Source organism: Vicugna pacos, chromosome 24, assembly GCF_048564905.1.
Source record: "Vicugna pacos chromosome 24, VicPac4, whole genome shotgun sequence".
Classification (NCBI taxonomy): Eukaryota; Metazoa; Chordata; class Mammalia; order Artiodactyla; family Camelidae; genus Vicugna; species Vicugna pacos.
The window spans coordinates 2,508,014-2,776,637 of NC_133010.1; the positions used below are offsets into that span (position 1 = coordinate 2,508,014).

The 268,624-nt window shown below is 37.9% G+C and overlaps 2 protein-coding genes, 2 long non-coding RNA genes and 1 pseudogene across 6 annotated transcripts in view; 1 reads left to right on the top strand and 4 right to left on the bottom strand.

Annotated features, from left to right (window-relative positions):
- Window positions 1–5,258, bottom strand: part of LOC140688963 (uncharacterized) — a 5,875-nt gene extending 617 nt beyond the window's left edge. Inside the window, exons 1-3 of one of the 2 annotated variants that reach the window (XR_012063799.1) lie at window positions 4,814–5,258; window positions 4,633–4,728; window positions 1–1,254 (exon numbers count right to left, since the gene is read on the bottom strand). The exon at window positions 1–1,254 is cut by the window's left edge and continues 617 nt beyond it. This is a non-coding gene — a long non-coding RNA (uncharacterized lncRNA). Of the gene's footprint in view, window positions 1,255–4,632 lie in introns of both variants that reach the window. The other variant, XR_012063800.1, reaches the window with a different exon arrangement.
- A 1,204-nt stretch (window positions 5,259–6,462) lies between these two features.
- On the bottom strand, window positions 6,463–12,119 carry LOC102534321 (photoreceptor ankyrin repeat protein). Its single transcript, XM_031682973.2, is given in 6 exon segments — window positions 6,463–9,160; window positions 9,163–9,354; window positions 10,450–10,590; window positions 10,768–10,897; window positions 11,139–11,367; window positions 11,973–12,119. Coding segments are annotated over 5 exon segments (1,197 nt in total). The 5' UTR covers window positions 11,346–11,367; window positions 11,973–12,119; the 3' UTR covers window positions 6,463–8,633.
- Window positions 12,120–19,227: 7,108 nt separating this feature from the next.
- LOC140688912 (uncharacterized) lies at window positions 19,228–159,545 on the bottom strand. Its single transcript, XM_072948887.1, has 6 exons — window positions 159,542–159,545; window positions 159,353–159,504; window positions 140,114–140,169; window positions 48,065–48,187; window positions 19,701–19,813; window positions 19,228–19,580 (listed from the first exon to the last, which is right to left on the bottom strand). Exons 1-6 carry the CDS (start codon window positions 159,543–159,545, stop codon window positions 19,381–19,383), a joined length of 648 nt encoding a protein of 215 aa, XP_072804988.1. The 3' UTR covers window positions 19,228–19,380.
- Window positions 150,593–152,229, bottom strand: LOC140688892 (60 kDa heat shock protein, mitochondrial pseudogene; annotated as a pseudogene).
- A 25-nt stretch (window positions 159,546–159,570) lies between the features above and the next one.
- On the top strand, window positions 159,571–241,804 carry LOC140688851 (uncharacterized). 2 transcript variants are annotated; one of them, XR_012063692.1, is made up of 5 exons: window positions 159,571–159,670; window positions 161,628–161,681; window positions 179,948–180,002; window positions 185,870–186,083; window positions 241,692–241,804. It is a non-coding gene; the product is annotated as an uncharacterized lncRNA (long non-coding RNA). The 2 variants fall into 2 exon arrangements; XR_012063693.1 differs by lacking the exon at window positions 241,692–241,804 and adding an exon at window positions 188,133–188,216.
- Window positions 241,805–268,624: the final 26,820 nt, after the last annotated feature.

The window sequence follows — 268,624 nt, forward strand, 5'->3', positions numbered from 1 at the left end:
GGAATGAAAATCAAGGCAGGGGGATTAGCAGAGGGTGAGGTGGGCTTTGCTCCACTTATGTTGGAGAGCGGGAGATTTCGATCAGACAACCTAGGGATTTTTCAGATTTGAGAGATATGAAAACAGGAACAGGGTATCCGAGGAGGAAGAACTGTGGGTCTCCTTTAGGGGAGAAATGGGGCAGAGCCTTGTGAATTCTATTTATCCATTTATTCAACTCAGAAGAGAGAGTCTCAGCTTTGTGGGTGCAGGGAGAGGAAGCGTCCTCTTTGGTCTCCTCTGCTCAGGCCAGGGGCACAACAGAGTCGCGAGAAGAGCTGTAAACCAGGGGGCCTGGGGCCTCGGTTCCAGACCTGGCTTAGACTAGATATTTCCAAAGGTTCTTCCCAGCGTTATATTATCTTCTTTGGCTCTAAGATTCAGGAAACCACCTGGTCCCAGGCCCTGACACCACAGCTCAAGTGAAAAGACAGTTTGGCCAGGGCTAGGGTTTCGGGAGGGTGGGGGCCGCCAGAGCTCTGCCCAGCACCCCAGGAAGAGGCTGGCAGACAGGAGCCAGACTTTGGGCCACTGAATCACCTTCCTCTTCCTCTCCAGCCCCTCCAGGATGTCCCCTAGATGGGTTTGCCCACTCCTTGCCCACCAGGGGCCCTGAGGATGACTCATCTCAGGAGAGAAACTTTTAAGAAAGGGATGGCATGCCAGGGCAGGCGTCTGGGTGTAGACAGTGCCTCGGGGGCCTGGGCTCTGTTAAGAAGCTGCCCCAGCACCATCTCCTCCCTAGCAATTCCGCAGCCTCTGAATTGCCCCTCCCCACAGGCCTCCTCAAGGCTCTGACCCTTCTCCATCAAACTGGCCCCAGCAGTGGAGGAGAGCCCAGGCTCAGAGTTGGAGCCCCTATGTGTGAGCCTCTGCTCCCATACCTTTAAGAAGGGGCTGAGAATTCCGTCTCTACCACATTCTCTGAATAAAAGCAAAATATCTGTGAGCATCCTCTTCCGGCTGTAAAACCCACACAGCTGTCTGGGTTTGAGAGGGGGAGGCCGAGATATGGGGCAGGAGAAAGAGCACGAACCGGGAGTCAGGAGAGCAGAGGCTTGGCTGTGTGGCAGGGGCCTCAGTTTCCTTACCTGTTCAGAGATGAGTACTAAATGTCGCCTCTTCTGCAAATAGCTTTCCGAGGGGGTGTTGTACAGATCAAAGTATAGCCACTGCAGAAGACTTTGAGGTCTGAGGCAGCCATCCAGGAAACAACTCAAGAAATCCCAAATAAGCACAGGGTAAATTAAGAGATGAAATTCTGCATAAGAGTTCATAACGAGAAGGAACTATACCCACCCCCAGACCCTCTTGCTGAGGCCAACCTCCCCGAAGCTATTTGTTTCTCTGACATTTACTTTAAGAACTCTAAATAAGCTGTTTACAGTTCTGTCTCTAGGTTTTTCAGCTTTATTGAGGTATAACTGACAAACACAATGGTAAGATATTTTAGGTGTACATCGCGATGATTTGATATGCATATACATTAAAGGATTCTTCCCATCTAGTTAATTGACACATCCATCACCTCACATATTTATCTTTTTTGTGTGTGAGCTTTTTAGTGAGCAAAATTTAAGTTCTACTCTCTTAGCTACTTTGATTTATACAATACAGGGCTCTCAACTAGAGTAACTGAACGTAGGGTTGCTGTGCCCACGGTGCAGAAAGCCAAACTCCGCCCGCAGGAGTCTGCAGCAAAGTAGGAATTGGTTGCAAAGTGCTAACCAAGGGAGTGAGAGACAAGCTCAGCTCCACTCTCACTTGGCCTTTGAGTTAGGGGCTTTTTAAAGGGGAAGAATCAAGGGGCTGGGATTAATCATCGTGTTGTGACACTTCTTAATCATAGTTTGGGAGTCAAGATGTGTCTGGTTTATGATTCTCTGGCTCGTTGGTCCACGGCCTGGGGGTTGGTTAGCTCATCTTACCCTGGACAAACAACCTGAGTTTGTATGTTAATGATATTTGTAATAGCAATTTTGTCATTAACGATGTTAAAAACAACAGAACTTTAGTCATCTGACTCTGGTTGACTAGTGTTCAGTTAGTACAGGATTGAGGTCAGAGGGGACAAGAAAGGGAATAAAATTTTGGATAGAGAGCTTAGGTATAAACTCTGCAAGGGCATCGACTTTAGGGGGACTTGGTTTCATAGTCACCAGGTTACACAGTCGATCCTCAGGCCTTATTCACCTTACAGCTGAAAGTTTGTACACTTTCCTGACCTCGCCCTATTTCTTCCCCCTCAACCATTTTTCTACTCTCAGTTTCTTGTTTTCGGATGCCACGTGTAAGTGCTCCCATGCGCTCTTTGCCTTTCTGCTATCTCTAGATTTAAAAGCTTCAGAATTTAGGTCGTTAAGATTCTCTCCCTTCTAAATTGATGATCATATATTATTCTTTTGTAAATTTAAATAATATGCCTTTAGTTCCTGTTCTGCAAGTTATCACATAGTATCTCGACTCCTCACTAAGAAGAGTGGCACCCCCAGTCTCCCCTAGAGTTGCAGTCCTGCGGCAATCAAGGAAGGTGTGCCAAGTAGCCAAGGTGAATGATCTTGTCTGGGGGGATGTTCAGTTGAAACTCAGGGCACGGAGATGCCTTGAGGGTCTGGCTGAGCATTTTGGATGGCACAGGACTTCTAGAGGCATCAAGACTTTTGCCCACTCTAAAGACAAGCAGCGCCTGAGTTTGCTGGGGTGAGGGTGGGCAGAGTTGCCTGGCAAGGGGATAGGGGCCTGGCAGACTCTTGGGTCTTGCTGAGGACACCCATGCTACCTCGGAGAGAGTCTGAGGGGTTAAAGGAACTACCCCCAATGGAGAGGGCTTAGTATTTTGACAAAGAGAGGGGTCCCCAGGATTTGAGAGCAGGTAGTGGCCCTAGCTGGGAGACAGATTGTTTGAAAGAGGGGCTGAGGGGCTGGGTGAGGCCAGAGGCCAGCAGGATTTCCTTCAGCTCCTGCCCCTCGGGTGGGTGGGACCAGATTGCTGGACCTGGGCACAGGAATCTGCCTTTGTTTCCAGCTGAAGGGGAAATGCCACAAATCCTGCCCCTTTCCTACCCCTCCAGTATCCATGCCCAGGTTCTGCCCTTCCCAGCACTGGAGGGCCTGGGACTGAGGGCTCTCAGTGAGCTCTTGTCTCTAAGACCCTCTCTTCCGCAGGCCTCTGCCCCCTGCTTCCCAGGGCAGATCACTGGCACAGAGGTAGGAACTAGGGGATGGGGGTTATTCAAGGCTGGTCTGGAGGAAATAAGCACAAAGCCAGATTTGGGCTTGGACTACCCGCCCCTCTCCTTCCCCTGAGAGGGATCATGGCTTTTCACAGTTGAGGAAAATGCTTAGGTCTGTAAGGAGGACTCGAGGGTCAGGCTTGGCCCTCCCTCCACCCCCTCACTCCTATCCAGATGGCTAGACAGACTGCCTCCTCGGCCACAGTCACACAGGCAATGATGGAGCCAGCTGGCCAGGGGACTGCAAAGTGTTGGGGGCAGAGGGGATAGGAGGAGGGGACGGAGGAGGGGAGTGGGGACACTCTATCTTTATTTTTCCCTTTGTGAGTCTGTGTGTTTGTGTACCTGTGTTATGAAGTGTTTTTACATGTGCTTGTGTGTATGGCTTCTCTGTATGCAACTAGGAGTTTGGGGGCCAATGGGCCTGTGTGCACGCCTGTGCCCGTGAGCCTGCAGGCCCCTGTGGACCCCTGGCTGACCGTGTGTCTGCAGGCGACATTGCCTGTGTGACTATGAGTGATGTTGCACAGTCCATCCAACTCCAAGCCTTGCCTTCAAGTCCTCCCTTTGGATGTGGCATCTTCCTTAACCACAGGAAGCCATGGTCCCTCTGAGGAGGCAGAGACAGGTCTGAATCTCTGTGGGAGCCCTGGTCAGATGGGTTTCTCAGTGTAGCCTGCTGAAATCTGACAGGAGAAAGGCCTCAGAGGTCAGGACGAGGGATGGAGGGGAAAGAGGGGAGGGGCCCGGCTGGCCTGGTGCTTGGTGTGGTGGAAGATATACAGATACTCAATCATCTGGAAAGTGCAACTGCTGGAGTGGAGGGAATCCTGTTCAAGTGCCTCAGTTTGGGAAAAAATGAGACACAAACCAATGACCCCCCACTTGTCTTTCTGTCCTCTCCACATATAGGTACTCCTTTGCCTTCTCTTAACCCACTGTGGGTCTCGTAGGCCATGACTTGGAATAACCAGGGAAACTGCCACTCCTGGAACCAGGGCAGCCCCTGAAAACAGGAGGGAGATGATAAAGGTCTGAGCATCCCAGACCTTGGTGGAGCCTGAACTCAGTTCTTTTCTATACACACGTGTTGAGCCTGTGCGGGTCCGGCACAGAGCCAGGGGCTAGGGAGACAGACATGGCTTCTGCCCTTGCAGGAGTGAGGAAGGCACTCATCTGGAGTCCCCACAGCCTGGCTGACAACCGAGCGTGCATCAGGACAGCCAGCCTTGCAGCCGCCTCTGGAGGATCCCCTGTATGCCAGGGTCGGGGTCGGGGGGATACACACACACACATACACGGGGAGCAGGATGGCTGGCCGTCAGTGCTCTGGCAAAGAGGGGGTGGGCTGGGGAGGTACCTGGGTTTGGGGTGAAGAGCTGTGCAGAAGCGGCTCTGAGAAGGATGTCTTGAGTAAGTGTGTGTTTTCACTTCAGGGGGCCCCCAGAACAGTATCCTAGAATCACAGGAGAGGGCATGGGGTTCCAAGGACACGTCCGCTGGCCTCGTCCACGGAACGGCCCCCTCAGCCATTTCCTTACCTGTCGCCGCCCAGCGCAGTAACAGAAGCTGCTGTTTGCCGGGCGTGACCATGTGCCAGGCCGCGCTCAGTGCCTCGCACGCCTCTCACTGTTCTGGCCACACAACAGCCCTGGGAAGTAGCGATTGTATGTTATCACCTTTTGACGTTACAAATGAGGAGACCGAGGCTGGGAGAGGACCTAGCCACAAGAATGGTAAGAGGCAGGGCCGGGATTCAAACCCAGGTCTGTCAGCCGCAGCAGGACAGCTTCGATGCGGCCTGTGTTCTTCACATCCTGAGGCATTGTCCGGGGTTCCTTGGCCTCTGCTGACAGGGATTCAGTCTGGAAGCCTCAGGAGCTGGGCTGGAGAAGCTGGGATGCGAGAGGAGAGGCGGACTCAGGGCGGCACAGGCCCAGCAGCCCACGTGGGCCTCTTTCCTCTCTGGTGGCCTGAGAGGATGTCAGGAGCTGTTAGAGGGTTAGAGAGAAATGGGTTGGCCTAGGACTCTAACCACCCTGGAGACGGCCAGGGATGGAGGGGTGGCTTGTCTCCAAGGTGGAGAGGCTCCCTCTGCTGGGAAATGTCGTCTGACCGGCTGCCCAGGCACTAATGCCTGCCCTAAGGAGCCTCCCCGCCCAGATCCACAGAATGCCAGCGAGCGGGGAAGAAGAGGGCCACAGAGGGATTGTTCTCCGGCCCTGAGGAGGCCCCGGTCACGCCTCTGCCCCCCGCCTTGTAAAACTCAAGCTGGTTGGAAGTGAGAAGGAGAAGCTCAGAGAACCAGGGAGCCCAGGCTGTGGGCAGGGCCAAGTGCAGCAGCGGGAGGACCCAGGCCTCAGAGTCCCACAGGCCTGAACTCCAAGCACCACTCAGCCACTTACCAGCTGGTGACCTTGGGCGAGTCGCTTAACCTTCAGAGCCCCAGTTCTTCTCAACTGTTAAGACAGGACGGTTGTGAGGGTTAAAGAGGGTTAAACAGCATAATGACAATATTAAGGTCAGGTGTGGTGCTGAGTGCTGTATTATCTCGACTGATCTGATTCTCGCAATGGCCCTAGGTGACATGTTTTTATTATACCCGCTCCACGTATGAGAGCCTTGAGGAGACGTGAGGCTCAGATGCGCGTGCGCGAGAGAGACAGAGAGAGAGAGAGAGAGAGAGAGAGAGAGAGAGAGAGAGAGAGAGAGAGAGAGAGAGAGAGAGAGGAGAGAGAGGAGAGAGAGAGAGAGAGGAGAGAGAGGAGAGAGAGAGAAGAGAGAGAGAGAGAAGAGAGAGAGAGAGGAGAGAGAGAGAGAGAGAGAGAAGAGAGAAGAGAGAAGAGAGAAGAGAGGAGAGAGGAGAGAGGAGAGAGGAGAGAGTGAGTTCCCCTACTCAAAGAACAGATTTTTTTTAATTAATTAATTTTTAATAGAAGTATAGCTCATTATAATATTGTATTTCAGTTTCAGTTGTACAACATAGTAAATCACAATTTTAAAGGTTGTATTCCATTTAAAGTTATTATAGAGTATTGGCTACATTCCCTGTGTTGTACAATATATCCTTGTAGCTTATTCATTTTGTACATAGTAGCTTATTTTATACATAGTAGTTAATCCCCTGTCCCTATCTTGTCCCTCCCCTCTTCCCTCTGGTAACCACTAGTTTGTTCTCTTTTGTCTGTGTGTGTGTTTCTTTTTGTTATATTCACTAGTCTGTTGTATTTTTTAAGATTCCACAAATAAGTGACGTCAGACAGTATCTACCTTTCTCTGTCTGACTTATTTCACTTAGCATAAAACGCTCAAAGTTCATGCATATTGCTGCATATGGAAAATTTTCATTCTTTTTATGGCTGAGTAGTATTCCTGTGTGTGTGTGTGTATATATATACATACACACACACACACATATGTGTATACATTATGTATATATGTATCACATCTTCTTTATCCATTCGTCTTTTGATGGACACAGCAGATTTGTTTTTAAGTTTTTCAAAATTTGGTAATACATGACTAAAAAGTTGAAACATTCTGTGTGGACAAATTCCAAATAATTGATGTAGATATTTCACCCCGAGGAGATGGAATGTAATTCCTCACTCCTTAAATGTGGGCTTCATAGAATGACTGCCTTCTGAAGAGTATAACATAGAAAGGGGGGAAAAGGGTAACATGGCAGTGGAGAAACCTGACAAACACTACCTCAGCCAGGTGATCAAGTCATGTTCATAGTATGTGCCCTGGATATCATGGGAAGAGAATGGCATATCGCCTCTGCGGTCTTCCTCCCCAAAACCCATAACCCCAGTCTAATCATGAGTACACATCAGACAAATCCCAACTGAGGGACAGTCTACAAAATATCTGACCAACACTCCCCAAAACTGTCCAGGTCATTAGAAACAAGCAAAATCTGAGAAACTGTCACAGTCAAGAGAAATCTATGGGAACATGATGACTAAATGTAATGTGGTATCCTGGAAGGAATTCTAGACAGAAAAAGGACATTAGAGAAAAGCTAAGGAAACCTGAATCAAGAACGGATTTTATTAATAGTAACATATTAATATTGGTTCATTAATTGTGACAAGTGCACTACACTCATGGTAACGAAATAGGACACTGGCTGGGGGGTATACGGGAACTCTCTGCGCGTCTTCACGACTTTTCTGTAAATCTAAAACTGTTTATTTTTTTAAAAGGTCTAAAATTTCAAAAAGATACTCAGTGAAAGATTCTCCCTTCCACCCTTGATTAGCTGCTCAGTCTTCTTCCCCCCCAAAACGCTGTATTTCTTTCCAGGAAGATTCCAGTGAGGCAGCATGGTTTGTTGTTAAAGAGTCTGGCCTCCACAACTGAATGGCCAGCTGTCAGTCATGATCTCTGCCAGTTTCTAGCTGTGTGACCCTGGACAATTCCTTACCCTCTCTGTGCCCTATGTCCTCAAAGATAAAATCCTCATAGGATTACTGGGAGTGTTAAATGTATTAATGTATATAGTAAGCACATTGGAAGTGGTTGCTTTTATTATTACAAATAAACAAGCCACAAATATGTTCAGAAAAATATCCAAAACTTGTAAGTAAGGCACAGAAAAAAATTACTAAATGCCCTTTCCAAAGTATTTTAGATCACTGGCTAATAACCCCACCTATGGGTCATCTAGGGGAAGTAACTTTGTTTGATTTATTATTTACCATTTATTAATGCCTTGACTCTATAAAGTTAAGAGGTTAATCTGTAGAAGATTGATAGCAAATTGCTTTTGTCTGATAGGAAAAAAAATTATGATTTTACTGCCAGGTAGGAATTAATCTTTGTGTATCTAACTTTGCAGTCTTATTCGAGCATTCTTTTTTCCCCTGAATGTCAATAATAGTCCTTCATTTCTTCCTCTGATCCATCCTACTGGGTTACTCATTAAGCAGCTAAATGAATCTTGATACTCACTACATATTTCTATCAGTCAAGTTCATCTTGGTGCAAATTTTACTTTGACAAATAGTAGCATGCCATACACACTGTTCCACACCTTTGTTTTTTTTCACTTAATATATTTTGAACTTGGTTTCATATCAGAACATAAAAAGCTTCCTTACTCTCATTTTGCCACTGTATAGAATACATCATATGGGTGTGCAATATTTACACTCAAAATCAATTTGGCCAATCCCCTATTGATGGACACTTAGGTTGTTTCCACTCTTATTGCTGCAGATGATGCTGTATGAATAACCTTGTACACAGGTTGAGAATAGAGTCACTTAGAAAGAGGTGGATGGGAAGGTAGAAGGGGCTCTAGAGGACAAAGGAGCCTAAGGGAGGGGCCTGATTACCTGCTCCCAGCCCACCCTAGCTCATCTTCCCCTGGCTCTGTGCCAATCCAGCCTCCTCCTGCCTCCTCCTCTCCATCCTGAGCCCCTGGTATCTCCAGAGAGGAAGGGCCAGCCTTCGATTCCCTGAAGACCTGGGCTCTGGCTTCCACTGCATGAAAGATGAGAGGGCCTTGGAGAGGAGGATCTTGGGGGGTTGGGGCCCGGGGCTGGTACTATCCCTGGGCTGGAGCCACTGAGGGCACATGCTCAACACACCCTGAGGGCCCTGGTAGGGGACAAAGACCCGAGGCCCAGGGATTTCCTGCGGGGGTTGGGGTCCTGGGGGAGGGGGTGGGGCAGTGCCTAGCAGCTCTGGCACAGACTTGCTTCGGGTGCCCAGTGCAGGTGGCTGGTCAGGGCACAGGGTGTGGCAGGCAGTAGTGAGGAAGGGACTGGCCAGGCTGGCTGTGATGGTCACAAGGTGGTCCAGGACACCCCCCTCCTGAGGAGACTGGACAAAGGGGAGGCTCAAGGTGGCCTGCAGTCGCTCAAGGAGAGATGGGGGCCCTGAGCTTGGGCCTGGGCCACGAGCCCGGGCAAAGCAGGCCACTCAGGCTGATAATCCTGGCTGAGCTGCTCCACTTGGGGCCGCCGCAGCAGCTGCTGGATCCTTTGCACTGTGTCAAAGCTGTTGGTCAGAAATGCCCACCCCAGGGCAGTCTTGCCCTGGACAGGATCCACCGTGGTCAGGTCAGCACCTGGATGGGGGGGCCACAGGGGTGACATGGGATGGGACAGGGAATGGTGACTTGCAGAAGGGCATATTCTTTAGCAGCAGGACTAATTTAGGTTAGATTCAAAACCACAGAGTCCCATCCTGTTGCAGCTGGAATCTAGGAGCCCTCAGTGACTGCAGCCCAGGGACAGTACCAGTCCCAGACCCCAACCTCTGGTTTACGATTGATGAGGAAATTGGAGTCCAGAGAGGGAAAAAGACTTCAGAGAGGCCGACTGCAGGTCTCCAAATCTGGAGCAGAATAGAGGCCTCCAGAACCAAGGAACTGACCAGAGGGGCTGTGTGTGAGTTACCCAGGATGGGGTGGGGGGTGGCCCGAGCTGCAGCCTCTGGGGCAGGTGGAGGGGGGCCCTGCTGGTTCCCACTCCTGGTTTTTCTCTTCATCACCATAGCCCCCTAATCCTGGTGGGGGTGGGGGTGGCAGTCACTCTGAGACAAAAGAGGGGGTGTGGAGCTTCCTCTCTTTCACCCCAAACCCAGATGGGATGGGAAATGGAAAAGCTGGAGGCTGGGGTCCTCTAGAGTGACCGTCACAGGGCAGCATCCCCCCAGGGAGTAATGAGGGACCTAGATGCTACAGGCAGTGTGGACTTCACCCCAGAACAACTCCGTATGGCCACACGTCTCAACTACACACCACTGCATCCCTGGCACCCTAGCTTGTCAGACTTGGAAAGCAGCCCAGAGAAGGCCAACACCCTCACTACACTGGTGAGGCCCAGAGAAGGAAACCGTTTGCCCAGGGTCACTGAGCTGGTGGCAGAGCCAGGACAAGAACCTGAGAGTTTGGTTCCACATACAAGCCTTTTTTGCATTAGTTTCTCAGCTGGTCTAGGTTAGCCATCCTCCCGCGCTTTCTTTTCTGGGACCGTCATTCACAGCGTAAATACAGCTATCAACTTTGTTGCTTGTGAGGAGCCCCAGCACCCTTCCCTCCTCCAGATCAGCCTAGGCTAATGCTCCGTCTCCACCTCTCTCCTCACTGCAACTACGATAGCTGACTTAGTGTCTGGTGGAGGAACTGCAGGCCACGCATCCCAGTCCAGGCCCCAAGCACCTGCCATGAGGAGGGCAGCCACGCATTCCGAGCGGTCCCGCATGGCAGCCTTCATCAGCGCCGTTAGTCCCCGCTGGTCCCGGCGCTCCAGGTCCAGGCCCGCGCAGTAGTTGATCAGGAGACTCACCAGAGGCACATGGCCTGCAAGGCACGAAAGGCAGGGCTTGGTTACTCAGGAAAGGAATGATGAAGCCACAAACCCACCCTCCACCCAAAATGGCCGTGTCTGGGGAAGGAGAACATGGGTGCAAAGAGTGTGGGGCTGTGGCTGGGTCTGGAGGAGGGTAAAGGCAGAGGGTGGGGCCAGCAGCCTCACACCTGCTTGGGCAGCCAGCATGAGGGCTGTGTCCCCTTCTTCGTCCTGCTGGTTCACATCCAGGAAAGGACAGCGGCTGAGTAGGGCCACCACACTCTGGAAGCCTTGGTAGCACACAACCATGAGGCCTGTCTGGGGGAGGGGCAGCTCAGCCCCTGTGTTTTCCTCCAGGAGCTCCATGGGGGCCATGTGCCCTCTAAACCCACATCTGTCCCAGAGATGCCCCAGCCCCTGTGAAACCCCAGTCCCACCCTCTCCCTTCCTTTTGAGGACGCAGGTAGTGGGTGTCAACCTGAAACTCTCAGGAGGAGTGTGGTGTGGTGAGGACACAGAGGTGGCCCTGCTGCCCCAAGAAGCGCCCAGGGTAGCTCACCCCCCAATTGCCGTCCACCTGGGTGGCCTCCTCTGGGGAGACTCCATCGTCCAGCATGGCTTGGAGCTGGGCAGGGTCATTGCGGACACAGGCCCAGTACAGGGCCCCCAGCGTGCAGCCTGGGGCAGGGGTCTCATTGTCAGGGCAGGACAAAGCCTCAGATGTGTCCAGGCCTCCCTTCTGCAATGGCAACTCCTCCTCTTCCATCCTGGGGACGAGAAGTTGGCCTCTATAACACAGAATGAGGGCACCACTGTCTCTCTCGATCCCAAGACAAGTCCCGGCCTCTGCAAATCGCCCACCTTGCCCTGGGGAGAGCCTCCTTCAGCCAGGGTGTCCTGTCCCATCCACCTGGGAGAGAGGACAAGGCCCACGCCAGGAGGCTGAGTGACAAGAGCCCGAAGACGACAGAAGTCATTCACTGTGAGTGAGGAACCTAGTGAGGTCCAAGGAGGCATGGGAGGGTCTTCTCTTTCCCAGGGGACCTTACCCGGGGTTGGGAGGATCCCTAGGAAGTGGTCATTGCTGGGGCCCAGCCTGGAGCCCACAGGATCCCCCAGACTCCTGGCAGCACACTCCCCAGGTCTCTGGAGCGTCGCGAGGGGGACTATCCCGCCCCAGGAAGCAACGCAGGTAACAGATGGCTGCCTCAAACACCTCGGGGCTGAGCTGGATCAAGCCGGGTCAGTTGGGGATGGGGGCCGGGCGGGGTAGGTGCTCTCCGAGCGGAGCCAACCAAGACCCGCCCCAGAGTGGGCGGGGCCCGAGTCGGCGGCTCCTCCCCCGCGGAGGCGACTCTACGAGAAAGACCCTCCTCCCCACCCACGCACTCACCTTCCGCCTTCTGGAGAGACCGACTTCCCCAGAAACAGGCCCTTCGAAGTAGGAGCGGTTCCGAGGTTTCCGAACTTAGCCCTTCCTCCTCTGGTGGAGTGGGGCTTGGTGAGGAGGTGGTGGCGGGAGAGGATGCGAGGGCAGACATCTCACTAAACTGGGGCTGGGACTGGGGAGTGGGAGTTCCAGGGGTCTCCTGGACCTATTTTTTTTGAGGTTTTGGGGAAATTAAAACATAAAGAACTACTTTAATTAGGGGTAAAAACGTTATATTAAGTTTAACGGATTAGTTTTGGTGTGATAAATTAGATGTGAAATACTAAAATTGTATCAATATTAAAATTAATTTGATTATTTAAATTAAACCATGTATTTATACTTGTTAAATTAATAATAAATTCTTACATTAATAATAAACTATTAAATTAATATTAAATATTAAATTTAATGAATTGGTGTTGGACCTCTGGTGTACAAAATGGAGCCCATCATATTCTTCTGTTTATATCACGATGTCTCTCTTGTTTTTACTTTATTTGGTTTATCTCATTCTTCCCTGATCCCCACAGCCCATGCTCCTCCTTTGCTTTACCAGTTGACATATATATCCTTGAAAAAATACATTTCAGTGAAAAAAGGTAGTGATTTGTGTTATGTTTTGACTAACACCTTAGACTGTGCTACAGAGCTCATTATGTTTGTTCTTTTCACTCAGGGCTGCTTTGGGTATCTGTGCTTGTTGCTTTCCGTGCAGTGTATCAGTCGGAAGTGCCTTGGGTTGTGAGCTGGAGAGCTGAAATAGCACCTCCCAGAGTCTTGTGAGCTAGGACTCTGTCATTTAGGTTTCGCTTTTGTGTGAGGCATAAATTTGGAATACAGCTAAGTAGCATGGAACATGCGTTTTGCTGTCACAGATTGTGACAGATGCAGGGGGGTTCTGGTGAGCAGCTTCCTGAATCATCAGCTTCCTGAAGTACTGACTGCTGTTTTCCTGATCACAGGCAGGGCTCATGTGCCTCTCCAAGTGGGGAGTTGTTCCTGCACCTAGAGCCTGCTCGTCCATTTAAAGTAGCCAGATTTATTTCTGTTCTCTGCAGCTGGACCTTAACTAACACGTGGGTTAAACAAATAGAGATTTATTCTTTGTACATGATAAAAAGTTCAGTGCCCCTAAAATTCATCTATTGAAGCCTTAACCCCCATTGTGACTACATTTGGAGATAGGGGTGTTATGGAGCTACTTAAGATAAATGAGGTCATAGGGTGGGGCAGTAATCTGATAGGACTGCTGTCTTTTTAAGAAAAGGGAGACACCAGAGCATGTGCACTCTCTTTTTCTCTCCTCTCTCCTCATTGCCCAGCCCCCACCCCACCCCGATGTGCCTACGTGAGCACAGTGGGAAGACCATGGGAGGATATAGTGAGAAGACGACCATCTGCTGTCCAAGGAGAGAGCTCTCACCAGAAACCAACCCTGCTGGCACCTCGATCTTGGACTTCTAGCCTCCAGAACTGTGAGAAAATAAGTTTCTATGGTTTAGGGCTCCTAATCTGTGGTATTTGTTATGGCAGCTCAAGCAGACTAACACAAGATCCAACCTTTTCTCCAACTAGTGAAATCACCCCATCTATTAAACAGTTCTCTTTCCCCTGATTTGTAGCATCATCTTTATCATATATAAACTTTGCGTTCTCTTTAATGTTTTATGTTGTGCTCGAGTTCTCTTATTATTTCATAAAGTTTTCCTTTATGTCCTTCAATAGTGTTAATTTTTTTTTCTCCAGCTTAGGTTGATTCCTAGCTTCTTCATAGTTTTTCTTGCTATTGTAACTAAAATCTCATGTTTCTGTTTTTGTTTTGCTTATTGCCGATGTAGATGCATTTTTTTCTCTTTGTCTTTCTTAGACTTCGTATACGCTGAAGCAGATTAATCACAGTTCATGACATAGTCTCATGACTGGTCGCTGTATAGTCTGCTTTTGTTTAGTTTATTAATTACTTTTAATAAGGCAGTAAGTACCCAGAATACCTCCTCTAAACAAAAGCTAGAACTTGACAACACACTTCATGATTCCCCCAATATATCCCCTGCCACTCCCTACCCAAGGCAGCTGTAATCCTGAATTTGATGTCCATTATCTTGTTGCTTTCCTTTACATATTGTTTTATTGCACCTTTAGGTATTCCTTCAAAGTGTATATATTATGTATATTACACATATATATCCTAGTTGTTTATATTTAAAAGAATATAAATGCCACTTGTAGTCTTTGGCTGTCTACTTTTTATCACTGAATAATGGTAAGATTGCTAAGATAATAATGGTATTGCTAAGATTCCTTCATAACTGTTGTGTGGTGACAGTTGCTATGTGACACTCCATTGTGTGACTACCCCACAGTTATCATGCTGCTTTACGGATGGATATTTGAGGTGTTTCTATGTTTCTGCTACTACAAATTGTGCTGCTGTGAATATTCTTTTTTTTTTAATGAGAAATTTCCATTTTGATATAAAAGTGGTCCCGTGCTTGATAATGTCAGTTGGGGAATCACACAGAACAAACTGGATACTAGCATTTAGTAAAATCCAGTTTAAAATTATAGAGCACTTTAAGTATAAAAATAAGACTTTAAATTAAAAAAGACTATATATTGAAAACCGACTCTAACTGAATTAAGCAAAAGAGTATATAGCCCTGGATACAGCCACAAAACAATTGAAAAGTGTAACGCAAGTCTACATCCTGTTACGGGGTCCATAAGCCACGGGGCTGTTGAACTTCACAGGGAGTTTGATACTGAATCCTCTCTGACTTTCAGTCTCGGTGCCCCTCTGGGAGGGGTGTTCGGCCTGGGAGGTTGGCTCAGCCCATGGCGAGGGGGGTGATCAGGGCTCACTGCAAGGCACTAAAGCTACTCTCCAGCTCCGTGGATCACTACACAAGAATAAAAGTACCAGCACTGTCATAGCGCCCACTACAGGCCTGTGCTATTCCCAGCATTTTCCATATATTAAGAACTCTTTCAATGCCCACAGCAACTCTATATGGTCGTACTATTGTTCATCTCCATTTTATAGTTGATGGAAATAAACGAGGCTGAAACCACAGTGCAAAGAAGGTTAAACTTCAAAGTCTCATCTCGGGGCCAGATCGAAAGACATCAAAATAGGTAAGGTTTTCAATCAGCAAATTCTGGGGCAAGTGAATTGCAACTCCAAAGCCCGGGGGCTTAGCAAGGTACCTGGCCTCTCATGTGCCACCAGATAGCGGAGTGCCCCCTGCTGGAGCAAGAGCAGGGTGAGGGGGTCAGGCCCCTCTGGGAATGCCCCAAGCTTGGCTCTGGGAGACAGAATCAGGGGCCACCTTCAGAGATGAAGGGGAAATGACAAGAGATCAAGCTATTAAAAATAACCTAGAATTTGCCTGGAAATAGCTCAGAGAGTTCAGCATGTCCTAAAAAGGACTCCAGTCCTGGAACTCTGGCAGATGCGGGGAGTCCGGGAAAGGGAGGGAGACAGATGAGGGAGGAAGCAGAGAGAAGGCTGAAGAAGAGATGAAGTCAGTAGCTTTCTATCACTCCCAAAGTTTGGGGGACCACTGACCCTGCTCCCTAATGACAAAGGTAATGGAAGAAGAAAGATCAGAGCTAGCCCCCCCTCCCTGAACAAGGCAAGGGAAATGAGCTCTGGTCCCTACCCTCTGCCCCCAGGGCAACAGCAGTGGGGAGAAGAGAGTCCCAGTGGGTAGCACTGATCCCAGTAATGGACACTTAGTGTGGCTTAGGGTCTGGCCTAGGAGAGAAAAGCCCCCGGCCCGCAGCGGGAAGGGGTGGGAAGCTTTCTTCCCCTTCCTGCCTCTTTTTCAAATGGTACACCAGAGCAGGAGCCAACTGCACAAGAAGCATGACAGTCACAGGCCCCACACACAACTGTGTCCTCCCTCAGGTCCCAAACTGATCAGAAACTAACCAGAATTGTCCTCTGCCCCTCACTCCTCCCCGCCTTCCCCTACTGCTGAGATTCCTGGAACTGGAAATTTCCTGAGGAGGAGAAGAGGGAACCGCCTGGCCAGCATCCTTCCTGGGTCCCCCTCACTGCTGCTGCCGCTGCTGCTACAGCTTTGGGGGGCTCTGTTCTCTGCCACTCTCGATCACCAAACCACCTAGTGCAGATTGCCAGACCACCCCCGCCCCCAGGTCTTCCGAGCCTCTCTGCCCAGCCTTCCCCGTGGTCTTGAGCCACAGAAGCAGCAGGTCTCCCCTGGCCTCCCAGTGTGCTGCTGCTCTCATCCCACCCCATGGCACTACTCTGGCAAGAAGATATTTATGGAGTCTACCTTCCATCCCTCCCATGGCACTTTCTACCTCTGTCCTTTCGCTCTTCTGCCCTAAGCAGAGGCAAAATGCTCAATCTCCCTCCCTAGGGGAGTTCAGTCCCCTGAAGGAGGGGCGCCACAGACCCTGGGACTGGAACAAGGATGCAAGTGGGGTGAAAGGCAAAAGGAGGTGGCTTCTGGCCAAGACAAGAACCTTGCTCTCAAACCCATCCCCAAAGCAAGACCCTGGGTCTCAGACCCAAGACAGACGAGACAAAGCTCCAGGCTGGGGTATCGGATACCTGTGGTCAGTCTGAGTCTTGGTGGGGTTGGAAGATTGAGAGATGGGGCAGGGGGGTGGGGTGACTGTGGCTCGGGCACGGGTATTCTGGGCGGGTTGCTGTGACTTACCAGCTCTGGACTCGGGGATGCAACTGCCCGCGCAGAGCCACAGAGAAGCCGAAGAGGGGCTCCCCGGCTCGCCCTCCTTGCGCAGGGCGCCCATCACGTCCAGATTGAAGGCTACAGCCCCCGAGGAGAGCAGTCCGGCGAGCAGGGAGCCGAGAAGGCAACAAATCCCAGGAGCCCGCCCAAGGATCGCGGCCCGGAGTCCCGGCCATGGGGCGAGTCCCGCACACTCTCGCCCAGGGCCCCACGTGCTCCAGGATGAGTCTCTGGTCTCCGAGTCTCGCTAGTCCTTCAGGGGGGTCTCCCAATCTATCGCCTCATCACCCCTCTCCTGCCACTCCGCCGCCCCAGCACTGGCAAGACGCCTGCAGCAGCAGCAGCAGCATCAGCAGCAGCAGCAGCAGCAGCCAGGGGTCCACTCGGGCTCCCGCCTCCGTTCCCACAAGTGCCGCCCTCGCCCCCCTTCCCCCAGCCGTCGCCCCGCCCTTTGGTGCCTCGGCAGGTGGAGGCCGTCGGGAGTCTTTGAGGGATGCCCAGAACGGCAGCTCCGGGTGGGACCTCGCTCCCCACGCCCCCCAGCTCCACCTCAGCTCCGGCACCGCCCCCCCCCCCGTCAGCGTCAGCGGTCTCCCCTTCCTCCCACTCTTGCTCAAGCCTGTGAGTGGTGCAAGAGGCGGGGGGTGGAGGGGAGCGTAGAAATTTGGATAGAAAGGGGCCAAAAAAGAGAAAGGGAGAGGAGAGAGATGAGAAGCGGATGAGGCTAAAGGCCAGTGTGGGAAGAGAGATGCAGACAGAAAAGAGAGGTGATGAAAGGGTGGTGGTCTCGGGCCTGAGTCCCGTGTGGTGCCTTAATGCTCCCTTCTCCCCATGGACACACAGAGCACCTCTTCTGCTGTTCGAGTCACACCTTCTCCCATCCCATTCCATCCACGCGTCAGAGCCCGGCAGTGGGTGGCAACAGCTGTGCTAACCACGTTGAGAGGCTTCAGGGGAACAGAGGAAAAGACAGGCACGAAAAGAGTAAAACTGAGCAGGCCTGGAGAGGGGAGCAAAGGAGGCAACAAGAAAGAAAACACAAAGAGAAAAGAGATGGAGAAAGAAGGGCAAGACTTCGATCAACAAGGGCAGAATGAAAGGAGAAAACAAGGAAAAGACTGATCCAGGAAGAGGAAATTAAGTCGGGGGGAGGAGGGGCTGTCAAAGAAGGGGGAAGATGAGAGATTGGACCCTAGAGACAGAGGACAGGGAAGGGTGCCTCCAGCTTCCAGACCCTTCCCAGGGTACATTTCCCACTCTCAAAAGGGGAAGGGATTGGAGAGGGCAGAGTCCTGGGCCGGCATGGGCAGGGGCTGGCTGGGGCTTTCCAGGGATGTCCACAGGGACCGGCAGGCCTGTCCCTTTGCGTCTCCTCCCCCCACCCCCCAGGCTGAGACAAAGGCAAAGGGAGAGAGGACTTTTTCCAACTCTGCTATTTGTAACTCCAATCTAGACATGGGGCCGAGAAGGGAGATAGGAAATAATTTGGCACAACTGGAACCTCACTTGCTCCCTCCTCCCCTTCCTAGTTCTCTTCCTTACCAGGTGTTGGTCTTGAGTATATCCATCTGTCCATCTTTCCCTTCTCTCTCTCACTCTCTGGTTTTGTCTCATCCCCAGCTCCATCTTTGTCCCCTGTCTCGTCTCTGTCACTTGGAATCTTTCTAGACTATTTCTCAATGTCTCTAATGTATTCTCTACCCCTCAAACACTCTCATATTCTTAAGATTCTCTCTTTTCCCTCCCCTTCTTAAAAGCTCCCATACGTGTTTCCCCTAATTCTTCTTTCCGTATTCTGTTTGACTCTCTTACTTCTTTGCCCACAATTATACTAAAATAACAAACAAACAAACAAACAGGCTCTCACTCTGCTGGCCCTGGGACAGTCCTTGCCCTGGGTAAGTTACTATACATTTGAAGGTTTGGGTCTCCATTTTTGCAACACTCCCCCTGCAGACCTCCAGGGGACTGGCACACCTCTACAAAGGGGCTATCAAGGTAATACAGCAGGCTGACCCCGAGATCCTACTTTTATCATCATCCAGATACGCCCTCTCCATCCCTTTACTATCTCAGAGCCCAGACAACACAGAAGAGCTGATACGAGAATGCAGAGGAGCGAAATCAGGATAGAACCCCAAACTCTGGACTCTCAGCCCAAACATCCAACCGGGCTCAAAATGCCTTCAGAGCCCCAGCTGCCTTCTTCTCTGTCTGCATCTGCAGCTTCTGCCTCCCTCCAACTCCACTCCACCAGCTCCTGCTCAATCTGAGCCTGAAATCAGATGCCAAGAATCTGCTTCTGACCTCCTCTGCCCAAATATTTGAGGAGTCACCTCGCCCGCCACAGGAGGAAGGAGCAGGAAAGGAGAGAGAGAGGCCGCCCAAAATCAGCCTGGCTATAAATAGTGGGGAGAGGGAGGGCGGGGAGCGTGCAGGAGTCCCAGACCAGCCTGGTACATTTAGACATGTAGGTTTTCCCTAAGGGGGAAGTGAGACCAGGTTGTTGGAATGGAAAGGAACATTGGAGGTCAAGGAGGAGAATGAAGAAGCTGGAGGAATCCAGATAATGGAGGCAGCACGATATTAGAATAAATAACCTGCCAGAGAACTTTTGTATTTGAGTCTGGAGTTTGGAAATTCATTCAATTAAAACAAATGCTGATACCGTGTGATTCCACTCCTGTAACACTGTCAAAATGACAGAACTGGAGAGAAGAGGAACAGATTGCTGCTTGCGAGGGGACAGGGATGCAGAGGGGGTTAATATACAAAGATAGCACAGGGAGTTCCTTCATGGGGATGAAGAGTTCTGTATCTTGACTTTGGTGGTGGTTATTCAAACCTATATGGGAAATAAAATTGCACAGAACTATGCACACAGGTGCACACATACACAAATGAATGCATATAAAACACTGGGGGAAATGGAATAAAGCTTGTAGGCTAGTTAACAGAATTGTACCTGCGTCAGCAACCTGGTTCTGATACCGTGCCACAGTTACAGATGGTGTCACCACTGGGGGAGCTGGGGGAAGGGCACAAGGGAATGTACCCTTTTTGCAACTTCCTCTGCACCTGTAAAACATTTAAAAAACTGATATATGTCCGGACCCAGCAAAGACTTTGCCCCTTGTCTGAGTGGAAGCCGAGGTTTCTCCAGCCCCTTTGTCCCTCTTCCCCTCCCTCCAGAGCCCCTATTTTCCATCTCCCCCAGATGACACATTTTCCAGCTGCTGTGTCTAGCTTAGGAGCAAACACTTTCAGAACACACTGCAGGGTTTACTTCTCCCTCCACCTCATCTGGCAGCAGAGCCTTGGAGCATACGTCCCAGGGCCTGCCTCTTCCTCCTCAACACACACAGCTTCAGGACTTTCTCATCCCCCCTACCTCTCCAGCACTAGAGTCCTTCTGTGGCCTCTTGAATTCTGGCCATAGCCAAAGTTCGAACTCTGGGAGTGGCTGGGAGAGAAGGAATAGAAATGTGATCGAGGGGAGTCCTTCGAGAAGTGGCTTGACCACTGTGGTCTTGGAGGATCCGAGGGAAAACCCCCTGTGCCTTGGGGAGAAGGACTGGGAGGTCACTTCCCACAGGGAGCCATTCAGACTGTCTTGAGGGCCCCTTTTTTTTGAGCATGGGCTTCATGTCAACATTTGGAACTTGGTCACACCACCAACGGCCCCCTCTTGAAGCCCAGCCAGATTTCCCAGTATGAGAAGCCTTCTCCGCTCACACCATGTCCTCCCTCAGTCCTCACCCAACCCTAACAACTCGGCAGCTTCCAGCCCTAATGCTTAGCCCAGCCAGTCAGCTTGGAGATCGCTAATTAAAGCTAACTCTGAAGGAGACCTCCAAAGAACAGAGAAATGAGTGGAGAAAAGAATTACAGAGTTGCGTTCATCCATTCTAAGAGAAAGTAATCCGGGTGGGAAACTGTAAGCAGAGGTGGGCAGAAAAAGATTTCAAAGTTCAAGAGTCATTCTCTGGTTATGTATGTAGCTAGTGTCTGTCTCTACCAAAGGCAGGTGGAGCTGAGCTTCAACCGCAGTAGATACTGAAGTCAGACTGTGAGCAACAAGGGTCTAGAACAAGAGCATATGGAGGATGATATCAGCTGGGGTCCCCAGATGCAGGTACCCATGTCCTCTGCCCAGATCTAGGGCAAAGGAACAGCCAGTGCATGGGAGAGGAGGGCGGGGTTGATGTCTGCAGAGTCCTGGCACTCTCAACACCGACTATGAAAATGACAGGAGGCTGTGCCAAGGGGGGTGAGGGTAATACAGCATGGGCCTGGCACTCTCCATGAGTCATCCTCTTCCCAACCGTCACAGACTCAAGGCCAAAACCCCCAACACCAACCCCCTCATTAGCCCCTGCCCCCTGTTTCACATTCTCCTTGTCACCATTCTCTGGCATCCCTTCCAACCCCTGCCTGTCTCTCCCAGCTTTGGGAGTGAGGCACCGGGCATCTTCCAATCTGCCTCTGTTCTGCTTGCTCACTGCAGTCGGAAGCTAGAGCCAGAGGGGGCGAGGACCGGGCCAGGCTGCCCTGCGATGCTCTCACTCTTCCCGCTTCTATTGGCCAGCTGCTTTCTGGAGCAGAGCCTCTTCCCAAACACTCCTCCTCTGCCAGGATTCCCTTCAACTGATGCCCCACAAGTACAGAGGGGCACAGTGGCAGGAGACAGCGAGCCCTCCCTAAAAGTGCTTCTGGGCTCCCCCTCCTGGGGCCCCTCCCATGGAGTCTGCAGAGCAGCACAGTGGTTACCCTGGGGATCCAGTATCAGATGGCCTGCATCTGTGTCCTGGCTCTGCTTCTTCATTACTACACTGCTCTGTACCGCAGATGCCTCCCTGCAAACTGGGGGCGACTATTACACTTCACACGATTGTTCTAGGGATTAAATGAATTAATACATGTAAAGTGCTTGACACACAATAAGTACTCAGGAAATGTTGGAGAGAAAGAACACATTTAAGTGTAGGCACATACACACGGTATCCAACACTTTTATTCAGAAGTTTTATTTTAGCACTTAATGTTCTGCTTTATGTTCCCACTTAACCATTTCACTCACTAATCTTTTGACAGCTGCTCATCTCCCAGGACTTAAGGTGCTACTCTGCAAACAGCTGAAGGACTTAATCTCTAACTGGGACTCAAAAAAATTCATGAAGAATGTTTTATTCTAACTCAATCAGTATCCATTTCTTCCCCAGTCCCCACAAGTAGATGTAATGAAGTGAATTTTCAATTATGTCACTGAATCACCAAGTGAGAGCATGCCAAAGTTGGAAATCGCCTTAGATATGGTTCAGCCCCGTGATTCTCACCTTGGGTGCACATTAGAATCACCTGAACAACTTTTTTCTAAATACCTAAACAGGCTTAATTAATTAATTAGTCTGAGGCTGAGGAATTTCTTTTAAAACTTCCCCCAATGATTCTCATGTTTAGCCATGGCTTATAGTCACTGATTTAATCCAATCCCCTAACCAAAATCCAGAGTGGGTAAGCAACTTGCCCGATGTTACACAGCATGTCAGTGCACCGTGCACCAAGAGAGATTGTGGCAATACCAAGAATATTTGTAACATTCATCATTGCTTCTTGTTGGGGTTAATCTCAGGGCATCTCTCTGTAGTTCAGAAAGGTGTTGTATAATCTACCTTTTACTTGGCCAGCAGCGCTTATTCTTCACATTAAGACTTAAGTGAGTTTGCGTTCCCTGACCACAAAAGGACAGAGAGGGAACTGCACGTTCACCACACGTAGCCAGCCAAATTAGCTAAGCTCCCTAGGAGGCCGCTGGAAGTGCCTAAAGTGCTTCCCCTCTGCAACGATCACCCAGAGGCGAGGAATTTGGCCGGCTGGTGTGAGCCCGGGGATTTGCTCCCACTTCCGGCTTTCGCTGCTGCCAACCCCCCACACCGACTGCACCTTGCCTGCCTCCTAGCAGTAGGCTGCCCTGTACCCTGCATCCCATGAACCTGGGGCAGTAGAGGCCACCACCAGGCCAGGCCGCGGGGGAGACGGGAGCAAGATGACCAGAGTGGAGCATCCGGGGCAGGCCCCAGACACCCACCTTCGTCACCGCTCCCCGAGACCCCTGAGCTCACTGCACAGACCTCCCGGGAGCAAGCTAACCAGGAGACGTGCATCCCGCAAACCTGGGGAAGCAGATGCTGCCCCTAAGCCAGGCCTCGGGGGAGATGGAGACAAATCCAGGGGTTCACACCGGGCAGCATCCCCTCCAGCCACAGCCACCATTGTCCACTGACCACACCGCACAAGGCTCCCAAGGAGCTGGCCCACCTGGGGATGTGCCTCCAGTGAACCTGGGGCACTAGAGGCCGCCCCCAGGCCAGGCCGCGGGGAAGGCGGGAACAAATCCCCCGGCTCTCACAGGGTAGCCCCCCTTATTCCACCTCCACAGCTGCCACACCTGCCATCGTCCCCACTGCTCCCTGACTGGATCATACAGGGCTCTAGGGCGCAGTCTGACCTAAAGACAAACCTGGGGCAGCAGAGACCCTGCACCCCGCCAGGCCATGGAGAAGATGGGGGCAAAAAACTGGCTCCCAAGGGGCAGTCCCCTTCCCCACAACACCACCACCAGGGCTACGACCTCTGCCATCTTCCCAGCCCCCTGGCCACACTGTGCCCATGGTCTTACTAAAGTCGGTATAGAGGGAACATGTCTCAACATAATAAAAGCTATTATGACAAACCTACAGTCACAATACCCTACCAAGAGAGCGGAAAGCCTTTCTGCTAAAATCTGGAACAAAGCAAGGATACCCACTGTCACCACTTCTATTCAATGTTGTATTGGAGTTCCTAGCCACAGCAATTAAATGAGAAAAAGAAATAAAAGGGTCCAGACTGGAAAAGTAAATGTAAAAGTGTCGTTATATGTGGGTGACATGATACTACATACAGAAAACCCTGAAGGCTGTACACAGAAACTACTAGAGCTACTATCCGGCAAGGCAGCAGCACACAACATCCACACACAGACGTCAGGGGCCTGGCTTCACACGAAAGTAATAAACACTTTTAAAATTGCATCCAAGAAAATAAAATTACTTAGGAATAAATACGACGAAGAATGTGAAAGACTTACATGCAGAGAACTACAAAACACTGACTAAGGAAATTAAAGAGGACTTAAAGAATGGAAAGATATCCCAGGTTCTTGCACTGGAAGAATTAATGTTGTCAAAATGATTATCCTGCCCAGAGCAGTCTGCAGATTTAATGTGAACCCTATCATATCACTCAGGGCGTTTTTCACAAAACTGCAACAAATCATCCTAAAATTTATACGGAATCACATAAGACCCAGAAATTACCAAAGCATTACTGAAGAAAAGACCAAAGTTGGAGGAATAACCCTCCCAGACTTCAGACAATACTGCAGAGCTACAGTCATCCATGGTATTGGTGCAAAAATAGACATATGGATCACTGGAACAGAACAGAGAGCCCAGAAATAAACCCACAAACCTTTGGTCAATTAATCTTTGACAAAGGAGGCAAGAACATACGATGAAGTAAAGACAGTCTCTTCAGTAAATGGTGTAGGGAAAACTGGACTGCTGCGCATAAATCAATGAAGTTAGACTACTCCTTCACACCATACACAAAAATAAATTGAAAATGGCTTGAAGACTTAAACATAAGACAAGATACCAGAGACCTCTTAGAAGAAAACATAGGCAAAACATGACCTGACACACAACTCAGCAATGTTCCCCTAGGACAGTCTACCCAAGCAACTGAAATAAAAGCAAAAGTAAACAAATGAGACCTAATTGAACTTAAAAGCTTTTGCACAGCAAAGGAAACCATAAGCAAAACAAAAAGACAACCTACGAGATGGGAGAAAATATTTGCAAATGTTTCGACTGACAAAGACTTCATTTCCATAATATATAAACAGCTTATACAACTGAATGACCAAAAACCAAACAACCCAATTCAAAAATTGGCACAAGACCTAAACAAGCATTTCTCCAGTAAAGACATACAAACAGCCAATAGGCACATGAAAAAATGCTGAATATCACTAATTATCAGAGAAATGCAAATCAAAACTACAATGACGTATCACCTCACACCAGTCAGAATGGCCATCATTCAAAAGTCCACAAATAACAAATGCTGGAGAGGCCGTGGAGAAAAGGGAACCCTTCTACACTGTTGGTGGGAATGCAGTTTAGTGCAGCCACTGTGTAAAACAGTAGGGAAACTCCTCAAAAGACTAAAAACAGACTTGCCAAAAACTTTTGATGGGGGCGGGGGGCGGGCCAGGGCCAACAAGCTCCCAAAGGCCTGGGCCTCGCCTCTTATTCCGCCCCAGGTCGCCTGTGCCCAGGAGGGTCGGGGCGGCCTTCACTTGCCAGGCAGGCCCACCTACACAGGAAGGCCATGGCCTAAGGGCCAGCAGGTGATGCTCCAGGGCCCGTCCTGCGCCCTCCCACCTTCCGGAGCTGCACCCGCTTTCCCAAACCCGCAGAGGAGAGGCGGCGAAGATGCGGGGTTCAGTCACTACTAATGTTGGGGGGGGGCACCACGAACCAGGATGGCGAACCCCCAACAAGCCTCAGGGTCCTAACAGGCCGCCAGGCCCGGGCCTCACCTACGCACCCCTCCCTCCCTGTGCGCCTCCCCATCTGCGCAGCCCAGGCCTCACTCCCAGCGCTCCGACCTGGGCGCACATATCAGCGCCTCCTTACTTACCTGGCGGCGGCAGATTCAGCGACGGCAAGCGGCGGCCAGGACCCTAGACCGTGTTCCTCCTCGGGGAGCTGGTCCAGGAGCACCCGGCTCCGGCCCCGCCTCTACGCGCTCTGGGCCGGTTCCGGCGTCCGCGCCCCTCCTCCTCCCGCCCGTAGCGCGGACCCTCGGGCTGGGGCTCCTGCTGTACTGGACTGGGCGACTGGGGCCGGGAGGGGCCGGGCGGTGGGGCCGACCCACCCCGAGCACCCACCGCCCGCCCAGGCCGGCCGGGTCCCCATCCCAGACCGGCCCCACTGACCGGTCCCGGCACCCAACTAGAACCACCACCCACCCCGGGCCCGACCACACCCCTCAGTCCCACTCCCTGTGCTTGCCTCCCCTCCTCCCCATCACCGCCCCCTCAATGCTTAATTCTGTATTTTCTTACGCATAAACTTCTTAGGCCAGTGGCCTTCAAGTTGGAGCACACCTCGGGGTACACAGAGACTGCGCAGGGCACGTGGGCACAGGTAATATGGGAGACAGGATTTCCAGATCTGCATTTCCCACGTGTGTTACTCCTCAAAACAGACCCGTGACATGAGGCTGTCCTTTGTCTGCTAGCCTTTCATGCGAGCTTTTTCACACTCGATTAAAAACACCACCAAATCTTCATCGTCTGCTCTACGCTGTCCCCACAATGTAAGGATAATGATCCAATGTGAATTATGGATGTTGATATTGGTGTAGTCAGTCTGATGGGCAGTAAACACTTTTGTAGATTAGGTGATTTCCATTTTTTTGCTTTCAGCAAAATTTAAGGGGGACCTAATGACATTGTTATCTGAATTAATAATAAGAGTAGTAATTAATATTATCATTATATATTATTTTTAAAATCACATACCTATCATCAAAATAAAAAGTTGTAATAGTTTATTACTTTACAAATAATACTTTATTGTTGTTTTTTTGATGAGAGGTCTCTGTGTGATTTTTTTCATCTCTGTCTTGGAGGGGATATAGAAGAGTTCTATTACATTGCTATAAAATAGCTCTTTCTTGCCCTCTCTAGTTTTTATAAAAATCAGCTCTCTTAGCACCTTTAAAAAGGAACACTGAAATACAATTTGATGTTGAACTACGTCATTCCAGAAACAAGAAATAGTCATCTGTCTGTGAATTCTTAAAAGTCTTGCCCCTATATCAGGATGTATTTCAAATAAAATTTTACTTTCACATTGAGTAAATTAACAAGTTCATAATATATTTCACATTTTGATCAATGTGTACCAAAATGAAAATCTAAGAAATTATTTAATAGAGGATTGTGTTACTTAAAATTTAAAAATAAATTTATGTACAAATTTTTGTTGTAGAAACTTACATAAAATATAATATTAATACATGAATAAAAACTTTGGGGACAAATGGAATGAATGTATGATTTGAAGGTTAAAAATGAACAGTATGTAGTCTCTGACTATTAAAAAAAAATCTCACTGATTTTCTTTAATGAATGATGGTGAGTTCAAATCACTAGCACTTTAAGATCCTTTTATTCATAAAAGGAGAAATATGATTAAGTAACTGATAGTGAAATATGATGAACATTATACCCTTAAGCTTATATTCAACAATTTTAGATACCAATTAAAAATATACTAGTGAATACTTGCTGTTTAAAAATTATTTTAGGTGTTAAGCCAGAAAGGATGTTTGAAAATCACTGGCTTCGGGATTGCAGGGTTTTTTTATTTGGGTATTTTATAATCACTTCTGGAAAAAGATGTGCATTTTTTCATAAACATGTAACTGCAAGGCCCTGAGCTGCCATTTATACGCATCTGGTCACACAGACACCAGACATTCACCATCTGCCTTATGTTTGGTCTATTTCCTGTGCTTATTCTTGATTTAAAAGACGACGAATGATATTTCTATCAGTTACAGTAACTTAAAATATTTGCTCAGCAAGCAAGATTTGGCATTCTGGGGTGTTTTGTATACTATACTAATAAGTTTTCTAAATGCTCCCCCTTATACTTGTCTGTTTCCTTTTTGCAGGTAACAGAAACGAAAATAAGCTCTGTCCTGAACTTCCCAGCTGTCATGAGACAGTCGGTAGATAAGAGTATCTCTGTTTTGAAAATGATTCATAACCATCTTCTAATCACGAAATTCCTACTTAATCTGTCAGGTTGTGGAAATATCTGGGAAACTGTTCAGCACCCCTTGCTTGATTGATAGACTAGCCACCTTGTTTTGAGAAGCACTTCATTTAAAACATGCTATGCACAGTTAGATGCTGAACTTGAGGAGTCGACAGGCTGAACTTGCTGGGAGGTGCCCGCTGCCCCAAGGGCCCAGGGACATTGGCCACAGTGCGCAGAGGCTGTGAACCCCCTGCAAAGGCCTGGGAACTGGAGTTCCTTTCCTCAGACTTGTCTGAAGTCTGCACCTGCAGTCCAGGTGTCTCAAACATATTAGAAATATTTCTTTAAAGGCAAACAGGGAAAATGTTTAGTAATAAGAAACAAAACCCTAAGTGGGCTCTGGAGACAGGCTCACACTCACACCCTGTACTTCCTTCCACTCACTGAGGACAGTGTTTCCTCCCATGGTCGGTTCGTTGGGTTTTATTTCTATATTTGAAGGGTTAGGACAAGTTGTACAAACAGTAGGTACCAGGTTAATATTAATATTAATTAATTTTAGTCCTTTCTCAAAATACAAAGGATTTTGAAGAAAATTAAAGGGAAGATTTAAAGTCTATTTAAAAGATAAATCTTACTTTCCATTACCGTGGTTTAAAAAAAAAAAAAAGCAGCTGTGAAAGCAGTTAAAACTCTTACCAGGGATGTCCTCACACCCTGGTCCATCATCCTTGTGGAGAGAAGTCACAAGCCACGGGCCTGAGGCCCAAGGGGAAAACCCCCCAGTGCAGGATGCCCGGCCCCCCCGCAGGCCAGCTCCCCAGCCTGCCCCGGGCCCGCAGACAGGTCGTGTGACCATCATTCTCCAGATGTGCACACATTTGCTTTGCACTTTTGGAAGCTCGAACCATGTCCTCGGGTATCCCAGAGGGACACAGCGAGCGCTGGCAGCCCTGGTCTCTGGGCTTGGTACCTAAGCCTGTGCCTCCTCCATCAGCATCCGCCCCAGCCTCTCACCTGCCCTGTGACCATCCGTGGGAACACGGCAGCTCCGTGTTGGGGGCTGTCCTGGCTGTGTGGGGCTGAGCAGCACCTGTGGACTAAGTCCACCTGGGGCCAGTAGTGCCCCCTCCCCAGCTGTGACAACCACAAATGGCCTGGACTTTGCCTTTTGAGAACCCCAGGTCTGGTGGCCTCCCCAGGTGTCCTGTCTGGCTCGCTAAACATGACACTCGCAGTCCTACAGAGGATGTGGCCCTATGTGGCCTGGGTGGAACCTTGGTGCTGGGATCAAGTTGCCTACCCAGCTCATCACTGCAGTAAATGTGAAACAGCCCCAAAGCTGTGTTCTCTTCTGGCTGCTTCTTGAAGGGCAACTTCGAAAGGCTGAGATCCTTCTTCTGAGTCTGAGGCCAGATGTGTTGGCTGCATGTGGGTTACACTATGGCTTCACCAAGAAGTAAAAAGGCAGTGGAGTCCCATGGACCCAGCCTTCCTAGTTGCGAGCCTTAAAGTAGCTGCCAGTCACTGAGGCTGATTATGATCTGCCTCCTGTTAAGTGTGGCCCTGATTTGGGAGAGAAAAATAACGTTTATTTGAATTAAACTTGAATATTATGACAAAAATGATCAATTGCTTTAAAGATCTCCAGATTTTTTTTAAGTGCAAGAATGCAAAACTTGAAGTAACATGCATAACTCAGGAGGGCAGGCACCTGTGCATGCGGGCTGCTCAGTGACCCTGTGGGCTGGGCTTCCATGGCCTCCAGGGTGGCCTCCCTTCCTGGAAGAACATGTCTCCTTGGCTCATCAGTTTTTAATGAATCATTTTGTGGACATTAAACATCTCCTATGGAAGTTATCCCTAATATTCACAGTAAAGAGGAGCTTTACAGCATCCCAGCTCACTGAAGACAAAGCTAGCAGCAGGCATGGCACCTAGTGGCTCATGAACTGTCCCCTTCTGGGAGCACCTGCCTTCACTCAGGCCAGGCTCCCTGCTTTGTTTCCAGGTGGATGAACTTTCCCAACAGACTAAACTCCTGACTCCTAGACTCGTCCCCTTGGAGGTGGGGGTTTTGCCTGACGAGTCAGCTGGGTGAGGCGTCTGGCACACCCATGTCTGCCTGTCTTAGCCACGTCCCTCCCCAGCTCTGCCAGCATGAGCCCCCGCGTCGGCCTCTGTTTGGCTCCAGCCTGGATGGAAAGAGGGGCCTCCTCCATCCCAGCAGTGCTGCCCCCTCCTTACACCCGTCCATCTCTTTACTGCTTTACCCTTGTCTCATCTGGAGACGACAGTTAGAGCAAATTAGAGGGCAGGGAGTGAATCAAGTCTGTGATCCCCTCTGCCTTTTCTCTTCTTCAGTTCCTAATATCTTGTCTCCTCTAATTATTCATCATAAAATATATTCCTACAGCCACTAGGAACCACTCCAGTTGTCAGTGATCACCAAGGATCGTCAGCATCAGCTACTATTATTATTAGCACAGTCTGAATAGCACAGGGATGCAGGGGAATAGACTAATTCCCCTTGAAATTTTGCTCCACTGAAGCAAAATGCTCTGCTGAATCTCAGCTCTGTCTGTTGAGTGCAATTTAAGATGTGTGTGGTTGCTGAGGACCCTGGGGTGTAATCTCTATAGTGGTTAAGAGCGCTGGAGACAGACCTCCCAGAGTCAGCTCCCACCCCTGGGACAGACCACTTAATGCTGGCAAGTCTCGGTTCGTATTCTGTGCAGTGGGGACACGTGGGCATGTCCAGCACCCACTACAGTGCCCGGCTCAGCGGACAGGAGAGACTTACCGCACACACAGGGAGGGACACCTGTTACCCTGCCAGCAGCATTCCTACGCATCTTCAATTTTGCAGTTAGTGCTCCAAACAGGGTACGTGTGCGGCAGCTAAGACGGCTGTGGCTTTCAGAATATTCCTCAATGCTCACAAGCACCTTTCACTTGCTGCTTCCCGTTGTCCATCATGTCTGGGGACAAGAGGGAGGAGGAGTGACTTGAGGGCTTTCACCAGATAAGTTTGGTTACTTGAGATTGAGCTCCATAGGGAGGTCATGAGTATAATTATTGATAAGAAAATAATGTTCAGAATGATTTTTTCTTCAACATCAACTTGCATTCTTCTGATCTGGTGACAACGTGGCGTGGCATGAGGACTGGTCTCAATGTAGTGTCACGGCTACTTTCCCTGGTGCTTAGCAATGACTGTTTATCAGTATATTGGTAGTCATTCAACTGGTTTTGATTTGATCCAGGCTCTGTCAAGTTTTATTCTTTTAGTGACATACTTTTAGCCTTATTTCTTAAAATTAATAGATTAAAAATAAATACAGTATAAAATATAAAAATATAAAGAACTTCATTTTATGGAAGGACTATTCCGGTAATATTGCTAGTGGGGTTAGTTATTATTAAGGTTATTTCTCTGGGAAAACTCAACGACGAGACACGTGCTTTATAGAAAAAGCTGTAGCACCATCTTGTGTGAGATACAAATTCAGTGCTTCAGTCAAGGTAGTTTAAAGTGATGACTATTTTTATTTCTTACTGACAGGCCAAGTTCAGTTTATTTTTATTATTATAGTATTATATAGGCTCAAATAAGTAACTGGCTTTAGAATTTGGTTATTTATATTTTCTGTATATTTGCTCTTAGATGCAAGCACCCAACGGCCTAATGTATGCACAAAATTGTACAGAACTTGGAAATGCTGGATTCCATGTAGCTGAGGACACAGAAAGTGTGTTTCTGTAGAATTCTTGTGATGCTACACAGTTTATGGTATTTGATGTCTTTTACTCTTGTTACCCACTCAATTCTCAAGGTATTTCTTCCCAGTACAACACCCACAATTCTAGACGCAGTGCAGAAGTTCCTGTTAAACACGTGTAGATGTGCTTCTTGATGCACAAATTTGAATTTCGTTTGTTTTGAGAGAAGGGATCCACTAAGCACAGCAGTGAGAACAGCCATAAAAGCCTGGGGGAGGTAAGTGTCTACAGCTGCAATGGCACGGGCACCAGGGCCGGAGTCCTCAAAGCCAGTGACTGCACAAGCTCGGTGTTCACATTAAGGCTGCAATGATCCAATCAGGAGCATAAGCATCGACTTTCATCAGATAACTATAGTTCATGGAAACTATCCTGACTATTCTATTAAAACAGGAAAAACTGAGAAATGTTATAGATTATTCAAAATTTAAACTCATAACCACAAATATTTGCTAAACACATGTTTAAGTACATAATCAAACGCAGTTTGACTCGTGTGGATTTAGGGAATGTAATTACCAAACGTGTGCTCTTCACAGTGTGGTGAAATCACACAGCCCACGTGCTTCCAAGGCGTCCGCACACCAAGCCCCGAGTTGTTAATGGATATCTTGCTGGCACATGCTTCCAGCTTCCTCATAAAAATGTGAATAATTTAAATACTTTTTCTTATTTTAGGCAATTGAAACCAGCCTACAGAAGTGACAGCACTGTATTCTTCTGAAGAACAACAGCCCGGGGACTTGAATTTTCAAGCTGGAGACAGAATCACAGTTTTATCAAAAACAGACTCACATTTTGATCGGTGGGAAGGAAAGCTCCGAGGTCAAACTGGAATTTTTCCAGCCAACTCTGTTACCATGAATTAAAGTTCATATGATTTCCTTCTCTGAGAATTATAAGAAAATTATTTCTACACTCACAGGATTCACTATCCAGTTAAACAATGTTTAATACAAGTTCAAAATCTCTTCTGTTTATTCCATAAATCTTTATCCTGTATGTAAAAGATCTTGTTTTTCTATACATAAATATTTACCTTACATGTCTTTAAATAGTTTCCACTAATTTTATTACATATACTATTAAGAGTTAATGTATTCCAATTCATATGGTCACATTATTTTTGTGTTCATTTTCAAACACCCATAAACACTTGATTTGGCTTTGTGCCTGATGACTAAAAGCTTAAAGATGGGGGCATGAATTCTAACTGGGTGTTAAGCAATAACTAGAATATTTATTCTTAAAATTATTTCTATACCTTCAAAAATTGCATATGTTTGTTTCATGTACATATATGAAAATTGCTATTACAAAGAAATTCAACCACTATTCATTAAAAAAAGCTGAAATCTATGTTTTCTTTCTTTGTGAGGTTATGTTCATTTGTAGCAGTAGAATAAACTTACGTTGACATGGTTCTGTTGTCCCTAAATAAATGTTTTTAAATGCTAATTTAATGTTTTGATTTTGTTTTTCTTATTCGTGTTTTGTAAAGTAGCCAGAGGTCTGTGATTGGTCTGCAGGTTAAAACTCACCTCCATGATAGTACTGCTAAATCCTTATTTTTTTGTTTTATTAACATAAATTTGATAAATAAAATTGTAAAATTTTTAAAGGGTCTGTGATTTGAAATACACGGATGTTGTTAAAGGATTCTTACTGAGTTAATGAACACATCCAAAATCTCACCTATTTTATGTGATGAGAACCCTTAAGTTATACTCTCTCAGAAAATTTCAATTATAGAATGCAACATTATAACTGTAGTCTCCACATTGTACATTAGATCCCCAGAACATACTCCTGTTACAAACTAGAAGTTTGTACCCTTGATCAACATCTCTTAATTTCGCCCACTTCCCAACCCCTGGTCGACACCAATCTGGTCTCTTTCTATGAGTTTGACTGTTTTGAATCCCATTTGAGATCATGCAGTATTTATTTGTCCTTGTCTGATTTTTTCATTTAACATAATCCCCTCAAGTTTCATCCATGTTGTTGGAAATTTCAAGATTTTCTTCCTTTGTTTATATATATGTGTGTGTGTGTGTGTATCTATATCTATATCTAAATATCATATTTTCTTTATCCATTTATCTGTTGATGGACATTTAGGGTTTTCTATATATAATAACATGCCATCTGTAAACAGAGAAAATCTTACTTCCTCCTTTCCAGTTTGAAAGCCCTTTATATCTTTTTCTTGCCTAATTTCTCTGGCCATGGCTTCCAGCACAATGCTGAATAGAACTGGTGAGAATGGATGTCCTGATTGTTCCTGATCTTGGAGGGAAAGCTTTCAGATTGTCACTGTAGAGTATGATGTTAGCTGTGGGCTGGTCAAACATGAGCATGTTGTTTAATCTCCACATATATGTGAACTTTCCAGTTTCCTTCTTATAACTGATTTCTAGTTTTGTACCATTGTGGCCAGAAAAAGATACTTGATATGATTTCAGTTTTCTTAAATTCCTTAAGACCTATTTTGTGATTAACATAGACTCTATCCTGGAGAATGTTCCATGTTCACTTGCGAAGAATGTGTATTCTGCTGCTATTGGATGAAATGTTCTGACATGTTCTTTAAGGCCAGTGTTTCCTTATTAATTTTCTGTCTGGGTGATCTATCCATTGATGAAAGTTGGGTATCAAAGTCTCCCCCCTCCCCATAATTTTGTATTGCTATTTCTCCCTTTAAGGCCTATTAGTATTTGCTTTACATATTTAGCTGCTCCTATGTTGGGCATATAGATATTTGCAAATGTTATAGCCTCTTGTTGAATTGACCCCTTTATTGTTATACAATGACCTTCTCTGTCTCTTATTACAGTATTTTGATTAAAGTCTATTTTTTCTGATGTAAGTACAGCTACCTCTGCTTTCTTTTGGTTTTCGTTTGCATGGAATAACTTTTTCCATCCCTTCACTCTCAGTCTGCGTATGTCTTGAAGGCTGGTGAGTCTTTTGTAGGTAGCATATAGTTGGGTCTTATTTTTTTTTAATCCATTTAGCTACTCTGTGTCTTTTGAGTAGAAAATTTAGTCCATTTACACTTGAAGTAATAATTGATAGGTAAGGACTTACTACTGCCATTTAGTTCACTATTTCTTGGCTGTTTTGTAATTCCTCTGTTCCTCTCTTCCTCTCTGTCTCTGTGACTTGGTAATTTTATGCAGTGCTATTCTTAAATTCCTTTCTCATTTTGTATATGTCTACTGTGTATTTTTGCTTTGTGTTTACCATGAGAAAACATAACAGTCTGTTTTAAGCTGATAACAAATTTGCACACACATTAAAGCTCTGCATTCTTACTCCCCACCACTGCCACTTTAGGTCTTTAATGTCACAATTTATCTATTTTTATCTGTGTATCCATCAACAAATTATTATAATTACACTTACTTCAATGCTTTGTTATTTAACCTTCATACTAGATTTATAAGTGATTTCACCACCACCAGCATTACAATAGGAGCGTATTCTGAATGGAACTCTATTTTTAATTTTACCGGTGAGCTTTATGCTTTCCTCTGTTTTCCTGTTACCAATTTGCATCATTTCATTTCCTCTTTCTTCTTCAGCTATTGTTTGTCTGTAAAACTCTTTCTCTTTCCTTTAATTCTGAAGGGCAGCTTTGCCAGGTAGAGGATTCTTGGTTGATGGTTTTTTCTTTCAGCATTTTGAATCTATATCATCCTGAGAACTCTCTTCTGGCCTGCAAAATTTCTGCTCAAAAATCCACTGGCAGTCTTATGAGCATCCCCGTATCATAATAAGTTGCTTTGCTCTTGCTGCTTTTAAGACTATCTCCTTGCCTTTAACTTCTGTTGAATTACAATGTGTCTCACTGTGGGATTCTTTAGATGCAGCTTATTTGGAGTTCTGCGCTTCCTGGGTCAGGACGTCTGTTTCTCGCCCAGTTTAGGGAGGTTTTCAGGCATTATTTCTTCCAATAGGTGTTCTGCCTCTTTTCCTCTCTCCTCTCCTCTGGAACCTCTTTAATCTACATGTTCACCTGCTTGGTGGTTCCTGAAAGGCCCCTAAGTATCTTCACTGTTCATTCTTTTTCTTTCTTGCTCTCCACCTTAATAAATTCTACTACCCTGTTTTCAAGTTTGTTGATCATTCCTTTTGCTCAATCTAGTCTACTGTTGAACCTCTCGACTGAAGTTTTCAGTTCAATTATTTTTATTCTATTTTTCAGTTCTATGATTGCTGTTTTGTACCTTTCAGTATTTTCTATCTCTTGTTAAAGTTTTCACTTTGTTCATGCATTGCTCTCTTGAATCAGTGAGCATCTTCATGACTGTCATTTTGAACTCTCTCTCTGTCAGGTTGATCATTCTGGTGAGTTTCTGAAAATTTAGCTTGTTCTTTTATTTGGAATCTATTCGCGTTTCTTCATTTTCCTTGACCCTCTCTGTTGGTTTCTGCACATTAGATAAAACCACCACCTCTCCCAGTCTGGGTGGAATGGTCTCCTGGAGGAGTTGAACCCTGGCAGTCAGCCAGCCCTGAGCTCCTGGTTGTATCTTTATTAACCTCTGCGATTGTCCAAACTGCTATCTTTCTTTTAGTGGCTCCCTAGACCCATCAGTTTTCCAAAGGGGAAACTCTCAGGCAGCGCCTAAATGTGGGTTGATTGGAAGTTGGACCCTCAGACAGGACAGAGAAAGTGTGTAATACGGCCCTTTCTATAGAGAAACTGGGAGATGAGTGTTTGTTCTTGCTCACTCCATGCTGAGCTGTGGGGTATAGCTGAGGGGGGTATTCCTGTGTCCATTTAAAAAGCGCACCTTTCTTTCAGTCCTGTGGGACTCAGGAGTGGAAGTCCTCCAGGCTACCAAACCTGGGTGACTGGGGGCCCATCTCTCAAATGGCAGCTGTAAAAGCTGGGGCACTAGATGTGTGGACAGACTCCTTCCAGGGAGATGCTTGGTTTTAGTGTTGGAGTGAGCCAGAAGGAGAAGGCGGGGCTCTGGGGAGGGTCACAGCTGGCACCTGGGTGTGTGCTAACTAGATGCTGGGCCCCAGGAGGCCCTTTGCAAAGTCTGCAACCAAACCCCTTCCAGGCAAGTGGAAGGGAAGATCACATTTCAACCTGCAACCTCTGAGCTGGGGCCTAGGGGAGTAGCCCAGCGGGTGCTGGTGCTCCCACTGGTTTCGTTTGCCACATTCCTGTGGGACTGGTGGACACAGGCCCTGCTGACTTTCAGAGCTCAGTGATGTGGGAGCTTGTCCCTTGGATGGAAGCCTTAGTTAAAGGTGGGGGTGTGAGTTGTTCAGTTCAGACCCCTCGCTCCACAGGGAGAAGCTGGGAGTTGGGGGCCCCTCAATTGCAGGGCACTGCGCTGCGGGTGGGGTGTTATGGTGGGGGTGTGCCTTTCCTACCCCTTCTGATGTGGGTGTTTCTGTTACCTGATGTGTAGGAATCACTCAGCCAGGCTCTGGGTTTCTCTCAGAGGCAACTGCTCCATGAATAGCCGTGTACTCAGTGCCTCTGTGGTAGAAGGGACATTCAGGAGCCTCAAGTTACCATCTCTGTCCTTTTAAGTTCTTTCTTGAACTGCAGACCCATATCTCCCAACTGTGCATTTGACAGCTCTGTTCGGATGTGTCACAGCACCTCAAACCTCGCTCATCCGAGGTAAAGCTCGCCTGTGCTTTCCCGCCCCTAAAGCCTGCCCCTCCCGTGGTGCCCATCTTAGGTGACGGGAAATCCCACTTGTTACCGTGTCCAAACTCATTCTGCTCACCACACAACAGGCCAATAAACGGGAGATGAGGTGCTGGGCAAGGATAGTGACTTTATTCGGAAAGCTGGCCGACCGACAGGATGGCAGACTAATGTCTTGGAGAACCATCCTACTCCAGTCAGAACACAGTCTCATTTTATACAGAAAAACAGGGGAGGCGGTGTGGATGGTTGTTGCAAACTTCTTGCCACAGGAAGCCTTTGTTCCTGCAGCTGTCCATGTGAGTCAGGCCCTGGTGTCCCTGTAAACCTGCAACAAACAAAGGCTATTTTCTGTTTTGCAACCTGCCATCTCTGCATCAGTGTACAAGTGCTAACATCCCAGAACGGGCTCTCCTGTACATTTCAGGCTAAAGGCAACACTGTTTTACAAAAGGTGCAGACCTAGCAAGACTAAGCCTGGAAAACAAGGCACAGTGGTGAAAGCCACAGGAACAGATCCTATATGGATTCTGATTTGTTCTTTTCCGTTACAGAGGGACACGGTGACAGCCTCCTGGCAGTTGGCTGGAGGCGTGGCCTGCTGAGAGCAGCCTGCTGATTGGCCGGAAAGGCCGCAGGGGTCACAGGGAGGCATTATGATGCACCACGCACGGGCGGTTATAAAAGCCGGCGCCGCTGCCAAGGTGAGCCATAGCAGAGATGGCCTTTCTGGTTCTCCTGCTACTTGTGGCCACGTCCTCGACCGCCTTCTCCACACCCACCTCTGACACACTCCATGCCCATTCCTCTTGCCCTGGATCCCTCACCCACACCGAGCACTCTACTCCAATGCAAGGGTCCACCTTCGGGCCCCTCTGTGGGCCAGCAAGCACGCGTACCCGCACCCGGCACCCCTTGTACCGGCATGGGCTGGCCTGGCTCCTCTCCTGGTTCCAGCCCCACGGTGGGGGATCGGGCTCTGACAACAGGAGCACAGCGGACCCCTGCCCATCCTGGGACTGTCCCTCCCAGGCCTCTGCTGTCCCAACACAGCTTCCAACCAGCCAGCCAAGTGACCACGCAGAGACACTTGACAGAGGGCAGCCGCTGACTCCTATGCCACACTTCCCAGGACCTCCTCCAACTGAGCCACGGGTATCCGGCCCCAAGCCTCATGTGGATGCAGCACGAGTCATCCTTTGCCTCTGGCCGTCGGCACCTCTGCCGGTCCCGGGTCAGCTGGCAGGAAGAGGCTGCTACACCGTGGATGAGGAAGACATCCTGCCGGTCCTCACGCGTGCCATCCCCTACCTTGGCCCTGGCTCCCTTGGCCCTGGCTCCCTCCCTGACTCTCAGCCCCAACCTCCTCCACAAAGGGAAGAACGGGAACCGTCAGTCCAGCCTGCCCTACAGCCAGCCACCCAGATGGGAGGCCAAGACACAGACGAGAAACAGCAACCTGGACCCAAAGGCCGTCCTGTCCCTGACGCGGACTGGAAACATCCCAGGCCACCAGCCCAGGCCAGGCTCGATACACCGCTGCTGTGGCCGGAGCAGTCGCGTCGGTGGTGGTCCAAGGAGGTGACGGCAGGCTTTGGCAAGGGCAGGCACTCCAACGTCACCATTTTGGTGCCCGGGACCTTTGAGAGCATGGTCCTCTTCCTTATGGGTCACTGGGCCGAGGTGCTGGCAGGCCCCTGGCCTGGGGCCACATTCCACCTACTGTCCTGGTTCTATAACACCTGCGGGGTCATCTTCGTATTGAGACTCCTCTTGGGGAGGAGAAAGGTGCCAGCAGAACAGGAGCCCCGGGTCGTGGCAGGGAGGGAGGGGCGTGGGCACATTCCATCGGAGCCCCTGGCCCTGAGCATAGAGGAGTCCTTGGCTGAGCTCCAGAGGCTGCTGGAGAGGAATTATGAGTTGGAGTGGGAAGTGGAGGCCTTGCAGCAGCAGGAGTGGTGGTGCAAGCAGGAGGCTGAGGTCAATGACATCAAAAGGGCCTTGGAGGGTTTGCTCCGCGAGGTGTTTTAACTCTCCCCTCGGGTGGGGGGGTGAGTTGGGGGGGAAGGGGGTGGGGGGCATGGGAGGAGAGCTTCCCATGTATGTGCATTGTCGATAAATAATGTGTTGGAATGCAAAACGTGTCCACGAGTGATGGGGGCCCCAGGAACCGCATTGCACGGAGTCCTCACACCCTTCAGTGGGCTGGTGTCCACTAGGCAGTTGCCTCCGTGGTTGTGAACTACAGAGCCAGCACCATGACACCCTGCCCAACCTCCTGGTGCCAGCGCCGAGTGGGGTGCCTTTGGATGGAGAGAAACCAGGTGGAAGGTCTTTCTCCAAAGACTGCTTCCGGCCTGAGGCAGCCAGTTGGTGGCAAAACTTAGGTTTCCACCTGAAGTTCTGCCTCTGCCCTCCACCCCAGGGTCCTGCATGGGGCAGGCCTCAGATGATCGATCACGGGGGAGGGACCAGAGGCAGGAGCTCTACTCTCTGCTGCTGGGTGGGGGCATGGGGAAAGGGGGCGCAGACAGCTGGCCATGTGCTCAGAGCCACAGAAGCCCTACAGGACTGGGGGCAGACTTGCTCTGGCTGCTCTAGGTTGGAGGAGCGGGGCTGGCTGGACAGAGCAAGGCAGAGCAGCTTTCAGGTGGGAACTGGGAGACTAGAGGGTGCTGGTGGACGTGGAGGGAAGTGGCCGCTTCCAAGAGGCGGAGCTGAGAATCGGTGATTAGTAGGGCACTGAGGGACTGTGGGGCGGCAGCTCAGGTGGGGTGGGATCCATCTCCCAGGAGCCACCCCAGCAGAGTCCCCTCTCACGTCCTCGACAAGCTGTGAGACCAGAGAGTGACCGAGTCAGTGTCCTCTGATCCAGAGGGGGCAACACGGACCACCTGGCAGGGCGCTCCTCGCAGCAGGGTATGACATAAACCTGAGGATGGTCACAATGGGACGAAACAGCACTGTGAGTTTCACAGAGTTGACAAAATGTCTTATACTCATGCAATTGAGTCTAACTAGTCAGCAAAAAATATTACTGTCCCTTCTGCATACATCAGAACACATTTTAAGTGAAGTAAGCCACAAATAGAAAGAAAAATACCATATATCACTCATATGTGGAAACTTAAAAAAAGAAAGGACACTATGAACTCACCTACAAAACAAAACAACTCCTCTCCAGAGATTCACAGACACAGTAAACAATCTTATAAGTTACCAGGGAAAGCGGGTGGGAAAAGAGAAATTTGGTCATTAGAGCTTTACAAATGTAAGTCACTATATACAAAGATAGATTTTTTTAAAAGTTTCCTCTGTATAACACAGAGACCTCTGCTCAATATCTCATAATAACCTATAATGGAAAAACACCACAGCCACCACCTGAAGAAGCAAGTGAAAAAAGAGGAGAGTCAGTTATCCTGGGCTGGAGCCCAGTCCTTCACAAGTCCTTGCCCCGCCCCCCACTGCCACTGCCCCCTGAGCACACTGCGCCCTCCTCCCAGCACCAGGCTGACATGAATAAATTCACCCAGTGAACCTGGGGTGACAGAGACCGCCCCCAGGACAGACCACACGGGACGTGGGAGCAAGTCCACCTGCTCCCCCGGGGCAACCCCCATCCCCTGGCCACCACTGCCCCCTGATAGCACTGCGCCTGCCTCCCGGGAGCCACCTCACCTGGAAACAAGTGGCCTGGGAATCTGAGGCAGTGGCAGAAAGACGGGTGCTGCCCTTCATGAAGTGGTATATTTGCCCCCATCTCCCCTGCGACATGGCCAGGGGGCAGCCTCTGCTGCCCCAGCTTTGCTGGAGGCACCTCCTCATGTCAGCCTGCTCCTGGGAGGTGGGTGGGGTGTGGTCAGTGGGCGATGGTAGCTGGTAGGGGGGCTGTCCTGTACGAACCTGTGGATCTGCTTCAATCTTCCCTGCGTCCTGTCCAGGGGCGGCCTCTGCCGGCCCAGTTTCCCGGGACTCATGTTACAAGTCAGTCTACTCCTGGGAGGCTGGGGCCCTGAGGTCAGGGGGCGGCAGTGGTGGTAGGGGCGGCGGGGACCAAGGTCACCCCGTGTGAGCCCGGGGATTTGCTCCCACTTCCCGGTGTCGCTGCTGCCACCCCCCACACTGACTGTACCGCGCCTGCCTCCTAGTAGCAGGCTGACCTGTACCCGGCATCCCGTGAACCTGGGGCAGCAGAGGCCACCACTACACCAGGCCATGGGGGAGACGGGAGCAGGATGACCAGAGCAGAGCATCCAGGGCAGGCCCCCAATACCTGCCCCCGTCACTGGCCCCAAAACCCCTGACCACACTGTGCATTCCTTCTGGGAGCAAGGTAGCCAGGAGACATGAGTCCCACGAACCTGGGGCACTAGAGGCTGCCCCCAGGCCAGGCCGCGGGGAAGGTGGGAACAAATCCCCCAGCTCTCACAAGGCAGCTCCCCTTATTCCACCTCCACAGCTGCCACACCTGCCATCGTCCCCGCTGCTCCGTGACTGGACCACACAGGCCTCTAGGGTGCAGTCTGACCTAAAGATGAACCTTGGGCAGCAGAGACCACACCCTGCCAGGCCGCAGAGGAGATGGGGGCAAATGACTGCCTGCCACTCGGCAGCCCCCCTCCCCACGCTGCCAGGGCTACGGCCTCTGCCATCTTCCCAGCCCCCTGGCCGCACTGTGCCCATGGTCTTACTAAAGTCGGTATAGAGGGAACATGTCTCAACATAATAAAAGCTATTATGACAAACCTACAGTCACCATAATACCCTACCAAGAGAGCGGAAACCCTTTCCACTAAAATCTGGAACAAAAGAAGGATGCCCACTCTCACCACTTCCATTCAATATTGTTTTAGAGTTCCTAGCCATAGCAATTAAATGAGAAAAAGAAATAAAAGGGATCCAAGCTGGAAAAGTAACGTCAAAGTGTCATTATATGTGGCTGACATGATGCTATACATAGAAAACCCTGAAGGCTTCACACAGAAACTACTAGAGCTACTACCCGGCAAGGCAGCAGCACACAACATCCACACACAGACGTCACGGGCCTGGCTTCACATGAAAGGAATAAACACTTTTAAAATTGCATCCAAAAAATAAAATACTTAGGAATAAATCTGACCAAGAACGTGAAAGACTTACATGCGGAGAACTACAAAACACTGACTACGGAAACTAAAGAGGATTTAAAGGACGGAAAGATATCCCAGGTTCTTGCACTGGAAGAATCAATATTGTCAAAATGGTCATCCTGCCCAGAGTAGTCTGCAGATTTAATGCGAACCCTATCTGTTAGAAATCTGTTGGGAACAACAGAATCTGCCCTTAAACATTTTCATAGTTTTGGTTTTTTTGTTTGTTTGTTTTTTGTTTTTGCAGGAGAGGGATAGACAAAATTAACTCAAGACATTTTGGAATGAGTTCTGAGTGCCCTGAGATATCTCATGTTCTAAGTAGGTAACAGCTAGCTTTACCCACTGAAGTCTATTTTGGGAAGATCTGTGGCTTTGTTTAGCTAGTGCCTTTAGGAGAATGTGGAAACCTGTAAGAACACCTTGCTTCGGTTACAAAGTAAAAGACCATCAACGTCCTGACTAAGAGTGGAGCCTTGGGTAAAGCCTACGGAGTCTAAGCTGGCTTTAAGGACCTGGAAGAATACTGAGGAAGACTCACCATGTCTCTGAGGTACGGAAGTCCATGTTAGCTGTCTTCCTCTAAACATAAATACAAAGGGAAACTGTAAGTCAGGGGCAATGGGATTAGAAAGCTGTGCCGGAGTCAGTTACTGACACTCTAGCTACGTCAGCAGGACCTGAGTTAAGAAGAGTAGGTGGATTAGGGACTCCAGTAAGATGAGGAATTACAAAAGCACTGATGGCTCCTGCATCTTGTACAAAGCAGTAACTTGATTTTCATCTGAATCAAGTTTCCCTTCTTTCCTTACTGACAAGACTGAGGTACTGCAGGGTGAGAAAGTTAAGAACTTGGCTCTACTGTAGATTCAATTCCTTTTTTGCTTCTTGAGAGAGAGGATAGTGGGCTCTCTCAAGAGGATGTTGTTGCCACAGCTGCCACCCTAATTAAAACTGCTGGGACAGGTTTATTCCTTTTCCAGACAACGTGCATGGGCTCTACACTGAGTAGCAATCCAACCTCAACTGCATGTGAGGATCAGAGACTAATTAGGACATCTTTCAAGGCTGCATTCTCTTCAGAGGATTTTAAATAGAGATAGGTCTCTACTAGCGAAAGTAGGAAGTTTGAGATTTGGCCTGAGCACAGGGGGAAAAAAAAACAACTTTCTCATTACATAGTTTGGTAGCATTAAATTTACATAAGTCTCTACCTAAAACGCTTGCTGATGAGGAATAAGAAACTAGAAAGGTCTGATGGGTGGTTAGAGGGCCTAAAGATTTGGGGGGTAACCTGAGATCTGACAGTAAAATAGGTTGCCCAGAGACTCTGACAGCTTGAACAGAAACAGAGGTGACAGAGATAATCCTCTAAGCCTATGGTAGAGAAAGCTGAATGAGTATCAACTAAGAGAACAGTTTCTGACACTCCATTTTAAGTCTAATGGTAGGTTCTGGGGTGCAACTGAGAATTGACTGACCCCATCAATTGATCAGAAATTACCCTATAGAAGTGAAAAGTGTCTCTGAGGCACATGGAATCTAGGGAAATTTTATGTAAGCCTTTTTTTGTTTTATGTGCATTCCAATGTACCAGCTTTTACAGTATTTGCAGATAGCTTGAGATGGGTAGGGGAGGCTCTGTGGTTGGCAAGAAAAATTGGTGAGTATTGAATTACCCTTAAAGTCATATTTCTGTTTTTTAAACACTCGATTTGCAAGGCAGGATTGTTGATTTCAGTTCCTATTTTCTCCTGCTTTCCTGCAAGCTATTTTCAAAGAATGAAATAGCAACTTCAGTAATAACACTGAGAGATTGTTCTGCATAGCCAACCACACCATTTTGAATTTGTCTTTTCATATCAGAGAGAAGACCTGTTATTAAGGTGGAAATTAAAAGATTTCTATGACCTAATAAAACTTACAAACTTTTGCACAATAAAGTTAACCACAAACAAAATGAAAGACAACCTGTGGAATCAGAGAAAATATTTTCAAGTTATGCAACTGACAAAGGATTAATTTCAAAAATATACAAACAGCTCATATAGTTCAATATCAAAACAAACAAACAAACAAACAAACCAAAGAAATCCTCCAAATTGGCAGCAGTTCTAAACAGACATTTCTCCAAAGAAAACACATAGATGGCCAACAGACACATGAAAAGATGCTCAACATCACTAATTATTAGAGAAATGAAAATCAAAACTACAATGAGGTATCATCTCACACCAGTAAGAATGGCCATCATCAAAGAGTCTACAAATATTAAATGACAGAAAGGATGTAGAGAAAAGGGAACCCTCCTACACTATTGGTGAGAATGTAAATTGATGCAGTCACCATGTAAAACAATATAGAAGTTCCTTAAAAAACTAAAAATAGTTACCCTATGATCCAGCAATCCTACTCCTAGGGATATATCTGGAAAAGATAAAAACTCTAACACAAAAAGATACATGTATCCCAATGTTCATAGCAGCACTATTTACCATAGCCAAGACACGGAAGCAATCTAGATGCCTGCCAACTGATTGATGAATAAAAAAGATGTGATATAGATAGACAGATACAATGAAATATTATTCAGCCATAAAATGAAATAATCCCACTTGCAACAATATGAGTGGACACAGAGATGATCATATTAAGTGGTGTAAGTCAAAGACAAATACCATAAGGTATCATTTATATATGGAATCTAAAAAACTCATACAAATGAAGTTATTTATAAAACAGAAACAAAATCACATACAAAGAAAACAAACTTATGGTTACCTAAGGGGAATGGGGGGAAAAATAAGGAGTTTGGATTAGTATATATACACACTACTATATATAAAACAGAATAGCAAAATTGATCCTGTTGCATGGTGCTGAGGCCTCTGCCAAAGTTATTTCTTTGCCATCAGTATTTACATAAGTAACCTGAATACCTAGTCCTGGACATCTGGCTGGAGTATTTTCCGCAATTTTTGCAGGGTAAGAGAAGAAAGTGGTAAGGTGGGTATTTAAGGGATTCTCTGGGGAAGCTGAAAGAGTTTCAAGGATTAAAGGAACTTGTTAAGGGTTGAATTTGGGGAAGAGGGATTTGAGACAGGGGTCCAGAGATCTAAAAGATCTTCTGAAGGGTCAGACAGGGAGTTTGGGATAAATAAGAGTGAAGGAGCATGGAGAAGGGGAATTTACTGTGGTGTGGAATTTAACTTTTGTTTTGAACCTCATTTCCATTCTTTAATCTTGTTTAAAGTGTCCATAAGGCTACCCAAACGATCTTTTTTATCCTTCTTTCAATTTGATCATTCCATAGGTACCAACAGGACATGTATTTAGGATGAGAGCTCTTTAAAATTATTTTTTTTCCAAATATAAAAATTTTTTCAAATCAAAGGATCTATCACCTGGCCACTAACAAATAGAATTTTTAAAGGTGTACCTCTTTCAATAGTGACCCAATCCAGTAAGCCTTTCCATAGAAAGACTTAGAGGTAACTTTCCATACTTAGAATACATTGTCCTCATGGATGCAAGAGATCCCTGGAGGTGGTGCAGCCCACATGATCCAAAAAGTCACTCATAAAGAAAGATCAAGAAAGCAAAGACCTCTCTCTGACTTCAGCCTATACTAGAAAGCTACAGTAATCCAAACAGTATGGTAGTAGCACAAAACCAGACACCTAGATCAATGGAACAGAATACAGAGCTCAGAAATAAACCCACACACTTATGGCCAATTGATTTATAACAAAGAAGGCAAGAATATACAATGGAGAAGAGACTGTCTCTTCAATAAGCAGTGCTGGGAAAACTGGACAGCTACATGGAAAAGAATGAAATTAGAACACTTCTTCACACCATATACAAAAGTAAACTCAAAATTGATTAAAAACCTAAATGTAAAACCAGAAACCATGAAAATCCTAGAAGAAAACATAGGCAGAACACTGTTTGACAAAAACTGCAGCAATATTTTTTTTGGATCTGTCTCTTAAAGCAAAGGAAACAAAAGCAGAAATAAACAAATAAGGCCTAACTAAACTTAAAATCTTTTACAAAGCAGAGGAAACCATTCACAAAATGAAAAGACAACTTAGTAAATGGGAGAAAATATATGCGAATGGTATGATCAATAAAGAGTTAATATCCAAAATATATAAACAGCTCTATAATTCAATATTAAAAAAATTGATTTAAAAATGTGCAGAAAACCTAAATAAACCTTTTCCCAAAGACATACAAGTGGCCAAAAGGCATGTGAAAATTTGCTCAACATTGCTAATCATCAGAGAAATACAAATCAATGCCACAGTGAGATACTACTTTACACATGTCAAAATGGCTATTATTAAAAAAGAACACAAATAACAAATATCAGCAAGAATACAGAGAATAGGACCGTCAGTGCTTGGTGGTAATGTAAATTGGTACACTGTGGAAAACAGTATGGAGGTTCCTCAAAAACTAAAAACAGAACTACCATATGATTCAGCAATTCTAGTCCTGGGTATATATACAAAGAAAACAAAAACACTAATTCAAAAAGATACATACACCTCAATGTTCATAGCAGCATTAATTAAAATGATCAAGCTATGGAAGCAACCTAAGTGTACAACAACAGATACACTGATAAAGAAGATGTGATATATATACACAATGGAACACTACTCAGGCATAAAAAAGAATGGAATTCTGCCATTTGCAACCACATGGATGGACCTGGAGGGTATTATGCTCAGAAAAATAAGTCTGATAGAAAATGAAAAACACTGTACGTTATTATTTATATGTGCAATTTAAAAATAAAACAAACAAATATATATAACAAAATAGAGACTCACAGACAGAGAACAAACTAATGGTTACCAGTAGGGAGAGGGAAGTGGGGAGGGGCAGGAAGAGTTAAGGGGTTAAGAGGGACAAACGATTACGTATAAAATACATAAGCTGCAAGGACATATTGTGCAGCATAGGGCATATAGCCAATATTTTATAATAACTGTAAGTGGAGAAAATCTATAAAAATTTTGAATCCCTAAGTTGTACACATCTGAAAATAATATTATAAACCAACTATATCTCAAATTCAAAACGAAAGCCACAACCTTTTTATCACAAATGGTAATGACAGTGTTTGTGAGAACTTGTGTCTCCAGCATCCCACAAATGTAAGACGCTTCCAATCACAGATCTGATAATCTGACACCGGACAGCCAGTATCGAGACGCAGCTTTTCCAGCACTGACAAGGCAATGAGGGTAGAGATGACAAAGGCCCTTTAAGGGCTGAGAACTCATACTAAGACAGACTCCCCCAGAGCTGGCAGAGTAAGACGGAAAATGCTGCGAGCCCACTCTGTGTCTTAGGTTCCTCGTCTGGTGGCTAGCTACCTGATGCAGGCCCAACAGCTTCCTTTCCGGTTGGCAGAGGGGAGGAGGTTACAAGCCAGGCTCTCAGAATATGAAACAAGGTAAAAGGAGAACTTCATCTAGTATTTTTACCAGCAAGCCACAGCAAAGTTTGTCCAAACAGGCTCCAATCCAGCGAGAACTGTATACTCACCTATCTGTGATACCAGCTCAAACAACAGGCTGATAAGACCCATAAGGAAAACAATGTCTATCTCTGGGACAGAAAAGAGCAATTAAAACAAAGAGCTCCTCGGAAGGGCATCTTCTCTGTTCTACCAGCAGAGAGCATTGCAAGAGTGGGGCCCTGTGTCCTTTCACTCAGAGGCCTCACCGTCACGCCTGGTGGCTGGGGTCTGGCTTTTGTGTCCAGAAAAGAAGATACCAGCTTGATAACTTTGCAGCATAAAACAAACAGCACAAGAATCACTTACCTTTTGCTGACTATTTTAGGTGTCCTAAGTGAGTGGGGAGTCCCAGCCAATGATATTCCATCCTTGCCACCGTAATTGTAGGGATGAAAAATACATTTCCTCCACCTCCTTAGGTTCTGGGTCCTATGGATTGGAATGACAAATGACATATTAACAGGAGAAGAACATGTAAAGTTTATTTAATGTTTTTACATGTACACAAGAGCTTTCACAGGAAAAATGAGGACTCAAAGAAGCAGTTAGGGCCAAGAGCTTATATAGCTTTTTAACAAAGAATGATAAAATTGTGTAGATGTGACGATACAAAGGAAAAGGGGGTTACATGTCTAGTGGAGATGAATTCTGGGAAAGTGACTAAGAAATCTACGGGGAAAATTAATGGAAGATAAAGGTTATTTTAGGTTTGTGTGTACACATCCATTTCACCACTGACCTCCAATCTCCCATAGAGGAATGCTCTTTTCTTTCCAGTACAGGAAGAACAACTTTCTCGTAGGAAATTCTATAACCTAATTTTAAGTAGAAAGGAGGAGGTCAGGGAGTCCTTCCTGCATCTGTTGTTTCTCAAGTGTCTTCAGCTCTGAACTGTCAATATGCCAAAGTGGCTTATTTTGGGGTGGCATATTCGAACCTCTTAACACATACACACAATCTTGGGACTCTTGCATATTTTTCTGGAGGGAGCAACCAGAAATATCAATTTAAGTTGCATTGACAAGATTGCACCTAAAAAGGAAAAAAAGGTTTTTTTTCTGTTTTTTTAGCTCCAAGCAGATATTTTTATGTGAAAGGGTACATTTTTAAAGAACTGTGAGGGAGTTATGTGCAAAAATTCTGTTCATGTATAACAGCATTTGTTCTAATACCTCTCACACATCACTTTTAAAATGTACCCCTTTTTGCTTTATACATTGTTGTCTTGGGAGGCACTGTGACTTGGTAGGGAGTGGGTATTAGCAGGGGGAAAAAAAAACTTGCTACCAACAAAAAGCTTTAACAAAAATGGTAATTTAAAAATGACTGATGAAACATACAGACAGATGATAGATGGCTAGATGACAGACAGATGATAGATGGCTAGATGACAGACAGACAGCAGATAGAGGATAGATACCTTTATACTTCATAGCTTGTTTTGAAGAAAATAAACAAATTAAAAGCCTTAAAAACCAAGTGAAGATTTCAGATTTGATGAGATGTCAAAACAACATTATTCATGATGCAATTTTCTGTTCACAACTGTTCTCCTAAATCCTTTTATGATACTGTATTGGAATGAAGTCTGATACACAGTGTATAAGAATACCAGTACAATACGCAGAACACTTGCCTTTGACCAAGAAAAAGAAACTATTTACATTAGTATATGCCCAACCACTGCTTTTTACAAAAGAATAATGATGTCAGGAACTACAGGGTTTTTGTTGAAGAGTCTCTGGTCAAAAGCAAAGGACATTTGATAGTTAAATCCAAGGTGGGGACAGGAAATGAATGAAGACAAACAAGAGGAAATGATTATTTGATTGTGGCTGAAAGATTAGAGCACACAAAGCCACACAGATTAGCAAACCAAAGTGCCAGCATTCCTTCTGAGCTGTAATTTGCTGAGAACAAAAGAGCACTAACTGGGTAGGCTTAAATCACAATGCCTGCTAATTGCCAGTGACAAAAGTAAGGCTCCGGCTTCTAACCCCCACACCTCCTACCGCAGTTCTGTGAACACCACTCGTGAATCTGCCCACTCTGCTTCCCTATGATAAAGGCACTCCGGGAAGTAGCAAAGGTGTTTTGGATGCTTCTGTATTTAAAGATAGACAGATCTAATCAAAGCAAGGAACAAATGAATCAGAAAACTTTTTTTTTAACAAGTTATTTGTATTATAACTTGTCGGTCAGTCTTTCTAAATTATGCACCCATGGAGACACTTTCTTTCAATAAAAGCTTTATGATTAAACACCTGATAAAGTGCCACCACATGGTACAACCAATGCTTAATATTGTGGTAAACAGAAACACCTCATAGGCTTCATGGGATTTGAAAACAAATCAGGGAGTGCAATTAAATTTTTGTATGGGGCCCTCCTATTATGTTTCAGAATTCCATACTTACTACTCGTTCCTTTTAAATAAAGGGTACACTTTATCTAAATTAATCAATATATTTGTTTTTGGTAAGAAAATCTGGAGATACACGACAGGAAACTAACAAAAATGATTTTTTTTAAGGTCTTAATATATACTCTAAAACTCTTCCTTGTGGTTGCTACTTATAAGTTAATAAATATTTAATAATCAGTTTTGTTGTAAAGTCAGGGAAGTCTATACTCCCATTTAGGGAAAAATGTTCACTTTTCTCTTTTATTCCCTCAAATCTCAGATACTCCTTTTCTTTTTTCTGCCTCTGATAAGTATCCTACAACGTCTTATTGGGTTTCTTTTCCAGTATTGGTGCTTTTGTTTTTGGAAGTTTATTAATTACTAATTATAATTCTTTCATTGGCAAACGGCCATTCAGGTCATCTTTTTCCTCTTTGTATGCTTTTGTAGATTGTGTCTATCAAGACATTAGTTCATATCATCTAAGTTACCAAATTTGTGGGCAAAGAGTTGTTCATAGTATTTCTGTATTATACTATTAATGCCCATGGAATCAGTAGTGATGAACAATCTACTTTCTAACATTGGCAAAGATTATTTATGTTCATAAAATCATGACATTTATCCATATGATAAAAATCACAAGAAGACCAAATAGGACCAAAATGGACTAATACTTAAAATTGTGCAAAATTTATCCAAATACATTGTCGAGTATAAACTCAGAATTATTCATTAAAGATCACTTATCATCCTCATTTTAAAGGTGAAGGAGAGGAGACCCAGAGAGGCAGAGACCTTACTTTGGTTCAAATAGTGATTAAGCAGTAAAATCAGGATATAGATTCAGATTTTTTTTTTAATTGTTATTACTATGTGTGAACTTAGATTTTGTAATGCTGATAAGAGCTTTATTCACATTATTTAAACTGGAGATAAATAAATAACTGTATCATACTCCTTATTTTTCAAAGAAAGAAAATGAGGCCCAAAGATCTAAAACGATATGATTAAGGCCCAAAGAACTTTTCTAACACTGAGTGTTCAATAAATTAACCCACTCAATTCTACAACTAAAACTAACCCTAAACTTACCCTTGACAGTTTCTAACCCTTAGCTAAAACTGTATCTTTCTACAGCAATCTTAAAAATGGTTGTCTAAAACAATCAAGTTTTCTACATCAAATCAAGTTTAGTGACTTTCTTAACGGAAAACTGCTTCAGCAGTTAAGCTTGCTTAAGCTCTTTCAACATAGGATGAAAGTTAGTATTAAAATATTTTAGTATTTTGAAATAAAATATCCAGATGACATTAGAAATGAATTTCACTTTTGTTTACCCAGATTTCAGACAAATCAGTATTATAACAAAATTTTAGCCAAAAAAACCCACAACAAACTTATCAAGTTGTATGTTTAAGTAATATCTAAAACTATATTAATCAAGTGTTTTTTTTCTAAAAACTTGAAGTTAGGAGAAAATATTCTTTTATCTAGAAATATTCTTTTATCTGCATTAAATAGATCATATTCAAAAGTACAGAATTTGAGGAAAGCACTATTTTTAAAACTTAAAAAAATATGCATGGGTTATAAAATATTTTTTATAGTTCTCATTTTTCTCTAACTTTGAAACAATATTTGATTTTTATATCAATGCCAGAAAAAAGTGGCCCATGATATTGTCATCTAATAATCTGAGACTTAGTCTAAAAACTTAATAGAAACTTGACCTTTATAAGAATTATTTTCCTCCCAAGTTTTCTAATTGTGTTTCACTCACTGATTACTTAAAGTTAACCAATTATTTTTCCCAGAGCAAAGACTCATTTTGTTAATGGAGTTAAGACTCAGCCTTTTAAATACTGACATCAATATTTCTTACAATTATACTGAGCTATTTTTAAGTACTAATGTCCCTCTTGTCAATAACTTTAATCTTAGCTCTATATTAATGGATAAGACAATAGTGATAAAGGAAACTAGTTGCCCAAATCTGTCTAGATTCTTTGACTTGATCATACGTAGTTCAAATACAACTATAGCCACAGAAACTGAAAACAGTAAGATTTTAGTTATTAAAAGCTTGAAATGAAATACCACTCCTTCCATCTTGGTTTATTTCCTAACTCTTAGATAGGCTGAAAAGAATAAAGAGACTTCGTCACTCCCTTAGTTCACCTGAAGGGAATCCCTTTGTACCCAAACCAAATGGCATTAGATGAAACCAAGCAGAGAAAGTGCATGAACTGTGGCTGATTCAGGAGATAGCTTTCACTTCCATAAGAACAATACTCTGGCTCTCTGCCTTCCAACTTCTGAATCCAATCATGGCTCCTAGGCACTAAATCCATCTCCTGCAATTTTAAAGATGGAGAACCACATATATAATTGATAGCTTAACAACAAATGCAGGCCTCACAAACAGGTCCATCAGAAGAAGAGTCACTCCTGAGATTCAGTCAACAAGCAATTTATTGCATTCAGATGCCTCTGCTTGTTGACAGGTTTCTGAGAACTCAGGAGCTATTTAGGATTCAAAATTTAATCTCCTTACGTGATGAAACAAGTAAACAGAATACAGAGGGATAAAAATTCTCTGAGTTATTTATTCAGTGAGGGCTAAGAGATATTCAGAAGACAACTATGGATGTAATTAATCATAGAATTATAAAAACTTGCAAACTTTAGATATGTGGACTTTTCTTTAAATAAATGACAAACAGCTAATAAATGGAATAAACCCAAATCATGGGCTTAGATCTTTGCAGTCATTTCAACTAATACCAAAAGAAAAGATTATAGAAATCTAAAAATATCAAATTTGGATAAATAAGAAAGCTTTTCATAAATAATTTTAAAATTTTAAAAAATTAGAAAAATTGATCCTTGTATGCAGCACTTGGAAAAAAAGTTGTATTCTCAAAGGGATGGCATTATCCTTAATTAAATGAGAAAAAAATCAAAGTACTATGTAACAGGTAAATGACTCAAAAGGTAACCCATATTTTAACACTGCATAATTATTTTATTCTCCTCATGTGAATGCATATAACTCTTTTTTTTAGTAAAGGTTTATTAAAATGATACTTGTAGAGTACTCTTGGTACATTATAAAATTGATTTGTAGGGCTAGACATGGCTATTAGGTAATTGCTAGTCTGCTTTTTTCAGAACATTTCATTTTTATCATTGTATTCTAAGATGAAGATTATACTATTCTAAAATTCTAGAATGCATTTATTACTTCTCAAATGTATAATATGTTGATATTTTGTAGACATTAGGACACAGGGAAATAAATATACAGGGAAATTAAGAAAAAAGTCTGTTTAAAGTATTAAAAACCAAATTCATTATGAAATTTGAAATATCTGGAATATTTTCTTAATATAACTACCACTTATCTTATTAAATCTCTTCTATAATTTAAACACAGGGTTACTCAAACATACACTAACCTCACTTTCCAAAAAGCCAGAACAATGAAGAGAAATTGAGATGTATAGCTAAGTACATTTTCTTCCAGAAATGCACTTATGAACAGCTGGCTGTGTTTACAAAATTAAATGAAGTGCTTCAGTGCAGAAGATTGTGAGTCTTCACAACATTTAAAGGTGATAAGAAAAGTGAAAACTATTGGCTCAGTGACATAACTACACATATATTGGTTAGAAAATAAAAACATAAATAAATAAAAACAATGATGCTGTGTTTTTAAACTTTGTCCTCTTTCAGATTACTCAACCAGAAATTTAGGTTGTTTAGAGAGCATCAGTAAATGTTCTCAAACTATGAACATGAATAAAATCTTGAAGTGGAATGCATAGTATAAAGGGTTAGATGGGAAACTCCAGGTATTTCCAGCTGAGGGATGGATGAACTGCAGGATCAGTGATCTCTACCATTTAAGGAAGTAAATAAAATATGGCAATGGTCAGTTACGCAGAAGTGCAGTTGTGGAGGTCTCTGGGAGAAGAGCTGATGACATTAGGAAATGAGTATAACATTTCTCTCACTATTAGACAGCAGCAGCTTTAAGGGGCATCCATGCACTGTCAGAACACAGTGAATAATCCACGGAATAGAGGTCAAAGTTTACTCAGTTGCAAAGACATCAACAGAAAATGGAAAGCAAGGGCAAAGAGTTTTTAAAATTAATAGGCCTGATTGTGTAAAGAGAGCAAATGCAGGGTAAACAGATGAAATAGAAGCAAAGGTCTTTGGACTGAGCCAATAACCTCTTTTTTTTTTTGACTCTCAAGCTTCTATTACTTGGCAAATTCAATGCACGGGTTCCTTCCACTTGGCTTAATGCCATAAGCAGATTCACAGTGCAGTTGGATTAATGTGAATGGGGAACTCTACAGCAGAAAGCCTTCATTACATAAGTGGTGATATGCAAGTACCAGTGTGCTGATGAAATCAGAGTTGCCATAACACTAAAATATTTATGAAAAACTGGACTATTTATGAAACTAATCACTTCTCAATCATTTCTCCCCTTACTCAAACTGAAAATATAACCACACTTTCCAAATAATTTATACCTAGGTCATTTTCTACCTGGTTTGGAGAAACTACAGAAACAGGAAGAAAAAAAAAACAAAACAGCAACGGAATAAAATTACAAATACCTGAAAAAGGTTTTGGATAACTTGAAATTTGCTGAAATGGTTTGAGGGAACAGACTATATACCACATAGAGATTTTGGCAAATGAACATCTGATGATGAAAAGAGTAGCAAAAATGAATATAAATAAGGATAGCTTTTCAAAAGATGGTTTGACTATCAAAAATTCGAGGAAATTCATTGATAAAATTGTGAAAATTCCGCACTTTAATTAAACTGATATCAAGCTATAAAAATCAACTATACAAATATCCTGATACTATCATAAATTTTGCCCAAAAAATGCTACCACAAAAAAATCTATTCTTTGTTTGTGTTAAATATACATTTGTAGTTATAATCTTGACTTTATTTTTACTAAAGACCAATTTATACTTGTTGATTTTTTTCTAAAGTTAATTCTCAATACTTAAAAAAAATTCTATTTGTTTAGCTTCCTCTTCCACCTTTTTTTAACCTTTTTTTTTTTAAGTCACTTTGGATTCCCTTTTTGGCCCTTTATTCTGATATTGATCACAGGCCAATAAGGAGCTTTCTGTACTTTAAAAAATTATTATTTCACTGGTTAGAACCTAATTACATTTGATATAGTTTTGCTTATATTTATTTGGAATGGGAGTCTGGGACATTTATTTATATGTATTTTACCTTTATAACTTTTATTTTTAAACTAACATTATTTGGTAGCTTGTTAGAAATGCAGAATAGCAGGCGCCACACCAGACATACAAACTGAGATTTTCCATTTTAAGTATATCCTCCAATGATTCATGTGCACACTAAAGTTTGATACTCTGGATCAACCCAGAAGGCATGCAAGGCAAATCAGAATCCTTGTTAGTAGCTGGGCGTTAGTAGGTTTCATAAGCTATGCAGGTGATTCAAATACATAGCCAGTGGGTGAACCACCTGCAGGCAAGACCACACATTGGTTAATGTTATGACTTCCTCAAGGGCTCAGTAAAATATCTTGGTGTATATCAGTGGGTCTTTGTCAGGCCCGGAATGGCATTTCCTATACCTCAAAGGCATGATTTGATACAACACGAATTACAAGTACTTAACTTAATTTTGGGATTTCAATTCTGAAATGCCTTCCTCAGTTATGTTCTAAGGCAGATGCTATAATGAAAACATAAACCCCAGTGACCATGAATAAAGCACAGTGAACTTGAGTTAAAGCTGACAGTGGCCTTTTCTTTATGAAAATAATAGCTTTTCTCACTCACCTTATGAGATGAAATCAAACAAACAAATAACCAAGGAGTCTGCAAATATAAAATGTTTTGTATGGATAGAACAAAACTACAACCTCATCAATACTGTTCCACAGAACAAAGTACATTCTGACCACAGAAAACGGAAACTAAAATCAACAGAACTATATTTGTAAGGGTCCAAAGCTGGGTTCTCGTTGTCCTTAATTCACATGTGTTCCTCATTCTTGAGAAATTCTCAGCATGCACAATGAAAGACACATGTAGCTCTTCGTTTCCTTTCTCAGTAACTTTTTGACTAAGGGAAATTAAATTTCAACTTTAACCTAAGTTGAAATAAAATATTACTTATTTGAGTTTTTTTTCAAAATCACTTATAAATAATGCATTGACTTTAATTGGTTAAGATTCTTGGGCCAAAGGGCTGAGGATAAAACTAGAGCTAAAAGACAGTTCTAGATTATCACTATGCTACATAATACACAATTCATATCTTCTTTATATCACACAGCTGGCTGTTCCTAAGTATACCTGTAGATAGTACAGACTTAGAACAAACTGTAAAAACACTTTCTGTAATTTTTCTGCAAGTCTCTCTTTCTTAAAACTTAGTTAATATAGTAATACCTAGGGCTGCCTCACTGACATGATTTATGCTTTGCAATCATAACATATTGTATCTAGTCAACTGAATTTTAAGCAGCTAAATGCTAGTCAGAAAATTTTATCCCACTTAGGAATAAGTTCACAGTGACAGAATGTATTTCCCTTGCGAGTCCAGACATTGTCAGTGAGGAAACGCTCTTAGCTGCTCCCGGTCTGGGCTTGAATCTCTAAAGAAAAAGGCACTTACTAAAACTATTACGTGAGTCACTTAAGATATATAGCCCTGACTACCAGTACTTTCTCTATTTTTCACTTCAAAGATGAACAAATGAGAGCTATTCCTCTCCCAGAAAATCTAGGAATGTTTCTTAAAGGTGGGAAGAGCTGAAAGAGAAAGAAAAATCACTGATCACTCAATTTTTGTTGAAGGAGGGGGTTTATTTCTTCTGTTCTGACTTTTAAATATCTGTCCTCACTTAAAATAGCCACTCAAAGACAAGTCAAAGTTTTTTTCCATACTATTAATGCCATCATATGGAAATCCTGAAATTTGATGGAGACCAGAGAATGAACACTCTTTCATTTGTGTTTCTTTCCAGATAAACACTCTTCCAGTGTTTTACGGAAGAAAACTGGTCTTCCATCGAGTAGACCCAAAGTGCCTCAAACAAAATGGATATTTATGAATAAACCTCTTAGGGCGAGAGAGTCATCATTTTGCTTTGTTTCTCTGAGAAGCTCAAGAGAGTTTTGTGATTTACTAGCCGGGGAGTAATTTATTTACTGCTGACAGTTAGGCCCTGAACAAGGAACCAGCACAAACAACAATGTGGAATGGCACTAAATACAGACTGCTAGGATATTATGTCTTCCCTCATGGTATCTGGGGGATGACTAGTCAAAAACTGATTTGAATTAGTGTTTTGTTTTCTTTTTTTTAAATCAGGTTATCATGTCAGGGACACTGAGTCTTCAGAGTATTCCTAAAGATTCCTATATTAACTTGACTTCCAAAGAAGAAAACAAAAGAAAACAGAGATTACTTAGGTCTAAAGCTGTACTAGCTGGAAAGAGGTAAATGATTTTGTTGGAAGGATGAAAAAATAATCACGAATACTGACACTCTTACAGCACAGTGCAGGTTTACCCTAAAGAAAGTCCAAGTAGATGCAGGTAAGGGCATCAGGATAAGAAGAAGCACAAACAAGCAATTACAGTCTTAGCGTGTACTGACTCGGTCACACTCAGGCACAGCTTCAACAATACGCTGCCTCCGCACTTCCGTGAGCAAGTTCTAATTTAGAAACTCATCTGTGTAACAAGGTCAAGGCTTGATTCCAGAATGACCCTGAAGTCGTCTTGGCAGGAAGCTCTAAATTACAAGGTATCTACTGTGTAGAGACATCAAGTGAGAGAAATGACATTAAAATAAAAATAAATTGTTTGATGTATGGGACTTCTTTTTAACTTTGTGTTGTTTGTTGACACAGCCATAGGTTTTTGTTTTTATTTTTCAAATATCCAGTGTAATGGCCTTTATTTTTTCAAAGAATGGCTATAATTCAAGAGGAAATTACTCTCCTGTTTTTCCTCATTACTTTTCACTAAAAGTAGTAACTTATTATGTAAAAAATGTGGAAGATTTTGTTCAATCACTTCGGTTTCTCTCTAATGATATGAACAGCTGTTTTTGTTCGTATTTTATATTCCTAACTTTTTCTCCATAGGATCTTTTACTGAAGGTCGTTAGCAACTTCATTATTCAAATTTTGCAATAGTTAAAATATATATTTGAATAGCTTATATGCTAAAATGTCCTTATTCATACATTATTTAACTTTGGCACACAGAATATTGGTTTTATTTCTCTTAAATTTTTTACTCTTTTGTATTTTTTAACTATTGATGAATTACTGGACAAATATAATTGCATATGTTTAAAGTGTATAATGTGGTAATTTGAGAAACATCTCTCTCTCTCTATATATATATCTCTATCCCATAGGGCATTTTGAACTTTAGATTCATGAACTTGAAAACAAGCAGGTAACAATTAACTGCAACTGATTTCGGGTTTTATATGTACATGTACAATTAATCTGATTTTATTTTCAGTTCTTCATTTATGCATTGTGTGGCCTTAAAACTACTTGACCTCATTGATCTTTACTTCCCTCAATTACTATGTCACAAATCTTTTTTTTTTTTTTTTACCATATTATTATTCTTCAAAGACATAATTTTATGGCCACATATAGTCCAACTGTGTACTTCTGTCCTTTCATATTAAATTGATCCCTTATTGCTGAGCATGTAGCTTTTCCCCCTACTACATAAAAATGTTACAATAAACATTACTGGACTTGCATCTTTGAATGTATATTATACAATCTTCTTAGGGTAAATTTTAGAAGTGGCATTACAGGATCAATGGATATGAAAATTGATACTTTTTAATAGATGCAAATTTTTCATAAATTTAAATTTAAGTGTTTGTTCCTAATTGCTTGGCTATAGGCAGCATCTCAAACATTTAATGAATTAGACAAGATATTTTATGTACCTCTTTGTAGTTCTAGGAATATTTTGATATGTATAGAATATATATATATATAATATTCTTTCTTTTCTCCCTTTATCCCTCCCTTATTCACACCTTTCCTTTTCTAGTTCTTTACACTTTTACTTTCAGAATATTTTATAGTATTTACTGAGTATCTATAATATTTTCAATTATTAGAAGATTACAAAATGAATATCATTTGACTTCAAATTGCTACTTATCTGGAATATGAAAAAAAAAAACCAGTTAATGGACTATTGTATCTCCCCGAAATTCATATGCTTAAATTCCAACCTCCAGTGTGATGGTATTAGGAGGTAGGGCCTTTGAGAGGTGATTAGGTCCAGAGGGTACAGTCCTCCAGAATAGGATTAGTGGTCTTTAAAATGTAACCCCAGAGAGCTTGCTAGCTTGCTTTCCGCCACGTGAGGATACAGTAAGAAAATGACCATCTACAACAGCAGTGGACTCTCGTAAGAACCTGGCCCTGCTGGCACTCTAATCTTGAACTTCAGCCTTCAGAACTCTGAGAAATAAATTTCTGTTGATTATAAGCCACCTACTCTATGGTATCCTGCTATAGTAGCTTAAACTGTTTAAGATGATATAGATACATACCTACAAATAGCTACATTACAGGTAGAAGTGTTAAGCACCTTGAAAAAGGCTGTACCCCTCCAAATACCACCCTCCAAGAATGCTTGTTTTATTTTTAATAGTAGGTTCAAGACAGCACAGCAGTTTTACTGAAAGCCCCATCAAATATCCAGTGTCAGTGTAAAATGATACCAGACTCCTGACAGTCAGCTCCCACCAAAACTTAGCCAGGCTTCCTCTGATGAACACATTGTCTTTCTTACAGTTCACCCTGGTAGATACCTTCAGGAACCCTGCCATCTTTACAAGGACACCATGCCTTCAATCAGAAACTCAGAAATCATTTTAAAAGGTCAATGAGACAGGGTCAGTATTTCAGCCCTATTTCATACTGATAATGTTATCAAATATAATTCTCTGCAGAGTTAAAAAAAAAAAAAAGAATGGAAATACTTATCTGAGACACTGTGTACAGTCAGGAAACACATATGCATGAGAACCAATGTAGCTCCAACCAATACACATGCACAAGTGGATAAAAGTAAATTCACACTATTTAGTATATTCAAATTAAATGATTAAATCTATTAACATTTATATATTGAGTTAAGTATTTTCTAGCTAAACAAAGTCATTTCATTATTTTAATGCTTTGGACTCAATTTCTCCCAGTGTCTGCTTTGTAACTGCCATTAACTCAGTCACTGAGGGCAAAAGTATTAAACTGTTTAAGGAGTTATCAGATATAATCACATTGGCAAACTTCTGGGTAGATACTACTTGTATTTTTAAAAGTTGAGTAACTGAACTTTGGTTAATTTAAGTAATTTCTCCTAGTTTATGAAGTTAGTAAATGTGAGAAAATTTGGCCCAAACCAGTCATGTGACTAAGGCAAAAGTTAACATGGGAAGGGTGGCATTCGGGCCTCAATCTGGGAAGCTTGATTTCTTAAAGGACAGCAGTGAAAGTCTCCTATAATGATTAGCTTATCCAATTGAGCATTTATAAATATAGATAACTCCTTTTTCAGACACTGAAAAAGTACTTTACCAAAACATGTTTTTATCTGTTACAGAAAAATGCATTAGAATGCTAAAATTTTATATGTATGTTTGAAATTACAGAAACTCTAAACTTTTTTTTAGTTATTTTTGAATCATATACTTACTTATCCACTATCAGATCATCTAAAAAGCACAAAAGTAAGTGATGACACAGACATATTTACCATGCTCATGAATGTCCAAGGGACATTAAATAAGGACTTTGAGTGATTTTAAAATAAAATAATACTAAATTTATATTTTTAAATGTTCAATATAGACAGTAAAACAGCAAAACACAAAATATGGTTTATAAGTTGAGAGAGACTTTTTCTAGGTTCAAAAATTCTAAAAATAACTAAATAGAACATGTTTGTAAATAGCAGATTATTAACTGTATTATGTGGGAACAGCTATACACAAATGTAATGCATCATTCTCATAATTCCTAGTGCTATTTTACACATTAACATGGTTATGAGAAAAGATTAGCTCTGATGCTGAGGAAGGAGTTGACTGAAGAGGCGGAAAAAAACGAATGCAGAAAGCAGCGTGTTAGGAAACTTCTAAACACTAAGGAAAAAGATAAGATATGTTAGGGGAGATAACTTTTCTAAAAAAATCCTTTATATAGTTTCAAAAATACAATTAAAAAGTGCAAGAAGAATAAGAGTGTTAATAATCTGCTAAGATTCTTTAAAGTGCCTAGGAAAAAAAAAGAAGTTGAATTAAGTAGAATACAAGCAGGTGCTTACTTTAAAAAGCGTATCAGAAATAAGGACTAATATTTTTAACAATGTGAGTATTTCTCTTTGTGGCTTCCAGGGAAGCTAGATGACACCGGCTGTATGAGTCCCAAACACCACGACAGCCATCTCCCTGACTAATAAAGGGATCACGGTATGACTGTTAAGGTCACTAGAAAACGTGAAACCACTGCCAATCACGCTGCTCTCTTTTTTTTTTTTTCCCGATGAGCATACATTCTGTTGTGTACTGAAGTTGTCCACCTAGAGGAAACTTCAATAGAGCTGGGCAGCATCCACTAATTTTAGATAGAAAACATATACTTCATACTTGATCCTGGAATAGGACCACATTAATTCTTTATGTTATTTACAAAAGGAAAGACAAACACGGAGCTCACTTTCACAATATTTCAAATTCACTTCATATCATGGAAAGAAAGAATGTTGTGCTACATTTGGTACAACAGAAATTACTCAAAATCAACTGAACATGATTGAAGGAATCTGAATAATTATTTTCATGTGTTGTCTCCATAAAAAGAAATGTTCCAAGTAAAGGCCAAGGGTTAAAACTTTATTTCTCAAGTAACTTAATCTAAACTATATGAAGCAGATTTGGAGAAAACTATAGTGGCTACGTCATTCTTCATACTTTCTGAATCTTTAAACTCAAACAGAAAAACTAAATGGAACAAAACAAAATTCATGAAATGTTTCATATAGAACTAGATGACAATGAATCACATAAACTCCAAATTTCAAGTAGGCAGAGAGAAGCACATGCAGCCGCAGATGCAATGTCGTCAGCCACAGTGCAGGAAGAGGCAGGGAGAAGCGGGCTAACATCTGATGCACCTGACAAAAAAAGGAGGCCCCTAAACAGGCAATAGGAATTTGTCAGTTTTAAAACATGACAGGTGGATTACAGAACTGCAGCTGCAACTGAGGAGGCTTCTCTCACCCTTTAGATGGCAAGTATGAAGCTTTCGGGTGATCATAACAGGGCTGGACCAATCTAACCCTTAAAAGTCCCTTAAACTGAGCTTCCAAGGCTCTTTCCAGGACCAGGCAAAACAGTGGGAAAAATATCTTTTTGAATGGAATCAACAAATCAATATAGAAAAAACAGAGACAAAGGAGTGCCACAGAAAGACCTCGGGAGATGCCTGAAAATAAAAGAAAAATCATTCCAGAAATGTAAACTTTAATAGCAACAGAGAAGTGCCTAAATACAACAGTAACAACAAAATGCCAATGCCTTCAGAAAAATAGAAGGTAGAAAGGAAAAAAAAATCAAGTAATACAGAGATAAAATAACTTAAGAGAAAGTGAAATACTGAATACAGACAACATGGAGATAAAAGGAGATCCTGAAGAAGAGATCCAAAGTAAGTACTGTAGTTAATACTAAAAATCATAGTAAAAAATAGGCTTTTCTGAAATACTAAAGAGTTGAAAGTACATATTGAGAAAGTACACTCTATACTTGAAAATAAAAATTCAGAATAAACAAGATATTGTTAATACAGCAAAACTCCTGAATACTAAAGGGAAAAATAATTTCTATCTCTAGGCAAAAAAAGCAGATGACATAGACTTATAAACAATGGCCACATATAGCAATGAGCATTTGTGATCTAAAGACTGTGATCTGAAGTACCATTTCCTATTAAATAAAGATGAGGATTCTTGGAAAAATAATTATAGCTTGCACAAGATAAGCTGAGAATTCTGACAGCCTAGGTAGTAAAACTGGCAAAGTAGCTTCCCAGTTTTTCTTTCAGACTAGAACACTGCATCAGAGCCAACTGGGTAGTGAAGTATCCTGCTCTGTCCCTTGCTGTCTTTTAGAAGTATTCATTATCACTCTCCAATCAGATTTCAAAAGCAACAGATTTATCACACTTACAAATATTCAAACCCTAGATCAGCACATTTTAGTGTATTTTCTTCACTTTTAATGCCTTTTTATGTGTCCATATACATATTGAATATTTGTACCATTTTGCAACTTGCATATCATGCAAATATTACGTCTTGGATATTCTTTGAATATAAAGATTTTTAATGGTCGTATTGAATCACATTACATGCATGCATTTTTAAACTAATCTCTAATTGTGTAATTGTCCTGTCATAAATTAGGCTTAAAAGAGTATTCTTATCTCTTGATTGTCTATGTCAGGGAGTCTATTACATGCATCAAAAGGATTATGTGATTTTCTTGTCGAACACTTTTTATATAATATAGTTATTACAACTAAAGTTGCCTATTCCACCATTAAATGAGAATGGTTAAAAAATGAAGATAATCTTGGAAATAATACAATTAAAATATTTTCCAAAGATCCAATATTACCTAATAGCCTGATCATATACATAAGCCTTTTTAAACTGATTCCACCAATACTGCATTAATGTTAGAAAGAAAGGGCGGGGCAGGGGTGGAATAGGGAAGGGACAGAAGAAAGAGAGAAGGGAGAGAATTCCTGCAAATAAAATTAAAAAGAAATAGGAGACCTGGTCATCAACTCGCAATACCTCACAGAGTGAGCCCACATCCCACTCTGGGCTCCTGCTGGAAACACTGCTCTCCAAGCTGGGGGTTGTTGGGGAGAGTGGCAAAGGTGGCTGGTCTCTCCTGCCAGGACATCACTCAGGCTTTGGCATTGACAGAGTGGCTGACAGTTCTCTTCCAACATGACCATTCCGGGAATGGGTAACATCTGAATCAGGAATTCTTATTTTCCTGTGGTACTTGGACCTGGCTCTGTTGAGGCTTACCTTCTAACCCCTGGCTATTTCTAGTTTTCTATATTTATTCCTTTCTCCTATTTCTTTTTTTTAACATCTTTATTTTATTTCTTTACAAGTTAAAGATGCATTGAAAAATAAACCAGTGAAGAGAAATGAGAGGGCCAGAGCAGGGGCATCCCAGGCTGGGAGCAGGCAAGCATAGCCTCCAAGCCTAGCCCTTGTCCTGCCTCAGCCAGGTCATGTTGGAAGCTCATTACATGTGTTAATTTTCAACACGCAAACAGCAGACACTCATTTCCTTTCTACCTGTGGGAGGAGGGACTATGGCTCTGTTATTTAGCAAAGACACATAGGACTGCTGTTCTCTCCCAAGAATAACTACACTAATTAAACTGAGGGAAACATCTAATCCTGGCAAACATTAATCCCATCATCTACTAATGACTTTTCTTGTCAGAGGAAGTCATCCAGAGGATGTGACTGCCAGGTGACCCGAAAGCTGGACCTGGGCAACTGGAGGCTCCTCACCTCCTCACCCACTCTTCAGTCGTAGGAATGTACATTCCACCCACCACTGCCACACTGGGAGCTGTTTCAAGGACGTGGCTTTGAGAGGGTAAGGTGATGCTGAGACCGTCTGGACTAAATACGTGGCTGAGCCCCAGTTAGGCCTCTAAATAAACTTTAAGATTCTGGCCTGGTGTGTAGAGATCTACTTGTAGCACCCAAGACAAGCCTTGTATGTAAGTTCCCATGCTTGTTAGACCTGCCATCTACTAGTCTGGGGTGGCGTGCCTCTTCCTTCGATCTCTCCTTGCCCTCTGTGTTTCAGTTTCAGATTTCACCCAGGGGACTCCTGAGGCTGCAAAATAACACCCTTTCAAACTGCTTAAAAATTATCAAGGACTATAAGGAGATGTTGTTCATGTGTGCTATACCTATTAGTATTTATCATGTTATGTATTAACACTGAGGGAAATACTTATAAAATAATAACTACATTATATATTTGCATACATATTTTTAATAAAAATAATTATTTCTCAAATAAAAGCCTTTAGGGAAGATGACACTGTATTAAATACTTTCACATATCTGTAATGACTGGCTAAACAGAAGACAGTCTCTTTCTCATATCTGCTTCTACATTCAATCTGCAGGAGGACGTGGTTGTCTTGGTTGAGGTAAATACAGAAACTAGCCTCACATAGATACTAGAGGTATGAAAATTGTGGAAACGTGATAATTGATACCACCATGAAAGTCAGCAGTCTAAAACTCCATGAAACTGACTGATGTGTCTTGCACTTTACATGGATCTTTTATTCATGCATAATTTTGGTAACATCAGACATTGATTATTTTAGAAATACCGGTTCACTGAGTTATGCAGATCTTCCAAATGTTTGACACATTTCATTACACAGCAACAAAAAGCCATATTCTAAATATTACAACCAATCTTATTTGTCAAGTATTTAAGGTTCTGGAAGCTTTCAAGCCCCCAGGGAATAATGCAAGTTTTCCAAAACTCTAATTTTCACTTGAAGGCCCACATTTTATCATTGAAAAAGATACTGTCAGTTATTTTCCTTGAAGTTACAGACTCTTTGTTCATTGCTGAGAAAATGTATGTCAAATACTCAAGTCTGGTTAACCATGGGTTGTCTGTTAGTTTTCCTTTTTCAAGTAAAAACAACTTTTCATGAAAAAAAAGCAGTTATATAAGCTACTATTACAACTGCACAAGTGCTTGTCCTTGAGTTAGGCATCACACTTCATTATGTAGTAGAAATGATTTATGCATATTTTTCATTTTGTCACAAAATATTAAAAACGCAGGAATACAAACACTGAGATTTAATAAAATTGTTTTTAGTGTATCTTTAAGGACAATCTTAAGTGAAACTGAGTTTTAAATTTTTCATAGCAAGTTTAGGTTGAGGAAGAATATATAACACTAGTACATTTGGGGTCCACTGGCTTGTTTTGGGCTAATTTATCAGCAGGTTTTTCCACCACTGTTGTTTCACCATCAATGGAATTATCAAACAACGAAAAAGGCACAGAGAAAAGGTAATATAATGTCATCATATTACTGTATAAATAATTTTGACATTGCAGACCCTCTGAAAGTATTGCAGGAACCACCAGAAGGCTACAAAATGCCCTCTGGGGAATGATATCATAGTGAAACAAAGTTCTGAAAATACAGTTATCACCAACTGACAACTATTCATGAGATGCCTTCAGTTGTCTTTAAAGAATGCTACTTTGATATATTTCCCTATTCCTAACAAAGATCTGAAAAATATATTATTATCACAACAGGACTGAGGTAAGAGCAGCTAACTGTGCCTCTGCTTCGCCCTGCTGTGAAAGGTGGTATAAGAGTGTTTGTAAGGGTCTGGGTGTTACGCTGCATTCAGATTTTTTTCTTCAATTCCATCAAGGCTGTAATACATACAGCCTTAGTGTCTGATAACAGGCATTTAATAAATAATTATTAATTAATAAATATGCATTATCAATATCAATGTGAATTACTTATTACTATTTATGAGTATCAATTAATGAAGATGCATACACATGATTTGAGTCTCGGTTATGTAACTCTCCAACTGTATGACTTTGGGGAGTTTCCTTAGCATGTTTATTTCTCAGTATCAGTATATGTAAAATACGCATTCTATGAGTACCATCATCATAGACGTGTGATACTGTATGCTTATCTCAGTGCCTAGTTCATGGGAATGTCTCAAATATTTGTTCAATATATTTAACCCATTGTCAATCAAACTCTTGAATCATTTTATTATATTAATTTGCTTCTCCTTATTTCCTAAATGTTATCACTGAGAAGAATTTTAAATCTGTGAGATGTTTCATACTAGTATTGTGTGTCATAGTTCAGTTACAGAAACGAAAGGAGGGAAAGAAGGAAAGAACCACGCTAAGGTCAAAGAGCAGAGAGAATTTAATAATAAGATTTAGGTCTAAAAAATGATAGAAGGACTAAAAGAATCAATGGGCGATCTGAGAGGCAGCCCTGAGATGGGGAACTGCAGAAAGCAGCTCTCAGCCTTTTGAACAAGAGAGGAAACAGTCCTGAGAGAGATCACTCACCATGACACTGGCGGAGCCGTACTCCTGCTGTGGGAAGCATCCTGCAACGTGGTCAGTATGTACAACACTCGCCTCACCTCCACCGAAAGTAAACTTGCTTTGACTTGTTTCTGCCCAGCTTTGTCAAATTGTAATCATGTTTTTATTAAGAAATGCTACAAATATATTTATGGAAACTTCTACTTGAACATGTTTTTGAGGATTGTTTTCTGAAAAAAGAAAATGTCTTTACGCTCAAAAACAAGCAATGTAAACATGCTGTTTGTGTTTAAGAGAAAGTCTACGGAAGCACCTATAGGATGTTTATTAACACCCTTGCCTGATGTACTCCCAACCCCCGAAGAATAATTTCAGCACGAAAGCCCAGCTGGCCCTGCATCTCTGAGCACTGACTTCCCTGCATACCTCTAGAAAACACTGATCTACTTTCGTTATGGATGACCCAGTCAGCGGTGAGGCAACTGCAGCTTTCTTACAGGAAGCTAACTTGCTGTCAAAGGTCAGACAGTGGTGGCTGAGCTGGAGAGAGAAAGAGAGACTCGCTGACTCCAATTAAGTAGTGAATACTTGTCACACGTCCTCAGAGCCACTAGGTCACGTCCTACTCAGCCTGGTGATGGAAATAAAATAACACGGCGCTAACCAAGTATGTGTGGGTCATCATTAAGTTTTCTTAGCACTACTTTCTTTTTGACATCCCATATCTTAGGTTTTGCTATAGAATGAATGTCTATGTCACCCCCAAATTCATATGTTGAAACCTAAACCCCAGTGTGCGGTATTTGGAGGAGAGGCCTGTGGGAGGTGAGTAGGTCACAAGGGTGGGACCCTTGTGAATGGGATTGGTAGCCTTATAAAAGAGACCAGAGAGAGCTCCTTCACCCCTTCAACCACATGAGGACTTGGGGAAAAGACCGCCATCTAGGAAGCAGGAAGCTGGCCTTCACGGGACACTAAGTCAGCCAGTGCCTTGATCGTGGACTTCCCAGCCTTCAGCAAGGTAAGCAATAAATTTATGTTGTTTATAAACCACCCAGTCAATGGTATTTTGTTATAACAGAACAAACAAAGACAGGCTTCTACACTGACCTAGAGGTGATATTCAGAATAAGACCCCATGCCACCGATGAAAGTACCAGTGCTTCTGCCAGAACCACCAGAAGCTACCAACCAGCCGGCAGGACTAGCACAGCCCTCAGTGCTAGGGATGCTGGGTTCAGACGCTTCCTGCTGCTATGTGTAGTGGTCCACTCTCATCAGAACCATTGTTAAAATGGAAACAAATAATAGGAAAATAATTTTTCCCTCCACAATTTCAATTTCTTGCCAGTGACTCCCATTGGCAGAACCTAAATGGAAGTCTAGGAGATGGAGAATGCAGAATTCTAGCCTCCGCAGCACAGAGCTGAAGCCAGCACGGCAGAAATGGAACTGATAGGAAATAGGCAAATAAAGGGAAAAACAGAATAAATATAAGTACAGCCTCCATGCACAGTGTGCCGTGTGATTTAGCAATATCTGTGTCAGGCTTTCATCCCAGAAATTCTAATCCTCTCACTGAATTACTGAGTTCCCTGAAGTCTTCAGAAAACTGGAATAAAAAACTAAAAAAACAAAAAACAAAAAAACAAAAAACAAGACCCTGACAAGAGACCCAATTTAGTCAACATTTACTTTCACGTATTTATCAATCACTTGCTAAATGCCAGGCACAGTGCTACCTGTCGCTGTGAGAGACACAGCGATGAACAGAATAAGGCTGCTTGTCTTCTAAGAGTCAGAAAGTGAGGCGAAGTATGTTCACAAATAGCTATAATCTAGGAATCTACGTAAGTAGTGCAAAGTGTTTTGTGAGTAGAAGAATAGGTACAATTTTGACGAGTACATATGGGAGGGAAGATGTACAGCACAAAGTGAGCAAAGAGCAGAGTGGGGGAAGTTCAAGGCTTATTTGACAAATAGCTACTCTATCAGTTTATTTTTGTTCCAAATAGCTAAAGCTGTCTCCAGTCAGGCAGCTGCCTTACCTTTTTGAAATGTTACTGTATTTTTTTCCCCAGAAACACCAAAGTCAGTCCATAATTAATGTATTATAATTAGGGGATGTTCCCATCTTCTCCCTATTACCATTATTTCCCTTTGAGTATAAAGTTATTGTAACTGAAACTGAAAATATTTTAATGTTTTCCTAATTATAAAAATTACATATTTTCTCACATATGACTTATTAAAAATATTTAATGCTTCTAATCAAAACAGACTCTTTGGAGGCAATGTGGGAAATACCCTGTGGGATAATTTGATTTTCTCTAATTTATCATTAATTCATTGCAATTATTATAAATATGTGATAAAAATACTTCTATCTGATAATTAAGGCCATCTCTGATTAAAGTTCTAAAAGTAAAGAAACTGCACTATAAGGAAAAACATGTTTAAGGTTTATGTTCTATCATCCAAATTAATTTACACTCCTACCAACGATTATGGTTCTTTTGTGCTGGACTTGATTTTCATTATCTTCTTGAAAATATTTACATATATACTTACAGGCAATATTTCATCTTTAAGTTTATCAGGGTTTAGTATGCATATAATATTCACAGAGTGATACTGGAGATTTTTGCATTACTTTGCCCTGGAACAATCTACATGGCAGGAAACAAAGGTTTGAAAGAAATGAAGAGACCAGTAAAACTGTCCAGAATTGGAGATATTTTTCAGGGATAATTTTCTTTTGTATGGATTTGATTTTTACTTTGACAGACTTTTCTGTTTCTTTTTCCTTTCGGTTTTATTCAGGTATGATCGACAAGTAAAAATTGCATATATTTAGGTGATTCAATCTAATGTTTCGATATATGTATACATCGTGAAATAATTACCACAATCAAGCTAATTAATTAATGTATCCATAACCTCACAGAGTTACACTATTTTTTTCTTTTTTCTCTTGGTGAGAACACCTGAAATATACTCTCTTAGCAAATTTCAAGTATAAATACATTATTGTTAACTATAGTTATCATGTTATGCATTAGGTCACCAGAACTAGTTCATCTTATAACTGAAAGTTTTTACCCTTTGACTAATATCTACCCATCCTCCAGCCTTTAGTAACGCCATTCCACCCTGTTATTGTAAGTTTGACTTTTTATGTGTGTGTGGTTTCACATATAAGTTAAATCATGCAGTATTTGCCTTCCTGTGTCTGGCTTGTTTCACCTAACCAAATGTACTTCAGGTTCAGCCGTACTGCTGCAAATGGCAGGATTTCCTTCTTTCTCAATGGCTGAATAGCATCCTACTGTATATTTATATATAATCACATCTCCTTTATCCATTCACCTGTCAATGGACATTTTAGTTGTTTCTGTATTTTGGCTACTGTGAATAGTGCTGCAATGAACACAGTGCAACTGTCTCTTTGAAATAGTGATTATATTTCCTTCAGATACATACACAGAAGTGAGAGAGCTGGATCATAATGGCAGTTCTATATTTAACTTTTTGAAGAATCTCCATGCTGTTTTCCATAATGGCTGTTCCAATTTACATCCCCACCAAGGGTGTACATGGGTTCCCCTTTCTCTTCATCCTTGCCAACCCTAGTTATCTTTTGACTCTTTGATGATAGCCATTCTAGGGTGTGTGAGGTGACATCTTCTTGTGGTATTGACTTACATTTTCCTGATGATTAGTGATGTTCGGCATTTTTTGATGTATCTGTTGGCCATTCCAAGTGGATTTTTATTTTTGTTCTTTTTTTTTCTGAGTTGTACAAATTTCTTGTATATTTGGATATTGACCCTTATCAGAAGTATGACTTGCAAATATTTTCTTCCATTCCATACTCGCCTTTCATTCTGTTGTTTCCTTTGCTGTGCAGATACTTTTTAGTTTGCTATAGTCCCACTTGCTTGATTCATTTATTTTTATTTTTCTGACTTAAAAATGAACATCAATTAAAACTATTAATCTATATTTTTCATTGGACACTGTTTTAGCAACCTCTCCAAGTCTTAAGATGTACTGTTGACATGGCTGCTTTCCCCTAAATAATCTATGATTATTGCCTTAATTTTTTTTGACACCCAAATCTTTGTGCTTACAGTTGCTTTGGTTTAATTTATGTCTGGTGAGATTCAATCATCTCTCAGTTAGCCTGAGTAATGAGAACATTGTGGATTAAAACTGGTTTCAAATTATTTGGTATTTCATACATGTATAAATAGAGTATAATTTATTTTTCATTTTTAAATGTTTTAATTTTTATACAATTTTTAAAGGTTACTTTCCATTACAGTTATTATGAAGTATTGGCTATATTCCTCATGTTGTACAATACATCCTTGAGCTGATTTTACACTCAATAGTTTGACTCCCCTACCCTTATATTACCCCTCCCCTACACTGGTAACCACTAGTTTGTTCTCTGTAACTGTGAGTCTGCGTCACTGTTATGTTTACTAGTTTGTTGTATTTTTTAGATTCCACATGTAAGCGGTATCATACAGTATTTGCCTGATTTATTGCAGTGAGCATAATGTCCTCCAAGTCCGTCCATGTTGCTGCAAATGGCACAATGTCATCCGTTTTGGCTGAGCAGTATTCCATTCTATATACATATCACATCTTTATCCATCATCTGCTGTTTCTGTATCTTGGCAATGATAAGTAATACTGCCATGAATACTAGGTTCGTTTTTTTGGTTTTTGTATTTTTAATGACTTTCTTGACTTCTGAGTGGTTGAAGTGATTCTAGGTGATTTCCAATGCCAGTTTAGAAAAAGCATTATTGCTTCTGCCTTAGCCTCTTAGAATGTTGATTCTCTGGATGCTTCATCTGAGAATGTCCCCACTTTGAACCAAGATACCAGGCTGCAAAAGCTCAAGCCACATGATGAGGTCACGTGTAGCAGCTCTGACTGACAGTCCAGTACAGGGAGCATAAACTGCCAATCATATCAATGAGCCATTGTGGACACCCAGCTGAGGCATGCTGTACTCTGCTGACACTTCATTCCAACTGCATGAAGACCACCAAGTGGTGACCATCCAGCCAAGACCTTTCAATCCATTTTAATCCACTAATTTGCAACACAAAAATAGATAACTAGAACAGTTTTGTTTTGCATATTTTTCAGAAAAAGCATATTTTGTGAGTATATATCTTAGTCTTGACTTCAGAACATCTTCATTTATCTTCACATGTAAATCGATATTTTTTTACTCATTTTATCATTTATACTGAAATCACTGTATTCTGTATTCATAAGGGAGACTCTGAGCTGAAAATGCTATGGCCACTTTAGAAAGGAGCTCTGATACAGGATACATTCCATTCCAGTGGTCACTGAAAGCTCACAGTAATCTATCAGGACAGGTTTCCATCAGGTAGGAATGAATTGATGGGCATCTCAAACTCTTCCTCTGCAGAACCCAAGGATTCTTCCTCAGATATTCACTGGAAATTTGGATAGTAAAGTCTCTCTTCCTATGTTACAGGTTTGTGTTCAGTGACGTAGAAGACATGGATCTTTTTGTAACTCTATAGTATGTATTTTAATAGCACTGTAAGTTTTTAAAAAGTTGACAAAGATTTTCTGTGGAAAAGGCACCTCATCTTTTTATGATTTAACCTGTTTGGTTTCACTGTAGTCATTTTTTACACCTAACACTTTTTGGCACATTTTTGCCATGTACTCAACAGTTCCTTGAAAAATAAATCACTTAAATAATAGAGCTAGGTCTATTTTTTCTTTCATGTTCTAGAAAAACAGCAAAACAGAAGATGGAAAAGAACTGTGGCCTTATGCATACAGAAATAGAAAGTATTTCTGAAAGATCAATTTCCAAACTCTCAGAAGCTACAATATAAGCATATTAAAATATGCCCTGATATGTTATCAGACCTCTGGCTATCTTAAAGTTTATATTTATGTTTATAGGACAGTTCCTATTTCCAAAATTTTGCCCACATTATTCTCTTATATACACAAACATGGTTCACAAAATGCCCAGGTATTTTATCACTCTCTCTCTCTCTCTCTCTCTCTCACACACACACACACACACTGGACACTGCAATACTTTCGCTCAAATTTTCCAAAAAATTACTCCAAGACAGATGAAGCCAGATATCACAGCTACAATAGATTCTTTGTTTGTATTAGTTATCTTTTAGATTTGAAAACTTGAGAGTAGAAAACAGGAAGATGTAGGCACGTGCATGGAATACCACATAATTTTTCAGTTGCTCACCTTATGTTCCCTTTGTAAATTACTGTAATATTAAGAAATAACTATAATTATTCACAGAAGCCTGCAGACTTCAGACTAGCATTTATATGTTAAAGGAGAACTAGATAGCCCACCTTCTGAGAAAGATGCTGCTACCACAGTGCTGATTATTTAACTGCATTCTGGACATAGCCTTTAAGTATTAAGTCTCAGTGTCAGACATGAGCCTACAGTGAGCTCAGAGGGGACTGCAGCAAGTCTTGTGGAGCCCTTGCGTAGACAGCTTTCTCTGACTCCACACCTATGGCACTCATTTGTGTTATCACTCTCTAGAAGTTGACCTGATTTGGAGAGACACTGTAATCCACCTCAGTAGGACACTGAACAAGCAGTGCCAGAGGACATTAAAATTAGAGTCAAAACTACTCTGCCTAGCTGGTTCAGTTATGATTGTCTAATAAGTGAGGGATGTACTTTTAAAATTAGCCCTTAATTTTTTAAGTTAGGAGTAAGAAAAGACAACACATGTGAACTTCCCACAACCTCCTTACTAACAGACTGTCTAAAATCACATGAAACCCAACCAAAACAAAGCAAAACAAACAAAAACAAATAACAAACAAAAAACAACTACATCTTGCTTAAATGTCTTTGTTAGCCTACGCAGAATATCACAGATACCTCACAAACAATTTATTAATATTGGGTGCATAAGACCTACTAGGCCAAATTAAATGTCCTGCTTTCAACAGATGTTTTTATGACACCAGGTTTATTTCAAATTATGTTACTTAAAACAAATTTTTGCATGAAATGGCATGCTAGAACCAGCATATCACAGAAGCTAATGACTAAATTCTTAAGAATTCTGTAAGTTGGTTGAGGTCGATTTGGTAGCTTGAAATCAACAGTGGTGGGGATATTCATACCATGGACAAATGGTATAAATCAGGAATTTTAAAAATTCCCCACAAAGAGATAATTGTTAAACAGCTGCCAGAACACCATTGCAGCAATGCTTCTAGTCTTAAATTTATGAGCAAATAAGATAGGATTATTCTAGTATCACACCAAGTATCAGATCGCTGTCTTGGGTTGCATTGTAAAGCTATAATTCTGGCCAGCCAAAAGGATAATAGTTCTTAGGCCAGGAGAAGAAATTATTCCAACACCATCCAGATTATATATTTGGGGTATATTACAGTCTAGAAAATCAATCCAGGTTTTTAAGAGGGAGAATTCTCAATAAAAGTTCTCCTCCTTGAGTCTGATAAATACTTTATATTCATAAAGATTAAAAAAAAAAAAGAAGAGTAGACAAATATCAGGGATAAGTATTTGCACAGATCACATCTCAGCTAAAGAGTGAGGTTCAGTCTATGGCCATATTAGCCTGAAAATGCCCCATCTCATCCTATGTCAGAAGCTAAGCAGGGTCAGGCCTGGTTAGTATCTGGATGGATAGTTTTATTAAAACAAGTTACTGGGCCCCTGACTGTACCTATATGACTTATATCAGGCAGTTATAAGTTTATGAATATACACTTATTTAAAATTATCTCATATATTTATTTCTCTGAGAATCAATAGCACTGTTTTCCTCATATACTTTGAAAACAGAGCAAGAAAAAGAAAGCACTTGCCAAAAAAATATATTACAATGATTTTAAGACCTTGATTATTAACACACATGGGTCAGAAAATTATAGATCATGATTCCCAGAGTGAAAATATATCTGGTAGGCTACACATAATATATATATAAATATGTATATGTAATAGTACATATGCACTGCCAAAATGCCCCATCTGTGCACAGGGGCTGAGTTACGGTTGCTGGGGGAGATATAACTTCCTAATTTACTTATTTTCATGTCTTTCACAATTTTACTATACAGAAGACTATTGTTTCTTACGTTTAAACTTTTAAAAAAATATTGGAAATGGTATAGGTGATATAGAAATAATCAATTCAGTAAGATTTTTTTACAGAAAGTATTAACACCTAAACACTTACTTGAGAAATGGATGATAAGAGAAAACATAGATAACCACCCGATAACTAGGAAATCAAGACACTGAACATGTACCCCATGTCTTACTGCAATGATTTTAGAACTTAATTTCACATGAAATTGTGTGTGTGTGTGTATGAAGTTGATTTGTGTCCAGAACCTAATTAACAATCCTACAGTTTGCATTCCAACCAGTGATAGATCCCTTCAATGTATTACTGTCATTGAAACTGTACCATAGTTTTTAAAGAATAATCTACATAATATGGAGAAGCAATTGCTACAAGTTATAATGCTGACATTTATACTTAATATTGTTTCTTTATAAATATCATTATATCCTATCAAAACTATCATACCTATCACACTGTACTGAAATGTTTCTTCATGTGATTGTCACCTCCTCCAACACAATAGTTTTTAGGTCCCTGTAAATAAAGAACTTTTATAGTTTATGTTTGTACATTTATCCTCTAACAGCCCCTGATCCATCATATTACTAAGGTTTGGATGAAAAGTGAAAAATGAGTAATATAATTTTGGATTTGTAGATTTTTAAAAATTTTGATTTTTGTATTTATATTCAGTATCTGTACACTGTAATTATTCACCTTTTCTGATAGCAATCTTGTGAGACAAGTCACATCCTTTTTCAGGCAAGAAAATAAGGTCTATAGGACTTCCCTTAGGCAATGTGAGTCCATAGTAGAGGGTAATACCCTCATAGTTGCCTACAAAGTTTATTACATCAGAGTTCAGTTTTTTGTTTTTTGTTTTTGGCCCTACATGTCACTAAAAGTATTCACTATTTCTTTAGAGAAGCCTAAGGCTTTGGCCATGGGAAGATCAGAAAAATAAGAGGAAGAAGAGAAAGAAAGGCAAGAATGTAAAACAAAAAAGTGAAGACAATTAGGAGATGAAGGAAGTGAGAAGAGAAGAGAAAGAAAAAAAGAAGGAAACTGCTGGTTTTAATGTCTACTTTTAAATGATCATTATTTATTACAGAGAAAAGTGTCATTTCTCTCTATCTGGAAATGTCTGACAAGTTTGTATGAGGGAAAAAAAAGGTAACTGCAGAAAAATCCACATATATATTATATTAAATCCAACAAAGAGTATACACTCTACATTTTTATTCTACAAGGCATGCTTTTAATTGGGCAATTGCTAATGCTATTTATAGATTTGGAAAGCAGAAAAACAAAATAATTAAGGAATGGCTTTTATTGAATTTAATGAGGTAGTAAACAAGAAAATTAGCTTCAAACATCTTTAGTGATTTCTTGTCTTATTAGTTTCTACTGTGAGGTAATAACTACACTCACACATACACACAAAAATCCATGTAAATACATTTTACTGAACAATGAACAGAATTACAGGAGCCATCAGAGTTAACATAGTGCTCCTATTTTGCAATTTATGTCAATATATTTCAATATAATCATATTACTTTTTACTTTACTAAAATAAAAATCTCCAGGTAGTCTTTGTGACCTTTCTTTTCAATATGTTGATCAGCAAAAATCTCACTTTTTATATTTCATCTGGAGATAAAATAATGTTTCACTTTTAGTTTCAGCTGTGAACTCAGATCTAGATTCTAGTAGATTAAGTGGTGAATTTAGAAAGATTACATGTTAAGATTGAAAAGGAGTTATACCTCCTCTGGAGCATAGGTGAAGTACAGACTGTAAACTCAGACAGTTTAGGATTCCCAGTTTTGACACTTGTGTAACCATGAACCAATTACTTAACATATGCTTTCAGTATCCTCTTTGTAAACTGGTAATTATAATATTGGTTATCTCTTATGATTGTTAAAGAAAATATTTAGACTAGTGGCTTGCACAAAATGATGAGTCAAAAATACTGCTTTTATCTTAATTAGTATTATCTAATACAGAAACATCAAGTTATTGTTGAAGATATTAAAGCCAAACAAAAAGATGGGATGTTTTGCAAGGTCACAAAATTTAATAGTGCCACAAGCAGGCCTAGAAACTAAACAATCTATTATCCAGAATTTTTAAAATACAGAAGTAAAAAGAAGATGCTGGGAGAGCGGTCTAATCTTTTTATTGTTGGTGGCAGTTTCATATAAGCAGTGTTTAATCTCATAATTTGAAATTACCCTGGATGTACAGATAGTATTCTTGACCTGAATGCATAAAGTGATACTAATAAATTACAATGGAGAAAAGACAGTCTCTTCAATAAGTGGTGCTAGGGAAACTGGACGGCTACCTGTTAAAGACTGAAAAGAAAACATTCTCTAATACCATATACATAAATAAACTCAAAATGGGTAAAAGACTTAAATGTAAGACCAGATACTATAAAACTCCTAGAGGAAAACAAAGGCAGAACACTCCTGCACATAAATCACAGCAATGTATTTTTTGAACCAGCTCCTGGAGTAATGGAAATAAAAGCAAAAATAAACAAATGGGATCTAATTAAACTTAAAAGTTTTTGCACAGCTAAGAATACCAACAACAAAACAAAAAGACAACCTAAAGAATGGGAGAAAATACTTGCAAACGCTGTGGCTAACAAGGGACTAATTTTCAAAATATACAAATAGCTCACATACTTTAACATCAAAAAATAAACAACCCAATCAAAAAATGGGCAGAGGACCTAAATAGACATCTCTCCAAAGAAGACATACAGATGGCCAACAAGCACATGAAAAGATGCTCAACATCACATTTAGAGAAATGCAAATCAAAACTACAATGAGACATCACCTCACACCAGTCAGAATGGCCATCATTGAAAAGATTTCAAACGGTAAATGCTGGAGAGGGTGTAGAGAAAAACGAACCCTCCTACACTGTTGGTAGGATTGCAGATTGGTGCAGCCACTATGGGGGACAATATAGAGGTTCCTTAAAAAACTAAAAAAAGACTCATCATATAATCCAGTAATCCCACTCCTGGGCATATATCCAGAGAAAAATACAATTCAAAAAGATAAATGTACCCCAGGGTTCACAGCAGCACTACGTATAGTAGCCAAGACATGGAAACAACCCAAACATCCATTGACAGATGACCGAGTAAAGAAGTTGTGTGTGTGTGTGTGTGTGTATACACATATATAATGGATATATATATATAGTGGAATACTACACAGCCATTAAAAAGAATAAAATAATGCCATTTGCAGCAATGTAAATGGACTTGGAGATTGTCATTCTAAGTGAAGTAAGCCAGAAAAATAAAGAAAAATGCCATATGATATCATTTATATATGGAACCTGAAAAAAAAGGGACACAAATGAACTACTTATTTATAACTTAGATGACTGATTCCTTGAATATGTGTAAGCATATTTGACTGTCTTTTATGACTGGATTACTGCATTCTGTTGATTCTTATTTTGCGGTTGGCTTTATTCCTTTGATAACTATGTAAGATTAAATAGCTAAATATCTAAACTGTTCTTATAAACAATGAATAGTACATATATGTAAATTTAAAAAATGGCTTTTTCTCATTAAAAGTGTTTTTGGCCAAAAAAACTATGTTAGCTATAGGTTTTTCATAAATGCTCTACAAAGTTAAAAAGATAAGAATAGGTATTAAAACTTGTTAAATGATTTTGCTATATCTATTCATAGAATTATATGGTTTTTCTCCCCTATTTTCTTAGTATGTTAAACTATATTGATTGGTTTTGGAATGTTATACCACTCTTCCAATGCTGGAATAAAAAAATTATAAATTATATTTAGCTTAAAAAAAGGATAAGTGACGAGAGATAGCAAGTGTCAGTGACACGGGTAGAAAAGGCATCCAGAATCATAGGTATTTGAATATGTCATATAATGTAAGATTTTTGAAAGTTCTTTATGGCAAGATTATATTAGGCACACTTTTGTTTTCATTATAGCTTTATTTTAGATCTGTATTAGGAATTTACCATGTGTTTTTGTAAACTATACTGATCACTGCATTTAAAAAATAACTTCTGTGTGCTTTCAATCAATGGAATCAAGAAGAGAAACAGAAAAGCCATTTCTTTCATTTCCTGACTACACATAAGTCTCTTCAAGGAGAATTTTCATGTCCATTTGGTAAAAGGGATTTCACTGTAAAATTCTATCTGCATAATAAGAAATATTTATTATTAGTATTTTTGATCATTTGTGAGTAGGAGGCTGCAGAATTTAAGAAAGAATAGTTCACAAGATTACCCTCATTTCTGACACCAGTCTCAAGTTTAAGGGTCTCCCAAAACCTTATGTTCAATAATTTGTTAGAGGGCTCACAGAACTCATTGAAAGCTATTCTACTTGCAGTTGCAGTTTAGTGAAAGAAAAGGAAACATTAAAATCAGCCAAGAGAAGAGATGTATGGGGCAGAGTCTAGGAAGTTTCAATGGTGGTGCTTGACAAGGAGTCATTCTTTCATTAATTTGTGCCTCAAAGGATAGAATGGAAGACTAAAGAAGGGTCCTATTCCTCGTTCCTCCTTGAAGATGTCTCTGTGGTATGTGGGAGTGATTTGTTATGTAATGGTTCAGAGCAGGAACTAGAGCTGAATGGTTCAGACTCCAAAGGCATTCCTTACTTATTAACTTTGTAACATTGGTACATTACTTAACAGATCTGGTTTCAGTTCCCTCACCTATAAAATCCAAATAATTACTGTAGCTTACTTCATAGAGTTATGGTAAAGCTTAAGTGAGTTAAAACATGCAATGCTATTGGAATAATGCCTCAAAAAGAGTAACATGGAAAATGTGCAATGATCGTTAGCTATTATTATGGTTGTTGCTGTTGTTACTGGAACTCATTTTTATGTGGTTTTGATCTAGATGGTGTTGCCGAAATAAAAGACATAATGAAGCTCAAAGGTGGTCATATTTTTTCAGTATATGACTTGACCAATAGCGTATTGATAAATCGTTATGTATTACACTTTTCACATAACAATCATTTCTTTTTTGCGGTGAGAACATTTAAGACCTAGTGTTTTTTTGCAATTTTGAAATATGTATAATACAATGCTGTTGACTGTAATCGTTATGCTATGCAGGAGCCTCTAGAATTTATTCATCTTCTAGTTTCAAGTTTGTACACTCTAACAACCTCTCCCCAATTCCCTCAGCTCTATTATTAAGGCATCGAGTTACAAATAGTTTTTCCAAAGTTTAAGATCCTAAGCTGTAAAGTGAACAAACAGTCAAACAAAGAAAATAAGAACTGTTCTTTATCGGCTCTTTCAGTTGCTCTCTAGATGATCTGGGTCAAATTATTCAATCATTCTGAGCCTCACTTATTAAATTCACACACAAGGAGCCATGCACGTGAGCCCTGGATCCCTCACCTGCGTGTTTACACATCCATTATTTGATATTACTGTTGAGTGACATGCATCACATCCACAGTAATTCTCTGAGACATTCTTTTTATTCTCAATTTACAAGTAAGGAAATTTGGGCCTAATGAGGCTAGATAAATTTTGCAAGTTTAGGCAAACAGAAAAGAGGTGAACTGAGAGTTTCTGCCTGAGAGTAGCAGACAAAAATACACAACTCTAATTCAAAAATTTTAAACTGTAGCTCCTACAGATTTTTATACACAGACTGAAAATACTTGCCAAATCATTATTACATGCTGCTCAGAATGAAGACAAGGTCAGATATTGTACTGACACTGTAAAGGGTCTTCCTCTTCTGAGAGGTCACGTTGTGAGGAAGCCCTAACTAATCCAACCAAGGAGCCCTCGTGGAGAAATCCTGATACTACACGAAGACAGACATAGAGAGAGGAGGCAGCGACGCCCCGCTAGTCCCTGAGTGCTTCAGCTCCCAGTTATCCCGGCTGTAGCTGCCCTTTGACCACAGCCACAAAAGAAACTCAGACTAGAACCACCCAACCAATCTCTTCCTGTATTTCTGACCCATAGGAACCACAAGGGACATTAAAATAGCCGTTTTACCTATTAACTTTGGTGGTGATATGTTATAATGCAATAAATAGATATTTGGAATGTCATATTAGCCAGGAAATAACATAACTTAGATCTTACTTGTAATCATCAAAAAAGTTTTTTATTGTATATCATTTGCCCGGAAGAATGGGCCTAGTTGGTTGGTTTTTGTTTATTTGTTTGTTTGTTTCTATTTTGCTGGCCGCTTGGAGTTTATTTTCCACTTGGTGCAAGGCACACTGTTCAGGGGTATGTCAGTAAGGCTTGCCTGTGGCTTAAATAGTAAAGAGTGGGGTTCTCTCAACTTCCTGTTTGGTGCTTTAATATAAAAGAACCCAACTGCTTCTGCTTGCTGCAGCCTCCCTGATCTACGGGATGAGGTGGGCAGGCTGGGATGGAGAGGGGGAGGTTCTGACCAGCCTATCATCCCTGGAAGCCTGGTGCCTGGTAGTGGCCAGACAGGACAGGGTGGGTGATGGTTTTGCCCAGCTAGCCACCAGGCTGCTTCCTCGTGGCTTTCTAAACTAGATCACAGGAGATCATGACTCTAGAGGCCTGGGGAGATTCCGAGTGCTCTGGGAACTCTAGTACCATGGCCATGAACAGGAGAATGGACTTCCTAAAGAAGAAGTTTGCCTACCAGCGACCAGTGGCCTGGGGATCACAGCAAGGCATCCCTGGACATAAGACTAGGTATTACTAGTTTCACTGAAATCTAGTAAAATTTGAGTGTAGGCTCATTAAAATATTTCAGGTTGTTAGTATAAACAAAGCTAAGGCAATCTGGTCATTTATAATTATTAGGTTCTTCTTGGGAAAATCTTTTTGATAGGCAGCATAAACATACGGGTCACTGGTTATCATCAGAGGCTTGGTAAAGAATGACTATGGATATTAAAATTTATTTTTTACTGATGAAACAGGAGAAAAATAATATATATGGACTGACTAAACACACTGGATAGTACTGACATTTACTCATGAACAAGGCCTAAAGGTAACCTCATATCCAGTTGTGCACATCCAGACCAACAGCTCCCTAGGTAGGATTCTGAAGAGGTCCTGGACAGAGTTTTTTTTTGAGGATTCTGCCCCACTAAATAAATAGTTAAATCTTACCATCAGAATAAGCCCCTAGTGAAACTGTCATAGAAGGCCCTCTTGGAGGTTTTTAGAAGAGGAGGGGACAAATCTCGGATCTCTATCATCAAGCCCACAGAACATGACATTTTTGCACGAGCTTAATATGCTGCCTATCAAACAGATATACAGTGAAAGAGGCTGTCTTTCCTTACAACTGCCTTACCAGGTAACAATGAGATCAAGCCTCAATGCATATTAAAGACTTGTTTAAATTAAAAATATCAGCAGCAAACACTGGAAGAATCTTTTATATCTGTGGCATCATTACCACAAATGACACCACGCTGGGACTTCAAGGCAGTTTACTGATTCAACATGTCTCAATCTGTTGCAATCATTTTTCTTATTCTGATAATTATTATAACCTGACTACTATGGGCCCTTTCAACCTGGTTCCTAGGTTTCTTGACACAACCACATTAAAACTCCCTGCTTTCTGCTAAAATGAGATATACCAACACTACCTATATCTTTTCTGCCCTGCACATGAAATCAGCTATTACCTAAAGGAGAAAGTCATGATTCACCTTTGGTGGCAAATGATAATCTGGGCAGCAAAGGCATTATGTCAGTTCACACTTGTGGGATGGTATCTTTACTAGGTGATTTTATTACACAGAGCTGGGAAGATTCACAATATTTTAAAATCATGAGTGAATACTGGTGCTCTCAATTTTGTTCTAACATGAAACAATCATTCATTTCTTTGATGTTATAGTTTACCTTAATTTCTAATATATGGAAAATCCTGATTCTTAGTAACATTAATATAATTTCTTTGTTTTATTCAATGATCTAAATTTAATTTTAAAAAACATAAATAGTATTGCTAGTAAACCCATTCAATGCAATACAATATTTTGTTACGAAAATCAATCCTCATGGAAATTAATCTTCCTAGGATGTGTACTCAAAAGTATTGGGTCCTTATTCTTTGCTCAGTGTGTTTACATATCAATTTATAGTTTCTTTCATTGCTCACTTTATTGTTAGTTCAAGAGTAGAATGCCAAAAGTTACAAGCTTTAAGAGGAAGGTCATTTTCAGAGATGGTCTTTTTAGGGAGGCAGTTTTAAGCCACTGAAGATGTCTGGGCAGAAGGGAGAGTCAACTCTCCCAGTCTGCACTGAGATGACGTGAAAATTCAGACAAGAGAATATCCAAGTCCTCTGCAAGTGTTTTATTTCAGTGACTTGATAATAGACATAAGCATATTCAGAAGGGAACAGAACTGTCTTAAAATTAATATTCCTATTTGGGAAGTCCTGCCCCAGGAACGTAAACTCACTGATTTAACAATATAAAGACAAAACAAGAATTGACTGAATGTCCTTTCCAAGGCACCCTTTCATCATCAGGTAAACCAGACTAGACTCAATCCATTAATTAAGCTATGTATTTCAAAATTTGTAGATTTCTGTCTTCCATCATATGGCATCACAATATGGAAGTATATTTACAGCTCTGAAATTGATTAAAGGCGGACAAAAGTGTGCAGTCATCAGCACTAAAACAGGAGGAGCTGAGGTAACTGAAAAGATTATTAACAGCAACAACAAAAAGTAGGCAGCAGCACCATCTAATAATGCAAATATTTTTCTCTATTTACACATGGTTCCTTTCTTCTGTCTGCCAGTTCTGTGCCCTTCACTTTTTCCCCTTTCCTCTCAGAAGTAAATACATATGTTTCTCAGGAACAACAGAGTTCACCTTTTCTCACAAAGACAATTTGGGGAACGAGGACAAGTTTTAATTCCTAGCTTCAGCATCTCGTCTGTGACCTCAAAGTGTTTATTTAAACATTTTTCCAAACAAAGGCATTTTTTTTCTCCTTAAGAGAATTTCTGGTTCCCTACATTGTTATGGACTTTTTTCTACAAACTTGGAGAGTCAATTTTATCATGCTGTCTATTAGAAGAGGAAACAAAATAGTGTTAACTTTCCAAGGTTTCACAGCTGACTGAAACATAAAAATGAAACTATATAAGTATTTCTAGCACTTCATATTATCCTGAAATTTCCTTCTCTTCATTTATTATTCTTCATTTCATAAGAGTGCTCCTTTTTATAAAGAAGAACAAACCATTAAATATGTGTTTGACATAATATAAAAATAATAACTACCATTTATCAAATACTTAGTATATGTCAAATACTGTGTAAAGTACTTTACATCTATTACCTCACTTAACTTGACAACAACTCTTTAAGCCATTTATTATTATTATTCTCTTTGACATTCGCATTTATCCTCCATGTGGTAAGAGTCTGAGTCTTACAGAGATGGAAAAACCTGTCAGAGATTGTGCCTAACACATTGCTGTGCTATGACAGTTCAAATACCTTGTCTGCATGCAGCCCTGTGATCATAATCCTATACCAATATTGATGCCACTGTTTGCCCTTGGTTGACTGACATAAAAATCTGGGTTGGTCTGCAAACTCCTAAATAGCAAGAAATTCTCTTAAATTTATTTTAAATTTTACCTACTAACAGTAGGTTTGCAATAAATACCTAATAAATGAAAGAATAAATGAGTGTGTTGAATAAATGTTTCAAGCATCTAAATGGTCACATACATTCAGACCATGACACTGTATAAAATACTAGGCTTTCCTTTTTCTAAATGGAAAAATAAAAAGGAAATAGATCATTTACAATTTTATTGTCCCTCAATTTATTTTTCCTCTTGCCTTTTTTTCTGTCTGGGGTCTATAAAATATGGAAACTGGCCCTTTCTGAAAATCTAAACTAGGGGAAGCACAAGCTACCACTCACTATAAAAGGAAAGAATAAAGTCTCAACCAAATATAGGAATTAATGCATTCTAGTCAGCCAACATGCGTCTCTGTTCACTTGTAAAATATCACAATACTGCCTAAACGGAGTAGAGAAATGTGGAGTTTAAACATTTCATATTCTTTACTAGATTTGTATAATTAAGTCAGGTAGGCAGGGCCAGTATGATTTTTCTTTACCTTACAGATACAAAGAAGTTAAGGATCATCACATTATCAGTGATTTGTTTACCGACAATTTGCATGTAGCATCCTTCTTGAATTCTAAAGCTCTTTTCCATTTTCTCCTCCTCCCTGCCTTCCTCCAGTTTCTTGTCTTTTTTATTAAAAGTTACCAGACCAGGAAAGGGATACTGCTGTCACTCTAGACATCACTGACAACTGATCACATGTGGTATGTGAAATACAGCTTCCTTTCATCTTTGTATTGAACCATAAGCACTGCAAGGATCAGTCTCATGTCCCATTCACTACAGTGTCTTCTGTGTTTTTCACAGTATATAGCATGAAATAGCTGTACCTACATACATCATTTAGTTGAAGGAAAGAATGCATTGTGCCTACTTGAAAAGTGTCCCTAATCTTATCACATAGTAGTGGAGCTGTACTTAGAGTGCAACTTAACTGAAATTTGGACTGATTTTTTTTTTTAATTTGTAAATGCAGTCACTCTTTCCAACTACATATATATAATTTTTAAATATTATATATAATCTTTATTATATTTCAATATTATATATATGTTTCATTTATATTAACCACTCCCATAAATGTTATGGGAAGAAACTAGTCATGCTTTTCATATGTGTCTAAGATATGACACTGTCACAGGATCTGTGGATGCAAGTTTTAAACAGCTGAGCCTAAGGCAGAAAATGAGTGGCACCTCCTGCATCCTCCTTTGATTGAGCTTTGCATCATTCAGAGTTGCTTTAAACTACCTCACATACTCTTTTCTCAGTACTTTTCTGCCAGTTTGGTAGCAATATAAATTTCCAGATGATAATAACTGTTAGATGTTATAAAAACCAAACAAAGCAATGGTACTGAGCTTGGATGAAATGAACATTTTTCTTTGAAACTGAGCATGGTATGACTTGTAATAATTCACCATGGACAGCATGAGCTCAGCAATACAGAAATGGTTCAAGAGACTGAGAAATAATATCTCTTGGTTCTAACTGTCAAAGTATAATCAACCCAAACTCACTTCACTTAATACTTTTTGGAAGTTTGTGGAGACAACTTTCAGTAATAAGGTTTGACCACTGTAACATAATATTCTACATTCAGCTTTGGAAATACTGAACTTTTTTTCTTTTCTTTCAAAACAAGTATAGCGGTGATTCTATAGTTACATTCTAAATAGAAGAAATTAAATGACCTGCTTTGTGGTGCCCCAGAAGCTTGCAAGTTTTTGCACATATTTCTCTGCCCCAAGCTGCTTCAGTGAACAAGCTCCAGGTAGTAGAGCTGGGCTTCCTTGCTCAAGAGCCATCAAACTCTCAATCCAGCCTCTTCCAAAAAGAGGCAGAAGTACTTGCAAGAATAGTCATTTTGCCCTAAAAATGCACCATATCCTATATGATCAGTGATCAGATTCCTCCTCACTACAACTTCGCCAATACACTTGGATGGACTGTAGTTTTATATAAAGTGCTCAAAGTGTACATATTTTCAAAAAGAAATACATTTACTAAAATAAAGTAAATATATTAACAAATAATAATCACTAATAGGTCACAATGGATCATTTTCTGTTTGATCCCAGACTTTGTGCAAGGACTTTTTGTCTGAAATATACTGACTCCACTCTTTGTGAACTGAAAAATCCCCTTGATATGTTTTAATTCAACTAAATTTTAACCTCTGTAAAAATTTCATTGACCTTGCCTTGGAATGGAGAACTTGGATGTGTCCCAATCTACCATGACAAATTTATTACTGGCAAAGATAAAATTTAATTAATATTTTTTTTCTTTTGATCTCTAATTAATTTAGTGCTAATTAAAGAAAGCCACCCTCTGCCTGTCAAATTAAGACAAGGTACTATCATACAATTCAGATTATATTGCTGATAATTAGCACTTAGGCTTCAGTAAGAAATGAATATTTAAAATAGTGACTTTCTGTATTAAGTACACTAATATTGCTGGAGGTTAGGAGGAGGATGTGACTAGAGATTGCAATAAAATAATTTGAAAAGATGCATTTCTTTTAATTAGAACAATGCTGAGTACACAGAAGATGATCCAAGCAGCATCAAAAATATTTTCTAGTTGTGCAGTGTAAGAGTTCTTGAGTGAGTAGATCTTCAAAGTCTCAACACAAGAAAATTTTTTCTAACTATGCATGGTGACAGATGGACTTAGTGTGGTGATCATTTCTCAATATTTACAAATATGGAAACATTATGTTTGATAACTGAAAACCTGAAACTAATATAATGTTATATGTCAATTATACCTCAATAAGAAAAGAGTTCTAGTGGCACATGGGGATATATAAAAATGTCCATTTATGGAGTTATGTACATAAATGTTCATATAGTCACACACACAGAAACACATCCATAAAGATGTCTATAAATGCCATAATATACATAATATTGTACTTATAAGAACTAAACATTTATAATTAAAAATAGAAACCATATTACTCTCAGCAAATCCTTTCCATCATCATTAAATTAAACAAACAAACAAACACCAGAGAAGTTGGCATATAGAGACGTAAAAGTAGCACCAGCAATGACTAAAATGGCTTGAGCAGTTAGTTACTAGTTCATAGGCATTATGTTAAGAACTATAATGATTCTGTTATACATGTGCTATTTAACATAGTTTCATGCATAGTTCTGTGCTAGTGGGGCAGCTGGAGGCTGATCATTTTGTATGGCCTCACTCACATGTCTACCAATTAGTGAGGTTAGTTGCTACTGGCCTTCATCTGAGTTGACAGAATTGATTGGACCACATTATCTTCAACAAGCTTGTCAGGGTTTATTCACCTAAGGGCAGTTGCAATATTCCCAGAAGCAGGAAGAGCGCAAAACCCAAAGCATATGCACTTTTCAAGTCTCTTCTTGCAATATGTTTGCTCTTAGCCTATTGGTTCAAGAACCAAGTTCTTGAACAATTCAAGAGTCAACGTAAACTTTGGACAATATCTATTCAATTCCTTTGCCCATTTTTAAATCATGTTCTTTGTTTTGTTGTTTTTGACCTGTAGGGGTTTCGCATGTATTTTAGGTACTAACTTCTTATCAAGTAGGTAGTTTGCAAATAGTTCCTATCATTCCATATGTTGTATTTACATCCTATTGACTGTTTCCTTGCTGGGCAGTAACTTCTTAATTTTTCATAGTTCAGTATGATGTTGTCTTTTGGCTTGTCATTTACAACCTTTATTATGTTGAGGTATGTTCCTTTTATACCCAATTTGTTGAGCATTTTTATTATAAAATTGTGTCAAATTCTGTCAAATGCTTTTTATGCCTCTAGGAAAATGCTCATTTGATTTTTATCCTTCAACTGTTAATATGGTGTATTATAGTAATTGATTTGCATATGTTGAACCATCCTTGCATACTAGATATAAATCCCACTATTCATAGTATATCATCCTTTTAATGTACTGTTGAATTCTTTTTGCTAGTATTTTGTTCAGTATTTTTGGCATAGGTTCATCAGGTAGAATTTATCAGTGAAGCAATCTGGTCCTGGGCTTGTCTTTGTTGGGAGGTTTTATAAAAAGTTGTTCAACATCAACAATCATCAGGCAAATACAAATCAAAACCAGAATGAGATATCACCTTACATCTGTTAAGATGGATATTATCAAAAAAAATCAAAAGACAGCAAAATTTGGACAGGATGTGGAGAAATCAGAGCCTCTGTACAGTGTGGATGAGAATGTAAAATGATACAGTTATATTAAAAATGGTACAGAGAGTACTCAAAAAATTAAAACTATAAAGCCTATTTCAATGTGTTTTCCCCCATTAGATTCTAGACATAATTTACTTAAAAATTTTTTTCTCTTAATTTGTTTATCTGCCCAAAGACTATCAGTAGGAACTCAATTTGATTATAAAATATTTCAAGAATATACTAAATTATTGTAATTTTTGGTTTTAAAAGTTCAATTCAAATTCCACTAAAGCTCTCTATTTGGAAGAGTTTTTAATTCTTGAAGAGTTCAGATGTTCAAAATTTTTCTAATTATATGATTATCTATTTTACCAATCAATTTAAATGGGAACATTTCTGGACAGCTGATGTTAAAATCCTTTCCATATAACAAAATTATCTTTTCAAAAGTTGTTAGTAGTAACTTCTTGTTTGGAATATTCTCCTTTTCTGTAAGAAATAATTGAGTAAAACCTTACAGTCAACAATGGCTTCAACACAGTTTCCCATAGATTATCAGCTAAACTCAATCTGGTGTAAAAATGTTAGTGTTCATGCTGCATATTATTACAAAAGATTGAAAACATTATGTTACATTTAAAGATTATATTTCTTATGTTTTATAAATATATACATTGTGGAACCTGGTCAAAGGACTGGATGAAGACCTGAATTCTTCTGCCCTCTTCAGTACTGAGATATCAAGTCTTCTCCTCTAACTAGGAAGTGGAGGAAGGTGACAGAGAGGAACAAATGGGAGAAAAGAATTTCCAAGTTTGTATGTTAAGTCCTGAACAGGACCACAACTTAACAATATATGAGTCAACCATAATTAACTACTTGAGAGTTTGAGAAGTGAACTACCATATGTAATATTGCCTAGGGTTTCAGATTGGCTTCAGGGTAACACACAAGCAGTGAAGACCAGAATAGCAAAGCAAAGGCTTTGAAAATTAAATTGGTATTTGAAATAAAGCATATAAGAGCAGGGTAGGACATGCCTTTGAACCTTAACAGATTCTCTGCTTACTAAAATAGAAGATTTAAACAGAATCAGGGTCTCAAAACATATTACCTAAAATTTTCAGTATTCTGTCAAAAATTATTCATTATGTCAAGAACCAGAGAGATCTCAACTCAGATGAAAAATGACAACACATGTCAAGACTGAGATGACACAAAAGTTAAAATTTTCTAACATAGATTTTAAGGGAGCTATCATAAACATACTCTCAGAAACAATTATAAAACTCTTGACAAATGAAAGACAGAAATTCTCAACAAAGAAATAGAAGATATAAAAAAAGAACCAAATGGAAATTTCAAAACTGAAAAATACAGTAACTTTAATAAGAACACATTGGATAAGTTGAATATCAGTGTGTAGATGACAGAGGAAAAGTAAGTGTACTTGATAAATCAAAGAAATGATATTAAATAAAAGAAATAACTCAATTTGAATAAAATAAATTTAAAAAATGAGCACCGACTCAGGAACTTATGGAGCACTAATGAAGGACTTATCTTTTGTGTCACTGGTGTTCTAGAGGAACAGAAAGAGTGTCTGAAAAAGCATTCAATTTCAAGTACATATGGACCAAACTACGATGCAAACACTGAGGATTCTTAACCCCGTTGTGTGTGCAAAGACAAGTTGCTAGGTAAGGTCACATATTCATAGATTCTTGAGATTAGGAAATGGCTATCTTTGAGAGCCAACCACAACATACATTCCACATTAGTTGGTAAAACCATTAAACTGGAAATCAGAAAGCAATTAGAACAACTAAACAACACCATTAACCAACAGAATCTATAGATATTTATAGAATATTCTATACAACCAGAGCAAAACATACATTGTCTTCATTGGGATACTCACCAAGACTGCTCTTATCTTTCATCATAATAAAAATTTTAATATACTTCAAAGAACTGAAACCATATAGAGCATGTACATTTTCTGACCATAATGAAAATAAGCTAGAAAATCAATAAAAAAAGATAACAGGAAAGTATCTCAAACACCTAAAAATTAAACATCACATAAACAATTCATGTTAAAAAGGAAGTCTCGAAGAAAAAGCATAATAAACTGATGAAAATAAAACAACAATGTATGTCATATGCAATGAAAGCAGTACTATTAGAGAAATTTATAGCACTAAGTTCTTTTGTTAGAAAATAAAACACTCTCAAATTAATAACATATGTTTTGGCCATAAGAAACTACAAAAAAGGAACAAGATAAAGCCAAATTAAGCAGAAGGGAAAAATAATGATTACAGTAGATCTCAACTAAATTGAAAACAGAAAATCAAAAAAGAGAAAAATTAATGAAACATAAAGCAGTCTTTTAAAGAATCAATAAAATAAATAAACCTCTAGCTAGACTGACAAATGAAAAAAGGAAGACAGAAATAACCAAACTCTGAAATGAAGAAGGTGGTATCCCACAGGACCCACAGACATAAAAATATATTTAGGCTCAGATGGTTTCAGTGTTGCAATGTATAAATTATTTTAAAAAGAAACAACACTGATTCTATATGATCGCTTCCAGAAAATATAGGAGAAAGAAACATTTTCAAAATGTTTTTATATGGTCAGCATTATTCACATGCCAAAACACATAAATGCAGTAAAAAAAAAAATCTACACACAAATCTCTCATAAACACAGAGATACCCAACAAATATTTTCACTTAAAAATCAGTAATCTGTATAAAAGATAATACACAGCAGTCAAGGGGTTTTGTTCCAGAATTTAAAAGCTGGCAAAATATTTAAGTATCAATTAATATAAAACCCATATTAAGATACTAAAGAAGAAAGAGCATGTGATCACATTAACTGAGGCAAAAAAGCATTTGGAAAATTCAACATCCAGTCATGACCAAAACTAAGAGCAAAATAAAAATTTAAAGGAACTTCCATAATGTGATAAAATAATCTGCAATAGACAAATATGGTTGTTATCATACTTAATGGTAAAAGGCCGACTGTTTTCCCCCTAAATGTGGGTAATAAGACAAGAATATTAACTTTCACAGTTTCTATTCAATATTATTTGAATGTTCTAGCCAAGTGCATTAAGATAAGAAAAGGAAATAAAAGACATATCTATTGTAAAGAAAAAAATACAATTTTCCCTATTCGCAAACGACATGATCATATGCACTGACAATCAAATGGAATCTATGAAAAAAATTCCTAAATCTAATAAATGAGTTTATGAAGTTTTAAAAATACAGATCATCAAATAAAAATCAATTGTATTTATATATGCTAGTAAAAAATAATTAGAAAGAAAAATTAAAAATAGAATACCATTTAAAATTACTGTGAGGTTGGCATAAATATCAAATCCTATATACATTACTAGGATATTAAACATATATTTAGAGTAACTTCAAAAAACAAATATGTATTTTTATATGAAATATTTCTGGAAATACTGCATCCATTTAAAATATTTAATCACAAACATAAATCCAGGTTCAGATGGTTTTACCAATCAGTTGTCTCAAACATATATAGGAGATATGACACCAAATCTCCATAAACTCTTACAGAGAATAGAAAAAGAGGAAATATTTATGTCATTATGTTAGAGCAGGCAGACAGCTAGATATGAGCAGAAAAGGGGGGATGCAGGCCAAATGGTAGGAATTGGGCAGAAAGTAGCAACAGAGGCCAAATGCAGGAATCCATACATCATGTAAGCACCAGGGGCCCTGGGCAGAGAAAGAAAAGCAGGAACCTCTGGGCTGATAACTGGTCATACCTTTAGGGGTGATGAGCAGCCTGGAGGCCAACAAAGAAAGTTGGGAAAAGGCTGTAATCTCTAATGTCTGAATGTAACCCTTTGCTCATTATGCCCTCATTTCCATAAAATTAGCCTTTCAGATTTGAAGTAGCCATCATGCACCGACGCCATGACACTGTGATCCAGATTAAATAAGGACAAAAATCCCTCCTCCCTTCAGAAGAGTGGAGTTGGGGTGAAAATCAGGGAATAGGACCCAAGCCCTTCTCTCCCTAATAAGCAGTCCACCCATTCATTTTTACACTCTATGTAACCAACTTACCAAAGAAACTCAGGGCAGCCACTCACCTGAGCCTGCCTGCTATCCACTTCAGAGTGCACTATCCATCTCATAATGCCTTCTTCCCTCATTTTAAACTAGAATAGTTTGTCTAACAAAAATTACTTTTGCCAGAGTATTTGACTAGTAACAAAACAAGAGTGATGTTTCTCTGTGTTTCATGGATTCTGAGTTAGTTTTGCTGTAGATGATTTAGAACTAATTTTGAATCACATTTACAGAATCTAGCAAGTGAATGCTTATGTAAAATCAATGTACTATGTACACATAATTTAACAGCCATAAGCTAAGAAAGTTAATATTTGGTTTGCTTCAGTGTCACAAAGTAGGTATATAAATAGATTAATTATAAAGCTACATAGATACTCATAAAAAGGTTTAACTTTGGTTTCCTAGGTACGTATTGCTACAAGTTGGCAAAACCTACATTTTTAATACAATGAGAATTATATAAAATATTTCAATGAACCAAATAGTTTAAATCAAACACATGGCAGTTATTAAATGTATCTCAGATAAAAATGAAGGTAAGGCAGACAGAGGTAGCTATAAATAGAGGTACAGATATATAAGTATGATATAGACACAGATAAAAAGAAAACTCTCAGTAAAGTTACTTCACAGATAATTAACCAACTAAGTAATAAGGACATTTAGATTATTTATATATATATATATATATATATATATATATATATAATAATATAGTCACACTAAAAGTTTACACATGACCATCCACTATCTTTGTTGTCTTAAAATGCCAGTATCTAGAACACATCAACCACCTTATGTTCACAACAGAAATATAGCATCTGCATGTTATATATGAGTAAATACACATATATATGTGTGTGTATATATATGTTAAATATATATATATTTAACCCAGCTAATATCTAATATATCAGATAATCAACTAACAGAATGCTATCTAAAGCTGAAATAATCTCACATCTTGTTCTTCATAGTTTAATTAAATAAATAAATAAAAATAAACTGATAGGTCCCATTACAATTGAGTCACTGGATCTTCTCTAGGTTTAACAGAAGAATAGTTAAAGTCCATTTTTAAAATAGTGACATCACTCCATAGAGCAATGATTTATGCCAGTGGATTGTAGAGAGGAGAAATTCATTTATTTAACCATCTTCAATAGTGTGGAAGATAGGACAGGGGAGTTCAGAAAGAAGTTCAAATGTTAATAACAAAACAGAATCCCCACTGCTCATTCATTTTAAAGACCATAATATGATTGGATCAGCAAGACCTATGAAACCTCAGTGAAATGAAATAATATGAAAATAGAAAGAAGTGAAAAGATTTCCTGTAACTAGATCTATTTCTCTTAAACAGTTAATAATTGAAAGCCTTTAATCCTATAGAAAAATGAATGACACATTTTATGTTTCCATTTAACCCCAATTTAGAAAATGTAATGGGAGAATCATTTTTTCTGACAAGTGTAGTCATCTGAAACTGATAACTCTAATACTGTAAAGTCCCACTATTGGAGGCAATATATAAATGAAAAGTTATTCAGCTTTTGGCTAAAATGCTTGCCTCTTACACAGCTTATTTTAAAAAGCAGTTTCTTATTTTCACTAATGCATCTATTTTTGATTGACTGTTTCTATTCTATCTTTTACAGTAGAGACTGATTTCTTGTGACAAGCTGTAAAGCAGTATTAGCCCACAGCAATTCCACATAACATGTTAAGGTCTGTTTCGGGACTATTTTCCTATAATATTTTACTAGTGCTGTATTTAAATTGCTACAACTTGAAAATCTTTTTTTTGCCTTTAAAGCAAATTTATCTACTTGTTCCCTTTATTATTCTTGTACTCTTAATCTCATACGAAATTTAGAATCAATTTATCAACTTTTGTGAAAAAAACTTTAACTACTTTTATTGAGATAGCATTGAACATATTTTTTAGACTGGATTTACTTATTTATTATTTACTTGTCTACTGCAATAAAATAAAAGAATTATTAAAATATAACATAGTTATCACAGAAATAAAATCAATTAAATGGTTACACATAAAAGCAGTTACCTTCCAAATACACCAAATTATTACATTGAATTCTAAACTGCTTGGCATAGTATCCTTTTTTAAAATTATTAAAGCATAGTTAATTTACAATATTATATTAGTTTCATGTACAACATAATGACTCAAAATTTTTATTGATTATACTCCATTTAAATTTAGGATAAAATAATGGCTTTACTTCACTGTGCTGATGCACACTTAGTTTGCCTCCATATTTTGGTTATAAATAATGCTGCTATGAATATTGGGGTGCATGCATCTTTTTGAATTAGTGTTTTTATTTTCTTCATATATATACCCAGAACTGGAATTGCTGGATCATATGGTAGTTCTGTTTTTAGTTTCTCAGGAACCTTCATACTGTTGTCAACAGTGGATGCACCAACTTACAGTCCCAGCAACAGTGTGCTGAGGTTTTCTTTTCTCCTCATCCTCACCAACATTTTTATTTGTAGTCTTTTTGATGACAGTTTTTCTGACAAGTATGATGTGATATTTCACTGTGGTTTTTTGCATTTCTCTGATGATTATGTCAATTATACCTAAATAAAAAATTTTAAAAAATAGAGAACCAACCATAAAATTATATATTGGTAAATAATCTTTATGGTTATAAAGATTTGAATTCTTAATATGTGCTAAACACTGTGCTTTATGCTTAATGTCTCATTCATTCTGTCCTGCTCAGCTGTGTCAGTGTATTAATCAGTATGTTCATTACCCTAATTTTTCTGTTGAACAAAGCAAACAAGCTTAGCGGGATTAAGTAATTTCCCCAAGGTTACCCAGTTAGTGAATGCCTAGTTCAGGAAATAAGGCAGGAGTATTAAAAGCTTTGGGGAAATATAGTAGGAGTGACATATTTTAGATTCATTCGACTCAAGGAATTAATAATTTAGAGAGGAGGAAATTGTATCATACAAGGTAATTTCATGTTTAACAGAACAATGGAATACCTATCAACACTACTATAATGAACTTATCCAGGTGCTTTCCCCATCTTTAGAGCCCACCACACTTCTAAGCATACAATGAAATATTGTGCAGTTGATATGCAAGACCTGTTCAAAATAATGGAAAAATTAAAAACCAATTTTGTTAGTAAAATTCTGGTTTTATAAGTGAAAATGTTATTGTTATTTTACAGAATAGATTTTCTGCTTATAAATATAATGTTATATGTACAGGCATAGAAAATTTTAAAACACCAAAAATATGTAATAGAAAGGAAAACCATATATTATATCATATACTTCTACTATATGTATGACTTTATTTCTGTGATTTTTAACCCTGTGTATACTTTATACTTTTTTATAAAATAAAGAAGTATGTTAAATATATGATATATATAAATTCCATATATAAATGATATAATATGAATAATATATACTATATATATAATATAGTTTCTTAATAATCATCTTTGGATGGCATTTCCAAAATGTATATTTTTCTGTATTAAAAATATTACTATATGACTATTGTAGATGAACTTTAGAGTAAATATTTAATAAAGACTAAAGGGCTGATTAAATTGTGATGTCAGTATCTCCGGCTTGTTGCTTCCAGATAGGCCACCTTCTTGATCTGAATAGTCCCTTGATGACATGATATCAATAAGTAATCAGACAAAAACCAGTCCCACAAAAATACAACATAAAACAAGTAAATCTTGGAGTCTAGCAAAAAAAATCATGATATATCTTCATTAAAGTTTTATTTATTAACAATGAAATGTAGCATGACAAGAATATGGCTCTGTTCATAAAGTCAACTTCTGCCTTAAGCATAGGCTCTTGTTATGGTTTAAGAAAGATATATGAATAGTCTGAAGAAAATTACAGGAATAAATCTTTCTTGGCTGCCCTAAAGCTTTCTGGATACTTAAAAACAAGGATACATGAGGAAGTAAAAGGTATAAATTGCCTTGGGTTACTTAATCCTCCAAGTGAAAAGTCCTGCAAATTGCACTGATATCATATCAGTGTCATTAATATTTATCTTCATTGGCCACTATATTGTGAATAAAACTCTATACAATAAGGAAAAAGCTTAAGAAATGTTAATAAACCAAGAATAGAATTTAAATTTTAGTTGGCACTCCTATTGTGGTGACTAAATAAAAGGTCTGGAATAAAAGAAAAAACCCAAAGCCATATCCAATCAAACTAGTGTTTCTGTAATATTTCTACAGGTTAAGTCCAGATAGTCATGGAATGATTGGTTCTAGAAAATTAGTTTCTTTGCTCACCTACAACTGTCATGATCTCCAGTCCTCTCAATTTCTACAAAATGGAATTAATGAAATTGAATTTTATATTATTTTCTTAGATTGTTGTTATTTTAAACAAAGAGTAAGAAGGTTTACTCCAGCCTTGTACAGTTGAAACACCTGGCTTACCTGGTACCTGATTTCTTGGGTTTAACCTCATTTCTACCTGAAATCCATATTTTGCTTACTAGCTTTGATCTTAAGTGAATTCTATAGATGACTTAATTTTTCCTCTTCCTCTTGCTCACCTTATTTCTCACCTTGAATCTGACTAATTGAGATTTGATCTACATGTTAAACTGACCCAATATCAGCAAATTCTGGTACCAACTGCTCCCGAAGCTCTACACGTCCCCACGATTTTAAAAGAGTTGACAAAGGAATATAAGGGTGTTAAAGGAGCATGTTTTTCTTGATTTCCTCTGGTGTTTTTAGATTAATTTTATGGAGTTAAAACTCCCTTCAACTTTAATTATATTGTAGATGTTGTTGACGTGGACTCAAGGTAGATACAGTCTTTCCACCGTGTAACAACAGGGGATACTAGTAACTGTCAGAATAATTAAAAATTAAATCATTTGTTTTATTCAGAAATATAAAAAAAAAAACCTCATGAGAACCACACTGTCTTTACTAAAAGGTATAATTTTAAAACAGAGATAGATATAAGGTTGGAAATACAGGTTTGTTAGTAGTGTTGTAACATGATACATGGGAAAACTGGCCCATAGTATGAAATTTTTAAAAGCTCATATAAGCCAGAACAGCCATTGTTTGATTTTTAGGAATAAGAAAATCAAGAGACATCAGATTCAAAGTCAAAAATACATTGTGAAGGGCAAGTCAGGAAAACTTTCTGAGGTTCAACTCACTCATCTGTAAAATAAAGATATTATATGTTCTTTCTAGATCAATGTCATTATTAAGAAAGCAAGAAAATAGGTTCTAAGGATATTAGATGAAAATAATAGTTTATACTTTATAAAAACCAACCAAAATGACATACTGAAAAGAGATTATTTGGTATGACAGATTATTCATTGAAACTACTCTGCAAACATGTCTGTAGGTATTACATGTAAATAAATTTTGCATGAGATGCTTTATATGAAACAGTCTTATAGATGCACTCCTCTTTATAGAATAAAGGCAAAAATAATAAACTATTATGTATCTTGACTACATATTTCCAATAAAGTTACAAAGAAGGAGATGGGGGAATGAGTGAAAATATACCTCACCAATTATCACATTAAATGTATAAATAAGTTATCAAAGTCTTTTCATATAATGACATTGCTTGTAATAATGTCAACCTTTCTCAAGGACTTGAATCTAGCAGAAATTTTACCAAACCATTATACAATTCATCTCAAATATACTCATGTAGCACAGATATACATTTTGTACACAGATATGCATTCATTTTTTATCCTACACAAACAGAAGTTGACATTACTATGGCCATGACTATTTCCTATAACCCATCCACTGAGTTTTCCTTTCCAGGAAAATGAATTAGCTCTTTGCCTCTCTATTGTTTGACATATTTTCCCCACATAGTAGGAGACAAATCGCAATATACCAGTTCTAGTTTGTGACACATATTTCTTTGAAGGAGTTAAGAGTATTTCATAAACACAATTTATTAGAAAACTCAGAACAATCCCAAGTCATCTATATCATTTGTTTTCAGTAAAAATGATATGTTTTATGCCATGACGTTGATATTACTTCTAACTTAGATTTTTAAAAAATTCCTCTGTGTAATGCTTGGAGAAGCATCTGCTTTGATAGTAATTAGCTGTGCATCTGGTCAAAAATACCCTCCACATGTTGGTTGCTGGAGAGGAAGTTTACAAAAACCATAACCCATGACTCAGTGGAATACTGGTACAGTGTTTCAGTTATCTATTGCCATTTAAAATGTCCATATGGGTTTGTCAGTACAGCTTTTGAAATGTAACAAATTAAAACCCTTACTTTGATTTAATTTGTGAACAGATGGCATGAACAGGCCTGAATGATACATTGGGCTATTCCTCAGCTTGTCCAGACTTATTTACAGCATAGGAGCCATCCTCCGATGGCTGATTATCTGCTTCATTTAGTAGGAAGGAAATTAACCTCTGGTTTATGTGCTGATGACTCAGCAGGTAGCATACCACTAATGCAAAAATAAATTATTATTAAAAAACAAAAAATAATTATCCCAAAAAGGCACTGATCTTCAACTCTAATAAGAGTAATTAAAGAACAAAATTGTTTTATTGGACCCAAGAGATAGAACCAATTGTTTCAGCCCACTAGTGGAATTAATAATGTTTGGGAAAAGAAATGAATGTGTTTTATTTTCTGGTATAACTAAATAAAAGGTGGTATGTAACTGATATTTTTCTCATAATTCTATATAGTTACATGGCTTAGTGTACCTAGTTTTGAAAAAAAAGGTTCAGTGCAGTTCAGCACATATTTCAACTCCATATATGACATGCCACATTTTCTTATTTGAAGGAAAGCACCCCCCCCCACAAAAACATTAGTAGCTAAGAAGCATAATTTGAAACACAGAAGGTATGCTTTTTTTTTCAACATGAAAGGTGCTTAAGCTTAAAGATAAACTGTTTCACAGTTTGAGTCACTTTAGTAAAAGGACCTTTCTTGATGTGGTAACATATCTTCATGTTAGCAAAAATGTAATGTTATAAGAAATGTGCTTGGTGTGATAATTTCATTTTATTGTTCTAAACAAATAAAAGTATTTGGAAGCATTAATATAGTGGCTATTTGTAAAAATGTATATGTATATTTATTGATACATAGTGCTGAAATAATGGACATCAACATGTAAGTAAGTGGATCTACATACAAACCTTCCATCTTTCACAAAATTTATCTCAAAGTGAATCACAGACCTAAAAGCAAGTGAGAAAACTAAAATTTCTAGAAGATAACACAGAAGAAAAAACTAGGTGACCTTGGGTTTGGCAATTAGTTTTTAAATATAACACCCAAAGCACAATCCATGAACCAAAAAAAAAGTAAGTGGAACTTCATTAAATTTAAACACTTCAACTCTGCAAAAGACACTGATAAGACAATGAAAAGACAAGCCAGAAACTGAGAGAAAATACTGCAAAAGATACATCTGATGAGGTGCATGTATCCAAAATACAGAATTCTTAAACTCAACAATTAAAAAACAAACAACATGAGCAATAGAGCTGAATAGATACCTCACCAAAGAAATGTACTGACAGCATAAACCTATGAAAGGATGCCCAATATCATGTGTCATTAGGGAGCTGCAAAGTGAAACGACGCGATACCACCACACACCTATCAGAGTAAGTAAAATCCAACACACTGACAGGACCAAACGCTGGGGAGAATATGGGATTACAGAAATTCATTTATCACTGGTGGGAATACAACATGGTACAGCCACTTTGGAAGACAGTTTGGCAGTTCTGAAAGGTCACATTTGGAATGTCACAACCGAAAATCTTAACCTGGTCTGTTCCTCAGCTTCAGATTTCCTATTAATATTCAAGTAGAACATTAGAATGTTCCTCCAGTGCATTAATTGTGACTCCTTCACCAAATGATATGTCCAAATACAAACCCCATTTATCTATTAAGGTGAACTTATCTGGAAATGGTCTTTGCAGACACAATTAAACTAAGGATCTTAGGATGAGATTATGCTAGATTCACAATAAGCCTTAGTTGCACTGATTGGCATCTCTCCTCTCTCTCTCTCCCTCTCCCTCTCTCTCTCTCTATATATATCACACACACACACACACATATACACACACACATACACACACACATACACCTGGACTAAAAGGTAAATAAACCGATGTATATTCCCAATGTATAAGGTAATACCAAATCCATCTCCTTGTTAAAACCAAATAAACAACAAGAAGTCACTTGAATATTCTGTGAAACAGCATACAGGGCCTAGGAAACATTCTACATCACAAGGAAAGGATAGTTGTCCTGACTAGGGCATTTTTTTAATCTAGTAAGTCAGACCCGTGTTTTGGTATATAAATGGAGGCTGAAGAAATGAAGAAAATCATTTCCTTTCTTAAGGAAGTCAATATGCCATATTTCAATTATCCATTTATCAGTTGACGGGCATTTTGGGCCATTATCATTCATGTACAAGTTTGTACATGTTTGTGTGTGTGTTTCTCTTGGATGTTTAGCTAGGAGTGGAACTGCTGAGTTTTATGATTTAGTTTCTGTTTATGATTCTGTTGTAAAGTTTAAACACCACTTGTTAGCTTAAGAACCTTTGCCTTAATTAAACCATTATGTGACAGTATTCAGAGTTTCTTGTCTATGCTGGGAACAACAATTTAAAATATTCAATATGGGAAATTCTACTTAAACTATCATTGGATCCTCCCGACTAAAAACTGTAATGAAGAAAAGACTAAATCAATAGACAAATGAATGGAATTAAGTGACAGGCAGATACACAGGGCCTTAATAAAAATGCAGATTTATTTTCCTTAGTGTTGACTTACAGATAAACTTGGCGTTCATTTGAAAAAGTTATAGTAATATGAAAAGTATTTCTAATAAAATAGACTAGTTGACAATGTAGGGACTATTATAATAAGTCATAATTGTCTTTAATTCAGATATTCATGTATCGGGAAGCCAAGTTTAATGGAGACCTAAGAGTAGATACAGGATATTCAACAAGTTGTGCTAGGGACTTCTAAAAAGTGAGAAGTCTCAAAATGTTTACGGTATTTTAAAGATACCTCAGGAAGAAATTAAGGGTGTTATAATCCATGTATGTCCCTGAGGTACCCCAGCTAGTCACAGCACAAAAGTCAGGAATGTAAGAAAGAAAGGCAAGAAGGGGAGCAAGACTGGGAGGAGAGGTTAGAAAGACGGTGAGGGCTGTTGTGAAAGGGGACATACAAGCCACAGGAAGACTCACACCAGGACTGGAAACAGTCATGGGGGAAGAAGCAGCTGTGGGCCTGGCTACCTGTAACTCCTATTTCATACTCTATGGCTTAGTTTCTCCCATGCTTTCTCATTTATAAACTGTGGAAGATAAAACACCAACTTCACAGGGGAGTTGTGAGAACTGAATATGTGTAAAAGCATTTACATTAGTGCCTGGAACACAGTATCCATGTGCCCATTAAATGTTGCTTATAATTATCTATAATAGTTTCATTGTTAAAGGAACAGTAACTTAAGAGAGAACTTTAGAATGTATTATAGCACATACTTCTAAAGCAATACAAATTGAAGTAAACATATGAGCCCAAATAAACAGAAAACAGCTGAAAATCACAGAAATTCAAAAGTACTCCAAGAAGTCTCTTAGAGAGGCATTCAAGACTAATGCTACATCTTTTAAGAAACACAATAACCAGTTCATTCTCCACTGTTGAAACAGAAGACTGTTCAGCTAAGCATCTGATACAGTACTTCGATAACCAAATGCCAACCTAGTCTTCCTATTAAATTAGATTTTAGAAAAGAACATAGAATTAACCTTATAGTAAACACTTATACCAAAGGGTACTGTCTCTCCTATAGAATTTTGTTTTCAACAACAAAATACTATTTAGAGAAGACACATATCCTGAAATGAGTTGTGGAGTTAGTAAAATACAGGAGATTTAAAAATTCAACATTATTTTAAGTGTTGTCTATTATTGTAAACACATCTTATAAACAGTATTTGTAAATATAGTAATTGGATATGATGTGGAGAATATGGGAAGAATGAAAAACAAAAATACACAAATCAAAAATATTCCACCATATTAATGTATATGAGTCAATTATCTATGCAGTGATCAGTCTCAGAGATTTTCTTTCCTCAATCCTATCACATCAAATCAGAGCCACAGGACTATAATGAACTACTAATGCTGCTTTAGAGTCACAGATGGACCTGAAGGAATAAGTTTAGTCTCAAAATATTGACTAGGATGGTTCTATCAAATTACAGCCAATTTATTAAGATCCAGAGAGATTTGCACTACTCTGAGGAGGCAGACTCAAAAATGACAGAGGTTAAGTTTTTTACTAGCTGCCAGGATTTGAGTTGAGAGTCAGAATTATTTTGACTTAAAAGATTTTTTAATGGACTATTCTTTGTGTCTCTGAACTTATGAATTGAATTCCTTGTTCATCAGAACTTCTTATTGGGTCAGACAGTAAGAATGAATTAACTGTAACTAATGCATTGACTGAAACTTCATTCTGAGGTCTTTGAAAACTCCACTTGTCTGGAAGAGTGTGAAACAAACAGAGCCCATCACAAAAATACATGAACAAGCAAACAAACAGGCAGCCAAGCAAGCCGACAGAATTCTGACAAAATTGTGGAGTTTGTATCTTATAATGCATTCCAATGGGGACAATAATGGCACCTTCATCGTGAGACCATTCAAAACATTACAGGAAGCAGTGCAAGTACCTTCCTGTTCCTGTCTTGCACAACATGCCAGTAGCTCTGAGATTCTTGATCCCAACTCAGTTATCAGCATTGCCCAACAAGCACCTACTCATTTATTAAACTCACAGGGTAGATGGGGTTTATAAAGCTGGATCAAGAACTTTTGTATCTTCTGATGATGTAGAAGGCAGATATGCAGCTCTGTACACCCATGTTTTCTTGAGAGAAATGTTTGTTTTCTTAGAATTGATTTAGACTTTACTGAGCCTGAAAAGTGCTATTTGCTCTTGGGGAGATAGGTGTTTTTATCTGAGCCATTTCTCCCAGGAGGTGAGAACCCAAGAGAGAGACAGAAGTGTATAAAGACTTCTCTACATTGAAGATCTGTTAAATAGAACCTAGAAACCACTGGCTTGAAATAGATGATTAAGATAAATGATTCAGACTCCCTCCCACAATACCACTGACCTGATACTGCAAATATAAAAATAGTAGTAATAAGTTATATCAATTGTTCAAGTATTCAAACACCAAATGAAGTGAACAAAACTAACTAAAAAGGAATTAGAGTAAAAGGCTTTACTTACTTCCTTTTCAAACATATATTCTGATCTCAGCTATGCTGCAGAGAATTGAAGAAAAATCTCTGCTTCAAAAATGGGTTAAGGACCTGAAGCATCCTGAGACCAGATGAGTAGACATAAAACATACCTATGAATATGATATTTTGAACTTTAGCATAATTAATATTGATTGCTTCACATTTTAAGTGAATTATAACATTTTAGTAAATGCATACTACATATTAGACCATATTAGACTGTCATAATACAAAAATATAAATATTATATACTCTGTGCCCTTGAGGAGTTAATAAATTTTTTTCCAGATGGAACTACAACTTGAAGTGTTCCATGGGGCTGTTCCTAGAGCATGATCACAAGGCCATGTGAAAAATATACATTTCTCCTGGTTTGCTAAGATATAAGAATGTGCACTTAAATCATTCACATATGAGGGCAAAATAAATTGAATGGCTTAATTGAACACACTCATTTTTAAACTACACTGCCCCAAAACCTTCCAACACTATCACTGGGGTCAAGAAAATCTAAGGCACTGGATCTCAGAACCATGCCTACCCCAAGTTTTCTGCCCTCATTGTAACTGGTGAGAGAGGAACCTCCCAAAACTCATAGCCGTGTCACAAGTTTCTTTATCGAATCCACAGTATTAGTCTCATTGTTCTCTTCGTTTTGGTTCATATAATACATAATCTAAAAGGAAAAGTCAAACTATATGTATCTCCACATCTTCTACACATGTTAATCTCTATGATTCTGTTTATTCCCTAACCTTTCCCCATTCCTGTCCAACTCTTGAAGCTCTAACTTATAACTAATCATCTGAAAAATTCCCTGTATCCTCAACCTCATCTTGACATATTCATCCTCTTACTGTAAACTTGGTGCCCCTAAAGACACGTCTTCTTTCGTAAGAAGTGATTTTTGTTTTTGTTTACCCCTCACAGTGTGCTAGTGGCTCTGGAGATAAGTGTCCACTTTGTTCTTCACTGAAGATTACGAACCTTTCTCTCTTGCTACTCTCTAAAACCCCTCAGCTTTGAAGGAAGCACTCTCACACTGCTCTGGATCATTGCCACTCTCCCCAACACTACAACTGACATAATTTTTGAAATTTCAGTAGACATACTAAAGATCCATCCATCATTGTGGTCTCTCAGTCATTAACTATTCTCAAAGGAACTCCTTTTCCATTCTATCTCTTCCACTCATCCAATGAGCGTGGCTAAGCCATATTATCACCCAGAACAGTAATCCTTTTGTAATCTCAATTTGATTGAACACACCAATGACTTCTTTAATAGCTTATTCCATCAGGTAAGCCTATCCTCATCCTCTTTCAGTCATGTCAGGACATCAATTTACCTTATCAACCTTTATAGTAACTCACTCTCCTGATGTCCCACCCTTTCTCTGTATCCAGCTTGTATTTCATGATTAACCATTACAGTTACTTCTTTGACTCCTATTTCATCTTACTTACTTGAAAAACCCCGTATCCCTGGTAAATCCACCTCTGATTCTCCCATGCCTGCACCCACGCAGCTGAATGTCGGTGGAAAATATGTATCCATGCTGATTAGACTCGCTTTAAATTCATGACTCATAATGTTTCCAAGTAACCATATTCTATTCATCCATTTACCCTTCTACTTTCTTGGAAGATTATCTCATACCTTCTCTCCATTCAACCTTCCATGACCCCCAACTGAAGACCTTACTTGTAATTGGCTAAGAAATCCAAATCATTCAGAAAAACTGTCCTAGGTTTCATCTAAAGATCTTCTTACTTCCCTGTATCTTCATCCATCTTTGTACTAGGTACCACAGATCAATGAGCCATGCTCTTTTTGAAAGAAAATCCTTCCACTCATACACTAAATCAATTCCCCCTTGTTTTTTTAAGGGCATTTCTTCCCTGTCACTCACAAAACATGAAATTTTAATGAAACTGTTTAATTCTCCACTAAATCTTTCTTGTCAACTTACAAATATCACGTTATTGCTTCCATTTTTTAAAAAAGCACTATTTTATTTCACTTTCCCACTTCTTTGCTTCTCTTCACAGCAAAATTCCTGGAAAGAGTAATTTATATTTACTCTCTCTGCTTCTTCCATTCTTCATAAAACCCACTCTAGTTATGCTTGTTCTTTCAACTCAAACATAGGTTTTACTACTGCTGCCATGCTCTCCTCTCTCTCCTACTTGCAGGTATCTGCTTATCAGAGTTCCTCATTCCTTTCAGTTTTGTCCAAATTTCATTTTCCCAGTGAAGTTTACTTTGAATCATCCTATTTCAAGATTGAGACATGCTCCCACTAGCCCATGTCTGCATAATCCCAATATGCCTTAATTAACTTCACTTTTAGCTTTGTCATAGTATTTATTTAACATTTTAACATATTCAATGATTTGTCTTTTATGGTAATTGTTTACTTTCTACATCTCCTACTAGAAAGACCCACACATCAGGTATCTTTGCCTGTTTCATTCAGTAATGTCTTGAGAACTTAGAAGAGCTTCAAACAATTAACTGGCACTCAAAAATATAGGTTGATTGAATGAACCATTCTATCTTGCAGGTTATGAACACTAAATAATATTTAATTTAATGTAAGAATGTAAACAAAGTTTTTTTTTTTTACAATAAAACGTTATTTTCTAGTCTAAATGGCTGTGCCAGTAAGACACATGTCCATGACTGCCCTCTACTACCAAAAAGGAAACTGGACAAAATATATGAATAAAACTAAGTTAAGACAGTAGAAACTGGGAGCAAAGGATTGTGATTGCTGAGGAAAGGTAAAGAAACAAGACAAACACATCACTGCCCAAGCTCTGCATCAGAATGCATTTTATACACTGCAGTGAGACAGAGGGAATCATGAAAAACATGAAGAAGGTGCTGAGTTGAAGAGATAGAGATCACAGATTTTTTGGTAAAGTTGAAACAAATTCAAGGGGTAAAAAACAAGAGATAACTGAGACATGAAGAAAAAATGCTCCAAAAACCTACAGATAAATTATCTTAAATATTTTGCTCAATACTATGTTTTGTTTGTATTGAGTGAACCCTAATAAGGCCACTACAGGTTAATTAATTTGTAAAGATCTCACAGTAAACCCAAGGCTGAGAGATATTAAAATTCTAAGAAGCCAAAATCCAGAGATATTGTCTAGTTAAGATTAAAGTAAGTAGAATTTGGAAAACTATGGATACTTACCTACATTTACTTGGTGGCAAAAGATAGATCAGTTTGTCTCATAGAATGAAATCTTTCTTACCACTAGAACTGAATCAGAATTACTGACTTGAAATTCTATCATGAATATTCTTATGGGTTGAATCTCTCCAAATTATGCATGTTGAAACCCTAATTGACAGTACCTCAGAATGCGAGCTAATTTGGAAACAGGGTCACTTAGATGAGATCATACTGGAGCAGCGTGGGCCTCTATTCCATTATGAGATGTGTCCTTACAAAAACGGGAAATTTGGACCCAGACATGCATATAGGAAGAATATCATGTGATCAAGGTATGTCAAAGATTGCCAGCAAACCACCAAAATCTAGGTGAGGAGCACAGAAGAGATTCTCACAGCCCTCAGAAGGCAGCAGCCCTGTCGACAATCTCTTCTACCTCTAGAACTCAGAGACAATATATTTCTGTCATTTAGGCCACCTGACTTGTGGCAGTTTATTACAGCAGCTCTAGCAAAGTAATACAGACATTTTCACCCTTGCTCTATTCCTGAGCCAAGGCAGACCAGGGTACAAAACAGATTAAGAGACAACATCATCAGAAAGCTTGTTTTTAAAGAAGCGTTGTTCAACAGCCCCAGTATGTCAAATGCCTTGAGCATCAATATTACCATAAAATTATAAGATTTCTTTAACCCACCACTACACTGTAAAGTCTATATGATAGGTTTTTTTTAAACAAGATTCTCAATTGTCATTCTAAACTTCCAAAGAAATGGCATTCCCAATGGAACTCAATAATCTTAGAATACAAGACAGAACTCTTAAGAACATTCTTATCTCATGAAAAGGAGGGAAACATTTGTCCTGAATTTTCAGTTATTAGCAAAAATCTTATTGTGAAAAAATGTTTAACCTTGAAGCTCAAATGATATAATCCCATTGCTGATTGTTTATGGTCCCTAATTCAATGTGACTACCTTTGAATATAGATACTAATTCTGCAGTCACCTTAGAATGCAGCCCTTAGAATCAACACTCATCATGCAAGTAAGTTGAGCTGAAAATTTGAAGAAAGGCTTCCAAAACAACTTAAATGGTGGTAGCTTATTATGACAGCTGTCTATGACCACCTGCATAAAATAGATTTTTATGATGCTAGAAATGTATGTTGAATGAAGGAATGGTGTCAAGAGGCAAGGGAAATACATAGGCCCTTCAATGTTATTCTTTAAATTATTTATCAAACACCTTATGTTTTTGTTACACAGATACATTATATATCTGTAGATGTATCTATGCGTTCAGGACATGTAACCTTAGTTGTGTTATAAAGCTTATTTCTGTGATGCAGAATATAAAGAACTCTATTGTATCTTTTTTTTAAACACAGAATATTTGTTTGTTTTCTCTTGGTAGGATAAAACAATAACTAGCAGGGCCATATATCAGGGACTGGCAATCTGTGGACCAGCACAGGTTAAATTTGGCCCACTGCATGTTTTGTAATTAAAGGTTTGTTAGAACACAGTCACACCCATTTGTTTGTGTACTGTCTAAGTCAGTTCTCGTGATACAATCACAGAGTTAAATAGTTACCACGGAGACTGTATGGCTTAAAAAGCCTAAATATTTGCTATCTGGCTCTTTGCAGATAAAGATCGCCAACCCCTGCTATATAGTGTAGCATCAATATTGATTTCTTACTCCACAGAAAGAATTTTGACCTCTGCTTCAAAGTACTGTGATTAATAGAGCAGGATCTTAAGGTACACTAACTGATAAATTCTGACCCAGCAACATGTGTTACTGTGTGACCCTGGTCAACTTATTTTTTTTAAAATGTTTCATCATTTGAAAATTGAGGAAAAAATTTTACAGTGTGACTTATATGGTCCTTGTAAAAATTAAATTAAAATATTCATGCAAAATCATTTCCCAAGGACTTGACACTCAATAAATACTAAGTATTAGTTTTTATTAATAAATATTCACTCAACTTCAGTCTCCTTCATGAAGCTTCCACTACCTATTTCCAACTTCTAGGGAAATTTTGTAATTCTACTTTTAAGTACCTAGTTTTTTCCTAATTATTTTTCTGCATTAATAATGCCTTACTCTGAAATATTTAAGCTCCCTGAAAGCATGATCTATGTTCACAAATAATAAATGTCCAAATTCTCCATCAAAAATGATGAATGAAAAGAAGAACATCAACCAGTAGAGTTTTATCCAGGAAAAACAGAAGAGGAAGATCTCTTATTTTGGTTTCCCTGGCAAATGAAAAATGTCTGGTTGGTGATGGATAATTGAGGTGACAAAACTACTAACTTCTATGTTAGAAATTCCAAGGAGATTTTTTTTTAAAGGCTGATAAAAAGTTAAGTTCATAGGAAAAGAGAACTATACTGTGTGAAGTTTAGGCTATTGGTATCATTTGCATTGCAAAAATCTATTTAAAAAAATTCAATACTAAAAACATGTTGTGATCAAATAATACATATCTCCTAATTAAGCAGCTCAAAAAATCAAACAAAAATATACATTTCAAGCTAGCTTAAAAACCAGCTACTCCACAATTATTTTTTAACTTAATATTTTAATCAAATATTGATCATAATATTAATCATATGGTAATTATGTAGTTTCTATCATTTTAATCAAAAACTGAAATGTCAACAATGAAAACCAATGATATAATATGTAAACACCAAATTTCCTAATTAAAATGTTAATATATCTGAAATATAAAACGTGTCCCCAGGATACTATTTTCCAAGAAGTTTTCTTATTCTAAAGAGGGGGAGCAGTCCTACTTTACATTTGCAAGAGAGTCTGACAGAATGTTGGAGCACATGCATGGAAGCTGTAGGCTGAACTTACACACATACAGACGTACAGGAAGGCAGAGAGTGGACCAATTTCAAATTTATTGAACAGAGGAATATAATTCCTTGAGGCAATGCTGGTAAGCATATTAGCATCATAAATAATCTATTTAATAATCTATTTTACTTCATTTATTTATAAACTTAATACTGCTATTTTAAGTTTCATAAGCATATATACACAATTAAGTCTGTAACTCGTATTTAAAATGACAGGCCTCTATTATTCTCAATTCTTTAATAATTAAATACACTGTATGTCACTCATTATGTCAGCAGAATCCCTTGGTCACATTATATCTGTAATACATATTCGTAACATTTCATTTACTTTCTAGTTTCAAAAGAAAGATTAACAATCACTTGGTCCCTTTTACTTATATTAAAATACCATGTCATATACAGAACATACACTTAATATGCTTAAGAAAAGGAAAACTTAATTTTTTTTCCTGCCCTTACCATTATATTAAATCCACAGCATAACAGAATACAAGGAATTCAAAAATTAAATACTGCTAGAAGAGAGGGCCTATGTTATATTAAAGATTAATACAATGAACAGTTTGCAAAGACAGTGTCACAATTAGATCTACTGGAGCCAAATTTCTCCTCCCAGCTACAGCAATAGTTGTTTGATCCAGATAAAACAACAAGGAGGATATTATCGGTAAGAAATTAATGGATAATGAACTTACCCTCCCACTATAAAAATACACCAACAAACTATAAAACAGGAAACTATATAAAGCAACTGCTTTCCAGCACTGGACAACAGATAGCAGAAGGATGTTCCATGACAGCCTAACAACTCAGGTAAGTGTCACATAAACATTAGCTTTGTAACCCCTGGAAACCTCTATCTATGGTTTGGCATAGGGAAATCAAGCCCAGAGAGCAAAGGTCCATATAAGCAGAGGAAACAGAGCCTGACCATTGGCTGTGGTAGGCCGCTGAACTGTAAGGGGCAAATTGCTAGCTATGCCAGCAGTAACAAACTTCAGTACATTTAAAGGGATAGTACAATCCAGACTTTTGACAATGTAGCATCTACCATGTCAAGGCTAAAATCCAAGTTCACATGGTATACACAAAAATGAAGGAAATCTGACCTATAGCCAGGAAAACAGTCATACAAATAAAATGAGGGCTGATGCAGATATTAGAATTAGCAGGCAAATAATTACAATTAGGCATTATAAATAGATTTAATGACTTAAAGGAAATGATTGATATTATGAGATATGGTGAATATTAACAGAGAAATGGAAACTATTCTATGGTACCAAATGGAAATTCTTGATGGAAAAAAATTTACTTGAAATTAAAATATTACTCGATAGATGGATGAGCTTAAACTAAAAATTAGAAACTGTATGAGAAATGAGCAGAGAACTTGAAGACTGGTTAACACAAGCTATCCAAACTGAAGCACATATATATAGAGAAATTTTTTTTAAAAGAAGAGAAAATAAAGAAAATAAAGGGAAGGAACAAAGCCTCAGTAACCTGTGGAATTATACCAAAATGTCCAATATCTTGTAATTCAAGTCCCACAAAGAAAGGAGAGAGGAGAGAGACTACGCAGAAAAACCACCAAAAGAAATAACAGCCCCAAAATATAATGCATAACTTCAATAGTATGAAAGACTAGAAAGAGCTATGTGGAGACACTGTTTTATGGTTCTTGCATTGCTTGTAAAATGATAAAATATCATTTAAATACTTTTCTGTAGTTATGTAAGATGCATATTGAGATCCCTAGAACAATCACACACATACACACACACAGGCAAAAATGTATAGGTAAAATGTCAACAGAAAAATTTAAAGGTAATATTAAAAAGTAATTAACAACAAGGCAGGGATGAAAGAACAGAGCAGAAGAGACAAACAGAAAGCAATACTGAGCTGTAGACAACTGCAAGCATATAAAGAAGTCTAGCAAATGTAAGTTGCTAAACACTCAAAAGTCACAAATTAGCACATTGGATTAAAAAGCAGGACGCCACTACATCTGCTAAAAGGAAATTTTTTATTGTAGCAGGAACATTTAACAAAAGATCTACCCTCTTAATAGATTTTTAAATGTTCAATACAGTATTATTGACCACAGGTATGATGTCTAACAGCCGTCTTCTAGAACCTCTTTATCTTCTATCTTGTATAATGAGATTTTTATATTCTGAATAGCAACTCCCCGTTTCCTCCTCCCACCACTCCCTGGAAACCACAATTCTACTATCTGCTTCTATGAGTTTGACTACTTTAGGCATATAAGTAAAATCATGCAGTATGTCCTTCTGTGATTGGCTTATTTCACTTAAATTTATAACCTCAAGATTTACACACGATGTCACATACAGCAAGATTTCTTTCCCTTTTAAGGCTAAATAATACTCCATTGCATATATATACACCATTTTCCTTATCCATTCCTCTTTCAAGGGACATTCAGGTTGTTTTCAAATTCTGGCTATTGTGAATAATGCTGCAATGAACATGGAAATGCATATATCACTTTGAGATTCTTATTATAATTCCTTACTTTATTTTTTAAGAAGTCAGTTTATTTCTACTTAAATAATACTCAATACTTTGGTTATATACCCAGAAGTGAGACTGCTGGATCATAACGTAGTTCCATTTTTAGTTTTTGACCATCCTGTCTTCCACAGTGGCTGTGCCATTTCACGTTCCCACCAACAGTGTAAAAGAGTTCCAATTTCTCTACATCCTCATCCATATGGTTATCTTTGGGTTTTTAAGACTTTGAGATTCAAAGATTATCCTTGAAAAAGTGAGTGAGACCAATCTAGAAACATAAGCCCTTAAAGATGGAACACTTTTCCTAGTTGTAGTCAGAAAAAGAACCAGAGAAATGGTAGCCTGTAAAGGATGTGAGATGCCATCGCTGACCTTGAAGATGAAGGAAAGGGGCCGATAGTCAGGGAAAGCTGAGTTGTGTCTAGAAAATGAGAGGGGCAAGGACAGGACACAGATTTGCCCCTAGAGCCTCAAGCAAAGAATACAGCCTGCTGACAATTTGATTTCAACCCAATGAGACCTGTGTTGGGCTTCCTACTTACATAAGTGTAAGATAATACATTTCTATAGTTGTAAGTAACTAAAGTTTGTGATAATTTGTTCTGGCACCAACAGAAAACAACTACAAACATCATCCATAAATGTAAACCACTACATGCTTCTCCCCCTACGTTCTGGAAAAACAAAAACAAAAACAAACAAAAAAACAAATATTTGTGCTCTCACCACTTCTATTCCATATTTTACACAGAGGTCATAGCCACTGCCTAAAAGCAAGGGAAAGGAGTGAAATGCATAATGTTTGAAAAGGAAGAGGAAAAATTAGCATTTTCCTATGACACAGTTTTCCATGTAAACTTTCCTCAGTAATTCCCCCAAAACGATTAGACAAAGTAGGAGGCAGTACATAAATTTAGAAAAGATCAATATACAAAAATCAATTTTATTTCTATAGAAAAGAAACAGCTGGGTCATGAACATAATTAACAACAGTATCTTACAATTTGAAATAATGAGGGATATATTCTGTGAAATGTATTTAAGACCTATACATTGAAATAATGAGATACTGCTGAGATATTTAAAAAGACCAAAATAAGTTAAAAGCTATAGTATATTCTCTGACTGATGCCTCAATATTGTTAAGATATCAATTCTTCACAAAGTAATTGATAGATTAAATAAAATCTCAATTAAAACCGTAACATGGTTTTGAAATACATACGTATTACCAAAAACTTTTTAAGTCTATTTGAAAATACAAAGAATCTAGCACAATACCTGAGGCTTTATACTGCTTTTTTCCAAGAATTATTATAATGCTAGAGCAACCAGATAATGAAGTATTAATGTAAGAATAAAAAATGGGTTAATGGAACTAATGGAACTGAACAGACAATCCAGAGATAAATCAGCAATTATACGGTCAGTTGAGAGACAGAGCACAAAAAACCACTAACCATAATACAAAACAGCAAAAAAAGAAAAAATTCAGATCAGACTATATCAAATTAAAAACTTCTCTTCATTAAAGTTACTATTAAAAAAGCCACACCTTGGAAAAATATTTGCTGTACCTCTCTCAGACTACTTATGAATATGAAGGCTATGAAGGTACTTCCCAAAAGCAGATACATGAGTAGCAAACAGGCACATGGAACAGTGCTCAGTATCGTTCATCATGAGAGAACTGTAAATTTAAAACACAATGAGGCATTATTATATACACTGTAGAACGGCTAGAATTATTTTAGAAAACAACTGACAGCGCTAAGTGTCTGTGAGAATGTGGAGCATCCAGAAGTCTCACACACTGCGGGTGAGAATGTAAAATGTTTGCATATTGTCGCACGTAGAAAAAGGGGTGGCAGGTTTTTTGTAAGTTAATATACATAACCAAAAACCTAGCCATTAACTCCTAGGTACCTACCCAATAAACATGAAACAATATATTCCCAACATGTACAAAAAAATAAATAAATGCCATCCCTATTCATAATAGTCACAATTTGGCAACAATACAATTAAGAGGCATGGATAAACAAATTGTGTTTTTTTAAATAAATGAAAAGCAATGAAAAAGAATGAATGATGGATACATAAAGCATCATGTATAAGTCTCAAAAACATTATGCACAGAGAAAGAACACGCACACACACACATACAGAAACAAATCTACTTTGAGAAGAAAGAGGAAAAATGTTTTTTTTCAGGTGAAAGGAAGAAGGGCTTCTGGTATCATCAAGGATCTTTCTTTGTTGATAGAAGTATGTATTGATGAGGGTACAGGCTACACTGGGTACATGATTTTTCAAAATTTTGAGCTATATATTTAAGCACTTATATTTGAGCATTTCATTATGCATAATTATACTTCCCTTTTAAACATGGAACATTTTATCACTAGAAATGATATTAATACCTGTGACTGACTGGAACTTCTAGGAAAGCAGCAGTAATTTCCATTTCTCATCCAGATTTCAGGACACTTGCCCAGAATGACACTGGGGAGAGACCCACTCCCTGCCTCCGTGTTTCTTGAGGTAGGGTCGGATGCTGCTGCATTTCATATTTTCCTCCTTTCAGCCCCTCCCTTGCTGAAGATAAGAAGGGAGCCAGGAAGTAACTGAGTTATACTTAAATTAATGTTTTTGTGCCCTTTCCCCCTGTATTAATTGTGCCATTATTCCTTTCCCTTCTGTATTATTGTACTGACATCCCTTTCAATTGCCTTCCTGTCTTCCCCTCTTATATCTTTTTGACAAGAAATAGTTAATGTTCAATTTCCACGAAGGCTCCTTACACTTTTATGATTTGCTGATAGTCTGTCTCCATCACCTTTGCTACCCCACAGTGCCACACAGACCCACTATACTACTTCTAGAGACATTAATTGATGTCTCATGATATACAAAATCCACATATCAGAACGGTTCATTATTCACAAAGACATGCCCATACTCTACTGTCTTATTTTACTTCTATATCAATGTAGGTATCACTTTAATGGATTAAGAAACAGTTTCTCACAAGCTTGTGCCAAGTTCAGACAAGTAGTAAGCAAAAGATTCTAGGTTTGAATCAATCTGGGGACAACGGGAAAAGGTAAAAAAAAGTAAACCTTTACTTCTAACGAAAAAATAGTTCTCCTCAACAAAAAGTCAAAGAACACTCCACGCTGGGAAATATGATGAATATTTGTGGTTACCCCAGAAGTCAATTACAAAGGATGACTAAACCCCGTTATGTGATCCCATAGCACAGGCAAGCTGCATTTTTATCTCAATCCTGGAGCAGATTTTAAGCCTGCTTCTTCCCCTAGAGCTTCTGAAATTATCTTATATATTCAATTTGGGTCAACAACCTAAACTTTATTCCCAAAATCACATCTGATATACTCTCTCTACCTAATCATTTATTTCTCCATTTTTTCAAAATTTTTCACATACTTTTAGTCTTGTAAACACTTCCTCAAGTTAGCCCTGTCACAGTGATTCTGCAGCAAGTACATAAACTCTCTCCTTTGCTGATGACCAGATTGCCTGAATAGTGTATAAAATTACAGATTTAAAACAATCCGTTCCAGCTTATCAATGAACAATTTTGTCTTATTTATACTTTATATTATGTGATATGGCATTAAAGTTCAGTTCAGAATATTATCTCCATTTCAACTTGGGGAGTGAAGGACCATGTAGTTTTATGTAAATTTTCACATGTGAGGCTAGGATATGCCAAAAGATGCAATGTAGAACCGTGGTAAGAGAAGCCTAAATACGAGAAACAGGATTTGACTTAGTTCTTTAAAGCAAAGGAAGAAGGGATACAGGAAAACTAAGTTACTTAACCCATTACATTCTGTGAACGATTTTATTCTTAATTTCTCCATCTGTAAAACTCGGAAGTTGACTATTTAGATGACCCTACAGGACCTTTCAATTAAAAAAAAATGCTCATAATTCAATTCCGTATAATTCTTTCATTCTATTGATAAAACACAGAAAAGCTACTCTCCTTACTCCTCTGTTACTTTGAGTTGATCTTCCTTTTCCTGATTAAGCTAACAACTCTATGAAAGCTTGGTGTAGTCATACAAATTCATGTATAAAAATGAGATTACGGGTAATATACACTCTTGGAAAAACCTTAGATGATAAAATAGATACATGCAATATATCATGAGGGTGCATCATGAGACTTTAAGACTTTTATTTTGAAATTGAAAATTAGTAAGTTCCACAGTGGTTTACAGAATAATGTATTAGAATTTCCTTTTCTTTGAAGTGAACTTATAGCAGACGTTAGTATTTCTCTTTGTTAATTTGTTTTTGTTATTATTATTTTGCTGTTAAAACATTATCTTTTTGGAGATCCAATCAGGATTCAGCTACAGTCACGATTGAGTAATTCTGTTACTCTTAAGTTAAGTACAGGGTCCCCCTATGAAACATTTTCATAAGCCAAAATGGTATAAAGTGACGAAGCAATACCTTACGACAGACATATCTTGCTAACAGATGCACAAAATAAATCAAGATGAAGCACAGATGCTCACAGACACAGTTCAAAGCTATGGAGGCTCGATGCCAAGCGCAGTTCTCTTGCTAAGAGATTGGTGCTGCCTCTAAGACAGGCTTACTGCAAAACTAATGCTGGACACTGTTTCCATTTTTCCCCTTTTTTGATCAAAATAAAAATTCTCTTTGGATTTCTTTTGGTCAGCAAAAACAAGTACTAGTGAAGGTCTTCTGAAAAAGTGAGTTGGTATAAAGTGAACTTTCAAAAAGTGAGTGATAACTGTATTGCTTTTCTCTGTTTATGGCTTTCTGACTTTTACTGAACTTTAGTTTTACCTTTATTACAAATCTTGTGCCAGACCACGTGTAATCTATCACTAATCACTTTAAAACCTTACACATCAAATAACAGCCATTTTCTCTTCCATTCTTGAAATCAATAGTTTTAGTGTATTTATAAACTAGTAATTTTCTGTTACTTGAGATGCTATTCAGATAGTTCTGGCCAAGCATTCTACATCATTGCATTTACATCTATCACAACTAAACATTTACTTATACTGATGCTAAGAAATACTGTTAGAAAGATTCACATAACCTTACTGTTTGCCTTGCTTAAAACTTTTCTCCAACAGTAATACATTATCAAGCTTTGTTAGTTTGAAGAACTTTTATCAAAGTCTTTTGGATGTAAATTACACTCAGCAGTAAATATGGTTAGCAATTTCCAAAGGCTTCATTGTTTTCATGGTGGTTAAATTCTAAGGGAAGTCTACCACACATAGCATGGAAATGTACTGGATTAGAAGACTGTGTTTGCCTTTCCCATTAAAAGAATGAATATCCATTACAGTGAATAATTCATTTGAAAAATTCTGCAAAACACAGTAGAAAACATTTTTCCTAGCTTCTATGTGATTTAGAAATCACTAGATATTATGGAGTTTAATCACTCTCATTCTTCACAGAGACAACTGCAAATGACTTTGACCATAAAATAATCTTTTTTTCTTTGAAATCCCAGTTACCCTTTTGAAGCTGATACTTTTCTCCATTAGTGAAACTAGATGTCAGTGAAGCATTAATTTTTAAGTTAATTTAAATAGCATTCTACTAAAATCACAATGTGAATACTTTCTTTTTTCATTGCTTTCTAGGTATCTATCAGACACAATTATCGGCATTGTGTCCATTATAAATAGAAAAAGTGAATTAATAAATTAAATGTCAAATAGTTTTAAAAGAAACTTTTGATGATTGCAAATAATCTCAATTACTGTATATAAGTTTCCTCTAGTTTTGTCTCTTGAAGTAAAATAATTCTTGTAAAATAATCTGTTCTCTAAAAGTTTTATATCACAAGAGTCAAATTTTCTTCACTATGCTTTTGAATATGAAAGTAACAAATCAGATTCCCTTGACTTCTTAAATGGTTTATCTGAGAGAGGTGTGAGCATGTGTCCAGGAGCCACAATATTCTCATGTATAATTAGGCACACATATAGTCCGGCCAGTGCAATATATTAGATTAATTTTATAGGATGCATTAAACCACATGTGTGAAGTTACATTTGCTTATGATGCTGAGACACAATTAGAAAAACTGTATTTTCTTTTGTCCCCAGGAAATTTCTATCAACCATATACATATCAATGCATTGCAGACAATGCATTCATAGAACACCCTAAATATTAATGAAAATGCTTTGCATTTGTGAAAACATTATAGTTTACAAAATGTCCTCTTATGCAGAACATTGTTTTACATTCAATGTTCATGAGACATTTCAAAATAATTCAACACGGACTTATGAAAGATAAAAAATCAACTAACATTTTTAATGTTAGCTTGCTAGGACTGTCATAAGAAAATGCCAGGCTGGGTGGCTTAAACCACAGAAGTTTATTTTCTCACCGTTCTGGAAGCTGAAAGTGCAGGAATAAAGTGTCAGCAGGTTTCGTTTCTTCTGCAGTGATAAGAATTGTCTTTTGGCAAACCATTTTAATCAATATTGGTAGCTTTAACTTTTTAGAGGTCACTTCTGTTTCTTTCCTGCATGAGAACTCCTGTTTCATTTATCCTATGTCTTACTCTCTTAGTAATTTTTTCTTCCTTTCTTGAAGTTCATGCTCTCTCTTGAGCTGGTCAGATTCCAGAGTAATGACTTCTAATCTCCTGGGTGGGTATTTGAGCATTCTGGAAGTCTAGTTAAGAAAGAACTCTGTGAATATACTAAAATACTCTTCTTTACCTTCTTATGATAACTCATTTCTTTCCTCATGCTCAGCAGATGAATTTATATTCTACTTTCCAGGGAAAAGAGAAACTCACAGACATGTCGATATGTTCTCATGTTATTAACAGAAAAACTTGAAACATTCACATGTATTATACTCATTCAATATTTTTAAAATTCAAGTTACTATTGAAAAGTCAAGGCTCCTACTTTAAAGGCAAGGTCCTCAAATCCTTCTTACATAACCTGTACTTTTCTCAGTGATCTCTTCTATTTCTTATAAATCTATCTTGTCCCCATCTACAGGTGCTCTCATATGCTAAGACATGGTCAAGTAACGTTGAGGTGGTATTTGTCATCTCTTCCTATGCCTTCATTGCAGTTATTTTAATAGGAAGTTGTTATACAGTATATCAGGCAAGGCTGCCTTGCTGCCATTTTAATCAAGAGGCATGATGTATTCTTCGTTTGTCTATGACACTTTTTAAACATTTGTCCTTGAGTTTTTAAAGAATCCCATATTCTGTATATAATTTTGAAATTTCATCTCACTGGCATTATGTTGCATCATGTATAAACATATGCATTTGAAAAGATTCTCTCAGTTGTTCTAAGCTGGATTATACATCAAAATTTTACTTTTCACCATTACTAACCATCTTGAATCATCTCTTTGTAGTATTCGTGCTGTGAAATAAGGACTTTCATATATTTTTTTCCATCAAAATTTACCTTAGTGCATTCTTAGAATATAACCAACACTCTCTTCTTTGCTACTTGATGAGATGAGTGCTGTTTTTGAGAGTTCCCATCATTTCCATTACATAAGCAGATTTAACTCTGATGCATTGTTTTCTTTTTCTTTACTTCATACATATCATGGCAATGGTTAATTTTCCTTTAAATAAGTTTCAAAATTTACTATGTGTAGCTTCTGAGTATAATGTAGGAGGCTACAATTAATGATAAATGTGTTAAATAGGAAACATATGGTCAAAATAGGTGAAAGAACAGGCAATTTCAACAGGGAAAAGGATTCTACTAAAAAAATAATTAAATGAGGAAGAGTGCCCCAGTCTCATCCTTCCACAGAGAACAACTAGACAGTTATCCATGAATAAAAATAGCTCTGGGAAAGCTAAGTCCACTTTAAACATTTCAGCAATAAAACAGAACAAAAAAACATGAAAATGACTCTACACAATGGGTAAAGAGCACAGTTTGATTTTGCCTGCCCCAGACCAGCACTGTTCCTCTCCAAGAGAAAACTCCCTCGCCAGAGAAGGGAAAGGAAAACTGTGTATTATGCTGCTGTTGGATGCTGCTGCCGGGGCTGACTGAAGGTGTCTGTGCGGTGGCATGTAGCTCCCCTCACAAGGAAAAGGAGAGCAGGTCAAGTGACCAGCTTCCCCAGCCTTTCAGTGCTCTGCACAACAAATTCCCTTTGGTCTCTGTTCTCCCAGAGAGATCAGCAAAACTGAGACATCTAGAGAGAGCTACGAACAAGGAAGAAGCACAGAAGCAACGTGGCAGGAATAACCTTATTCCCAGGATCCTGTTCTACAGAGGATCCCAGCAACCTTCACCACCGAGTAGCTCAACAGCCCTTGTGGACCCCACAGACACCCCCAGCTTTCACCACTGAGAACCTCTTCATGGACCCCAAACCGCTCTGCAGAGGACCCCAGCTGCTTTCTCTAAAGAGTAAACCAATGGCCTGCATAGCCACCACGGCTCCTTGCAGATTTTGTCACTAAGGTTTTAGAGGTTTTCCCCTTCCCTGACACCAGCTGTCTGAGACCCTCCCCTACTCCTTCCCCCACCAGCCCTCAAACAGGCATCCATACCAGCAGCCAGCCCAGCCTTGGTGGCTGCATTCATGCAAGAGTCATCAAGGCTCTTGTAACCAACTTCCATTGCAGTGGGTACAACAGAGGCAAAACCTTTCAGCCACACAAGGGTGCACCAACTGCCAGAGCCCACACAAATGCTCGTGGGCCCAGTACCAACCCTGATCCGTGTCACTGGCCTGCACCACTGTCCACGTCTGCAGGTAGCCCCTGCAGTTATGCACCTATAAAATGCTGGCCACAGATAGCATTATCAGGATCAACGTTGGTGCACATGCCAGAAGCTAGTCCCTACAGCCACCCAAGTGCATGTAGACAGCCCAGGCCCTGCATCTACTCAGGCTTCTGAGCCTGCTGGACTCCCCTCACTGGGCCGCACTAATGCATGTGCTTGCAGCTAGCCCCGACAGCCACCGCGACCATTACTGCCAGACGCATTTTTCATCACTGGCCCCAACCATCATGCACGTGCCTGTGGCTAGCCCCTGCAGCCATGCAACTGCATGCCAACATCCAAGTGCCCACGGCTGCTTGTGTGCCTGCAGTTGGCCCTGGCTCTTGCTGCTGGTCCCAGCCCTTCACACTGTGTGTATGTCTGCTATTGGCCCCTGCCACCACATAGGCACCTTCAGTCAGCCCGGACAGCAGCATCTGACAGCAGCATAATACACATTCTGCTCAAGTGCAGGTGGAACATTCTCCCACATAGATCATAGGTTAGACACAAAACAAGTCTGAGCAAATTTAAAAAGACTGAAATCATACCAAATAACTTCTCTGACTACAATGGTATGAAAGTAGAAATCAACAGGAAAACTACAAAATGTACAAATATATAGAAATTAAAGAACACACTCCTGAACAAGCAATGGGTTAAAGATGAAATTAAGATATCTCGAAACAAACAAAAATAGAAACACAATACATCAAAACTTACGGGATCCTGGAAAAGCAGTGCCAAGAGGGAAGTTTAGAGCAATAAATGCCTACATTAAGAAAAAAAGGAAAATCTCAAATGAACAATGTCATTTTACACCTTAAGGAACTAGAAAAAGAAGAATTAAGCACAAAGTTAGCAGAAGGAGATAAAGATCAAAGCAGAAATAAATAAAATAGAGACTAGAAGATCAATGGACAAGATGGAAGAAACTATGAGTCATAAATCAAATCAGATTAGTTGCTTTAAACCCAGTCTTTAAAACTATCTGTGAAATTTGTTGCCTTAATATCAAAAAAATTTGTATAATTTCTATAGTCCTTAATACTTCATTTTAAACTGAGAAACTCTATATAGCAGTCTATAAGCTAATCTGAGGTATTGAGGATGTTCTTTTAACAATACATCTCACTTCACATTATTTTCAAGTCAAGAATCATCCTTGAATTGGAATCATCCTTGATCAATGGACTCACTACTTCCTGTTGCACCTGTTTCCTCAGGTTTCCCTTCTGTGTACTTTATTATCAGATTGACTCCTAATAAGTGATTGCTTTCTGAAGTCAAATTAAAGTAAAATAAATTTTATGCATAACTTGTTTTTTAGTTTTTTAGTAGAAAAGGCTATCAGATCAGACTTAGATTAAATTTGCTATCTCAGTATCTAAATTACACTACTCCTCCCACCTCCCCTTGAAGTACTAACTTTGACAATAACTAGCAGAAGTATTAATAATGGCTTCCTGTGAAATACACACAAACCTCATAAAAAATGGATGATGAAGTAGACAAAAGAACTCTGCTAAGTCATTTATAGCTTTGCAACACTGACTGAAAGTCTTCAATTAGGAAATATTCTGCTCAATTATGGCAAACCATGACATTTTTAAAGTACTGATAAAATTACAATGATCAAATCCATTGTTATGGGTCACATTTGTGATGTAATTTTTTAAAATATCAAAAGACAACATTTTTTTCCTGGAAATGTATTACAAAGATGCCAATCCAGGGTAATTTATAACAGACTACCTTCTTCCATAAAGGCCCTGAGGTCACAATTCTGTCAATACACCTTTAATTACAATAGATATAATTTTTTCTAGGTTTTAGTCTCTACACTGGTAGCTAACAGAGCATGTGGACTTGAGGTGCTGTTTAAGTGACAGATAGTTTCTAATTCACAAAGTACATGACATCATAAAGATAACTGACCTCAGCCTCCTAATTTTGCTGTTTAAGAAACTGAGACTCGGAGGGTGGATATTACATGCTCACTGTGGTTTACAGTAGAGTTGTGTCCAGTAAACAAGGTTTCTTATTTCAGTTCATTGTTCCTTTCCTTTGCATCATTTTGCCTACACTGAAATCTCTTTTTGTAAGTACAATGAGAAAATGTAATTAAAAATAATTTTTCTGGAAATTTCATGCCCAACTCAGTGTTTCAGAATCCGTAACACCCTGCATTTTGACATGTATGAGCATCACCTTACATTAATATTATTGTAAAGCCACGTGTACCTGCAAGTCTACGGCTCTTGTTTAGCTCCATTATATTATCTACAAATAGTATACTGGAATTTGTTCTGTATGGACCATCTCAATTGTCTATTAAGAAAACCTGACTTCAATGAATAATTGCAAACTCGCTGCTTCCTTTCTTTGTCTAAAATGATTTTAATACATTCTTATTTTTATTCAGACAAATGGAAATATTACAACATACTGATATCTGCTTTTCTCAGATTACTTTGTCATAGCTAACACAGAATCTCTGCTTCTATATAGAATTTCAGATGCAATCTCCACAGCATTTGTACTGAGGAACTGAAAGGATAATTTAGATCTTATCTTGGTTGACATTCTAATGGATTATAACACAAGATAAACAGCTATGCTCACTTAAAAACTGGTGGACATAAATTAGGAACATTGAAAACATTCCACTGGTGGCTAACATATACAGTCATGATTTTCAGTTTATTTTTTGGAGATTAAAATAATTGCTTAAAAAGTAAACTGATTATCTTTATTTTCCTTTCCATGTGCCTAACCCATATTAAAAATGTTTCTTTTTGCAAATCCCATTTTTTTGGTTACATCTGAGTTAGGGATGTAGAAGGTATTAGTTAATTAGATAGTGACTTTTGTTTTATATCTCTTATATAAAAAATAAGTCAGCAAAAACTGAATCTATCTAAGAGTTAAACATCTGAAGAATAAGAAGGCTTAACTCTCTATGTTATTTTGGGCAGTGAGGTCAACAGAGCATATTCATTCATCTTTTCAATATTCACTGGATGCCTACAATGTAAAGTATCCCATGAGCTGGTAAAGAGTGCTTATCAGCTAAAGTTAACTAACTATAAAGGATCACTGCCTTCAGGGAAATAACTATATATACAGAGACATATATATGTGTGTTTATATATATGTATATATGTGTGTGTGTGTGTTTATATGAATGATGTGTAGAAATAGTCTAACTTTACTGAGGTTCATTTTGGAGAATGAGTGAGTAGGAAATAAGAATGTATGTTATCTGAAAATCCACATTATATAATTAACTAATATGAACTGAGCTCTTATGATGTGACAGGTCCTTTGCCTGCATTTATTAGTACATTTCTTTTTTTTTAATTAAAGACTTAACTTTTTCAGATCACTTTTAGATTTACAACAGGTTGGGAGGAAAGGTACAGAGATTTCCCATATACCCCTGCCCTCACCCATACATTGCATTTTCCATTATCAGTATCACCAACCACGATGGTACATTTTTCACCAAGGATGAATACATTGACACATCATGATCACCCAAAGTCCACAGTCTACCCTGAGGTTCAACCATCTTGGTATTATACACTGTATGAATTATGACAAATGCATAATTACAAGTATCTTTCACTGTAATATCATACAGAGTATTTTTACTGCACTAAAATTCTCTGTCCTCTGCTTATTCATCACTCCCATATGACCAACAACTCTGGTAACCACTGATTATTTTATTATATGTATAGTTTTCTCTATTCCAGCATGTCATATAGCTGGAATCATACAATATATAGCCTTTTCTAATTTTTTTTTTTTACTCAGTAATACGCATTTGAGGTTCCTTTATGTCTTTTCCTGGCCTGAAAGCCCATTTCTTTTTAGTACTGAACGGTTTTCCATTTTCTGTATATATCATAGTTTGTTCATCCATTCCTGTTTTGTCATTTATGAATAAAGCTGCTATTAACACACACGTGAAGGTTTTTATGTAGATGTAAGTTTTCAACTCCTTTGAGTAATTACCAAGGGGTATGACTGCTAGATCACATGCTAAGACTATGTTTAGTGTTGTAAGAATTAAACTGTCTTCTGAAGTGGCTGTAGCATTTTGTATACTCGCCAGCAATGAATGAGAATTCCTGTTGTTCAATAGCATTTGGCATTGTTAGTATTCTGGAATTGGGCTGATATAATATGTATGTAGAGATATCTCATTGTTACTTCAATTTGCATTTCACTGATGACATTTTGATATCCTTATTTCCCATCTGTATATCTTCACTGGCAGGTATCTGCAGAGGTCTTTGGCCTATTTTTTAATTAGGTTGTTTATTTAATTGTTGAGTTTTAAGAGATCTTTGTATATTCTGAAGAACAGTCCTTTATCAGATATATACTTTACAAGTATTTTCTCCCACTCTGTGGCTTGTCTGTGAAATGCCTTAATATTGTCTTTCACAATGCAGTAGTTTTTAATTTTAATTACATCTAGTGTATCAATTATTTCTTTCTTGTATCTTTGGCATTATATCTAACTAAGGTCATGACCTAAGGTCATGTAGGTTTTCTCCTATGTCACCTTCCTGGGGTTTTAGAGTTTTATGTTTTACATTATTTAGGTCTATTATCCATTTTAAGTTAATTTTTTGAAGGTTTGTAAGGTTTTTGTCTAGGTTCATTTTATTGCATGAGAATACCCTGTTGCTCCAGCATTACTTGTTGAAGAGGATGTCTTTCTGCATTGTATTGCCTTTGCTTCTTTGTCAAAATCAGTTGACAACATTCATGAGGGTCTATTTCTGGGCTCTCTATTCTCCTCCATTGATCTTTTTGCCTATTCTTTGCTAGTATCACATTTTCTTCATTACTGGAGCCTTATAGTAAGTCTTAATGTAGGATGTCCTCTAGGCTTGTTCCTCTCTTTTAATACTATGTTTGCTACTCTGGGACTTTTTACTCTTTTTATAAACTTTAGAATCAGTTTGCTGATATATATAAAATAACTTGCTGGGATGTTGATTGAGATTGCACTGAATCTATAAATCAAGTTGGGAAGAACTGACATCTTTCATCAAAGCTACCACAGTTTTTGTTTAGACACCTAAGCAGTTACGAGCGTTCTTAACCAAATATTTTTAGATTCCTCTGGAAATATATTTACAAGATAATTCCTTAATTATTCACTTCCATGTTCCATGTCCCTAGACAGTACAAGCATAGATGATGACGATGAAGTGGGATAGCTCTGAATTCAAATTTATTTTACGTTCCATATATTAGCTCTGTGCCATTGGAAAGGGAGATGAATATATGCACTGAATATTTACTATGTGCTAGGCAATGTGTTAAGCATTCTACTACATACACTATGTTTCCAGTTCACACCTTTAACATAAATTTTAAAGCAAGTATCATTCATCTCATTGTATATCTGATGAAGATGAAACAGAGAAACCAAATGGTTTATCAAAACCATAAAATCAGCAGTAGGACAATTTGGGATTTAGTCTATATCTGAGAAACTCTAAAGACTGTTCATGATTTACCACACGCATAAACTACTTAACTTTATGAAATCTTCGGTAGAAACAGAATGTGCCATAAGACTGTTTTGTAGACTTAATAAATTATCATGTGTTAATGTACTGGGTAGGTAATATGGGTGCAAAAAATGATGTCTCCTAATCAGGATTCTTCTTCACCCTCTCTCTCCTGTTGTGTTCCTTCCCCTTTTTATATCCTCCTTTAATTTTTATAGCCAATACCTAAATTAATATTTTAAACTATTTAATGTTTGTCTAAAACCAGGATGTGATAAAAACTAACAGAATAGACTATCAGAGATGTTTAACTGTCAGTGTCCAAAACCATAAAATACACAAAACCTGGTCTCTGTTATTTTCAGTATTAAATACTATAATACCAATAATGACTATATATACATATACTCATTCAAAAATAACCCTTTTTATTTTCATTTTCCTTTGTTGAATGACAAAGAAACTGTGAGGATGATCCAGCTCCCACTGCCAGCTAAGTTTTGGAAGGACCCTACAGAACATACATCTTTGGACACGTGAACTAAACATCGGAAAATCTATGAACTAATTTAAGAATGGAAAAATATTCCATTTCGTGAAATATGATTACTGTTGCCTTTTCCCTTACTTCTCTGCTTTTAATGTCAGCTTCTCAAGTTAAAATCACTCCTATAATCAAGTCTAGCAGAATTCTGTTCCATTTTTTATAAAACGGTGCTTTAGAGTTAATTTTGGAAGGGCTTTTTCTTCTGTGAAGGACTGTTATATATACTTTCATGTTCAACAGCAAAAAAGGTTTGCACAGTAGCAAGATTTAAGACAAATACTGATGGTCTGTTTAGTTTGTCAGAATTTATTTTGTTCAAGCAATTTCTGAAATTGCTTTTGTGGATTTATATTTCATTTTAATTGGGACAAAATGAACAGTGTCAGGTGAGATACTGATTGCTTTCTATATATGCTGACAGGGAAATATATCTTAATAGAGAGTTGCTGGCTTTACTTTTTAAATGGACTTGTGTCTTGAATAAAGGTTTTCAAATATATTGACTAAATATTAAATACCTATCAAGAACTCTTTAAATATGTACTTATAACATCTCATTTTAGTTAAAATATTTCTAATTTTACTTGAGAGAACCAAAATTTTAATTGGTTTCTCTCTATATTTTTCTTTGTTTCATTTTTCTGTACTTCCAATAACATGCAGCTGTTCTCATTCAATTAATCTGCTCCTAGGAAAACATACATGACTCACAGAGGCAACTAAATGAGAAAAACACCTGAAATTCACATTTCTGGCACTCTATTAGAAGTGACTTCTGTATTTTAAAACATAGCTCAATTACCAAAAACTTATTTCTACTCATGTTTTCATAGAAAAGTTTTGTTATGTTATACATAACTATTAATTTATTTTAATTAGTTAAAACATAGTAACAACTATGGTGACAGGATTCAAAGTTCTCAAATTTCACTTCTAAAATAGATGATCATGTTTACTCAGTAAAATAACGGCCTGACCAACTGCTACTGAGGGCTGCCTCTGTTCAGAAAGGCTCTGAAGTAGTAACCTTATCCTGTTGTGTCTTCCACATCACTGATGAGATAAAGACTACTGATAACAAAAGTTAATGTCAACAAAGACCCCCGATTTTCAGTTTCACATATGATTTTAGGTCATCTTATTTAAAACATTTTTTTAAAAAGATTGACAATGAGGAATGCCAAAGACAGTTCCTCAGAAGACATCTGCAGTGGTCTCCAGGAGCAGCACGGGGGCTCTGACAGTGGGGTGGAGTAAGGGGCAGCTGCCTTAATTCAATGATATGTTAGCTCAATTCTAACTCTATGTCCATTTTTTTGTTTGTTTCATAGATAATTCCTTAATGATTAAGAAGATTCTCACCTGTTCTGTTCTTGTTGATCTGCAGACTTATCTCCAGGAGACAAGACTGTTTTCACTGTATTTTTGATAAGAGAATTAAAGAAGCCAAGGAACTAAAGTTTTAAAGACATGATTTTGATAAAATAATCCCTTTTTCTTCTCCCCTCAAAATGCTATACACATTATGAAATACTGCAGAGGCCTCTACTTAACTACTCTTTTTATTTGTCACCTTCCTTCTCTACCTGAATAAAATTAAGACTTCTAGCCTATGCACTTCTACGCAGAAAGCAGCAGCATAACTGCATCACTTTGGTGCCTATACACATATAGTCATGCATAGAAAAGTGGAAAAAAAGGTGATGATCACAGTATAAGAACGAAGTATGTCTTCTTATCCTGAACTACTTCATATATACATCCATGGTCACAGGAACATATCATAAGGAATACAGTTAAGCTCAAACTCTCACCGAGGTGGAATTATGAAATAACTGGTGTGGTTCCTTGTCTGTTTCTCATTATATGCAATATTTATCTTCTATGACTCATCAATTGCCTAACATACGTCCCTTATTAAGGTGCCTGACTCCTTTAAACAAATGGTTTTGTGTTATGGATAGTTTTTTAAAAATATGGATCATTGACTGTCTTTAATGCCAGCAAGTGCTGTGTTTTGGCCTGGATGCACGCTCATACAAAGCTAATGCATTGTCAAACTCTCTGAAGTCAGTGAAAGTAGCAAATCTGAAGTAGCTTAGGAAAGGTCCTGAAATAGATAATACATTGATGTAGAGAGAATGGTATCCTTTCCCACATGCTTCAGCAAGTTGGATAATCTGTCTTTTTCAGGTGGATGTTGACCTCAGGAATCTTTTAAGTGAAGTATTTCAGCTACAGTAATGACTTCATTAATAAATCATAGACAGATACTTTGAGATACATATATCATTAAGTAGTTGAAATAAGATTTGTCCTTCTGTAGACTGAGTATGTAAATTTGGTTGTGACTTAGCCAAACCTAACTACCTAGAAAACATTTTATACTCTCTAATTGTGTCACCAAATTATCATTGTTTCAGCCTTATGTATTTTTTAAGGATTGCCTTATTCTCAGCCTGTGGCCTGACTGTGATTCACCTTGAATAAAGGCATCCCCAAAATACAGTGTAGTGTGGGTGGTTGTAGATTTGAGCACTTGCAGGTTATCTTGAAAAATATTCCATGTAAGTCAGCAACCACTCTCCCCCTAATTCATTTGCAAAGTAAGGAAACTCTGATATATTTTAGGGTATAATAGATATACTCAACAAAGTATTGCTCTACTTACCTTCTATTAACATACAAGTGCATTTACTATCTTTTACTGAAGTATATAGTTGATTTACAATATTTTATTAGTTTCGGGTATACAACATAGCGATTCAAAAATGTATGTATTATACTACATTTAAAGTTATTATAAAATATCAGTTATATTCCCTGTGCTGTAAAATATAACCTTGAACCTTATTTATTTTATACATAGTGGTTTGTTTCTCTTAATTCCCTTGCCTTGTCTTGCCCATCCCCACTTCCTTCGCCCCACTGGCAAACAGTATCTGTGGGTCTGTTTCGGTTTTGTTATATTCGTTTGTTTATTGTTTGGATTCCACATATAAATGATAACAGAGTACTTTCTTTATCTGACTTATTTCACCAAGCATAAGATCCTCCAGGTCCATCCATGTAGGTGCAAATGGCAAAATTTCATTCTTTTTTTATGGCTAAGTAGCATTCTGGGTGTGTGTGTGTGTGTGTGTGTGTGTGTGTGTGTGTGTGTGTGTGTGTGTGTGTGTGTGTGTGTGTGTGTGTGTGTGTGTGTGTGTGTGTGTGTGTGTGTGTGTGTGTGTGTGTGTGTGTGTGTGTGTGTGTGTGTGTGTGTGTGTGTGTGTGTGTCTGTCTCATGTTCTTTATCCACTCATCTACTGATGGACACTCATGTTGCTTCCATATTTTGGCTACTATAGATAATGCTGCGATGAACATTGGGGCACGTGTGTCTTTCAAATTAGTGTTTTTATTTTCTTTGGACATATACCCAGGAGTAGAACTGCTGCATAATATGGTAGTTCTATTTTTAGTTTTCTGAGGATCCTCCATAATGTTTCCATAGTGACTGCACCAATTACATCCCATCAAAAGGGTACAAGGGTTTCCCTTTCTCCACATCTTTGCCAACATTTATTTGTTGTCTTTTTAATGACAGCCATTTTGACAGGTGTGAGGTGACGTCTCACTGTGGGATTGGTTTGTGTTTCCAATTATTAGTGATGTTGAACATCTTTCCGTGTGCCCACTGGCCATATGTATGTATTCTATGGAAAAATGTCTACTTAGGTCTTCTGCCAACTTTTTAACTTGGTTGTTTGTTTTTTTGATATTGAGTTGTATAAGCTGTTTATTCTGGAAATTAATTTCTTTTCAGTCGTACAATTTGCAAATATTTTCTCCCATTCAGTAGATTAGTTTTTCATTTTGTCAATGGTTTCCTTTTCTGTGCAACAGCTTTTAAGGTTAATTAGGTCCCATTTGTTTACTTTTGCTTTTGTTTCCTTTATCTTAAAAAAAAAAAACAGATTTATGTCAAAGAGCTTACTGTCTATGTTTTTTCCTAGGAGTTTTACGGTTTCCAGTCTTACATTTAGGTATTTAATCCATTTTCAACTTATTTATGTTGTGAGAAAGTGTTCTAATTTCATTCCTTTATATATATTTATTTTCTGTCTGGATGATCTGTCCATTGATGTAGTGGGGTGTTAAAGAGCACGATCTGTCTGTCTGTCTGTCTGTCTGTCCCAGTGAATGCGCTTATTATCGCCAAACTCTATCAGACAACTTTGCGCATCATATTTCCTCAATAAATACTTATCAAATAGAGTAGAATTAGATTTTGTTGCTTCAAACTATAGGAAGCAACGGTTGACTGGGATAGAAGTTTTTAGTCATGTCCTAGTCTAACACAGGAAGTTCTCTGGGAGTGAGCACAGCATGTGCATGTCCCACTAACTGGCCTTTGTCAATGGCTGCTGTGCAGTTCTCCTTGCAGAACATCATAAATCTGAGCATACAGCTGGTTGCAGAATGTTATCAGATGTATCAGGCTTATTCATAAAGAGATATAAACAGATAAACAAACCATTCTTCTGTACTTTAAAAGTGACTAAAACTTACAATGAATTTAAATATTCAGGTGATACAAAGACCATTTTCCTAATCTTGCTATTTTAATTTTATTAACGAAAATTTTTAAAGTGCAATTTTATTTCATTGCAATATATGCAGTTTTTAGTACAGTCATCTTTAATTACTTTCAGATGTACAAATTTACTATTCTCTAGTGAGATTTTCTTAGACTTTAAGGCTGACTTTTTTTATCTCCATGACCGTTGGAACATATTTCTAGTATAGAGAAAGATTTTCAATAAATTATATGTTTTGCAGAAATAATAAGTGACTTTTTATAAAAACAAAGTTACTAATTGAGGCACAACTTCCTTAAATAGGAATAATTCCTTGTACAGATTTTCTAGTCCTTAACAAAAATAATGCAAATAATAAAAGCTAATATTTATGTTATACTTACAGTGTGCCAGTCGTTTTTAAAATGTTTTATAATATCTTAATCTTTTTAACATGTCTTTCAGACAGTTACTCTTACTATCCCTGTTTTATTGCAAGGGAACTGGTAAACAGATAAAAGGTATCTTTTTAAAAAACTGCACAGCTAGACAGGAGTCCTAGGTATCACAGTGCAAAGAAATACGCTTATGCTTTCCCCAAGAAATAAGTATAATGCCGCACAGTATGGTCAAAACAATCATGTTAGGGCTTTAAATTAGATTAAGTCCAGGAAAGCTACTTTTTGTTCAGGAAACAAAACTGAATATAAATTGCTGCAACATATTACTTAAAACCTCCATAATTCAGCAAATATTTATGAGATATACAGAGAAACGAAGTATGAGTCATGCTCAGTTAAAAATAGTATGTCACTAGAAACAATCATAAGTGGGCCCAAGACCTCAAAGTAGCTATTATAACTATGCTCAAGGAATTCCAGGAAACCATATTTAAATAATTGAGGAAAAATGAGATTACAACGATATTTAGAAGGGACTCAACAGAGATAGAAACTATAAAAAAGAAAGAAATGAAAATCACCAATTTCAAAGCACAGTAAATGAAATAAAAAAAATTAGTAGATGGACTCAGTATCAGATTTGGAATGGCAGATAAAACTATCAGTGAACTTGAAGAGAGATTAATAGAAAGTATACAATCTTAAAACCACAGAGAAAAAGAAGTGAAGAAAGATAACAGAACCTCAAAGACTAATGGAACAGCATCAGGAAAACAGAATAGAAAGAAACTTCTCCCAATTCATTTTACAAGGCAATATAACTCTGATATCAAAGCAAGATAAAGACATCACAAGAAAGAAACTACAGATCAATAGCATTTATGAACACAAACCCAAAAATCTTTCACAAAATAGTAGCTCGCCATATCCAGTCACATAGACAAAAAAAATAATCCATCATCCGCCATTGATGTCTTATCCAAAGCTGGTTTGACTTCCAGAAACCAATTAATGTAATACATTACATTAAAAGAATAAAGAACACATACCACAGGAACATTTCATTAGACGCCCCCTCCAAAAAAACCCATCTGACAAACCCCAACAAATATTCTTAATAAATACGCTCAACATAGGAACAGAAGGAAATATTTTCAATTAGCTAATAGGTATTAGTGAAAATTTCTAGGCCAACATCAAAGATAATGGTGAGAGACAGGATGCTTTTACTCTAATATCAGGAATGATGCAAGCCATATTGTGAAGTAGGAATTTCTCTTCCATCCTACAGATCAGAAAACTGGGGCTTAGAAAGTTTCAGCACGTTTCTGGTCTTGCAAAACTTGTAAGCGTCAGAGCCATCATTCAAACTCAAATATGATTCTTAAGTTCCTGAGATTAATCACTGTGAGACACTGCTTTTCCCTTGCACCTCTGTGGTTTAGTTGCTGCACAGTTCAGCCAAATCTGAGCAATCATTCCATATTAAAATATAACATCTATCATCATGTGTAACGTCTGAAACCTGATGTAGACATTTATCTTTGATGAAAATGTGCACCATTTTATACTTTGGGTCTTCTAATTTATTTTGGTCTTCAGTCTGGCTTTTCAATAACATTTCCATTAATGCTGATTTTAGATATGTCTTTAAATCTCCTCCCATATCCTTTCTTATTTCCAGTAGATCACCTTTATATGTGAAAGCTTTTATCTCCTTTACTACTTGCATCACTTCATTCAAACCTATTCTTACTGCTCCTCTCCAGGCACTAGAATACAGAATACCTTATAGATAACCAGGTCATAAATATGTGTACATAATGTCCTGCCTTGTTGCCTTTTCTCAGAATTTGCTCGCCTGTCACTTCCTCTTTATCATTCTTTCTATCACTTGTAGCTCCTTTCCCTTTGTCTTCAAACATGATCAAGTCTTCCCCACACTTAAAAGCCCTCCTTTGTCCCAATATCTCTCTCCACTACTCAGTCCTTTCTGTACAAAGTAAAATGGATCCTCCAAGCTTCCAACAGATTCATCCAAGCTCACCAGAGTAACAAAGAACAGAGAGGGGTTTGAAAGCATCTTATATCACTCTTCCCACACTCCCTTCATGAGCCAGGTCCTTCCCTAGTTTTTCCCCATCTCAGCATATAACATTATCTGCCTCACTGCTCAGACCAAAACTCCAGGTGTCATTCTTGATCTTTTGTATCTGTTTAGTTCGATATTTGATCATTAACACTCCTGTTGGTTTTACCCCTATAATAGTCCCCATTATCCACAGAGGATATGTTCCAAGACCCTCAGTGGTTATTTGAAACCACAAATAGTCCAAATGCTATATAAACTATGTATTTTCCCATGCATTCACACCTATGATAAAAGTTTAATTTAAAATTTAGGCACAACAGAAGATTAACAATAACAAATAATAAAACAATTATAACAATATACTATAAGTTATGTGAATGTACTCTCTAGATCTGTCTCAATATACTTTATTGTACAAATTTAATGCCTTTTCCATCTTAACTAAGCACTTATCACACACTGTGGCCACAGCTTTTGCAGTCCATGGTGCAACAGCAGCCCTGGTATGAATTTCTGTTTCCTTATTCACTATTTCATGGATGGAAGATTTGTTCTTACTGTGGATCTTAACAACCTGAGCATACAATTTTTTCTTTGCTTATTAACTTGGTAACTTTCATCTTTTCATTTAAAACAAGCACTTTGCAGCTTCTCTTCGGCAGTTCTGAATTGCTTAGCATCACTTCTCTTGATCTTTGTGACCACTGCTAAGTAAAGTAAGGGTGACTTGAACACAAGCACTGCGGTATCCAGAGTGCTGATCTGATAACCCAGGTGGCTACTATGTATGGGACTCACAGGTGAGATACACTAGACAGAAGGATGATTCACATTCTGGGCAGGACAGAGAAGGATGGTGCGGTAACTCAGAATGGCACACAATTTTAAACTTAAGAGATACTTATTTCTGGAGTTTTCCATTTAATACTTTCATGGCTCAGATGACCATGAGTAACTCAAATTGTAAAGAGAGAAACTGCAGATAAGGGGGGCTACTGTATTTTCACAGTCTCATCTCCAGCTTTCTTTGTTCCACTTTTTTCTCATAATAGTTTATTTTCTACATAAAGGCCGCATTCCTTTTTCTAAAGTATGCACTAGATCATCACTCACCTGTTTAAATCCCTTCCATGGCTTCCTATAGCATATGGACGACAACATAAATGCCTTACTAAGGCCTGCAAACATAATAGTAATATAATACTTTTTTGTCCTAATATGGTTACAAATTGTTATATTATCTTGCCTAGGTTTCTAAAATCAACCCCCCTCCGTTAATTTACCTCTGGCCATTTTGTCTCTCTTACTAACTTTTCAGTGAGTCAAGTTTAGTCTCTGCACTTGCATTTCATGCTGCCTAAAAATGTATCCCAGGTATTTCCACAGCTCATCCATTCTCATCATCCACGTTCTATCCCAAAGATTAGCCATTCCAAAAAGCCTTTTATGACTGTAGTAGATAAATTAATATCCATTCACTTACTTACCACAACTCCTTACTGCATTTCTCTTTTATTTTTTTTTTTTAAGGGAACTTCTCAATATCTGAAATTCTGTTTCACACTTTATTTGCATCTATGTCAACATCTTGCCTCATCAGAACACAAGGCATGTGAAAAATGGAAGAAATTATCTTTTATGTGCTGATAAATCCTCCAACACCTAAAACAATACCCAACAGATTCTTTATATTTGTTGAATGAATGAATGAATGAATGAATGAATGAATGAAAGAAAGAAAGAAAGAGAAACTGTAATGATTTCTGTGTACCTATCATTACATTGGTGAAGTGAGACAGCTTCATGGTAGAAGGTTCAATGTGTTTAAAATATTTTTGGATTAAAAAATTAATATATATAGTGAATAAGCTTTCTCTGTTTTGATAATTCCATAATTTCATTATAATAAAATAGTAATGAGTAAATATCGTATTTCTTATTCTGAATTATTTAACCTAGAAAATTATATTTAACGATGAAAATAAAACTGAAAATACATTTTGTTCATTTTAAAAATAGCTATTAAAGTATAATCTCTATCATAATGGTGTTTCTGTCTTGTAGAAGACTTGATCTAGTCTTAAGGACTCTGCTACTCACCTTCTACATTAATTTTACTTGCATGATGCATTCCCCCTAAACTTCATTTATATTCTTTTTTGTACCTTTCATCCACTCCCTCGATATCTGAAGTGCTCCAAATTTCTGTCTTCAAAATTTAACTCTCTCCTGAACTCCAAACAGTTACGTGTTTCCAACACCCCTCTCTACCTTTACACAGACATCATTAAGATACTTTAAAGAAACCCATAAGGCATTGTAATGTAGTTCTTAGGAGCCCTAAATTCAAATTTCAACTCTGCTAAATTCATGCGTCCTTATCTGTAAAGTGAAGATAACAACAGAATCTACCTCTTAGGCAGCATTAACCCTACAGTTTTATTGAGCTAAACCATGTAATCACTAGGTGAATGGTAAGTGGTATGTAACCGTTTCGTTATTGGACATATATGCTGGGACTAGAATTTATATTAATACTAATTAATGACTATATTACTATAGTTGATGAAAATAAGTGGCATTTAAACATCTAGTTTTCAAAAGTAAAATATTCCTTCTTGAGTGATTAAAGTATAACTACAGAACTTTTGTGAGGATATACTTTTATTCAGTATTATTTATTTAATTGAATTATTTAACCAAAATTTATTTGGTACATTGTTACAATGTACCAAATATGATATAAGATATTAAGAAGTCAAAAAATTAACCAGTATTATATCTATTCATAAAAGACTCAGATCATAAAATGATATCAGAGAAAAAAAGGCTCATTTGCATTAGACTATGAAGGCTGTGTTGTAGCTACATTCAAGGTAATGGGTTTGAGTTGAAGATTGATCTCCCACAAATACTTGATTTTTCCCACCTCAATTTCCTCTTTTTGCAAAATGAATGTTTCATTGCATTATATCTAATAACCATCTCAGTTCTAAATATTATATATACAAATAAATAGCCCATAAATTAGTATCATATTCTTATCTAAAACAAAGATCAGGCTACTGACTCCCCAGCTGCAGTCAGAAAGCTTCATAACATACATAGATCAAAATATACTTTTTTGTGCTTCCAAGGTTTAAGAAATCTTAGGGAAATTTTTTTCCTATTTTTATGGGTTTTATTTTGTTGGAATCTGCCACAATCTCTAAATAACAGCATTAGATCTAGAGCATAAAGTAAAAAAAACACATTTCCCAAAAGCACACTTTATCTCTGTCATGTAAACAGATCTGATGGGCTTTCTATATAGCCCAACAATGATCTTAAATTCTTATTTTGATATCTTGCTGCATATAGTTTTAAGAAGAAGATTTTAAGTCGCATAAACATGAAGGAAGTGAGCATGTCTATTAAGAATTTCAAGTTAAGTTCAGCCACCGTTCTGCCAACACACACACACACATACTACAAAAAAGTTTAGTTTGGGCTTGAAATCTACTTTACTTTTATTTTGTAATTTCTCAAATATTGTAAAATGTAAAACAAAATTAGGAATTTAGTCTCATGGCACGATGCTCTACCTTGCACTTCATATGAAACATACATTAAAGAATTGTCAATGGATTAACTGGGATATTCAGATTTAAGCACCCGTGGATCTGATTAGGAAACAGCTATATTCATTCCAGTGTATTGGAGAAAATGTATCTACTTTCTGGATGAACCCAAATAATTAGTATTTTTTTTCTTTTTATCTTTACTCCCTCCTGCTAACTTTGAAAACCAAAAATTTCCAACCAAATCAGTAGCTGATGTTCTCCCTCACTTCTAACTGGTAGAGCAGTCCAATCCTAGAAATAATGTAGTTTCACACATTTTTTTCCTCCGTTGGCCAGTGGTCTCTTTCTGTTGTTGAATTAGAATCCATTCTTTCTTTGAGGGCCTATTCATATCTCTAATGCCAAAATGTGAATGGTTTATAATAAGCAAGGGCAGGGTAGTTATTCTACAGCTGTTCTCATTTATTTAGAAATGCCATGCATGTAAGAAAAAATACCAATCTTGGACAATATCACTGCCTTCCCCACAGCCCCAGATCCATTATGACCAATGAGCAACCGTGCGAATTCTGCTACTGTAAGCAATCTGTTCTAGTTACAATCCTGGGCATTCTGTTCAGTAACAGCAACGCTATGTCCATTTCCTCCAGCAACTGGCCGTGCTCTTCAGTCTAGTTGTTTTTTATAATGCAATCTCCTGAAAATACTGCTTGTTGTTAAAACAAGAAAATACACAGATATTTAACGTGTAGATGTTTGTTTGCAGTTGCATCATGGATTAGAAATAAAATCAATAGGCTATTATACAGAAGCATCTAGCAAAAGAAACCAGAATGTGTAAACAAATGTGAATCAACTATCAAAAGATGACTTGAGACATGGGAAATACTACCTCATGGTTATGGGATAGTTTGTTTTGGATCACGGATGAAATGGAAATAAAACAAATAAACATGTACCTTTTCAGAGGGAAGACGCAATTCCATTTTTTTCTTTTTATTCCAGAAGGAAGGAGCTGTGAGGGGAAAGAACATAAAACAAACTGTGAACAATGTGCATAAACACTGTTACAACTTCAATAGAACACTTCTGAATTATGGTTTCCCACAGACCCCAGAAAACATGCTACTTGATAAGACTGCTTTTATTTATGCACTGATGTACAAATGCATTATTAAAATTGTTGTAATTATTGAAGAAGTTAAAAAGTCAGACAGGGTTCAAGGACTGAGTCAGTCTCCATGGGTCTCCTATGTTTCTGCACATCTTGTGAGCAAGACATCGTGTCCTTTGTCATCTCTTTAAGAAGTATATAGCAAACAGCTTTGGAAGATAGAGTCTCCCTTCACAGTCAAGGACAGGCTACTTACTCCACAGTGTAATAAAGAGAATGCCTTTCCTAAAGAGCAAAGGGCAGGACAGCTTACTGCCCATTATAAAATATTTAGGTTCCTTAAGCTTAGTGTTGCTCTCCTACAATGTAACACATTATACTGTACAGGTGCCATATGGGCCTTTGTATGTCATACGGTAAGAACTGGAACTGAGGGAATTAATGGAAAGTGGCTGACATTCTGGCCACTCATATTTTTATGAGTAATCAATTCAACATAATTTTTGACATTAGTCTTGTATTTTCCACCAGCAACGAAAATGTGGTAGGCTGACTTGTTAGCTTGTCTCAGAACCTTCACAGTTCTTGACAGGGAAGGTTTAGGATTAGGGTTACAAAGAGGAGTTAAAGAAGTGTCATATTTGGGGTTGGGAAGGCATCATAAATTACTGACTTCCTTAAGATGGGCAAGATATGTCCAGCTAAATCTCATCCCCCCCCCAGGAAAATACATGTATGCAAATGATTCTTACAAACATGTATTTTATTGCATATTACATTTTCCCATGCTACCCTCTAAACAGAGTTACTCCTTATCATCTAGTAGCCAGAATGTAACTGATTCCAGCTCACTTTTGCTTTAGCCTTTCAGAATTAAGAAACAATGATTAAAGTAGAAAAAGGAAAAGCTTGTGGAAGTGAAGCCGGATACCCTTACTTGAAGGGAACAAGTACGAGGAAGTCAGTGGTAAGGCAAGCTAACAGCTGTTCACGTTTACCCAGTTTGCTCACTGAGAAGTACACAGTACATGCACCGGACCTCAAGGGAAGCTCAGATCCCAGTAATCCTGGAGTTTAGGAAGTTTACAATTAAGTATTTGCAGCCATACAAATACATTAAGTCTGCATACTAAAGCCACAAAGTAGACGGTCTTATTATGTAGGTGATAAAGTTGAGGCTTAGAAAGATTAAGGAAACATACTGAAGGCTTTGCTTATGTTTTGTAAAAGGAGGGGGCAAGATGTGGTCTCAGATTAGCTGTATTTCAATTGTCATGCCTTTTGTCACTACTGAATACTCTTCACTATAAGCGTAAGAGCAGAGGGCAGCAGGGGCTGATTCAGACACCCTTCTGCCAGATTCCCAGCCGTGGCACAGCACAGAGCAGCTGTAGCACAGCCTCGCAGGTACATTCAACATCAACATATGCCATGTCCTGCATGTGGACATCTGGCTCCTCCACAAAAAATGGATAACAAGGCATAAAATGCCCTATCAGCATTGTAACGTAAAGAACTGAGCTTGGGAGCAAACATTAACAGTCTTTGGGATTCCCTAAAATACTTCCATAAGAAAACTAGCCTTTCTGTAATTGCTGGCAAGAGAAAAAACAGACAGTGTCTTGCTACTGTTTTCTTGACTCTGGTTTTAGCCCTCAATTCCAAAGGCTGGGGAAACAAGGAGTGATATCTGTGGGTTTTTTCTGTCTTCTTGAATTGATTATAAGCTTTTAAGGACAGGGGTCATGTCTTTTTCATCTCTGTTTTCCCAGACTTTATTTCAGTGATTGTCACATAGCAGCTGCTAAATAAATATTTAATGAACTAATGGATGAGTTAGTGAATAATGACAAATGAAATTTATAAAAATTAATCAAAAGAGAAAGTAAACTCTGAGGGACAATATGAGCAAAGAAAATGTTTATTGACAGTACAGATGTGAGGTAGAAAAAACAGGAAGCGGTTGTTTTCCATAACCCCAAAGCTTAATATGCTTAATATAACCCCGAAGCTAGTTAAAAACTTTCAAATAATTTAAAAATGATTCAACTTTTGGTTGAGAGAAAATCCAGGAAGATAAAGGCCTTCAGAAAAGGAATATTAAGTTACTACATTTTCTTGCTTAACGAGTCACTGATCATGTTTTGCAGTGCAAGAGATATTCTTAATGATGTAGTTACACTGAGCACATCACTTACTTATTTTTTCAATTAGCGAGTCTTTCAACAAGCATAGACTGGTCTATGAGCTGTGCTATCAGCTGCTTTGAAGAGGCTGTGCTATGTGATTATATAAATGTAAATGGTCATGAATTACCACATAGTCTAGTGGAGAAGAAAGACACTCAAACAGTAATAATACCATATCTAGGGTAATGACCAAGATGCGCTTAGAGGAAAGATGTGGCACCAGCACATCCTGGTGGATCAGAAATGGCTCTCAGATGAGATGATACTGGGGATGAGTCACTCTCCTCCCAAGAGACAAACTCTGTGTTAAGCTGACCTGACTTGTCCACCTACACAGGTTCATACCAAAATACCTTCATTTCTCCACTAGGGACTCTATTCAGGAAAGTATTATAATCCCCGTGGCCCCTCCTCATCCTCCTGTCAGAGCATGTTCAAATTATTTTATCTTTGTAATTCTCACAGGAATTTTAAAACTGTGTATGTGCTGGGATGGGGACACACAGGTGGTAGGGATTAATACAGACCTGAAAACAAACAAGGAAAAATGCAGTAATGTTAAGTGACTTGTTTAAATCTGAACATCTACTAAATCCAAAAGAATCCATTTGTCTTAAAAATTGGTGCCTATAAATTCTACATAATCAATCTGGCTCATTGGCTGAGACTGTGATCAGCATAATTACAAATTTTTGGAATAAATAAGAATAATTTAGTTCCATCAGCTATATATAAAGAAGTGATTAAATGATGGTTCTAGTCAGTGAACTTCTGAGAAATTCATAAAGTCATGTAATCACAACCATGACTGGGATACAGAAGTTTCCTAACTGAAAAAAAAAATCTCCTATTTTACTCAAATCCTCTCCACGTCTCAACCCATGGCTACCACTAATTGTTTTTACTTTTCTAGAAGGCCACACACATGAAATCATACAGTATGGCAGTAATCTTGACTCTGAATTCTTTCAGGACACAATGCATTTGAGATTCCTCTGCATTGCTGCAAGTTCTTTTTATTGCTGAGTAGTGTGCCATTGTATCAGTGTACACCCATAGGACATCTGTTTCTAGATTTCAACAATTATAAATTATTCTGCTACAAACAGTCACATGCAGGTTATTTTGTCAACAGCAGTATTTATTTCTCTGAATATATAATTAAGAATGGAACTGCTGGGTCATATGGTAAGAGTATGTTTAATTTATAAGAAATACTGTTTTACATTCCCTCCAGCAGTGCATAATTTACATCTGCTCAGGTCCTCAGCACTTACTATTGTCATTTTAAAAATATGTATTCAATTTAATAGATGTGCAGTGGTTTCTCACTGGGGTTTTATTTTAGTTTTCCAATGCCTAATGATGTTGAGCATCTTTTATTGTGCATATTTGCCATTGGTATATCTTCAGTGATAAACTATCATTCAAATATTCAAATTCATTCAAATACTTTAACACTGTCTTTCAACAGATATGGAGAAAATAGTTTCTTCTATCTTTAGTTTGCATCTTTACTCTCTTAACAGTTATTTTTCTCAGAGCAATTTTTAAAAACTTGATGAAGCCTAGTTCTCAAGATTTTCTTTTATGAACCATGCTTTTGATGTTTTAACAAAGAACAGTTGAGTTAGTCTGTGGCCCTGAAATTTTTCTTTTCAGTTTTTGTCTAAAAATATTAGTTTTACACTTACATTTAGATTTACTACCCATTTTGAATTAATTTTTGTATAAAGTATAAAATGAGAGGTACCAGACTATCCTACCCCAACATATGCCTCCTTGACATCGGGGTTCTTTTGAGCCAAAGGCCACTGAGAACCAAGAGACACAGGGAAAGCTCTAAAATCTGAGCACAAGTTCTCCTTTTTTAAGGAAATTTACATTTATAAAGTCAATTTCCATTTCTTTAGAAATGTCTACCAGGAAGAGGAAGACTCTTAACAATTCTTATTAATGGAGAAAGCATTGACTTAAAGCTGCAAAGCAAACCTTACTAAACAACCCTTGTTTACTATTTTTTCCCCCTGGGCACCTTTCCATAACTTGCTTCCCCTGCCCAGAAACCCCAAATTCCTTTTCCTTTGTTTTAGCCTAAGATGATATATAAACCCAAGTTCTAACCAATTTGAGTTACTCATCTCTGAGTACTCCCATTTGTAGGTGCTATGCACATGTTATTAAACTTGTTTGTTTTCCTCTTATTAACCTGTTTTTCTGGCCAGTCTCCTTTACAGGGCCACTACTGGATAACCTAAGATGGTAGAGGAAAAGATTTTTCCTCCTTTGCAAAGGCAAGATCAACTTTTGCTTTTTGCATATTGACATTCAGTTGTTATAGTCTTTGTTTATTGCAAAGATATTCTTTTTCCATTGAATTACCTTTGTCAAAATCAACTGACTATGTTTATGTGCATCTATTTCTGCATTCTATTTTACACATCTGTATGTCTACCCTTTCACAAAGATTATAGTAGCTTAATTACTGTAGCTTAATACAGTTTACTTAAAACCAGATAGAGACTTGCAGCTTTGTTCTTTTTCAAAATCATTTTGCCTAATCCAGTAACTCTGCATTCCATAAGCAAGATAGACCCAACATACAGATATCCCCAAAACTCCTGCTGGAACTTGACTGAGATTTCTTAAATTTATAGGACAATTTGAGGGAACTAAAATCTTAATTATACTGAGTCTTCAAATCCATGAATACGGTTTATCTCTCCACTTATTTATATCTTCTTTTTCTTTATTAGTTCTGTGTAGTTTTCAACATACAAATCCTCCACATACTACATTAGACTTTGGACCCAAAATTGCTGATTCTGGGAGCAATTTAAAGGTAATTTTTATTTCAGCTTTTAATTGGTCATTGTTAGTTAACAGGAGAAAAATAATCAATTTTGTATATTGATCTTGTATATTGTTATCTTGATCAATTTTCTTTTTATTCCTAGAATCTTTTAGGCACAGTCCTTGGCATTTTCTATGTAAATAACCATTTCTTTTGTGATTATAAACAACTTTTTTCTTTCAAATCTGTATGCACTTTATTTATTTTTCTTGCTTACTGCATTGTCTAGGACTTCCAGTGAAATCTTAGATGGGGAGAATGAAACAGATATCCATGACTTGTTTCTAATCACAAAGAAATCATCTAAACTTTCTCTAAATATGAGGCCAACAGTGAGTTTGTTGATACTGTCAGGTTAAGGATGTTTCCTTCTCTCCTTAAAATGCTGAGAAATTTTATCATGAATGCATACTGAGTTATTTCAAATGCTTTTAAACATACAGTAGTATGATCACTTGGTTTTGCTTATTTATTCTGTAAATATGATACATTACACTGATTGTTTTTTTAAACTGATTTAGGTACAATTTAATATCATAAAATTTATCACCCATTTAAGTATACAATTCAATGATTTTAGAAAATTTATACAGGTGTGCAATCATCACAACAATCTAATTTTAAACTATTACCATCACCCCAGAGAGTTGTCTTCGTGTTCATTCAAAATTACTCCCTTCTTAAACTCTTGTACACTGTTGATGGGAATGTAAATTGGTGCAGCCACTGTGGAAAACAGTATGGAAGTTATTCTAAAAAAGCAAAAGTGGAACTACAATATGATCCAACAATTCCACTCGTGGCTATGTATCTGAAGAAAATGAAAACATTAATCCAAAAAGATGTATGCACCTCAATGTTCACAGCAGCATTATTTACAATAACTAAGATATGGAAGCAACCTAAGTTGTCTATCAGCAGATGAATGGATAAAGAAGCAGTGGTATATGTGTAGTACACACACACACACACACACACACACACACACACAGTTAGATACATATATGCCATGGACTACGACTCAGCCACAAAAAAGAATGAAGTTTTCCATTTGCAACAACAATAGATGGACTTGGAGGGTATTATGCTTAGTGAAATAAGTCAGAAAAAAAATACTGTATATTATCACTTACGTACAGAATCTAAAAATAAAACAAACCAGTGAACATAGTGTAAGAGAAACAGACTCTCAGGTATAGAGAATGAACAAGTTGTCACCAGTGGGGAGAGAGACAAGACAGGAGTAGAGGATTAAGTGATATGAACTATGTATAAGATAAATAAGCTACAAGGATATAATGTACAGCAAAGGGAATATAGCCAATATTTTATAATAAGTATAAAGGGAATATAATCTTTAAAAATTGTGAATCACTATTTTGTATACCTGAAACTTGTACTGTAAATCAACTATACCTCAATTAAAAATTATTTTCATCTTCTACTACCAGACTTAGACAACCTCCCCTAGACATAAGTAATCTACATATTTAACATTTTTGTTGTTCTTTATAACATGGCATGATATTACTTCATTTCAACTGAAGGTATTTTTAGTATTTCTTGTAAGGTGGGTCTGTTTATCTGGTCTTTATTTCACTTTCATATTGGAAGTATTATTTTAACAGCTTTATCAATATATAATTGATACACAAGGACCTGCATATATTTAAAGTATACAATTTGATGATTTTGAAACATATGTGAAATCATCACCCCAATCAACGTAACAAACATATCCACCATGTCCAGAAATTAGGAAGACCTTTTTTTTTCTTTCTATAATGTGAGTAGATTCTTCCACAGCCTTTTGCCTGCCATTATTTCTGATATAAAACAGCCTTCAATAGTACTGATTTCCCATGTATGAACCATTTTTCTCTTGCTGCGTTTAAAATTTTCACTTTTGGCTTTCAACAGTTTGACCATAAATTTCTAGGTGTGGATTCTTTGTACTTATCCTGTTTAGAATTTATCAAGCTTCTTGGATATGCAGACTAATGTTTTCCATAAAATTGGGGAAATTTTAATCATTTTTATCATGTATTTTTCTACTCCTTTTTTTCCAGTCCTCTCAGATGCCTGTCACATATATTTTGGTACATCTGGTATTTTCTAAAAGTTCTCTGAAGCTCTATTTATTCTTCAATCTTTAAAAGACTTTTTTTCTTCACACTGAATCATTTATTGCTAGTTAAAATTATAATGTATCAGACCATGTAGAGTTGGTCCAGGTATAAAAAAATAAGTCAACAGGATAAAATAGAGTGGAAAAATAAATTGGCACTGGATATACGACTGAAGTCACACTCCTGTTTAATGGAGAAAGGACGGACTAGTCAATAAACGGTTTCTCAAAAATTAGTTAACTGGACAAAAGGGAATGTAAACTAAATTCCACATTAAAATCAGCATTAGATGGATTGAAATGTTTAATACATAAGTTAAAATTTGAAAAGCTTTAGAAGCATTCGTGTAGAATAACTTTATGACCTCACTGGAGGGATGGCTTCTTAAATAAGACATCATGGGAAAATAATATATTTGATATCTTTATATAAAAATCATCTTTGTATCAAAAAGTGTGATAGAAAGAACATGTTACAGACAGAAAACATGTTTGAGTGCATGTAGCCAACAATTAATATCCAAAACATAAGAAGGTATTTTATATAATTCAATAAAAAAATAAAAGTAAAATAAAAATCAATACACTAATTATATAACATTATTTTCAATTACACTAGTAATCAGCAAAACCTCAAAATTATGCATTATCATTCTATTATTGTGACCAAAAATAAACACACCTATATAAATACACATACAAACAACAAAAATCACACACAAAAAAACCAAAAAACATTTAACAGTATCACATGCAGTCATGGATATAGAATATTAGAATCCATAATCCACTAATATTGAAATGTAAATTGTCAAAACTACTTTGAAGAACTATTTAGCAATATTTAACAAAGCTGAATATACTCATACCCTCAAATTTCCACTACCAAAGGTTAAAGATATTATAGATTAAACATGAGTATAAGACATTACAATAATGTTATAGTGAGATTAAAACACAGTGGAAGGAGGAAAACTGGAAATATTGAATGTAAACAAGTCTCTTGAATAGCAAAAAGAGAGGTGTGTTCAAAATATATTTTTTAGATTGGACTGAAATAACCTCATGCATATGTGCTGAGTGGAATGATGCACTGACATGTATGGGATTCAAACGCTGGTGGTAGGTAGACATGAGGGTGAATGTCAATGGAAAGTTTATGGAAATAAAGTGTTTTACAAGCTTATTGTATATCTTTATGGAAATAAAGATAATCTCTCCTCTTGGATTCTAATTTCCATCTCTGCAATCCTTCAGACAAAGTAAAAGACCTATTTCCTCAAGCAATTTCTCTATAATAAATGATCATGACAATAACATTCATATAGAGTATCTGACCCTTTATTATTTGACAAGACCTGTCCTTGCTAAGGCGTAGAGAATCAGACTGAGAGAGGCTAAGAGATTCACCGAAGATAAAGTAGCTAGGAACACAAATGTAAAATGTAAACCAATGCCGACTGACTCCAGAATTCAACTTAGCCAACTTAAATAACTTAACCCTGTCATACTGCCCATCTGACTATATACATACCAGTTCTTTAACTTGCAACTAATGTTTAAGTGTTTTCCATATTTTCTTATACACATGCTTTTTATACTGTGGATTTTTCGATCATAACAAAACTCTGAGATAGCAAGCTTCGAGATACACTTTTCCAGTTACCTGGCAATAAGCGGCTTGACAATAAGGCAATGAGAAGTCTGAGCTGAGACAGTCTTCAGTATTTTACATTTCTTGATCCATCCTTGTCTAGACTTATTCTGCTTCTTTTATCTTTCTAGTTATATGAGCCAAAAGTATTTTTTTCTTTAAAATAATTTGAGTTCACCAAAAGAGACCAGAATAATCCAATCCCAACCTTCAGTCAGATTCAGCCTTTCCCTTCCTTATGTTCTCATTAGAGTTTCTTCATATATAGCATTTAGTAAACTATCATTGAACTTTTCTGTATACATTTCCTATTTTCTCAAGCTGGAAGGTAAAGACTGTATCTTCTTAAACTCTGGAGTACTGCTTTCCCTGATTTTATGCTTCCAAAATAGTTATTGTAGGAAAAATTATAATATATTAAAATTGATTAAAAAGAATAAAGACCTGTGGCAGAAATGTGGTCCTTCAGTCAAAAGAAACTGAATTCTTCTATAATCGATAACATTGTATTTTAATTTTCCCACTGGCATAATAGGGATTAAATGGCCCTAAGGCATTAAAAGTATTAAAATGGTTAATGTAGAGTTTCACATTTTTAGTATATGTAGATTAATGGTACTGAAGATTGTGTATATGTAGCTTCTCCATTTCTTCATGAAGTTTTCTGTCTAAACATGAGAAAAAGAAGACTTCTATATTTCACATTAGTAATCGATATGAACAACATAGTATTTGCTAGAAACAATTACCATACATAGAAATAATTTCCCAGTTTTTTACCTACCGAAATATATTATAACTATTTCCATGTTGTCCATAATTTTAATTATCAGGAATACTTACTTCATTTCCTAATAAAAGTCACATTTATTGTAGAAACATTTATGGTTATGCCAAAATTTAGTATGATTTTTTTTGTCACAAATAAAACTAATTTTATCTTTTTAAATTTAAACAGATTTTTATTACAGAAAGGTTGTCACATAATTAACTATTTCTCTGCATTGTACACAATTATTTTTATTCCCCACAGTAAGACTGCTTCCTAACTTCCTATCTGGTGATGACTGGTACTAAAATTCTAGTTTTAACAGAATAGTAATAAAAATTCCTCAGTGATTTAGGTTGAAGGCAGTTCACTGGGACATGGCTCTTGCACTGTTACTGGGAATGTACAAATGTCTTTTTACTCTTTTGTCTTTCACATACGAAAAACAAGATAAATTATCTGTAGGCATGGGCAGTGGCAGCAGTAAACCATTATATGTTTTCCACTGAAACTAGTAACTGATGGTTATAGTTATTTCCTTATACAATAAGCCACCTTTTCTTCCTTCATTTCCTTCAACTGACTTCTCTGAAGTTATTGGTGAGGAACACTGCCTTGAGCTTCCTTCACAACTCAGTAACAATGGTTAAGCACTATTTCAGAAATATAACATGCTACCTCCCATACCAACTCCCGTTCCATCATTCTACCCATTAGAGGGTTCTTCTGTTTAGAACTTCCTGTGACTACATCTTCCGCTATAATTAACCAGGTCTCTCCAGCATCATCCAATAAAGTACTTCTTACAACCTTCATTGGACCTTTGATTCCTTTATCATCAAATTCACATAATCTACAAGCGTACTGCCGTAACCAACTCCTGAGGAGCTTTGCCTAAATTTCTCAGCTATCACTGATCCTTCAACAACTGAATTCTTAGTAATGGTCATTGCAGGAACTTTGAATGTTCTTTTAATAATTTCCGTATCAATTTTTGATCTGCCTTAGCTGGAGTTATTGAGTCCAAGGCTGGAATGCACTGAAGCAGAGCACAAACACCTTCCAGAACAATGCGTTCCTCAACAGCAGCTCATGTAACACTGAGAGCACCTGTAACTCTTTTTATTCACTTCAACACCATCTGTCTCAACCAACTTTCAGCAAAATTACTCCACCTGAGTTCTGTCAGATGATCATTTCACTTTATCTTTTCATATTTACTGGTTGTAATATATAATAGCTCAATGATCTCTTAAATATGTTTTGCAGTTTGAACTTTGTCACCTTTTTCTTTCAAGAGCATGGCATCATCTTTGGTCACAACGACCTCCCAACTTCTCCTAAGTCTAGAGGCTTAACAACTTCAAGATTTAGAGTCAATCCTTCTTTTTCAAACACGGCACTATCAGAAAAAGAGCCAAGATTTTAATATGCTTCTTCCTATTTAATATGCTTCTTGGTCACCAAAACCAAGAGCTTTAACTGATATAACTTGAAGACCAACTTTTAGCCTACTCAAAACAAATGTATCTAGACATTCTCCATCAACATCTTTAGCAATTATGATCAAGGGCTTACAGTGAGCATAGGAAAGTTAAGAGCAGATATAATAAACTGAATAGAAGAAATTTTCTTTCATTCAACAAAGCATAGGCATCTTGTAACTCACATTTCTGACATTTTGATGTATCAATACAGTATAGAGAAATATAACCTCAATAAAATTCATGCCCTCAGTAATTTCTAATTCATCATTAAAATGTTTTTCCATTCCTTATTGTGACAACACTCTTTCTTCTAACCTTTTTTATTGCATCAGATATGATGTAGCATTTGTCTCCATTTGCAAAACTCCCAATGTGAGCAATTTCTTCAAGGGTTGCCACAGGTTTAGACTACCTCCCAAGTTCAGCAATTACAACATCACCACATACCATCACACATCTCCTGATTTTCACTAGATCAGCATCTTGGTTAATCTTCTAAAAGCCTTCTTTGGCAATAAAACTTGCCAGCACAGCGGCAGTAGCATATCATTCCCAACCTCTTCATTTATGCTGTTGGCAACATCTTAAACAAGTTTAGTGCTAATATTTTTGTATTTATCTTTTAAATCAGTGGATTTTGCAACGGTCATATCATCTCTTGTTATTTTGGGACTTCCCAAGTTCTGCTCAAGAATCACTGCATTTCCCTTTGGCCCACAGTAACAGCTACAGCATCAGCTAAAAGGTGTACAGCGTGAAGCATTAAGAATAGAGAATCTGCAACAAAATTTACATATTTGGCATAAGTCTAAGTGTGATGAGAAGCCAGTGCCTTGGACATTGGTTTTATCCGGGGAAGGACTGTCAGTAATTGAAGCATTTCTGCCAGGCAGCAGCAGGGAATCTGTGGTGAGTGAGGAAAAACTAAATTCCTTTCCCTTGTTATTCATTTAATTTTGAGATAACCAAATTTCAATTTGAATACACTTGAATGGAATGCCTAAAGGGGTAAAATTCATCTCACATTTATGTTATAGAAACTACTTCATGCTCTTAGAACAGATACATTTGAACACAATTTTCTATTGAGTAAAACAGAATCAAAATTTGTAGTTGCAAATTAAGAACTCCTGAAGCCTACAAATAAAATGTGAAAGTTATATTTTAGGTATTATATCTGACTTATCAAGCAGTCAATTTTTTATCTACTCTAAGTTCTCTGAGAACTGAGTTGAAATTGACTTAATTTAAAAATAGAGCAAAGAGCCTTCTGCACATTCAAAATTTAAGACATAAACTCACTCAAATAAAATTTGTTAAATTCACTAATCAAAGAGTTCCTCAGGTCTTAACCCAGACTAATGCTTTTGAGTGACTGAGCAATATCCTTGTTCAACAGCCTTAAGAGGGCCTTTGCATTTTTTATCAAACAATATATTGCAATTAACAATTAATTTTGCTTCAATAAGCTTTATTTCCCATGGAAGAAAAACATGCAATATGTTTTCAACAAATGCTGCTAAGAAGTGTATTAATTTAAAAAGGCTTTGGAATGAGGGCATGGCCAAAATGGCAAAGTAGGGAGACCCAGAGCTCATTTCCTTCTATGGGCACATCAATATGACAACTATCTGCAGAGTGACTGTTGATGAGAAGGACTTGAAAACTAGCAGAAAACATTTTCCACAACTAAATTTATAAATAAAGAACCACAATGAGACAAGAAGGAAGGGCAGAGAAGTGCTATAGTCAAGACTCACATCCCTGGGTAGGAGACCCACTAATGGGAGGATAATCACAACTGCAGAGGTTCTCCCCAAGAAGCGTGGGGTCCAAGGCTCCCTGCTGCAGGAACCTGAACTGGGAAGATGAGCCAGCAGAACATCTGGCTCTGAAGGCCACTGGCGCTTGTGTAAAGGCTTCTACAGAGGGCTGTAGAAAACAGAAACTTCAGACTTAAAGGGCTCAGGAAAAGTGTCACATGCTCCAAGACCCAGCACAGAAGCAGTAATTTAAAAGGACCCTGGGTCAGACCCACCTGCTGATGTTGGAGAGCCTCCCAGAGAAGTAGGATGCAAAAGAGAATCCCTGGGACATAGATGCTGGCAGAAACCATTTTTGGGAGCTTGTTCTACCATGAGGACACTCATGCTGCCAAGTGCCACTATGCAGTTAGCAGTAGGGGCTTATCAACACACCAGCCAGTCAGCTCCAATCCTAGGACATTTTAGGTAAAGCAGCCATTCATGTGTGGGCCTAGTCCCTACCCACAAGCAGGCTGGCACCAGGACCCCAGAACCCGACAAGCAGTGCCCCATGATGCAGCCCCATCTACCTGCATGCTGCAGCCAACTTGGTGAAAGGACACTTCCAGCTACCAGCATACTCACAGCAGTCAACTCTGTAACAGAAGGGCTCATGCAGCCCACGAATGGAGCATCGCTTGAGCATTAAGCTCCTGTGACCAGAGGGGAGCATGCTGGGGCCCACAGGATGTCTCCTGCATCACGGCTACTTCTCCAAGATCAAGAAACATAACTGACCTACCTAATCTGTAGAAATAAAAACAGGTATCAGGCAAATGAGGTGACTGAAGAACATTTTCACAAGGAACACAGTAAGACTCCTGAAAAAGCTAAGTGAACGTAGAGATAAGCAGTCTACCCAATAAGGAATTCAAGTTATTGATTATAAAGTTGCTCAGTGAGCTCAGGAGAAAAATGGATGAACACACTGAGTTTAACAAAGAGATAGAAAATATAAAAAAGAACCAAACAGAGCTGAAAACTACAAAAACTGAAGTAAAAAAATACACTGCAACAAATCAATAGTAGACTACATGATACAGAAGAGTAGATCAGCAAATTAGAAGACAGAGTAGTGGAAGTCACCTAAGCAGACTGAATTCATATCAAGTATCTTTTCAGATCACAAGAGTATGAGACCAGGAATCAACAAGAAAAAAAAAATCTGCAAAAAGCACAAACATGTAGAGGCTAAACAATATGCTGCAATATGCTACTAAACAACCAATGGGTCACTGAAGAAATCAAAGAGGAAATGAAAAAAAAAATGGAGAGAAATGAAAATAAAAACACGATGATCCACAATCTGTGGGATGCAACAAAGCAGTTCCAAGAAGTGTATAGACATATGAGCTTGCCTCCGGAAATAAGAAAATTTTCAACAACCTAACTATACACCTGAAGGAACTAGAAAATGAAGAATAATCAAAACCTAAAGTTAGTAGAAGGAAAGAAAAAATAAAAATCAGAACAGAAGTAAATGAAATGGAGACTAAACAGGCAGGAGTAAATGTCAATGAAAGTAAGAGATGGTTCTTTGAAAAATAAACAAAATTGATAAACCTTTAGCAGACTCATCACGATAAAAAGAGAGAGGGCCCAAAGAAACAAAATCAGAAATAAAATACAAAGGATTAGGTGAGATTACTACAATGATATGTCAATAAAATGAACAACCTGGAAGAAATGAATAAGTCCCTAGAAACATAAAATCTCCCATGTCTGAAATCAGAAAGATATATGAACAGACTATTTACAAATAATGAAACTGAATCAGTAATAAAAAACAAAAAACAAACAGAAAAAATTCCCAACAAACAAAAGCCCAGGACTGAAAGGATCAGATACCTTTGTAGTAAATTCTACCAAAAACACAAAGGAGAGTTAACACATAGCCTTCTAAAACCATTTCAAAAAAATTGAAGAGGAAGAAACACTTGAAAACTCATTTTATAAGGCCAGCATCACCCTAATCCCAAAACCAAACACACCACACACAGAAAAGAAAATTACAGACCAATATCACTGATTAACATAGATGCAAAATCCTCAAAAAAAAATTAAGGAAGTCAAATTCAACAGTACAATAAAAGGATCATACACCATGACCAAGTAGGATTTATCCCAGGGACCCAAGGATGGTTCACTATTTGCAAATCAGTCAACATGATACATCCCATTGACAAACTGAGGAATAAATACATTATAATCATCTCAATAGACACAGAAAAAACTTTTGACAAAATTCAACATCCATTAACGATAAAAACTCGGCAAAGTGGCTATAGAGGGACTATACCTCAATACAGTAAAGGCCAAATACGGCAAGTTCACAGCTAACACCATACTCAATGATGAAAAGCTGGAAGATTTTCCTCTAAGATCAGTAACAGGACGAGGATGCTCACTATTACTACTTTTATTCAACACAGTATTCGACATATTAGTCACAGCAATCAGACTGGGGAAAAAAAAAAGGAGACAAGGCACCCAAAATGAAAATAAGGAAGTAAAACTGTTACCGTTTGCCAATGACATGATACTATACATAAAAAAAATCTAAAGATGCTGCCAAAAAGCTATTAGAATAAAACATAAATTCAATCAAGTTGTAGGATACAAAATTAACATATAAAACTCTGTTGCATTTCTTTATACTATTAACAAACGATCAGAAAACAAAATTAAGAAAACAGTCTCTTTTGCAATTGCAGCAAAAACAATAAATCTAAGAAGATAATACACATGTATTCAGAAGACTATAAAACATTCATGAAAGAAATTGAAGATAACATAAACAAATGGAAAGATGTACCCTGTTCATAGATTGGAACAATTAATATTGTTAAAATGACCATACTACCCAAGGTAGTACACAAAGTCAATGTAATTCCTATCAAAATACAATGGCATTTTTCACAGAATTAGAACAAATAATTTAAAAATTTGTATGGAAACACAAAATACCTTGAATAACCAAAACATTCTTGAGAAAGAGAAACAAAGCTGGAGGTATTATGTTCCTTGATTCAAACCATAGTATTAAGCCACAATAATCAAAGTAGCATGGAACATGAAAATTAATAAATGTATGCATATGCATGAAAGCAGCATTGTGCTGTATACCAGAAACTGACACACTGTAACTGACTGTAATTCAATTTAAACAAACAAACAAAAAAACACTACGGTGTTGGTATACAAACAGACACATATCAAGGGAACAGAACAGAGAGCCCAGAAATAAATCCACAAGCATACGGTCAATTAATCTACAACACAGGAGACAAGGATATACCCTAGAGAAAAGAGACGACTTTAATAAATGGAGTTGGGAAAACTGGATAGTTACATACAAAAGAATCAAACTGGACTAGTTTCTCATACACATACAAAAATATACTTAAAATGGATTGAAGAGTTAAATCCAAGACCTGAGACCATAAAAAAATGTTCTAGAAGAATCATAGGTAGTAAGTGCTTTCACAGGGGTCTTAGCAACATATTTTTAAATCTGTTTCCTCAGGCAAGAGAAACAAAGCAAAAATCAAAAATGAGAATACATCAAACTAAAAATCTTCTGCATACAGAAAATAATATCAACAAAATGAAAAGGCTGCTGGCTGAATGGGACAAGATATTTGCAAATAATGCATCACATCTGATAAGGAGTAAATATCCAAAATACACAACTCATACAATATCAAAAAACAAACAAAGAAACCCAAACAATTAAAAAAGGGACAGAGGACATTTTTCCAAAGAAGACATACAGGTGGCCAACAGGAAGGTGAAAAAGAGGGTCAACATCACAACCAGCAGGGAAATGCACATCTAAACAACCAGCTACCACCTCTGACGTGTCAGAATGGCTATTATCAAAAAGACAGACAACAACGAGCCTGGGCATGGTTGTAGAGAAAAGGGAATGTAAATGCGTGCAGTCACTATGGAAAACAGATGGCTTAAGAAATTAAAAATACAACTATCATATGATCCAACCATTCCATTCGATTATTTGAAGAAAACAAAAACATTAATTAGAAAAGATACATACATCCCTATTTTGTTGCAGCATTATTTACAAAAGCAAGATGTGAAAGCAATCCAACTACCCATCAACAGATAAATGGATAAAGAAGATGCAGTATACGTCTACAATGAAATATGAGACATAAAAAGGAATGAAATCTTGACAATTGTGACAACATGGAAGGACCTAGAGGGTATTAAACTAAGTGAAATAAGTCAGACAGAGAAAGACAAATTCCATATGATTTCATTTATATGTGGCATCTGAAAAATAAAACAGAGGAACAAATATAACAGAAACACTCATAGATATTCACAGAGCTGGTGTTTGCCAGAGGTGAGGGTGGATGAGAGGATGAGCAAAATGGTGAGGGGGATTAAGAGGTACAAACTTCCAGTTACAAAAAAATGAGTCACAGGGATGTAGTGTACAGCATGGGGAATATGGTCAATAATACTGTAATATGTTTGTACAGTGACAAATGGTAAATGGAGTTATCACAGTGATCATTTAGTAATGTGTAGAAATATCAAATCACTATGTGGTGCACCTGGAACTAACACAGTATTACAGATCAATTATAGTTCAATTTAAAAAATTAAAATAGTTTTATCTGCCCTATGCTATAGTAAAATCTATTTTCCTAATTAAGCATTGTGTAAATGTTTTGTGTTTTTCCAGTAACTATCTATCTAATGACATTAAAGTTTGTTTCCCAGAGCCCAGTGTCAAAATTTTACATGTGTATTTAAGTGTATGTATGTGTGTGTAAAGTATATGTACATATATATTTAATTATATCAAAGTACTTTTCCATAATTTTGATTTTTGTTTTTTATTCCCTATCAAATTTAAGCATAAGAGGAGGGCAGAAATTTTTGTTTTCCTTTTCTTGTTGTTCATTGCTGCCTCCCCAGTGCTTAGGTCCAACCATTGCACATAAAATTTCAGTCAGAATATTTTTATAATGTGTAGATAAAATATTACCCCCTAATATCATCCTGTATCTGCCAACGTAGGTAAGTAAATAAAAAAATTCTTGCCCCTCTACAATATGAAATTGATTTTTGCTGTAGGATGTCAAAAGTTAGTTAAAGTCTATGTACATCCCTTCATTTAATGAGCCAGGAGAACCCTCAGCTTTTGCAGCAAATTAGCCAGCAATAGGAGAAATTCATCTAGATATTGAAATAAGCCCCCTGGAGCTGGTGGATATCTGGGATGTGGAGCATGAAATGGGTCCATAAGTGAGGAGGCCGGGAAGATGAACTCCATCCAAGTGACAAATGCAGGAGAAAGAAGCTATAGGCAAGTTGAAAGCCCTGGGAATCCCAGAGAACCTGGTGATCCAGAACTACTTTGCTTGTGGAAAAACAAAAAGCAAAAAATAAAACAAAACCAACCAACCAGAGACACTGGCTGCAACTTCCTCCTGAATCAGAACTTTGACGAGGAAAGATACTGGGAGGGCAGGCCACTCACAGCCCCCATCCTAAGCTCACTCCACAAATTAGAAAACAATCAGAAGCCTTAGAACAAAACTAGCCAACTCCCCACCCTCCTAAAGTGGCCTCATTCCCACCTTCGCTTGAGAGAACCCATGCCAGACAGCTGTCTCCTATCCCCTGTCCCAGCCTAGCCTCCTGGTAGGACTGGGCCTCTGTCCCATTTTCCTACATCCAGATGGAGAGATGGGTGCTTGCTTCCCCCTCCCTCAAAGAATCCCTGAGACTTCCCCACTCCTCTTCCAAGGCGAGGGGAACCTAGAGCCCCAAACTCTCATCTTGCATTGGAGTGACCCAATCTTTCCATCTGGGGTGAGTACTCGGAGGTCCAAGGCCCCCTCCACTGTCTGGCATTGACCTCCAGCCCACATCCCTTTGCTGGGGAGTGAGATGTCTGGTTTGTTTCGCCCGGGGAAGGGGTAAGATCAGAGCTGCTCTGAAAGTCAAAGCCACCACCTACCCCGGAATACAGCAGTGTCTCTAATAAAGGTTTCTAACTGAATAAAGGTGTAAAAGCCAAAAAATAAAAATATAAAGCGAAGGAGCCAGCTCCCACAGAGCAGGGTGTCTGTACGCGAGCTAGGCCAGAAATCGAGACTATTACCCTGAAGCCGCTCTTGAGAGAAAAGACTTAAGGAACAGGCAGCGACGGTCTCCTACCTCGCAACTGCTAGCACGGACGTTCAGGCCCGGACATTCGGCCCCGACGATGTTTTCCAGAGCACCTCCGGGTTGCCGCAGCCACGCACCTCTGCTGACGATGGACGGCGGCCTCTGGAAGCCTCTGGAAGCCTCTGTTCCTGCCTCGGGCACTTCCGGCTCCCGAAAGTCGCGAGATTTGCAACCTGCACATGCGCAGTCCACTTCTGCGCCAGCCTGGGGCGCAGCCTCGGGCGCAGTCTCTCTCGCTCCGCGGCCTGTGTGCCGCGGGCCTTCCGTCGCACCTGACTGGGCCTCCGGGACAGGAGCTGCTGCGCGGTGAGTCTGAATGTGGAATTGTAGAGGGGATAAGGGGAGACAGTCGTCTTGGAGGATTAGTGTTTGCAAGATAGGAGGAGATTCTGGCACCGGGGGTGGGGGGTGGGGGTGGGGGGCACGTAGGTGTTTTCTCGCCCCAGGATCCCCCCCCATCTCTCGCGATAACCCGTGAGTTTCTTTTGGGAGGAATGGTCGGGGTGCAGCGACTTGGGCCTGATTCTGCCATTCTCTGAGCGGCCTCTGAAGCTCAGCACGCCCCAACCGATCCTTTTCCTGCCCCTCCATCAGGACCTTCTCTTATTTCCCACAGCCTCTTTGTCACTCAGGTAGCCTGTGGGCTCCAGCTGTGACCTATTTGCCTTCTTGGGAAACTCACGTTACTCGCCCTCAGACCAGATCCTGGCTTTTAACCAGAAGGTTAATTCAAACTAGAGAAAACAGCATTTTGAAACGTTTTTTTCTTGTATCTGGAAATAAATGAGTTGAAATTGCAAAGCCTTTTAGATTTTCATAGATAGAAGATTCATTCTGACTCAAGTAAAAGACAGATGGAAGCTTGGAGAAAGAAAACAAGGTCAATCAAGAAGGAAAGCAAAGGAAAAGAAACAGGAGGCCAAAAAAGAAAAAAAAAAAAGTTTCTTCTACTTTGTCGTATAACCTGTAGTCTAGGTCTAGTAGTTAGTTATACGCTGTGACCTGAGGTAAGGAAGAACAATTACTGCACTCTTCCTCCCTAAAGTCATAGCTGTGCTGTGGCAGATGAGCATTTGCTTATCCCGCCATGACCATGTCTTCCAAATAGATCTATCAATGTAGAAATACTGGAAGTTTCTGTGGTTGCATTGACATACTAAGCAGCAACTCCCAGAAACATTTTTTTTCAAACTTTTGAAAATAAGTTGCTTTAGTAGATTATTGTGTATTATCACGTCCTAGGAACTCTAGAATGAGCGAACCATAAATGGACGCCAAATGACCCACATAAAGCAGTATATAGCATGTTAAGACTCAGGAACACGCCTGTGGCAAATCCATTTTCAACAAATTAACCAAGTAAATTGATCTTTTTTACTTTACTAGAGGGGCAGAGAGGGGCTGGTGTTGGCAACACACAAACTAATAGCGCATAGCTATTACATGGAATGGGTCTTGGGTCATTTCATTTTTTTGTTAAATGAAGTAGTGATCACAGGATGCTGGGGCACCATGGGTGGCCTATCTAAACCACAGGTATTTGAATTACATGTCTTTTGATAAACTGAGAATACTGTTATTGTTTTACCTCCTGTGATTTTTTTTAACATCTATTTAATGAGTCATTTCCTGTGCCCTGGGTGAAAATTCAAGCAAGGATATGACTTTGATGTCATAAGAATGTGTCATTCAGGTATCTTATTGTGGCAAGCAGCTTAATTTTCTGATGGCCACCAGCTGTAGCCCTTTTGGATCCAATACTGAATCGCACGGGCTGCTCATACTCAATGATTACACACAGCAGGTGTACTAAAAAAGGGTAATTTATGCAAGATATAGGGCTCCTCTAATGGGCAACTTTGACTCATGGATTCTCAGTCAACCTGGAGAAAAGTTTCTTAAGAGAGGTCTGTGGTCTGAGATGCTTTCCTCTGTCTCCGTCAGGGAGACAGGCATATGGCTTGCTTCCAAGTCTGAAGGCTCTCCTCTGGCTCCAAGCTCTTTTTCTTCATAGGAATTTGCCTATATATATATATATATATATAAATAATAGTTTAATTTTTGAAATAAGAATAAATAATTTATATAACAATACATAATAATTATATATATAAATACACACATTTAAAATCTTGGTGTCTGCTTTTTTAAGTGCCCAGACTAACAGTGGCTTTTCTAAAAATTACAAACATAATCTCAGTTAAGAAGTTGGAATTTTGAGTACAAAGTATTAATCTAAATTCTGAATTTGTTTTAATGGCAGATCTCTCAACTAGCTCAAGCTTGCTGTCAATAGAAGCCTTTGTCGGAATGAGGGGTAAGGGTTGATTTTTGTCTCTTTCTATTGTGTTTCTCCTCTTCCTCCCTCCTTCTCCCAGTCTCTAATCTCATTAGCCAGTTTCTCTCCAGGAGATTTGGGAAAGAAGTAGAAGAGAATAGGAAAGGATTTCCCACTGGAAGCTAGCTTCTCACTCTGAGACAGATGCATAAAGCTAACTTTGGGAAGAAGTCTTTCTTGGGCCATTTAAAGAGTCCCTTTTAGGCCCTTTTCTATAATTTCTATGATCTAGGTAGATAAAATTTACCACAGTCTTTAGGAATTTTGGGTCACCCCAGTTCTTTTCTGCTAGAATTCCTCCATTATCTGATAGATGATACATCGTGATTATATGATTTATAAGAAATATGTATTTGGTCTTTATCTCTATTTGTGGCACAGAGCTCCTTAAAACCATAAGAATTTCCTAATAAGAGTAATAAAAGTGTCTTGATATTCATAACAAACCCCTTTCAACAACTCCTGAGTTTATGTTAATGGGGTGACTTTTGGAAAGCACCTAAGGATGCTAAGGGGCATCCTACGGAAGGGGGCTGGTTGCTAGGGGAGCCAACCATATAATTAGGGGTTGGAACTTTCAGTCCACCCCCTGCGCTCTGAGAAGGAGAGATGGGCTGCAGATTTAACCAGTCACTAAGAGTCAATGATTTAATCAAGTGTGCCTATGTAATAAAGTCCCCATAAGAACCCAAAAGGTTAGGGTTCAGAGAGCTTCTGGATTGGTGACCATGTGGGGATGCTGGGAAAATGGTGCTCCCAGAGATTGTGGAAGCTCTGTGCTCTTTCCCACATACCTTATCCTATGCCTGTCTTGCATCTGGCTGCTCCTGAGTTACACCTTTTTTTTTTTTAATATTTTTTTTGAAGTATAGTCAGTTTAGAATATTGTGTCAGTTTTTGGTGTACAGCACAATGCTTCTGTCACATAGGAACATACATTCATTTTCATATTCTTAACCAAAGTTACTGCAAAGTATTGAATGTAGTACCCTGTGCTATACAGTATAACTTGTTGTTTATCAGTTTTATGTGTATTAGTGAGTATCTGCAAATCAAACTCCCAGTTTATCCGTCCCCACCCCTTTCCCCCTGGTGACTGTAGTTGTTTTCTATGTCTGTGAGTCTGTTTCTGTTTTGTAGATAAATTTGGTGTTTTATTTTTTTAGTCCCAACAGCAGTTTCCCAATTTGCTGAAGAGACTGTCTTTACTCCATTCTATGTTCTTGCCTCCTTTGTCAAAGACCAATTGACCAAAAGTTTGTGGGTTTATTTCTGGGCTCTCTGTCCTGTTCTGTTGATCCATATGTCTGTTTTTGTACCAATACAATGGTGGTTTGATTACTGTAGCTCTAGTATTGTCTGAAGTCTGGGAGGGTTATTCCTCCAGCTTCATTCTTTTTCTTCAGTAATGCTTTGGCAGTCTGGGTCTTTTGTGATTCCATATAAATTTGGGATTATTTGTTCTAGTTCTGTGAAAAATGTCCTGGGTGATTTTATAGGGATTGATTGCTATAGGTTGCTTTCAGTTGTATGGCCATTTTAGCAATATTAATTCTTCTAATCCAAGAACATGGAATATCTTTCCATTTCCTTAGTGTCTTGTAGTTCTCTGCATATAGGTCTTTCACTTCCTTGGTCAGATTTATTCCTAAATATTTTATCCTTTTAGATGCAATTTTTAAAAGGGATTGTTTCTTTATATTCCTTTTCTGATATTTCATTGTTAGTGTAAAGAAATATCACTGATTTTTGTATGTTAATCTTGTATGCTGCTACCTTGCTGTATCATCTCTAGTAGTTTTTGTGTGAATTCTTCAGGGTTTTCTATATGTAATAGTATATCATCTGCATATAATGACAGCTTTACCTCTTCTCTTCCAATTTGGATCCCTTTTATTTCTTCTCCTTGTCTAATAGCTATGTCTAGGACTTCCAATACTGTATTGAATAGAAGTGGTGAGAGTGGACATCCTTGTTTTGTTCCAGATTTTAGGGGGGAAGCTTTCAGCTTTTCACCATTGAGTACTATGCTGGCTGTAGATTTGTCATAAATAGCTTTTATTATGTCACGATATATTCCCTCTATACCCACTTTGGTAAAAGTTTTTATCATAAATGGGTGTCCAATTTTGTCAAATGCTTTTTCTGCATCTGTTGAGATAATCATGTGATTTTTTTTTGTCCTTTCTCGTGTTATATCCTTTTATAATAAACTGGTAATCCAGTAAGTAAAATGTTCCTCTGAGTTCTGTGAGTTGTTCTGCAAATGAATCCAACCTGAAGAAGGGGTGATAGGAAACTCCAACCTATACACACACAGTTTCTTTCTCTCCTGTGTGGCTGAATCTGGTTTATAGGAAATCCTGACATAAGCCTCATGTTTATGAATGCATGAGGAAATGCAAGCCTGCCTCATGCAGCTGTTTCTGTCAGGCTGCCACAGTGCACTTGACCTTGTGCTAGCCTGAGACAGGGCTGAGTTCTCTTTGTCTTCCCCTACAGAGGGCTCCCAGGACATCATTTCACCACCCTTCTGGGGATGGGCAGACTTCACCTCTCTGCAGTGCTCACAGACTGCGAGAGCTCATATCCAAGAGTTCTCAGCAATAAATCTCCCCCCCAAATCTGCTTATTTTCTAGCTACATCACACTAAAGGGTCTAATAGCTGTGAAAATAATTCTTAAATAATTATTTTGAAAATTTCCAAGAGATGATTTTCTCCCTTCACCTTCAAATGTAACATTTATTTTATTTGTAGTTCTTCATATACATTCACAATAAACACGTAATTATATTAACTGTAAATGATTAAAGGGCAGCTGGGGATAGAGAATAAGCAGCAGATTAGAGAGCTGGTATTAGGAGTTTCTTACTTCTCTCATGTTCACAGAAAATTGCTGAAATTACTTAGGAGTATTTTGCTAGGTAACTAGGCTTTAGAAATAAAATCCAGGGTGACAGGTAAATACCTGAGCCAAAAAGAGTTTTGTAAGTGTAATTGGATTATTATTTATTCCCTTTGTAATGAATGTTTTACCCATGGTAGTTAACCGTAATTAAAATTACATGTGATAATTTGGAAGCTTTATAAGCAGAGTACTTTGGGGTTCTGGGGTCCCCATGGGGATTGGGTATTAATTAAGAGAAAAGACAAAGTGAGGAGAAAATAAGACTTAAGTTGGTTTAAAGGAAAGGGTAGTTAAATAAGATGGTGAGAATGATTGCAGATGGTTAATCATAACATCAAATTCTCATGTCTCAAGGAATAATACTTTTGTTTTTGAATAAAACTGATAATTTCAAGATTTTTAATTCTCCTTCCATGTGATGCTAGCAATTTAAGACTTCTAAATCTTATGATATATGGGTATATATTACTCTGAGAATTCTGAAGTATAACACTTTTATCACTTCTCTAAGCAGTTGTTTTATATTAGAGAAAAATTAAGATGTGCAATGTTTTCCAAGTTACATTTGTATGTATAAGTTATACTATGCACATGTGTGGAAACCTTCAAGTTATTGCCTAAAAATTCTGTGTAATTTTAAAGGTCTATTGTCTAGCAGCACTATATGCAGAATGCATATATGTGTGGTTAGTAAACTCAACGCAAGATTGTTCTTTAAAACATTTTCAATTTTTTGTTATTGAACTTGAGACTAGACAGTATCTTTCCAGTTTGCAGATCCATCATGCTGCTGAACCTGATCTTTTCATCTTCTGAAGTTAAATTCAGATTTTGATAGTTCTCATATTCAGTTGGAGCAGATAATTGGCTTGACTTAGTAATGTTTACTCTTAATCTACAAGAATTTTCTTTCTAAAATATGCATCTTTTACATTAATTAATTGTACTAAAAGGAACTTTTGTCTAATCAGTAAAAGGAATTGTCTAATACATCACTAATTATAACAAAGTGGGATAAATACTATAATAAGGATAGGCCCCAACTCTCGGTGAAGCACTTGGGAGGAGGGCTGCAACTCCCTTATTGTTATATGTGAACAACATCTGTGAGAAAGAGTACGTGATAATAGGTGCTTACCAACTGGAGGACAATTTCCCCTCATAGACATTACCTGTAAATAACAATCAGATTTTGTTGCATAGGTACATATGTTGATTTATGAGCTTGCTTAGGGATTTATGCCCTTAAGTAAATACATAAAAAGTTATCTGAGCCATCATGTACCTTCAGTAGAATGAAAATAGTGTGATATGGTTTTCAAAGCACCATTAATAGAAAGAAAGTAAAATTGAATTATTGATTTAAATATAAATATGTTTATCTTGAATGCTAGCAACTAATATATAAAAAACTAAAAAAGAAGGGTAGTGAAGGAAATATAACTTTCAAACACACACACATTAAGAGGCCCTATTAAATAGTGTGTAAGTATTTAGGCTCTGGAGACATAGTCTGTGGTTTTCAGTCCTATCCCTGTAACTTACTAGCTTTGTGGCTTTAGAAAATTATTTTATATTTTGGTCTTTCTGGTTATTTTTCTGTGAAATGGAGAAGATATTAGGCTAAATCACATGAAGTGGTCATATTTGGATATTATATTTTACAGCTTTTTTGAGGTATAATTGATTTACAATAAACTACACAATTTAAACGTGCAACTGGATGAATTTTCATAAATACATATATACCTAAGAAACCATTGCCATAATCAATATGTAAGCATAGTAGTCACTCCAAAGAGTTTTCTTGTGTCCCTTTTAAATCCACATCTCCCTACCTTTTATCTTCAGGAAAACACTGAATTGCTCTCTGTCTCTGTGGATAGTTTCTTTTTTCCAGATTTTTGTTTTTTTAAGCGAATGGAATCATTGCAATATATATCTTTTTGGTCTGACTTCTTTCATTCAGCATAATTATTCTGACTCATCCTTGTGTTTGGAGATAGCAAAAGTAATTGCTGACTAGTGTTTTATTGTATGGATATTCCACAGTTTGTTTACTCATTCAACTGTTAGTGGGCATTTTGTTGTTTTCTGTTTGAGGCCATTGTATGTATTTAGATATTTTATATGATATATATGTTGGCTATAAATATTTGCATACAGGAAATGATAGAGAAAAAGAATAAGACAAATAAATGACCAATACATTTAGGAAAGAAAAAGATAAAAGTCCTCAATATCAGAAATGACAGAGGTGAGATTAATGCAGATCCTACATACACAATGAGAATAAAAAGAGAATATTATTAACAGCCATCTAGGAAATCTGATTAATTAAATAAACTGGAAAAATACCTTGAAAGAGAAAAATTACCAAAGCTCTCTCAAGAAAAAAATAGATATACTGAATAGTCCTATATCTATTAAAGAAATTGGTTTCATAGGGGGGAGAAAAAAACTTTCCATAGAAAGAATTCTACCCCTGGATTACTTCATGGATGATTATACCAAATGTTTAAGAAATAATTAATACCACTTCTACACAAATACTTCTAGAAAATTGAGAAGGAAAGAATACTACAAAATGTATTTTATAATAAGACCAGTGTTACGCTGATAACTGATTTAGATGAAGATGTCTACAAAACAAAACCAGAAATCTATGAAAGAACAAAATCTGTGGATCTAGCCACAAAAGTACTTCACACGAAGTTAACGTATCAAATCCTATAATATATTTAAAGATTAATGTATCATGACCAATTGAGGATTATTCTGGTAACACAAAAATCATTCAGTGTAATTCACTATATTCACAGACTAAAGAAGAAAAGCCATATGATTGCCTTGAGAGGAACTTAAAAAGAATTTGGCAAAATTCAATCTTCTTTCATGGTAAAATCTCTCAAACTGATAAAGGATAACTGTGTAAAACCCACAGTTAATAGCATACTTAATAGTTAATGAATGAATGTCTTCTTCCTGACATAGAGAATAATGAGGCATGCTGTCCACTCTAACCATTTCTATTTAACATTGTGCTGAAGATCTTAGACAATGTGATATGTTAAAAAAAAATACAGATTGAAAAGGAAAAGTTAAAAAATTATTTGCAGGCAACCTGATTTTCTAAATATTAAAGAGTCTACAGAGAAGTTGACATTTTTAGACTCCCAAAAGAGGAATTCTCTTGTTTTATCCTAATAGTAATATAATCTATTTCAAAGATTCTAATGACATATGTGAATACATTAATATACATGTAACACTTATCATAGTGTCTGTTCCAGGGGAAGTAATCTGAAACTCTTAGCTCATGCTGTTTGCCTTGCATGTTATCAGCAAAACTTGGAAACAATACAACGCGATTAAAAATTGAAAAAGAGATAGAATTAATGAGCAGAAAAATAAATATGAGAGATGGAATATGATGACAGCTTATGTCATAATATTATGTTAGTTTAAAAAAAATTACCTCTGATTGATGAGTGAAAACTGGCTCTTGAGTTTCCTCCCAATGGATGCTAAAAAGTAAATACCCATTGTCATCACATGTTTATCAGTATGCATACCATTTTGAAACAGTTTTTAAAACAGGTAAAGATACTAAGGAGATGCATAAGCATTTTTGTTAGTCTGGCCAAATAGAATAGTTCTGGACTCCATTAAAGACATAAAACAACCTAGTGACCACAACCCAAGTAATCTTTTATAATAAATAGAGCAACAAGTTTTGAAGTATATTATACAGGACTCATTTTCTTTTCATTTTACAAAGATAATCTTTGTACATTAAGTAATAATGTGTACTGAGCACAACAATGAATAGTAATGTCAGTAATTATAATCCAGGTAGACCTACACACGAGGCTCTACATAATTTACATTTATTATTTACAACCTTTTTGTAAGGTATTGTCTCTTGAAAATGAAGAAACTGATGCACAGAGAGGGTGAGTGATTTGGCTATGGTTACACAGCTTTTTAAATAGCAGAGAGAGCATTCAAAGGTCAGGCTGTCTACTTCCAAAGGCCACTGTTGACCTTAACTGTACTATACTGCCTCATCTTTTCTTCTTTGTTATAATTTAGTAGTGCAGTAGTTTTGTTTTGTTTTTTAGTAATTGTTGATGTGATTTTATGTCTCTAACACTTTCAGGTAGACTCATTTACTTGTCTTGGTCATTCAAAATGAATAAGCTTGCTCCTCTGAATTTCCTATCTTATACCCATGTAGGTGAAATTGATTAACCTGATAATATGGAGTCAAGACAGTGTAATGTTAAGCACACAGTATCTTGAGCTAGACTCTTTAATTTGTGTTTTTATTCAACTACATACTAACTCAGTAACACTACATGAGGCAGACAACCTCTCAAAACTTCATATTTTTCCTTTGTATAGTTGAAATAACAATAATAGCAATATAAGATTTACATGCATCAAGAAATAATTAAGATAATTAGGCAAGTGTTAGTTGAGTTGGGCAGTGGGAGAGGGTAGCTGCTTAACTTTGCCAAGGTTAAATAAATAGGAAAAAAACACAAAAATAATTTCTGTTCTCTTCCTTGTATTTTTCCCCTAGAATTAAGCAGATGTTTTTGCATCTTTGTTTAGGGTGAGAGATAAATTATTTTAAGATATTAATATTCAGTTTTTTAGTTAGCTTTTCTACCAAATGATTGTGAAAATGTATGCAATAAGGTGTTTTTACGTAAGATTATCCACTTTATCAATACATTGTATTTCATGTACATTGGGAATAAAAGTCGTAGCCCTTTTTCATGAATAGCACTTAAAATGCTGTATTCTATTTTACCTGTTACAGGGCAGCCACCTCAATTAGAACAATTGTTCTTAACAAGTAAATAGTATGAGCTATGACATATAAAATTGTACATGTAAAGAATTTAAAATTGTCTGGCATATGCTAAATGTTACGCAAGGAAAAATTTGTAGTAGTAGCATACAAATAAGGAGCGATTGCAGTTAGTGGTAGTTGTCTTACTAGACTGCAGGGGTTGTTAAAGAAAATAACAATGTGATTTGCTCTTAGATATACAGCATCTAATAGCTCTTTAAAAAGGCTTATTGAATAAATTGATAACATAATTAGTGAGTGGACAGGAAATATCTAAACACATTAAAATGGTGGACTACGTTCATCTAGATCTTCCGTAGAGTAATTATATTTCAAGAAAAGTAGAAATATGCTTTAGTTTTTACTGAATCTTCAAGAATTTGATCATTTTGGTTTCAAACAACTTGTAGCAGTATATCCATGTCCATATATTCCAAGAGAAGTTAGGGAAAATGCAAAAAAATCTCAATATTGTCTTATGAAATGGTTCAGAAATGAGAATAGCTATGGAAATTTCAGAAGTTATAGGAGAGATTCTGATTTATTCTGTGATATTGGGACTTGGAAAAGGGACAAAAATGGCATTGTTTAAATAAAATTTATATCTATTTTGCTTATGAACTTCATTTTAAAATGACCTTTAATATTTTTCTATGAGACCAGTGTTGTATGACTATTATTAACCTACAGTTACCATTGATGTGTGACTAATTCAGAATATATAGTGGTTTGATTTATATTATCTTGGAATCTGTCGACTGAAATAAAAGGCACAGCCTGTAAGTTGAAAGTTGTGTTTTATTTGGTGGACTTTCTTCGGACTTGAGCCCAGGACACAGCCTCTCAGATCACTCTAAGAGACTTCCACCTAGGCAAGGGAGAAGCCAGGATATATAGGAGTTTTTTGCAACAAAGACCAGTTAGTTGAAAGATCAAAAGGTTAACGTTAATTAAAGAAAACCAGATTATTTCAAGTTAAGGAACTTAGTTGTTTTCTATGTATGGGAAGGTGTAAAGGTGTGGCCTCACTGAAATCATTCCTTTGATATGCAGCTAGCCATCTAGGGCCAGTGTCCTGTTATTTCATATCCAGAGTTCCCCTCGAGTACACTGTTGAGCATGGTTGCAGAGACCAGGCTGCCTGCTTGTCAGCATCCTGAGTTCCCTCTGCTCACAGTCTGGGGTGGCAGTAGTGGCTGATAACTTGAAAGCCGCAGAATTATTCGTTTACTGATATGGCTGGCAATATTTTTCATTCACAAATCTGTATAGTAAAAAATATGCTATACATTTTTCCTTTGACGTTTTGGATATATTATTTAAAGGAAAAATGTATTTTATTAATATACTTTTCAAATGCTGTGGGTAGTAAAACATTTATTAATAAAGTATAAAGAACACACTGAAATAGTTCTTCTGAGATACAGTTGAGGTTTACTCTAAGAAAGTACCTTAGGGGAAAGGGAGAAGGGTAAATTAAGAGTTTGGGATTAGCATATATAAACTACTATATATAGAATAGATAAACAAGGTTCTACTATATGTAGCACAGGGAACTACATTCAATACCTTATAACCTATAACGAAAAAGAATCTATGTATATAACTGAATCATGCTATACACCAGAAACTAACATTGTGAATCAACTATACTTAGAAAAAAGAAAAGTACTTCATCTGCTATTATTTGTGTAATACCAATGACACAATAATCAAATATTAGGTGAAATTTAACCTAAGACCTTTCAAAGGTTTCTTTTGTAAAACTCCTGCCCAAATAATCTTGTGAAATTCTTGTATAGTCCGTAAAATCTGGAAGGCCACCGTCGATGACTAAAAGTTCACAGAGGTAGTAATTTGTTTTATTGCTGAGATAATCATAATGGCTACCTAATGTTCTTCTTTGGAGAAAACCCTTTTAATGGTCAAACATGGGCAGCTAATGGACTTTGTACAAGGACAAATCAATGAATAACTGTCTCTTAATATTTACAGATGGATTGAAAAAAATGGTACTTAGTTGAAATCACAAATTCTATAACAGCAATCTCGCTACTAGTTTTTTTTGTTTTTAATAGGAACATTGAATGAGGACAAAATAGATACAGTGGAGAGCCTAACACGTTTGTGTGCTAAGTTTGTAAATCACAGGAAGTATTAATTTTTTTTGCTGGAAACTAATTCAGTTAAAAAGATAGTATCAAAAATCATACAGTTTTAGAAAGTTAATCAATATTTTATAGAGTAACTCAAGATAAAGCATTTAGGAAGGCAGAATCAAGAATATAGAGATATATATCCTTAAAATAGTGTGTCCTTCTGTGACCTAAATATGATCCCTTTAAATATAATGTAGAAAAAAAGGGAAACAACAGCAAGAAATCATTGTCTACTACTTGCTAGCAGTTGTGTCAGATACTTAGATATGCATTATTTTTCTTAATCTTCGTGAATTTCATTCATTAGATACTGTGTTTGAATTAGAAACCAGTTGAATGTTTGATGAAATAAAAGACGCTGAGGCTTAGAAAAAGAGGACAAATAGCACTTGAGATCAGGGAGGCAGGTGATTGAAAATACTTTGACACATACCGTAAGTGTCAGAGGAAGCCTCTGAAGTATTTTAAAGAGTGATATGATTACTCTGGCTGTTGTGCTGAGAATAGACTGAAGCATTGAAGCCTAATTCATTAATCCAGGTTAGAAATGATGGTGGCTTGTACAAGGTAAATAGCAGTGGACATTGTAAGAAGGGACTAGATGTTTTATTTTTCTGAAACAGAGGCAAAACGATGTACACAAACAGCACATGTAAGCTGTCAGAGAGACTGGTGTTGATCGTGTTGCTAAGGTTTTCACTCGGAGATGGAGTTTTCATTAACTGAGAAGAAAAAGATTGTGCGAAAAGCAGGTTTAAGGATAGAGAAGAACAGTAGTTCAGTTCAAGGCATGTTGGGTTTCTGTTAAGAAGGAAATTGGATAAGTTTAGAAATATATAGTAGGTAATTTGATCTCAGAACTCAGAGGAGAATTCTGACTAGAGGTATAAATTTGAAATGTGCAAAAATACATAAACATAGCATGTAGATAAAGCCATGTGACTGATTGAGCTCATCAAGTAAATGGTTATAAACGTAAAAGAAAAGTCAAGAGGCAGAGCCCTGGGAAATTGGAATGCTAAGGAAATAAAGAGAAACTATTAAAGAAGCCTGTGTAGAAGACATTGAAGTAGGAGGATAATCAGGAGAGAAATGGAACGGTCTAATAGCCATGTGAAGAAAATGTTTCAAAGAGAGGGTAGTGGTAAACTATTCATAGTTATTTAAATGGAATGCTAAATTTTCCAAACATGTTACAGTGTAACCATGTTCTCAGGTAGTTAAAGATTTCTTTGGATAGTCAAAGGCAATATACAGGCTTTGAGTAATGGTAGACTACATAATTTGGGCCAACCATCCACTTGAAAAAGTATGTAGCACATATGTTTAAAGGCACTAGGTACCTAATACAATAGTGGAGAAATACAGGCCAGGTCTGGACATGGTAGAAGTCCAATGCTTTGAGACTAGCAGTTGATGCCCCTTTGCCCTGTGTTTTTACTTAAAAAATTTTAATTTTGATTTTAATTTTTTAGTGAAGTATAGTTGATTTACAATGTTTCATGTCTACAGCAAAGTGATTCAAATTTATATATATATGTGTGTGTGAGTATTTTTTTAAATTTTAGCCTTGTTTTGTAAATCTTATTTTATTTATTTTTTTTGAGGCGCTTGTGTAGATTAGGAAGCTGAGCTAAAGTTTTAACATCATTGTGGGCTAAGGCAGCAGAAATTTGTGTCCAGAACACAACGGAAGGGAACCCTTGGTTAACCCATTTGATCAAATAATCTTAATTATTGAAATTGGACAAAGTGCAGATCTGCTGTTCTTCAAACACAGGGCAGATGGAAAGGTAAGTTTCTCAAAGATTAATATGATATATTGTACCTCAAATTATTCTTGAAATTTTCATGGATATTTAGTGCTCAATAAAAAATAACCAGCCAGAGGCAAATTAAAAACATGACCAAAAGCAAAGAAAATTATAGAGAATAAAAATAGATTCACAGAAGCTCTAGATAATGGAGTCATCATACTTATGTATAAAATAACTATATTTTATATTTTAGAAATATAAAAAATTAAATATGTGACAGAAAACTAGGAACTTCCAGAAACAGCCTAAATGTCCATCAACAGATAACTGGATAAAGAAGATATGGTATATATACACATAGGAATGTTACTCAGCCATAAAGATGAATGAAATAATGTCATTTGCAACAACATGCATGGACCTAAAGATTATCATATTAAGTGAAGAAAGTAAGACAAAGAAAGATAGATTTCATATATCACTTACATGTGGAATCTAAAACAAAATGTTATAAGTGAACTTACAACTCACATAGAAAACAAACTGATTACCTACGGGGAAATGAGGGAGGGATAAATTAGAAGTTTGTGATTAACACATATAAAATAGATATATAACAAGGACTTACTGTATAGCACAGGGACCTATATTCAATACCTTGCAATAGCCTATAGTGGAAAAGAATCTGAGAAAGAATATATATATATTCATATATATATGAACATACATAACTGAATCACTTTGCTGTACACTTGAAACTAACACAACATTGTAAATCAACTATATATTCATGAAAAAAAAGGAACTAGGAATTTCCACAGCTAAAATGCATAGTAACCAAAATTAAAAATGCAGTGGATGGATGTAATACCCAAAAGCAAAGAAATAATGATTAATAGGAAGAGAGAGAAAGAGAAGGGAGGGAGAGAGTAATTGCAAGATAAAGTCTATAACTAAAAAGTATAGACGAAAAGCATAATATACCAAAAGTACAAAGAAGTAGATAAGAGAAGAATTAGAAAGTAATGACAAAGAAATACAATGACAAGAATAAAATAATCCTGAAGATTTTTTTTTTGACTTCTAGTTAAGTTGATAAATCTCTGGCAAGTTTCCTCAGGAAAACAGGATAAAGAACAATTAACTAAAAGCAGAAATAAACCTACCATCTACAAGAATTAGCAAAAAAGAACAAAAAAAGCGCAAAGTCAGAAGGAAGTAATAAAGATGAGAGAGGAAATAAATAAAATAGAGACAAAGAAAATAGAAAAGATTAATGAAACCAAGAGCTGTTCTTTTGAAAAGAGAAACAAAATTGATAAACCTTAACCAGATTCATCAAGAAAAAGAGGTTCCAAATAAGCAAAATAAGAAATGAAAGAGGAGGAATAACAAATGATACCTCAGAGATACAAAAAAAAATCCTAAGAGAATACTACAGTTACATGGCAACAAATTGGACAACCTAGAAGAAATTAATAAATTTCTAGAAATATGCAATTTTTCAAGACTGAGTCAGGAATAAATAGACATCGGAACAGACTGATCTCTAGTAGTGAAACTGAATGTTTCATCAAAAATCTCCCAGCAAGCAAAAGTGCAGGACTGAGCCGCTTCACAGGTGATTTCTACCAAACATATAAAGAATTAATACTTGTCCTTCTTAAACTCTTCTAAGCAATTGAAGAGGAGGAAACACTCCAAATTCATTCTATGAGGCCAACATTACCCTGATACCAAAACCAGAAAAAACGTTACAAAAAAATTGTCTTTTTTATTTAAAGTCAGTTGATTGTAAATGTTAACCACATTGAAAAAATACAAGATTAGTGCTTGATTAAATTTCTAGGGCAATAGTTTAATCAAATTGACACTTAAAGTAACCATCACAGTAGAGGAATTCATAAAGTATATCATTCCCATTACATAGTATCATTCCCATTTATGTATAAGAAAACTGAGAATAATTGATCTTTATATAAAATCCCTAATTTCACTAAACTTGTTTGTGGCTGAGCTAAGATTTTCATTCAGGTCTAGGAGTCTCTCAAATTCAAAGCCTTAACCAGTGTAATATAAAACTAAGACCATGAAAAATATTTTTAAAACTGTATTTGAAACAAATCAGTATTTCTTGTAGTTTTATATTTGTCTCCCTTTTCCATGTGTGAGAGAGGTTGAATAACAAATAGTTGGACATAGTCAGAATTCCACTATGAAGAACTAACTCTTCTGGTCATAAGCAGGTAAAGGAAATAATTATAGTGCTGTTAACATTTTTCCTTTAAAGTATGAAATACAAATATTTGATCTGAATTTTCTTTGATTAATTCTTAATATTTAGTGCCAATTGCATTTAAACTGCTAAATGTCAAGTCACTTGAAACATGAGATGACGAAAAGGTGTTTTACTTTATTTGTGAAAACGGTTGAAGAGCGCATTTTTCATATTCTTTTTCACAAAGTAAACAGCTTCTGATTTATTTCAGCTTTTCATTTAAAATATTGCATTATTATATTGTGAGTAGTAAGGCCAATCATGACATGCTTCTGCAAAGTGTTTTATTCTTAGCATTAAAGAAGAAACTAGTAAAAGGTCGTGCTTGTCAACTTCATTCGTATTCAAGTTGTCTAAGTCATAAACATTCCACCTTAAAAGCTTTCATATTCCCTGAACTGTTCAGTTACTTTATTTCCCTATCAATCTGTCACATTTGTATTACGTCAATTATGCATTTTTCCCTCAATTCATCTTTGGCAATCCTTTTCAAACACGAATTAAAAATAAAAAATAAAAATAATTTCTAAATTCACTTCACCCCTTTTAAAATTTTTAAATGGCAAGGTGGATTACTTAAGCTTTGTATTATTTGATAGAATGATTAAATTTTAACAGTATTATGAAAGTTTATTTGAGCAATGATCTGTAGGTGAAGTAAATTCTTAATGTTACATAAAAAGCCAATAATGTTTTCAGTCTTTAAAAATACATTATTAAACAAATGTTATTTTTGTATATTATTTTTCATATAAAAATTATGTGAATTAGGTTGAGAATTAGGGAAAAATACAAAAGGAATAAGTCAGATTTCATCCAGGAGCATGATTTCCTCATGATCTATCTTCAATATTATAAAAAAGAAATGTTAAAAGTAAAAGAATAAGAAGACTTCAAAAATGATAAAGCTAATTTAGTAATACCAACATCCTATAAGTAGAATTTCAGACAAAAAACATTACTGAAGTTAAAGAGGAACATTTCATAACAAAGCACCAAGTTAAACTTCCTTATGTAATAACACCAAATGTATATACATTAACATGGTTTAAAATATATAAAGTAAAACTGACAGAAATAAAAGGACAAAAATATAAATTCATAGTCATATTTGGAAACTTAAAGTAAATTTCTCTTAGTAAGTGATAGGCCATGTAGACTAAAAATAAAAAATACAAATTGAACAACATGAAAAACAGACTTGAACAAAATGACAGATAAAGCACATCAACCAACACCTCCACAATGAAAAGTATTTTCAAATGCACTTGAAACACTTTTTCCAAAATGAGTCACGTACTGGTGAATAAAAGCAAGGCTTAACAAATTTCAAAAGCTAGAATAAAATATAAAAAAAAATGTTCTTTGACAACAATGAGACTAAGCTAGAATTAAATAATAGAAAATCCATTACGCAAGCAAGCAGTATGCTTCTAAATAACCCATAGGTTAAAGGAGAAATAAAACAAAATTTGAAAGTATTCCAAACTGAAGAAAATGGAAATATGAAAAATAACTATTGTGGGGGAGCTAAAGCAGTGCTTTAATTTATACTCTAAAAATATGTGTTTCTAACATACATACATACAAGTAGAAGAAAGGAAATAATTGAGAGAAAATCAGAAATCAAAATTAAAAAATATACAGAGAGATCAGCAAACCAAAATGTAAATTCTTTGAAAATTAAATAAAATTGTTAATCCTTTAATAAGTCGTAGGAATAAAAGAAAGGAATATAAATTGCCAATACTGAGAATTTAAAAAGTAATTACCACCATATATTTTTATTATTAGAATAATAAAATATATTATGTATAACTAACAATAAACTCAAAAATTTTGATGAATGGGGATATTTCTTGAAAATACATAACTTGACAAATGCAAGAAAGTAGTAAACAATGTGTGGTCCTCTAGTTATTAAAGACACTAAAAAAATGTAAATAAAAATGTAAATAAATAGGACATGGTATTCAGTGATAAATTATTTGAAATACTTAAGTAATAATATCATCAAAACAAACTTACAAAGAATGTCTTTCTTACTCATTTTGTGATACCAATAAACCATCCTGAAGCCAACAAACAAGACAATAGCATTTGAAAAAATAGTTAAATAAAGGCCAGCCATCCCGTAATATGAGAGAAACAGGTCACAGACGAAGTAAATTTGCTCTAACTCTTCCCACAGAAAAACACACTAGATTTTCCCTGTTAGTGAATTGATTTTTATATTGGTTCTAGGGAAATCAATTTGTATCCCCTGCATTATGGATAGAGAAAGACTTTTTGTTTCTTCCCAATATTTTTATTTAGATAAATAATTACATCTACTACATAATCTTGTTTTGCAGCACCTTTTTACTCACTTGAACCTAAATCGAGATTACTTCATTGATGCTTTATATTTTGCTTCCTTCCCATTGTCAAAATTGTAGACATAGCTAATTCCAGATGTCATTATTTAAAGTACAGATTTCGCTGATGAAAAAAAAAATTCTTTGCGTGATCAAACTTTCAGACTCCTGAACCTTCTAGGCTCATCTGTGCCGTTCCTTGTAAAATCCAGTTTTAGTAGAAATTTTTCTCTCAATTTAGCAAGAACCCTCTACAGTATCTGATCATCCTTGATATCTGATCTGGCTACTAAGACTAGTTGCGTTGAACGTAGGAGTGATGATTTCTCTTTGAGATTCTGATTTCAATTATTTTCTGTAAACACTCAAAAGTGGAATTGCTAGACCATATCATAGTTCTATTTTTAACTTTTTAAAGAACATCCGTACTATTTTCCATAGCAGTTGTACCATTTTGAATTCCCACCACTCGAGTACAAGAGTTCTAATTTCTCTACAACCTTTGTAACACTTGTCTTTCGTTTTTTGATAATAGCTGTCCTAAGAGGTGTGAGGCAATACTCACTGTGGTTTTGATTTGCATTTGCTAATGATTAGAGATGTTGAGAGTCTTTCCACATGTCTGTTGGCCAATTGTCTGTATTCTTAGAAAAATGTCTTTTCAAGTCTTTAACCCATATTTGAATTGGGCTATTAATTTTTTATGTTTTTGCTGCTGTTATTGTTACTGAGTTATGGCAATTCCTTATATATTTTGGAAATTAACCCCTTATCAGATACATGGTTTGCAAATTTTTTTTCCAATTTCTTTATATTCTGTTGATTATTTCCTTTACTGTGCAGAAGGTTTTAGTTTAATTTAGTCCCCCTTGTTTATTTGTTGTTGTTGCCTTTGCTTTTGAAGTTATATCCATGAAGTCATTGCCAGGACCGATCTCAAGATTTTTCTCTACGTTTTCTTCTAGAAGTTTTATGACTTTAGTTCTTACATTTACGTTTTTAATCCTTTCTGAGTTTGCTTTTGTGTATAAGGGTCAAATTTCACTTTTTTGCATTTAGGAATCTAATTTTCCCAGCACTATTTGTTAAAGAGACTATCCTTTTGTGTGTGTGTGTTTGTGTGTTTGTAGTCTTGGTACTCCTGTTGAAGATCGGATGACCATACATATATGGACTTAAGTCTAGGCGCTCTATTCTGTTCCATTGGTCTATTTATCTTGATGCCAAAACAATTGGAATATTTACTGTGAAATATAAATATATCTGTGACTTATTTTTGTGTGCATCAGCAAATTAAGAGCAGGAACATGATGTGTGTGTGGGATGGGGTGAGAGAGAGATGTGTTACCACTGAAATCTGACAATTTCATTTCCACGTTTAGCATAACATCCCCTTCTACCTTTCTGTATAATGTTAGGACAGTTCACTTTCACTGAGTCTCTCCCATGAATTATCAGAAGTTTTGACTAACATCAGGCAAGTTGCCAGAAATCCATACAGATTCATAATGCACCAGAGGTTACATGATACTTGAGTAACTGTGCCAAACCCAAAACTGGGAATGAGAGGCTCTCTTTTGATTAAAATAAATTTGGAAAATAGAAACCTCTAATGGATGATCATTTAACTCAGGAGATACCAGAGGGATTGGACAAGAAGCTTTACCAGTCCAGCCACCACCATCTCTTAGCTCAAAGATTTCAGTTAGTACTTTGTTGGTAAATGTTCACCATTTCCCAAGAGCCAATAAAATTTTCTTTACTCATTTTATTTACATTTATGTTTTATTTATCCAAATGCGTTTAGCACTTACTGTGCTAGATGCTCTGTTTTAAAAGCTTTACAAATATTAAATTATTTAGTTTGTTTAATCATTATAACGTTATGAAATAGTTACAATTATTATCCCTATTTTACAGAAAAGAAATCTGAAGCACAGAAGACTTAACCACCTGGCTGGAGATCACAGAGCTGGTAAGTGACAAAAGGATTGGAATTGATGGGTCATAAGTAGTAATTCTTTTTAAGATGATTTCCTTTTACAGAGTTTTACCACAAATTAAATTGGGGCCCAGTTAATAATAATTAATTATTATATATGATAATTATTATTACATTTTACAAAAATTCTCTATCATGAAGAGGTTGCCAAAATTACTCAAGAGAGACCATTATTTTAATTACATTGTATTTAGGTTGATCCAAATGAAATTTTGAATATTGAACCATTTTTTTCCTACATAAAAACCAATTTCTTATGGTTTAATCTGTTAATTATGAGGAAATTGAGTCAGTCTGAAATTTAGCAAATGACAGAAGCCTTTTACATTAGACAATAAAACAAGTAGGGGTTATTGCGTAATCTAGTCACGATAGTTAAGTATTCATTTAGTTTTTAGATATTGAATAACTCCCAGGTAACTTGATTTTGTAAAGATATATAGAGTTCAGTAGGACTGAAAGTAGAAGATTATATATTATTATAAAAGTACCAAGAAGAAGCCGGACTCCGACGCTTTTTTTTTTTTGTCGTGTTCAATAATTTATTGATTATACAAAGTGATTCCTCCCAGGACGCGCAGCAGCAGCGTCGGCCCTGGGCCGACGCCCCCGCCAACGTGCCAGGGACAGGGACGCGGGCGCGGCCAGGGTCCCTGCACGCCGAGCCGGAGCCGGGCCGCTTTATAACTTACTCTGTAAAAATGTATATACACACTCCCTCCGGCGCGGGCGGCTGGCGTGGGGCTCCGGCCTGCATCCCGTACCCTGGTTGTGCGGCCTCGCCGCCGCGTCCTCACAAGGCGTCCCCCGCGCCGCCGCCGCCGCCGCCGCCGCCGCCACCGCCGCCGCCGCCGCCGCCGCCGCCGCCGCCGCCGCCGCCGCCGCCGCCGCCGCCCCGGCCGACCAGCGCCGCCGCCGCCGCCGCCGCCGCCGCCGCCCGGGCCGACCAGCGCCGCCGCCGCCGCCGCCGCCGCCGCCGCCGCCGCCGCCGCCGCCGCCCGGGCCGACCAGCGCCGCCGCCGCCGCCGCCGCCGCCGCCGCCGCCGCCGCCGCCGCCGCCGCCGCCGCCGCCGCCCGGGAGAGCCCCAGAGCCGAGCCGCCCGCGAACCATCTCGGGGCCGCACCGCTGCCGCCGCCGCATTCGGCACGAAGCTCCGCGGCAGCCGCTCGGTCAGCGCCGCGCTTCCCGGAGGGACTTCGCCGCCGCCGCCGCCGCCGCCGCCGCCGCCCGGGCCGACCAGCGCCGAGTTCGAGGGTTTGTGCTTCTTGAGCAGCCGCGTGATCTTCTCGTCGTCCGAGTTGGGGCCCAGGGGCCGGTTGTACTCGTCGTCGTCCTCCGCGTCGGAGCCGCCCGCCTGCAGCTTCTCGGCGTCGGAGTCCTGCTGCTTCTTGGTACTTGTATAATAATATATAATCTTCTCCTTTCAGTCCTACTTTGTCTCTTTTATATAGACAGAGGATCATGGGGAATTGTATTACATTTTCAGATTATATTGCTAGTCAGTCAGTACTTTCTCTCTCTTACACACACACACACAGGAAAAGTCAAATTTCTTTTTGTGACAAGGAGTAATTTTACATCTTGGAGCAAAGCATTAGTGAAGTTATGTTTCTCACCCATTAACAGGCCACTTAAGGTACTTAACCAAGTGAGAAGAAAATGTACTTTTACACAGTTATCTGCACATAAATGTTTATCACAGTCTTACTCATGATTATTCAAAACTGAAAACAACCAAGATGCCTTTCAATAGGTGAAGGGATAAACTATGTACATCCATAGTGGCATATTATTCAGTAATAAAAAAGAATGAGCTATCAAGTCACAATAAGACCTGGAAGAGCATTAAATGCATACTCTGGAGTGAAAGAAGTCAGTCTGAGAAGACTACAATAATGAATGTGTTTAACTGTATAGCATGATGGAGAAAGCAAAACTATAGAAACAGTAAAAAGATGAGTGGTTGCCAGGTGTTTTCTGGAAGGAGGGAATAGTAGGAGAGGAAAAATACTTTTCCCTCTCTCCTTCTAGGTTCTTGGCTGAGACACTCTCTGTAGTAAAAGAGTAATAGGCGAAAAAAAACAGAAATTCAGTAACATGTATATACCTCCTGCATACGTGGGATTTACCCACGAAAACTGAAGAACTCTCCCAAATGTCCCAAGTCACCACATTGAATACCATCTCAAGCAAAAGACAAACGAAGATGTTAGGGGTGAGGGGAAGCCAGTTACAAGAGGTTACTAGGAAAATCACAAGAAACAAAGGTAAGGGTATTATGCAAATTTAAGTTGTTGGCTTCTCTGCTGATAAGAGTTTCTAGAGATATATAGTCACCCTTCTCTTCCTGGTACAGAAAATGAGAAAGTCTTATAAATGGAGATTTCCCTTACAATGTAAATATCTCTTACAAAAGGGAAATTCTACTCAGTTTTCAGAGCTCCTATGTCTGCTGTTTCTTAAAAATAACCAGTTCAAAATATTCATTATGCCAAAAGTGCCGTTTTTTGGAGTGGTATATTTTGCTCCCCTTTGGAAAGGATGAGCAGGTGAAGCACAGGGAAGTTTTAAGATGTGAAACTATTCTGTGTGAAGCTGTAACTGTAGATACATGGCAGTTTGCCAAAACTCATAGAACTATAAACACAAAGAGTGAAACTTTAATGTAAATTATGTATAATATTTAATAATGTATTTTAATGTAATGTAAATTATGGATTATACTTAATAATAATGTATCAATATTGATTCTTTATTTCTAACAACTATATAACACTAATGCAAGATGTTAATAATAGGGGAAACTGGATGTGGGGGTTGGATATGTGGAATTTTGTGCAATTGACCGTCTGGTCAATTATGTAGGTCTGAAAATGTACTAAAATATAAAATTTATTAATTATAAAATAATAGAAATACAAGAGGATTTGCTAAATAATTTATTTGAATGAAACCACTTCTGTCTTAAGAGAGAGTTGTAATTTACCTTGAGAATTCATGACATTTGCTTTTGAAAATACTTTGATAATGGTTTTTGACTATAAAATATAAGGCTCGTAGGGCACAGCTTTCAAGGGAGCAGTGTAACAAATAGATGGCTAAAATGTTCTGTTACAAAAAGAACAGAATTTGGAATATAACAGAAAATAAAATGGGTGATTCTGAGAGATAAGCACCCAAGTGAATCTCTAAAATGACAGGTGAGGACTAAGAGGGCCTGCAGGGAAGGATTGGGGCGAGAGACTTACAATGTCCCAGTAGATAAAAGAATCATAAAAGCAGAGATGGTTAAATGATTTGCTACCTGATGTGTAAAGAAACATATTCCATTCCCTCAATTTTTCAGCCAAATCCAAAAACAAAAATACAGCCAACACCTGAGCTATACCAGAAATTATTTATCTTTATTAGTCTGTAGTTTATTTTATTCTGTTATAACAAATCAGTGCTAATCCATTCAAGACACCAACACTGAAGAGAATCTGTTTTGCTCTGTGATTGCTGTATGGATATTGAAATATATGTTATGACAAAGTTTTCAGTATTGTAAGTTTAATGTTTTGTAAGTAACAGCTTTTTTCTTACATATGGTGACTTACATTTGTAAAAGCTACACACAGCTAAGTTTTGAGACAATATACAAGTTATTGTAGTCCACCATACTAACAATATTTCTGTTTCTTATTTTGGAGGAAAATCTAAATCTACTTTTATTAAATGACAAGTGCAAAACTCTGAGAATGTAATGAAATATTGTTGTTATTCCAGAGTTAACTGACGTGAGGATAAATATAGGTGGTTTGTTTTCAGGCAAACTAGTGTTTTGCTTCACATGCCAGGTTCAAGAGTTACACATGGTTAAATGAAACCAGTGAGCACCATGTGGGAAATTAACATTAAGAACATTATTTATTCACCCAAAACCTCAAGGTCATTTTTCTCCCCCCCAAACTGAATTTTTTCATTCTCATCTGTCATTTATACTCTATTTTCTTCTTATTTTAGACCCTCCCCCTTTTTAAAAAAATGGAACCAAATAAGAAATGAAACTGCAGGCTTTTGGAGTTTAAAAATAACAGCTGTTTCATTTATTTTTGTGTGGAGTGTTCATTTCAGAGTAAAACATCCTAAAATATTTTCAGGTTCTGTAATTAGGTGACAGCTGGCTTGTGAAGTATCCAATGCCAATTAGCAGAAAAACTTTCATAAGAGAACAATTGTAATTAATCTTATAATTTTCATAAGGAAAAAGTGAGTAACTTTTCTGTTCACTTCAACTACAAGTTGATATTTTTAGGATACAAGGAAACTTCTTTCTCTGATTATGCTTGAATTTTTTAATGCCCATCATGTATGTATATACACGTGTCTGTATTAAAAACTCAAGCTTAATCTGGGAAAGAAGCTTCCTTGTACCCTCTCTGTGTGTGCATTCATGTGTATGTGTTTATAAACCCCTTTTAGTTTAGAAATATACGCTCTGTGGCTAAGAGGTTCATTACCATGATGCGGTCTCTGTAGTATCTATCACGTAGATATGTAAAATGTAAATGATTTGCTCACTCTTTTCTCAAGATATTTAAAATTGTGAGGGTACATAAGTGACCATGGGGAAGAGAAACAAAGGTTAGTGTGTCTCTATCATAGGAATAGGGAGAGCAGTGATACAAAATGTGACTGGGGAGATTGTCAGAACTTTCCAGGTTGTCTAAAGGTTAGGGATTTTTTGTTTTCTGAATATAACTGAAAAACCTACTAAAAGATTTTTGAAATTTCTAATGCTTGGACTTTGAAGGAGTTGTGAATTTTCTATGTATTGATACTTTGATAGGAAACTGGGCATGAGGCCACAGTGCTCAGATGGGATGACTCAGAGAACATTATCTGGGGTCCTAGGAGTAATTACTGATGCCCAAGGAGTGGTATAAGAAGTAATGGTACTCCACAACTGAATTAGGCACAGGTTTTTATTTTTAACTCATCAGTAGAATTGTTAGAGATATCTATATATCAATCATTTCAATTTTAAAGTAATTACTCTATGTCTCAGAGTTCTAATTGCTACGAAGCGGTCTCTTTGCACTCTTCCCTTTGTCTATTTTTAGTTTATATAATTTCCTCATTTTCCCCCTGAATAGTAGAAATTTACAACTGAGGGACTTTATACTAAAATTAGGATAGAAAAACAGAGCTTGTAAAACAGAAGGAATATCGACTCAGATGTCATAGAACTTATAACAGTGGGTCCATAACAAGTGTTTCAACATTGGTAAATTAGATAACTTGATTTGAGGGGAAGAAATAAGCAATTGCAGGTTTGTTGGCAGGTATTAGTCTCTAAAGAGTACCATCTACCATGCAAATTCTTATAGATCATATTTAAGATATAGGTATAGGAATATTCTTATAGAATGTTCAAGCTGTAGATGGTTTATATTTATTACTTTACATTTCTTAAGGTCAAGAGAGTACATTTTCTTTTAAGTTTGGAATATTGGGTTTAACTGTTTAAAACCAGTGGGTTTAAAAACACAGGTAATATATGATATGCTTCCAGTTATCTTCTTAAAATCGATTAAGTGCTGATTGACCGAAGGAGTGGGTCAGAGGCAGGAAAGGATCTAGTAATGATGTGGTAGGCAGCCTCTGAAATGGCCCCTGATGATTTCCACTTCCTGATATTTACCGCTTTGTGTGAATCTCTTCTTCTGGACTGTGGACTAGACCTGATTATTGATACAACAAATACAGCACAACAAAAATATGTCACATTAGAGATTGGGTTATACAATCTGTGTCTTTTTTCTTACCCTCTCTCATGATCTTTCTTGCTTTGAAGGGAAGCCGTGCTATGGGCTGCTCTCCTGGGAGGCCCATGAGGCAAGGAACAGATGACTCTTGCCAAGAGCCAGCAAGAACCTGAGGCCTTCAAAAATACTCTTAGAAGTGGATCTTCCCCCAAGTCAAATCTTGACATGACCACAGCCCTTAATTGCAGCCCAGAGACAGAGGACTCAGTTCAGCTACTCCTGAATTTCCAACCCACAGACACGGTAAGATATTTTGCTGCTTTAAGTTGCTACATTTTGTTTATACAGCAACATATAACTGTTACAATAGGGAAAAGCCCAGTTGATTTGAAAATATAGTTTGAATGATTATCTAAGAATAAGTATCATTAAAGAATGATATCACCTGCACTAGTTTTTTAAAAAGGGTAGCTGTATCTGTATTAAGAGACATGGTTGTTTCCTTGGCTTCCTCTTTGTATCATTCAGAATAGAAATGTGGAGATACAGGTATAGATGTGTATTTTTTCACTCGATTATGCCACTTGCACTGCAGGTTAGTGCAGAGTGGGTATTGGACACATGTTCATCATAGGAAGAAACCCAGATTATTACTGAAGCACCCATCAGTCTCAAACATTGCTGATCAGCATGCCAGAAAGAAAATACCATTCTGGAGAGTCTTCTACTAGGAATTAAATGTTGGCCCAGAAGTGGCATGTATCTGATAACATACTGATCAGAAGTAGCACTGGTAACTGTACTCAGCCAGAAAGGAGACAGGATTTATAATCTTACCATACACCAGGGATGGATTACAACTGGAATTACTTAGCACCAGTGTAATTGGCTACTACACTGTTAAAAGCTTCTTGATACTCTCCCACTGTAAGACTGATTGATTGATTGATTTTAAAGATACATCAGAAAAAATCTTCTAGGCCTATCTTGGAGTATTATAAAAATTCATTGAAATTAATTGAAAAGCTAAGCATGGCACATTGAGTTGAAATATTTTTCACAGAATTTCTGGTGGTATTTCATACCAGAGTTGAGTAATTGATCTTTAAGGAATATAGCCTACTATACCTTCCAGCACATACCTCCGTTTGTTGTTGTTGTTGGTTGGTTGGTTTTTATTTGTTTGTTTTCTTGTTGTTGTTCTCTTCTTTCTCTTAAGTAACTCCCAAGGTTGTGTGTGTTGGGCTTTGGACATGGGGAACACAGTGGGTATCTGCAAGCTAAGCCATCTTTTTTTGCTCTTTATTCCATTTTATCTGTGCGGGTTTCCCCAGTACTCATTTCTTGTTTGTTTTTGTTGTATTTATTGATGATTCTCTGAAATTACCATACTGTATTAATCTGGATATGTAACAAGGCACCTATCTATTTTGTTCTTAATTAATTCAACAATGTGTGGTGCCTTTCTATTTTAGCAGCATTTTTCTAGTGACAGAATATAAAAATAAAAAACTTTCAACATTTCCTGCCATCACAGTACACATCTTTATGAAGGAGATAGACAGTAAACTAACGAAAAGTAAAATATACAGTATGTTAGCTGGTTAAGAGTCCTGTGAAGAAAAAAAATAAACAATGAAGAGTGGAGCCAGTTTTAAAGGCTTTGCTAATATACTGATATTTAATCAGAAAAGTACAAAAGATGAGGCAATGAATGAGTCATGGATATAAGAAGAAAGAGCATTCAAGGATGAGAGGACAGCAAATGCAGAGACCCTGTGGTAACAGCATCCTTATTATATTGATATTGTAAAGAAGTTTGGATAGGGAAGAGTATGCCAGGAAGAGAATGGTAGTAATTAATCTATGACAGATAGTGTCCTGCTTATGTAGGGCATTATATCTCACTGTATTTATCTTTATTTTACCATTACACAAAAACTCCTTAGAGGATATTGGGCAGTTTGATAGACATGTTTTAAAAATATCAATGTGACTGTGAGGCAACAAGTATATATCAGACAGCACAGGGTAATATAGCCATTATTTTGTAATAACTTTAAAGGAAATATAATTTATAAACATATTGAATAACTATGCTGTGTGCCTGCAACTGACACATATTGCAAATCAACTATATTTCAATTGAAATAAATATCAATATGATGGTAATATTGAGAATAGGTAGTGGGGATATGATGGTAGCTTGAACACATGGATGGAAGCAATAGAAGTAGCATGATGTTATGTTACAGATTTATTTCAAAAGCAGACTTATTTTGAAAGGTTGGCTGTAGAGTGTGAGAAATAGGAAGAGTCAAGAGACTTCAACATTGTTTGTTTGCCCCACAGCAAAGAACTTAAACTGCAGAGGAAGAGACTGGAAGAGTAAGTTTGGATAAAAAGAATGAGAATTTAGATTTTTGTATGTTAGCTACAAGAGGCCAATTAAATACACAAGTGGAGAACTGAAAGCATAGATATATTTATATAAAACAAAGTGAAGAGTTACAGCTGGAGACCTTCTCTGGGGAAGTTGTCTGTGTATAAATTATTTTTAAAGCCATTAAGACTGTATATCATTACTGAAGAGTGAATTGGGTGAAGTCAAGGAGACAAGAGGTCTAAAACTTAAAACCCCAGGGAATTCCAACATTTGAAGATCAAGAGATATGAAGGAACTAGCAGAATGCACTGAGGAGCATGATTAATCAAATACAAATAAAATCAGAGTGGAATCTCCCCTAGACAGATTTTTAAAAAATCAGGTAGTCAATTGTGTTAGTTGCTGCTGACCAGGTAAGATGAAGACTGAGAATAGACAACTATATTTTACAATGTTGAGACCATTGGTAACTTAGACAAGAATGGTTAAGTTGTGAATTAAGAGTCTGCTTCAAATGGCTGATGCAGGAGTGGGAAGAGAGGAGTTGGAAGGGGAGCAGAAAAAGTGATGTAGTAGCTAAATGAATATTGGATCCAGAGAAAAGAATTGAGGTGAAAAAAATTACGCATACTTAGAGGGGCTGGAGAGATTCGTCAGTAAATGGAAAAAGCTAGTGTTTATTGCAAAAGTGAACATACTCTGTGAAGCAGTAACAGGAGAGAAGGGAGAAAATATTGTCGAAGTTGCAATGGAGAACAAGGGCGGTACTGTGAACACAGAGTTGCAAGATTCACACCTGAAAGTGGAAAAATGTGTGAAATTTGAACACAGATAAGAAGGTGTGAAACATTCCTGTGAATTTGTAGGCTGGGAAAATATAGAATGGGGACTGGGCAGCACTTAGAACAAGTTGAAGTGTTTATCAGTTTTCAGTGAGGGTAGTTGGCATGTTGTGGCATACATTTTTGTTTAGTGTAGGGTTTTGGTTTTATTACCTCAGTTCAGGTACTTATCCAAAGCAATAAACGTACAGGTGAAGAATAGGAAGAGGGTGGAGATTAAGTGGTTCTGAGGTTTTGCCAGGTAGATGTGTTGGAAGTAGACAGTGACATAGGAGGTGAGGATACAGTGAGGGGAATAATGTAACAATGGACTGTGGGATTTTCACTTGGATGGGAGGGAATTGAGGATATGGATCAGTTAAGCAATAATGAAAGATTGATATAGTAAATGTACTCTTAGTCCCAGAGGGTCAAATGATTTTGCAGACAGGATACTAGCAGGAGTAAGCGGTGAAGTTAAGTAGTGCTGGTTGAAGAGTGGGATGCTTGCAGTGAAGATGTAATTATGGGTATAGACATCTCTACTGTAGTCTTCTAGTAAATGGTTGAAGCAGAATAGAGGGCAAGATCTATGGAGCAGGCAAGGTCAAGGTATTGAAATGGCATTTCCAAATGTGACAGCCAAAACAAAGAGGAGCTATATAATTTCTGTCTCTAATTTTTTTTTAACATTTTTTATTGGTTTATAATTATTTTACAATGTTGTGTCAAAATTCCAGTGTAGAGCACAATTTTTCAGTTATACATGTACATATATATATTCCTTGTCACATTTTTTTCTCTGTGAGCTACCATAAGATCTTGTGTGTATTTCCCTGTGCTATACAGTATAATCTTGTTTATCTATACAATTTTGAAATCCCGTCTATCCCTTCCCACCCTCTGCCCCCTTGGCAACCACAAGTTTGTATTCTATGTCTATGAGTCTGTTTCTCTTTTGTATTTATGCTTTGGTTTTTTGTTTTTTTCAGCTTCCACATATGAGCGATCTCATATGGTATTTTTCTTTCTCTTTCTGGCTTACTTCACTTAGGATGACATTCTCCAGGGGCATCCATGTTGCTGCAAATGGTGTTATGTTGTCAGTTTTTATGGCTGAGTAGTATTCCATTGTATAAATATACCACCTCTTCTTTATCCAGTCATCCGTTGATGGACATTTAGGTTGTTTTCACATCTTGACTATTGTAAATGTGCTGCTATGAATATTGGGGTGCAGGTGTCATCCTGAAGTAGGGTTCCTTCTGGATATGTGCCCAGGAGTGGGATTCCTGGGCCATATGGTAAGTCTATTCCTAGTCTTTTGACGAATCTCCATACTGTTTTCCACAGTGGCTGCATCAAACTGCATTCCCACCAGCAGTGTAGGAAGGTTCCTCTTTCTCCACAGCCTCTCCAGCATTTGTCATTTGTGGATTTTTGAATGATGGCCATTCTGACTGGTGTGAGGTGATAACCTCATTGTAGTTTTGATTTGCATTTCTCTGATAATTAGTGATATTGAGCATTTTTTCATGTGCTTTTTGATCATTTGTATGTCTTCCTTGGAGAATTGCTTGTTTACGTCTTCTGCCCATTTTTGGATTGGGTTGTTTGTTTTTTTCTTATTTAGTCGTATGAGCTGCTTATATATTCTGGAGATCAAGCCTTTGTTGGTTTCATTTGCAAAAATTTTCTCCCATTCCGTAGGTTGTCTTTTTGTTTTTCTTATGGTTTCCAATGCTGTGCAGAAGCTTGTAAGTTATATTAGGTCCCATTTGTTTATTCTTGCTTTTATTTCTATGCAAGAAATAAAATGGATCAAAGACTTAAACATAAGACAAGATACAGTAAACGTCCTAGAAGAAAATATAGACAAAACATTATCTAATATCTCAAAAATGTTCTCCTAGAACAGTCTACTCTGTCCCTAATTTTAAGATTTTGTTTAAAGGTATTGTATGGCATAATGACTGTTTGAGCAGGTTTTAAACTCAATGAATGGCGTGGGTTTGAGAGACATGGATGAGCCACTTAATCTCTCTATATCTAACTTTTCTCATGTATAAAATTGAATTAAACATAATACTAAACTGTAGAGGATGAGGGTGTGAAGTGAAAAAGCTAATACTTTTGCTTAGCTATTCTGAAGCTTTCAGTAAATGTTAATTATTATTTGTAGCATTGTTATGATTTCCCTGAATGAGTTTGGTTCATATAGCAGACATTCTGAAAGGAAAAGATTTCTACACAATGTAACAAAGCCTACTGGTACTACTTTAAGTTGTGAAATTCAGAGCCTTTCTAATGACCTTCAATATGCACGGAAACATAAAAACTTCAGAAAGATTTCAATATTATTCTCTTTGGCAAAATTTGAACAAATTAATACTCTAGATTTGTTGCTTTCTCCCATATGCCATAGGCAATCATGGAACAAACTAAACAGCAAAAATGGGGAAAGTGGTTTAGGAGTAAAGAATTTTAACTATAAAATAAGAAAAAAAAAAAAGAGTCTGCAATGGGGATGGGACAGAAAATAAACTTAGTGTCCAGTTTGTAAGGATTTCTTCCATGATTTAGTGGTAAGAAATGACTAGCTGGAAGCACAGCAAGGTGAGTTCTGCATATTTTCTATCGTACTTTGCATAATAATATATAAAAATTCTACAGTTGCTAAGTGTGTTATGCATTCTCTAGCATGGCCTTAATTTTTCAAAACATAAATTGTCTTTAGAAAGATCAAAGTCTCTTCAGTTACGCTGAATAATTAGCACTAGTTTAAAGTGTTTTTGCATCCTAAATTGTGTATTATCTAATAAGGGCTTCCAATTCCAGAAATCCATTGAAACAGTCTCATTTGGTTAAATAAGTATTTATATTTTTATACAGTAAATTTGAATATATGTTACTTTGATATATAAATTATCAACATGTAAGAAATTTCTGTCTATAATATTTGCCTAGGGATCCTGAACTTAAGCTCAAGATTGACACCAAAGCCACATGAGTTTTATTATTGCTCTTTTTATTAATTGGAAAGTCTCAGTTGCTCCTAAAAATATATTTCATCTTCCCAAAGTGGGAAAATTGTAATAATGAGAGTTTCTCCCATAGAGAATCCCATACCTCTAGCATATTTTATAATAAACCTTGAGACCATAAAAAGGAAGGATCTGATTAATTTTAATTATGATGAGCAGCAAAAAGATATGGATGATTCCTAAGGCAATGAGTGTTCTAATCAAACTAAAATAATCATATTAAGTCTAATACCTAGGAAACCAGAAAGCATTCAACACAGTTTGAGGAGTACCAAGGTAACTTTTGACAGTACCTCCACATATGGTTTAATAAAAGATACAAGTAAATCAAGTTATAAAACTCTTCTAATGGAAAAGCATAATCTGAATTAAGATACTTAAATTTATTGGCAAAAGTGAATATTAAAAATGTTCATTTCTTTAAGCACCAAAAGAAAGTGAAATGCATGAACATCTCAGCAAGTGTTGTATCTTTTAACACCCAGGGTAGCTGGTGTTATAAATCAATATGTGTATTAGTCATTTGAAAACATCTTTAGTTCCTGTGAACAGATAGATATTGTTCTCACTCCTGGAAGACTAAAACTAGTCTCTTTACCTATGTAGTATTTTTACTTACTAAGAATAAAATCCTAAGTGTAACTCAACACAGGCTTGGCTAGAATGAACAGATGAAAGATATTTTCATCACAATATCATCAATATCATAATAATCAGTAATCAAAGAATCACCTACTCTTCTCCCATATTATAATTTTTTCCTTTTTGTTTCAGTTTTATTGAACTATAATTGGCATACAGTTCTATATAAGTTTCAGGTATACAGCATAATGATTTGATTATGTACAGCATGAAATGATTACCATAGTAGGTTTAGTGAACATCCAACATCTCATATAGACACAAAATTAAATATAAGAAATAAATTCCTTCTGATGAGAATTCTTAAGATTTACTCTCCTAAAAACTTCATGTATAACATAAAGCACCGTTAATTATATTTATCGACTTATACATGATATCCCTAGAACTTCCTTATCTTAGAGCTGGATGTTTGTGTCTTTCTCCTATCTTCATCTGTTGCCCTTCTCTCCACCCTTGCCTCTGGGAACCACAAATCTGATCTCTTTTTCTATGACTTTGTCTTTGAAATTAAATGACTTACAACACTATGTTAGTTCCCAATGCGCAACATAGTTTTTGCTGTGTCTACGTATGTCAGAATGATCATTACAATAAGTCTAATTAACATTTGTCACAATAGAGAGATGTTGCATAATTAATGACTGTATTCCCTACACTGTACATTTCATACCCATGATTCATTTAATTTGTAACTGGAAGTTTGTACTTCTTATTCTCACTTACCTATTTCTTTTCTCCCCACAACTCCCTCCCCTCTGGCAACCGTCTGTTTGTTTTCTGCTTCTGTTTTCCTATATTTGTTCATTTGTTTTGTTTTTTAGATTCCGCATATAAGTAGAATATAATCATATGGTATTTGTCTTTCTCTGACTTACTTGACTTAAGATAATACACTCTAGGTTCGTCCATGTTATGGCAGTGGCTTCCTGTACTTGGATATCTGTTTCCTTCCCCAGGTTAGGGAATTTAACAGCTATTATCTCTTCAAATAGTTCTCTGTTCCGTCTTTCTCTCTACTCCTTTTGGGACCCATATAATATGGATGTTACTACATTTGATGTTGTCCAAGAGGTATCAAGCTATCCTCATTTTTTAAAATACTTTTCTTTTCTTTTTTCTGTTCAGCTTGGGTAATTTCCACTCTGTGTTCCAAATCACTGATCTGTTCCTCTGAATCTTTTATTTCAGTTACTGTATTCTTCAGCTCTGCTTGGTTCTTCTTTATGTTTTCTGTTGTTGTTGACATTCTCACTGGGCTCATCCATTCATCCCTCGAGTTTGCTGAGCCTCTTGGTGATCATTGCCTTGAACTCTTCATGAGGTGTATTGCCTATCTCCACTTCATCTAGTTGTTTTTCTGAGATTTGTCTTTTTAATTTTTATTATTTAGAACATACTCCCTTATCTCTTCATTTTGCCCAATTTTCTGTGATTATTTCTGTGTGTTAAGTAGGCCGGTCACATTTCCCAGTATCAGAGAAGTGACCTTATGTAGGAGATGTCCAGTGGGGCCCAGTAGCACACTCCCCTCTGGTCATCAGAGCCGTATGTCTAGGAGTGCCGCCTGTATAGGCTGAATGTACTTTTCTGTTGGGACCAGGCTGACCACTTTGAGCTGGTAGGTGGGGCTGGCTCCAGGTCCCATTGGCTGTAAGGCTGTGCCTTATGTGGTGGCTGTGGGAGGATGTGAGTTGAGGGTTTTCCTGCTCTGCTGTCTTGGCCACCTTCCTGCAAAAGCCAAGTGTTTTGTTTTGTTTTGTTTTGTTTTTTTACTATATAAATAATCACTGTGAAAAATTTTGAAACAGAAATAACTCACAGAAGTAAACCAAGTAATATGATTAGAAATCAGACAAAAAATACAGTATTTTCCATTTTTTCTTTTCATATGAACACCACTTAAGGCAGAAAATAATAGCCTTCAGTAACAGTCAACACTGGCTAAAATTCAGTAAGATAAAGAGCCAAACAATGGTAGTGAAAGTGTAAATTGTTTAAATTTTCTTTTCAACCATTTTTGAAAATTTTTAATTTTTTCCCATTGATGAGGTAATAATAACTTTTCATATTCCACTTCTCAAAATCTAGTTTGAGGAAATAATCATAGATGAGTATTTTGAAAATGGTCATGATCCATTCTTTTTGTTGGGAAAATAGAAGCACTTTAAATATCCATATTTTTATGTAACAACACTGTCAAATAATTTATTATACATCCATTTAATGATGTACTTTTTCTATCATTGAAAACCATTTATGATCATTCTCTTTTACCTTTTCCCTAGCTAGCTGCATGTTTAATTTTTTCAGTTTCTTCTTGTCTCCATTAAATGTCATGTTAATAGAAAGACATTTCTTGACCACTGTTGGTATTAAAAAAAGTAACCCTTTCCACAGTTATCTTTCTCCACTGACCTTCTCCCACTTTATTCCCTTCATAAAGAGAATGGAACTTAACATTGCATCTCAAGTTATTTTACTTTCTCTTGTTTATTTCCTATCTTCTCTAATAAAATGTGCACTGCTTGAAAGTATACACTTGGTTTTATTCAAAACTGTCACTCCGTGCCAGTAATTATGACTAATACCTGGTAGTTCAATAAATATGTATTTTGTGTGTGTATGGATGTAATAGAGTTCCTTATTAATGGACATCCTTCAGCTTACTTTGTGCTTAAAAAAAATCTGGTGAACCTCTAAATATGTTTTAAAATATGAGAAATACACAATTTGGAAGGTTATTTTAAGTGGTGAATAATCAAGAGAAATGACACAATTACATGTCATTCTTTGCACTCATGTTCATATTTTCAAAGAAGCAAACAAAAAATTGCAATTTACAATTTAATATTCATTTCCCTAATTCACTATATACATAATTTAGTTTTAAATTATAGCTACAAATTTACTTTAAAATCCCAAATATGTTTTTATCAACTAAAATTGAGGAAAATATGCTAAATGGCCTTATTGCAGTCTAGACTATGAACATGGTGTCATATACTATGTCTAGGGAATACTGAAAAACATAATATGACATTACTTTTTTAACTCCTGGGAAAAGTATGAATGATCCAGTCTTTTTAATAGTCATGTTTCTCATTTACATTCAGGAAGTTGACTTTCTGGGTAATTCATTCATCTTATTTAAGTTTGGCTAATGTGAGTGATTCTTTCTGAATCTAGCCATCTTCAAGTATACTGAAAGAATCTTATCCTTTTTCAGATAAGGTACAACTGAGAAACTATTCTCAACAAGGGATAACTTCCAGTAACTAAATTTATATTTACATATACATAGTGATAAGAATTATAAAGGATTCTGAGCTGTACGTAACAATAATAACCTATAGCCCATATATTTCAAGTAATATGCAGCTCAAATATTTGTGTAAGATTTACATTTTAAATTAAGAATTTGTGTTTTGTAAGCATTGCTTCAATAGTGCTTTTGCATTAAACTTGAGAAGGAAGTTATGGCTAATCAGTATATATACTGCTTTTTTCTCTGTGTGTATGCATATTTGTTTCTTTTAAGTATATTTACTTAATATATATAATTTTATTAGAAAAATATTTGGAAAAAATGTTCCCCTAAACTATAGCTTTTCACCCTATCAGCCCAAGAAATAGATGGATTTAATCACCCTTGAATACATAATTGTATCCCCTAAACAGAGCCACCTGAAACTGAGGTATATAACTGAGAATGAGTTGGCTAAGGCTGTGGGGATCCTGTTCCTCTGTTTAATTCCTCTGAGGTCAGCAGACGTCATACTTACCCTTTTTATGAAATGTGATTTCTTAGAACAGTCCTGCAAATGATATGGGGTTGAGTTAATATTGTATAGTATAACTGATTTGCTTATAAATTTTCCTGTTGTATCCAAGGTGTATACCAACTATGTGAGTTGTACAAACCTTGCTGTGGTCAGTATGGCAGAATTATTTCATTATGTGGTTAATAATGATAGAGAAAATCTGTAGGCCTCATAAAAACTAGAAATATTTTGATAGAAGTCATTCTCTTTTATTCTTCAGATTAATGAGGTTTTTATTCATCTCTGTAAAAAGATCTATATACAAAAACGCCTTTGAAAAAAAAACCCAGAAAATTAAGTCATCAGTAATTACCTTAACTGCTTAAAGAAGACAGGCAGAATCAGGTTAGTTCTTCCATCAGTCTAAAAGATCTATCGCTAGGCTTAGAGTAAATTGTACTGTAAGCAGTAAGGGAACATCAGATTTATCTGGATAATTTATTGCTTGATCTCTCATACATTTTGTCATTTCTGTGAATATTTATAAATCCCTGTTTATTTAACACTGAGATAAACTCTAAGGGGAAAACAGCATGTGTTTCAAATGGTACAGCGAATGTTTGTGGAGTCTGTGAGTCTGGATCCCTGGGTACATATGTAGAGTTCTTGCACTGGATGTGAACTTTGAGTGAGATTGTCATGTAAGCCGTTGAGATGAGTGTGAATTTGTTAGTACAGTATATCCTAGCTTCTCTGAAAAATATGAACATTTCAAGGACAAATTGTATGACATCTACTCTTAAATGTGTATGAAAAGAGAGGTTACTGGTACAAGCAATCTTTCTCATGAGACAGTGAAGATTTTATAATTGACGAAAAGTTTCTGTGATACATTGTAGTGTCTGAACAAGTGTGTGTAGCCTCCTGCGAAGGACTTTCTGTTTTGGTTTCTGGGTCTAAAATACATCCTCATCTTTGGAAATCTACTTATTGAAACTTTTAATAATGCCATCTGTCTTCCTTTTCCATTGAAAAATGATATCTATATTCAATTATACAAGATATTTTTCATTGTTTAACTGTGTCATTACCTATTTCCTATTACTTATGCACTTGAAAATAAAGATAGATCTTATCTTAGGTCTATGGTGATCTCATTATGCTCAAATGAATTTCAGAAAGCTGGTGGTTATCCTTTTTCCTTCACTGATAAACTGATACTTTAAAAAAAATCACATCATATCAAAGAGTAATTCACTTTAACTTTTTGTTAACTCAAAGTTTTCATCCTCTCTTTTTTTTTTAATCTACTAATAACTTTCTTATGTCCTGGTGGTATTTCTTAAATGTTTAGAATTGAGGATTTCTCTCTCTCTACTGTTTCTGTAGAATAAACAACATTATACTGCAGGAATCTAAGATCTTATATCTCTTAAAATCATGCTATCTGAGCCATAATGCCATTTCTATGGACATATGCATTTAATGAATATATAATTATGTCATTTATCTCTCTCCACATGCATATATATATATATATTTGTTATAAAATTACATATATTTGTTTATAGATAGAGGTACATATATATGTGTATATATATATATATATATATATATATATATATAAAGTATCTCTTTCTGTTTTTATTCTCTGCTCTAACATTAAACACAGCACTGAACTCAAAACAAATAATTCATTGAAGTTGGTACATTAGGTTTTTATTTTTGAACTATGCTATAAAGGTATTTTAACTGAAGGCCACTGTTACCTCTCCATAAATCTCAACATTCTCCTGAAGTGAGATTCAGTTGTCTCTTTTGCCACATGGCCTAATGGAGTTTTTATTTAAGACGGCACGTGAAGTATTTCAGAGTTTTCTTTACGCTCCTTGAATCCACCTATGCCTATTCATAATTACAAAGGCATTAGTGATCTTCTTCTAAAAATATAAGCCATATTGTGTCTCTCTTTTGCTCAAAGCATTCCAAGAGCTTCACATCATTCTTGGAGTCAAATCTGAAATCCTTGTAATGGTTTTAGTAGGTAGATCTTATACTATTCAATCCCTGCCAGTTTTTCTACTTTCTAATAACCGTGTTTCCCTGGTACATTCCAGATGAGCTACATGAGAGTACTTAGTCTATGTCAAATATATACCAAACTGATTCACGCTTTACAACCTTACCATTACTGTTTCTTTTACATGAAATTCTGTCCAATTTCCATATCTCCTAACTGGCTCGTTTCTTCACATTATTCATGTCTTTATTCATGTAAGAAATATACATGTTTGTCTCAGAGGTCTTCTTTACCACATGTCTTAGTCTGCCCTGGCTGCTATAACAAGATGCCACAAGGCTGGATGGCTTAAACAACGGAAATTTAGTTTCTCACAGTTGTACAGTCTGAGAAGTCCAAGTTAAAGGTGTTGGCAAATTCAGTTTCTGGTGAGGAATTTCTTCATGACTTGTAGATTATTGCCTTCATGCTGTGTCCTCACACAACCTTTCCTCAGTGCCTGAATGTAGAGAGAACAAATTCTCTGGCAAGTCTCTTCTTGTAAGGAAACTAATCCTTTTGAATCAAGGCCCCGCCCTTCTGACTTCATTTAACCTTGATTACTTCATTTGAGGCCAAATACAACTACACTAGAGGTTAGGATTTCAGCATATGGATTTGAGGAAACACAAATATTCAGTCCATAACATCACTGAAGTAGTATACTTTGTCATCTGCTGTTCCATTCCCTAATTCTGCTGTGATTCTTCTGAATTCAAAACTATTTAAAATGGTACTTACACATTTGTTTTCTTGTTTATGAAATCTCAATGAAGCCAGGTATTTTGTCCTTTTTAAAAATTCGTATTCCTAGGATCTAATACTTGACAAGAATTTATTAGAATAATTAAATATTTTAAAGACAATTTAATTCATTACTGAATAATGATGAAAAGAGTCAATAACATTTGGGAAACAAAGTTAGACACCAGAATATGATGAGCACTTAAGCCTTGTGACTTGTTAAGTGTTATGTTGACTTCCCAAATGAAATGGAGGATTGGGGATGTAGTCATATAATTAATATTTAACAGAAATTTCCTAAAACAATAGTTCATTTTTAAAGCATCATGGAAATTTTACTCATTCTTTACATACACATGAAATCACATGATGAGCCATGGAAGCTCACCTCACTCCTATTATAATTTGTGTTGCTCAAATTTCTATTAAGAAACTCTTCTAACTTTTTAAGCTGTGTTTCTACATAGTTCTCTTCCAAGGTGTCAACAATATACCCCCTTTGATGATTATAGGATGCAAAGCACATTCTTATATAATTATAGAAGGTATTTAAAATGCAAATACCCTTAGGAGAGACGTAACAGTGAAATTACTTAAGAGAGAAACGGTTTGTAAAGCAACTTTTTTAGAGTTTTACAGACAAAAATATTAGAATTTTCAAAGAATGCATTTTTTGAAACTAATGAAAAACTAGTGTATAATTTTTTCATTGTACCATTTGCATTAATCAGAATGCATTTTTATTTAGACATTTTTTATTTTTTGTTTTGTCTTAGCACTGGTGTTCTCATTACTATGTATTGCCTATATGTTTAAAAAATAAAGATGTCTTCTCTTCACTTTCCCCCTCACATAGTATAAAACAAATTAATTAGTGCAAAATATTCATATTTGAACATATATTTTTCTTCCGTGACTCTACAGTGCACTCACTAGGGGGAAAGATTGGTTGGGAAAAGTCTTTAGGATGAAATTATTACTTCTGATATGATAATGGATCCCTTGAATCTTGTGACAGTTTCATCACTTGGTCCACTGATTTCAGGGAACGTTTCTAGTACTTAAACAAAGCTATATTTTCAGTGGATGTTGGAAAGGATGTCAAGGAAAGCCACTCCTCTAAGCATCACGTCTAACCTTCAATATCTCATTATTGACCAGATGCTGGCTCATTCATTCAACTTACTTAATTGAACAATTCAATTCTAGGCATAAAGTAGACAAATTAATTTAGTGATTGTCAATAAGCTGACATTCCCTGTGAAAATTTAGAAACTTTCCATATGTTTTGCAATAGTATTCAGTTGACCCATTTTAAAAACCCATTATTTGAATAAGCCTTACTTTAGTTAGCTTTAAATTCTGCTTCCAAACACTATTTGTATTTTATGTTAGTTTACATTTTCTTTTCCTTATTCATGAAGAATTTTACTCTTGTGTTAGTATCTTGACTTGGTTCATCTTACAAACTTTATTTTGGCTTTATTGCTTACTAGTGTGGATTCAACTTCACCATATAAATCAACATTTCTAGAAAAGTATGCAGTTTAATCTTGATATAAAAATTTTAGATGGCAGATAGGACATTGCAATCTAGTCCTTGCTGAAAACAGCGCAGGGTTATGTTCTCAGTGCTACTGTCACCACCATTTCCAAAGTTCCTTCCGTTTTTCTTCACAGATTCTTGGTTTTATTCACAAAGAATTAAGAACTTATAAAAATATTTTTCTTATTGAAAAGAAAATAACTCTTTAGAAAAGTGCTTAAAGTTAAAGGAAAATAATCATAGTTTCCTTAGATATCAGTTTTAATTTGTTTTTATCTCAAGATCATAAGTGATATGATGAATTTTGCCTATATATTCAGTGATTTCCTAAGAATATCACATATAAACAAAATAATCTCTGTAAAGTGTATACATACATATTTAGGAGAGTTCTTTGAGCTTTTTGTCGGACAATTAATGATAAATTAAGTTTGAAGTTATAAAATAAAAAAGTTTATATGTTTAATATATTAGTAAAAGTGAAGTCTAACAAAGAGCTAAAGTCAAGAATGGCATAGTTTTAAGTTTGGCTAAGTGAATTATAAGTTGTTTATACCTCTTTTTATGTAGGAGAGTATATACTATGTAATTAATTTTATGTAAGTTTCTAGTCAGTTGCAAAGAAGTCTGTAGTCACAGAAAGCAGGTGAGTGGTTGCTTGCAGAATTAGAGTGGGTAGATGAAGAAAGGTGGAGGGACAGATGTGCACAGGGGCATGAGGAAATCTGGGAAGGTGAGCTACATATCCGTGATCTTGATTTTGGTAATGGTTTTGCAGTTGTACACACGTGTCAAATCATATCAAATTCTACATTTTAGATTGCTACAGATTATTATATATAAATTATATCTCAGTGATACTGGAAGTATACTGACAGAACTGAAAGAATTAAGGAAAAAATACTGGGGAGCTTTAACACTGCTGGATAGTTAATAGAACAAACAGAAGATACATTAGTCAAGGTATAAAAGATTTGAAAAACTATTAAATAATCAGAATAACCTAATGGAAATACAAAGAACATTTCACTAGAGGAAAAAAAAAGGACAGAATACATTCTCAACCACACATATAAAATTTACCAAAAATAACTATATACTGGGACATGGTATCAATGGTGAATACTTTTACATGTTTAAGGCAAATTTCATATTGATTTAAAATAATTATTCCAGAGAATAGAAAGTGAACACTTTCCAACCACTTACATGAAACAACTATAACTTTTTTTAATATTTTATTTATTCATTATTTTATTTTGGTGGGGGTGGGGGAGGTAATTAGGTTTATTTCTAGAGAAGGTACTGGGGATTGAACCCAGGACCTGTGCATGCTAAGCATGCACTCTACCACTTGAGCTATATCCTCCCCCGAAACAACTATAACTTTAATTAAAAGTCTGAGAATGATTTTATCACAAAGGATTATTAAAGTCCATTTTTTCATGAACATAGATGCAAAAATTCGAATCAAAAGATTATCAAAACAAATTAGAGATACAAAGCAATAGGGCTTTGACCGAGATTTACTTTTGAAGTAAACTCCCAAATTTATCCGTTCCCACTCCCTTTCCCCTGGTAACCATGAAATTTGTTTACTATGTCTGCGAGTCTTTCTGTTTTGTAGATGAGTTCATTAGTATTGTCTTTTTTCTTTCTTTCTCTTTTTAGATCCACACATGAGTGATATCATATGGCATTTTTCTTTCTCTTTCTGACTTCAGTTAGAATGACGATCTCCAGGTCCATCCACATTGCCATAAATGGCATTATATTATTCTTTTTATGGCTGAGTCATATTTAATTGTATAAATATGCCACAACTTGCTTTATCCAGTCCTCTGTCATTGAACATTTAGGTTGCTTCCATGTCTTGGCTATTGTAAATAGTGCTGCTAGATCCTATATCTTAGTAGTGCCAGGTACACAAATACATGGTTCCAATTATTTCAAAGAGGTGTTAAGTATGTGTCTCATCACAAAAATTTGGATGTATTATAATATTATACTTAAAAATTATGTGACTTAAAAAGTTATATCCTGTAGTTAGCCTTTTTTCCCTTTTGTTGAAAGATTTATTTTTTTGTGGAAAAATACATAGTAGTAAGGACAATGGTTCATGACATTCCAAAACACAATTTAAAGGCAATTTGCAGTTATCAATCACTTTTGATTACAAACATCACTGATTTGCCAGACTTTCATTAAATATTTAAGAACATATAAATTCCATCTTTTTAAAAAATCGTTAATTATCTTTGGATTGTCTGCAAATCAACTGGAATGCTATTAACTAATTTACAGAACATTGCTTTTGAATGTCTTCACTTAAATGATATAGCATTTATTTCATTGTAATAATAGATAGTGAAGTTCTTTGGATTCTTAATATGATAGTAATTTGAACTGATAAGCTTGAAAACTATTAATGAAAAAGGGTCAAGTACCTGGTAAAGATGCCAGAAATTCGGTCATTTTACTTAGTATATAACCAACACTACTGAGAATAAAAATTAATAAGCAGTTAAATAAAATGAATGAATTTTGATCCTTTTACAAAGGTATCAATACTTTTAATACTTTCAAAAGTAACCATCCATCATTCATGAAAGAAAGGCAATTAATAATTTCCACATAACAGTAGCCTCTTTGTTAATATGGTTTCCCAATATTTGAGTGTATATGGCTTGCCAACTTTGAGTGGCAATTTAGTTATTGGCATAATTCTAGTAAGGTGTTTTGCAGATAGCTCAATTCTTGTCCATCTAATTACACAGATTTGGGAGATGAGTATATCAAAATGTGTACCTGAAATTAAGAGGAGAAAACAAACCACAAATGCTAAGTAATGTCAGTAGTTGAAATTGTCTTGAACGGTTTTATCTCAAATTTGAAATATTCTCAAGAAAAAAAAATTAATGAGGACTATCAGGACTGAACTGAATACTTTTTAAAATTACACTACAGAAACATTTATAATATAGAATGAGATATTTATGTAGTAATGTAAATTACAAAGTTTGTATTTAATATAGTAATACAAACCATAATATTTGCAACATGCGTAGAACTACAAACCAATGAAATTCAAATTAAAAAATTAGTAGATTTAAAATAATTTAAAATTGTACAAATATTTAAGCATCATATAGGTTTAGTAATAAAATATAAATTTTATATTTTACATTTCACTTATAGACGTGCTTCTTTTGTTCTTAGGACATAGATCATACATAATTAAGAAAATTGTTACTTTAATTTAAAAAAATAATTTTAAATTGAGGTACATTTGAGTTTCACACATTTTTACTAACTTGCAATATGATTTCTCAATTTTTCCTTTATATGTCTTTATTAAAATACTGCAAATTTTTATTCAGACACTGCACCATAAAAAATGGTGTCAATTGACAATTGAAAACAAACTTTTGGTCAATAAAATAAAGTTGATTATTCAGTGTTAGGGTGATTATCCAGATGATCCAGATGTGCTCATATTAATTTTTAGATTAACATTAAAATTTAAAAATTAACAATAAATTTAAAGGTTCAAGGATTTTATGGAGGTAAGAAACTACATATATAAGAAACACTGCTCCAGGCAATTCAGATCAATACACTGTACTTGTGTCTAAAATTTCCAGATCAGTATGGATACAGATGATGTTCGGTGCTAATTTTTACATTTCTCTCTTTGAGTCTACACTTTGCAAATTTTAATATAGATTTTTTATTTCCCAAATTTTCCTGGTGGAAAATTAATTAACTTACCAAGTATTTATTGATTGCCTGATATGACCGTGGGTACCATGTAATACTGAAGCATTAGATAATTTAATCATTTAAGCTAAACTCTCAGCCTTAGAAATCTTTTTGTAGTTTTGACATGTAGAAGCCTGCCTCTGACTCATCATTGGTTTTTTTTAAAAAGATAATTGTTTCATGTCCTCAGACTCCAGGGTTCCAATTTCCCTTTCAGGACAAAGGCTTTTGAAATTTAAAAGTCAATTTTGTTTGTTTTCCATGGTAGCATCCCTTTCATTACATAATAAGCATTTAATAGTCTAATACCATAATATATGCAAAGAAGAAGACGAGTACATGTGGAAGAAGAGATTCTCTCAGGTAGTGGGAAATAACAGAATATGCATTTTTGGTTATGCATCTAAAATATTGTACACACGTGCATGAGCAATACACAGAATGCTCACTGCATATATTTATTAATTTAGTCTGTTAAAATAATTAAACCACTTCCAAGTACTGGATGTCTAGTTGCAGGAAGGTTATAACATAGAACTTATATTTATACACAATATACAAATTCTGAGTAGAAATGTCTGTTACAGATTTCCACCCCACATTCTATTTGGAGATGTAACTTAGCCCATTAAATGAAGGAGAGTATTTCTTTTCTCCTTATATATGAGCTGACTTTTTGACGTATTTTAGCAGACAGTATCTTGTGGAAGTGATACTGTGTAACTTTCAAGGCTAGATTGTAAGAGAGCCACAAGTTCTGCCTTTGCATTTTGGAACGCTCTTGGGAACCTGTGTATCTTCCTCTGAGGACGCCCAGGCAGCCGCCCAGGGAGGCTGGACCTGTTAGAGAGCTGAAGCCTCTGACAGGCTAGGTTGGGCTCTCAGTCAGCAGCTAGCACCGAGCACCAGCTGGGTGAGTGTCCATGTTCAGATTCCAGACAGCCAGTACCTGGAACCAGGAGAAGTTCAAGAACTGCCTTGTCAACTCACAGAATCAGAAGAAGAAATAAATGGTTATTATTTGGGCTGCTAAGTTTTGGGGTGATTTGTTATACAGAAGAAATAGATAACCAAACAAGTCATGAATTTATAGCTCTGGCTTAAAAAAAAATGCAGTGAAATCTTTTCATGGAAAGTATTTGGAGGATCATCTTACACGTTTATCTTCCGCTGCTATTATCTTCCTCTTTACCAGTAATCCTAAAATGTATGTTATTTAAACCAGGGGTTAGGAAACCGTAGCCCAGGGAGTTGTTATGGGTTGAATCGTGTTCTCCAAAAAGATTTGTTGGAGTCCTAACTCGTGGTCCTTGTGATCTTATTTGGAAATAGGTGGGCCCTACTCCTTATAAAAAGAGGAAAAGAGACACAGAGACAGACACAGGGAGAACACCATGTGACAGTAGAGACAGAGATTAGAGAGATACCTCTAAAAGCAAAAAGGTATTAAAAGGATTGTCAGCAACTACTAGAAGCTAGGAGAGAGGCCTAGAACCAGTTATCCTCAGGACACCCAGAAGGAATCCACCCTACTGACACCTTGATTTCAGACCTCTAGGCTCCAGAGCTGTGAGAACATAAGCCGTTGTTTTATCCGCCAACGTGTGCTAATTTGTTATGGTAGCTCTAGGATACTTATACGAGGTCAATTCCAGCCCACCACCTGTTTTTGTAAATAACATTTTATTGCACTGCAGCAAAGTTTTTCATTTATGTACTGTCTATGGCTGCTGTCATGCCACAATGGCAGAGTTCCGTAGTTGCCGCAGAAACCAAATGGCCTGCAAAGCTTAAAATATTTACCATGTGGCCCTTCAGAGAAAAAGTTCACTGACATCTGATTCAAAATACATAGAGGTGTTGCTCTATATGGTCAGAAGTGGGCAAGCTTATAAGTGAATGTTTCTGACTACATATGTACGTACATGATCATATACATACACACAAGCACACATACACACACAAACATAATGTATAGTATGTAAACATATACACAGGAATATATATATTCACATGCGTGTACATATATGTAAGTGTACATCTATATATATGTAAAATGTCAAATTCTTTCCATTGGAAATTTCAGAGGAAAAAAACAATACATTTGCAGTGTCTTCCTCTGTAGCAAATACTACGATAATAATGCTCTATTGTAACGGGGATACTTACCAATCAAATAAGTCATCTATTAAAGTATTTGTTTAGTTCCTTGTACAGATTTTGTGATACATAAATAGGATTTTTTAATATTACTTTGTCCTGGAAACTTACTAAAATTTTAGCCTTTTTTTTATGATCATAGTTTTAAGTATAGTGTTTTGATTGCTTAATAAAAAGTGTCAGTTGTTTTATGGTATCTCTTTACACAAAATGAAAGAACTGAAACCTCGTAGTTGCTTTTAAATGACATTTGAAATCGGTAATACTTGAACTAAACTTGAAATTGTGAATTTCAGCTGGCTCTGATTTAGTAGCTCTAGAAAATTGGAGAAAATATTTTGACATAAAATCTGAAGCTCCAGTCAGAATTTCCGGAATATACGTAATCATAAAATAAAAGAAATATGCTGTATTGTCCTGAAGATAACCTTCATAAGATTGGAATGGTCTCCACATTAATGAAACATGGAAACCTCAATCAAAAAAGTATAAATCTTAAGGAAACCCAAATCAACCCTACATAAGTTTTATATCTTCTGAATATACATTCTCTTTGTACACCATCAAATGTTAAAGTGATTTTTTTGAACTAATGCCTTCTTCCTAGTATAATTACTGCTAACATATGTCTCTGGGAGAGTCAGTGTTTATGGAAATAGTTCTTTGACAGTATATTTTACTTTATATCCTTTGGTGATAGTTTCCTTCTTTTAAACAAAAAGTAGAAAACAGCATTGTCTCCTGTATTTGGGATGGGTTAAAATATGTTATGTCTGTGTGTATGTGTGAGCAGTATTAAGGGAGATAGCACAGAAAGGGAAAAAAGAAAATTCTCTATGGGAGGATTTGGCTCTTATCTTTTAAAATGGTTATAGTTTCAAAAATTCTGGCTTATGTACTAGACGATGTTTAGTGAATATCTTTTTTGTATGTATATATATTTTTATTATAGTCAGTTTACAGTGTGTTAATTTCTGGTGTACAGCATACTGCTTCCATCATACATGAACATACATATATTTATTTTCATACTATTTTTCACCATAAGTTACTACAAAATATTGAATATAGTTCCCTGTGCTACATAGTATAAACTTGTTGTTTATCTACTATGTATATATATTATTTAGTATCTGCAAAACTCGAACTCCCAATAGCCCTTCCCATCCCCCTCCCCTGCTGGTAACTATAAGTTTGTTTTCTATGTCTGTGAGTTTGTTTCTGTTTTGTAAATAAGTTTGTCTTTTTTTTTTTTTTTAAGATTCCCCATACAAGTGGTATCATCTGGTATTTTTCTTTCTCTTTCTGGCTTACTTTGCTTAGAATGACATTGTCCAGGTCCATCCATGTTGCTGCAAGTGGCATCATTTTATTTTATCTTTTTTAATGACTAAGTCGTATTCCATTGTGTAAATATACCAACAGCTTCTTTATCCGGTCATCTGTCACTGAACATTTAGGTTGTTTCCATGTCTTGGCTATTGTAAATAGTGCTGCTATGAACACTGGGATGCATGTATCTTTTTGAAGTAAGGTTCCCTCTAGATATATGCTCAGGAGTGGGATTGTTGGATCATGTGGTAAGTCTATTTTTAGTCTTTTGAGGAATCTCCATACTGTTTTCTACAGTGGCTGCCCCAAACTACATTCCCACCAACAGTGTAGGAGGGTTCCCTTTTCTCCACAGCCTCTCCAGCATTTATCATTTGTAGACTTTTAAATGATGGCCATTCTGACTGGTGTGAGATGATACCTCATTGTAGTTTTGATTTGCATTTCTCTGATAATTAACAGTATTGAGCATTTTTTCACATACTTATTGGCCATTTGTATGTCTTCATTGGAGAATTGCTTGTTCAGGTCTTCTGCCCATTTTTGGATTGGGTTGTTTAATGAATATCTGGTAGCACTTTTGATTTACATATATGGTCTATTTATGAGCAATATTTAAAATAAATGTCAGTGAACTTACACCATATTCTATCAAAAAGGTACAATTCTTCTATGAAGCAGGAATAAGATATTCAGTGGACTTTCACTGTTCACCGAGCAATGACAACTGGAAATGCAAGTTAAAGGTTGAAAGAAATTAAGAAAGCTTCATTATAAAGGAATCTTAAGAAAGGAGAGCATTTTAACAGGGGAATGAGCCGGTTCTATAGCTTCTAACGATCACTCTAGCCCTCCCTCCTCTTTTGTACTACCATCAATCTAGGAGAGGGAAAAGAGGTTCCTTTGAATTATGAAGGAAGGGACATTGTGGTTTTGTTTCCCTTTTCCCCACAGTGGAGAGGGGGGTGGGTTGACTGTGCTATCCTTTCAGTGAAGATGATGATGTTCAAGAGATTAACTCCTAGAGATTGCTGTGCCTAAAGGAATGGGAGACTGCCTTTCTTTGAACAGGTATCTGCTTATGCAGTGCATTTAAGGTTATGTGGAAAATGTGGTATAACCTATAAACAGTCTCAGTCTAAATAAAACAATGACACCATAACTAAATTATCTTCAGTGAATCAATGTAAAAAAGTTACCAAAATGTAAATACATATTTAAGACAACATTTAACTTTATAGACCATAATTATTAAATGCAAAACATGTTCAGATTTAAGAAATACAATCAACAAACTAATAATACTTGTATGACTGTAAGCAATGGGCCATCCTTCAACCAGTGTCTTTAGTCTACCAATAGTAGGGTTTTTCCTTTTAGGAAGAACAGATCACTAAAATCATGGTGACTCTCAAATGTTTGAATGTTTGGAGCAATGTACTTTCAAATGTTCCAAGAGTCTACTGTCCCAGACTGATATTTCCAAACTTGATGATTTGGACTCATGAGCCTCATTCCCAGCATTAACTGCAATCTTATCACTCTCCTCCAATAAGATTACAATCCTACCAACTAAATGTATTTTTAATATATTTTAATTTTTAGTTAATGATTCACGTTTTCTCTAAAGTATTCAGCATTACTGATTTTCCCACTGTTTCTAAAAGCACATCTGATTCTGAAAAAATAAAAGTATTTTGGATAAAAAGATAAATATTTCCACACAAAAATAAGTAAATTTTAGTATACATTTGGAAGCAAAAAGGCAGTTGAACTAATATTCAATATTTAATTTTATCTGAGAATTTTCTGTTCCTTAAAACACTTTGGAAAATACTTTTAAGACAAATGAAAGTCGTGCACTTGTAAACAGATGCTATGTAGTGTCTCTTTGTACCTTAGTATTTAAAATGTCTTTTTACATCCCTGCAGAAAAGCAGTGCCCTCTTGATTGCTTTCCGTTCCCCGAGCCTAGCATTTTCATGGTTACTGCTGGCTCTGAGCTCCTGCTTTGCTGAGTTAATTTAATTTAGGAATCATATTACATTTCACTTGTGTTTTCCTGCTTATACCTTAGTGAAATTCAAGGCCTTTTTATTTCATTTCTTCCCCAAGAGACAACTTACATAATATTAGTTTGCAGTAAAGATTTTAGGAAAAAAATTGGAAATTGAAGTTAAGTATTCTAATTCCAATCAATTCTTCATCCTTTAGAGCTCTGAAACTTGAGTTGGCATCCTTCGTGCTTCACATCTTCCGTTTCACTTAAGAAGCCATTGAGAAACTTACATATATAGCTGTCTCCTACTTGATAAAAACTTTTAAATTTATTTTTATGTTTAGTTAATGGCTCATATTTTCTCCAAAATGTTCAGCATTACTAAAAGTTAGATAGCTATAGAGAACTAATGGGTCTAATAATACTCTCTTTCCATGTCCTAAAGAAACATCATGATAGGTAGGTGTCTTGTTTTTTTCTTTCATAAAACAAGCAAGCATACAAAAGAACCCCCCAAATTTCTCAAAAAGGGATAAGATATAAAAGACCTCTATCCCGGTTTTTAGTGTTGCCTAGAATGTATTCAATTGAAATGTCTTCTTTACTATCGTAGTTATCAACTCATGCACAGCAGTGGGAAAATTTCTATAATCATAATACACAGTCCAAGTTTCTCTCTAAGGCAAAGAGCATCTGTTATAATACAGTGGGTTAAGAAGCTATTGGAAAATGACAGGAGGAAGCCAAGGGATTAAGAAGACTCAAGAGATGAACTTTGCTAAGAAACCAGATTTATCTGTGTATGAGTATAAAGCACAGGAAGCTGAATTTATTTCTGGACTGAATTACATCGCCTACCCTGTAATAAAAGCATTATGATTGAATGATTTAGGCACCTCTCTAGATGAATCCAGTATTCCCAATACTATTATCATCCTCATGTATATTCATCTTAATCATCTGAAATTTTCAAAACATGATAGATATATGGAATGTTGGTCCTGTAAGGAAACTAGGAGGGTCATATCCAATCCTCGTATTATAAAAATAAAGTATAGATGATGAAATATTTTCATCAAAACTATGCAGAGAAATGCCCAAGTAGAATCCTGATCGCCTGCCACTGACTCCTGAGATTATTCTAAGGTTTTTTTTTTGTTTTTGCAGCTGAGGTTTAAACTATTATACTGTCCTCTTATTTATAATGGAAAATGTGTAATTTATAACCTATGTATATCTGTGTTTAGCACGTTATAAAATACGTATTTTTAGAAAGGTGTATGTCTTAGTTCTATACTATAAGAAAAATACCATAAACTGAGTGGCTTCAACAACAAATAACCATCCTTCACAGTTCTGGAGGCTAGGAAGTCTAAGATCAAGGTGCTGGCAGATTCTGTGTCAGGATTTCAACAATGGTTTTAGGCTTTTGTAAAAGAGTAAAATAAAGCTTCAGATTGCTGAGCATGATATTTATAGTTATGGCATTAGGTATTTACTATTTTGATGTTTACACAATATTTTTTATATTCTTTTCTCATTAGACCTTCCTTACCAGCCCTGTAAGTACTATAAAGAACGTTTGTCACATGGCAGTTTAGACAAAGGTGTTTACCTCTCCTTGTATACTGAAACTTTGCTGATGTGAGAACAACACAAAGAGAATGTATAAACCTATAAAAACAAAGAAATTAAATAGATATTTTCAGTAAGTAGTGGAAATAAAAGGATTTAGCATTGCTGAAAGATCTAAACTCCAGGGGCCTGCATGGACTCAGGGAACGGTTACTTAGGACAAGAAAGATAGTTCAAGCCACATATTCCCAGAAAGCCTCTGGGATTGGAGCCAGCAGGTGTGATGATGAAGGCAAGATGAGTCAGTTGGCTAAAGACAGGGGAAACAAATGAGGGCATGCATAAATGTAGTGAGATCCTCAGGTCCCTTCCCTTGTTTGCATACCTGCATAAGAACCTCCCTGCCCACAAATATTGATATGTTTTCTATACATAAGTTGGAATAGAGAGACTAGAGTCCTAGGGAATTAAGACAGTGAAAAGCTGTTGAAACAGGGGAGTTAAGTTGCCTCTATTGTTTAATCCATTACATTATCCAAAGTTTCTTAAGAAGAGAAATTACGTATGTTTTAAGAAATTCTATGTTTATAAATGACCTCATCTAATATGCATTACTTTTTGGAGGAGGAAAGTTGGGTATAGATTTTTAGATAAAATTTTTTTCAGAATTTTAAAGAGGTTTTCACATTGTCTCCTAGTATGCAGTGTTATTAGTAAGAAATTCTTTCCAATTTGAATTCCTAATCTTTGGCAAGTAACCTATTTTCTCTGTCTCTTTCTTTGATTTTGGTTTTAGTTTCTGTGACTTTTGTGTTAGATAACTTTCTCAGATGTTTGGAAATCTTTGTTGTCCTGTCATTCAATGTTTGAAAGCAGCGTGCGTGGGGAAAGCCAGTCACCTGCTGTGCTGACTGACTGATGACCGGTAGAGGAGTCAGCCATTTTGTTAGAGAACCCCAAACACTGGAATCTGTAGTTTTAATTTTCTGTTTCATCTGAGGCTATTCAGTTTCTCCAAAGAAGCATCCTCAAATCTCCTTCCAGGAGGATACATACTTAGCTAGACTTCAGTATTCTTGAAGCCTAACAATGCAAGGGGTTTGGAGGAATGAGTACTTTTACTTATTCCCTTTTATGGCTGAATAATATTCCACTGTATATGTGTGTATGTATGTATACATGTGTGTGTGTGTGTATATATATTTGCTATATTTTTTTGGATATATACCCAGGAGTGGAATTGCTGGGTTATATGGTAATTCTATTTTTGCTGAGGACCCTTTTTACTATTTTCCTCAGTGGTTGCACCAATTTACATTTCCACCAGCAGTGTACGAGGGTTTCTCTTTCTCTACATCCTTGCCAACATTTGTTATTTGTGTTCTTTTTGATGATAGCCATTCAGACAGGTGTGAGGTAGTATCTCATTGTGGTTCTGATCTGCATTTCCTTGATCATTAGCAGCGCTGAGCATCTTTTCACATGCCTGTTGGCCGTCTGCATGTCCCCTTTGGAAAAACGTCTATTCAGTTCTTCTGCCCTTTTTTTAATCAGATTTATTTTTTTGATGTTGAGTTCTGTGAGCATGTTGATGGTTTTCTTCGCTGAGGAGAAGCTTTTTAGTTTGATGTAGTCCCGCTTTTTTACTTCTGCTTTTGTTGTCTTTGCTTTTGGTGTCAAATCCAAAAAATAATTTCCAAGATGGATGTTCAGGAGCTTACCCCCTCTGTTTTCATCTAGAAGTTTTATAGTTTCAGGTCTCACATTGCAAATCTTTAACACATTTTAGCATTAATTTTCCTGTATGACATAAGATGACATCCAGCTTCACCCTTTTGCATATAATTACCCAGTGTTCCCAGCACTGTTTATTGATGAGACTACCCTTTATTGTGTGTTCTTGAGTTCTTTACTGATAATTAATTGACTGTATATGCATGGGTTTATTTCTGGAATGTCTATCCTGTCCCATCCTGTGTGTCTATTTTATTACCATAGCTTTATAATGTATTTTGAAATCAGGACATGTGATGCCTTCAGCTTTGTTCTTCTTTCTCAAGATTGCTTTGGCTTTTTGGGGTCTTTTGTGGTTCCATGCAAATTTTAGGATTGTTTTTTCTATTTCTGTGAAAAATGCACTGGAGTTTTTTTAATTGTTCAGCTGTGCTAGTAAGAACCGAGGCTCTACCAATCTTTATATTCCAGTTACTGAAAATGTTGTCTTGTCACGTATGTCATGGTCAAAAGATGGCTACTGCAGCTTCAGATACTAAATCTACGTTGAACACAGGAAGCAGGAGTGAAAAGGGAGCCAACAGTAACAACAGCCACAGTGTCTTCCTTAGTCAGGAAAGCAAAAGCTTTATCAAAACCCTATGCTAGTGTTCCACTACTTGGGCTGCCCAGTGTCATGTGGCCATTCATTGCTGTAAGGGAGACTATGAATGTATTAAGATGAGGCTGCCCGAAGCAAAGTATTCTTTTTTCAGGGAAAACTGAGGAAATGAATAATGAGTAGACAATTAAAACACTGATCATCTGCCCTTATTACATTTATAGATTTCAGAGACAACTCAAATAGAATCAGTGTTTTCAAATATCTTATAGGTGGGAATAAGTAATGAAATAAATTTAATGTGACATGCAATATGAAAAGGAGAAAGTAAAACATCTGTTTCATACATACTTGTCCAAGACAGTTTACATACATATTTCTCTTTCAAGTAACCAATTGAGATTCAAACCCAGATTTATTGAATTGTAGTTCTCATGTGCTTTCCGGTACATAACATGTAGGGATTTTTTGTTTGTTCATTTTAGTGGAGTGAAGTCTAAGCTCACACAATTATGGTTCTAAAAATGTACAAGCACATGTAGAATTTTGTGTTAAAAATCATTGGGAAAAAGTTTAGGGGGCTTAGTCTACTATAAGCTCATTTTAAGTCAAAAGCAATAAGATTACCAGAAATTTCATGTGCACTCTGAGAGTAGCTCAGTAGAATAACTTCCAGTTCAGAAAGATTCATCATATGGTAATTAGCTAACTTGCATGCAAGCCTCAGTGGGTATGATTTTCATAAGCCAGACATTCTGATGTGCAGAAACCAGAACTGTCTGTTTTGATTTATGCCGAACTTCATGTTTATCTCATTTCTATTTCAACCTGCTGCCAAAAATTTAATTTAATCATTTCCAGGAAAACAAAATCAAATTTAAGGACTCTTCAATCGTTTTAGATTTAAAACTTCCCATCCCACTCTCCCTTCTTCTCCCTAGGGTTATTTCTGAGTGCCTGGCTTATATATTTTTATGATATTGCAGGAGGTTGTGAAATGGTTAGACTTAGATCAGTACTGTTCTGTTCTCTGAGAGTACAGACTCTGGTTTGATTTTCAGGAATTCCTCCCCCTGGTGTCTCATGAAAGAACAAATATCCTACTGGCTTCTGAACTTAAGATTTAGTAAATTGTGTGCAATTCTGTCCCTACTCATTTTTGTGAGCCAACTCTATCGCCTTCAGACCGTGGTTTCTTCCTTTCAGCAACTTTTAACTAACTTCTCTGCCCTACGTGGAGAAATAGGGAAGATTACACTCCAATAAATCTTTAAATCTCAAAAGAAATTCTGACTCATCCTAAGGAGGAACTGTTTGCTCCTGACCATTTATTTCCCTCTATGAAGCTGTTGATTGCAGAGTGTCAGAAGGCCTAGAACACATCGCCCTTCTGTTCAACTTATAATGAAGAATTGTGGCTATAGGGACTCTTCTGTGAAACCTGTGAAAGTTTCTGAAAGTTTCTATCTTGCTGATTCTTCTAATTGACTCCAATCCAAAAAGAGAAAGAAAAAAAATTCTTAATCAGCAATGAGAATGAAGATATTTACCTTTAGGGGTAGGGGATATGTTCTTGGTCTTATTAAATGTCAGTCTCTAATGTTGATTAGTATATTGACCTTTTTGACATGTGAAAACCAGCCTTTAGAGTTTTGAGGAAGGAGAAATAAGCAAGATCATTTGGGAGGAAAAAAGTGAGTCAGGAGAAACACGGGTAGTAATAAAGCTATCGAAAACCTAAAATACGGTTTTAGTGACTAACCAGTCCTGGATCAAAGAAAACTTTCTCTACTTTTCTGTCCTTGTAACAAATTAATAGGTAGTTCTCCCACTCTTTAAAATATTTTTATTTTCAAATAAAAACAATAGATAATAAATTGGTGCTTTTTAACACTGATTTCTGGAATGCTGAAGCTGTGAATTTTGTGCATCCCTTTTAATTAATTTAGTGAATCCCCACCTCTGTTTCTAAACATGTGTATTGAAGACTGCATCATGTTTGTCTAAGGACATGAGGTTTGAAAATCTGTCCCCAGACTGTCTCTTCTGTGTTGATATAACACTCAGGTCACTCACTCTCAGGAATATTTTGTGTATTGCCCTTCATGAGCATCATACTAGGGCTAGGAAGTTTTATTTCCTCCGGGAAATCTCTTTAAGCTTTTGTAAGTGGTGCATTGTACTATGCAAGAAGCAGACCTCCAAGGAAAAGATAAACTTTCTCTATTTGGGTGTCTAACACAGACTAAGAACATGCATTTTTCTAAAAGAAATGTAATCATAAGATAGATCAACTACAACTATAATGAACACCTGAGGCTTATTACTTCTAAGGCATGAAAGTTACTGATCTTTTTTTTACAAGAATGTGAAAAATACAGCTCTCTTTGGATACACTGTCATGCACTTTTTTTGATAACTTCTAGGACCTTTTTACCCATAAGAAGATAGTATAAATTCTCTATTTTGTTTTCCTACCATTTTAGAATAGTTTTCTCACAATCCATTGGTGATTATTAAAAGATCACTTTAATTCAGTTGTGCTAATGTTCACCTCACCTCATTACCAATTTAAAGACACGAGGGCTGTGAGAAGCCCAGACTGTGCTTGTGAGGAGTAGTGTACACTGGCTAGCCCCTGAGGCAGGGCAGGGAGAGGTCTGCTCTAGCAGCTGCCGCGTTTCCCACCACCTCAGCGTGCTCCCACCACCACCTCAGCATGCTCCCCAGAGTGCGCTGAGCAGAAGCTCCAGCCCTGCTCACTCCCTGTCACAGTTTAGCACTGTATCTGGGGAGGCCAAGACTGAGAAGATGACCTTGGGATGCAGAGGTGACCCAGTCCCATAGTGGAGTCTTGGTTGGGTATGACAGCCGTTGTTGGCACTTAAGCAGTACATCAGAAGCAGCCACTCAACTGCCACTCGCACCCCACTGTACACCCAGAGTCTGCATGGACCCCACCCTACGGCGTGGCTCCATAGCAGGGCAAGGATGGCAGAGGCTGGGGGCAATGATCAGTTGCAAAGGACAGAGGACTTGCAGCGAGACTGTGTCTGAGCCAATCAAGGGAAGCAATCGTGGGTGCCTGCACAGGCGTGGGAGGCAGCTCAGACCTCTGTTTGCTGCCAACATTAGCGGAGAGTCCATACGGATCCCATCTGCTTCAGCCCTCCCCATCTCTGGGCAGGGGCCCTGGTGCTCTGAGAGGAAAACACATGCTCAAAAGGAACAGAGCCAACTTGGGCTGAACCTCAGGGCTTCTGCTCTAGCAACTTGATATTAGACCCTACCCCTGATAGGGTGATACCAGCCCCTGAGCAGAGAAGTTCTGCCTCACACCAGACTCCAGCTCTACCTCTTCCATCCCCAGCCCCGTCCCCTACCAAGGTGGTAGCTGCCAGCACACCCTGACATGACTTGTGTCCCCACCGAATCTAGCTCTCCGACCAAAGGCATCGGGCACACATAGCCTGTGTAAGAATGCTCCCATGTAAGGGTACCTCTTCAAGACCTCACTAGGTAACTGTTTCACCTCAGTTTTTAGAGGCAGAAAAACTTAGGTAAATGAAAAGGCAGAGGAACTTTCCTTACTTGGAAAAACAAAACTGCTGAAAAAATAAATAATGAAGCAGAAATAAACAATTTACCAGATAAGATTTCAAAGAATTGGTTAAAAAAAAGATAACTGAATTAGGGAGAAGAATAGATGAGCGCAGTGAGAATTTTAACAAGAAACTAGAAAATATAAAAAAGATCCAAGACTATATTAAATTTAGGCAATATAGTGGGTGCAGATATAAATGAAAAATTAACACTTTTCTGTATGCACAGTAGTAATATTCCTATCTTGCATGAGATAGTGTTGATTTTTAAAAACCAGTCACTTTTTGTTCTCTGATTTTTATCTTCTTGCAACTTAGGGCTTCTAAACGTATATTAAAAAGATCTTTAGATTCACACAGATTCTTGACATATTATTTTTATGTATGAATAGAACATAAAGAAATAATTTTGAGTAAGTTATTTCTAAGGGAAAAACGACAACTTCATCACAACTGCTAGCTGGCTAGTTGTTAAGACCATCCTGCCTTTAGAGACATCAAAATGTGAAACCAAAACAAAAACATCATACCCACAGTCTTGCCTAAGAAATAGAATAATTCCCAACAATGTTGATGTCTCTTTGTGCACTTCTCTGATCGTGACCTCCTACTGTCCATCCTAGAAGAAACCAATATTGTAAATTTTGTATTTCCCATTCCCTTGTTTTTTTCTCTACAATTCTACCAAATATTTATTCTAAATAACTTACTGTTTATTTTTGTTTGTAGCTGATGTAACTAGATAACTATATTACATGTATTCTTATCTGACTTTTTTTAAACTTATCATTATGTGCTATTCATCCACACTGTTTGTAACTATTATTCATTTTCCATGTTGTATAGTATCCCACTGTATGTGTATATTTCAGTTGATAAATTTTCCTCTTGATGGACATTTGAGCAGTTTTTAGTATTTTTTTATTACAGATACATCTGCTATAAACATTCTTGTTAGCTGGTCTCTTGGAAAGCGTATCAGGGTTCTCCAGGCTGGATACCTAGAAATGGAATTGCTACCTCTAGATTGATGTTGTCCAGCAGAACTTTCTGCCATAATATAAACATTTTATACATCTGGGATGTCTAATAGGTAGCCACTAGCTGCATATACTATTGAGCCCTTGAAATGTACGTAATTCACACTGGAGGCCTGGATTTTTTGTTCTATACAATTTTTTAAATTGAAGTATATTTGAGTTACAATATTATATTAATTTTAGATGTGCAACATAGTGATTCAGTATTTTTATAAATCATACTCCATATAAAGCTATTATAAATTCTGGGCTATATTCCCTGTGATGAACATTACACCCTTATAACTTACTTATTTTATACGTAGTTAGTATCTCTTAAACCTTTTCACCTATTTTGACCCCCCACCCACTCCTCTCCTCTCTGGTAACCGCAAGTTTGTTCTTTGTATCTGTGAGTCTGTTCCTGTTTTGTTATATTTGTTTGTTTGTTTTATTTTTCGATTCCATGTATCCATAAAACATACAGTATTTATCTTTCTCTGTCTGATTTATTTCACTTCAGGTCCAGATATAATTTTATTTAATGGAAATTTAAATAGCCACATGTGTCTAGTAGTTATAGTATTGGACCATACAGGCCTACATGATAGACTTTCCTATTTTATTGGTGTCAAACGCTGATCTGTTCTTCCTCCTTCCCCTGAATATCCCGTGGAAGGTCAGTCGTCCTTTCCTTGCTTTCCAGCGCAAGGTCTTGGAGAACTGACGCTGTAAGATGTTGAGGCAAAGAAGAGAACTCACACTGACTTTCTGAGCAAAGGTAGAGGTGTGTGCCACAGCATAGTTTGCATCACTGCATCCACTTTGAGATCACTACAAGGCTGTGCAACATAGGAATTAAAGCAGAAGATAATCATTTTGTTTGGAGAATGTAGTTTTATTTTCTGTCATTTGCTTATATTGCAGTAAAGAAAGCTAATATTGTCCATATAAAGATTCTTTCATGATCTCTAATCTTTATTGGAGCTTTCTGCTCTGGATCCTAGTAAACAAACTTCCCAAGTTACTGTCCCTTTGGCCTCGGATACGCAATACCAGTGATCTTTGGTTCTGCACTCTCTGCTCTCTCCATGATGTCGCTCCACATTGCTCTGCCTTTACAGCCTCAGACAATGCCCACCTCTTTTGTGTGGTGGGGCCACTCTCTTTGTAGTGGGACAGGCTCTGAAGCCCTTCAAGAAAAAGCTGATTTTGCTGAATCTCATACTCACGGAACTTGACCTGGTTGTAGATGTGTTTCTACTCGGTGACTAAATGCCTTAGATTCCTATACAGGGGAATGTAGCTAGTACGCTGTTTGCTAAGTGAAAGACCTGTATTTGCCGTGTCCTCATATGCTCTTGCTTTTATTTATTTTTCATCAACTTTGTTAGTTCCATGTTTGGCTCAGGACTGATGAAATGAGAATTTAAGTTTGTTGTGGTGTCAGTTGCTGCTGTCATTCCTACTCCTGCCCTTTTGTCAGGCTCTCATCATGCTGCAGTCACACAAGAACTTAAGCTTGGGATGAACACACTGGGAATTCCATGAACAGAGATGGAATGTACGGTAGGCATGTTGGATTCTCCTCTCCCCAAAGTATAACCAGAATGGATTGGACTAAGCTCAAACCCTTTGGGGGCTTTGATGCTTGCTTCATCCTAATCTCCTTTTTCATGAAGCTCTGCGGCCGCTGAGCTCTTCTTTTTCTCTGCAGCTAGCATAGGATGCCCATTGTGTCTTCATCTGTTGCTCTTAAAAAACTGATAAGCTCTCCCCTTTAGGGAAGTCCATTTTTAAGCATGCTGATGTTTCTCAAGATCCTTGGATGTAGAAGTTTACAGACTTGAAGGGAAGTACCTTGGTTAACTCTAAGGTGTTTTAGGCTTACATAGCCCCTTTCCTTGGTGGACTGACCACAGCAAACAAGGATTAGGAAGAATTAGGACGAGAGATGACTTGAATAAATTACCCAAGTGCACAAAGCTTATAAATGGCAAATCTGGGATTCAAATCTAGGCCTTACGGTTCCATAATCTGTGCTTTGTGAGGTTCACTTCTCTTCATACTGATGCTCTTTTATGTCACTTGTCACAGTTGCAATTTTACATTTGTGTCTTGTTCATGATAAGCACTCAGGATTTGTTAAGTAAACAAACAACATGTATACAGGTAAGTGGAGTACAATGCAGGTGAATATAGTGGCAGGTAGTATTTAAGGTTGGCAGGCATGGGCATATCAATGTCATGGGTTGTCAAAGATAGATAATATGTAAAGATACCAATACATAGGCAATAAGTCAGTGTAAGTGAGATTGTGTAAAATACAGTGCCATTTTAGCCATGGACCTGGAATTCAGGAAAGAATTTTATTTTCAAGGAGATCAGTAAGACTGAAATTCACAAGTAACCTAAAGTAGCTGAAAGCACATGAAGGTATATGTAGACTTAATGAAAACTATCAAGGTTTCAGTTGTGAAATGACGTGATGAAGCCAGAACCAGATAAACATAATTTTTTTCTTGTTTCTGAGTTCCAGTGTGCCTTGTATTCACCTGCTAAGACAATATTTGTTCTGGAAGCCTAAGGATCCAGGGAATTGGAGCTAGGCGTCAGTAATTTGTTAATGTATCATCTCAACCTTGCATTACTGATGAGTTCTTAATCAGATTCAGTGCTTGTGGAGTTGAGAGTTCTGCTGATTTGCAGTTTCTGTTTAATTGTTGAACAACTTCCTAGATTATATCAGAAAGAGTCATCCTAATATCTCATGTCTTAATAGTTTAGTACAATGCAACTTATTTCATATTTTTTTTAACATTTTTTATTGATTTATAATCATTTTACAATGTTGTGTCAAATTCCAGTGTTCAGCACAATTTTTCAGTCATACATGGACATATACACACTCATTGTCACATTTTTTTCTCTGTGAGCTACCATAACATTTTGTGTATATTTCCCTGTGCTATACAGTATAATCTTGTTTATCTATTCTACGATTTTGAAATCCCAGTCTATCCCTTCCCACCCTCCACTCCCTTATTTCATATTTTTAAAATGCATTTTGTGAAAAATGACTGACTGGGCTGAATCCTCATTCATTATTTAATTTATTTGATATTCAGTTCATTCCTTAATCTTTAATAAGCAGTTATTTTGTTAGCTTTTTAGAATAAGATAATGAAAAAATATAGATCCTGTTGCTATCCTTACAAAGACACTAACTCTTAATATACAATATGATAGAAATTTGCTAGATAAAAATAGAGAGGACAGTTTAAACTGAAGTCCATAAAGGAGAAAAACTGTAAAGAGTTTGAGAATCTAAAGGAAGTTCACTATAAATAAATTATAGGTTACAAGGAAGAAGGCAAGGCAGTGAGGCTAATGAGAGATGAGACTGTATAGGTTAAAAAAAGCTCAAATTACTAACTAATTGTGTACCATCTGTACTGAAGATTATCCAAATGTCAGAGGATATTACTAAAGGTGTTTAAGGAAGTGAATGATATCATTACATTTTATAAAATTGATTCACACATCTGTGCTGGAAATAAATCTAAAAGGATAAACAAAATGTGCTATGTATATATATGTATATGTATATATATACACACACCATACACACACACATACATGCAGTGGAAAATTATTTGACCTTAAAAAGGAATGAAATCCTGTCACATGCTACAATATGGATAAACCTTGCGGCCATTATGCTAAGGGAAATAAGACGGCACAAAAAGACAAATACTGTATGATGCCACTTGTATGAAGTATCTAAAGTAGTCATAGCCATAGAAACAGAAAGTAGAACCGTGCTTACTAAGGTCTGGGTGAAGGAGAAATGGGGAGTTGTTTAACAGGTAACAGTTTTCAGTTTTGCAAGATGAAAAAGTTCTGGAGATCTGCTGCAAAGCAACATGAATGCACTTATTGCCACTGAACTATACACTTAAATGGGTAAGATGGTTAAGTTTATGTTACATGGTTTAAGACTATCTTCTGAGCATTTTCAGCTTTATAGCAAAATTGAGAGAGATTCCCCAGATACTCCCTGTCCCCATATGTGCATAGTATAATCTCCATTATCAGCATCCCCTACCGGAGAGGAGTCATTGTTACAGTTGATGGACTTATACTGACACATCATAACCACCCGAAGTGGTTACAGTTCACTCTTGGTATTGTACATTCTGTGAATTTGGACACTTGTATAATGACATGTACCCATCATTAAAATATCGGATAAAGTATTTTCATTGCCCTAAAAATCCTCTGTGCTCTTGCCTGTTTATCTCTCCCCTGACAAATCCTGGCAACTATTGATCTTTCCACTGCCTTCACAGTTTTGCCTTTTCAAGAATGTCACATAGTTGGAATATACAGTATATAGCCTTTTCAGATAGACTTTTTTTTTCACTTACTAATATGCATTTGAAGTTCCTCCATATCTTGTCATGGCTTGATAGCTCCTTTATGTTTGGTGCTGAGCAGTAAGTATTCCATGGTCTGGATGCGCCACAGATTGTATATCCATTCACCTACTGAGCGGTATGTTGGTTGCTTCCAAGTTTGGCAGTTATATAAAACGCTGCTTACACTTCTGTGTGCAGGGTTTTGTGTGGAATGTTATATGTTTTTTTCCTTAACCATAATATAATCTAATATTAAAAGCTGATGTAACAATGCTCAGACACAAAAATCCAAAGAAGGAAACATGGTGTTCTAACCTTGAGTAGCAATAGTGCACATGAAGAAAGGTAATTATATTCAATTTTTAACTTTTTAGGAAGTAGAATCACTTTGACCCATGTTATTTATTACTCTAGGGAAATAAGCTGCATAATTAATTTGGGTAAGGAAAGAATAATTTCACTTCTGATATATTGCTTTTGAACTGTACATCAGACATCCATGGACCATTGGAAATACATGTTTGGACTCAGGAAATAAATTTTAGGCATAAAAATACATTGAATTCTGGGGAAGGTCAGTAGAATTCAACAGTTACCAATACTCTTTCTGCAGCAGCCTTTTTATGACAATAATTCACATTAAAGATGATACCTAAACAGAAGGCAAGAATCTCCTAGAGGGTAATGTATTGAGTATTGGGTGATGGGGAGGGGTATGTAATTTTCAAATGCCCCTTGATGGATTTGATATAAGCTTTTCCCTGCCAAGTGGAAGTTGCATCTCATTGCCCTATTTTAAATAACTGACTGATAATAATTAAAGATATGGCAGTAGATGAAATTTTTTAGACAGATTTTATTGTATGAGAAAGGGCCATGGAAAATCCTGAGGCACAGTACAATTTAAGAAATGAATAGAAGAAAAAATTCCTTTGTTTTGAATAGAATTACAAAATCCCAACAATTGTATTCCTTAACTTTTCTCTATAGCTATTTTTGTTTGTTTATTTTTGCTTTTGTTTTACAGCTGTTTGTTTTAAAACTGAGGTTAAGTGGGGTAAAAATTGGGAGGAGAGACAGGGAAAGGCAGGGAGAGGAGGTGTTCTATAAATAATGTTTCTGTTCTGTTCTTGACTGCTTGGCTGTTCGTCCTTCTTCTTACCTCTTAGATCTGTGGAATTAAAGCAGGTATAGAATGACAGTTTCCCAAAGGTACACTGAGGTGCCCTCCAGGGCACCACAGCAGCTACATAGGGGTGCTGTCAAAAAAAAATTGTACCCAGTAGACAGGCAAGGAAGATTTTATTCAATACTGTTGCAACAGAGAAGAGAGACTGAACTCAACTCTGCTGAAACCAAAGGCAGGAGAATTTGAAAATGTTGGGGTAGGTGAGTGGAGAAATACTGAAGGCCATGAAGGGTGAATCTGGCCAAAGTAATTAGGTCATCTGTCTTTCCTACTTTAGCAAACAATGATGTTAGGTTTATATCCTCCAACAGAGACTGGAAGATAGGGGCATTGTGTTTCTTGATGGTTACATTTCAAAGGGATGGCTCACAGATACTTGAGAAAGACATTTCTGGGTTGTAAACAACTGGCAAGAGGCTGGGTGATTTACAACTCAAAGGGGCAGAGAAAGAACTTACAATGGGAGGTTTTCTGAAGTAAATGATGTAATGAGGTCCTCTGCCCATTTTTTAATCAGGCTGTTTTATTTTGTTTTTCTTTTTGTTTTTGTTTTTGTTTGATATTGAATTGTATGAATTATAGTTTGTAAAGGCTTGATGAGGGCTGAAGGATTCACTTCCAGGGTCACTCACATGACTGTTTAGAGACTCCATATAATAGATCACAACATGACTTCCCCTAGAGCAAGTGATGAGAGAGACAGAGAGAAGGAATGAATCAGAATTTACACTGCCTTTTATAACCTAATCTTGGAAGTTCCATACTCTCACTTTTGCCGTATTCTGTTTTTCACACTAAACAGTCTTGGTACAATATGGGAGAAGGCTGTATGCCAAGAGCCATGGACCACTGGAGGCCAATTTGAGGCTGGCTACTATAGTAACCTATAGGCAGGAATAGAGAATGTAGTCAAATTCGCAGAGGGTGATTTTGCCAATGGATAAACTGGAAGCATATTGGGAAATGAATTAAGAATTTTGACAAGAGATTAGGTAAACTGCTGGGATATGAAATTTGGTCTATAAGTGAAAAAAAATGAAAGATCTGTTAGGTAGGAGAGAAGTATAGCAATATTGGAGTTGGATAACTGAAAGGAGTCTGAAATTATTACTTCAAATTATTATTTGAATAATATTTGGAGATTATTGGAAAAGGAATTGTTAAGTCAGGATGTGGAAATTGACATGGTATGGAAACAAAGACCGTAAGTTAAGGGTTGAGGTCTTTATTATATTAGAAGTGACAGAGTTCAAGACATAGATGAGGAGAGAATATTTTTAGTCAAGTGATCTAAGTGTCAAAGAAACATTAAACAGCTCTCTACTCATGAGCAAATAAGAGAAACAGGTTGGAAAGCATCAAAGTAGAGGAACTCTAGGTCACAGTTTTAGTGTTCATTGGATGTAGGACTTGAAAAGATGTCATAGAAAGCCATTTCCACATCAACAAGACATTTTTTAATTAAAAACAAAAATGATGGCCCAAGGATGTATGGAAAATTGTTTTCCATAGAATTGAGTTTTCAGAGAACATGAGTTACAGGACGGGGTAAAAAGAAGGGCGAAGTTGAGAGGAGTGCAGGGTAGAATACGATGACGGTCTAAAGGCTCTCATATTCAAGAATGCGCAAAGATACAAGGGTGTGAGATGAAATGAATTTGACTGGTTATAAATTTAACAAGAAAATTAATTTCAGCATCCCACCAGTCTACTGGTGTCTGAGGGTGGGCTATGTGGTAGCCTGTGTAGGCTACGACTCTGAATTTCAACCTTCTCAGGATTTAGCTGCAACCCTGGGTGGAATCTTTTCAAGAAATTCAACTTGGTAGTGAATGCCGGAGCCCTCATAGCTCATGATCTAAATGAAAATACTGTATCATGTTTGACGGTTGAAGGGAGTAGCATTTCTGCAGCAATGGTTGAGCCTCTAGTGTGTGATGATACTCTTTGAAATGGATATGAAGCTTAGTGGAACAATATACTCTACACGATAGATGGTGGGTGGGGGCACTAATATAAAAAAGACATGATGATTCAGTTATGAGAGGTGAAAGATTTATTGATTCTACCATATGCAAGTTTGAAAAAGTTGCAGAAGTTTTGTAAGTCACTAGCTTTCACTGAGCTTGATTTCTTACTGTCTGCTGCAATATTAAACTTGTTGACAATGGTGGTGGTAATGGAGAAATGAAGAAAAGAAGTTGCCTATTTATGTGCATTGTAAAAGGATAATTCAAGCACTCTATCTCAAGTACAGCACCCATTCTATACAATGTTCTTTGTTTTTTTGACATGTTTGAAAGACCATAATTTTCTTGAAAGGAGAAGATACATTTAATTTGTATTTGTACTTTCAGTGCCTAATACAGTACCTAGCCCATAGTAGGTGCAGAGGGATATTATTTTCATTGCTCAATTTAAGATACAAAAAATTTAACTGAAACTTGCCTAAAGTTAACAATAGTCAATTTAAAAATTAGAGAGAAAAAAGCTATTTACACCAAAGACTTTGCTGACTCAATATTTATTCACTGTATTTATATTTTTCTATGTATGGATTTTGCTGTCAGTTTAGCTTCATTAAGCTTTGAAGATAAGATTCTACCAGTGGCAATTGAGAATTGTTCTCACTTAATTAGGAAAGAGCTATTTGAATCCTGATCCCCACCTTGAAAGTCATCTCATAATTTCTTTTAGAGATAGATATAAAACACATCTGAAGATCTTATTCCTATCATTTTGCTATTATCAGTAATTACTTACCTTAGTAAAATCACCGTGTTCAGGTAAACTTGTATGCAAAAGGTTAATAATTCCCTAGGCTTATCTCTCTTCTATTACTTTTCTTCATTTTATGCAAATTTCTAGTCTTGCAAATATAACAGTGATGTGAATTAAATGAAAATAGGTTGCCAGTTGTTTGGGGACTTTTATTCTTCAATTCTTAATGGTCACAAAAACAAACATACACTTACGAATTTATCTTTACAAGCTTTTTTCAAAAAATGCATCAGTATTTCTATCCTTTCCACCACCCTCAATCTCTAGCTTGGAATTTCATTAGGAAAATAAAACTTACAAAATGAAAACGACAATCAATCTTCTTTTATTTAGGAACAAATTAAATTGCACTTCTAAAGTAATGATTTTTACCTTAAAGCAGTGATAAGTATCTTGTTGCTCTGTCGAGGTTTCTCACCTTCTTATCTTACAACAGTTAACCTTAATAATCCCCTCCCTTTCAAACTCTTCTGACTTATGGTTCTTTAAGCACTTCTGTTAAGCTTGATCGTTTACTTACACTTGGTCTCTACTGGAATCAGTGTCACTTTGAGGATTGTAAATGGATTCTGCTGAAAATCAAGTTCTTCAGACACTCTTAAACTAATGTTTTGCTTTTTTTTTTTCCTTTCCCCTTCTGGTAATTGATATCTGGTGAAATAGATTTTTCACCACGTTTTTATAGCTTCCTCTAAGCAAAATTACAGGATACCAAATTCTGATTTTTTTTTGATCTTTCAGTATTTGATAATGCCTAGTGAACATGTTGATACATATGAAAATAAGAGGGTATGGACCCATAATGCCAGACTTTAAAAATATGTATTTTAATGTGGAAATTGCATTTTCAGAATCTTAAAGTGAGTTCTGTGCTTAGCATCTTATCTATGTGAATATGTCCACTATTGTCCTAGCTTTCAGTAATATTTCCAGCTGTTAGAGAATTACAGTGCTATTTATATGAATGACATTTATTTTAGAATATACTTTTTTTTTGTAGTTAATAACCATCTTCCCCAATTGTCATTCTTGACAATAAGAAAAACTATTCTAGATTAGCTTTAAATTGCTTAACTATTATTGTTTTCATATGTTTAGGTATTTATTTGTTTATAAACATCTCATTTAATTGTCTTACTTTGAAAAGGAAATATCTTCCTCATTTTATCCCTCAGGACCTTAGGTAGCCAAATCAAAAGATGTATGTTTGCAATAAACTAAGAGTTGAGGTCTGCTTTTGCTTTTGTTTTTTGTTTTTTGTTTTTTTTTTTTTTGCCTGAGATTGGGCTAGCTAATGGTTGAAGTCATTTGAGATCTTATAGTATCAAAAACAACAGCAGCTCCTCCTGTTATGTACAATGAGTGCAGCACATGCTGAGTACGTCAATATTTTAAGTATTCTAAGTTGTTTTATGTCACAGTTCTGTGAGGTAAGTAGTGTAAACCTCATGAAAAGAAGAGAAAATACATCCTCAGAAAAGTTAGTTTTCTCAGTGTTATCATGACTAAATAAATGGTAGAGTGGGAATGTTGACTCAGATGCAATGCATATTATATTTATAATCTTTGCTATACAAACAAGTAAAGATTATTATGAAGAGAAACACAAATCCTAAATAAGAAAGAGTCTCAGAATTAGACAAAGCTTTCTTTCCATCAAACTCAAGGAGGTTGTTACCTTCCTTTTAAAGAATGAATGGTGCAAGAATGAAAACGTAGCTTCTCTTAAACGCTGAGTTGTAATACATTCATCATTCTTTTGATGTTAGGAAAAATACTCTTATTAGTGCATATATGACTTTTAACTTTCACATTTTTAATTTTTTTCTTTTTTGGGGGTAATTAGGTTTATTTTATTTTTATTTACTTATATTTTTAATGGAGGTTCTAGGGATTGTACCTAGGACCTTATGTTTGCTAAGCACTTGCTCTACCACTGAACTATGCCCTCGTTGCACTGACTTTCACATTTCTAAAAAGCACTGATTACTACTACAGATCTGTGAAAGGCATAGTGAAAAAGGATTTATAACTGTTGTACGGGAACATGAGGATGCCAGGATGGGAGAGAGGTCTACTGTGGAAAATGTTTTATATGATCACTTACGTGTGTACTTGTATGTAAGTACTGAAAAGACACCTACTCCGTCTAATTTCATAAGTGACTTAAAGAGATTCTTAAGTATTTATATCATCTATTTTGATGGTACAATGATTTTGGAATTTTTATAAAATGGATTCAAAGTCAAGGCTAGGAAATTAAAGAGTCAATGAAACACAGAATCTGTTTCTTATGGAAGCCAAAGAACAAAGGTGTAAAACTAAAGAATAAAGGTTTACTAAGTCCTTTTCTATCCATTTATTTTCTGTCAGTTCACACAGTCTGGATACCATACTTGACAACACAACCCAATGTAAAGGAATAAGATAACATTTGCAAAGAATTGGAATAGGTTGACTATTACCTTGTTTCATGTTCTACAGTGCTGCGTAGACTAAAGAATAACCTTCTTTGAAGTGAGGCTCATAAGCCTCTCTCCGAGACGTGTATTCTATCACAATTCTCATCTCTGCTTTATGGTGATAGAGCAGCTAGGTCAACTGATCTCTGCCTTTTAACTGTGGATGAAAGTAACATTGACTTGCACCTCATTCATCTTTTTGCAAGAATGCAAAAAAGAAGCTGCATGAAAACTCACCAGTGGCTGAGTAGAGTAGAAAAATTTCCCCAAATTTGGAATTATATTCAGTACTCTCTGCATGGTAATAAACTCTTATTTTTTCAGAGTTATTTAGCAAAAGTGAAGTGTCATGTAAGTTGTGATATATTTTTGATATCATCAGAACTTAGCTGTATTCAACAACTCTCTTTATTCATCCTAAATTTGAAGTTCATTAGGGATGATAAGCACAGAACTTTTATGAAACTTTATGCAGTTCCTCAGTGTACATATCAGTATTTTTTACAGTTAATTGTTATTTATACCTAAGACTTTTCCTTCAGTGGTCAGTAAAATCAAATTATAGTTTCTGAATTATGTCGTAGTATGATATAATGTATAAGAGGACAAATAGTGGAATGAAATTGCCAAAATTTGAATCTCAGGACTATATTTACTGAGGGACCTTAATCAATTTACTTAATTACCTTATTCTTAGATTTCCTTAATTTTCACTCAAGTATGATAATAAGGGTACCTACCTCATAGAGTTTTTACTAGAATTAAATTTCTAGACATATGTAAAGCACTTAGAATAAGACTGGGTTTAAAGTAAACACTCTAGAAGTTTTCTAATAATAATTCCATAATTGTACACATTTTACTCTGTTATATGCATTGCTATGCATTTAACTATGCATTATAAACATACACATTCAATTATATACTATAAACATTTCTGTATATCTAGCTACACACTACCGATAGTCTGTAATTTTACATATTTAACTATATGATATGAGAAAGGTTAGATGTAGTATTTCTAAATCTGTCTTTGCCAATGAAAGGAGAATAAGAACTAGAAGCTTACCTAGCATCTTTATGATAGATTTAGGTGGAAAGATAATTCTGGCATAAATTATTAAATTCCATTGTTAAAACACACAGAAGCTATTCAAAATGAATTCAAAATTTGAGAAAACTTGATGAAGTTAAGGCCTTTTGCATTTGTTAGTCACAACTGTGTATTTTTCCTCCAAACATAGGAAAACACAGCCTTTATGCAGCAGTTGAAAAAAAAGTGAAATAAATTTAAAAGTGAAAGAGATGGTATAGTTACTACACAGGAGATATTTGGCCCCAAACAAATAGATCTTAGATGAGCTTAGATTTTTAAAGAGGTCACTGTGGGTTGAAAATCTAAGTAAGGACTGGAGGATAAAGTGAAGTATATAAAATAAATGAACCATAGGGAAAATAAATTTGAGTAGGGTAGTACAGATTAAGAGAGGATCAAATTAAAAACTTGAATTGTCAAACAGATAAATAACTTAAAATATATTCCGCACGATCACAAAATAATCTTAACTGAAGAGTGGCAATAAATAATCTCTCCAGCACAAGTAAGGTTTATGGGTTTAAATATCTATGCTTAGAGCTTCATCCATTTAAATAGATAATTGAGAAATCAGGAGTATCACTTAGCAAAGGTATGATTAATATAAATATATATTTATATGATTAAGGTTATATGTCATATATTACATATTACTATGTTTATATTACTGTAAATAATAGTGTCTAGCATCATAATGTACAAAAGCACCTTTTAGACTAAGCATATGACATAATCCTTTGCTTTGAAGATATTACCTTACAAGCACTGAGTTCCAAGTTTTAAAAATAGGGCAGAAATGGTTTAATTAAGAGAAATAAGATTAAACTGTGTGATATGAACCACAGTGTGAAAAGATTATTAAAATGGGAGATTTGGAAATATCCTGATACATCATACAGGATTAGAAAGTTATTAGGACTTGGTCATGTAGCATTTTCCAAGAGTGAAACATTAGAGTTGAAAATTTTTTTAACAGTTCTTTAGCTCTAAGGGACGTTTTCTTTTTTTTCTTTTTTTTTTTTTTTTTTCAAGACTTAAATTTCAGTTTACATCCCGGGAATGAGTGTAATGACTTTAGAATGTGCTTTATTGTTGTTTGTGTGTGTGTGTTTGTGTAATTAAATTTGGGTAGAACATTAACCAAAAATGGAGTGTCTATTTAGATTATTTGTATTTTTCCCAAAGTTTTTTTGCTAATATATCAGTAATCAAGACCAGAATCTGATATTTACTTGAAATCTCAGGTACTCTTCCAAAACTTTTATTTAAAGTCAAGAGTTAGGGTATTCATTACTTATCTTTCCATACTTGTTAATGTGAATTATTAACTTTAAAAAATGTTAAAATAACATATATCAGAATTTATACATATATATTAATTTATTATATAATTTTTGGTTATTTTAACTTTAAAGTACTTTTTTGTTGTTATTTTTAATAATCTACACTCACTACCTTCACTGCCTTGGATTTAATCCACAACAAACTGGCTTTTACCTCTTCATTTGTAATTAAAAAAAATGTATATATATGTGTATATATTTAATATAATATATATTAGGAAAAGAGAAAGAGGTGATATATACCCAGAATAGCTCTTGGTACTGAGGAACAATAGTAACAAAAATAGACAAGATAGGTACATTTTCACACAGAAGTAGATAAATAAGCACAGAAAACGCCTAGAGCTAACGAAGTGGTGTGGAATAATTAATGTTAATTTTGTTAAGTATTTGAACAGACCTCTCTGAAGTTGTGATATTCTAACTTTTTTCAGAGAAGCTAAAAACACTGCATTATTATGTGAAATATCCTTATTTGTAAAAGTTGGGAGCTAATTAGAAAGTTGACAAATCACCATACAGGCTATTACTTCATAGGCCAAATTGAGTATTGTTACTTGGGTTTGCCTGTTGGTGGGTATTGAGCCAAAAGATACAATCAAGCCAATGATTGGGAGAAAGAAGGATTTATTACTTGGAGCAAGTAAGGAGAACACCAGGGATCTTTCCCAAAGCAGTGTATCCCTGAACAGCAAAATTGGGGGAGCTTTCAGCTAAGGGTACATGAATATTAATGAAGGGATTTGGGTGGGATGTGCATATTCATGAAAGGGCTTGAGCAGAGAAGATTTAGCACAGCACTGGGGCAAAGGTTGACAGTCCAGGCTTTGGTTGATTGAAGTCATGAGGGTCATAAAAGGTCAACATCATCATTCCTTAGGTTCCATCTGTTCTGGTAGTTGAGGCTAGAGGGGGCTTGGAATTCAGCAGAATAGCTCAAGAAAGTGCTCCAGGCTAACCTTTACCATTAAGATAGAACTGGGCATATTAACAGCTGATTTATCATCTTTGCTGTTTTTACTTCTCTTGCCTGTTAACAGTTGTTTGTTCCTGCATTATTTTGTCTCCTTAAGATCATGAATTACTGTGACCTATTCAAGAGCAAGCATTATGGCCAGGCTTAGATCACAAAATGGCTTAGGGCAAAAATGGCTTCTCTTATGTCAGGAAAGCCATACATTGTCTTTCTCTGAGGACCCCTTACCCTATCTATTTACAGTATGTCTGTGAACCTCTCCCCTGTATGGAGACTGGATTGCACCAATTGCTCCAAACTCTCTTTTGAAATGATACATTTATTTGTGTTATTTAGATCTACAATGCTTCCTTCTACCTCTTTTAATCTATAAATTATAATTGTCAAATGATTAATTTAAATATGACCTATTATGATATTGTGATTTATAATAAGAACTCTATGTTTGGTTTTTGTCCCTGTTCCTGGCATGCAGCTCCTAAAATCCTAGTAATTTTTTGAGTGATAAGAGCAATAGGAGTATCTTTAATTACAATATTTGTTCTTTTGTCCTCAGTTCCTGAAATATTGCCAAAGCCAAAAAAGAGAAAGGGGTGTCTTTTGCTATTCATAACAAGCCACTTTCACCCACACCTGAGTTTATGTTAATGAGATGAGTTTTGGTAAGCTTCTAAATAATCACAGGTTGTGGGCTGGTTACCGGGGGAACCAAGTATATGACTAGAGGGTTGAAACTTTTGGTACTATCCTTGACCCCTGGGGAGGGGCAGAGTGCTGGAGGCTGAATTAATCACCAGTGGCCAATGATTTAATCAATCATGCCTCCCTAAAATGCAAGGTTTGAAAAGCATCTTGCTAGTTAAACACATGGAAGAGCTCAGTTGGTGGTGAGCCCAGAAAGGACACAGATGCTTCCCTTGCACATTCCCCATACCTGGCCCCATGGGTCTCTTTTATTTAGCCATTAATATATTGAAGCTCTAGCGAATAACTTGTTCTCTTGAGTTCTGTGAACTGTTCTAGCAAACTACTGAGCCTGGGGTGGGAACTTGTGACTTACACGTGAATTGTTAGAAGACGAAGTAACAACCCGGACTTGCAACTTGCATCAGAGTTGGGTAGGAACAGTTTTGTGGGAATGAGCCTTTAACTTCTGAGATCTGATGCTAGCTCCAAGTAGATATTGTTAGAGTTGTGTTAAGTTATAGGACACCCAGTTGGTGTCCATAGAGGACTGTGGAATTGCTTGATGTGGAAAAAATATGCATCTGGTGTCAAAAAGTATTCTGTGAGTAATTAGGAGAAAAACAACTATTTTCCTTTAATTTGGTAAGCAGACATGAAATATGAGTGTACAGTTGTGAGTAGAGGAAATAGAAACATAATTTTTTCCTTTCATCTGGATACTTTGTAGATCTCTGCAATTTAATATGCTGGATATCTAGTTCATTCCTGTCAGTGTTTTACAACCCAGTGGCTGCAGATGCTCGCACTATTCTTCTTGACCTTGAATAGTGATTCTACCAATTACTAACTGTGAACTTGGGCAAGTCAGTTTACATTCCTGTGCATCGATTTCCTTATATGCAAAATGAGTGTGTCAGTCAGAGGCCAATCAGATGATGGGAACCACATAGTAATTGGAAAAATAAATCTTTACTATAAAGAATTATGAACTATAACAGGGGGATTACCTATAAAGGGTAAAGAGAGCTCTAAAAAAATACTCTAGGGCTGAGGAAAGTACCTGAGAAATGAATAAACCTGGAACCTCCCTTCCCCCAGGTTGTGATTCAGATCTCATTAGGGAAGATACGGTTATGGGTAAATAGATTGTGGAAAATTTCTCTGGGTGGTTCCAGGCCAGAGTTGATCCACCTTCTGTGGGCAGAGGCTGGTGGATGGAGAAGTACTGCTAAATCCTGTAAACAGGAAGTAACTCTCTAGTGTGCTGGCAGCTTGAGATGGGGAAATCTGCCCTGGAAGATATCTTAGAGTCTCACTGGGAGTGGTCTCACGGAGGTGCAGCTGAAATTCAGTGTAGGAGAGCATCCCTGAATGTTCACACAAACCACTGGTAGGCATGCAATCAAAGCAAGAAGAAAAAGAAAGCAAAATAAAATGTAAAAGAGAACAACAGGACCTGGAAGAGAAGCCCTGTCTTCCTACGGTGTCCCTCCAGCACTGTCTGTTGTCAGAGCTTAAAATGGTGCCAGCTGCAAAGAAGAACTTTTTAAAGTGCCCACTCCCAGAACATACAAGGAAGGTTGAATGTGGAGAGAAAGAGCAAGAAGTTGATAATTGATGCATTAGTTTCCAAGGGATTTCACAACAAACTATCATTACCTGGGTGGCTTGAAATGGCCAGAAGTGTTCTCTTATAGTTCTGGGGCCAGAAGTCTGCAGTCAGTATGTTGGCAGGGCTGTATCTCTGGAATCTCTGGTGGGGAATCCTTCCTTGACTCTGCCAGCTTCTAATGGCTGTCAGCATTCTTGTGACTGCATCACTCCAGTCTCTGCCTCTGTCTTCTCATGGCTTTGTCTGCAGCTAGCCCTCACATGGACACACTTAGGGATAACTTGTGTAATCCAGGATGATTTCATGTCAAAATGTTTAACTTCTCTGTATCTGAAAAGATCCAGTTACAAATAAAATCATGTTGGTTTGCAGGTTCCTGGGGTTAGAACATTGACCTGTCTGTTTGGGGGCCACCATTTAGCCTTCTTATTTGGGGATTATAACAACAGTGTTTAACTTACCACTTTCTTAATAATAATAAATGAATTAATCAGATAAAATACTTAGAACAATGTCTTCTTCATAATGAGTTCCCAAAAAGTATTTGTTATTGCTGTTTTCAACATCATTGTCATCATCATCACATCATGATGGTCACTGTTCTAGCCAAGTGTCATCTCCAGTCACTACTCTTCCATTTGATAGAAATAATAATTATGGAATAATCAGAAATTGTACCCTCACCCTGTATTTGTCAGATAAGTGACCTTGAACTTAATTTCCAAAATGGAGATTTTTTTAAATTTAACTTTTATACAGGTAGTCTTATGCTAATTGACAATAAACCTCTAGAAGTGACATAACTTATTTACTGTCACTTAATCAGTGGTGATGACACCATTGAGTTTAGTCTTTGTGGTATAGTGTTTAATTACTATTACCACTTCTGGTACTAACTTCTACTTGTATTATTACTATTATCTTCATTTATGATATTGCCGGCTTCCTTTAAAAAACACATGTTAGGGACTTCTCTGTCTCCCTCATTTCCCTTATTCTCTCTTTTTAATTAATTAACAATTCTTGGAAGTCTGTTAGAAGGAAACACAATTTCCTGAATTGGCTTTCTCTCCTAATTACCTTTGTAATTGCCATTTCCTATTATTTTGTACCCTTGTAATACAATACCCTCTTGACTGGTCTCCCTAACTTTTGTGTCACCCTTCCCCAGTCTTTATTCCACATAGAAAAAAAAAAGTTTGTGAAACATAGATCTATTGTCTCTCTACTGCTTTTAAGTTCCTCCGTGATTTTTAAGGTTCTCCAGTATTTGGAGCCAAATTATTTTTTAGCCTTATCTTCTGACTACATAAACTAGATAAATTATTCACAGAAGTTCTCCTTTCATATTACTTAGAATTTAAATCTAGCTCAAACATCACCTCTTCTGTAAAATCTTACTCCAGATCTCAAAAGGTAAAAGAACTCTAATCTTCTCTGCTCAGACCAAGTATGACCTTTGATTTCACTACAGAGAGCACGTGATTAGTGAAACCATAGAACTAGAACCTAGATCCCCTCTCCCGGAGAGTGTTTGGATGCCCCTCTTCACTTTTCTGGAATTAGCAACATAAAATGTTATACATTGTCGAATTACAGAGACCAAACAAAAAAATTTTTTTAAATTAAGGGTTCACATTTTATAAATACTTATAAGATTTGTAATATGTTGCTCCATTGTTTCTTTACCCAGGACTTCTTTTCCCAAATAATGAATATGAAATTATTCTGATTTTCTCTATATTTACCAGAAATAAAGTGAAATTCCATTACTCAAATTTGCTTTACAGTGCATTTTTGTAGTGATTAATGCCCATCATTTTTTTTTCCAACTAGCCTGCTATGAAGTTAGTATGTAATGTATTTGCTCAAAAACTTATTGGGCTACCACTGTGTGTCATGCAACATAATGATAACTGGCTATATTCATATATTATTATATAAGTTTATGATTTGCGAGACCTAAAGTGCAAAGATAAGTAGCACTCAGTAATCTGTATATCCTAAGATTTAAATCTCACAAAATTTGTTCTTTAGCTTCAGCTTTGCTTAGAGCTTGCTTTCCAGCTTAATTATCTAACAGAATTCTTGTATGATTCTGATTTGTATTATTTATTTACTTTGAGCTTCCTTCTCTTTCATTCCACCACCTTAGTTTGTGTTTGATTCTTTTTTTCTTAATACAATTCTGATCCAGCTAATATGCATTAGTTTCTTGCTCTGTGCCAGGAAGTGCATGGTGCTTTCTCATGCAACATCTTATTTAATCTACACAACAAATCTATCACAGAACATATTATTTTGTTATTAAGACATGTTAGCAGAAAAATTAATGACTTTCAAAGTCAGACAGTGATTAAAATTACAGAGATAACATAAGTACAAAGCAGTATGATTTGCTCCACCCTATTATGTGCCCCACTGCCCTCTCCCTTAAATTTTCTACAGATATTTCAGAGTATGATTTTCTCCAATATGTCAAGTAGAATATTTTATCTGAGCCAAGAGCAGGGCTCATATACAGTAATTAGATTTATATTTCTTCTCCAACACACCCTTTAACCTTTAGAGTTTGAATGTTGCTAACAGATTTGGCTATGTGTTTTTCACATTTGCATACAAGAATTTACCTAGAGGTATGGGGGAGGAAAACACTAAATAAAGGCGGTAGGATCTGGGCCTCCTTTCTTTGAGGATTAATTTTTAATTAACATTGTTATTGAGATAATTATAAATTCACATATAGCTTCACTAAATAATACAGAGAATGTGTGTCCACTTTACCCAGGTTCCTCCAACGGTAACATTTTGCAAAAACTACAACATACTACAGCAACCAGGTTATTGACATTGATACAACACACTAATCTTTTTAGAGTTCCCTGGTTTAACTTATACACACTTGTGCATGTGTGTGTGTTTGTGTATTTAGTTCTGTGCAGTTCCGTGTATAGAACAGGTTTGCTGTCCACCATCACAGTTAAGACACTGAAAATCTTCATCATCACAAGTATCCCTTGTATGGCCCTTTCATAAAACCACACCTCCCTTCCACCGCCTCTAACCCTGCTGTTTCTAACCGTTGGTAACCACTGAACTGTTCTCCATAAACGTCTTGGCTTAATATATTGAGAGAGTTAATGGGCTAATTGCTGTGGTACACTCAAGTGGAGCATCAGTTCAAGGTCCCCATGGTGGCTGATGCCAGAAAAATTTTGGACCTTGTTATCCTGGTGGCAGCTTGCACCACAGAGGACTAGCAGTAAGAATCAATCTAAAGCCTGGTAAATGTTGGAGTCTACACATATATAACAGTGTTGATTTTGAGCACATTAGCCCCTGAGGAAAGCACCATTTTTCCTTGTATCACAGGAAATTCATTCATTCAACACATATTTATTATGCTACTAATAAAAGGAGATGGTTCCACCAGAGATAGGCCAGAGGTAGTCATGGCTTTTGGAAAAATGATTTTAATCAAGTGAATCATTTAGCCTTCAGCAAAGAGTGACCCAATGCCTCCAACTTCTGTGATAGAGTGCCAGAAGCATCAAGAATGAGGGACTTTGTCAGAGCCTCGAATGCTCTGGACAGACCAGGTGTTTGGCGAAGGGCACCCTGATAGGGTAGACACTATGTAAGAACGTACCCCCTTCAAGTTTCAGGCACCTTGGGACCACTAGCTTCTTCAAATAATCTGTCTTCTTCTTTTAAAGGGGTGTAGTACAGAGGACATGTCTTCTCTCTGTGATGGTGGCATGCATTCTGTTCGTGCACTAGCAGTATTCATTGTCCTCCGTCATTTCATCCTTTTTGGCCATGTTGATTATAACAGCAGTAGCAAAAGTAGGAACAGAAACAGTGGCAAGAAATGTTATGTCGTGAAACTTTCAGGACAGCTGTCACCAAGCTCGGCAGTATTTCAGCTCCAAAGGTATATCTGCGTTCCTGCTCTGTCAAACACTGAGTGAAACCAGGGCTGGTAACTGGATATCAGCAAACACACTTTTAGATGTAGGTAAATGTCAAGGGAGGAAGTTCTGAGAGAAGTCTTCTTGCTAATTTGGATGGGAGTTCAGAATCTTAATGTAAGGGTGGCCTCATTTATGCCCAGAATGGTGGTAGTTCAGCATACCAGAAACATAGTTCAGTAAAGAATTTAGGCTAACAGAGGGCTGCATTAGCATATGTTCATATATAACAGTGGCTTTGATCTGCCTGTGTGGACTGATTTTCTTTTGTTCTGTTTTCTGATTAGTTGACTTAGAAGTTATTTCAAATTTAAAATGCGTTTGTACTCTATCACTGTGCTCATTCTATAAACCTGTCATTAGTCAATGTTACGTTAAACAGATAATCTTAGATGTAATAACAGAATGGGTATATTTAGGGGTGCGCAAAATAAGAAGGCCAGCCTTGTGCCAGGATTGATTTTTTTTTTTTTTTTGGTGAAGAACTGTAAGCTCATTGTACTATACAGCAGACACCATATAGTATGAAAGCATGAAAAAATACTCCTAAAGGGGTCAACTAGATTAGAACCTAACCCTCTGAAAAACCTTCAATTCCCCAAAGAATTTTTATTTAGCTTGATTTCAGTGAGATAGAAGAATTATTTAAAAGACAGAAGCTAAAAAACCTTAATCATAAAAAGAGAGAGTAAAATGACAAAATACTCAATATCACTAATTATCAGGGAAATGTAAATCAAAACTACAATGAGGTATCAGCTCAAACCAGTCAGAACGTCCATTGTGAAAAAGTCCACAAATGATAAACGCCAGAGAGGCTGTGGAGAAAAGGGAACCCTTCTACATTGTTGGTGGGAATGTAGTTCGGTGCAGTCATTATGGAAAACAGTATGGAGATTCCTTTAAAAACTAAAAATAGACGTACCATATGATCCAGCAATCCCACTCCTGGACATATATACAGAGGGAACCTTAACTCAAAAAGACACATATACCTCAATGTTCATAGCAGCATTACTTACAATAGCCAAGACATGGAAACAACCTAAATGTCCATTGACAGATGACTAGATAAAGAAGTCGTGGTATATTTATACAATGGAATACTACTCAGCCATAAAAAAGAATAAAATAATGCCATTTCAGCAACATGGATGGACCTGGAGAATGTCATTCGAAGTGAAGTAAGCCAGAAAGAAAAAGAAAAATACCTTATGATATTACTTATATTACTTTAAAAAAAAGACAGACAAACTTATTTACAAAACAGAAACTGACTCACAGACATAGAAAACAAACTTATGGTTACCAGGGGAGGAAGGGGGTAAGAAGGGATAAATTGGGAGTTTGAGATTTGCAGATATTAGCTAATATATATAAAATAGGTGAACAACAAATTTATACTGTGTAGCACAGGGAACCATATTCAATATCTTGCAATAACTTGGTGAAAAAATATGAAAATGAATATATATATGTTCTTATATGACTGAAGTATTATACTGAACACCAGAAATTGACACAATATTGTAAACTGATTGTACTTCAATAAAAATGTATTTTAAAAAATCAGTTGCTTCTGCGTTTGGTTACTGTAAGTCATCTCCCCAAAGTCTGATTTCCCCTGGATGTACCAGAAATTAAAACCTCAGACATCCAAGACTGAACTGGAACCAGATGACAATCCCAAGGTCCTCCTGCCTGCGTGGCTTGTTGGTAAGCCAACTGATCTCTTCCAAGAGGCAACTGACTTCACAGCCATATGTTCCATTCTCACTGCAAAGCTCACTGCCCCAAGTATGGGCATGCTCAGACTTATCCTGTGTTTGATTATTAGAGGGGCATAAATCAGTACCTTTCCCCCTAATTTTTCATAGATTTAACGATAAATAGATTGGACCCCTAGTACACTGTTAGGATGGCAGAGTATTAAGGTGAAATAAGAATTTCCAGAGTTTCAAACAATTTATAGTGTAGAGGTAATTGAACAAGTGAGTAATAGTACAAGACAATACTATTGTATGCAAAACAACCTTGAAGAACTGTGGCAATGTTTTCAAAATCCAATTCTGTTTAAAAATTCTTTCCTCCCCCCAGCACATATTCTTATGCCCCTTTGCTGGCTTCCTACTGTTTAGAAACAAAGGCAAAAATATTTAGCATGTCTGTTTCTCCAGCTTCATCTTGTCCTGTGCTCTCTGCTAAGCAGTACCTTGGCCTTATTTTGCCTCCTATATAATGCCATGCCCCCTCCTGCTGTAAGGACTTTGGATATGCCACTCCCTCTGCCTGAAACCCATCCACCCACCATCTCATCTGTATTGCCCAGTCAGCTCTTAAAAAATCTCTTGGTTTCAGTTATAGTTTATCTCATCAGACAAAATCTGCTTGTTACATTGCAAATGAGATGCACTTAATAAGTGCTCTCATGTATCATTTCACTCTTATTCCCAATGCATATGTTCTGCTGTTTCACAGTTCTACTTACACACATTTATATGTGATTATTTGATTGCAGTCTGAACCCAAATACTCCAGATTGTAAACTCAAAGAGGGTTGAAATCGTATTTTTTTTTCCTTAGCGTTGGATGCCTACCAGCCCTGCATACAGCCACCTACCACCTGACACATGAAAGCTGTGCAGTAAGTATTTGTTGAATGAATGAGAAATTGTTTCAGATTGTGGACAAAGTACAACCCAAAATACAGAGGTGAGAACAGCTGTCCAAGCTCAAGGACATGGGAAATTCTGCTTTAATGCAGAGAGTTAGTACTGAGCTGCAGTATATGAGGAGTTAATGCCTTAGGAAAGGACTAAACCTCACTAAAAATACCCCTTGCTACTGACCAGACTCTTGACAAGAGTGGTTTGTTGTTTATCAAATTGTAGAGAACTGTGACAAAAGTCTAATCCCTTAGAGAAACAATCAGTAATGTTTTAAATATATGTGTTAAATGATTGTATAAAATATGGTCAAATCAGGTACCAGTTCAAACCAAAAGCCTTGACAGAAGTAAACAAAGCAACTTCCCTGAGCATGCAATGACATTGCTTTCTTTTCAGGAAGAACTGTGGTCTTAGAACAAGTAAGAACATGTAGATAAAATTTCCTTTTTTAAGAAATTATAATATGCAATTTATATACAGTGAGATGCACATATCTTTAGTAGATAATACTAAGTCTTTCGACGAGTTCGCATAAATCTAACCCACATTGTTTTCAAGATAATCGAATTTCCCACTTCATCCCAGAAAATTCCTTCTTGTCCTTTTCCACTTGTCTCCCTTTCCTACAGGAAAATACTGTTCTGAAACCCAAACCCATGAAATAGTTTTGTCTGTCCGAATCTTTATATGAATAAAATTTTATACAGTAAGCATGATACTGTATCTGGGTTCTTTAGCTCAGCTTAATATTGAGATCCCCCCATGTGGTTGCGTACAGCAGTGGTTCATTCCTTCATGTCACTGCACAGTACTCCATTGTCTGAATACACCGGTTTGTTTACTCATTTTCTTTTTGACATACATTTGGAATGTTTCCATTGGGGCTTATGAATAAATAATATGAATTATAAATATTAACTTCATATCAACTTATGAATTTGCTGTGAACATTCTCATACAAGTATTTGTGGACACATGTTAATCTCAGGTGTATACCTAGGGAATTGATGGTACCTAGGTAGGAATTTTATTAACTTTATAAGAACCTCACAGCTGTTTTCCAAAGCTTGCAGCATTTTACCCTCCCGCTAGCATCCTGTGAGTGTTCTGGGTGTTCTCGCCATCACTTGGTGTTGTCATTGTTTTCAATTTGAGTCATCTTAGTGTGCGTGTAGTAGTAGCCATTTTGGTTTTAATTTTAATTTCCCTGATGATGTTATATGCACTTTTCAAGTCTTATTGGTCATTCGTATGTTTTCCTTTTGCCATTTTTTTCGAATTAGGTTGTCTCATTAAAAGTGGTTTGTAGGACTTCTTTATATATTTTGGAAACAAGTTCTATATTTTGCAAAGATTTTCTCCTGGTCTGTCACTTGCTTATTAATGCAGCTGCAGGCCAAGATAATGGCCAACTTATGCCCTGGAGAACCATCTTCCCCAAATTAGACTTCAAGCTCCTTTTCGACTAAAAAGGGGAGGGCGTGTGGTTGGTTGGTGCAAACTTCTTGATGTAGGATTTCTGCTTTCAGGGTGCGGGGGCAGCGGCAGCATTAGCGGCAGCAGCAGCGGGGAGAGGGGTGTGCTCCTGGGAGCCTGTGGATATGCTGCCATCCCCCCCGTGCCCTGTCCTGGGGACGGACTCTGCTGCCCCATGTTCGGGGGACGCAGCTTACAGGTCAGTCAGCTCCTGGGAGGCGGGCGCGGTGCGGTAGTGTGTGGGGGTGGCGGCAGTGACAGCGAGAAATGGAAGCAAATCCCCTCGGTAGCACGGGGCAGCCCCAATCCCGCCGCCGCCGCCCCCGTCCCGACAGCACAGCGCCCGCCTTCCTGGTCCAGGCTGTCCTGTAACAGGAGTCCCGCGTACGTGGGGCAGCAGAGACGGAGGACCGGATAGGCTGCGGGCGAGTTGGAAGCAACTCCGCAGGCTCCTGTGCAGCCGGAGCCCCAGGCCTAGGGTCCGCGTTTCCGGCGGGTGGAGGAGGGGCGCGCATTCGTGGGCGCGCAGACGCGGGAGCCCACCCAGAGCTAGTGGGAGCCGGACGGGAGCCCTGCGCTCCTGGTCCAGCTCCTGAGGAAGAAGGCGGCTTGGGGACCGGACCGCCGCTTGCCGTAGCCCCCGTGCCACCGCCGCAGCCGGTCAGGTAAGGGGGCGGTGTTGGAGGAGTGCGGGTCGTGGTGCCGGCGGGTGAGGCCTGGGCTGTGTAGTTAGGCGTGGGTGAGGCCCGGGTCGCGGGGCCTTTCAGGACCCTGAGGCGGGTGCGGGCCGCCGCTGTATTTAATGGTGCCGCCCCCCCCCCCGTTAGTACTGTGTGAACCCGAGTCTAGCTGCCGTTTGTATTCGTGCTGCGAAAGCAGTGCACCCTCGGCAGGTGGGAAGGCGCTAGACGGTCCAGGAACACCTCCTGCTGGTCCTCCGTTTATGTCCCGCTCCCCGGAGGCGGGTGCGGTGCGTTCGCGTGGCCTTGGCGTCGGTCGCGGTGGGACGGGCTGACCCGTGGGAGCCCTGAATTTGTTCGTATTCCCCCTGCGGCTTGGGGTGGCCTTTGCTTCTGCATGTTCACGAGGTGCAGCTCTCCCTGTAAGCCTGTTGCTGGGAGGCGGCCGCGGTGCTGTCAGGGTGCGCGGGCGGCATTTGCAGCGGCAGCATTAGCGGCAGCAGCAGAGAGAGGGGTGTGCTCCTGGGAGCCTGTGGATCTGCTGCCATCTCCCCCGTCCCTGTCCTGGGGGCGGACTCTGCTGCCCCATGTTCGGGGGACGCAGCTTACAGGTCAGTCAGCTCCTGGGAGGCGGGCGCGGTGCGGTAGTGTGTGGGGGTGGCGGCAGTGACAGCGAGAAATGGAAGCAAATCCCCTCGGTAGCACAGGGCAGCCCCAATCCCGCCGCCGCCGCCCCCGTCCCGACAGCACAGCGCCCGCCTTCCTGGTCCAGGCTGTCCTGTAGCAGGAGTCCCGCGTACGTGGGGCAGCAGAGACGGAGGCCCGGATAGGCTGCGGGGGAGTTTGAAGCAACTCCGCAGGCTCCTGTGCAGCCGGAGCCCCAGGCCTAGGGTCCGCGTTTCCGGCGGGTGGAGGAGGGGCGCGCATTCGTGGGCGCGCAGACGCGGGAGCCCACCCAGAGCTAGTGGGAGCCGGACGGGAGCCCGGCGCTCCTGTTCCAGCTCCTTGGGAAGAAAGCGGCCTGGGGACCGTGCCGCCGCTTGCCGAAGCCCCCGGCGCCGTTGTCGACGCTGTTCATGTAAGTGGGCGCTTGTGGAGGCGTGGAGGTCGAGAAGCCGGCGTGTGTGGCATGGGTTGTGCATTTGGGCGTGGGTGAGGCCCTGGTCGCGTTGCTTTTCAGTACCTTGAGGCGGGCAGTTCCTGTTTGTCATTAAAAGACATTTGCTGAATCCCTGATACCCTTCAACATTGGACACAGAGGCTGATCACATTTTGGGGATAAGGGAGGCTGAAGTTTTATCAGTTTGCAAGTAATGGAGGAAGAAAGTAAATTTGTTTTAAAAAGGAAGTGAAATTATATATAAACTGATGAAAAGTTCAATCTAAATACAAAGTGTTATTAGATTTAATTGGGCTTCTTTTATGGATGAGATGGCTGAGTGGTTAAGGTGATGGACTGCTAATTCGGTTTTTTTCCTTGCTGAGTTCAGTGAATTTACAGATACATGAATTTTTTATGTGGTAAAATATTGAAATTATATCTGTGGAAACTGATGAGGAAGTTGCTAAATCAGGCATAGTTTATACAGTGGATTCAAGGGATAAAAGAAGTTACTTTAATATTTAAAAATATCTCTTAACAATATTGAGGTAACTTTTAAATTTGGAGTTAATGCATTTACATTTTATTGTTTTTAAAGTACAATTTTTCCTTATTAGATCTACTATAATATGAAAATACACATCTATGAAAGGATTAATTATAAAAGGATTCATCTTTCTATAATTCATCTCTTGTTTTAAGAATTATTTACTTTGGAATTGATTTTTGTATATGGTATGATGTAGGGGTGATGGTGGACCAATTGGTTATTTATTTATTTGTGTATTTTTGTATATGGACATTTAATCTATCACAATTTATTGAAAAGACCAGCTTTTACCTCACTGCACTAGAGTATCACCATTGTCATAAATCAAGTACTTTTGTGTGTATCTGTCTAGACAAGTATTGTCTAATAGTACTTTCTGCCATGATGGAAAAGTTCATGTATGTATTGTTCAATTCAGTAGTTGTTAGCTACTCGAGGCTCCTGAGACCTTGAAATGTGGCTAGTGCTGCTAAGGACTGAATTTTTAATTTTAACTGATTTTAATCTATTCAAATTTAAATAGCCATGTGTGCTTAGTCACTACCATATAGGGTAGTGTAGTTGTAGATTCTTTGTTCTATTTGCCAGTTTCCCAGCCTTTGTGTCAGTACTTCTTTTTTAAAATAGGTTTTCTGTTTTCTTTTTTGGGGGGAGTGGGGGAGGAAGGTGATTCGGTTTACTTATTTATTTATTTATTCTAATAGAGGTACTGGGGGTTGAACCCAGGACCTTGCACATGCTCAGCACACACTTTTCCTCTGAGCTGTATCTTCCCCCCAGCACTTCCTAATTACTGTAACTTTACAATAGATATTTTAGTATATGATAACATTCACCTTCCAGCTTCGTTCTTTTTTCAAAATTGCCTTGGGTGTTGTTGGCTCATTGCATTTCCTATGAATTGTAGAATTCCTTTATCAGTTTTCACAAAAAGAGTAGCTGGAATTGTGAATGGGATTGTTTTGTATCTATAAATCAGTTTGGGGAGAATGGATGTCTTTACAACTTAGAGTATTTTAATCCATGAATGTGCATTGTCCTTCCATTACTTTAATTGCTCTCCGTTTACTTTCATCTAAATTATTCCTCCCCTTATTTAATTTCTTTTTCAAGAAGGTTTTGAAGTTTTCAATGTTTAGTTCTTTCACATATATCGTTATATTTATTGCTAGGTAGTTAATATTTTTGGTGTCGTTACACATTATTTCCCGCCCCCTTGCTGTTTTTAAGGTTTTCTCTTTGTTCAGCTGTTCAAAATGTGACTATAATATGCTTAAGTGTGGTTTGCTTTGCATTTATACTTCTGAGTCTGGGTTGATTTCACTCATTAGTTCTAGATAATTCTCAGTTGTTATCTCCTGAGATACTATTTTTGGCCTTTCTTAATCCTCTTTGCCTCCAGTTACGATGTTAGACCTCTTCTTAGTGTGCCATATATCTCATCTTCTTCTCTGTATTTTCTCATTTTTAAAAATTTCTGTGCTTCAGTTGAAGGTTTTTGTTTATAAGTTGAGTATTATTTTCTAATACTTTCTTTTGATGTTAAATTAATCTGTTGACTTCTCTTAAGGTAGAGACCATCACTCAAAATACTTGAAACCAAAACCCATGCAAAATGTCTGAAATACAGAAGTTGAATGTATTACTTGCTAAGCAAGGGCGGACTCTACTTGTTAGACATGGGCTCTCTAAACAAAGCAGTTAGTTGTATCTGGTTTAGGGGAAGTCTGCAGACCTAAAAAAGCAGGAGTGTTTAAGGATTTGCTGAATTTCAAAGAATAGTTTAGAGATTGGTTGACTAATGTCAAAGAACAGTCAGTCCTTTTCTTTCTTGAAATTGGAGAATAGGAACATTTTATTTTCTGTTCTTAAGGTCAGAGAGTGTAATTTTAAGTCCTAGAATATCCAATTTCTGTCTGCCTGGTTGTGTTGATGGTATCTTGTTTCTTGACATGTTTTAATTACACTTTTTATTTCTGTAAATATTTAGAACATTATTATTTTACATATCTGAAATCCACTGGAGGCTAATTTTGATTTTTGTTATTGTTTATGATGCTTTATTTCCCAATGTATTTGCTAATTAAAAAAACATTTTATGGAGTTATAGTCAGTTTATAATGTGTCAATATCTGGTATACCAAAAATTTTAATAATTAGGTAATCTTAGTCTCTGGGAATCTGAAGAGACCTAAGTAGTGGGTAAAATCTTCTAGGGAGGATTTACAAAATTAAGTCCTTGGTTTAGGGTTTCTAAGTTCACATAGGCAGAATAAATTCAAAATCTCAAATTCATTTTTAGATAATCTTATGATTACGAATTTTGATCATTAATTTTCTCATCATCCCAACCCTTGTTTCCTTTTTGGCTTTTTAAAAAACTTAGGTATACTTAAATTTAATGAAATTCACAGGTTTTAGGTCTACAGTTCAGTGGATTCTGACTCTGTGTTTTCAAATAGCAGTCAAAATATGGAATGCTTCCATTTCGCAGAACAGGCCTCTTTTCTAATTAACCACATCCCCTGTGTTAATTAACACATTTTTCAATTAACCACGACCACAGGCAACCTCTGATCTGACTTCTATCACCAGAATGTATTTTTTCATAAGCAATTGCTGAGTTTTTTTAAACTTTCTATTTTGAAATAATTTCAAGTTAGAGAAAAGTTATTAAGAAAAGAGTAGAAATTACTTTCATATTCCTTTCATCTGGTTTAGTTTTTAACTTTCTGCTATTTTTCCTTTATTTTTTAATTCTATCCTCCCTTTGTGTCTCTCCCCCCCCACATATTTTAGCATTATTTTTTCTGAATCACTTGACAGAATGTTACATATGCCATGCTCCTTTAACCTGCAATATTTCAGTACAGTATGTAGTTTTTAAGAACAAAGATAGTGTCTGCATAGCCACAGCACAGCCATCAAATTCAGGAAATGTAGCTTCTGCACCAGTCCTTAACCAATATATCTGTTGTCAGTTGTAACAATAATACCCTTATAGCATTTTTTTTCCTTTTAACACAAGATCCAGTCTCGGATCACTTTATGCACTTAGTGATACCTCTTTATTTCCTTTAGTATAAAACACTTCCTCAGTCTTTCATGGTGGTAATTTGTTTTTCTTTTTTTTTTTTTTTAAACTAGAGGCCTGTTTATTTAATAGAATGCTTCTCAGTGTCGTTTGTTGTTTTCTCATGGCAGGATTTAGATGATGCAGTCCTTTCTGGATTAGGACATAAGTAGTATCAAGGTCTTGTCCTTGTCAGGAGATCGCTTTTGAAGAGACGCTCGTAAGAGTGAGCCCTCACTGGTAATACTAATTTTGATTGCTAGTCAGTGTTGTGGTATCTCAACCATACATAAAGAACTATTTTTCCCTCTCTGAATCCTTGCGTGTTTAACAAACAGGTAACGAGATGTTAAGAACATGCATATATGCTTCTCTTTATCCAAACTTTACTCTTGGATTTAGCATTCATAGATGATTCTTGCTCAGTGTGCGGGGGCGGCGGCAGCGACAGCTAGAAAAGGAAGCAGGTCACCGAGCTAGCACAGGGCAGCCCTAATCCCTCGGCCGCCGACCCCCCCACCCGCGTCAGGACACCGTAGAACACCGCCCCCATTCCTGGAGCAGGCTGACGTGTAATCCGAGTGCCGCGAACCTGGGGCATCAGAGACGGAGGCCTGGATAGGCTGCGGGGGAGTTTGAAGCAACTCCGCAGGCTCCTAGGCAGCAGGAGCCCAAGACAAAGGATCTGCGCTACCGGCTGGAAGTGGAGGGGCGCGCATGGGCGGACGCACAGATGCGGGAACCCACCCAGAGCTACCGGCAGCCAGACGGGAGCCCGGCGCTCCGGGGCCAGCTCCTGAGGAAGAAGGCGGCCTGGGGACCGGGCCGCCACTTGCCGTGGAACCCTCAGCGGCCGCCGCCGCCGGGCGGGTAAGGGGGCGCTGGTGGAGCCGTGCAGGTCGGGGAGTCGGCGGGTGAGGCCTGGGCTGCGCAGTTGGGCGTGGGTGAGGCCCGGGCTGCGGGACCTTTCAGGACCCTGAGGCGGGCGCCCCCCCCCCCCCGTTAGTAGTCCCTGAACCCCGTGTCTGCGCTACTTTTTGTATTCGGTTTGGCAAAGCATGGCACCCCCAGGAGGGGAAAGCCGCCGGACAGCCCTGGAACACCTGCAACCGGCCCTTAGGTCATGGTCTGTTCCAGGGAGGCGGGTGCGGTGCGGTCGCGGGGCCTCGGCGGGACGGGCTGCCCCGTGCGAGCCCCTGAATCTGTTCCCTATTACCCCACGGGTTGGGGTGGCCTTTGCTTCCCGATGTACGCGGGGTGCAGGTTTCCTGGTCAGCCTGCACCTGGGAGACCGATACATTGCTTTCAGGGTGCGGGGGCAGCGGCAGCATTAGCGGCAGCAGCAGCGGGGAGAGGGGTGTGCTCCTGGGAGCCTGTGGATCTGCTGCCATCTCCCCCGTCCCTGTCCTGGGGGCGGACTCTGCTGCCCCATGTTCGGGGGACGCAGCTTACAGGTCAGTCAGCTCCTGGGAGGCGGGCGCGGTGCGGTAGTGTGTGGGGGTGGCGGCAGTGACAGCGAGAAATGGAAGCAAATCCCCTCGGTAGCACAGGGCAGCCCCAATCCCGCCGCCGCCGCCCCCGTCCCGACAGCACAGCGCCCGCCTTCCTGGTCCAGGCTGTCCTGTAGCAGGAGTCCCGCGTACGTGGGGCAGCAGAGACGGAGGCCCGGATAGGCTGCGGGGGAGTTTGAAGCAACTCCGCAGGCTCCTGTGCAGCCGGAGCCCCAGGCCTAGGGTCCGCGTTTCCGGCGGGTGGAGGAGGGGCGCGCATTCGTGGGCGCGCAGACGCGGGAGCCCACCCAGAGCTAGTGGGAGCCGGACGGGAGCCCGGCGCTCCTGTTCCAGCTCCTTGGGAAGAAAGCGGCCTGGGGACCGTGCCGCCGCTTGCCGAAGCCCCCGGCGCCGTTGTCGACGCTGTTCATGTAAGTGGGCGCTTGTGGAGGCGTGGAGGTCGAGAAGCCGGCGTGTGTGGCATGGGTTGTGCATTTGGGCGTGGGTGAGGCCCTGGTCGCGTTGCTTTTCAGTACCTTGAGGCGGGCAGTTCCTGTTTGTCATTAAAAGACATTTGCTGAATCCCTGATACCCTTCAACATTGGACACAGAGGCTGATCACATTTTGGGGATAAGGGAGGCTGAAGTTTTATCAGTTTGCAAGTAATGGAGGAAGAAAGTAAATTTGTTTTAAAAAGGAAGTGAAATTATATATAAACTGATGAAAAGTTCAATCTAAATACAAAGTGTTATTAGATTTAATTGGGCTTCTTTTATGGATGAGATGGCTGAGTGGTTAAGGTGATGGACTGCTAATTCGGTTTTTTTCCTTGCTGAGTTCAGTGAATTTACAGATACATGAATTTTTTATGTGGTAAAATATTGAAATTATATCTGTGGAAACTGATGAGGAAGTTGCTAAATCAGGCATAGTTTATACAGTGGATTCAAGGGGTAAAAGAAGTTACTTTAATATTTAAAAATATCTCTTAACAATATTGAGGTAACTTTTAAATTTGGAGTTAATGCATTTACATTTTATTGTTTTTAAAGTACAATTTTTCCTTATTAGATCTACTATAATATGAAAATACACATCTATGAAAGGATTAATTATAAAAGGATTCATCTTTCTATAATTCATCTCTTGTTTTAAGAATTATTTACTTTGGAATTGATTTTTGTATATGGTATGATGTAGGGGTGATGGTGGACCAATTGGTTATTTATTTATTTGTGTATTTTTGTATATGGACATTTAATCTATCACAATTTATTGAAAAGACCAGCTTTTACCTCACTGCACTAGAGTATCACCATTGTCATAAATCAAGTACTTTTGTGTGTATCTGTCTAGACAAGTATTGTCTAATAGTACTTTCTGCCATGATGGAAAAGTTCATGTATGTATTGTTCAATTCAGTAGTTGTTAGCTACTCGAGGCTCCTGAGACCTTGAAATGTGGCTAGTGCTGCTAAGGACTGAATTTTTAATTTTAACTGATTTTAATCTATTCAAATTTAAATAGCCATGTGTGCTTAGTCACTACCATATAGGGTAGTGTAGTTGTAGATTCTTTGTTCTATTTGCCAGTTTCCCAGCCTTTGTGTCAGTACTTCTTTTTTAAAATAGGTTTTCTGTTTTCTTTTTTGGGGGGAGTGGGGGAGGAAGGTGATTCGGTTTACTTATTTATTTATTTATTCTAATAGAGGTACTGGGGGTTGAACCCAGGACCTTGCACATGCTCAGCACACACTTTTCCTCTGAGCTGTATCTTCCCCCCAGCACTTCCTAATTACTGTAACTTTACAATAGATATTTTAGTATATGATAACATTCACCTTCCAGCTTCGTTCTTTTTTCAAAATTGCCTTGGGTGTTGTTGGCTCATTGCATTTCCTATGAATTGTAGAATTCCTTTATCAGTTTTCACAAAAAGAGTAGCTGGAATTGTGAATGGGATTGTTTTGTATCTATAAATCAGTTTGGGGAGAATGGATGTCTTTACAACTTAGAGTATTTTAATCCATGAATGTGCATTGTCCTTCCATTACTTTAATTGCTCTCCGTTTACTTTCATCTAAATTATTCCTCCCCTTATTTAATTTCTTTTTCAAGAAGGTTTTGAAGTTTTCAATGTTTAGTTCTTTCACATATATCGTTATATTTATTGCTAGGTAGTTAATATTTTTGGTGTCGTTACACATTATTTCCCGCCCCCTTGCTGTTTTTAAGGTTTTCTCTTTGTTCAGCTGTTCAAAATGTGACTATAATATGCTTAAGTGTGGTTTGCTTTGCATTTATACTTCTGAGTCTGGGTTGATTTCACTCATTAGTTCTAGATAATTCTCAGTTGTTATCTCCTGAGATACTATTTTTGGCCTTTCTTAATCCTCTTTGCCTCCAGTTACGATGTTAGACCTCTTCTTAGTGTGCCATATATCTCATCTTCTTCTCTGTATTTTCTCATTTTTAAAAATTTCTGTGCTTCAGTTGAAGGTTTTTGTTTATAAGTTGAGTATTATTTTCTAATACTTTCTTTTGATGTTAAATTAATCTGTTGACTTCTCTTAAGGTAGAGACCATCACTCAAAATACTTGAAACCAAAACCCATGCAAAATGTCTGAAATACAGAAGTTGAATGTATTACTTGCTAAGCAAGGGCGGACTCTACTTGTTAGACATGGGCTCTCTAAACAAAGCAGTTAGTTGTATCTGGTTTAGGGGAAGTCTGCAGACCTAAAAAAGCAGGAGTGTTTAAGGATTTGCTGAATTTCAAAGAATAGTTTAGAGATTGGTTGACTAATGTCAAAGAACAGTCAGTCCTTTTCTTTCTTGAAATTGGAGAATAGGAACATTTTATTTTCTGTTCTTAAGGTCAGAGAGTGTAATTTTAAGTCCTAGAATATCCAATTTCTGTCTGCCTGGTTGTGTTGATGGTATCTTGTTTCTTGACATGTTTTAATTACACTTTTTATTTCTGTAAATATTTAGAACATTATTATTTTACATATCTGAAATCCACTGGAGGCTAATTTTGATTTTTGTTATTGTTTATGATGCTTTATTTCCCAATGTATTTGCTAATTAAAAAAACATTTTATGGAGTTATAGTCAGTTTATAATGTGTCAATATCTGGTATACCAAAAATTTTAATAATTAGGTAATCTTAGTCTCTGGGAATCTGAAGAGACCTAAGTAGTGGGTAAAATCTTCTAGGGAGGATTTACAAAATTAAGTCCTTGGTTTAGGGTTTCTAAGTTCACATAGGCAGAATAAATTCAAAATCTCAAATTCATTTTTAGATAATCTTATGATTACGAATTTTGATCATTAATTTTCTCATCATCCCAACCCTTGTTTCCTTTTTGGCTTTTTAAAAAACTTAGGTATACTTAAATTTAATGAAATTCACAGGTTTTAGGTCTACAGTTCAGTGGATTCTGACTCTGTGTTTTCAAATAGCAGTCAAAATATGGAATGCTTCCATTTCGCAGAACAGGCCTCTTTTCTAATTAACCACATCCCCTGTGTTAATTAACACATTTTTCAATTAACCACGACCACAGGCAACCTCTGATCTGACTTCTATCACCAGAATGTATTTTTTCATAAGCAATTGCTGAGTTTTTTTAAACTTTCTATTTTGAAATAATTTCAAGTTAGAGAAAAGTTATTAAGAAAAGAGTAGAAATTACTTTCATATTCCTTTCATCTGGTTTAGTTTTTAACTTTCTGCTATTTTTCCTTTATTTTTTAATTCTATCCTCCCTTTGTGTCTCTCCCCCCCCACATATTTTAGCATTATTTTTTCTGAATCACTTGACAGAATGTTACATATGCCATGCTCCTTTAACCTGCAATATTTCAGTACAGTATGTAGTTTTTAAGAACAAAGATAGTGTCTGCATAGCCACAGCACAGCCATCAAATTCAGGAAATGTAGCTTCTGCACCAGTCCTTAACCAATATATCTGTTGTCAGTTGTAACAATAATACCCTTATAGCATTTTTTTTCCTTTTAACACAAGATCCAGTCTCGGATCACTTTATGCACTTAGTGATACCTCTTTATTTCCTTTAGTATAAAACACTTCCTCAGTCTTTCATGGTGGTAATTTGTTTTTCTTTTTTTTTTTTTTTAAACTAGAGGCCTGTTTATTTAATAGAATGCTTCTCAGTGTCGTTTGTTGTTTTCTCATGGCAGGATTTAGATGATGCAGTCCTTTCTGGATTAGGACATAAGTAGTATCAAGGTCTTGTCCTTGTCAGGAGATCGCTTTTGAAGAGACGCTCGTAAGAGTGAGCCCTCACTGGTAATACTAATTTTGATTGCTAGTCAGTGTTGTGGTATCTCAACCATACATAAAGAACTATTTTTCCCTCTCTGAATCCTTGCGTGTTTAACAAACAGGTAACGAGATGTTAAGAACATGCATATATGCTTCTCTTTATCCAAACTTTACTCTTGGATTTAGCATTCATAGATGATTCTTGCTCAGTGTGCGGGGGCGGCGGCAGCGACAGCTAGAAAAGGAAGCAGGTCACCGAGCTAGCACAGGGCAGCCCTAATCCCTCGGCCGCCGACCCCCCCACCCGCGTCAGGACACCGTAGAACACCGCCCCCATTCCTGGAGCAGGCTGACGTGTAATCCGAGTGCCGCGAACCTGGGGCATCAGAGACGGAGGCCTGGATAGGCTGCGGGGGAGTTTGAAGCAACTCCGCAGGCTCCTAGGCAGCAGGAGCCCAAGACAAAGGATCTGCGCTACCGGCTGGAAGTGGAGGGGCGCGCATGGGCGGACGCACAGATGCGGGAACCCACCCAGAGCTACCGGCAGCCAGACGGGAGCCCGGCGCTCCGGGGCCAGCTCCTGAGGAAGAAGGCGGCCTGGGGACCGGGCCGCCACTTGCCGTGGAACCCTCAGCGGCCGCCGCCGCCGGGCGGGTAAGGGGGCGCTGGTGGAGCCGTGCAGGTCGGGGAGTCGGCGGGTGAGGCCTGGGCTGCGCAGTTGGGCGTGGGTGAGGCCCGGGCTGCGGGACCTTTCAGGACCCTGAGGCGGGCGCCCCCCCCCCCCCCGTTAGTAGTCCCTGAACCCCGTGTCTGCGCTACTTTTTGTATTCGGTTTGGCAAAGCATGGCACCCCCAGGAGGGGAAAGCCGCCGGACAGCCCTGGAACACCTGCAACCGGCCCTTAGGTCATGGTCTGTTCCAGGGAGGCGGGTGCGGTGCGGTCGCGGGGCCTCGGCGGGACGGGCTGCCCCGTGCGAGCCCCTGAATCTGTTCCCTATTACCCCACGGGTTGGGGTGGCCTTTGCTTCCCGATGTACGCGGGGTGCAGGTTTCCTGGTCAGCCTGCACCTGGGAGACCGATACATTGCTTTCAGGGTGCGGGGGCAGCGGCAGCATTAGCGGCAGCAGCAGCGGGGAGAGGGGTGTGCTCCTGGGAGCCTGTGGATCTGCTGCCATCTCCCCCGTCCCTGTCCTGGGGGCGGACTCTGCTGCCCCATGTTCGGGGGACGCAGCTTACAGGTCAGTCAGCTCCTGGGAGGCGGGCGCGGTGCGGTAGTGTGTGGGGGTGGCGGCAGTGACAGCGAGAAATGGAAGCAAATCCCCTCGGTAGCACAGGGCAGCCCCAATCCCGCCGCCGCCGCCCCCGCCCCCGTCCCGACAGCACAGCGCCCGCCTTCCTGGTCCAGGCTGTCCTGTAGCAGGAGTCCCGCGTACGTGGGGCAGCAGAGACGGAGGCCCGGATAGGCTGCGGGGGAGTTTGAAGCAACTCCGCAGGCTCCTGTGCAGCCGGAGCCCCAGGCCTAGGGTCCGCGTTTCCGGCGGGTGGAGGAGGGGCGCGCATTCGTGGGCGCGCAGACGCGGGAGCCCACCCAGAGCTAGTGGGAGCCGGACGGGAGCCCGGCGCTCCTGTTCCAGCTCCTTGGGAAGAAAGCGGCCTGGGGACCGTGCCGCCGCTTGCCGAAGCCCCCGGCGCCGTTGTCGACGCTGTTCATGTAAGTGGGCGCTTGTGGAGGCGTGGAGGTCGAGAAGCCGGCGTGTGTGGCATGGGTTGTGCATTTGGGCGTGGGTGAGGCCCTGGTCGCGTTGCTTTTCAGTACCTTGAGGCGGGCAGTTCCTGTTTGTCATTAAAAGACATTTGCTGAATCCCTGATACCCTTCAACATTGGACACAGAGGCTGATCACATTTTGGGGATAAGGGAGGCTGAAGTTTTATCAGTTTGCAAGTAATGGAGGAAGAAAGTAAATTTGTTTTAAAAAGGAAGTGAAATTATATATAAACTGATGAAAAGTTCAATCTAAATACAAAGTGTTATTAGATTTAATTGGGCTTCTTTTATGGATGAGATGGCTGAGTGGTTAAGGTGATGGACTGCTAATTCGGTTTTTTTCCTTGCTGAGTTCAGTGAATTTACAGATACATGAATTTTTTATGTGGTAAAATATTGAAATTATATCTGTGGAAACTGATGAGGAAGTTGCTAAATCAGGCATAGTTTATACAGTGGATTCAAGGGGTAAAAGAAGTTACTTTAATATTTAAAAATATCTCTTAACAATATTGAGGTAACTTTTAAATTTGGAGTTAATGCATTTACATTTTATTGTTTTTAAAGTACAATTTTTCCTTATTAGATCTACTATAATATGAAAATACACATCTATGAAAGGATTAATTATAAAAGGATTCATCTTTCTATAATTCATCTCTTGTTTTAAGAATTATTTACTTTGGAATTGATTTTTGTATATGGTATGATGTAGGGGTGATGGTGGACCAATTGGTTATTTATTTATTTGTGTATTTTTGTATATGGACATTTAATCTATCACAATTTATTGAAAAGACCAGCTTTTACCTCACTGCACTAGAGTATCACCATTGTCATAAATCAAGTACTTTTGTGTGTATCTGTCTAGACAAGTATTGTCTAATAGTACTTTCTGCCATGATGGAAAAGTTCATGTATGTATTGTTCAATTCAGTAGTTGTTAGCTACTCGAGGCTCCTGAGACCTTGAAATGTGGCTAGTGCTGCTAAGGACTGAATTTTTAATTTTAACTGATTTTAATCTATTCAAATTTAAATAGCCATGTGTGCTTAGTCACTACCATATAGGGTAGTGTAGTTGTAGATTCTTTGTTCTATTTGCCAGTTTCCCAGCCTTTGTGTCAGTACTTCTTTTTTAAAATAGGTTTTCTGTTTTCTTTTTTGGGGGGAGTGGGGGAGGAAGGTGATTCGGTTTACTTATTTATTTATTTATTCTAATAGAGGTACTGGGGGTTGAACCCAGGACCTTGCACATGCTCAGCACACACTTTTCCTCTGAGCTGTATCTTCCCCCCAGCACTTCCTAATTACTGTAACTTTACAATAGATATTTTAGTATATGATAACATTCACCTTCCAGCTTCGTTCTTTTTTCAAAATTGCCTTGGGTGTTGTTGGCTCATTGCATTTCCTATGAATTGTAGAATTCCTTTATCAGTTTTCACAAAAAGAGTAGCTGGAATTGTGAATGGGATTGTTTTGTATCTATAAATCAGTTTGGGGAGAATGGATGTCTTTACAACTTAGAGTATTTTAATCCATGAATGTGCATTGTCCTTCCATTACTTTAATTGCTCTCCGTTTACTTTCATCTAAATTATTCCTCCCCTTATTTAATTTCTTTTTCAAGAAGGTTTTGAAGTTTTCAATGTTTAGTTCTTTCACATATATCGTTATATTTATTGCTAGGTAGTTAATATTTTTGGTGTCGTTACACATTATTTCCCGCCCCCTTGCTGTTTTTAAGGTTTTCTCTTTGTTCAGCTGTTCAAAATGTGACTATAATATGCTTAAGTGTGGTTTGCTTTGCATTTATACTTCTGAGTCTGGGTTGATTTCACTCATTAGTTCTAGATAATTCTCAGTTGTTATCTCCTGAGATACTATTTTTGGCCTTTCTTAATCCTCTTTGCCTCCAGTTACGATGTTAGACCTCTTCTTAGTGTGCCATATATCTCATCTTCTTCTCTGTATTTTCTCATTTTTAAAAATTTCTGTGCTTCAGTTGAAGGTTTTTGTTTATAAGTTGAGTATTATTTTCTAATACTTTCTTTTGATGTTAAATTAATCTGTTGACTTCTCTTAAGGTAGAGACCATCACTCAAAATACTTGAAACCAAAACCCATGCAAAATGTCTGAAATACAGAAGTTGAATGTATTACTTGCTAAGCAAGGGCGGACTCTACTTGTTAGACATGGGCTCTCTAAACAAAGCAGTTAGTTGTATCTGGTTTAGGGGAAGTCTGCAGACCTAAAAAAGCAGGAGTGTTTAAGGATTTGCTGAATTTCAAAGAATAGTTTAGAGATTGGTTGACTAATGTCAAAGAACAGTCAGTCCTTTTCTTTCTTGAAATTGGAGAATAGGAACATTTTATTTTCTGTTCTTAAGGTCAGAGAGTGTAATTTTAAGTCCTAGAATATCCAATTTCTGTCTGCCTGGTTGTGTTGATGGTATCTTGTTTCTTGACATGTTTTAATTACACTTTTTATTTCTGTAAATATTTAGAACATTATTATTTTACATATCTGAAATCCACTGGAGGCTAATTTTGATTTTTGTTATTGTTTATGATGCTTTATTTCCCAATGTATTTGCTAATTAAAAAAACATTTTATGGAGTTATAGTCAGTTTATAATGTGTCAATATCTGGTATACCAAAAATTTTAATAATTAGGTAATCTTAGTCTCTGGGAATCTTAAGAGACCTAAGTAGTGGGTAAAATCTTCTAGGGAGGATTTACAAAATTAAGTCCTTGGTTTAGGGTTTCTAAGTTCACATAGGCAGAATAAATTCAAAATCTCAAATTCATTTTTAGATAATCTTATGATTACGAATTTTGATCATTAATTTTCTCATCATCCCAACCCTTGTTTCCTTTTTGGCTTTTTAAAAAACTTAGGTATACTTAAATTTAATGAAATTCACAGGTTTTAGGTCTACAGTTCAGTGGATTCTGACTCTGTGTTTTCAAATAGCAGTCAAAATATGGAATGCTTCCATTTCGCAGAACAGGCCTCTTTTCTAATTAACCACATCCCCTGTGTTAATTAACACATTTTTCAATTAACCACGACCACAGGCAACCTCTGATCTGACTTCTATCACCAGAATGTATTTTTTCATAAGCAATTGCTGAGTTTTTTTAAACTTTCTATTTTGAAATAATTTCAAGTTAGAGAAAAGTTATTAAGAAAAGAGTAGAAATTACTTTCATATTCCTTTCATCTGGTTTAGTTTTTAACTTTCTGCTATTTTTCCTTTATTTTTTAATTCTATCCTCCCTTTGTGTCTCTCCCCCCCCACATATTTTAGCATTATTTTTTCTGAATCACTTGACAGAATGTTACATATGCCATGCTCCTTTAACCTGCAATATTTCAGTACAGTATGTAGTTTTTAAGAACAAAGATAGTGTCTGCATAGCCACAGCACAGCCATCAAATTCAGGAAATGTAGCTTCTGCACCAGTCCTTAACCAATATATCTGTTGTCAGTTGTAACAATAATACCCTTATAGCATTTTTTTTCCTTTTAACACAAGATCCAGTCTCGGATCACTTTATGCACTTAGTGATACCTCTTTATTTCCTTTAGTATAAAACACTTCCTCAGTCTTTCATGGTGGTAATTTGTTTTTCTTTTTTTTTTTTTTTAAACTAGAGGCCTGTTTATTTAATAGAATGCTTCTCAGTGTCGTTTGTTGTTTTCTCATGGCAGGATTTAGATGATGCAGTCCTTTCTGGATTAGGACATAAGTAGTATCAAGGTCTTGTCCTTGTCAGGAGATCGCTTTTGAAGAGACGCTCGTAAGAGTGAGCCCTCACTGGTAATACTAATTTTGATTGCTAGTCAGTGTTGTGGTATCTCAACCATACATAAAGAACTATTTTTCCCTCTCTGAATCCTTGCGTGTTTAACAAACAGGTAACGAGATGTTAAGAACATGCATATATGCTTCTCTTTATCCAAACTTTACTCTTGGATTTAGCATTCATAGATGATTCTTGCTCAGTGTGCGGGGGCGGCGGCAGCGACAGCTAGAAAAGGAAGCAGGTCACCGAGCTAGCACAGGGCAGCCCTAATCCCTCGGCCGCCGACCCCCCCACCCGCGTCAGGACACCGTAGAACACCGCCCCCATTCCTGGAGCAGGCTGACGTGTAATCCGAGTGCCGCGAACCTGGGGCATCAGAGACGGAGGCCTGGATAGGCTGCGGGGGAGTTTGAAGCAACTCCGCAGGCTCCTAGGCAGCAGGAGCCCAAGACAAAGGATCTGCGCTACCGGCTGGAAGTGGAGGGGCGCGCATGGGCGGACGCACAGATGCGGGAACCCACCCAGAGCTACCGGCAGCCAGACGGGAGCCCGGCGCTCCGGGGCCAGCTCCTGAGGAAGAAGGCGGCCTGGGGACCGGGCCGCCACTTGCCGTGGAACCCTCAGCGGCCGCCGCCGCCGGGCGGGTAAGGGGGCGCTGGTGGAGCCGTGCAGGTCGGGGAGTCGGCGGGTGAGGCCTGGGCTGCGCAGTTGGGCGTGGGTGAGGCCCGGGCTGCGGGACCTTTCAGGACCCTGAGGCGGGCGCCCCCCCCCCCCCCCGTTAGTAGTCCCTGAACCCCGTGTCTGCGCTACTTTTTGTATTCGGTTTGGCAAAGCATGGCACCCCCAGGAGGGGAAAGCCGCCGGACAGCCCTGGAACACCTGCAACCGGCCCTTAGGTCATGGTCTGTTCCAGGGAGGCGGGTGCGGTGCGGTCGCGGGGCCTCGGCGGGACGGGCTGCCCCGTGCGAGCCCCTGAATCTGTTCCCTATTACCCCACGGGTTGGGGTGGCCTTTGCTTCCCGATGTACGCGGGGTGCAGGTTTCCTGGTCAGCCTGCACCTGGGAGACCGATACATTGCTTTCAGGGTGCGGGGGCAGCGGCAGCATTAGCGGCAGCAGCAGCGGGGAGAGGGGTGTGCTCCTGGGAGCCTGTGGATCTGCTGCCATCTCCCCCGTCCCTGTCCTGGGGGCGGACTCTGCTGCCCCATGTTCGGGGGACGCAGCTTACAGGTCAGTCAGCTCCTGGGAGGCGGGCGCGGTGCGGTAGTGTGTGGGGGTGGCGGCAGTGACAGCGAGAAATGGAAGCAAATCCCCTCGGTAGCACAGGGCAGCCCCAATCCCGCCGCCGCCGCCCCCGCCCCCGTCCCGACAGCACAGCGCCCGCCTTCCTGGTCCAGGCTGTCCTGTAGCAGGAGTCCCGCGTACGTGGGGCAGCAGAGACGGAGGCCCGGATAGGCTGCGGGGGAGTTTGAAGCAACTCCGCAGGCTCCTGTGCAGCCGGAGCCCCAGGCCTAGGGTCCGCGTTTCCGGCGGGTGGAGGAGGGGCGCGCATTCGTGGGCGCGCAGACGCGGGAGCCCACCCAGAGCTAGTGGGAGCCGGACGGGAGCCCGGCGCTCCTGTTCCAGCTCCTTGGGAAGAAAGCGGCCTGGGGACCGTGCCGCCGCTTGCCGAAGCCCCCGGCGCCGTTGTCGACGCTGTTCATGTAAGTGGGCGCTTGTGGAGGCGTGGAGGTCGAGAAGCCGGCGTGTGTGGCATGGGTTGTGCATTTGGGCGTGGGTGAGGCCCTGGTCGCGTTGCTTTTCAGTACCTTGAGGCGGGCAGTTCCTGTTTGTCATTAAAAGACATTTGCTGAATCCCTGATACCCTTCAACATTGGACACAGAGGCTGATCACATTTTGGGGATAAGGGAGGCTGAAGTTTTATCAGTTTGCAAGTAATGGAGGAAGAAAGTAAATTTGTTTTAAAAAGGAAGTGAAATTATATATAAACTGATGAAAAGTTCAATCTAAATACAAAGTGTTATTAGATTTAATTGGGCTTCTTTTATGGATGAGATGGCTGAGTGGTTAAGGTGATGGACTGCTAATTCGGTTTTTTTCCTTGCTGAGTTCAGTGAATTTACAGATACATGAATTTTTTATGTGGTAAAATATTGAAATTATATCTGTGGAAACTGATGAGGAAGTTGCTAAATCAGGCATAGTTTATACAGTGGATTCAAGGGGTAAAAGAAGTTACTTTAATATTTAAAAATATCTCTTAACAATATTGAGGTAACTTTTAAATTTGGAGTTAATGCATTTACATTTTATTGTTTTTAAAGTACAATTTTTCCTTATTAGATCTACTATAATATGAAAATACACATCTATGAAAGGATTAATTATAAAAGGATTCATCTTTCTATAATTCATCTCTTGTTTTAAGAATTATTTACTTTGGAATTGATTTTTGTATATGGTATGATGTAGGGGTGATGGTGGACCAATTGGTTATTTATTTATTTGTGTATTTTTGTATATGGACATTTAATCTATCACAATTTATTGAAAAGACCAGCTTTTACCTCACTGCACTAGAGTATCACCATTGTCATAAATCAAGTACTTTTGTGTGTATCTGTCTAGACAAGTATTGTCTAATAGTACTTTCTGCCATGATGGAAAAGTTCATGTATGTATTGTTCAATTCAGTAGTTGTTAGCTACTCGAGGCTCCTGAGACCTTGAAATGTGGCTAGTGCTGCTAAGGACTGAATTTTTAATTTTAACTGATTTTAATCTATTCAAATTTAAATAGCCATGTGTGCTTAGTCACTACCATATAGGGTAGTGTAGTTGTAGATTCTTTGTTCTATTTGCCAGTTTCCCAGCCTTTGTGTCAGTACTTCTTTTTTAAAATAGGTTTTCTGTTTTCTTTTTTGGGGGGAGTGGGGGAGGAAGGTGATTCGGTTTACTTATTTATTTATTTATTCTAATAGAGGTACTGGGGGTTGAACCCAGGACCTTGCACATGCTCAGCACACACTTTTCCTCTGAGCTGTATCTTCCCCCCAGCACTTCCTAATTACTGTAACTTTACAATAGATATTTTAGTATATGATAACATTCACCTTCCAGCTTCGTTCTTTTTTCAAAATTGCCTTGGGTGTTGTTGGCTCATTGCATTTCCTATGAATTGTAGAATTCCTTTATCAGTTTTCACAAAAAGAGTAGCTGGAATTGTGAATGGGATTGTTTTGTATCTATAAATCAGTTTGGGGAGAATGGATGTCTTTACAACTTAGAGTATTTTAATCCATGAATGTGCATTGTCCTTCCATTACTTTAATTGCTCTCCGTTTACTTTCATCTAAATTATTCCTCCCCTTATTTAATTTCTTTTTCAAGAAGGTTTTGAAGTTTTCAATGTTTAGTTCTTTCACATATATCGTTATATTTATTGCTAGGTAGTTAATATTTTTGGTGTCGTTACACATTATTTCCCGCCCCCTTGCTGTTTTTAAGGTTTTCTCTTTGTTCAGCTGTTCAAAATGTGACTATAATATGCTTAAGTGTGGTTTGCTTTGCATTTATACTTCTGAGTCTGGGTTGATTTCACTCATTAGTTCTAGATAATTCTCAGTTGTTATCTCCTGAGATACTATTTTTGGCCTTTCTTAATCCTCTTTGCCTCCAGTTACGATGTTAGACCTCTTCTTAGTGTGCCATATATCTCATCTTCTTCTCTGTATTTTCTCATTTTTAAAAATTTCTGTGCTTCAGTTGAAGGTTTTTGTTTATAAGTTGAGTATTATTTTCTAATACTTTCTTTTGATGTTAAATTAATCTGTTGACTTCTCTTAAGGTAGAGACCATCACTCAAAATACTTGAAACCAAAACCCATGCAAAATGTCTGAAATACAGAAGTTGAATGTATTACTTGCTAAGCAAGGGCGGACTCTACTTGTTAGACATGGGCTCTCTAAACAAAGCAGTTAGTTGTATCTGGTTTAGGGGAAGTCTGCAGACCTAAAAAAGCAGGAGTGTTTAAGGATTTGCTGAATTTCAAAGAATAGTTTAGAGATTGGTTGACTAATGTCAAAGAACAGTCAGTCCTTTTCTTTCTTGAAATTGGAGAATAGGAACATTTTATTTTCTGTTCTTAAGGTCAGAGAGTGTAATTTTAAGTCCTAGAATATCCAATTTCTGTCTGCCTGGTTGTGTTGATGGTATCTTGTTTCTTGACATGTTTTAATTACACTTTTTATTTCTGTAAATATTTAGAACATTATTATTTTACATATCTGAAATCCACTGGAGGCTAATTTTGATTTTTGTTATTGTTTATGATGCTTTATTTCCCAATGTATTTGCTAATTAAAAAAACATTTTATGGAGTTATAGTCAGTTTATAATGTGTCAATATCTGGTATACCAAAAATTTTAATAATTAGGTAATCTTAGTCTCTGGGAATCTTAAGAGACCTAAGTAGTGGGTAAAATCTTCTAGGGAGGATTTACAAAATTAAGTCCTTGGTTTAGGGTTTCTAAGTTCACATAGGCAGAATAAATTCAAAATCTCAAATTCATTTTTAGATAATCTTATGATTACGAATTTTGATCATTAATTTTCTCATCATCCCAACCCTTGTTTCCTTTTTGGCTTTTTAAAAAACTTAGGTATACTTAAATTTAATGAAATTCACAGGTTTTAGGTCTACAGTTCAGTGGATTCTGACTCTGTGTTTTCAAATAGCAGTCAAAATATGGAATGCTTCCATTTCGCAGAACAGGCCTCTTTTCTAATTAACCACATCCCCTGTGTTAATTAACACATTTTTCAATTAACCACGACCACAGGCAACCTCTGATCTGACTTCTATCACCAGAATGTATTTTTTCATAAGCAATTGCTGAGTTTTTTTAAACTTTCTATTTTGAAATAATTTCAAGTTAGAGAAAAGTTATTAAGAAAAGAGTAGAAATTACTTTCATATTCCTTTCATCTGGTTTAGTTTTTAACTTTCTGCTATTTTTCCTTTATTTTTTAATTCTATCCTCCCTTTGTGTCTCTCCCCCCCCACATATTTTAGCATTATTTTTTCTGAATCACTTGACAGAATGTTACATATGCCATGCTCCTTTAACCTGCAATATTTCAGTACAGTATGTAGTTTTTAAGAACAAAGATAGTGTCTGCATAGCCACAGCACAGCCATCAAATTCAGGAAATGTAGCTTCTGCACCAGTCCTTAACCAATATATCTGTTGTCAGTTGTAACAATAATACCCTTATAGCATTTTTTTTCCTTTTAACACAAGATCCAGTCTCGGATCACTTTATGCACTTAGTGATACCTCTTTATTTCCTTTAGTATAAAACACTTCCTCAGTCTTTCATGGTGGTAATTTGTTTTTCTTTTTTTTTTTTTTTAAACTAGAGGCCTGTTTATTTAATAGAATGCTTCTCAGTGTCGTTTGTTGTTTTCTCATGGCAGGATTTAGATGATGCAGTCCTTTCTGGATTAGGACATAAGTAGTATCAAGGTCTTGTCCTTGTCAGGAGATCGCTTTTGAAGAGACGCTCGTAAGAGTGAGCCCTCACTGGTAATACTAATTTTGATTGCTAGTCAGTGTTGTGGTATCTCAACCATACATAAAGAACTATTTTTCCCTCTCTGAATCCTTGCGTGTTTAACAAACAGGTAACGAGATGTTAAGAACATGCATATATGCTTCTCTTTATCCAAACTTTACTCTTGGATTTAGCATTCATAGATGATTCTTGCTCAGTGTGCGGGGGCGGCGGCAGCGACAGCTAGAAAAGGAAGCAGGTCACCGAGCTAGCACAGGGCAGCCCTAATCCCTCGGCCGCCGACCCCCCCACCCGCGTCAGGACACCGTAGAACACCGCCCCCATTCCTGGAGCAGGCTGACGTGTAATCCGAGTGCCGCGAACCTGGGGCATCAGAGACGGAGGCCTGGATAGGCTGCGGGGGAGTTTGAAGCAACTCCGCAGGCTCCTAGGCAGCAGGAGCCCAAGACAAAGGATCTGCGCTACCGGCTGGAAGTGGAGGGGCGCGCATGGGCGGACGCACAGATGCGGGAACCCACCCAGAGCTACCGGCAGCCAGACGGGAGCCCGGCGCTCCGGGGCCAGCTCCTGAGGAAGAAGGCGGCCTGGGGACCGGGCCGCCACTTGCCGTGGAACCCTCAGCGGCCGCCGCCGCCGGGCGGGTAAGGGGGCGCTGGTGGAGCCGTGCAGGTCGGGGAGTCGGCGGGTGAGGCCTGGGCTGCGCAGTTGGGCGTGGGTGAGGCCCGGGCTGCGGGACCTTTCAGGACCCTGAGGCGGGCGCCCCCCCCCCCCCCCGTTAGTAGTCCCTGAACCCCGTGTCTGCGCTACTTTTTGTATTCGGTTTGGCAAAGCATGGCACCCCCAGGAGGGGAAAGCCGCCGGACAGCCCTGGAACACCTGCAACCGGCCCTTAGGTCATGGTCTGTTCCAGGGAGGCGGGTGCGGTGCGGTCGCGGGGCCTCGGCGGGACGGGCTGCCCCGTGCGAGCCCCTGAATCTGTTCCCTATTACCCCACGGGTTGGGGTGGCCTTTGCTTCCCGATGTACGCGGGGTGCAGGTTTCCTGGTCAGCCTGCACCTGGGAGACCGATACATTGCTTTCAGGGTGCGGGGGCAGCGGCAGCATTAGCGGCAGCAGCAGCGGGGAGAGGGGTGTGCTCCTGGGAGCCTGTGGATCTGCTGCCATCTCCCCCGTCCCTGTCCTGGGGGCGGACTCTGCTGCCCCATGTTCGGGGGACGCAGCTTACAGGTCAGTCAGCTCCTGGGAGGCGGGCGCGGTGCGGTAGTGTGTGGGGGGTGGCGGCAGTGACAGCGAGAAATGGAAGCAAATCCCCTCGGTAGCACAGGGCAGCCCCAATCCCGCCGCCGCCGCCCCCGTCCCGACAGCACAGCGCCCGCCTTCCTGGTCCAGGCTGTCCTGTAGCAGGAGTCCCGCGTACGTGGGGCAGCAGAGACGGAGGCCCGGATAGGCTGCGGGGGAGTTTGAAGCAACTCCGCAGGCTCCTGTGCAGCCGGAGCCCCAGGCCTAGGGTCCGCGTTTCCGGCGGGTGGAGGAGGGGCGCGCATTCGTGGGCGCGCAGACGCGGGAGCCCACCCAGAGCTAGTGGGAGCCGGACGGGAGCCCGGCGCTCCTGTTCCAGCTCCTTGGGAAGAAAGCGGCCTGGGGGACCGTGCCGCCGCTTGCCGAAGCCCCCGGCGCCGTTGTCGACGCTGTTCATGTAAGTGGGCGCTTGTGGAGGCGTGGAGGTCGAGAAGCCGGCGTGTGTGGCATGGGTTGTGCATTTGGGCGTGGGTGAGGCCCTGGTCGCGTTGCTTTTCAGTACCTTGAGGCGGGCAGTTCCTGTTTGTCATTAAAAGACATTTGCTGAATCCCTGATACCCTTCAACATTGGACACAGAGGCTGATCACATTTTGGGGATAAGGGAGGCTGAAGTTTTATCAGTTTGCAAGTAATGGAGGAAGAAAGTAAATTTGTTTTAAAAAGGAAGTGAAATTATATATAAACTGATGAAAAGTTCAATCTAAATACAAAGTGTTATTAGATTTAATTGGGCTTCTTTTATGGATGAGATGGCTGAGTGGTTAAGGTGATGGACTGCTAATTCGGTTTTTTTCCTTGCTGAGTTCAGTGAATTTACAGATACATGAATTTTTTATGTGGTAAAATATTGAAATTATATCTGTGGAAACTGATGAGGAAGTTGCTAAATCAGGCATAGTTTATACAGTGGATTCAAGGGGTAAAAGAAGTTACTTTAATATTTAAAAATATCTCTTAACAATATTGAGGTAACTTTTAAATTTGGAGTTAATGCATTTACATTTTATTGTTTTTAAAGTACAATTTTTCCTTATTAGATCTACTATAATATGAAAATACACATCTATGAAAGGATTAATTATAAAAGGATTCATCTTTCTATAATTCATCTCTTGTTTTAAGATTATTTACTTTGGGAATTGATTTTTTGTATATGGTATGATGTAGGGGTGATGGTGGACCAATTGGTTATTTATTTATTTGTGTATTTTTGTATATGGACATTTAATCTATCACAATTTATTGAAAAGACCAGCTTTTACCTCACTGCACTAGAGTATCACCATTGTCATAAAATCAAGTACTTTTGTGTGTATCTGTCTAGACAAGTATTGTCTAATAGTACTTTCTGCCATGATGGAAAGTTCATGTATGTATTCGTTCAATTCAGTAGTTGTTAGCTACTCGAGGCTCCTGAGACCTTGAAATGTGGCTAGTGCTGCTAAGGACTGAATTTTTAATTTTAACTGATTTTAATCTATTCAAATTTAAATAGCCATGTGTGCTTAGTCACTACCATATAGGGTAGTGTAGTTGTAGATTCTTTGTTCTATTTGCCAGTTTCCCAGCCTTTGTGTCAGTACTTCTTCTTTTTAAAATAGGTTTTCTGTTTTCTTTTTTGGGGGGAGTGGGGGAGGAAAGGTGATTCGGTTTACTTATTTATTTATTTATCTAATAGAGGTACTGGGGGTTGAACCCAGGACCTTGCACTTGCTCAG

Excerpts from the sequence above, each read along its gene's own strand:
- LOC140688912 (XM_072948887.1), bottom strand. Across the intron at positions 140,170-159,352 it reads TCCGTGCTAGCAGTTGCGAG|CTCCTTCCTTCTGGAATAAA; the intron begins GTAGGAGACCGT and ends TTCCCCTCACAG. Across the intron at positions 19,814-48,064 it reads CCTAAAATAGTCAGCAAAAG|GTGCAGAGGAAGTTGCAAAA; the intron begins GTAAGTGATTCT and ends AATGTTTTACAG.